General features: G+C 41.9%; 6 protein-coding genes and 1 pseudogene across 21 annotated transcripts; 5 read left to right on the top strand and 2 right to left on the bottom strand.

Moving 5' to 3' along the window:
• Positions 1-14,722: 14,722 nt before the first annotated feature.
• Positions 14,723-42,433, top strand: LOC129041698 (cytochrome P450 3A8). Of its 2 annotated transcripts, none has more exons than XM_054497199.1 (13): positions 14,723-15,744; positions 19,674-19,767; positions 21,683-21,735; positions 27,097-27,196; positions 29,550-29,663; positions 29,929-30,017; positions 31,284-31,432; positions 32,528-32,655; positions 33,343-33,409; positions 35,757-35,917; positions 37,440-37,666; positions 38,723-38,885; positions 41,164-42,433. In XM_054497199.1, the coding sequence occupies exons 1-13, from the start codon at positions 15,674-15,676 to the stop codon at positions 41,257-41,259; spliced, it is 1,512 nt and encodes a 503-aa protein (XP_054353174.1). In that variant the 5' UTR covers positions 14,723-15,673; the 3' UTR covers positions 41,260-42,433. The 2 variants fall into 2 exon arrangements, with proteins under 2 accessions (XP_054353174.1, XP_063524217.1); XM_063668147.1 differs by having other exon boundaries at positions 14,845-15,744; positions 32,531-32,655.
• Positions 42,434-60,401: 17,968 nt separating this feature from the next.
• On the top strand, positions 60,402-91,090 carry LOC129041702 (cytochrome P450 3A7). Its single transcript, XM_054497204.1, has 13 exons — positions 60,402-61,045; positions 64,910-65,003; positions 73,674-73,726; positions 75,601-75,700; positions 78,423-78,536; positions 78,797-78,885; positions 80,162-80,310; positions 81,395-81,522; positions 82,538-82,604; positions 85,167-85,327; positions 86,796-87,022; positions 88,079-88,241; positions 90,462-91,090. The coding sequence occupies exons 1-13, from the start codon at positions 60,975-60,977 to the stop codon at positions 90,555-90,557; spliced, it is 1,512 nt and encodes a 503-aa protein (XP_054353179.1). The 5' UTR covers positions 60,402-60,974; the 3' UTR covers positions 90,558-91,090.
• Positions 91,091-138,756: 47,666 nt separating this feature from the next.
• On the top strand, positions 138,757-189,243 carry LOC129041699 (cytochrome P450 3A7). 3 transcript variants are annotated; one of them, XM_063668148.1, is made up of 13 exons: positions 138,757-138,977; positions 143,404-143,497; positions 146,927-146,979; positions 148,899-148,998; positions 151,534-151,647; positions 151,913-152,001; positions 153,285-153,433; positions 154,521-154,648; positions 155,630-155,696; positions 158,119-158,279; positions 159,948-160,174; positions 161,623-161,785; positions 189,133-189,243. In XM_063668148.1, the coding sequence occupies exons 1-13, from the start codon at positions 138,907-138,909 to the stop codon at positions 189,226-189,228; spliced, it is 1,512 nt and encodes a 503-aa protein (XP_063524218.1). In that variant the 5' UTR covers positions 138,757-138,906; the 3' UTR covers positions 189,229-189,243. The 3 variants fall into 3 exon arrangements, with proteins under 3 accessions (XP_063524218.1, XP_054353175.1, XP_054353176.1); XM_054497200.2 differs by lacking the exon at positions 189,133-189,243 and adding an exon at positions 164,024-164,215 and having other exon boundaries at positions 138,760-138,977; XM_054497201.2 differs by lacking the exons at positions 161,623-161,785; positions 189,133-189,243 and adding an exon at positions 164,024-164,085 and having other exon boundaries at positions 138,760-138,977.
• Positions 189,244-194,317: 5,074 nt separating this feature from the next.
• Positions 194,318-232,217, top strand: LOC129041703 (cytochrome P450 3A5). 2 transcript variants are annotated; one of them, XM_054497206.2, is made up of 13 exons: positions 194,318-194,507; positions 198,117-198,210; positions 199,826-199,878; positions 207,331-207,430; positions 212,937-213,050; positions 213,313-213,401; positions 214,689-214,837; positions 215,908-216,035; positions 217,130-217,196; positions 219,355-219,515; positions 227,636-227,862; positions 230,164-230,323; positions 232,007-232,217. In XM_054497206.2, the coding sequence occupies exons 1-13, from the start codon at positions 194,437-194,439 to the stop codon at positions 232,100-232,102; spliced, it is 1,509 nt and encodes a 502-aa protein (XP_054353181.1). In that variant the 5' UTR covers positions 194,318-194,436; the 3' UTR covers positions 232,103-232,217. The 2 variants fall into 2 exon arrangements, with proteins under 2 accessions (XP_054353181.1, XP_054353182.1); XM_054497207.2 differs by lacking the exons at positions 212,937-213,050; positions 213,313-213,401; positions 214,689-214,837; ... (4 more) ...; positions 230,164-230,323; positions 232,007-232,217 and adding an exon at positions 208,130-208,964 and having other exon boundaries at positions 194,329-194,507.
• ZSCAN25 (zinc finger and SCAN domain containing 25) lies at positions 209,048-263,868 on the bottom strand. Of its 6 annotated transcripts, none has more exons than XM_054497197.2 (8): positions 263,399-263,821; positions 262,206-262,280; positions 261,762-261,888; positions 260,422-260,854; positions 258,835-259,036; positions 257,764-257,855; positions 256,224-256,347; positions 209,048-209,264 (listed from the first exon to the last, which is right to left on the bottom strand). In XM_054497197.2, the coding sequence occupies exons 4-8, from the start codon at positions 260,806-260,808 to the stop codon at positions 209,230-209,232; spliced, it is 840 nt and encodes a 279-aa protein (XP_054353172.1). In that variant the 5' UTR covers positions 260,809-260,854; positions 261,762-261,888; positions 262,206-262,280; positions 263,399-263,821; the 3' UTR covers positions 209,048-209,229. The 6 variants fall into 6 exon arrangements, with proteins under 6 accessions (XP_054353172.1, XP_054353171.1, XP_054353169.1 ...); XM_054497194.2 differs by lacking the exon at positions 209,048-209,264 and adding an exon at positions 248,020-251,253; XM_054497196.2 differs by lacking the exon at positions 262,206-262,280.
• LOC129041704 (ADP-ribosylation factor 6-like) lies at positions 241,468-242,252 on the top strand (annotated as a pseudogene).
• Positions 263,869-269,832: 5,964 nt separating the features above from the next.
• On the bottom strand, positions 269,833-282,432 carry TMEM225B (transmembrane protein 225B). 7 transcript variants are annotated; one of them, XM_054497174.2, is made up of 7 exons: positions 282,110-282,422; positions 280,454-280,559; positions 280,211-280,291; positions 275,964-276,174; positions 273,672-273,818; positions 272,748-272,885; positions 269,833-270,205 (listed from the first exon to the last, which is right to left on the bottom strand). In XM_054497174.2, the coding sequence occupies exons 3-7, from the start codon at positions 280,220-280,222 to the stop codon at positions 270,033-270,035; spliced, it is 681 nt and encodes a 226-aa protein (XP_054353149.1). In that variant the 5' UTR covers positions 280,223-280,291; positions 280,454-280,559; positions 282,110-282,422; the 3' UTR covers positions 269,833-270,032. The 7 variants fall into 7 exon arrangements, with proteins under 7 accessions (XP_054353149.1, XP_054353151.1, XP_054353148.1 ...); XM_054497176.2 differs by having other exon boundaries at positions 282,343-282,422; XM_054497173.2 differs by having other exon boundaries at positions 280,211-280,288; positions 282,110-282,264.
• Between the last annotated feature and the right edge of the window lie 5,926 nt (positions 282,433-288,358).

Below are 288,358 nucleotides of genomic sequence, written 5' to 3'. Positions count from 1 at the left end.
GTTGATTCCATGTCTTTGTTATTGTAAGTAAAGCCACTGTGGAAAGCAGTTTGGCAATTTCTGAAATAACTTAAAACAGAATTGCTATTTGACTCAGCAATCCCATTATTGAGTATTTACCCAAAGGAATGTAAATATTCTACCATAAAGACACATGCACACATATGTTCATTGGGGCACTTCTTTTTTTAATGGAAATGTTTATAACTACAAGTTTCCCGTTTAGCATTGTTTTGCTGCATCTCATCAGTTGGTATTTTTTTGTTTTCATAATAATTTGTCTCGAGATATTTTCTAATTTCTCTTGTGATTTATTCTTTGACCCATTGGTTGTTTAAGAGTATGTTTTTTAATTTTCATGTATTTGTGAATTTTCCAGTTTTCCTCTTGCTATTGATGTCTAGTTTTATTTAATTGTGATTGGAAAAGATAAATTACATGATTTCAATCTTTTTAAATTTATTAAGACTTGTTTTGTGGCCTAATACGTGGTATATCCTGAACAATGTTCTATATGCACTTGAGAAAAATGTCTTCTACTACTGTTGGGTGGAATGTTCTGTATATGTCTGTTGGGTCTAATTGGCCTATAGTGTTTTTCTTGTCCCTTATTTCCTTATTATCCTCTGTTTAGTTGTTCTATTTAATATTGAAAGTTGACTATTGAAGGCTCTTACTATTATTGTAGAGCTATTTATTTTCTCATTCAATTCTATCAATGTTTGTGTCATATACTTAGGAGCTCTGATGTTTAGTACATATATGTTTATAATTATTATATCTTTTTGGTTAATTCACCCTTTCATCATTATGTAATGTGCTTTGTTTTTTGTAACAGTTTTTGAACTAAAGTCAATCTTGTATGATATTAGTGCTAGTATAGCCACTCCTTCTATCTTCTGATTATTATTTGCAGGGAATATCTTTTCTTTTCTTTCACTTTCAATGTATGCATGTTTTTAGATCTAAAGTGAGTCACTTGTAGACAGAATATAGTTGGATCCTATTTGTTTTATTCACTCTGGCAATCTATGTCTTTATATTGAGGGGTCTAATGTATTTACATTTAAAACATACTGATGGGGAAGGACTTACTATTGTGATTTTGTTATTTGTCTTCTGCATATCTTACAGCTTTTTCGTCCCTCATTTTCTTGTTGCCTTTCTTTGTATTTGGTTGATATTTTATAGTGACATGTTTTGATTACCTTCTCATTTTCTACTGTGTATTCTGTATATATTTTCTTTGTGGTTACCATGGTGATTACATAAAACTTCCTAAGGTTATAACAATGTATTTTAAATTGATTACAATTTAACTTCAATTTCATTAAAAACCACTACTCCTTTACAGCTCTGCACTACCTCCTTTATGTTATTTGTGTCACAAATTACATCTTTTTATATCATGTACCCATTTACATAGACATAGTTATTTGTCATGCTTTGGTCTTTCATATCCTATAAAATAATTAAAAGAGGAGCTACAAACCTAAGTTGCAATAACACAGGTTTTAGATTTGTACATATATTTACTTTTACCAAATAACTTTATATTTTCATATGGTTTCAAGTCACTTTCTAGCAATAAATAAATAAATAAATAAATAAATCAAGGAGAATCCATCTTTACCAGCCTGTACAGCACTAAAAGAATACCACGCAGTCCCTGCCTCTTTCCTAAAAATATTTTTTAAATTTTGGCTTTTGTTGTTATAACTTTACCAAAATTATTTAAAGTAACTTTACCAGTATTGAGTATTATTGACTAAAGTCCCCTGGATTATTTCATGGGTATAAACCCATTTTGTTTCAGCCAGTTTGCATGGGGCCTTTTCTTTGGAAAAAATAATTTCTGGATTGCTGGCAACATGGCTGAATAGAAATAGCTCCGTTCTGCAGCTCCCAGTGAGATCGACAGAGAAGGCAGGTGATTTCTGCATTTTCAGCTGAGGTATCTGGTTCATCTCATTGGGACTGGTTGGACAAGAGGATACAGCCCACAGAGGGTGAGCCAAAGCAGGGTGGGGCGTCGCCTCACCTGGGAAGCACAAGGGGTTGTGGAATTTTCTCCCCTACACAAGGAAAGCCACAAGGGACTGAGCCTGAGGAACTGTGCACTCTGGCCCAGATACTGCACTTTTCCCACGGTCTTTGCAACCCGCAGACCAGGAGATTCCCTCCGGTGCCTAGGCCACCAGGGCCCTGGGTTTCAAGCACAAAACTGGGCAGCCATTTGGGCAGACACTGAACTAGCTGCAGGAGTTTTTTTCTTTTTTTTTTTTTTCCATACCCCATTGGCACCTGGAACACCAGTGGGACAGAACCGTTCACTCCCCTGGAAAGGGGGCCGAAACCAGGGATCCAAGTGGTCTGGCTCGGTGGGCTCCACCCCCATGGAGCCCAGCAAACAAAGATTCACTGGCTTGAAATTCTTGCTGCCAACACAGCAGCAGTCTGAGATTGACCTGGGACCCTCGAGCTTGGTTGGGTGTTGGGGGGTGGTCTTCTTCCATTGCTGAGGCTTGAGTAGGCGGTTTTACCCTCACGGTGTAAACAAAGCCGCTGGGAAGTTTGAACTGGGCAGAGCTCACCACAGCTCATGTAAGGCCACCGTGGCCAGACTGCCTCTCTAGATTTCTCCTCTCTGGGAAGGACATCTCTGAAAAAAAGGCAGCAGCCCCAGTCAGGGACTTGTAGATGAAACCCCCATCTCCCTGGGACAGAGCCCCTTGGGGAAGAGGTGGTTTCCACCATTGTGGAAGACAGTGTGGCAATTCCTCACGGATTTAGAACTAGAGATACCATTTGACCCAGCAATCCCATTACTGATTGTATACCCATAGGATTATAAATCATTCTACTATAAAGACACATGCACACGTATGTTTATTGTAACATTACAATAGCAATGACCTGGAACCAACCCAAAAGCCCATCAATGATAGACTGAATAAAGAAAATCTGGCACATATATACCATGGAATACTATGCAGCCATAAAAAAGGATGAGTTCAGGTCCTTTGCAGGGACATGGATGAAGCTGGAAACCATCATTCTCAGCAAACTATCACAAGAACAGAAAACCAAACACCGCATGTTGTCAATCATAAGTGGGAGTTGAACAATGAGAACACATGGACACAGGGAGGGGAACGTCACACACCAGGGCGTGTTGGCGAGTGGGGGCCTAGGGGAGGGATAGCATTAGTAGAAATACCTAATGTATGTGATGGGTTGATGGGTGCAGCAAACCACCATGGCACATGCGTACCTATGTAATAAAACTGCACGTTCTGCACGTGTACCCCAGAACTTAAAGTATAATTAATAATAATAATAATTTCTGGGCATGTAAGTAGCTGTCTTTCAGGTTCTACTTTGATGTACATGTTCTGAGAGAATTATACCTGTCAAAGAAACCTTGACTTTCAATGGCAGGCACTGGAATTGACCCTAATAATGTGTTTTGGGGTAAGCCTACTTCATATTCTCAACCTGTCTGCAGTAGTCATTAGAATCTGAACTTCCTAAGGTTCATGTGCAAAGTTGAGTTCATTGTTTAATATTCAACAAGGATTATGCCAGTAAGATGGTAGGAAAATATTAGATATGTGTCATCACTGGTGGTATTATTTAAATTGCAACATATTTTAGCTGGCTGCTGATCTCAGCCCCCATGCCTGCATTTTATCTCTGTCTCGTGGTCTGCAACCTTGGAAGCTTTGAACTTAGCTCATAGAATCCTGGGCATCAAGAAAATGTGGTTCTAATGGCTAGATAGGGAATGAGAGTAAAAGGATTTTGCCCATGGTCAGATGAGTAAACAACAGATTTGGAGGGGTCTGGACTCCTGTGATGACTTCATTGTGACAATATGTTCCAGTTGTCCTTTCATTTCCTCCTAATCATGTGTCTGGTCTGATCTGGCTGTTTCCCACCTTCCAATTCCTACCTTCTCCAATGCTCCCTTCCATAGGTCACTCTGTGGCTCAGAGACCCTGCTTAGCAAGTGCCCAACCTTTTAATTATTTGTTCAGTAAAACTTGAACTCATGTTTCCCCTTCTTGATAAAAAGAAAATACGTTATGTAATGTCGGGTTACTCTATAACTCTTGTCCTCTCTCTCGGCAACTACTGAACTAACTGTTTTCATATTGAGCAAATGTTTATGGAAGGACTGCCAAGAGTCAGGTACTAGGCTTGGTAATATCCGCCGTTCTCTCTAGTCAAAGCCAGCACCAGCCAGACTTGCAGATCTAGGTCCCAAGCCCACTGCAGATCACAGGCCAGGGTCTGGTCTCCTCTGGGCTCCTTTGGGAGGGAAAGACAGAATCATTAACACCCATTTTGTAGATTAGGCAACTGAGGCTGAGGAAGTTTAAATAACTCAGACAGGGCCTGCACGTCAGTCATATTCCAAGGATCCCTACTCGCTGCCTTCTCTCTACAGAACAAGAAGTCTCTGGAGTCCATAGAAAGCCCAGGAGCCTGGCTGGGCGTGGTGGCTCATGCCTGTAATCCCAGCACTTTGGGAGGCCGAGGCAGGCAGATCACCTGAGCTCAGGAGTTCAAGACCAGCCTGGGCAACATGGCAAAATCCCATCTCTACTAAAAGTACAAAAAATTAGCTGGGCATGGTGGTGCATGCCTCTAATCCTAGCTGCTTGGGAGGCTAAGGCACAAGAATTGCTTGAGCCCAGGAGGCAGAGTTTGTAGTGAGCCGAGATTGGGCCAGTGTACTCCAGCCTGGGCAACAGAGCAAGACTCCATCTCAAAAACAAACACAAACAAACAAACAAAAATAGAAAGCCCAGGGGCCACCTGCGTCAGGTTCCCAGCCACACCTTTTTCTTGTCCTCCTCTGTCTCTGGCATCTTCTCACAGGTTCTTAATTGTTTGTGGTTGCACAAAGTCAAAATCCCAGAAAAGTTTCCACTTCACACCCACTCAGATGGCTATTTTTTTTTGAAGGAAGGTAACAAGTGTTGACAAGAACGTGGAGAAATTGGAATTCTCACCCATTGCTGGTGAGAATGTAATACGGTGCTGCCACTATGGAAAACAGCTTGGAGTTTCCTCAAAAAGTTAAACAGAATTTCAATGTGACCCAGCAATTCCCCTCTAAGTTATAGATCTAAGAGGATTAAAAACAGTTACTAAAATACATGGACTCACATATTCCTAACAGTCCAATTCACAATGGCCAAAAGGTGCTAATAGCCCACATGTCCATCGGTGGATGGATAAATAAATTGTGGTCTATCCATACAATGGAATATTATTCGGCCATAAATGGAATGAAGTACTGACACATGCTACAGAATGGATGAACCTCAAAAAAAAAAAATGGATGAACACATGCTACAAAATGGATAGCCTCACTTTACTATGAAGTGAAGGCCAGAAGCAAAAGTCCATATATTGCATCATATAAAATATCCAGAAGAGGGAATCCCACGGAGACAGAATGTGCAGTGGTGGATGCCAGGGTCTGGGGAGAGGGGAGAGTGGGGAGAAACTGCTCAACTGGTAAAGGCTTTATCTTGGAATGATGGGAACATTTTGCAACTAGATAGAGGTAGTGATTGCAGAACACAGAATGTACTGAATTCCACTGATTTTTTTCACCTTAAAATGGTTAATTTTCAGTCCTGAGATTGGATAATCATAAAAAATGGTTAATTTTATGTTATGTGAATTTCATCTCTATACATATTTTAAATCTCAGAAATATACACTAACAGGCATGGAACAGGTCACTGTGGTGCCTGCCAAGCCCAGTGATGTTATCTGGGGCCCCCAGCCAGCCTCAAGCCTCTTGCTAACCGGTGGAGGGCAGAAACTTTGCCCTAAAAGTATAATATCCACATGCTGGCATGATTCCTGGCCAGATGGCTTCTTTATTATCAGTAATTAAAACTGCCTCAGCACAGACACTGACCTTGCAACCGAAAAATGACTCAACAATGATAATAAGGGTTAAGCTGGGCCATTCTCTCTTTGCCAGTTAAGTTATATTTATTATAGCTTGACATGAAAACAAAGCAACTCCAACAGGTATCACAAGGGCGAAGGACATGAACATTTTATCAAAGTAGAAATGCAGCTATCAAAAATACAGAAATATTCAACCTTGTTAATAACAAAGTGGCTGGGCTCAGTGGTTCATGCCTGTAATCCCAGTGCTTTGCAAGGCTGAGACAGGAGGATCATTTGAGGCCAAAAGTTCAAGACCATCCTAGGTAAGTCAGTTCAAGACCAGACTTCATATCTACAAAACATTAAAAAATTAGCCAGGCATGATGATGCATGCCTGTCATCCCAGCTACTCAGGAGGCTGAGGCAGGAGAATTGCTTGAGCCTGGGAGGCTGCGGTGGCAGTGAGCCATGATTGTGCCATTGCACTCCAGCCTGGGCAATGCAGCAAGACTGTCTAAATAACAAAAATAATAGTTAAGAAAAGGATTGGGATGCCATTTCTTGCGTATTCAATACACAAAATTAAAAGCAATTTCTACGTTTTCTATTTTTTTATTACTAAAAAAAGCTGGACCATTCTCATAGCCTGAAATGCTTCTCACCTTCCGTTCTTCTGTCCAAACACTTCTCTATGACAATGCAAACAGTCACTCCTTTAGGAATACTTCACCCCAGGTAGTTCCAGATCCTCTTATCTCTGCCTTCCCAGAACTCCTGGTGTCTCTCCAGTTCCCGCCATGTGGTGAAGTACCCCACTTAGGGTTTCAGTATGGCTCTGTCTGCAAAGGTCTTGTTCACACCTTCCCTTACAGTTCTGTTCCGCCGTGTTGTGTCATAGCACTGGGCACAGTGGAGAACCCATTCACACTGATAGAGAGGGCCCCATGGTTCTGGAGATAATCATGTAACCAATCAGAATAGGGCATTGAGGGCTGGGTGTCAGGCACGGGCTGCACTTGGGTGGGCAGACCCCCTGGAAAGTCACTGGGTTTGTCAAGCTTCCTAGTAACATGTCTCTCTGGGGTCCCCTCGGAATTGCATGCAAAAATGCTGGATGCTGGTTTATTCTGAGGAGATGGTTCATTCCTTTCATTTGATTATCAAAGAAACTCATGTCCCAATTAAAGGTCATAAAGTCCAGTTTGTAAACTGAGATGATCTCAGCTGAATGAATTTGCTGACCCTCTGCTTTCCCGCAGCCTCTCGGTGCCCTTGAAATCATGTCAGTTCAAGCAGCCTCATGAGGCATTACAGTGTTTAATTATTTCAGTGATTATTAAACCTTGCCCTATGTTGACCCCAGGTGAATCACAAGCTGAACTTCTGACAAGGACAAGCTATCATGTTCTTTTCAATTACAGAAAAAAGTAAGTTAATTGATAGGATTTTTTTTGTTTAAAAAAATGTTACTAGTTTTGAAAAGGTAATATGTGCACATGGTAAACATTAAGAAGGTATAAGAGCATAATGCTTTTATACTACAATGAATAATGTTTTCTCTAAGTTTTTTTGGTAGATGCTTTCATCAGATTAAGAAAATTCCCTGCTATTAGTTGTTGAAGGTTTTTTATATCATAAATGAGAGTTGAATATTATTGTTATATATTATTAATATATTATTATTGAACTATCAAAGGCTTTTCCTAAAACCATTGAGATGATCTTATAACCATTCTCCTTTAACCTGTTGACGAGATCATTGGTATTTATACTATTTCTCTGTTAACCATTCTTGAGTCTCAGGTTTAAATTCAACTTGGTCATGGTGTGTCATCTTTGATTATTGCTGTCTGTGACTTGCTACTATTTTGTTTAGGATTTTTGCACTGATGCTCATGAATGAGACTGGCATGCCATCTTCCTTTGCAGTCCTGATTTTTGTCTGATTTGGATCATGTGGTTATGGCCCTCATGGAATGAGTTGGGAGTGATGCCTTCTTTTTCATGTATCTGGATTGATGGGACACTTTGGATTCTCTCCAGACGGCCCTCAATGGTCCCTGCCTCCTCATTGTTAGGCCCCTGGGTGAGCCCTTCTCATTTCTGGTAGGCCCAGGAACCTGTGGGGTTTTTTTTTCTTTGTTTGTTTTTGAGTCGGAGTCTCGCTCTGTCACCCAGGCTGGAGTTGGAGTTCAATGGCCCGATCTTGGCTCACTGCAACCTCCACCTCCCAGATTCAAGCAATTCTCCTGCCTCAGCCTCCTGAGTAGCTGGGATTACAGGCACCCACCCACACACCCCGCTAATTTTTGTATTTTTAGTACAGATGGGGTTTCACAATATTGGCCAGGCTGGTCTCTTGCCCAGGCTGGTCTCGAACTCCTGATCTCATGATCTGCCCTCCTTGGCCTTCCAAAGTGCTGAGATTACAAGCATGAGCCACCACACCCAGTGAACCTGTGGTTTTTAGAAGCTCCCCATGCATGTGAATGCTGTGAGCATCCCAGGATGACAGCCACTGTGTGTTCAGCTGTTGGAACTGTGAGAAAGCACCAGTGGGACCCTCTCCAGCACCTGCCTGCTGAGGTCATGGAAGAGGCTTGTTGGGGAGATGATGCCCTGGCTGACTCCTGAAGGATGGTTAGGAATACACCAGATGGAAGCTGGGTTGGACCCACTCTATGCTGAAGAACAGCTTGTGTGGACACAAGGAGACACGGACATGTAATTTTTGTAGAGCCTGAGGAGTGGCCAATCACACCATTTGCTTAAAACATCATGTACATTTGGAGAAGTGGACTGACACTGAATGAAGAAGCTAACAGTGGCCAGATCAGAAAAGGTCTTGTGTTACTTCCTAGAGATACTTAGATTTTATCCTGTGGGTGATAGGAGCAGTTGGAGGGACTGAAGACAAGGAAAGAAACATGTTTCAAGATCTATGTTTTCAAGATGCTTTCTGGTGGCTGAGTAGGGAATTCCCTGGATAAGTCCTGCCCAGGGTTAGGCAAAACAAGTTAGGAGGTTACTGAAATAAGAAGTATGAGAAACGGTGTAGGTTTTGCTGATGTTTTGTAACACATCTCATGATGATCTTCCTTTCCTTCACCAATTTCCTGTTTCATTAATTCCCTTCCATGTGCTCTTCTGAAATTTGCCTCACATTCTCTGATTTCTCTTTTACCTGTTGGTTTCATCACCTTTTACTTTTTGTTTTCCTGGAAACACAAATGATTCTGATTGTGACATGTCAGAATTATTTGCAACATTCCCCTTTCTGCTGAAACCATGAGTTCACTGAATACGCAATTTAGTAAAGTGTAAGATGCACATGTTGTTTTTGTGGTCACAACCAGCTCTGTAGGTTTTTATAACTACACTGGCAGTGTGCTGGGAGGTGTAGAGAGAAATATTTATCTCATATGTGGCTGACACAACCTGCCAAGTTATTTTAGGAGCCTCCTTGGAATCCCAGCAAGAATGCCACTGGCACAATTTGTAATCACAGCATCCTGCTCCATGCCCTGGCTTCATGGCTTAGTCACTTCTGCAAGTCTATTTCCAACTGTCTGTTTCCATGTCTATAAAGTATGAGTTAAATCATCCTAACACTACTCATCTTACAAAGTTTTCTTGGTGATATTAAGAGAGTTGGGAAAGAACTGTATAAACTGTGAGTGCCATGGAGATGTTAGTGGTTACTTTATCAAGAAATAGACAGTCTGGAATGGAGTAGAAAGCCAACAGTTATGATTGAGTCCTCCTCCTCTTCTTTTTATTAATTTATAAAGAAAAGAGGTTTAATTGACTCACAGTTCCATATGGTTGGGGAGGCCTCAGGAAACTCTCAGACATGGCAGGAGGCAAAGGGGAAGAAGGCACCTTCTTCACAAGGCGGCAGGAGAAAGAGAGCTCCTCTTCTTTTTTGTCATAAAGTCTATAGAAGTGCTTATACTTTTTGTCATAAAGTCTACAGAAGTGCTTATATTTCAGGGCAAGGGCAGGCAGAGAGAAGGAAGGACATTTCTTCACCCCAGCCCTGACAAGTTTGCTAGGGGACCTCACTTTGTCCCAGTGTAGGGGCAGAGCTCTGGCCACAACCCATTCAGAAGGCCTGGGCTGCACTGCTAGTTCCTCACTAACTCTGTGTGGCCTTGGGCAAGGCTGGGCATGTGTCAAAAGATTATGACCCTGGGCTCTCAAGCTAGAGAATCTACATAAGAATCCTGGCTCTGCTAGAGCAATTAGTGATGTAACCTTGGATGGGTCAGTTAACCTTCCTGCGGCTTACTTTGCTCATCAGTAAAATAGGGATCATAACAATATCAGTACCACAGGACTGTTGGACAGATTGAATCAGTTAATGCAGGGTAAGTACTTAGCATGACACGTATTCACTATCATTTCCTGGAGTAAGAGCTGTGTGTGAGTGGGTGTGAGCATGTGTAAAACCCTTTCTCTGCAATCTCAGTTAAGAAACCAATCCAGAATTTAAAGTTCAGGGCCTAAATGGGTGGTTATCTTCTCCCAGTTCCATCCTATCCCACCTTTGCTCTTCCTCCTGCCCACAGGAGCTGTTGGTCCTTGATTGGGCTGGAAGACCTGGTGGACCCTAAGTGATCTATGAGAATGAGAATAGAGGACAGGGAATGTCTTTGAAAATCCTAGAGGGACCCAGAGTCTGAGAGGCAGGCAGTCCTGCAGGGGTCTTCTGATTGGGACAAGGAGAACCATGGTCTTCATAGGCCAATTCTTGTCAGTTTCCCCCATGGACAGATGAGGAAACAGGCCCAGGAATATCCAAGGTCTCACACTTCCCATCCATCAAGTCTTGTTGATTCTGTTGTATTCATGTCTCTCAAAGAGAGATAGAGTTTAGGGAAAGAAAGAAGAATCAACTGTGTCTGATACCACTGGGAGCTTAAGTAAAGGGTTCTTTTACTTCATAGCATTTATCCTAATTTGTAATTCAGTATTATTTGTGTGGTGGTTTGGTGTCTCTTTCTCCTATATGAGTGCCAGCTTCATCAGGGCAAGGATTCTGATTCTTTAATATTTAGTGCTTGCCACATGCCCTGAACATAGCAGGCATACAGGCTAACCAACATACAGTGGCATGAAAGTGAGACACCTACCTCCTCCAGTGCCAAGAGAGCATAACCATGCACTTGTCACTCTCCTCAACACCACCCCCAAGCATGAGGCCCAAAAGCATTAGCTAATCCCCTCCTCCAGCCACCAAAACTTAAAGGCCAGGTGTGGTAGTTCCCATCTGAAATCCCAGAACTTTAGGAGACAGCAGCAGGAGGATCACTGGAGGCCAGGGGTTTGAGACCAGCCTGGGCAACATAGCCAAATCCCATCTGTACTAAAAATTAGCTGGGCATTGTCGCATGCCTGTAGTCCCAGCTACTAAGGAGGCTGAGGCGGGGGGATCACTTGAGCCCAGGAGGTAGAAACTACAGTGAGCTATAATCACAGCACCGACCTCCAGCCTGGGCAACAGAGTGAGACTCTGCCTCAAAACAATTTTAAAAATAAATAAATAAGAACAAAACTTAGATACCACCTGGTCACCCCAACATGCAAACTCAAGTTTTCCCCTACTGAGAAGAATGGGGACTTGAGAGCTGAGTTACAGAGAGATAATATTCTTCTTCTTCTTTTTTTTTTTTTTGGTTTACATCCTCAAGATCATGACTTGTGAAATTTGAATCTAATATACATATAATTCCAGAGCAATGTTGCCTCTGCATACCATCAGCAATTCACTTGGCCACTGGAAGTCAGGATAAGCTTCCTAGAAGAGAGGTACCACTTGGGCTACCAATATAAAAGGATGAAAATATCAGCGCGATGGTTTTATTTGCAACATTGAGTCCCTGGACAGCCTGTCCACTGATGCTGATATCTGAGCCTAATTCTTCTCTGAATGTTGAGATTTAACTTTGATCCAATGAAACTAGAACAAGAAAGAAGTTAAGTCTTTCATTGTTGATAAGGACATTATATTTCTCATACTTGTATGATTATTTTTCCTTAGCTGTACTATAATTATCTGCTTATTTGTCTCTGCTCTATGTGCTTAGGGTACAAAGTTGACCAAGACCAACTTTGGTTGGAAGCACAGTACTGACAGCACAGTACTGAGAGCACAGTATTGAGAGCACAGCTTTAAAAAACATGATGAATGCTTTATATGGTGGAGAAGGAGGCAGGGCTGGAGTTGCAGCCAGTAGCAGGGCCACCTGTGCTCCGCCTGCAGTTGGTAGAGGCTTCTCCCCCTTGGAAGTTGGCAAAGAATCACACATACACCACTCATTGACCTCCTTTGAGTTCATATTCTATGAGGAATCATAAACAACTCAATCAATGTTACTGCGGAGTCCAAGGGTTCTGGGTTCTTATCAGAAACTCAAGTGGAGCCATTGGCATAAAAAATCTATTAAATCTCCTCTCTCCTGCCCTTGTCTCTATGGCTGTCCTCATTCCAGAATACTTGAAATTCATCCCAACAAGCCATGCCTACAGATCTTTACCTATGCCTGGAGTGTGCCTGTACCCCCTAGAAGACTCCTACACATCCTTCCAAACCCAGCCAGACAGAGCCTTCTCTTAGAGACTTTCCTCAACAACCTCCTCACACACATTTAACTGTTTCCTCCCCTGGGCACTTTCCATCCCCTTCATGCAGTCCTATTGTCCTCTTTCCTCTTTACCACCACTGTGTGTTCCCTGAGCAGAGGTGAGCTCCTCCACGGCATAGTTTGGTCTTATTCCCTGTCATAGCTCTCGTTCCTATCAGGGTGCTGTACACACAGTGGGCAACTAGAAAGGCTGGTGGAGTTGATAGGAAATGAGCAGGGGAGAGGCATGTGGTGGTTGGGTGTATCTTCCTTGACACAGTCAGTGCAGCTCTCAGTAGACAAGTCCCTACATGTTGGAAGATGTTACCTTCTGTGGAATTAAGTGGCAGAACATGCCTTCAATTATTTTCCTTTGCAGAACAACACCAATTCCATTAGTTAGGACACAGTGCTGGCTGCATTTGAGTCCCAAGCAATGATTAGTCTGTCACTGTTGGCATAGATTCAAACCAATCAGACCACCTCCTAAAGTTCGTAGGGCAGGTAAATCATCATCTTAGAATAAGAATCATCTTAGCTAAGTACGTGTTTTAGAGGAAAGAAGAAAACATATTCGTTTCTATAAGAGTTTTGTTTCAAAAAAATATGAGAAAGGCTCTGGGTTTAGGTGAGGTAATGAAGTTGTTGATAGTTATCAGATGACACTGGAATCTTTACTTGTCTGAATGTGTTCTGTGCACCTCTCAGTGTGGGAACATAGAGAGGGAGATCCTCCAGCAATGCCACTGATATGGTCAGAAACTGCAACTTTCCTTCTCCTTGCTGAGATGAGATGGAGTCCTTTGTTCTAGAAGACCCATGGTGGTGCCACTGGGAGTAACCCTTGAAACAGGAACACAAATCTCAACCAATTTGTGGTTGCAGCCTTGAGTCTCACTATTTCCCATAGTGATGCTTAGCAGGGAATGGACGGTGCACCAGAGCAGCGGAGGACCTTCAATCTCCCTTCCTGTTAGCTTTTTATAAAGTTTTATTGTGATCAGTAGCAGTTGGGAAGCTACTTGCAGTCATTGAGCCTCAGTTTCTACATCTGTACACTGGGGATTGTAGCATGGCCCCTATTTAATGTGCTCAGCGAAGCCACTGAAAGGAGACAGAAATGTATCAAAATTCCCTGGACTTTTATCCTACCTCTCTTGGGGATTGTCACCACCTTCCCATGTTTGTCCTTTGTTGGTTTGATGCTTGCTGTCACTTCTTTCCTTAGGTACCTCTCTGTACAGCTCTGTTATCCCAGGGATTCCAGAGTTACAGCACATGCATACCTCCATCCAAGCATGTTTATGTGTCTCCTGCTTCACTAGGCTTTCCCCAAGGAAGATGTGGCTCCCAGCACACATCTGGCACAACACTGCATATGACATTCACCCACTTCGCCTTGAATCTGACAAGGAATCTGGCACGATGTTCACCCACTCAGGCCAGGTGCCGAGCAGCCCTGGAGGCTTAGGGGCCAGAGGGATGGGAAAAGGTGTCTTTCTGGGGTAACTATCAGTTTCTGCAGGAGGGCTGAATGTGAAGGAAGTGAACAAGCACAGCTTAAACATTGCCTATTTCTATTGAGTTTTAAGAACACTGATTTTGTTTGTCATGCAATCCATTCCTCAGGCCAAGCAGACACAGAACTTGGGTGTGAGTGATGATAATGAGCTGATATAATTTTCACACCCTCGTCACTGAGATCTCTCCCATCAGAAATGGGTCAGGGGGCTCACAGGTGGCAGCAACTGCTATTACAGGCCTCATCTCTACCAGCTCCTGGGGCCAGCTCTCCTCCCATTAGAAAATCCTCCACTTGTCAAAAAGGAAGCCGTTTGCTTTGAATTCCAATTCCATCCCCAAGAGGCTGGGACCATCTTATTGTAGTCCTTGATGCTGTGTGAGCCTGCAGTGACTGCTGCCCCATCGTTGCTGGCTGAGGTGGTTGGGGTCTACCTGGCTGTCTGGGCAGCTCTTCTCTTCTTTCCTTTCTCTCCTGTTTCCAGACATGCAGTGTTTCCAGGGAGAAGGGGCTACTCTTTGGCAAAGAACCTGTCTAACTTGCTATCTATGGCAGGACCTTTGAAGCGTTCACAGGAAGCAGCACAAATTGATACTGTTCCACTAAGCCATCAGCTCCATCTCATCCATGCCCTTTCTCTCCTTTAGGGGTCCCCTTGCCAACAGAACCACAGATGACCAGCCTGAAAGGGCAGAGACAGCAGCTGAGGCACAGCCAAGAGCTCTGGCTGTATTACTGACCTAAGAAGATGGAGTAGTCACTGGAAAGTCAGAAGGGATGACATGCAGGGGCCCAGCAATCTCAGCTAAGTCAACTCCACCAGCCTTTCTAGTTGCCCACTGTGTGTACAGCACCCTGATAGGGACCAGAGCCATGACAGGGAATCAGACCAGATTATGCCCTTGAGGAGCTCACCTCTGCTCAGGGAAACAGGCGTGGAAACACACAATGGTGGTAAAGAGGAAAGAGGACAATAGGACTGCATGAAGGGGATGGAAAGTGCCCAGGGGAGGAAACGGTTAAATGTGTATGAGGAGGTTGGTGAGGAAAGACTCTAAGAGAAGGCTCTGTCTGGCTGGGTTTGGAAGGATGTGTAGGAGTCTTCTAGGGGGCACAGGCACACTCCAGGCATTGGTAAAGACCTGTAGGTGTGGCTTGTTGGGATGAGTTTCAAGTATTCTGGAATGAGGACAGCCATAGAGACAAGGGCAGGAGAGAGGAGATTTAATAGATTTTATGCCAATGGCTCCACTTGAGTTTCTGATAAGAACCCAGAACCCTTGGACTCCGCAGTAACATTGATTGAGTTGTTTATGATTCCTCATAGAATATGAACTCAAAGGAGGTCAATGAGTGGCGTGCGTGTGATTCTTTGCCAACTTCCAAGGTGGAGAAGCCTCTACCAACTGCAGGCGGAGCACAGGTGGCCCTGCTACTGGCTGCAACTCCAGCCCTGCCTCCTTCTCCAGCATATAAACAATCCAGCAGCCTCACTGAATCACTGCTCTGCAGGGCAGGAAAGCTCCACGAACACAGCCCAGCAAACAGCAGCACACAGCTGAAAGGAAGACTCAGAGGAGAGAGATAAGGAAGGAAAGTAGTGATGGATCTCATCCCAGACTTGGCCATGGAAACCTGGATTCTTCTGGCTGTCAGCCTGGTGCTCCTCTATCTGTGAGTAACTGTCCAGGCTCCTCTTCTCTGTTTCCTTGGACTTGGGGTGCTAATCAGGCCTTTCTTTCCCTTATCTGTTTTGAAGATCAAAAAAGATGTTCAGGCTGGGCATGGTGGCTCACACCTGTAATCCCAGCACTTTGGGAGGCCAAGGCAAGTGGACTGCCTGAGGTCAGGAGTTCAAGACCAGCCTAGCTAACATGGTAAAACTCCGTCTCTACTAAAAATACAAAAATTAGCTGGGCATGGTGGTGCATGCCTGTATTTCCAGCTACTTGGGAGGCTGAGGCAAGAGAATCGCTTGAACCCAGCAGGCGGAGTTTGCAGTGAGCTGAGATCATGCTGCTGTACTTCAGCCTGGGTGACAGAGTGAGACTGTCTCAAAAAAAAAAAGAAAAAAAAAAAGATGTTCAAGGAGAAGTAGCTTAAGTGTTGGACGCTACAAACATATGGAAGTTATTATAGATCTTATGCAGCTCTATAAAGGAATAAATAAGCATCTCTCCCATCCATCTTTAGTGGCAAGAAGGGTTTTGGGACAGCATTGATTGAGAATGATCTACTTGACAACAGTTTGGACCCAAGGAAGGATAAGGAAGGAAAGTAGTGATGGATCTCATCCCAAACTTGGCTGTGGAAACCTGGCTTCTCCTTACTAAACTAGAATTTGGATTTTACATTTTCCCCTTTATGTTGCAGTAGAAGAGGATGAATCCTCTCACTAGTGGGATCCTGCCATCCTAGAGCAGGTAGAGAGAAGAGTCACTCCCCACTGTGGGTAGTGGAGGCTTCTTGCATGTCACATTTCACTTCTACCTCAATTTCACTCTTACTAAGATTTGGGAATCATAATGACAGGAAAACAGAAAATATAAACCTCATTTTAATTATTTCACAGAAAGGTTAGAAATTCAGTGAGTTGTGGCAACATATTTTCCATCTTCTGACATTTTAACACGAATTGATATGGCTTAAATTCATTGTATTTTAAACCAGATTTTTTTGGAGATAGTCTATTTCCAACATGTTCCTCCTAGGTGACAAATGAGGGCTCTTAGTTCAGTATTTGTTACAATAAATGTGTGTAAAATAACCTCACCTTTCCAGAATAATGTCAGGAATATGAATCTAATGCACAAATGTATAACTCTATGACAAGATTGCATATATCTTTTAAAATATACCTTCCCAACAGTTCATTTTAATAACCCTATTTCAAACAAACCTGCTTAGCAGGTTATCTTAAATGCTCAGGGTAGGGGAGTAAGCAAGACTGTGAGCCAGTGATGACAGCAAAAGCATCCAGGTAGGATCAAGATGAAGTAAGAAAATATTCCTCACCCCTCAGGGTAGAACTCCAAAGAGATATTCATGGGTCCTGGCCCCCTAGTGGAGGTCACTCAAAGGACAAACATGTTTGCGTCTCATCTGCTTGAAGCCTGGACACAGGGGCACCATCTGTGTCACTCTGTGTGTGTGGTCTGCCATGTTGTGGGGCAGTCACTACAGACTCAGGCAGCCGGGCAGACAATACCTTAGCCTTAGATGATGCTGGTGCAGCCCAGGAGTCAGAAACTGTAGTGTAGACCATGCCCTCCTTAGGCCAACACAATTAAGTGCAATAGATGACTGGCTTTTCTGTTAGCCTCTTCATTGGAACCAAAAGCAGCATTACTCTACCAAACAGAGGGGAGCTGGAAAGAAACTAAACAGTTTGCCCAGCACAGCCTCTGCCTTGACATGGAACCATGTGAGTCTAGACACTCACCTAGATCTTTCCTTGGGGACCAATGCTGCTGACACGTTAACTCAATAGTTTGTCCTGGCCTGAGAGATCATGTAACTTGTAGGAAGTTTAGAAGCAGCGATTAGTGTCATTTATTTTCCATGGCTGTGACAACAAAGGAAGGAACAGGAGTGGGAAAACCCAAGGCCACCCTGGTTTTGGTAGATGGTGCACACACTTCCACTAACTTTTCTGGGGCAAGGATCCAAATGCACTATTGGGCCTGGCTATGCTGTCTCTGCTGGGTCCTCCAAACACGAGCCTCCATGCTATTTCTCAGTTGTATTTTACCACATATTATCACAGTCACTGGATTTATACAGAATATTTGGAACCTATACTGTCTTAAGGGCAACCCTTTAAAGAAGAGAAAACAAGGTTTTAATTCAACTGTCTGGAACATTTTATGTTTACTTATGTGGAATACTCCATCTTTTGTTATAAACAGGAGGGAACGTGGACATTAGAAGGCCCCTGCCTTTCAGCTGAAAGCCCGTATGAGGCATATGGATCCATTTATACACACCATGCTTTTCAGCTACATTTTCCTAATTTGCCTCTCTGGGGCCAAGCTTGTTGGACTAGAAGATTCATTGTTGAATTGAAGGATGGTGACCTCTTCCATCAGCTTTTCTTCTTCATCCAGTCTTCCAACCCTCAGTAACATCAGACTGGGAAGGTCTTCAGACATCCAGAACCCCCATTTGGGGGAGTTCATACATGACCCATCAAAGATGAGTTGCAAGCAGGCCTGCCTTAGGGAGCAACAGCCTTAATGGTTTTTCCTACAGAGATAGTTGATGGGCAGAGGCAATAAACTGACTGCTTTGTCATTGATCACCTTGAGAAAAATGAGCATGTCTGGCTGTGTTAGTCTTTTCTTGCATTGCTATAAAGAAATACCTGAGCCTGGGTATTTATAAAGAAAAGGAATTTAATTGTCTCATGGTTCTGCAGGCTGTACAGAAAGCATAGTGACTTCTGCCTCTAGGGAGGTCTCAGGAAATTTACAATCATGGCAAAAGATGAAGGAAAAGCAGGCAGATCTTACATGGCTGGAGCAGAAGCAAGAGAGAGTGGGGAGGAGGTGCCACACATTTAAACCACCAGATCTCATAAAAACTCATTGTCATGAGGACAACACCCAAGGCGGGATGGTGTGAAACCATAAGAAACTGCCCCTAGGATCCAATCATCTCCTACCAGGCCCCACCTCCAGTATTGGGGATTGCATTTCAACATGAGATTTTGTTAGGGGCACGGATTCAGACCATATCACTGGCACTGTGCTAATCAGGTGAATATCACCAGTCGGAAGACTAGATTTCACAAGGGGAGGAATGACCTGGAAATTGGTTCTTTAGTTGTGATTCTTCTGCAAACTGTCATTCAGGGAAATATGAGTCAATCATCCTTCCCAATAGGTCAAATCAACCAGATCATCTGATCACAGAGACTGACGTGTAGCTGAAAGCTGCTCACTTTTCTATGAGGTCAATGGAAGCCTTGAGCACAATTGTCAATCTGCAGAAATAAGGACTCTGTGACTCCTCCAAGACCTCTCTGTGAATGGTGGTTTAAGAAGGACCAGATCCTAAAACAGGGTCAGAGCTTAGAGGGAAGGGAAAGCATAAAAGCCTCTGAGCAAATTCTAAAGACAGGGTCACCATAGGCTCTCAGTGACCCTCTGTGACTGAGTGGATGCAGTGATGCAAAATCTCATCATCACTGCAGAAGACAAAAAAAGTCACACTTTCTACCTAGGATGAGAATCCCCAAATTTGGGGAGAGGCCACTTACTAAATAGACGTAAAGGAATAAAGTGACCTGGAAGAATTCCTGCCTGAACCTCTCAGGATCATTCACATTTGAGAACATTTGTCAAATATTCATTCCAGGACTGGGACCATGAAGACTTCAGCTGCTTTTAGCTAATCTTTGTAACTTTTTGGTGTCTCATGGTGGAGGTGGGAAAGGACCTGATGAACAAATATAATCATTTCCCTTGGAGTTACTGTTATTATTTCTTGCCTTAATGTTACCTCCTTCTCTTGAGCATTCCAGTTCCTCAGTCAGTGACTCACCAGCCCCTATATCTATAAAGTCACAATCCCTGTGACTTGATTTCTGTTTCACTTTGTAGATATGGAACCCATTCACATGGACTTTTTAAGAAGCTTGGAATTCCAGGGCCCACACCTCTGCCTCTTTTGGGAAATGTTTTTTCCTACCGTAAGGTGAGTGTTTTTGAGCTCACTCTTTTGCTTCTTATGATTGGAGAGAGCAGTTTAGTTCCATCAGTAAAAATGCTTCTCCTCAGGGGGAAGGTCTGAAGTCTTACCCTTTCAGAAACAGTGTGTAGGCATCACCCAGAGCATGGCAATGTTTACCCTGGGGCTCTCTTGCTAACTCTCAGGAACCTCAGGTTTGCCTCAGTTGAACAGCCCAAATCTCAGGTAGATCAGCAATCTGATGCTCAGAACTTGATGTGCAAACTTTGTCAACACCATAAAGAAGATTTTCTTTTTGCTCTATGCAGGTTTCCAGGAAGGTACAGTCATACTTAGTTAGTATTAAAAGTAGGAAAAGGACTCCCTCACTGTGACTTGTTATCTGTGTACATGAGAGTCAATCTTTCTTCTCTGTAGCAAGAGCTCTTGAGTAGCCTTTTTTCCCTTCCTTCTGGACAGCCTTGAAACTCAATTTATTAGGGAGCCCAGGTATTTACCACTGGGTCATTTGCACCTGCTTCAATCCTCTCTGAAAAATGCTAAATTCCCTGAAGGTATCTTCATGGCTCTACCCTAGCTCTTACTCCCCATGACATCTTTTGCAGCTTTGAGAGACAGAACAAAGGGGTTCTGCTTTACTTCTTTTCCTTCAAAGGCTGCACCCTATGGGTGAGTCTGATCAGGGAGTGGATATAACTGAGATGAGATAGTGGTTGTCTATCGAACTCAGATATTTAAGCACAAAATGAATTTGTGGGGTTTTTTTTTTACACAAAGTCAGAATCACATGCAAAATCACTAGAAAGGGGATGATTTGACAAAATTATTAAATATTCAATTTTGCTGAATAGAATATAATATGTGCCACATGGACTGTGAACTTTGGCTGAGCCTTTGTGCCTAACCTAGTCTGATGCTCTGCCCAGGGTCTGGGCCCTGGATGGAAAATTAGGAGCCCATGTCCACATGGCCAGCAGCAGCAGTCAGCTCTCTGGCTTACATCATCTTTCCCACATACCTGAGGCTTGTTTCTCAGATTCTAATTCTCTCAGGTGAGGGCTTTGTTGTCTAAATACTACCCAGGAATTTCATATTTTTTCCCTGTGCAAAAGCAATAATTTCCCCACCACCTTTTCCAGGTCAACTCTTTAGTAGATGTACCCCCAAGATGCACATTCCTGGGACCTTTGTTTGCACAGTTAAAATGTCACCCCTGAAATGTAGATACAGGAAGGTTTGTTTTTAAGTTTCAGTGAAAACTCCTAGCAAGTGTTGTAATTTGCTGTGTCCGATGTGTAGAGGGGACATTTTCTCAGAACTTCCATGTTAAGCTGGAAAACTGGAAAATGAGTTCACTTTGTCATTCTGTCACTCACTCATTTTCTCACTCAACAACATGCCTCAGACTTACCTAAATCTGCTAGACTAAAAGAGTTCCCTGGTGTCTGTAACTTTCCAATTCTGCTAGAACTCTAGAGCGAGCTCATGAAATAAATGAAAATGATGACAAACAGATAAAAGACTGTGCATTCTCTTCTGAAGCTAATTCACTTTCCCTCAGCCTCAGTTTCCCCATGTGCCCCTGGAGGTGATCATTCAGGGATTCATGAGATTTTAGAGACAACACATGAAAAAGCAAAAAGACATCAGAAAGACAAGGAGGTACTATACAAGGAGGTATTTATACACAAGGATAAGTCATTCAGTATCCACAGCACTTGGAGAGAATTCAAGAGTGATTTTAAATTTCCCATTTCAAATACCTCCTCTGTTTTCTCTTATTTCCTTTATGACATCTCTAAATAAGCTTCCTCTGTCAGCAAGTCTGATTTCATTGGCTTCGACTGTTTTCATCCCAATTAGAGTCAGAGTTAAGTACACTTAAAATAATAATCAAATATTATTTTGTTTCTCCTCCCAGGGCTTTTGGAGGTTTGACATGGAATGTCATAAAAAGTATGGAAAAGTGTGGGGGTGAGTATTCTGGAAACTTCCATTGGATAGACTTGTTTCTATGATGAGTTTACCCCACTGCACAGAGGACAGTCTCAGCCCAAAGCCTCTTGGGATGAAGCTCTTGCCAACCTAACTACAAACAGAGAGAGGCTCTCTGAAAGAAGAGGATATTTATTTGGGAGCAGAGTATTGCAATGGGAATCTGCATGCCATTATAAACTACATGCAAATTCAGGGAAGTAAAGCAAGACAAAGAGGCTCCAAGGAAAATATGAGGAGTACTTCATATCAGTTTTGAAATAATTCTCCTTCGCTACAAAAATCAGTAACAAGGGTGACGGCACACCAAGGTGGACAGGCAGTCGCTGGGCAGGTGTCCTTGCAGAAATATTTTTGTTTAATGTTGGGATGGCCTTTGTGCAACCTTGTAGTTTTGCAAAGTCTTTTGTGATCATGTTGTTATCAGGCACACAAGCATGAGAATCCTCTCTTCGTAGCCTTCTTTGATTTATTTGTCAGGGTTTTTAAACACACACACACACACACATGCACACACACAACTAGTGACATCATTTTGGTTCTAACAACATTCACACTGGTTATTGTAAAACTTTTCGAAGCTTGCCTGCCAAGGATCCCTTGTGTCACCAGGTGTCGAGTTCTACAGTCTGAACTAGGCTGGGAGCATAGTGGTTACCACTTTTCTCCAGACTTTGGTGGCCCAGGGACTTGCAGCATCACACTCTGTCCAGTGTCTGCCTATTCCTCTCTTCTTTTTTTCTTCCTTAGGTGCCCTTTTATCACATGCATTGTCTCAGACCCTTCGAATATGTGCTCATAAATGCATGGCATCATCTCCTTCCCACATCGATTCACTTTCAATTAAAAGCCAAAACTCTTTCATTTAAACTTTAGATTTAAAGTGCTTTTGAACGAAGGGTTGAGAGATGATAGAGAAACAGATTGGCAAACCATTTATACTCTGCTGGTTTTTTTTTAAATTTTCTCTGCAAGTGTGGAACTTTTCATTTTGTTTGAATGAAGAGGAATGATAACAGCTCCTCTTTGTACCTCTGGCAGAATTCAGCTGTAAGTCCATCTGGTCCTGGACTTTTTTAGGTTGGTAGCCTATTAATTATTGCCTCAATCCAAAACCTGTTATTGGTCTATTCAGAGATTCAACTTCTTCCTGGTTTAGTCTTGGGAGGGGGTATGTGTCCAGGAATTTATCCATTTCTTCTAGATTTTCTAGTTTATTTGCATAGAGGTGTTTATAGTATTCTCTGATGGTAATTTGCATTTCTGCAGGATCAGTGGTGATATCGTTTTTATCATTATTTATTGCATCTATTTGATTCTTCTCTCTTTTTTCTTTGTTAGTCTTGCTAGCAGTCTATCTATTTTGTTGATATTTTTAAAAAAACAGATCCTGGATTCATTGATTTTTTGAAGGGTTTGTTGTGTCTATCTCCTTCTGTTCTGCTCTGATCCTAGTTATTTCTTGTCTCCTGCTAGCTTTTGAATTTCTTTACTCTTGCTTCTCTAGTTCTATTAATTGTGATGTTACTGTGTCGAGTTTAGATCTTTCCTGCTTTCTCTAGTGGGCGTTTAATGCTATAAATTTCCCTCTACACACTGCTTTAAATACGTCCCAGAGATTCTGGTACATTGTGTCTTTGTTCTCACTGGTTTCAAAGAACATCTTTATTTCTGCCTTCACTTCCTTATTTACCCAGTAGTCATTCAGGAGCAAGTTGTTCAGTTTCCAAGTAGTTGTGCGATTTTGAGTCACTTTCTTAATTGTGAGTTGTAATTTGATTTCACTGTGGTCTGAGAGACAGTTTGTTGTGATTTCTCTTGTTTTACATTTGCTGAGGAGTGTATTACTTCCAATTATGTGGTCAATTTTAGAATAAGTGCGATGTGGTGCTGAGAAGAATGTATATTCTGTTGATTTGGGGTGGAGAGTTCTGTAGATGTCTATTAGGTCCTCTTGGTCCAGAGCTGAGTTCAAGTCCTGAATATCCTTGTTAATTTTCTGTCTTGTTGATCCTTCTAATATTGACAGTGGGGTGTTAAAATGTCCCATTATTATTGTGTGGGAGTCTTAGTCTCTTTGTAGGTCTCTAAGAACTTGCTTTATGAATCTGGGTGCTCCTGTATTTGGGTGCATATATATTTAGGATATTTAGCTCTTCCTGTTGAATTGATCCCGTCACCATTATGTAATGCCCTTCTTTGTCTCTTTTGATCTTTGTCGGTTTAAAGTCTGTTTTATCAGAGACCTGGATTACGACCCCTGCTTTTTTTGGGTTTCTATTTGCTTGGTAGATCTTCCTCCATCCCTTTATTTTGAGCTTATGTATGTCTTTGCATGTGAGGTGGGTCATCTGAATACAGCACACCAATGGGTCTTGACTCTTTATCCAATTTGCCAGTCTGTTTCTTTTAATTGGGGCATTTAGCTCATTTACATTTAAGGTTAATATTGTTATATGTGAATTTGATCCTGTCATTATGATGCTAGCTGGTTATTTCACCCATTAATTGATGCAGTTTCTTCATAGCATTGATGGTCTTTACCATTTGGCATGTTTTTGCAGTGGCTGGTACTGGTTGTTCCTTTCCATGTTTAGTGCTTCCTTCAGGAGCTCTTATAAGGCAGGCCTGGTGGTGACAAAAATCTCTCAGCATTTGCTTGTCTGCAAAGTATTTTATTTCTCCTTCATTTATGAAGCTTAGTTTGGCTGGATATGAAATTCTAGGTTGAAAATTTTTTCTTTAAGAATGTTGAATATTGGCCTCCACTGTCTTCTGGTGTGTAGGGTTTCTGCCAAGAGATCTGCTGTTAGTCTGATGGGCTTCCCTTTGTGGGGAAGCTGACCTGTCTCTCTGGCTGCCCTTAATATTTTTTCCTTCATTTCAACCTTGGTGAATCTGATGATTATGTGTCTTGGGGTTGCTCTTCTCAAGGAGTATTTTTGTGGTGTTCTCTGTATTTCCTGAATTTGAATGTTGGCCTGCCTTGCTAGGTTGGGGAAGTTCTCCTGGGTAATATCTTGAAGAATATTTTCTAACTTGGTTCCATTCTCCCCGTCACTTTCAGGTACACCAATCAAACGTAGATTTGGTCTTTTCACATAGAGCCATATTTCTTGAAGGCTTTGTTCATTTCTTTTCACTCTTTTTTCTCTAATCTTGTCTTCTCACTTTATTTCATTAATTTGATATTCAATCACTGATATCCTTTCTTCTGCTTGATCAAATTGGCTATTCTATTGAAGCTCATGTATGCTTCACGAAGTTCTCGTACTGTGGTTTTCAGCTCCATCAGGTCATTTAAGCTCTTCTCTACACTGGTTATTCTAGTTAGCCATTCCTTTAACCTTTCTCCAAGGCTTTTAGCTTCCTTGTGATGGGTTAGAACATGCTCCTTTAGCTCAGAGAAGACTGTTATTACCAACCTTCTGAAGCCTATTTCTGTCACTTGTCAAACTCATTCTCCATCCAGTTTTGTTCCATTGCTGCCAAGGAGTTGTATTCCTTTGGAGGAGAAGAGGTGTTCTGGTTTTTGGAATTTTCAGTCTTTCTTCTCTGGTTTCGCCCCATCTTTGTGGTTTTATCTACCTTTGGTATTAGATGATGGTGACCTAAATATGGGGTTTTGGTGTGGATGCCCTTTTTGTTGCTATTGATGCTATTCCTTTCTGTTTGTTAGTTTTCCTTCTAACAGACAGGCCCCTCAGCTGCAGGTCTGTTGGAGTTTGCTGGAGGTCCACTCCAGACCCTGTTTGCCTGGGTATCACCAGCAAAGGCTGCAGAACAGCAAATATTGCTGCCTGATCCTTCCCCTGGAAGCATTGTCCCAGAGGGGCACCCACCTGTATGAGGTGTCTGTTGGCCCTTACTGGGAGGTGTCTCCCAGTCAGGCTACCCGGGGGTCAGACACCAACTTGAGGAGGCAGTCTGTCCATTATCGGAGCTTGAATGCCATGCTGGGAGAACCACTGCTCTCTTCAGAGCTATCAGGCAGGGATGTTTAAGTCTGGGGAAGTTGTCTGCTGCCTTTTGTTCAGATATGCCCTGCCCCCAGAGGTGGAACCTAGAGAGGCGGTAGGCCTGGGTGAGCTGCAGTGGGCTCTGTCCAGTTCGAGCTCCCTGCCACTTTGTTTACACTGTGAGCATGGAACTGGCTACTCAAGCCTCAGCAATGTTGGGCGCCCCTCCTCCTGCCAAACTCTAGCATCCCCAGGTCAAACTCAGATTGCTACACTAGCAGCTAGCAAGGCTCCATGGGCTTCAGACCCACCAAGCCAGGCACATGAGGGAATCTCCTGGTCTGCTGGTTGTGAAGACCATGGGAAAAGTGCAGTATTTGGGCAGGAGTGTACCGCTCCTCCAGGTGTAGTCATTCACGGCTTCCCTTGGCTAGGAAAGGGCTATCCCATGACCCCTTGCACTTCCTGGGTAAGGCAATGCCCCGCCCTGCTTTGGCTCACCCTCCATGGGCTGCCACCACTATCCAACCAGTCCCAATGAGATAAACAAGGTACCTCAGTTGGAAATGCAGAAATCACCCATCTTCTGCATAGATTTCGCTGGGAGCTGTAGACTGGAGCTGTTCCTATTTGGCCATCTTGGAAGTGACCTGGACTGTAATTTTATAAGGTGACCTCAGCCAATTGCAGCAGCTGTTCCGTGTCAGAGGGGCTAGAGGTTTGGTGAGAGGAGTGGAAGAGGTGCAGTGGTGTGTTTGTTCACTAGAAGCAAGTGGGAGAAGTTTTTGCCTCTTTGTACTTCATCTTCTCTCATCGATTACTCAGAAACTGCAGTGCTGGCTGCAGGGTGCTGTGGAGCTGGCATGGCCCACACAGGCAACAGGACTAAGTAGAAAGAACACACAGCCTTACACTGTGTGTAAGGTCCGTAGGCCTTACACCAACTGCCCTTGAAACATTTAGTCCTTGTGAGCATTTGATGATTTACGTGCCTTCAATTTTTCATGGATCTAATATTCTTTTTTAAAATAAAATATTTTAAACATTATGGAGAATGTCGTGGGAAATACCCACGTATGCACCACTCAGCTTAACAAATGCTCTCCTGTCATTTCTAAACATGGTCTCTTTGAAGAGCTGTTTTGTCTTTCAATGTCTCTTCGTTGTTTGGCCCACATTATCCTTCATCATATGAAGACTTGTGTGGCTCCTGTGTCAGACTTGCTGTGTGTCATACCTAATGAACTAGAACCTAAGATTACTGTGTATTGTACAACTAAGGGATTATGTAATGTCAGGATCAAAGTCTGGCTTCCTGGACTGGGCTCCAGCTGTAGAATAAGGCTGTTGATGTTTAATCAACTCTGTTTTTTTCACACAGCTTTTATGATGGTCGACAGCCTGTGCTGGCTATCACAGATCCCGACATGATCAAAACAGTGCTAGTGAAAGAATGTTATTCTGTCTTCACAAACCGGAGGGTAAGCATTCATGTGTTGAAATTAAAATACTGATTGATTGATTAAATTTATATTTTGAAATTCTTATATATTCATAGACACTTGCCTAAAAAATGTCCAGGAAGGTTCCACGTCCACTTCATCCTGTCCCCCACAATGGTAACATTTTGCAATCTTGCATAACTATAAATACAGTATATTCATGTTACTATAGTACAGGAAATTGACATTGATACAGTTCACAGAGCTTATTCAGATTTCACCAGCTTTATGTGCCCTCATTTCTGTTCTATGCAAATTTATCGCAATCATAGATTTGTGCAATGACCAGCATGATCAAGATGCAGAACCCATTTGTGTTCTATACAAATTTATCACATTAGTAGATTTGTGCAACGACCAGCATGATCAAGATGCAGATCCCCTCTGTCTCCATGTGGCTCCCTCCTGCTATCCTACAGTCACAAGTCTTTTTCTCTGACAGAGTCCATATCAGAGCAAACTATTTTTTATTTTGAGGTGACCAATGTATTAATATTTCCTTTTCTGGATTGTACTTTTTTTGCCAAGTTTGAAAGTTCTTTGCCTAGTCTTCCTTCCTATATTGCTGTTTTTTTCTAAAAGTCATAAAGTTTAATGCTTTACTAAATGTAGCTCTATTATCAATTTTGTGTTATTTTTCGCATAAGGTATGAGATTTAGATCAAGGTTCATTTTTTTGTGGCTTATGGCTGTCCAATTCCTCCAACGCCATTTTTGGAAAGGTGGGCATATTGTTAAAAATCAACTGGGCATACTTCTTTGCATCTCTCGCTTACTATTGACTCCCTTTGATCACTGTGTTTATTATTCCACCAATACCACACTGTGTTGACTCTAGTAGCTGTACACTAACTCTTAACATCACGTAGAGTGATTCTTCCCACTTTTATTTTCACTTATTTTTTTCAGATTTGTTTTAACTCTTCCTGGTCTTCTGCTTTTCCATAAAAATTCAGAAGGAGTTTCTCAGTGTCTACAAATAAATGTGCTGTTATTTTGACAAGAATTGAATTAAATGTATAGACCAGTTTATGGAAAATGTGTATCTTTACTGTATGATCTTTCAATTCATGAACATAGTATGCCTCTCCATTTCCTTAGATTTTCTTTGATTGCTTTTAACATTTTGTAGTTTTCAGCATAGAGATCCTGTACATGTTTTGTTAGATTTACAGCTAAATTATTTCATTTTTGTTGGAATGACTGTACATGATATTATGTTTTTCTTGTATTTTCAGATATTGATTGTTGGTACATAGAAATGTGCTTTGATTTTGTGTGTTGATCGGGTATCCTAGAATCTTGCAGAACTGACATAGTAGGTCTAGAAGTCTCTTTGTATATTCCTTGAGATTTTACAATTGTCAATTATGTCACTTGAAAATAGAGAGAATTCTTTTATTTCCTTTCCAATCTGTATGCCTTTTATTTCTTTTCTCTTGTCTATTGCACTAGGACTTCCCAGTATAATGTTGAGTAAATGTGGTGAATTTTTGAATTGTTCCTAATCTTAGGAGGGAAGCCTTCAGTCTTTCATCATTAAGCATCATTTAGATGAAGTGGGCTGTTTTTTTGTAGATTCTCTTTATCAAACTGAGGAATTTTCTCTCCCTAGTTTGCAGAGTTTTTATCATAAATGAATGCTGGAAGCACTCATTATAAAAAAATATGGTTATGGAAGATGAAAGAAAGTTTCAAGCATGTTGGCTTGCTAGGCTAGTTCCAAGTCGGCAAAAATAATTATCTCTTTTTTCTTTCTATCCATGAAATAAAAAATTAAGAGACAAGAATGTTTATGGAATTGCATTATTTCTTCAAAATATGTTCCTAGTTTTAAAGGTATTACCCACTATTTTTTTTAAAACCACCACATTGAGGCACCTCTTTTTCACGTTGCCCATGCTGTAGGAGAACATAAAGACAGCTCGTCTGAGGCAATATACAGTCCACCAAAGTCACCTGCTTGTCTGTCTCCACTCCCTCTCTACACTGCAGAAGTGCTAGGTCTTGATTCTGTCTATTCTACTGGAAGAACATGTTCTCTACCATGTGGATAATTTGCATGTAAAAGGAGACTGGGATATAGAGGCTGGAGACCACATCAGGTGGCTGGGTCTCCTGAGCACTGCCCCTGCCACCACCCCACACAAATACATCCCAGGACACTGGGCATCTGGGATAAATCTCATTGAGCATCTAGCATAGGGCCCGTCACCCAGTAGACAGTCACTAAATAGTTGTTGAATATGTGATGCCTGTTTAACACATTTTCTACAACCATGGAGACCTCCACAATGAATGTAGGACAAAATGTTTCTGCTTTGAACTCTAGCCTTTTGGTCCAGTGGGATTTATGAAAAGTGCCATCTCTATAGCTGAGGATGAAGAATGGAAGAGAATACGATCATTGCTGTCTCCAACCTTCACCAGTGGAAAACTCAAGGAGGTATGAAAATAACATGAGTTTTAATAAGAAACTTAAAGAATGAATCTGGTGGAGGCAGTTATAAAATAAGATCACAGTCCCTTTCCAAGGGGTAGTCCACTGAATTTGAGCTGCCTAAAAGTGGTCTTTTATCTTTATGTACAGAAAAGACATTACAAAATTCATTATAAAATGTCACTTACTGCTCCATGCTGGGGAAAGCCATGTCCTTCTGGGACTAGAGTCTGCACATTTAACTATGAGTGGTGTTGTGTTTTGTGCTTAGATGGTCCCTATCATTGCCCGGTATGGAGATGTGTTGGTGAGAAATCTGAGGCGGGAAGCAGAGACAGGCAAGCCTGTCACCTTGAAAGAGTAAGTAGAAGCGCAGCCATGGGGTTCTGAGCTGTCGTGAGCCCCTCTGGCTGCCTGCCATGGAGCTGATATTCCTGCTGTTGGGTTATTCCAGTGACCAGACAAAAGGAGGGCTGTGGTAATGCAACTTCAATGGGTCTCCCAAGATGGGGCAGCTCCGATGAGGAGGTGGGGCAGCTGGAGGAAAAGGATCTTCTCCCCTGTGCACAGGGGCCAGGGCTTATATATCCATTAAATTGTCACCTTGGATATTCTAGAAGACTAAATACATCCTTTAGGGGGAAAAAGTGTGATTGTACCAAAGTTTTAAGCATGGAGTGTATGGGATGGTGGAAGGGGAAGGCACTTGGTATCTGTTGGTTGGCAGTGAGTAGGGTGGGAAAGTTATAATGGAGAACTTAGAATAACTTTGATCATTTCATGTTTTTTTCCTGAGGATATCAGTAGAATACTAAATATTAAAATTCCCACCATTTCTTTTTCCTCCAGTCTCAAAGAGAGAGGGTGGTAAAAACGCTATAGGTAGGGCAAGCCTATTATTTGCTGTCTACACTAATGCAGGAAAAACAGGTGTAATCTGAGTCTGTCCTGGGCAGACCGGGGATATGTGGCCACTCACTATAGAAATTTCCAAATCAAATTTTGAGAGATTTTTTTTTAACCAGGACCTTATCAGTCATTATATTTTACAAAAATAATTCTGCCATCAGGGCAACCTCAGCTTAACACAGCTGGGGATAGTGGAATTTTCCAAAGCTTGAGCAGGGAGTATAGAGAATAAGGATGATATTTCTAGGAGCTCAGAACAGGGTACTGTTGCTTTGTAAAGTGCTGAAGAGGAATCAGCTCTGGGCATAGAGTCTGTAGTCAGTAAATGTCACCTGTCTTGAGCCCCTTAGGAAGAGTTAATTATTCTCCTCTTGTTCTGCTGAAGCACAGTGCTTACCCATCTTGTATCATCCACAATCAACACATGCTACTGCAGTTGTCTGATAGTGGATCTCTGTCTTCCTATGATGGGCTCCTTGATCTCAGAGGTAGGTCTAATTCAGTTCAGTGTCTCCATCACACCCAGCGTAGGGCCAGCTGCATCACTGGCACCTGATAATACCTTCTGATGGAGTGTGATGGGAGGTGATCCAGTAGATCTGAAAGTCTGTGGCTCTTTATCTGTCTTGACTGGACATGTGGGTTTCCTGTTGCACACATAGAGGAAGGATGGTAAAGAGGTGCTGATTTTAATTTTCCATATCTTTCTCCACTCAGCGTCTTTGGGGCCTACAGCATGGATGTGATCACTAGCACATCATTTGGAGTGAACATCGACTCTCTCAACAATCCACAAGACCCCTTCGTGGAAAACACCAAGAAGCTTTTAAGATTTGATTTCTTGGATCCATTCTTTCTCTCAATAAGTATGTGGAGTACTATTTCCTTTTTTTTTCTCTCTCTCTCTGAAAAATAACTGCTTTATTGAGATATAAATCACCATGTAATTCATCCACTTAAAATGTACAGTTCAGTGATTTGTAGTACATTTGAAGATATGTGTGACCATCATCATTTTAAACTTTAAAACTTTTTTTGTCAATCTAGAGACCTCATACATTTTTAGCTATCAGCCCCCTGTCACAAACCCTGTCATCATATGCAACCACTAATCAACTTTCTGCCTCTATGGATTTGCCTATTCTGGACACTTCATAGAAATGATATTAATTCGTCAGGGTTTTTTATTCTCTAGTTCATGAATTTGTGCTTTAGTCTGTATCATTTTCTTTCTTCTGCTGGCTTCAGGTTTAGTATGTCCTTCTTCATTTACTATGTTGTGGCATGAATATAGATTATCGATTTGTGATTTTTTGTTCTTCTAAATTTAGACATTACAGCTATAGATTTCCCTCTGAGCACTTCCTTTGCTAAATCCCATAAGATTGTGGCCTATCACATCTTAATTTTTGTTCACCTCAAAACAGTTTCTATTTGCCCTTTTGGTTTCTACTTTGACTCGTCAGTTACTTAAATGTTTATTATTTAACTTCCACATATGTGTGAGTTTCCCAATTTTCTTTCCCTTATTGATTTTAGCTTTGTTCCGTGATAGGTGACAGAGATATGCTGTGTTATTTCTATCTTGGCTACCTACTATTTCTTGAACAGCAAGATTAATTTTGAGCTTCAGATTATGATTTGGGTTATTCTAGGAGACTGTAGTCCAATAGATAAAGGCAAAGAGATTAGGGCATTGAATTTATTTCCTTTTATCATTCAAAAGATGCACAAGGGGCTGCTGATCTCACTGCTGTAGTGGTGCTCCCTATGCATAGACCTGCCCTTGCTCAGCCACTGGCCTGAAAGAGGGGCAAAAGTCATAGAAGGAATGGCTTCCAGTTGAGAACCTTGATGTCTTTTACTCTTCTGGTTGGTAGAGAAAACTAGAATTGCTCCAGGTAGATTTTGCACGTTCACAATGGATTTCTTTTTCTGTTTTTGTTTTGTTTTTCCTACAGTAGTCTTTCCATTCCTCACCCCAATTCTTGAAATATTAAATATCTCTGTATTTCCAAGAGAAGTTACAAGTTTTTTAAGAAAATCTGTAAAAAGGATGAAAGAAAGTCGCCTCAAAGATACACAAAAGGTAAAGTCTGGTGGTAGTTATAGGAGTATGTTTAGTTTTTCATAATTTTTTAGATAATATACATATGATTGGTGCAGTTACCTGTATGTTTTTAAAGAATGCTTTTAACATGAAGACTGCTCATGTTTAGAGCAAGAGAATTCATTTGGTAGAAATGCAGAAAGTGGAGTGTGGGGAAGGAGATATGAGAATGAGTCAGAGACAGCACATAAAATTTGATATCAGACACAACAATTAGTATGCCATGGCATAAATTTTATTGAGATAAAACTTTACCACTTTACTTCTCTTCAATAAATTGTCAGAGGATAAACATTACTGTTTGGAAATATATTTTACTGGTAGTATGCTTTCCCCAGATCATAGATTGGTGAAGATTCATTTCAAGTACAAACCTGTTATTTTACACATTCTCCAATGAAAGTCCCTATCAGGCCACCTGCTGAAGTGTAGCATGTGTTAAATTTGAGCCATCTCACATGATAGCCAGATTTGTTTCAGGAAAACATCCTGCTTTCCAAGGATTTAGAAGGGTATTTTTTTCACTGGTGACTCAGGCAACATGCATCAGATTTCTGGTCTTCAAGGAGCCATATTCTCAGAAGGGAGATCGAGGACCATGCTTGTGATTTACTTCTGACTTCAGGAGCCACTTTCTGTCAATGAAATTTCTCTTTTTGCTTCTAGCACCGAGTGGATTTCCTTCAGCTGATGATTGACTCTCAGAATTCGAAAGAAACTGAGTCCCACAAAGGTAACCAGAGTGCTTCTGAGGGCTACTTGTGGGGCACTCAGAGGGAGGGCCTTGTTCTGAAAATGTGCAGGAAGTATTCCAGGATGATGAGAATTTCTGCCACATGGCAGAATGACACATGTTTGAATGTTATAAGTGGTAGCTGGAGGCACTTTCTAGAGGCATGCAGGCATAGATAGCCATGTTCTAAGATTAAAGGGCAACCCTAAGCAAACCTGACATGCTAGAAAGTCAGTCCATGGTTTGTGGATCACCTGCATCAGATCAAATGCCAGTTCTCAGCCTCCTTCAGATCCACTGAATCAAAACTTCTACCTGGAAATTTATTAGGTTGCTGCAAAAGTAATTGCGGGTTTTTCCATTACTTTTAATTGCAAAAAAACGCAAGTTAAAGTAATGGCAAAAACCACAATAACTTTTGCAGCTACCTAATACATCTAACATCCAATCAGGAGCCACGCTGTTCCAATAAGGGTGATTTTAGCTGGCAGTACTTGTTGAAAGTGTGTTCACCAGGTTAATCTACTGCAAAGTTATTTTCCCCTTTGGAATGGATTAGTAACTTGTGGGGAAAACCTCTGAGACCATGTAGATATCCTCTTTGTCTTCAATGTTTCACCTACGAGTTTTACAACCCATGTATGTTTTTTACTGAAGTCACTATTACTATGACAGTGGCAAAATGATGACCATGGTCAATTCCAAGCCACCAAGACTTGGCAACCATCTCACAAAATTCCTGAATATTTAACTATTGGTTCTAGAGAGAAGGACTGGGCTGACTCCAGCATATTGCTTTAAATATATCCATGTCTACATCTACTTTTGTCTGTATGTCTATGTATGTATGTATGTATGTATGTATGTATGTATGTATGTATCATCTATCAATCATCTATCTATCATTTATCCATCTATCATCTATCTACTTATCTATTATCTATCTATCATCTATCTATTCATCTATCTATCCCAATATAACTTGCTATGATAAAGGAAATAGTCTACTGTTTTACTGTTTCATATAGAAATCACTAGACACATATGGCTACTGAGCACTGGATATGTGGCTAGTGCCATTGAAGATCAATTTTAAATGGTATTTCAGTTTAATTTAATAAAATTTGATTTTAAATAGCCACTAGTGGATAGTGGCTACCATATTGGACAGCAGAGCTCTAAACTTTGAGATTATAGTTCAATTTCACATCAGTAACATCAGGTTCAAGATAACTGAATACTATTAACTGAATAAATTAGGTAGTTGAATTTAGCTATAACTGCATCACAGAAGTCTTCACTGGTAAATCACAGCTCTGTCGACCTTTCTCACACTCCTTTCATATTGGTTTTGGTTGTGAATTACATGGTTGGAGCAGGCATCATATTTATTTCTATGTTCCAGGTCTCTAAAGGTCCTAATCCAGTCCTGATCAAACAAACCAGTGATGGACCATCCTGAGCTTCTCTCAGGAGAAAAATCAAGAGGGGCCCAACTTGTAATCATAGGAGCTTATGCTATTTTAATGCCATCCATCAGACTACAATCAATCACCACTCATCTAGCTTTTTGTCCATCTCTCGTTCTTGTATATCCTGAGATAGTCAATTCTGAGAACTGTAGCCTAGATCTATCACCTGATGCCTCTCAAAGATATAATCCATGCTTCTCAAGCTAGGCTATGCACACAAATCACCACATCTGTGAAAATTCAGATTTTGAATCAGTAGTTCAAGGGTGGGGTTTGAGATTTTGCATTTCTAATGAGCTCTCAGATGCTTCTGACCCATGGACCACAGTTTGAGTACCAAGAAATGGTCTGTAGACCAATATTGGTCCCTGAAGTTCCCTCAAACATATCTACAGGAAACGTCCTTTAATTTTCTGTACATTTAACCATTAGTGTTGCAAATTCTCTCAAAGTTTGTCAAGGTATATTATAGCTAAAATAAATTACATTTTTCTTGGGGGAGAGGACTACCTCATATTAACTTACAGTAAAGTACTTTTAGGATCATTCAAGGAACACACCCATAACACTGAGTAGGTTATGCGGAAATGCTCTCTCTGGAAATTACACAGCCGTGCAGGTGGCGGGGATGGCATGAGGAGGAGTGGATGGCCCACATTCTCAAAGATCTTGGGGAAAACTGGATTAAAATTATTTGCCTTATTCTGGTTCTGTAAGATACACATCAGAGTGAAACCACCCCCAGTGTGCCTCTGAATTGCTTTTCTATTTTTTTCCCTTAGGGATTTGAGGGCTTCACTTAGATTTCTCTTCATGTAAACTGTGATGCCCTACATTGATCTGATTTACCTAAAATGTCTTTCTTCTCCTTTCAGCTCTGTCTGATCTGGAGCTCGTGGCCCAATCAATTATCTTTATTTTTGCTGGCTATGAAACCACGAGCAGTGTTCTCTCCTTCATTATGTATGAACTGGCCACTCACCCTGATGTCCAGCGGAAACTGCAGGAGGAAATTGATGCAGTTTTACCCAATAAGGTGAGTGGATGATACATGGAGAAGGAGGGAGGAGGTGAAACCTTAGCAAAAATGCCTCCTCACCACTTCCCAGGAGAATTTTTATAAAAAGCATAATCACTGATTCTTTCACTGACTCTATGTAGGAAGGCTCTGAAAAGAAAAAGAAAGGAACATAGTGAATGGTTGCTACTGGCAGAAGTATAGCATCTTTGTAAAACAGTGCTGGCCCTGGTTCATCTGCTTTCTGTTACTGCAATAATGCTAAGTAAAAAACCTCCAAAAACCTCGGTGGCATCTAACAATAAGCTTTTATTGGTCACACTCATTTCACATTGGTTTTGGTTGTGAATTACATGTTTGCAGCAGGCATCATAGTGGTGTGTGATGTTCCCTTAGCTGTATCCACATATGGACACAGGAATTTGCTCTTTTTATCTGTTTTTACTTTTCTTGGTTACAGACATGTGACCTTTTTTTTGAAAGGTAACAATCATTTTCTCATATGTTATTTGATGCTAGTGGTCATAGCCTATTAGTCACATTTGTTTCCATGAGAAAGAAAAACCACTAGACAGTTATGCTAAGGATTTCAGTCCCTGGGGTGAGAGCCGTCTCGAATGTCTCCCCACTTCATAACTCCTCCACACATCATAGTTGGATAGTGAACTCTGGTGATATTGGCAGGACTTGCTCTGGTCTGGCTGTGATCTGACGGAGCCTGGCCCTGGGTGTGCTGTGCAGGCTGACTCAGCTCTCCCCACACCTATCTCATGTTCCAGTCAGGCAGTAACCGGTGAAGAAGCCAAGCTAGAAACCAGGGTATCTGGCTCCTGAGCTAAAGTCTTAGAACAGTATCATATTGCTTTCCAAATATAACACCAAATACTAGGTGCATATCAACCACACTGTTTTCAGACCTCTGCCAAAACTGGGATTCTTTGTGGTATGAAGAGACACGGCTTTGGGGCTGGCCTGGGTGTGGCAATGAGGTGAACACAAAGGGATGTTCTTCAGAGATTACAGTCCAGCCCTGAAGCAACAACTAGGAGACTGTTTCAGCAAGTGAGGACAGGGCTGTGTGGGGTTCTATCCTCTTTATAACTTCCACTAGCACTGAAATCGTGTTCTCTGGTTACATCCAACCAGAACCTTCTTTGTCATTTTTGGGATAGAAAGGGACTAGTTTATCCTCAAATTATTTATAGAGATTTTATATAATATAGTGTTTCTCTCCACATTTTATGTATATAACAAAAGTCCTCCTTTTTGTGTGTGTATACATGGTTATGCTAAGGATTTCAGTCCTTGGGGTGAGAGCCATCCTGAATGCTTCTCATCTTCGTAACTCCTCCACACATCTCAGTGGGCCATTGAGCACATCAATGGGCATGACAGTTATTAAAACACTTTATAAATGCTTTGATCCTTTACCAGGATGAGTTAGTCTCTGGAGCTCCTAATACTTCAGTAGTACTGCATGGACGGAGTTAAAAGTTAATTCAAAATCTCAATTTATCCAAATCTGTTTCTTTCTTTCCAGGCACCACCCACCTATGATACTGTGCTACAGATGGAGTATCTTGACATGGTGGTGAATGAAACGCTCAGATTATTCCCAATTGCTATGAGACTTGAGAGGGTCTGCAAAAAAGATGTTGAAATCAATGGGATGTTCATTCCCAAAGGGGTGGTGGTGATGATTCCAAGCTATGCTCTTCACCATGACCCAAAGTACTGGACAGAGCCTGGGAAGTTCCTCCCTGAAAGGTACAAGGCCCCTGGGAAGGGAGCTCTCCCTGAACCAGCCTGGTTCAAGCATATTCTGCCTCTCTTAATCTACAGGACAGTCATGTGGTTGTATAATTATTTGCTTGTCTTTTTATATTTAGAGATTTTTTTAATCGTCAAATTGATTATTGTCACACTTTACAAACCATAGACTAGAAAAAAGAAAACTACAACCATCCACAGTTCCAACAACTTACGATGAAGGTCATCAATTATGTCCTTATGGGTCATAAGTGTCCAAAATGTAAGGACTCTTCTGAAAACACATGATCACAGTGCTATTATTATGTCCCCCAAATGAATATTTTTTCATGAATATAGTCAAATATTTAGGAATAACACTTTAATAAAAAACATGCATCTAGTCTTCAAAGAATTTTATAGCTTAGTGGAACAGATAGACAAAGAAAGCAGTGATGATACTGCATTACATCAGTACAGTAGCATCATATGCCTGTGTAAATTATCTGACTTCAACTATTCTATGGAGGTGTGGGGGAGAAAGAGGGAGAGATGGAGAGAACAAGAAGGAGGAGAAGGAGGGATAAGACAAGGTGAGGAGGAGAAGGAGGAGAATTAGAAAAACAAGAGAGGAGACGAGAAGGAAAGTGCAAAATAACAATTTTGAAATAGTGCAAGACAATTTCCCCTTCTCCTTCCTCATGACCAATGTAAGTGCAACTTGGGCAGGAACCTACTTTTCCATCAGTCAGTCTCATCACTTATGTGCCTTTTATAGGGTGAACACATCACCACCCTGAATATAATTTCAGTGTTTAGAAAGAAGTATTCTTTGCAACACTATTTATCTCATCTCAACAAGACTGAAAGCTCCTGTAGTGTCAGGAGAGTACAAAGGATCTGTAGCTTACAATTCTCATAGCAAAATAAGCATCACAGGATTTCAATGACCAGCTCACAAAAGTATCCTGTGTACTACTAGTTGAGGGGTGGCCCCTAAGTAAGAAACCTTACATGTAACTCTTAGGGGTATTATGTCATTAACTTTTTAAAAATCTGCCAATGTGGAACCAGATTCAGCAAGAAGAACAAGGACAACATAGAACCTTACGTATACACACCCTTTGGAACTGGACCCAGAAACTGCATTGGCATGAGGTTTGCTCTCATGAACATGAAACTTGCTGTAATCAGAGTCCTTCAGAACTTCTCCTTCAAACCTTGTAAAGAAACACAGGTTAGTCAATTTTCTATAAAAATAATGTTTTATTAAGGATTCTTTTAACTGAGGGGTCTGTATTTTTTAAAAAGAATATGCTTGTTTAATCTTTTACTAATTTGTTCTATGGGCCAAAGAATCAATAAGGCCCATCTGTGATCTTTAAGAGTTCTTCAGTTCTGGAGTTCAAAAGCTGTAGCATCAAAAACATCACGTAAAGCCCATGTAGATTAGCATGGCATAATTATCTGCAGTCTCCTTGAACTTGAGCAAAGTTTACATTCAGTTTCAAGTTGATTGGAAAGATGGGAAGTATTTTGCACAGTCATGAAGTGTAATGATTACCTTGTTGTGACTTTTGAATGCTGCTCTCCCCAACCAGAAATTGCAGGAGCTTTCTCATGAGAGTGGCTCCCAACCACTAGCTGTAAATTGGAATCACCAGGGAGCTTTAAAAATTCATGATGCCTGGAATATCACAGAAATTCTAAACTAATTGCCCAGAGTGTGGCTTTAAAAGCTCCCCCATTGCTTCTCATGTGAAGCCAAGGTTGAGAATGACTAATTTAAGGCATTTCTGGTGTATATGAAGGACTACCACAGTCCAAGGCCATCCTGACTGACCTCACCTTCCAGGTGCCTAGCTCCATCCAGCTGGGCTCCTTTTCAATCCAATTAGAACTCTATGAATGTTGTTCCCTTTCTCCTCATTTTGTTCCTATCTTTCAAGTCCTAGTTCAATTCTCAAGCCCCTCCAAAGTGTCTTCTCCTCCTAGTCCAGGGCCCATTTACTTCTCTGCTCTGTTATTGGATACTGGAGGCTATTATCATATAATTTCACAATTTGCCATTGAATCATTGAGTTTTATTCTCTATATTTTCTCTGTATCTAAGAATGTCTGCCCCCCTCCATTAACAATATTCTCTCATTTTATTCCTTTTTGAAATATTCCAGTGGTGCCTTGCAAGGGACTGTATCTAATGCAAGCATTTGGTAAATGTTTAAGGAGTGATGTGCAGTTGATGGCTTGCGTACATACATTAAGCTATTTAATGTGAACCTTTAAACACATGCCATTCGTGCATATGCATGTGTGTGTGTGCATGCACATGTAGGCATGCATGTCTGTCTGCAGTGAAAATATATTCAGGGTTTTTGAAAATTTTTAAATAATAAGGTGTTATATTTATAGAAAGATTTGGAATATTTTTTCTGAAGAAAAGAACAGACGTCATTGATTCATATTAAACAATACCCTATAAATCTTATTTCTAGGTCTCATGTATTTATTATTCAATTCCACCCCTTAAGTAGGCTTTCTATATAGGAGAGGAAGAAGATAGAAATAGTTTCCATATTATTTCCATATTCCATATTATTTGTGGCTTTAGGCCAGCAGTGTAGCTGTCTTATATGTGCTCAGACAGGGGACTCAGCCCTGAATAAGTGGTCCTCTGGCACACCTGGGATGGGGAAGGTACTCCTTGGTAAGCTCCCAACCTGGCACTTCTTGATCTCCTTGGCAATTTTCTTGCCCATTACTCCATGGAGATCAGAATATCACTCTGTTGTGTCCCCTCAACACGGAAGGAGTGTCTCAATAAGAATGGGGCTAAAAGTTGAGTCCAAACACTGTAGGAATTGAGAGGTTCCCCACTTGCACTACCCTTGGAAGCCAAGAGAAGATGTTACAAAATAAAATGATAATGCTTCCTGAAGGTGTCTTTCCATCTTTACACTGGATGGGTTCAATTGGGAGGAATTACAGGACTCTAGAAGTTGAAGGCTGTCCATATAATTAAAATGTAAAATAACTACTCAGGATTACCTTGCAAGTTTCAACATACATAAAATTAACTTTATATGACTCTTCAAAAATAGTTTGCCATCATACCTAATAATCTGGTTTAAATTTTAAAAACTCATCCATTTTACTTAAAATTTAAATCAAAAAAGAACACAGGTTCCCATGAATTTTTCTCAGGCCTGGCACAGAATAGTACTCCATGAATATTTTGTTAAATGATAGATGATGAATGCTGTCACTGTCCAATCTTCACACATCTTATAGACTAAGTATAAAGAATCCAAGATTTATAGTGCTGGAAGTAGTTTTTATGTGTTTACAAAGCATTATTGTCATTACTGCATTTTTTTGCCCATTACTCCATGGAGATCAGAATATCACTTTGTTGTGTCCCCTCAACGCTAAAGGAGTGTCTCACTCACTTTGATGCTATACTTTCTATTTTTGTTTATTTCATGCTTCTCAATATGCTTGTTTAACTGTTGCAGATCCCCCTGAAATTACGCTTAGGAGGACTTCTTCAAACAGAAAAACCCATTGTTCTAAAGGTTGAGTCAAGGGATGGCACCTTAAGTGGAGCCTGAATTTTCCTAAGGACTTCTGCTTTGCTCTTCAAGAAATCTGTGCCCGAGAACACCAGAGACCTCAAATTACTTTGTGAATAGAACTCTGAAATGAAGATGGGCTTCATCCAATAGACTGCATAAATAACCAGGGATTCTGTACATGCATTGAGCTCTCTCACTGTCTGTGTAGAGTGTTATACCTGGGAATATAAAGGAGGTGACCAAATCAGTGCGAGGAGGTAGATTTGGCTCCTCTGCTTCTCACGGGACTATTTCCACCACCCCCAGTTAGCACCATTAACTCCTCCTGAGCTCTGATAAAAGAATCAACATTTTTCAATAATTTCATCCACAATTATTAATGAAAATAAGAATTATTTTGATGGCTCTAACAATGACATTTATATCACATTTTCTCTGGAGTATTCTATAATAAGTTTTATATTAAATCAATAAAGACCACTTTACAAAAGTATTATCAGATGCTTTCCTGCACATTAAGGAGAAATCTATAGAACTGAATGAGAACCAACAAGTAAATATTTTTGGTCATTGTAATCACTGTTGGTGTGGGGCCTTTGTCAGAACTAGAATTTGATTATTAACATAGGTGAAAGTTAATCCACTGTGACTTTGCCCATTGTTTAGAAAGAATATTCACGGTTTAATTATGCCTTTTTTGATCAGGCACAGTAGCTCACGCCTGTAATCCCAGCAATTTGGGAGGCTGAGCCAGGTGGATCTCCTGAGGTCAAGAGTTCAAGACCAGCCTGGCCAACATGGTGAAACCCCATCTCTACTAAAAATACAAAAATTAGCTAGGCGTGGTGGCACACGCTTGTAATCTCACTACACAGGAGGCTGAGGCAGGAGAATCACTGGAACCTGGGAGGCGGATGTTGAAGTGAGCTGAGATTGCACCACTGCACTCCAGTCTGGGTGACAGAGTGCGACTCAGTCTCAAAAAAAAAAAAAAAAGCCTTTTTGAAGCACATATATTTTGTAACAAAGAACTGAAGCCCTTATTATATTATTAATTTTGATTTAATGTTTTCAGCCCATCTCCTTTGATATTTCTGGGAGACAGAAAACATGTTTCCCTACACCTCTTGCATTCCATTCTCAACACCCAACTGTCTTGATGCAATGAACACTTAATAAAAAACAGTCGAGTGGTCAATTGATTGAGCAACAAGGCTAAAAGCATTCATTCCTTTTCTTTCCCAAATTCTTCCTTTATTTTCCCTTCTTGAATAATTTAGTCTTAAAATCATTAGGTGGGTGGCAGCCAGATGGTGGCCACACATTAAGGAAGAGAAGAGAGAGTCATGGTGGCTCCAAATCAGAGACCAAGTAGGGTGAGGACCAAGTAGGTGTTTGTGTAGAGAGACATCCTGGCCTGGGTGTGGGAGTCCAAGCAAGCAGAGAAGGGGTCGACACAGAGGGGTGGCTTGCAAGAGCAGCCAGAGCCTAAATAGTGTATGGAGAACCCACGTGAGGTGAGGAGGGCAACCATGAGTGGGAGGGGATGGGTGAGGTTTGGCTACATAAAGAGGATTGATCAAATAAGTAAATATATTAAGGATGTTGGAAGCCAGGCTTCTCTCCTTTGCAGAAGGGAGTCATGGATTCAGAAAGGGAGAAAACTAGCATGAATCCTATGAAATTAGATTGGAATGGATGTATCCGTGTATATTCATACCCTTCTAGATAGATAGATGGATAGATAGATGATAGATAGGTAACAGATAGATGACAGATAATGAGATAGATAGATGTAACTGTATATCTATATTTGTGTGTGTGTACAAAAAACATATATTCCCTACTTCTCTGCACTGATAGGGCTAGGTAACAATGACATTTCAATAGCAATGAACACACTTAGTGCCCCGATCTTGGCTTATGAATACCATTTTCCACTGAAGGGAACCAGAGGTCTTTAGAGAAATGGCTGATTCCAGGGCAAGGATTAAGAATGTTCAAGATAAGTTTAGGACACATTTTGTGCCAGAAAGCAAGAAAATTTTCAAATGATTTCCAAGTAATCTTTGGAAATGATATTTGAAAATTACTTCCAAATGACATTTCCAAATGACTTGCAAATGATTTCCAAATGATATTTGGAAAAACCTAAAGACTCCATCAAAGAACTATTGGAACTGATAAACAAATTCAGTAAAGTTGCAGGATACAAAATCAGCATACAAAAATCAGTAGCATTTCTATATGCCAATAGTGAACAATCTGGCAAAAATAAAAAAGTAATCCCATTTACAATAGCCACAAATAAAACTAAATACCTAGAAATTAACTTAATCAAAGAAGAGAAAGATCTCTACAATGAATACCGTAAAATATTGATGAAAGGAATTGAAGACACAAAAAAGGATATTTCATGTTTATATATTGTGAGAATCAGTATTGTTAAAAATGTCCACACTACCCACAGCCATGTACAGATTCAATTCAATCCCTCAAAATACCAATGACATTCTTCAAATAAATAGAAAAAAAATCCTATAATTTGTATGGAACCACAAAAGACCCATAACAGCCAAAGCTATCTTCAGCAAAAAGAACAAAACTGGAGGAATCATATTACCTGACTTCAAATTATACTACAGAGGTATAGTAACCAAAACAGCATGGTTCTTGTATAAAAACAGACACATAGACCACCGAAATAGAATGGAGAACCCAGAAACAAATGCAAACACCTACAGTGAACTCATTTTTGACACTGCTACCAAGAACATACCCTGGGGAACAGAACATCTCTCCAGTAAATGGTGTTGGGAAAGCTGTATATCAATATGCAGAAGAATGAAACTAGACCCCTGTATCTCACCAGACACAAAAATCAAATCAAGGTGGATTAAAGACTAAAATCTGGCTGAGCAGGGTGACTCATGCCTGTAATCTCAGTACTTTGCAGAAATTTGAGAGGCCAAGGCGGGCGGGTCACTTAAGGTCAGGAGTTCGACAAGCCTGGCCAACACGGTGAAACCCCATCTCTACCAAAAAATACAAAAGTTAGCTGGGTGTGGTGGTGCCTGCCTGTAGTCCCGGCTAGTCAGGAAGCTAAGGTGGGAGAATCATTTGGACCCGGGAGGTGGAGGCTGCCGTGAGCCAAGATCATGCCAACGCACCCCATCCTGGGCAACAGAGTGAGACAGACTGAAGTCTAAGACCTCAAGCTATGAAAGTGCTACAAGAAAACATGGTGGAAACACTTCAGGACATTGGTCTGGGCAAAAATTTCTGAAGTAATACCCCACAAGCACAGGCAACCAAAGTAAAAATGGACAAATGGAATCACATCAAGTTAAAAAGCTTCTGTGCTGCAAAAAAAGTAATCAACAAAGTGAAGACACAAACCACAGAATGGGAGAAAATAGTTTCAAACTAACACTCTGACAACATATTAATAGCCAGAATATATAAAGAGCTCAAACAACTCTGTAGGAAACAATCTAATAATCCAATCAAAAAATGGGCAAAATATTTGAATAGACATTTCTCGCTCTCTTTTTTTTTATTTTGAGATGGAGTCTCTCTCTCTTGCCCAGGCTGGAGTGCAGTGGTGCTATCTTGGCTCACTGCAAGCTCCTCTTCCCGGGTTCATGTCATCCTCCTGCCTCAGCCTCCCGAGTAGCTGGAACTACAGGTGCCTGCCACCACGCCTGGCTAATTTTTTTGTATTTTTAGTAGAGACGGGGTTTCACCATGTTAGCCAGGATGGTCTCGATCTCCTGAGCTCGTGATCCGCCCGCCTTGGCCTCCCAAAGTGCTGGGATTACAGGCGTGAGCCACTTCGCCCGGCCTGAATAGATATTTCTCAAAAGAAGACATACAAATGCCACATAGGCATATGAAAAAGTGCTCAACATCATTGATCATTAGAGAAATGAAATCGAAAACTACAGTGAGATAGCATCTCACCCCAGCTAAAATGGCTTTTATCCAAAAGACAGGCAATAATAAATGCCAGCGAGAATGTGGAGAAAAGGAAACCCTTGTACACTGTTGGTGTAAATTAGTACAACCACTATAGAGAACAGTCTGGAGGTTCCTCAAAAAATTAAAAGAAAGCTACCATAAGACCCAGAAATCACAGTGCTTTGGTATATACCTGAAAGAAAGGATATCTGTAAACTGAAGAGACATCTTCACGCTCATGTTCACAATAGCCACTACTCACAAATGCCAAGATTTAGAAGCAACCTAAGTGTCCATCAACAGATGAATGGATAAAGAAAGTGCTCCACTTATACACAATGGAGTACAATTCAGCCATGAAAAAAGCATGAGATCCTGTTATCTGTAATAACATGGATGGAACTGGAGGTCATTATGTTAAGTGAAATAAGCCAGGCACAGAAAGACAGACATTGCATGTTCTCACTTATTTGCAGGATCTACAAATCAAAACAATTGAGCTAATGTCTGGGTCTCAGTCCATTTTGTACCCTAAGTACTGGGAGCATAGCTTTTAAAATACATGATGAATGCCTTAATACAGGAATGAATAGATGAGAGGCACAGAGTGCCTCTGGGCGTTCTTCTGATACATAGTATCTTCCCTGACACATTCAGTACAGCTCTCAGCATGTAAGTCTCTTCATGTTATGTTACCTTCTGAGGAATTAGGTGGCAGAACATGCCTTCTATTATTTTCCTTTACAGAACAAGACCAGTTGCATTAGTTGGGACACAGTGCTGGCTACATTTGAGTCCCAAGCAATGATTAGTCTATTGCTGAGAGTAATTAGTCTATTTCTACAGAGTCAGAGGGGATGACATGCAGGGGCCCAGCAATCTCACCCAAGTCAACTCCACCAACCTTTCTGGTCACCCACCATGTGTACAGTACCCTGCTAGGGTCCAGGATCATGAAAGTAAAGAATACCAGACTGTGCCCTTGAGGAGCTCACCTCTGCTAAGGGAAATGGGCACAGAAACCCACAATGGTGGTAGAGAGGAAAGAGGACAGTAGGACTTTGTGAGGGGGATAGGAGGCACCCAGAGGAGGCAATGGTTACATCTGTGTGAGGAGGTTGGTAAGAAAGACTTTAACAGAAGGGGTCTGTCTGTTTGGGCTTGGAAGGATGTGTAGGAGTCATCTAGGGGGCACAGGTACACTCCAGGCAGAGGGAATTGCATGGGTAAAGATCTGTAGGTGTGGCTTGTGGGGATGGATTTCAAGTATTCTGGAATAAGGACAGCCATGGAAACAAGGGCAGGTGAGAGGAGATGTAATAGACTTCATGCCAACATGGCACATCTATACATATGTAACAAACCTGCACGTTGTGCACATGTACCCTAAAACTTAAAGTATAATAATAATAAAATTAAAAAAAAAAAGAAAAAATAGATTTCATGCCAATGGCTCCACTTCAGTTTCCGATAAGAACTCAGATTCCTTGGGCTCCCTGATAACACTCATTAAGTTGTTTATGATTCTTCATAGAATATGAACTCAAAGGAGGTAAGCAAAGGGGTGTGTGCGATTCTTTGCTACTGGCTGCAGCTGCAGCCTCCTTCTCCAGCACATAAACATTTCAGCAGCTTGGCCTAAGACTGCTGTGCAGGGCAGGGAAGCTCTAGGCAGACAGCCCAGCAAACAGCAGCACGCAGCTGAAAGTAAGACTCAGACGAGACAGTTGAGGAAGGAAAGTGGTGATGGACCTCATCCCAAATTTGGCGGTGGAAACCTGGCTTCTCCTGGCTGTCAGCCTGGTGCTCCTCTATCTGTCTGTAACTGTCCAGATTCCTCCCCTCTGTTACTTGGACTTGGGGTGCTCTCAGGCCCCTGCTCCTGTATCTGTTTTGAAGATCAAAAGAGATATTCAAGGATGAGTAGCTTAATTGTTGGATGCTACAAACACATAAAGGTTATTATTGATCTTATGCAGATTTATGAAGACATAAATAAGAATTTGTCCCAGCCACCTTCTCATTTTGGTAACTATGAGGGTTTAGGGACAGCATTTGGTAGTGGGAATGATCTGATTAGGTTAGATTTGACCTATACTAATCAATGAAAACCCAGCAAAGGCAGATTACAAACTGCTGAACACGATGGGGAGTGTGATCCTCATCCCCTTCCGTTCTGGGGATTCTGCGGGCAGGAGGCAGCAGCTTGGGTCTTTGTCTCATTACCTTCATTTTCTGGGTTCTCCGTCTGCTGGAAGAGATGTGTAGAAGTTTGTCCCCTGTGGACCGGGTGGTTCCTGCTCCCCTGCCTTCCACCCCAGGATATCATTTACATAACGCACTGGGGAACACCAAGACTTCACGGGAAGCTGTCCCCTGGCTCTTCCCTCTTTCCTGTGCCATGCCCCTAAACATCCCCTCCCTCCTATGACTCACTCCTCCACCCTGTCATACACAGAACTATTTACCTTGCAATGATTAATGTCCAGAGCAAAGGAGACTTGCAGGAAGTTTCGAGGACTTATTCTTTACTTTAATCTTTTTCCTTCAGTCTTTGGGAGGCTAGGATTAATATAGAGCTTTGTTTCTCACCTAATGGGAATCTACTAGCAGCTTGTAAAGGCAGGAGCTGTGAAAGCCAATTTGGATTTTACACATTTTTTCCCCTTTATGTTATAGTACAGGAGGACAAACCCTCTCACTGGTGGGATTCCTGGCATCCTAGAGCAGGTGGAGAGAAGAGTTACTTTCCACTGTGGGTAGTGGAGGCTCCACCTGTCACATTAACTTCTACCTCAATTTGACTTTTATTAAGAGAAGGGAACCACAATGACATGAAAATAGACCATATAAACCTCATTTTAATTCTTTCACAGAAAGCTTACGAATTCAGTGAGTTGTGGCAACATGGTTTCCATTGTCTAACATTTCAAAATGAATTGATATGGTTTACATTCATTCATTTTTAAACCAGAATTTTTTGGAGATAGATTATTTCCAGCATGTTCCTTCTGGATGATAAAAGAGGGCTGTTAGTTCAGTATTTGTGACAATAAATGTGTGTAAAATAACGCCACCTTTCTAGAATAATATCAGGAATATGAGTCTAATGCATGAATGTATATCTCTAAGACAAGACTGCATATGTCTTTTTAAATATGCATGCCTGACAGTTTATTTTAATACCTCCTTTTTGAATATGCCTGCTTAGCAGGTTATCTTAAACTGTCAGGCAGGGGAGTAAGCAATACTGTGAGCTAGTGATGATAGCAAAGTCATTCAGGTAGGATCCGTATGAAGTGAGAAAATATTCCTCATCCCTCAGGGTAGAACTCCAAAGAGACATTCATGGGTCCTGGCCCCACAGTGGAGGTCACTCAAAGGGCAAACATGTTGGCATCTCATCTGCTTCAAGCCTGGACACAGGGACATCAAATGTGTCACTCTGTGTGTGGTCTGCCATGTTGTGGGGCAGTCACTACAGACTCGAGCAGCCGGGCAGACAATGCCTTAGCCTTAGACGATGCTGGTGCAGCCCAGGAGTCAGAAGCTATAGTGTAGACCATGCCCTCCTTAGACCAACACTATTAGATGCAATAGATGACTGGCTTTTCTGTTAGCCTCTTCATTGGAACCAAAAGCAGCATTACTCTACCAAACAGAGGAGAGCTGGAAAGAAACTAAACAGCTTGCCCAGCACAGCCTCTGCCTTGACATGGAACCATGTGAGTCTAGACACGGTATTTTATTGAGGATTTTTGCATCAATGTTCATCAGGGGTATTGGTCTAAAATTCTCTTTTTTTGTTGTGTCTTTGCCAGGCTTTGGTATCAGGATGATGCTGGCCTCATAAAATGAGTTAGGGAGGATTCCCTCTTTTTCTATTGATTGAAATAGTTTCAGAAAGAATGGTACCAGCTACTCTTTATACCTCTGGTAGAATTCGGCTGTGAATCCATTTAGTCCTGGACTTTTTGGTTGGTAGGCTATTAATTATTGTATCAATTTCAGGGTCTGTTATTGGTCTATTCAGACATTCAACTTCTTCCCAGTTTAGTCTTGGGAGGGTTTATGTGTCCAGGAATTTATCCATTTCTTCTAGATTTTCTAGTTTATTTGCATAGAGGTGTTTACAGTATTGTCTGATGGTAGGTTGTATTTCTGTGAGATCGGTGGTGATATCCCCTTTATCATTTTTTATTGCATCTATTTGATTCTTCTCTGTTTTCTTCTTTATTATTCTGGCTAGCGGTCTATCAATTTTGTTGATCTTTTCAAAAAACCAGCTCCTCGGTTTCACTGATTTATTTGTAGCGTTTTTTGTGTCTCTATCTCTTTCAGTTCTCCTCTGATCTTAGTTATTTCTTTTTTTTTTATTTGGCTCTTTAAAATTTTATTTTTGGTAAGTTTTATAATAAACCTGTAATACTAGTATACTAGTAATACTTTTATAAATAAACCAGCACATATGCATTAGAGATATAATTTTTTTTAAACATATGTGGTGTGTGACCAAAAACATCCAGAAACCACAGGTGTAGACAAGTTATTTTTAAGCATTATTAGAAACAGAATCTTTTTTTAATACAAAATCTTATGTAAAATCTCAATAACAAGAGAAAATCAGTATTTATTTAAAATATTTTAAAATAGAAAGCATGTTTTTCAACTTCTAAATTATAATGTTTGATTTTAACAAAATCATCCAGAAATTGATGAAGATGATTCGATTTTAAGTGAATGATTATGGACAGTTGTAGTATTTATCAGCCTCAGCTTCTAGGTTTATTTCTATGAATTCTGCAATATTTATAGAATGATCACAGTCTATTAACAGGTCATCTCATCCTGTTAATGTCTCATCCTGTCTCAGTGCTATATAGATTTCCAACACTACTAGTACTGCTAAATGGATGGGTGAACAAATGAATGAATACTATTATGTGTTATACTTTTTAATTCAATAAGGTAGCAGAAGACACTTTAAGGTCACTTTAAACTATTTTAAAAAAGTAATACGTACGTTAAAGTTTGATACATGGCAGCCCACAAACACTTTAATGTGTTTTAAAAGTTTTAAGTTACTTAAAGAGCTTAAAATATATGAAAAATTAAGTAAAAATCAAATATTTGCAGACTTTTTCCTTTTTGTTACTGCAAAAGATAGAATAGAGAAAGATGCCAATGGATAAGGTCTGTATATTAAGTAATAGTATTGTATCAATGTTATTTTCCTTATTTTAATAATTGTTTTATGGATATAAAAGAGAATGGTCTTGTTCTTAGGAGCCATACACTGAACTATTTAGAGGTAAAGAGCCATAATATCTGTAACATATTCTCAAGTAGTTAATTTTCATCTATTTTTGAGTCAAAATTCACAACTTAAACCATGTTGAATGATCTGCTCAAGAGCTAACTATTAGGCACTACTCTACTACTTTTATACACAGTCATGCTCAACAGGCTGAGAAAAGATTGAAAGTGATTCCAAAGGAAATGCTGGTTCAAAATGATTGTTTTGAAGAACACCAGGCTGTTGTTCAGACAATGCCATATCCTCTAAAAAAGGAGATGTGAATATTTCAAGAGATATATTTGTCAATAAGAGATACATTTGATACAGACCCACAGGCACATGCACATATAACTTAAGGTGTCACTCAGTTTATTTGATCTAAACCATTTATAGCTTTAATAGCTTTCTGAAATTATCCTTTTAAAATTAGTTTATAACTTTATTGCCTTTCTACCATATACTAGAAAGTAAATTTGGTTGGCCAGGTGCAGCGGCTCACGCCCGTAATCCCAGCAGTTTGGGAGGCCAAGGAGGTCAGATCATGAGGTCAGGAGCTCGAAACCAGCCTGACCAACATGGTGAAACCCCATCTCCACTAAAAATACAAAAATTCGCTGGGTGTGGTGGTGCCTGCCTGTAATCCCAGCCACTCAGGAGGCTGAGGCAGGAGAATCTCCTGAACCAGGGATTGAGGCAGTTCAGTCTCTTGAAATGTGGAGGTTGCAGTGAGCCAAGATCACGCCACTGCACTCCAGCCTGGGCGACAGAGTGAAACTCCGTTTCAAAAAAATAAAAATAAAAATAAATAAATAAATAAATAAATAAATAAATAAATTTGTGAGACAGGACATACACACAGATATGTGCTTCTCTATCTGTCATCTATCAACTATTTATTGAGAAAGAGAAAGAAGAAGAGAGAGAAGGATAGGTAGCTGATAACACCAATGTAAAATATTAACAATGAGGAATCTAGATGAATATAAGCGTACTATGGGAATATGACAGCATTATTCTCACACTTTTCAGAGAGCTTGAAATTATTTAGAATCTAATATTATTTGAAAATTATTTGATGATCTTAGTTATTTCTTACCTTCTACTAGCTCTTCAATGTGTTTGCTCTTGCTTCTCTAGTTCTTTGAATTGTGATGTTAGAGTGTTGATTTTAGATCTTTCCTGCTTTCTTTTGTGGTCATTTAGTGGTATAAATTTCTCTCTACACATTGCTTTACATGTATCCCAGAGATTCTGGTACGTTGTGTCTTTGTTCTCATTCATTTCAAGAACATCTTTATTTCTGCCTTCATTTTGTTATTTGCCCATTAGTCATTCAGGAGCAGGTTGTTCAGTCTTCATGTAGTTGTGTGGTTTTGAGTGAGTTTCTTAATCCTGAGTTCTAATTTGATTGCACTGTTGTCTGAGAGACAGTTTGTTGTGATTTCTATTCTTTTACATTTACCGAGCAGTGCTTTACGTCCCATTATGTGGCCAATTTTAGAATAAGTGTGATGTGGTGCTGAGAAGAATGTATATTCTGTTGATTTGGGGTGTGGAGTTCTGTAGATGTCTATTCAGTCCACTGGGTGCAGAGCTGCATGGACATGAACATTTTATCAAAGGAGAAACACAGCTATCAAAAATACAGAAATATTCAACCTTGTTAATAATAAAGTGGCTGGGCTCTGGTTCATTCCTGTAATCCCAGTCCTTTGCAAGCCTGAGAAAGGAGGATCACTTGAGGCCACAAGTTCAAGACCATCCTAGGCAAGTCAGTTCAAGACCAGACTTCATGTCTACAAAACATCAAAAAATTAGCCAGGCATGGTGATGCATGCCTGTTATCCCAGCTACTCAGGAGGCTGAGGCGGGAGGATTGCTTGAGCCTGGGAGGTTGAAGTGGCAGTGAGCCATGATTGTGCCATTGCACTCCATCCTGGGCAATGCAGCAAGACCCTGTCTAAGCAATAATAATAATAATAATAATAATAATAATAATAATAAAGAAAATGGTTGGGAAGCCATTCCTTACTTATTCAATACACAAAGTTAAAAGCAATTTCTACTTTTTCTATTTTTTACTACTAAAAAAAGCTGAACCATTCTCACAGCCTGAAATGCTTCTCACCTTCCCCTCTTCTATACAAACACTTCTCTGTTGATGATAATGCAAACAGTTGCTCCTTTAGGAAGACTTCACCCCAGGTAGTTCCAGATCCCCTTATCTCTGCCTTCCCAGAGCTCCTGGTGTCTCTCCAGTTCCCTCTGGGTGGTGAAGTACCCCCACCTTGGGTCTCAGCATGACTCGTTCTGTGAAGGTCTTGTTCATATTTTCCCTTATGGTTCTGTTCCCCTGTGTTGTGTCATAGCATGGGCGGCATGGACAACCCATTCACACCGATAGAGAGGGCCCCATGGTTCTGGAGATAACCATGTAACCGATCAGAATAGGGCATTGAGGGCTGGGTGTTAGGCATGGGCTGTACTTGGGTGAGCAGGCCCCCTGGAAAGTCACTGGGCTTGGCAAGCTTCCTAGTAACATCTCTCCCTGGGGTCCTCTTGGAACTTCATGCAAAAATGCTGGATGCTGGTTTATTCTTGAGAGATGGTTCATTCCGATAATCAGTGAAACTCATGTCCCAACTAAAGTTCATAAACTTCAGTTTGTAAACTGAGATAATCTCAGCTGAATGAACTTGCTGACCCTCTGCTTTCCCCTAGCCTCTCGGTGCCCTTGAAATCATGTCAGTTCAAGCAGCCCCATGAGGCATTACAATGTTTAGTTATTTCAGTGTTTATTAAACCTTGCCCTATGTTGACCCCAGGTGAATCACAAGCTGGACTTCTGACAAGGACAAGCTATGATATTCTTTTCAATTACAGAAAAAGTAAGTTAACTGATAGGATTTTTAAAAAATGTTACTAGTTTTGGAAAGGTATTTTGTGCACATGGTAAACAAGAAGGTATAAGAGGATAATGCTTTTATACTACTGAGAATAATGTTTTCTCTAATTTTTTTTGGTAGATGCTTTCATCAGATTAATAAAATTCCCTGCTATTAGTTGTTGAAGGTTTTTTATATCATGAATGGGAGTTGAATATTATCATTTATTATTAATATATTATTATTGAACTATCAAAGGCTCTTCCTAAAACAATTGAGATGATCTTATAATCGTTCTCCTTTAATCTGTTGATGAGATCATTGGTATTTACACTTTTTCTCTGTTAACTATTCTTGAGTCTCAGGTTTAAATTCAACTTGGTCATGGTGTATCGTCTTTGAACACTGCTGTCTCTGGCTTGCTACTATTATGTTCAGGATTTTTGCACTGATGCTGATGAATGAGACTGGCATGTCATCTTCCTTTGTGGTCCTGATTTTTTTCTGATTTGGATCTTGCAGCCCTCATGGAATGAGTTGGGCATGATGCCTTCTTTTTCATGTATCTGGATTGATGGGACACTTTGGATTCTCTCCAGACGGCCCTCAATGGTCCCTGCCTCCTCATTGTTAGGCTTCTAGGCAACCCCTTCTCATTTCTGGTAGGCCCAGGAACCTGTGGGTTTTATGTTTGTTTGTTTGTTTGTTTGTTGAGTTGGAGTCTTGCTCTGTCTCCCAGGCTGGAGTTGGAGTGCAGTGTCCTGATCTCGGCTCACTGCAACCTCCACCTCCTGGGTTCAAGTGATTCTCCTGCCTCAGCCTCCTGAGTAGCTGGAATTACAGGCATCCACCACCACACCTGGCTAATTTTTGTATTTTTAGTAGAGATGGGGTTTCACAATATAGGCCATTCTGATCTCTTGGCCAGGCTAGTCTTAAATTCCTGACCTCATGATCTGCCTACCTCAGCCTCCCAAAGTGCTGAGATTATAGTCTTGTGCCTCCACACCCAGTGAATCTGTGGTTTTTAAAAGCTTCTCATGCATGTGAATTCTGTGAGCATCCCAGGATGACAGCCACTGTGTGTCCAGCTCTTAAAACTGTGAGAAAGCACCAGTGGGACCCTCTCCAGCACTTGCCTGCTGAGGCCATGGAAGAGGCTTGTTGGAGAGATGATGCCCTGGTTGACTCCTGAAGGATGGTTGGGAATGCACCAGATGGAAGCTGGGTTGGACCCACTCTATGCTAAAGAACAACTTGTGTGGACACGAGGAGACATGAACATATCATTTTTGTAGAGCCTGGGGAGTGGCCAATCACACCATTTGCTTAAAACATCGTGTACATTTGGAGAAGTGGACTGAGACAGGCTGAAGAAGCTGACAGTGGCCAAATGAGAAAGGGTCTTGTGTTACTTCCTAGAGATACTTAGATTTTATCCTGTGAGTGATAGGAGCAGTTGGAGGGACTGACACCAAGGAAACATACTTCAAGATTCCATGTTTTTTGAGATGCTGTCTGGTGGCTGAGTAGGGAATTCCCTGGATAAGTCCTGCCCAGGGTCAGGCAAAACAAGTTAGGAGGTTACTGAAATAAGGAGTATGAGAAACGATGTAGGTTTTGCTGATGTTTTGTAACACATCTCATGACAATCTTCATTTCCTTCACCAATTTCTTGTTTCATTAATTCTCTTCCATGTGCTCTTCTGAAATTTGCCTCACATTCTCTGATTTCTCTTTTACATGTTGGTTTCATCACCTTTTACTTTTTTGCTTTCCTGGGAACACAAATGATTCTGATTGTGACATGTCAGAATTATTTGCAACATTCCCCTTTCCGCTGAAACCATGAGTTCACTGAATACACAATTTAGTAAAGTGTAGGAGGCACATGTTGTTTTCATGGTCATAACCAGCTCTGTAGCATTTTATAACTACACTGGCAGTGTGCTGGGAGGTGTAGAGAGAAATATTTATCTCATATGTGGCTGACACAACCTGCCAAGTTATTTTAGGAGCTTCCTTGGAATCCCAGCAAGAATGCCACTGACAATTTGAAATCACAATGTCCTGCTCCATGCCCTGGCTTCATGGCTTAGTCACTTCTCCAAGTCTCTTTCCAACTGTCTGTTTCCATGTCTATAAAGTATGAGTTAAATCATCCTAACACTACTCATCTTACAAAGTTTTCTTGCTGATATTAAGAGAGTTGGGAAAGAACTGTAAAAATTGTGAAGTGCCATGGAGATGTTAGTGGTTACTTTATCAAGAAATAGACACTCTGGAATGGAGTAGAAAGCCAACAGTTATGATTAAGTCCTCCTCCTCTTCTTCTTTTTTTTTAATTTACAAAGAAAGGTTTAATTGACTCCCAGTTCCATATGGTTGGGGAGGCCTCAGGAAACTTGCAATCATGGCAGTTGGCAAAGTGGAAGAAGGCACCTTCTTCACAAGGTGACAAGAGAGAGAGAGCTCCTTTTCTTTTTTGTTGTAAAGTCTACAGAAGTGCATATACTTCAGGGCAAGGGCAGGCAGGGAGAAGAAAGGACACTGCTTCACCGCAGCCCTCACTGACAAGTTTACTAGGGGACTTCACTTTGTCCCAGCATATGGGGCAGAGTTCTGGCCACTACCCATTCAGAAGGCCTGGGCTGCATTGCTAGTTCCCCACTAACTCTGTGTGACCTTGGGCAAGGCTGGGCATGTGTCAAAAGGTTATGACCCTGGGCTCTCAAGCTAGAGAATCTACATATGAATCCTGGCTCTGCTAGAGCAATTAGTGATGTAACCTTGGATGGGTCACTTAACCTTCCTGTGGCTTAGTTTGCTCATCAGTAAAATAGGGATCATAATAATATCAATACCTTGGGGTTGTTGGACAGACTGAATGCCTTAATGCAGGGCAAATCCTTAGCATGACACGTATTCACTATCATTTCCTTGAGTAAGAGCTGAATGTGAGTGGGTGTGAGAATGTCTGAAACCCTTTCTCTGCAATCTCAATTAAGAAACCAATCCAGAATTTAAAGTTCAGGGCCTAAATGGGTGGTTATCTTCTCCCAGTTGCATCCTATCCCACCTTTGCTCTTTTCCTGCCCATAGGAGCTGCTGGCCGTTGATTGGGCTGGAAGACCTGGTGGACCCTAAGTGACCTATAAGAGAAGGAGAATAGAGGACAGGGAATATCTTCAAAACTCCTAGAGGGACACAGAGGCTGAGAGGCAGGCAGTCCTGCAGGGGTCTTCTGATTGGGACAAGGAGAACCTTGGTCTTCATAAGCCAATTCTGGTCAATTTCCCCCATGGACAGATGAGGAAACAGGCCCAGGAATATCCAAGGTCTCACACTTCCCATCCGTCAAGTCTTGTTGATTCAGTTGCATTCATGTCTTTCAAAGAGAGATAGAGTTTAGGGAAAGAAAGAAGGATCAACTGTGTCTGATACCACTGGGAGCTTAAGTAAAGGGTTCTTTTACTTCATAGCATTTTTCCCAATTTGTAATTCAGTATTATTTGTGTCACTGTTTAGTATCTCTTTGTCCTATTAGAGAGCTAGCTTCATCAGGGCAAGGATTTTGATTCTTTAATATTTAGTGCTTGCCACATGCCCTGAACACAGCAGGCATACAGGCTAACCAACATACAGTGGCATTGAAGTGAGACACCTACATCCTCCAGTGCCTAGAGTACATGTCCATGGACCTGTCACTCTCCTCAACACCACCCCCAAGCATGAGGCCCAAAAGCATTAGCTAATTCCCTCCTCCAGTCACCAAAACTTAAAGGCCAGGTGTGGTGGCTCCCATCTGAAATCCCAGAACTTTAGGAGACAGTAGCAGAAGGATCACTTGAGGCCCGGAATTTGAGACCAGCCTGGGCAACATAGCTAGACCCCATCTGTACTAAAAATTAGCTGGGCATGGTTGTACGCCTGAACTACCAGCTACTAAGGAGGCTGAGGTAGGAGGATCACTTGAACCCAGGAGGTGGAAGGTACAGTGAGCTATAACCACAGCACTGAACTCCAGCCTGAGCAAAAGAGTGAAACCCTGCCTCAAAACAACTTCAAAAATAAATAAATAAAAACAAAACTTAGATACCACCTGGTCACCCCAAACTGCAAATTCAAGTTTTCCCCTACTGAGAAGAATGGGGACTTGAGAGCTGAGTTACAGAGAGATAATCTTCTATTTTTTTTGGTTTACATCCTCAAGGTCATGACCTGTGAAATTTGAATCTAATACACAAATCATTCCAGAGCAATGTTGCTTCTCCCTACCACCAGCAATTCACTTGGCCACTGGAAGTCAGGACAAGCTTCCCAGAAGAGAGGTACCACTTGGGCTACCAATATAAAAGGATGAAAATATTGGAGTGAAGGTGTTCCTTGCATCACAGTCCCTGGACAGCCTGTCCACTGATGCTGATATCTGAGCCTAATGCTTCTCTGAATGTTGAGATTTAACTTTGATCCAATGAAACTAGACCAAGAAAGAAGAAACGTCTTTCATTGTTGATAAGGACATTATTTTTCTCATAGTTTTATGATTATTTTTCCTTAGCTGTCCTATAATTATCTGCTTATTTGTCTCTTCTCCATGTGCTTAGGGTACAAAGTTGACCAAGACCAAGCATAATGTCTGGGAGCACAGTACTGACAGCACAGCTTTAAAAACATGATGAATGCTTTAATACAGGAAATGAGTAGGGGAGAGGCATGTGGTGCTTGGGTGATCTTCCAATACATAGTATCTTCCTTGACAGTCAGTGCAGCTCTCAGTAGACAAGTCCCTACATGTTAGAAGATGTTACCTTCTGTGGAATTAAGTGGCAGAACATGCCTTCAATTATTTTCCTTTGCAGAACAACACCAATTGCATTAGTTAGGACACCATGCTGGCTGCATTTGAGTTCCAAGCAACGATTAATCTATCACTGTTGGTATAGATTCCAACCAGTCACACCACCTCCTGAAGTTTGTAGGGCAGGTAAATCTTCATCTTAGAATAAAAATCATGTTAGCCAAGTATGTGTTTTAGAGGAAAGAAGAAAACATATTTGTTTCCGTAAGAGTTTTGTTTCTAAAAAAAAAAAAATAAGAGAGGCTCTGGGTTTATGTGAGCTAAAGAAGTTGTTGATAGTTATCAGATGACACTGGAATCTTTACTTGTCTGAATGTGTTCTGTGCACCTCTCGGTGTGGGAACATAGAGAGGGAGATCCTCCAGCAATACCACTGAAATTGCATCTTTCTTTCTCCCTGCTGAGATGAGATGGAGTTTTTTGTTCTAGAAAACCCAGGGGGTGCTGCTGGGGGTAACCCTTGAGACAGGAACATGAACCTCAACCAATTTCTGGTTGCAGCCTTGAGTGTCACTATTTGTCATAGCGAGACTTAGCAGGGAATGGCAGGTGCACCAGAGCAGCAGAGGACCTTCTATCTCCCTTCCTGTTAGCTTTTTATAATGTTTTATTGTGATCAGTAGCAGTTGGGAAGCTACTTGCAGTCACTGAGCCTCAGTTTCTATATCTGTAAACTGGGAATAGTAGCATGGCCCTATTTAACGTGCTCAGCAAAGCCACTAAAAGGAGACAGAAATGTACCAGAATTCCCTGGACTTTTATCCTACTTCTGCTGGGGATTGTCACCCACCTTCCCATGTCTGTCCTTTGTTGGTTTGACACTTGCTGTCACTTCTTTTCTTAGGTACCTCTCTGTAGGGCTCCATTATTCCAGGGATTCCAGAGTTACAGCACATGCATACCTCCATCCAAGCATGTTTATGTGTCTCCTGCTTCACTAGGCTTTCCCCAAGGAAGATGTGGCTCCTGGCACACACCTGGCACAACTCTGCACATGACATTCACCCACTTGACCTTGAATCTGACATGGAATCTGGCATGATGTTCACCCACTCAGGCCAGGTGCCAAGTAGCCCTGGAGGCTTAGGGGCCAGAGGGATGGGAAAAAGTGCGTTTCTGGGGTGAGTATCAGTTTCTGCAGGAGGGCTGAACCTGAGAAAGAATAAAGACAGAAGGAAGTGAACAAGCACAGCTTAAACATTATCTATTTCTACTGAGTTTTAAGAACTCTGAGATTTTGTTTGTCATGTAATCCATTCCTCAGGCCAAGCAGACACAGAACTTGGGTGTGAGTGATAATGAGCCAATATAATTTTCACACCCTCATCACTGAGATCTCTCCCATCAGGAATGGGTCAGGGGGCTCACAGGTGGCAGCAACTGTTATTACAGGCCTCATCTCTACCAGCTCCTGGCACCTGCTCTCCTCCCATTAGAAAATCCTCCACTTGTCAAAAAGGAAGCCATTTGCTTTGAATTCCAATTCCACCCTAAAGAGGCTGGGACCATCTTATTGGAGTCCTTGATGCTGTGTGACCTGCAGTGACCGCTGCCCCATCGTTGCTGGCTGAGGTGGTTTGGGTCAACCTGGCAAACTGGGAAGCTGTTCTCTTCTCTTCTTCCTCCCCTACTGTTTCCAGACATGCAGTATTTCCAGGGAGAAGGGGCCACTCTTTGGCAAAGAACCTGTCTATGGCAGGACTTTTGAAAGCTACAAAGGAAGCAGCACAAATTGATACTGTTCCACTAAGCCATCAGCTCCATTTCATCCATGCCCTGTCTCTTTTTTAGGGGTCCTCTTGCCAACAGAATCACAGAGGACCAACCTGAAAGTGCAGAGACAGCAGCTGAGGCACAGCCAAGAGCTCTGGCTGTATTAATGACCTAAGAAGATGGAGTGGTCACCAGAAAGTCAGAGGAAGTGACACACAGGGGCCCAGCAATCTCAGGCAAGTTAACTCCACCAGCCTTTCTGGTCACCACTGTGTGTACAGCACCCTGATAGGGACCAGAGCCATGACAGGGAGTAAGACCAGACTATGCCCTTGAGGAGCTCACCTCTGCTCAGGGAAACAGGCGTGGAAACACACAGTGGTGGTAAAGAGGAAAGAAGACAATAGGACTGCATAAAGGGGATGGAAAGTGCCCAGGGGATGAAATGGTTAAATGTGTGTGAGGAGGTTGGTGAGGAAAGACTCTAAGAGAAGGCTCTGTCTGGCTGGGTTTGGAAGGATGTGTAGGAGTCTTCTAGGGGGCACAGGCACACTCCAGGCATAGGTAAAGATCTGTAGGCGTGGCTTGTTGCTATGAGTTTCAAGTGTTCTGGAATGAGGACAGCCATAGAGACAAGGGCAGGAGAGAGGAGATTTAATAGATTTTACGCCAATGGCTCCACTTGAGTTTCTGATAAGAACCCAGAACCCTTGGACTCCCCAGTAACATCGATTGAGTTGTGTATGATTCCACATAGAATATTAACTCAAAGGAGGTCAGTGAGTGGTGTGTGTGTGATTATTTGCCAACTGCCAAGGTGGAGAAGCCTCTTCCGACTGCAGGTGGAGCACGGGGGGCCCTGCTACTGGCTGCAGCTCCAGCCCTGCCTCCTTCTCCACCATATAAACAATCCAGCAGCCTCACTGAATCACTGCTGTGCAGGGCAGGAAAGCTCCACGCACACAGCCCAGCAAACAGCAGCACGCTGCTGAAAAAAAGACTCAGAGGAGAGAGATAAGGAAGGAAAGTAGTGATGGATCTCATCCCAAACTTGGCCGTGGAAACCTGGCTTCTCCTGGCTGTCAGCCTGATACTGCTCTATCTGTGAGTAACTGTTCAGGCTCCTCTTCTCTGTTTCCTTGGACTTGGGGTGCTAGTCAGGCCTCTCTTTCCCTTATCTGTTTTGAAGGTCAAAAAGGATGTTCAGGCCAGGTGTGGTGGCTCACACCTGTCATCCCAGAACTTTGGGACGCTGAGGCAGGTGGACTGCCTGAGGTCAGGAGTTCAAGACCAGCCTGGCTAACATGGTGAAACCCCATCTCTACTAAAATTACAAAAATTAGCTGGGCATGGTGGTGCATACCTGTAGTCCCAGCTACTTGGGAGGCCAAGGCAGGAGAATTGCTTGAACCTGGGACGTGGAGGTTGCAGTGAACTGAGATCATGACACTGCACTCCAGCCTGGGTAACAGAGTAAGATTCCATCTCAAAAAAAAAAAAAAGAGAAAAAAAGATTTTCAAGGAGAAGTAGCTTAAGTGTTGGATGCTACAAACATATAGAGGTTATGACGGATCTTTTGCAGATCTATAAAGGAATCAATAAGCATCTCCCCCATCCATCTTTAGTGGAAAGAAGGATTTAGGGACAGCATTGATTAAGGATAATCTAATAGACAATGGTTTGGACCCAGCTTACCAAACCAGAATTTGGATTTTACATTTTTCCCTTTAAGTTGCAGGAGAAGAGGATGAATCTTCTCGCCGGTGAGATCCTGGCATCCTAGAGAAGGTGGAGAGAAGAGTCCCTCCCTACTGTGTGTAGTGGAGGCTTCCCACCCGTCACATTTTACTTCTAACTCAATTTCACAGTTATTAAGAGTAAGCAATCATGGTGACATGGAAACAGAAAATACAAACCTCATTTTAATTCTTTCACAGAAAAGTTAGCAATTCAGTGAGTTGTGGTAACATAGTTTCCATCTACTGGCAATTTAACATGAATTGATATGGCTTAAATTCATCCTTTTTAAAGCCAGATTTTTTTGGAGCTATTTCCAGCATGTTCCTTCTGAGTGATAAAAGAGGGCTATTAGTTCAGTATTTGTGACAATAAATGTGTATAAAATAACCTCATCTTTCCAGAATAATGTCAGGAATATGAGTCTAATGCACAAATGTATATCTCTAGGACAAGACTGCATATGTCTTTTTAAGAATACTTTCCCAAGAGTTTATTTTAATACCCCCATTTCAAATACACCTGCTTAGAAGGTTATCCTAAACTCTCAGGGCCAGGAAGTAAGCAAGACTGTGAGCCAGTGATGATAGCAAAAGCATCCAGGTAGGATCAAGATAAAGTGAGAAAATATTCCTCATCCCTCAGGGTAGAACTCCAAATAGATATTCATGGGTCCTGGCCCCCTAGTGGAGGTCACTTGAAGGACAAACATGTTGGCATCTCATCTGCTTGAAGCCTGGACACAGGGGCACCATCAGTGTCACTCTGTGTGTGGTTGGCCATGTTGTGGGGTTGTCACTACAGATTCTGGCAGTCAGGCAGACAATACCTTAGCCTTAGACGATGCCGATACAGCCCAGGATTCAGAAGCTATAGTGTAGACCATGCCCTTCTTAGGCCTATACAATTACATGCAATAGATGACTGATTCTTCTGTTAGCCTCTTCATTGTAACCAAAAGCAGCATTACTCTACCAAACAGAGGGGAGCTGGAAAGAAACTAAACAGTTTGCCCAGCCTAGCCTCTGCCTTGACATGGAATCATGTGAGTCTAGACACTCACCTAGATCTTTCCTCGGGGGCCAATGCTGTTGACACATTAACTCATTAGTTTGTCCTGGCCTGAGAGATCATGTAACTTGTAGAAAGTTTAGAAGCAGAGATTAGTGTCATTGATTTTCCATGGCTGTGACAACAAAGGAAGGAACAGGAGTGGAAAAACCCAAGGCCACCTTGGTTGTGGTAGATGGTGCACACACTTCCACTAACTGTTCTGGGGCAAGGATCCAAATGCACTATTGGGCCTGGCTATGCTGTCTCTGCTGGGTCCTCCAAACACGAGCCTCCATGCCATTTCTCAGTTGTATTTTACCACATATTATCAGAGTCACTGGATTTGTACAGAATGTTTAGAACCTATACTGTCTTAAGGGCAACCCTTTAAAGAAGAGAAAACAAGGTCTTAATTGAACTGTCTGGAACATTTTATGGTTACTTATGTGGAATACTCCATCTTTTGCTATCAACAGGAAGGTGCCTGGCCGTTAGAAGGTGCCTGTCTTTCAGCTGAAAGCCTATATGAGGCATATGGATCCATTTATACACACCATACTTTTGAACCACATTTTCCTAATTTGCCTCTCTGGGGCCAATCTTGTGGGACTAGCAGATTCATGGTTGAATTGATGGCTGGCGACCTCTTCCATCAGCTTTTCTTCTTCATCCAGTCCTCCACCCCTCAGTAACCTCAGACTGGGAAGGTCTTCAGATTTCCAGAACCCCCAGTTGGGGAAGTCCATACATGGCCCATCAAAGATGGGTTGCAAGCAGGCCTGCTATAGGGAGCAGCAGCCTTGATGGGTTTTCCTACAGACAGTTGATGTGCAGAGGCAATAAACTGACTTCTTTGTAATTGATCACCTTGAAAAAAAAATGAGCATGTCCGGCTGTATTAGTCTTTTCTTCCATTGCTATAAAGAAATATCTCAGGGTGGGTAACTTAGAAAGGAAAGAGATTTAATTGGCTCATGGTTCTGCAGGCTCTACAGGAAGCCTAGCAACTTCTGCCTCTAGGGAGGCCTCAGGAAATTTACAATCATGGCAGAAGGTGAAAGAGAAGCAGGCAGATCTTACATTACTGGAGCAGAAGCAAGAGACGGTGGGGAGGAGGTGCCACACACTTTTAAACCACCAGATCTCACAAAAACTCATTGTCAAGAGGACAGCACCTAAGGGTGATGGTGTGAAACCATGAGAAACTGCCCCTAAGATACAATCACCTTCTATCAGGCCCCACTTCCAGAATTGGGGGTTATACTTCAATATGAGATTTGGGTAGGGGCACAGATTCAGACCATATCACTGGCACTGTGCTTATCAGGTGGATATCACCAGTTGGAAGGCTAGATTCCACAAAAGGAGGAATGTCCTTGTTCTTAGTTGTGATTATTCTGCACAGTGTCATTCAGGAAAATATGAGTCAATCATCCTCCCCAATAGCTCAAATCAATCAGATCTGACCACAGAGACTGAGGTGTAGCTGAAAGGTGCTGGCATTTCTACGAGGCCAATGGAAGCCTGGAGCACAGTTGTCAATCTGTACAAATAAGGACTCTGTGACTCCTCCAAGACCTCTCTGTGAATGACGGTTTAAGAAGGGCCAGATCCTAAAACAGGGTCAGAGCTTAGAGGGAAGAGAAAGCATAAAAGCCTCTGAGCAAATTCTAAAGACAGGGTCACCATAGGCTCTCAGTGACCCCCTGTGATTGAGTGGATGCAGTGATGCAAAATCTCATCATCACTGCAGAAGACAAAAAAAAAAAAAAAAAAAATTGTCACCCTTTCTACCTAGGATGAGAATCCCAAAATCAGGGAAGAGTCCACTTACTAAAAAGACATGAGGGAAAGAAGTCCCCTGGAAGAATTCCTTCCTGAACCTCTCAGGATCATTCACATTTGAGAACATTTACGAAATATTCATTCCAGGACTGGGACCATGAAGACTTCAGCTGCTTTTAGCTAATCATTGTAACTTTTTGGTGTCTCATGGCGGAGGCATGAAAGGATCTGATGAACAAATATAATCATTGCTGTCGGAGTTACTGTTATTTTTTATTGCCTTAATGTTACCTCCTTCTCTTGGGCATTCCAGTTCCTCAGTCAGTGACTCACCAGCCCCTATATCTATAAAGTCACAATCCCTGAGACCTGATTTCTGTTTCACTTTGTAGATATGGAACCCGTACACATGGACTTTTTAAGAAGCTTGGAATTCCAGGACCCACACCTCTGCCTTTTGTGGGAAATGCTTTGTCCTTCCGTAAGGTGAGTGTTTTTGAGCTTCCTCTTTTGCTTCTTATGATTGCAAAGAGCAACTTAGTTCCATCAGTAAAATGCTTCTCCTCAGGAGGAAGGTCTGAGGTTTTATACTTTCAGAAATAGCATGTAGGCATCACCCAGAGCGTGGCAAAGTTTACCCTGGGGCTCTCTTGCTAACTCTCAGGAACCTCAAGTTTGCCTCAGTTGTACAGCCCAAATGTCAAGTAGATCTAGCAATATGATGTTCACAACTTGATGTGCAGACTTTGTGAGCACCATAAAGAGCATTTACTTTTTGCTCCATGCAGGTTCCCAAGAAGGTACAGCCATATTTAGTTAGTATTAAAAGTAGGAACAGGAGCCCCTGATTGTGGCTTGTTATCTGTGGACATGAGAGTAAAACTTTCCTCTCTGTAGCAAGAGCTCATGAATAGGCTTTTTTCACTTCCTCCTGCATAGCTCTGAAACTCAGTTTATTAGGGAGATCAAGTATTTACCATTGGGTCATTTGCACCCGCTTGAAGCCTCTTCAAAAAATGCCAAATTTTGTGAGGGAATTTCCATGGCTCTACCCCAGCTCTTACTCGCCATGACATCTTTGGCCACTTTGAGACACAGAACAAAGGTGTTCTGCTTTACTTCTTTTCCTTTGAAGGCTGCATCTTGTGGGTGAGTCTGAGCAGGGTGTTGATGTAACTGAGATGAGATAGTGGTTGTCTATTAACCTCAGATATTTAAGCACAATATGAATTCATGGGTTTATTTTTTACACAAGGCAGAATCACATGCAAAATCACTAGAAAGGGGATGATTTGACAAAATTATTAAATATTTAATTTCACTAAATAAAATGTCATACGTGCCACATGGACTGGGGACTTTGGCCGAGCCTTTGTGCCTAACCTTATTTGATGCTGTATTCAGGGCCTGGTCCCTGGATGGAAAATTATGAGCTCATCTCCACAGGGCCAGCAGCAGCAGTAGTCAGCTCTCTGGCTTAGACAATCTTTCGTGCATACCTGAGGCTTGTTTCTCAGATTCTAGTTCTCCTAAATGAGGGCTTTGTTGTCTAATTACTGCCCAGGAATTTCATATTTTTTCCCTCCGCAAGAGCAATAATTTCCCTACTTTCACATGCGTCCATGTGAGGAGACCACCAAACAGGCTTTGTGTGAGCAATAAAGGTTTTTAATCACTTGGGTGCAGGCCAACTGAGTCTGAAAAAGGAGTCAGCAAGGGGAGACAGGGGTGGGGCAGTTTTATAGGACTGGGGTAAGCAGTGGAAAGTTACAGTTAAAGGTGGTTATCCATCATCAGCAGTGGAGGCGGCCACAAGGTGCATAGTGGGGAGATCGTAAGACTCATTGTGCAGAGAAGAATGTCACCAGGTTGATTGATCAATCAGTTGCGGCAGGGCAGGAACAAGTCATAATGGAATGTCGTAAGATTGGTCAATCAGTTAAGACAGAAGCTGGCTGTTTCATTTCTTTTGTAGTTTTCAGTTGCCTCAGGCCATCTGGATGTACACGTAAAGGCTTGCACTCAGAGGCCTGACATTCCTGTCTTCTTATATTAAGAAAAATAAAACAAATGGTGGTGAAGTGTTGGGGCAGCAAAAATTTTTTGGGGGTGGTATGGAGAGATAATGGATGATGTTTCTCAGGGCTGCTTCAAGCGGGATTATGGGCCATGTGGACACCTTAAAGAAAATTTTATAATGAGTTACAAGGAATAGGAATTTAGGCTGTGGGGAGATCTTGGGGCAGAGGATGGTACCATGGACTTGTTAAAAGTAATATTTGTTGTATAGAATAATTGGTGATAGTCTGAATGTGTTTTTATATTAATTGAGAAACCAATTGAAGACACAAGTCTCGAATAAGAGAAGGAGTAAAACAGGTACCAGAAGACTAAGAATAGGGAGGAGTCAAGACACCCAGTTAGAAAGTGTCCAGGTGGGTCGAGAGTAATTATTTGCCTGGCTGGTGGGTTTTTGGTCTTTATCTTTAAGCTTTTTTATATTGTCATATACCAGGCCAGATTGGTTTAGATAAAAATATCATTCTTCATTTGAAAATATAGAGTCCTCCTTTTTCAGCAGTGAGTAGGCCAAGGCCTCAGCAATTTTGGAGGATGACTAGGGCTAAGGAGTCAACCTGGGTCTGAAGGACTGATAAAGTTTGTGATGTATCTGTAATGCTAGCAGAAAAGTCATTAGAAAGGCTACAGAAAGTTGTGACAGAAGTTGAAACGCCTGCTCTTCCAGCTCCAAGGGCAATAGTGGAAGCAGAAAGTCCTAACCCTACAAGGGATTAGAGGGATTAGAGGGATAACTCTTTTTTGTCTGGTTGGTGTCATGAGGGGGACAGGAAGTTGTTCAGTCCCATTTGCAAATTGAATTTTTTCAATTTGGGAATAAGAAAAACTAGTGTACATGTACCTGTCAAATTGGCAAACAGACACATGTACGTGGTGCAGCCACAGAGGAAGAAGAGGCCTTGTGCAAGACAAAACTGGAAATGCAAAGTGAAAAGATGAGAGGGAGTGCCAAAAGAGGTGTCTTGCACCCAGACTCTTAGGGATTTAGTGAAGGCATTAGCCCTTAGTGGTTGTAATGGGGATTGATGGGGCAACTGGGTAGAGGGGGAGGTTTGATTTTTTATGGTGTATGAAAAAGAGCATAGTGTCTACAACCAAACTTTCATTGCTATTCATGGGGTTGGGTATAAGTAAACAAGAAGGCGGAATGGGAAGAGAGTCCAAAGAACAAGCGGACGGTAGCCAAGAATGGAGTGAAATGCAGGGCAAATGTCTTAAAGGAAATGAGAGGTTCTAAGAGGGGGCTAGTGGCTTGTAACCTACATGGAAGAGGTCATGAAATGACAACAGAATAGAATGGGCCTGTGATACTGGAAGGGGATATTTTTCTTGGTCTAAGAACCATCTTCCTTGAGTGGGGAGGGATTGATAGGTGGAAACTTCAGTGGGAGAGTAAATAGGAGTGACTGATGAGGAGGAGAAAAACTGGCCATGAGGGACAGAAGTAGGAATACTGGCTGCTTCTTTAGCTGTCTTATCAGCATAATTGTTGCCTTGAGCAATGGGGTCTGAGGCCCTTTGATGGCCTTTGCAGTGAATGACTCCAGCTTTTTCTGGAAGTAAAGCAGCCTTGAGAAGAACTTTTATTAAAGAGGCATTAATGATGGAGGACCCTTGCATAGTGAGGAAACCTCTTTCAGCCCATATTACAGCATGGTGGTGCAGGATATGGAAGGCATTTAGAGTCAGTATAAAATTGATGTGTAGTCCCTTTGCAAGACTGAGGGCCCAAGTTAAGGCAATGAGTTTGGCTTGCTGAGAGATAGTGGAGGGGGGCAGAGCAGTAGCCTCAATGATAGATGTGGAAGATAATATAGCACAGCCTGCCTTTGCTGGTGAGTGGCGATTAGGCCTGGTGGAACTGCCATCAATAAACTAACTGTGATTCAGGTGAAAAACAGGACAGAAGGAAATATGGGGAAATAGAGTGAATGTCAGATGGATCAGAGAGATACAGTCATGGGGATCAGGTGTGGTATCAGGAATAATGTGGGAGGCCAGATTGAAGTCCAAGCCAGGAACAATGGTAATTGTGGGAGACTCAACAGAGAGTGGGTATTGCTGAAGGAGCCGGGGAACAGAAAGTATATGCATCAGGTGTGAGGCAGGAAATATACTTTGGAAGTTATGAGAACTGTAGAGAGTGAGTTGAGCATAGTTTGTGATTTTGAGGGCCTCTAAAAGTATTAGGGTGGTGGCAGCCACTGCACAGAGACATCATGACCAGCCTAAAACAGTAAGGTCAAGTTGTTTGGACAAAAAGGCTACAGGGCACAGTCCCAGTCCTTGTGTAAGAATTCCAACTGCACAGCCCTGCACTTGGGCTGTGTGTAATGAAAAGAGTTGGGATGAGTCAGGAAGAGCTAGTATGGGAGCAGCCTCTAGAGCTGTCTTCAAGGAATGGAAAGAGGAGTGAGGAAAGGATTTAGGATCCATGGGGTCAGCTAGGTTTCCCTTTGTGAGTTTATATAATGGTTTTGTTAGGATGACAAAACCAGGTATCCAAAGGCAAAAGTATCCAACCATGCCCAGGAAGGAAAGGAGTTGTTTTGTAGAAGGGGTTGGGGTTTGAGAGATCAGCCAGACATGATCAGCAGGGAGAGCACATGTGTTTTCATGAAGAATTGTGCTGAGGTAGGTAACGGATGGAGAAGAAATTTGAGCTTTGGAGGGGGATACCCGATATCCTTTGGAGAATAAATGCTGAAGGAGCAGGAGGGTATCTTGTTGAAAAGACTCAAAGGAGGGACTACAGAGTAGAAGGTCATCAATATATTGAATAAGGTGGGAAGCAGAGGGATGGAAAGAAAGTAAATCTTGAGAAAGAGCTTGGCTGAAGTAATGAGGGCTGTCCCAGAAGCCTGGCGGCAGTACAGCCCAGGTAAGCTGCTGGGACTGATGGGTGTCAGGGTCAGTTTAGGTAAGAGCAAAGAGAGGCTGGGATGTGGGGTGCAGGGGAATAGTTGAAAAAGCATCTTTAAGATCAAGAATGGAATAGTGAGTTGTGGAGGGAGATACTGAGAACAAAATAGTGTATGGGTTGGGCACCACAGGGTGGATAGGAAAGCAATCTGGTTGATAAGGCGCAGATCCTGAACAAACCTGTAAGACTTGTCCGGTTTTTAGACAGGTAAGATGGGGGAATTATAAGGAGAGTTTGTAGGCTTTAGAAGCCCATGCTGTAGCAGGTGAGTGATAACAGGCTTCAATCCCCTTAAAGCCTCTTGTGGGATGGGATACTGGCGTTAAGCTGGGTAAGGGTGATTGGGTTTTAATGGGATAGTAATGCGCATGTGATCAGTTGCCAGGGAGAGAGTAGAGGTGTCCCATACCTGTGGGTTAAGGTGGGGGGATACAAGAGGAAGACAAGAAGGAGGCTTTGGGTTGGGAAGAAGGGTGGCAATGAGATGTGGCTGTAGTCCAGGGATAGTCAGAGAAGCAGATAATTTGGTTAAAATATCTCAGCCTAATAAGGGAACTGGCAGCTGGGGATAACTAAAAAGGAGTGCATAAAAGAATGTTGCCCAATTTGGCACCAAAGTTGGGGAGTTTTAAGAGGTTTAGAAGCCTGGCCGTCAATACCCACAACAGTTATGGGGGCAAGGGAAACAGGCCCTTGAAAAGAAGGTAATGTGGAGTGGGTATCCCCCGTATCGATTAAACAGGGGATGGACTTACCCTCCGCTGTAAGAGTTACCTGAAGTTTGGCATCTGTGATGGGTGATTGGGCAGCATCAGTCTTCAGCCACTAAGCCAAGGAGATCTGGGAAGGAGTCAGCCAAGAAACGTTGGGTTTGAGCTCCAGGAACTTTAGGAGCAGTGGTGATGTGAGTCGGACAGTCCAACCTCCAGTTGGAGCCCACATAGACAGGGCATGGCTTAGGAAGAATCCCAGGCTGTGGGCATTCTGAGGCCCAGTGGCCAGGCTTTTGGCATTTGAAGCAAGGTCCATGAGGAGGTTTTGAAGGAGCCCCTGGGAGCTGTGGCTTGGATGTTCTGAAGGTTTTGTATGCTGGAGATGTTGTTGTGGGTTGTCTTACACTGGAAGCAAGTAGCTATAACTCAGAGATGCATTGTCACTTGGCTGCCTCTTCTCTATTATGAAACACCTTGAAGGTGAGGCTATTTAGTCTTGTTGTGGGGTTTGAGGCCTGGAATCCAATTTTTGGAGTTTTTTTCTAATGTCAGGAGAGGATTGGGTCATAAAATGCATATTAAGGATAAGGCAGGCTTCTGGCCCCTCTGAGTCCAGGGCTGTGAAGTGTCTAATGGTACCTGCTGAGTGGGCCATGAACTGGGCTGGGTTTTCATCTTTACCTTGGGTAGTTTCCTTTAGCTTGTCATAATTAACAGCTTTGTATGCTGCTTTTTTGAGCCCCTCGACTAGGCAGGAGACCATGTAATCTCACTTAGCTATACCTGGGGAGTCCGTCTTATACTGCCAATGTGGATGCTCTTGGGGAACTGCCCTGATGCCTTCTTGAAGGTCTGGCTCATGACACTGGTGGGTGTCAGTGTGAGATTGGGCTAGGGTATACACTCTTTCCCACTCATCTGGGGAGAGGGTAGAAGTCAGGATGACATTTAAATCACTCCAGGTTAAATTGTAGGACTGAGTTAAATATTGGAATTCCTGTATATATTTAGTGGGGCCTGATGAGAAAGAGCCTAAATGCTGACTGATCTGGGAGAGGTCGATAGAGAAAAAGGCACATGTACCTTGACTATGCCTTCAGCTCCAGCCACCTCACTAAGAGGAAATTGTTGGGCAGGTGGAGGAGGGCTAGTCTCGGAATGAAACTGTAAGGTGGAGTGGGTGTGAGGAGGGGAGGTGATACTTCTATTATAGGGTGGGGGAGCAGAGGCTGAGGAAGAATTGGGACCTGGCTTGGCCTGGTAAGGAGCAGCCTGGCGGGGAGGGGAGAGGTCAGATGGGTTCATAGAAAAGGAGGATTCAAAGGACTCAGAGCTTAGGGTGGAGACTGAAGAAAGAGACAGGACAGAAAGAAGAAAGATTTGGGATGAGTTACACTGGGAGCAGAGACTAGGGAGAGACTGATGTGTAAAAGAATGCCTGGATGTCAGGCACCTCAGACCATTTGCCCATTTTTCAACAAAAATCATCCAGGTCTTATAAGATTGAGAAATCAAAAGTGTCATTTTCTAGCTATTTGGAACCATTGTCGAGTTTGTATTGGGGCCAAGTGGTATTGCAGAAGAAAATAAGGCATTTAGGTTTTAGGTCAGGTGTTAGTTAAAGGGGGTTTTAGGTTTTGAAGAACACAAGCTAAGGGAGAAGAAGGAGGAATGGAGGGTGGAAGGTTGCCCATAGTGAAGGGGGCAAGCCCAGAGAAAAGAGAAGGTAGAGACACGGAGAGAGGGGGGATGGTACTTACCACCCAGGGAAGGTGGTACTTGCACCAAGGTGAATGATCAAGGCAGGCATCCCCACAGTGATCAGATACCTCTGAAATGTGGGTGAATAACCAGGCAGGTGCTCTGACAGTGATTTAGACACCAAGGGAAGACTGTTCCCGAGTCTGTGACTGGCGCCAGAGTTTTGAGTTCATGGATAAAATGCATCTCCTCTGTCTCTACCAGAAAGGGAAAGAAACTGAAATTAAGGAAGGGAGAGATTGAAGGGTGGAGGGATAGCAAGAGAGGTTGGAGAAGAGAATAAAAAGAGGCCGCTTACCCGATTTAAAATTGGTGAGATGACCTTGGGCTGGCTGGTCTGAGGACCCAAGATCATAGGTGGATCTCCTCATGGAGTGAGGGCGAGGACAGGGGATGGGATTCCCGAAGAAGTCCCCCTGTCCCGGGTCTTTGGCACCAAATGTCATTTGCGTCCATGTGAAGAGACCACCAAACAGTCTTTGTGTGAGCAATAAAGCTTTTTAATCACCTGGGTGCAGGCTGACTGAGTCCGAAAAAGGAGTCAGCAAAGGGAGATGGGGTGGGGCAGTTTTATAGGACTGGGGTAAGCAGTGGAAAGTTGCAGTTAAAGGAGGTTATCTACTGTCAGCAGAGGAGGGGTCACAAGGTGCATGGTGGGGAGATCATAAGACTCATTGTCCAGAAGAAGAATGTCATGAGGTCGATCGATCGATCAGTTGGGGCAGGGCAGGAACAAGTCATAATGGAATGTTGTAAGGTTGGTCAATCAGTTAAGACAGGAGCTGGCTGTTTCACTTATTTGTAGTTTTTGGTTGCCTCAGGCCATCTGGATGTATACATGCAGGCTTGGGCTAAGAGGCCTGAAACCCACCACTTTCCCATGTCAAGTCTTTAGTAGATGTACCCCCAAGATACACATTCCGCGGACCTTCTTTTCCATAGTTAAAACTTCACCCCTGAAATGTAGAAACAGGAAGGTTTTTTTTTTTTTTTTTTTTTTTAAGTTTCAGTGCAAACTTGGAGCAAGTGTCATAATTTTCTGTCTCTGATGTGTAGAAGTGACATTTTCTCAGAACTTCCATGTTAAGCTGGAAAACTGGAAAGCGAGTCCACTTTGTCATTCACTCACTCACTCATTTTCTCACTCAACAAACATGCCTCACACTCATCTAAATCTGCTAGACTAAAAGAGGTCCCTGGTGTCTGTAACTTTCTAATTCTGCTAGAATTCTAGAGTGAGCTCATGAAATCAATGAAAAGGATGAAGAACAAAGAGACAAAAGACTGCACATTCTCTTCTGATGCTCACTCACATTCCCTCAGCCTCAGTTTCTCCACATGCCCCTGGAGGTGATCATTCAAGGATTTATGAGATTTTAGAGACAACACATGAAAAAGCAAAGAGACATCAGAAAGACAAGGAGTTACTTAGTATTTATACACAAGGATAAGACATTCAGTATTGACAACACTTAAAGAAAATTCAAGAGTGATTTTAAATTTCCCATTTCAAATACCTCCTGTATTTTGTTTCCTTTCTCTTATGACATCTCTAAATAAGCTTCCTCTAACTGCCAGCAAGTCTAATTTCATTGGATTTGACTGTTTTCAACCCCAATTAGAGGCAGGGTTAAGCACATTTAAAATAATAATGAAATATTATTTTGTTTCTCCTCCCAGGGCTATTGGACGTTTGACATGGAATGTTATAAAAAGTATAGAAAAGTCTGGGGGTGAGTATTCTGGAAGATTCCACTGGATAGACTTGTTTCTATGATGAGTTTACCCCACTGCACAGAGGATAGTCTCAGCCCAGAGCCTCTTGGGATGAAGCTCTTGCCAGCCTAACTACAAACAGAGAGGTTTTCTGAAAGAAGAAGATATGTATTTGGGAGAAGAGTATTAGAATGGGAATCTGTGTGCCATTATAAGCTATGTGCAAATTCAGGGAGGTAAAGGAAGACAAAGATGTTCCAAGGAAAATATGAGGAGGACTTCATATGGATTTTGAAATAGTTCTCCTTCACTACAAAGATCAGTAACAAGGGTGATGCCACACCAAGTTTGGACAGGCAGTTGCTGGGCAGGTATCCTTGCAGAAATATTTTTGTGTAAGGTTGGGTTGGGCTTTCTGCAAGCTGGTGGTTTCACCAAGTATTTTGTGATAGTTTTGTTATCAGGCACACAAGCATGAGAATCCACTCATCATAGCCTTCTTTGATTTATTTGTCAAGGTTTTTAATCACACACATAGGCACACAGACACACTGACACACACACACACACGTGCCATAATTTTGGTTCTCACAATGTTCACACTCGCTATTGTAAAATTTTTGAGGCTTGTCCTACCAAGGTTCCCATATGTCACCAGGTGTTGAGGTCTTCGGTCTAAACTAGGCTGGGAGCATTGTGGTTACCACTTTTCTCCAGGCTTCAGTGGCCCAAGGACTCCCAGCATCACGTTCTGTCCAGTGTCTGCCTATTCCCTCTTTTTTTTCTTCCCTTGATGCCCTTTTATCACATGCATTGTCTCAGACCCTTCGAATATGTGCTCATAAATGCATGGCATCATCTCCTTCCCACATCAATTCACTTTCAATTAAAAGCCAAAACTCTTTCATTTAAACTTTGGATTTAACATGCTTTTGAAAGAAGGGTTGAGAGATATAGAGAAACAGATTGGGAAACCATGCTCTGCTGTTTCTTTTTTTTAACTTTCTGTGTAAGTGTGGAATTTTTCATTCTGTTTTATTATTAACTTTAAGCCAAGACTTTTTAATGAAGGATATATAAATATATCTTTGTCTATACATTTCTGCTGAATTTGAAGAAATGCTGAATATTCTTAAATCATTGTGTTCCCTGGTGGGCTGATGGACTGTGATTTTATAAGGTGGCCTCAGCCAACTGCAGCAGCTGTTCCCTGTCAGAGAGTCTAGAGGTTTGGCAAGAGTGGTGGAAGAGGTGCAGTGGTGTGTTCGTTCACTAGAAGCAACCGGGAGAAGGTTTTGCCTGTTTGTACTTCATCTTGTCTCATCAAGTCCTCAGAAACCACAGTGCTGCCTGCAGGGTGCTGTGGACCTGGCATGGCCCATACAGGCAACATGACTGAGTAGAAAGGACACACTGCTCTGGACGTCCATGGGCCCCACAGCAACTGCCTTTGAAACATTTAGTCCTTGTGAGCATCTGATGATTTACTTGCCTTCAATTTTCCACGGACCTAATAGTCTTTTTAAAGCGAAATATTTTAAACCTATGAAACATTGTGGAGAATGGGATGGGAAATACCCACATATGCACCACCCAGCTTAAAAAATGCTCTCCTGTCATTTCTAATCACGATCTCTTTGAAGAGCTCTTTTGTCTTTCAATGTCTCTTCCCTGTTTGGCCCACATTACCCTTCATCGTATGAACACTTGGGTGGCTCCTGTGTCAGACTCTTGCTGTGAGTTATACCTAATGAACTAGAACTTAAGATTACTGTGTATTGTACATCTAGGGGATTATGTAATGTCAGGATCAAAGTCTGGCTTCCTGGGTTTGGCTCCAGCTATAGTATAAGGCTGTTGATGTTTAATCAACTCTGTTTTCTCCACACAGTATTTATGACTGTCAACAGCCTATGCTGGCTATCACAGATCCCGACATGATCAAAACAGTGCTAGTGAAAGAATGTTATTCTGTCTTCACAAACCGGAGGGTAAGCATCCATTTTTTGAAATTAAAATACTCATTGATTGATTAAATTTTTATTTTAAAATTCTTATATATTCATAGACAGTTGCTTAAAAAATGTGCAGGAAGGTTCCATGTACACTTCATCCTGCCCAACCCCCAATGGTAACATCTTGCAATCTTGCATAACTATAAATACAGTATATTCACATTACTACAGTACAGGAAATTAACATTGATACAGTTCACAGAGCTTATTCAGATTTCACCAGTTTTATGTGCCCTCATTTGTGTGTGTAGTTTTTTGTTTTCGTTTTTGTTTGTTGTTTGTTTTTTGGGACGGAGTCGCACTCTGTCACCAAACAGGAGTGCAGTGGCATGGTCTTGGCTCACTGCAACCTCCGCCTCCCAGGTTCAAGCGATTCCTCTGCCTCCACCTCCCAAGTAGCTGGGACTACAGGTTGCACCACCACGCCCTACTCATTTTTGTATTTTTAGTAGAGACGAGGTTTCACCTTATTGGCCAGGCTGGTCTTGAGTGTGTGGGTAGTTCTATGCAAATTTATCATATTTGTAGATTTGTGCAATGACCAGCATGATCAAGATGCAGACCCATTCCATCTCCATATGGCTCCCTGCTACTATCCTACAGTCACAAGAGTTTTTCTCTGAGAGGGTCTTTATCAGAGAAAACTTTTTTTATTTTGAGGAGGCCAATGTATTAATATTTTTTTTTATGGATTGTGCTTTTGGTGTCAAGTCTGAAAGTTCTTTGCCTAGCCCTCCTTCCTATATTGCCAATTTTTCTAAAAGTCATAAAGTTTAATGCTTTACTAAATGTAACTCTACTATCTATTTTGTGTTATTTTTTGCATAAGGTATGAGATTCAGATCAAGGTTCATTTTTTGTGGCTTATGGCTGTCCAGTTGTTCCAAAGCCAATTTTTGGAAATGTGGGCATATTGTTAAAAATTAATTGGGCATGTTTCTTTGCATCTTTCATTTGCTATTCTGTCCCATTGATCACTGTGTTTATTCCTCCACCAACAACAAACTGGTGACTCTAAGAGCTGTACAGTAACTCTTAACATCATGTAGAGTGATTCTTCCCACTTTTATGGATGTATTTTTTCAGATTTGTTTTAGCTCTTCCTGGTCCTCTGCTTTTCCATAAAAATTCAGAATGAGTTTCTCAGTGTCTATAAATAAACATGTTATTTTGACAAGAATTGAATTAAATGTATAGATCAATTTAGGGAAAGTCTTTATCTTCACTATGTTTGGTCTTTCAATTCATGAACATAGTATGCCTCTCCATTTCCTTAGATTTTCTCTGATTGCTTTTAGTAATTTGTAGCTTTCAGCATAGAGATCCTGTACATGTTTTGTTGGATTTACAGCTAAAGTATTTCATTTTTGTTGGAGTGACTGTAAATGATATTATGTTTTTCTTGTATTTTCAGATATTGATTGTTGGTACATAGAAACGTGCTTGGTTTTTGTTTGTTGATCTTGTATCATAGAACCTTGCAGAGCTGACTTAGTATTTCTAGAAGTCTTTTTGTATATTCCTTGAGATTTTACACATTGACAATTATGTCACTTGAAAATAGAGACAATTCTTTTATTTCCTTTCCAATCTGTATGCCTTTTAATTCTTTTTCCCAGTATAATGTCGAATAAATGTGTTGAATTTTTGAATTCTTCCTAATATTAGGAAGGAAGCATTTGGTCTTTCATCATTAAGCATGATTTAGATGAAGTGGGGTTTTTTTGTAGATTCTCTTTATCAAATGGAGGAATTTTCTCTCCCTAGTTTGCTGAATTTTTAACATAAAAGAGTGCTATAAATACTCATTATAAAACAAAATATGACTATGGAAGATGAAAGAAAGTTTCAAGCATGCTGGCTTGATAGGCCAGATCCAAGTTGGCAAAAATAATTATCTCTTTCTTCTTTTTTTCTATCCATGGAATAAAAAATTAAGAGAAAAGAATGTTAATAGAATCACATTATTTCTTCAAAATATGTTGTGAGTTTTAAAAGTATTACCTACTTTTTAAAATTATACTTTAAGTTTTAGGGTACATGTGCACAACGTGCAGGTTTGTTACATATGTATACATGTGCCATGTTGGTGTGCTGCACCCATTAACTCGTCATTTAACATTAAGGTATAACTCCTAATGCTATCCTTCCCCCCTCTCCCCACCCCACAACAGGCCCCGGTGTGTGATGTTCCCCTTCCTGTGTCCATGTGTTCTCATTGTATATTTTTTTAAATCCACCACATCAAGGCACCTCTTTTTCATGTTGCCCATGGTTTAGGTGAACATAAAGACAAAGCTCATCTGAGGCAACATACAGTCCAACAAAGCCACCTGCCTCTCTGTCACCACTCTCTCTCTACACTGCATGAGTGCTAGGTGTTGATCCTTTCTATTCCACTGGAAGAACAGGTTCCCTACCATGTGGAGAATTTGCATGTAAAAGGAGACTGGGATATACAGGCTGGAGACCACATCAGGTGGCTGGGTCTCCCAAACACTGTCCCCACATACAAATACATCCCAGGACACTGGGGATCTGTGATAAATCCCTATTGAGCATCTATCATAGGGCCTGTCACTTAGTAGACAGTCACTAAATATTTGTTAAATACATGATGCCTGTTTAACACATTTTCAACAACCATGGAGATCTCCACAACTGATGTAGGACAAAATCTTTCTGCTTTGAACTCTAGCCTTTCGGGCCAGTGGGATTTATGAAAAAGGCCATCTCTATAGCTGAGGATGAAGAATGGAAGAGAATACGATCATTGCTGTCTCCAACCTTCACCAGTGGAAAACTCAAGGAGGTATGAAAATAACATGAGTTTTAATTAGAAACTTAAATAATGAATCAGGTGGGGACAGGTAGAAAGTAAGATCACAGTTCCTTTCCAAGGGGTAGTCTGCTGAATTTGAACTTCCTAAAAATAGTCTTTTTATGTACAGAAAACACATCATAAAATTCATTATACAATGTCACTTATTGTTCCATGCCAGGGAAAGTCATGTCCTTCTGGGACTTGTGTCTGCACATTTAACTATGAGTGGTGTTGTGTTTTGTGCTTAGATGGTCCCTATCATTGCCCAGTATGGAGATGTGTTGGTGAGAAATCTGAGGCGGGAAGCAGAGACAGGCAAGCCTGTCACCTTGAAACAGTAAGTAGGAGCACAGCCATGGGGTTCTGAGCTGTCATGAGCTCCTCCAGCTGCCTGCTATGGAGCTGATACTCCCGCTGTTGGGTTACTCCAGTGACCAGACAAAAGGAGGGCTGTGGTAATGCAACTTCAATGGGTCACCCAAGATGGGGCAGCTCCAATGAGGAGGTGGGGCAGCTAAAGGAAAAGGATCTTCTCCCCTGTGCACAGGGGTCAGGGTTTACATATCCATTAAATTTTCACCTTGGATATTCTGGAAGACTAAATACATCCTTTAGGGGGAAAAAGTGTGATTGTACCAAAGTTTTAAGCATGGAGTGTATGGGATGGTGGAAGGGGAAGGCACTTGGTATCTGTTGGTTGGCAGTGAGTAGGGTGGGAAAGTTATAATGGAGAACTTAGAATAACTTTGATCATTTCATGTTTTTTTTTCTGAGGATATCAGTAGAATACTAAATATTAAAATTCCCACCATTTCTTTTTCCTCCAGTCTCAAAGAGAGAGGGTGGTAAAAACGCTATAGGTAGGGCAAGCCTATTATTTGCTGTCTACACTTATGCAGGAAAAACAGGTGTAATCTGAGCCTGTCCTGGGCAGACCGGGGATATGTGGTCACTCACTATAGAAATTTCCAAATCAAATTTTGAGAGATTTTTTTTTTTTAACCAGGACATCATTTGTCATTATATTTTACAAAAATAATTCTGCCGTCAGGGCAACCCCAGCTCACCACAGCTGGGGATAGTGGAATTTTCCAAAGCTTCAGCAGGGAGTATAGAGAATAAAGATGATATTTCTAGGAGCTCAGAACAGGGTACTGTTGCTTTGTAAAGTGCTGAAGAGGAATCAGCTCTGGGCATAGAGTCTGTAGTCAGTAAATGTCACCTGTCTTGAGCCCCTTAGGAAGAGTGAATTTTTCTCCTCTTGTTCTGCTGAAGCACAGAGCTTACCCATCTTGTATCATCCACAATTAACACATGCTACTGCAGTTGTCTGATAGTGGATCTCTGTCTTTCTATGACTGGGCTCCTTGACCTCAGAGGTAAGTCTAACTCAGTTGAGTGTCTCCATCACCCCCAGCGGAGAGCCAGCTGTGTCACTGACACCTGATAACCACCTTCTGAGGGAGTGTGATGGGAGATGATCCAGTAGATAGTTCTGAAAGTCTGTGGCTCTTTGTCTGTCTTGACTGGACATGCGGGTTTCCTGTTGCACGCATAGGGGAAGGATGGTAAAGAGGTGCTGATGGTAATTTTCCACATTTTTCTCCACTCAGCGTCTTTGGGGCCTACAGCATGGATGTGATCACTAGCACATCATTTGGAGTGAACATCGACTCTCTCAACAATCCACAAGACCCCTTTGTGGAAAACACCAAGAAGCTTTTAAGATTTAATCCATTAGATCCATTCGTTCTCTTAATAAGTATGTGGACTACTATTTCCTTTTCTCTCTCTCTCTCTTAAAAATAACTGCTTTATTGAGATGTAAATCACCATGTAATTCATCCACTTAAAATGTACAGTTTAATGGTTTGTAGTACATTTGAAGATATGTATGACCATCACCATTGTGAACTTTAAAACATTTCTGTCATTCTAGAGACCTCATACATGTTTAGCTATCAACCCCTGCCACAAACCCTGTCGTTATATGCAACCACTAGTCAACTTTCTGCATCTATAGATTTGCCTATTCTGGACACTTCATAGAAATGATATTAATTTGTCAGGGTTTTTTTTTATTCTCTAGTTCATGAATTTATACTTTAGTCTGTATTATTTTCTTTCTTCTGCTGGCTTCAGGCTTAGTTTGCCCTTCTCCATTTACTGTGTTGTGGCATGAATGTAGATTATTGCTTTGTGGTTTTTTGTTCCTCTAAATTTAGACATTACAACTATAAATTTCCCTCTAGGTACTTCTTTGCTAAATCCCATGAGATTGTGGCCTATCACATCTTAATTTTTGTTCAGCTCAAAACAGGTTCTATTTGCCCTTTTAATTTCTACTTCAACTCACTGGTTACTTAAAAGTTTATTATTTAACTTCCACATATGTGTGAGTTTCCCAATTTTTGTTACCTTATTGGTTTTAGCTTTATCCCATGATAGGTGACAGAGATACACTGTGTTATTTCTATTTTGACTACCTGCTATTTCTTGAACAGCATGATTAATTTAAGCAGCAAATTATGATTTGGGTTATCCTAAGAGACCCTAGTCCAATACATAAAGGCAAAAAGATTAGGGCATTGAATTTTGTTCCTTTCATCATTCGAAAGATGCAGAGGCTGCTGATCTCACTGCTGTAGTGGTGGTCCCTATGCACAGACCTGCCCTTGCTCAGCCACTGGCCTGGAAGAGGGGCAAAAGTCATAGAAGGAATGGCTTCCAGCTGAGAACACTGATGTATTTTACTCTTCTGATTGGTAGAGAAAATTAGAATTGCTCCAGGTAAATTTTGCACGTTCACAGTGGTTTCATTTTCTGTTGGTTTTTTTTTCCTACAGAAATCTTTCCATTCCTTACCCCAATTCTTGAAGCATTAAATATCACTGTGTTTCCAAGAAAAGTTACAAGTTTTCTAACAAAATCTGTAAAACGGATAAAAGAAGGTCGCCTCAAAGAGACACAAAAGGTAAAATGTGGTGGTAGTTATAGGAGGATGTTTAGTTTTCATAATTTTTTAGATAATATACATATGATCAGTGCACTTCCCTGTATGTTTTTAGAGATAGATTTTAACATAAAGAGTACTTATGTTTAGAGCAAGATAATTCATTTGGTAGGAATGCAGAAAGTGGAGTTTGGGGAAGGAGATATGAGAATGAGTCAGAGAGAGCACTTAAAATTTGATATCAGGCACAATTAGTATGCCATGGCATAAATATTATTCAGATAAAACTTTATCACAGCACTTCCCTTCAATAAATTGTCAAAGGATAAACATTACTATTTGGAAATACATTTTATTGGTATTATGCTTTCTCTACATAATAGATTGGTAAAGAGTCATTTCAAGTACCAGGCTATTATTTTACACATTCTCCAATGAAAGGCCCTATCAGGCCACCTGCTGAAGTGTAGTGTGTGTTACATTTGAGCCCTCTGACAGCCTCGAGTGAACAGAGGTCTTCTCTGGGAATTGAGGCTGCAAGGCTGGCTAACTCAGCTTTGCCTTCATGAGCCCTGGAGTCCAGCCAAAAGATATCTGCAGGTCAGGGAGGCAAGAAGGGGTAACCCAGGTGTCACTGAAGATTGTATAGATTTGGGGAATGTTGCAGTATTTGAAGGTGCTCCCACCAAAGCTGCTGGTAAGTTCTGGAAATGTCAGGAGAATAATCTTTGTGGACATTGGTGAAGAAGAAGACAGAAGAATAAAAGGCCCAGGACTTCTTCATGGGTATGCAGTTAGGACCAGGGAAAAGACCAAACAGCAATTGAACATTTTAGCCAGATTTGTTTCAGGAAAACATCCTGCTTTCCAAGGATTTAGATGGATATTCTTTTTCACTGGTGACTCAGGCAACACCTGTCAGATTTCTGGTCTCCAAGGGGCTATATTCTCAGAAGGGAGGTTGAAGACTGCACTTCTGATTAACTTCTGACTTCATGAGTCACTTTCTGTCAATAAAATTTCTTTTTGCTTCTAGCACCGAGTGGATTTCCTTCAGCTGATGATTGACTCTCAGAATTCGAAAGACACCGAGACCCACAAAGGTAACCAAAGAGTGCTTCTGAGGGCTACTGGTGGGGCACTCAGAGGGAAGGTTTTGTTCTGAAAATGTGCAGGAAGTATTCCAGGTCGATGAGAATTTCTGCTACATAGCAGAACGACAGAGGTTTAGATGTTATAAATGGTAGCTGGAGGCACCTTCTAGAGGCATGCAGGCATAGATAGCCATGTTCTAAGCTTAAAGGGCAACCCTAAGGAAAACTGGCATGCCAGGAAGAGTCAGTGGCCTGTGGATCACCTACATAAAACCAAATTCCAGTTCTCAGCCTCCTCCAGATCCACAGAATTAAAGTTTCTTCCTGGAAATTTATTAGGTTTCTGCAAAAATAATTGTGATTTTTGTGATTACTTTCAATGGCAAAAACCACAATTACTTTTGCAGCAACTTAATGCATCTAACGTCTAATCAGGAGGCATGCTGTCCAAATAAGGGTGACTTTAATTGGCAATTTTTGGTGAAAGTGTGTTCACCAGGTTAATCGACTATGCAGTTATTTTTTCCTTTGCAATGGATAAGTAACTTTTGGGAAAACCTCTGAGACCATGTAAATATCCTCTTTGTCTTCAATCTTTCACCTACCAGTTTTACAACCCATGTACGATTTTTACCGAAGTCATTGTTACTATGACAGTGGCAAAATGATGGCCATGTTCAGTTTCAAGCCACCAAGATTTGGCAATCATGTCACAAAATTCCTGAATATTTAATCATTGGTTCTAGAGAGCAGGAGTAGGCTGACTTTAGCATACTGCTTTAAATATGTTCATGTCTACATCTACTTCTGTCTGTCTCTCTATCATCTGTTCATCTATCATCTATTTATCTACTTACTGATTATCTAGCTATCATCTCTCTATCTATCCCAATACAACTTGCTGTGATAAAGGAAATAGCCTACTGTTTTAGTGTTTCATCTAGAAATCACTAGACACATATAGCTATTGAGCACTGCACATGTGGCTAGTGCCGCTGATGAAAAATTTTAAATTGTATTTAAGTTTAATTGAATAAAATTTGATTTAAATAGCCCCATGTCGATAGTGGCTACCACATTGGACAGCAGAGCTCTAAACTTTGAGATTATAGTTCAGTTTCACATCAGTATCATCAGGTTCATGGTAACTGAATACAATTATTAGATAGTTGAATTTACCCACAACTGCATCACAGAAATCTTCACTGGTAAATCACAGCTCTGTCGACATTTCTCACATTCCTTTCATATTGGTTTTGGTGGTGAATTACATGGTTGGAACAGGCACTATATTTATTACTGTGTTCCAGGTCTCTAAATGTCCTAATCCAGTCCTGATCAAGCAGACCAGTGATGGGCCATCCTGAGTTTCTCTCAGGAAAAAAATCAAGAGAGGGGCCAACTTGCAATCACAAGAGCTTATACTATTTTAATGCCATTCATCAGACTGCAATCAATCACCACTCATCTAGCTTTTTGTCCATCTTCAGTTGCTGTACATCTGAGATAGTCAATTCTGAGACCTATAGCCTAGGTCTATTACCTGGTGCATCTCAAAGATATAATCCATACTTCTCAACCTGGGCTATGCACACAAATTACAGCATCTTGTGAAATTCAGATTTTGAATCAGTAGTTCAATGGTGGGGTTTGAGATTTTGCATTTCTGTTTTTGTTGTCGTTTTGTTTTGTTTTGAGATGGAGTTTTTGCTCTTGTTGCCCAGGCTGGAGTGCAATGGCATGATCTCGGCTCGCCACAACCTCAGCCTCCCAGATTCAAGCGATTATTCTGCCTCAGCCTCCTGAGTAGCTGGGATTACAGGCATGCGCCACCATGCCTGGGTAATTTTGTATTTTTAGTAGAGAAGGGGTTTCTCCATGTTGGTTAGGCTAGTCTTGAACTCCTGACCTCAGGTGATCCACCCGCCTTGGCCTCCCAAAGTGCTGGGATTACAGGTGTGTACCACCATGCCTAGCCTTTGCATTTCTAATAAGGTCACAGATGCTTATGACCCACGGACCACACTTTGAGTAGCAAGAGGTGGTCTGTATTCCAATATTGGTCTCTTGAGTTCCCTCAAACATATCTAAAGGAAAGGTCCTTTAATTTCCTGTACATCTAGCCATTAATGTTGCAAATTCGCTCAAAGTTTGTCAAGGTATATTGTAGCTAAAATGAATTACATTTTTCTTGGGAGAGAAGACTACCCCATATTAATTTACAATAAAGTACTTTTAGGATCATTCAAAGAGCACACCATGACACTGAGTATGTTATGCAGAAACTTTCTCTCTGGAAATTAGCCAGCTGTGAAGGTGGCAGGGATGGCACGAGGAGGAGTGGATGGCCTACGTTCTTGAAGACCTTGGGGAAAACTGGATTAAAATGATTTGCCTTGTTCTGACTCTGTAAGACACACATCAGAGTGAAACCACCCCCAGTGAGACTCTGAATTGCTTTTCTATTTTTTCCCCTGGGGATTTGAAAGTTCCACTTAGATTTCTCTTCATCTAAACTGTGATGCCCTACATTGACCTGATTTACCTAAAATGTCTTTTCTCTCCTTTCAGCTCTGTCTGATCTGGAGCTCATGGCCCAATCGATTATCTTTATTTTTGCTGGCTATGAAACCACAAGCAGTGTTCTGTCCTTCATTATATATGAACTGGCCACTCACCCCGATGTCCAGCAGAAACTGCAGAAGGAAATTGATACAGTTTTACCCAATAAGGTGAGTGGACAGTGCATGGAGAAGGAGGGAGGAGGTGAAGCCTTAGCAAAGATGCCTCCTCACCACTTCCCAGGAGAATTTTTATAAAAAGCATAATCATGATTGTTTCACTCACAATATGTAGGAAGGCTCTCAAAATAAAAAGAAGGAAGTATAGGGAATGGTTGCTATTGGCAGAAGTATAAGATCTTTGTAAAACAGTCCTCTCCCTGGTTCATCTGCTTTCTGTTACCACAATAATGCTAAGTAAAAAAACATCCAAAAACCTCCGTGGCATTTAACAATATGCATATTGCTCAGACGTCTTGATAGTGAGCTCTGGTGATATTGGCAGGACTTGCTCTGGTCTGGCTGTGGTCTGACGGAGCCTGGCCCTGGGTGGGCTGTGCAGGTTGACTCATCTCTGCCCCACACATGTCTCATGTTTCAGTCAGGTAACCACTGGTGAAGAAGCCAAGCTAGGAACCAGGGTATGTGACTTCTGAGCTAAACTCTTAAACTCTATAATATTGCCTTCCAAATATAACACCAAGGACTAGGTGCATATCAACCACACTGTTTTCAGACCTCTGCCAAAACTCGGATTCTTTGTGGTATGAAGAGACATGGCTTTTGGGCTGGTCTTCGTGTGGCAGTGAGGTGAACACAAAGGGATGTTCTTCAGAGATTACAGTCCAGCCCTGAAGCAACAACTAGGAGACTGTTTCAGCAAGTGAGGACAGGGCTGTGTGGGGTTCTATCCTCTTCATAACTTTGCCTGGCACTGAAATCATGTGCTCTGGTAACATCCACCAGAACCTTCTTTTGTCATATTTGGGATAGAAAGGGACTAGCTTTTCCTCAAATTATTGATAGAGATTTTATATAATATAGTGTTTCTCTCCACATTTTATGTATATAACAAAAGCCCTGCTTTTGTGTATATATGCGTACACACACACACACACACACACACACACACACATATAATACAAATCCTGCTTTGTAACTGTTTTTGTTTGTATATATAATAAAAAGAGTTATGAACCAGAACTTTGGCCAATAATCCTTGTCGCACAGAGAATTTGCTTTTTCTATCTGTTTTCACTTTCTTGGTTACAGACGTGTAACCTCTTTTTTGAATGGTGACAATCACTTTGCCATATTTTATTTGACGCTAGTGGTCATAGCCTATTAGTCATGTTTGCTTCCATGATAAAGAAAAACCACTACACGGTTAGCTAAGGATTTCAGTCCTTGGGGTTAGAGCCATCCTGAATATCTCCCGCTTTCATAACTCCTTCACACAACTTAGTGGGCCATTGAGCACATCAATGGGCATGACAGTTATTAAAATACTTTATGAATGCTACAATCCTTTGCCAGTATGAGTTGTTCTCTGGAACTTCTAACAGTTCAACAGTACTACATGGACTGAGTTAAAAGTTAATTCAAAAATCTCAATTTATCCAAATCTGTTTCTTTCCAGGCACCACCCACCTATGATATTGTGCTACAGATGGAGTATCTTGACATGGTGGTGAATGAAACACTCAGATTATTCCCAGTTGCTATGAGACTTGAGAGGATCTGCAAAAAAGATATTGAGATCAATGGGATGTTCATTCCCAAAGGGGTGGTGGTGATGATTCCAAGCTATGTTCTTCATCATGACCCAAAGTACTGGACAGAGCCTGAGAAGTTCCTCCCTGAAAGGTACGAGGGCCCTGGGAAAGGAGCCTTCCCTGAACCAGCCTGGTTCAAGCATATTTTGCCTCTCTACAGGACAGTCATGGGCTTGCACAATCATTTGCTTGTCTTTTTACATTTAAAAGTTTTTTTATCATGAAATTGATCATTGTCACACTTTACAAACCACAGACTAAAGAAAACTGTAGCCAGTCACAGTCCCAGCAACTTAAGATGAAGGTCCTCAATTATGTCCTTATGGGTCATAAGTGTCCAAAATATAAGGACTCTTTTAAAAACACATGATCACAATGCTATTATTATGTCCCACAAATGAGTATTTTTTCCTTAATATAATCAAATCTTCAGGAATCAAATTTGAATAAAAAACATGGGTCTAATCTTCAAAGAATTTATAGGTTAGTGGAACAGATAGACAAAGAAAGCAGTGATGATACTGCTTTCCATCAATACAGTAGCATCATATGCCTGTGTAAATTATCTGACTTAAACTATTCTATGGAGGTGTGGGGGAGAAAGAGGGAGAGATGGAGATTAGAAGAAGGAGGAGAAGGAGGAGAGAAGGAGGGGTAAGACAAGGTAGGGAGGAGAGGGAGGAGAATTAGAAAAACAAGAGAGGAGAGGAGAAGGAAAGTGCAAAATAACACTTTTGTAGTAGTGCAAGATAATTTCTTCTTCTCCTTCCTCATGACCAACATAAGTGTGACATGAGGCAGGAATCTACTTTTCTGTCAGTCAGTCTCATCATTTACATGCCTTTTGTAGTGTGAACACATCACCACCCTGAATATAATTTGAGTGTTTAGAAATAAATATTCTTTGCAACACTATTTATCTCCTCTCAACAAGACTGAAAGCTCCTATAGTGTAAGGAGAGTAGAAAGGATCTGTACCTTACAATTCTCATAGCAAAATAGGCATAGCAGGATTTCAATGACTAGCCCACAAAAGTATCCTGTGTACTACTAGTAGAGGGGTGGGCCCTAAGTAAGAAACCCTAACATGTAACTCTTAGAGGTATTATGTCTTTAACTTTTAAAATATCTACCAATATGGAACCAGGTTCAGTAAGAAGAACAAGGACAACATAGATCCTTACATATACACACCCTTTGGAACTGGACCCAGAAACTGCATTGGCATGAGGTTTGCTCTCATGAACATGAAACTTGCTCTAGTCAGAGTCCTTCAGAACTTCTCCTTCAAACCTTGTAAAGAAACACAGGTCAGTCAATTTTCTGCACAAATAATGTTTTATTAAGAATTATTTTAACGGAAGGGTCTATATATTTAAAAAAGAATATACTCACTTAATCTTTTAATAATTTGTTCTATGGGCCAAGGAATCTATTTGGACCCATCTATGATCTTTAAGGGTGCTTCAGTTCTGGAGTTCAAAAGCTGTAGCATTAAAAACATCATGCAATGTCAATGTAGATTAGCATGACATGATTATCTACAGTCTCCTTGAACTTGAGCAAAGTTAAATTCAGTTTCAAGTCGATTGGAAAGATGGGGAAGTATTTCGCACAATCATGAGGTGCAATTATTACCTTGTTTTGACTTTTGAATGATGCTCTCCCTTCCCAGAACTTGTAGAAGCTTTCTCATGACAGTGGCTCCCAACCACTAGCTGTACATTGGAATCACCAGGGAACTTTAAAAATTCATGATGCCTGGAACATCTCAGAAATTCTAAACTAATTTGCCCAGAGTGTGGCTTTAAAAGCTCCCCCATTGCTTCTCATGTGAAGCCAAGGTGGAAAATGACTAATTTAAGGTAGTTCTATTGGATATGAAGGACTACCACAGTCCAAGGCCATCCTTACTGACCTCACCTTCCAGATGCCTAGCTCCATCCAACTGGGCTCCTTTTCGACTCAATTATAACTCTACTAATCTTCTTTCCTTTCTTCTCATTCTGTTCTTATCTTTCAAGTCCTAGTTCAATTCCCAAGCCCCTCCAAGGTGTCTTCTTGACCTAGTCCAGGGCTCATTTACTCCTCTGCTCTGTTATTAGTTACTGGAGGCTATTATCATATAATTTCATAATTTGCCATTAAATCATTGAGTTTTGTTTTCTATATTTTCTCTTTATCTAAGAATGTCTTCCCCTCTCCATTAACAATATCCTCTCATTTTATTCCATTTAAAATATCCCAGTGGTGCCTTGCAAGCGACTTCATCTAACTCAAGCATTTGGTCATTTGGTAAATGTTTAAGGAGTGATATGCAGTCAATTGGCTTGCATACAAATATTGTTTTTTAACGTGAACATTTAGCAAATGACATTCATGTATTTGCATGTGTGTGTGCTTGCACATGTGCACATGCATGTCTGTCTGTCTGCAGGGAAAATATATTCATGCCTTTTGAAAATTTTTAAATAATAAGGTGTTATATTTATAGAAAGATTTGGAACCTTTTCTCTGAAGAAGTTAAAGAACAGATGTCATTGATTCATATTAAGCAAGACCCTATACATCTTATTTCTAGGTCTCATGTATTTATTAAGCAACTCCACACCTTAAGCAGGCTTCCTACATAGAAGAGGAAGAAGATAGAGATGGTTTCCATATTATTTTCATATTCCACATTATTTGTGGCTTTAGGCCAGCTAGGTAGCTATCCTGTATGTGTGCTCAGACAGGAGGCTCAGCCCTGAGAGAAGGCAGTCCTCTGGCACACCTAGGATGGGGAAGGTACTCCCTTGGAAGTCCCAAGCTGGCACTTCTTGATCTCCATGGCAATTTTCTTGCTCATCACTCCATGGAGATCAGAATATCACTCTATTGTGTCCCCTCAACACTGAAGGAGTGTCTCAATAAGAAAAGTTGAGTCAAAAAACTATAGGAATTGAGAGGTTCCCCACTTGCACTACCCTTGGAAACCAAGAGAAGATGTTAAAAAATAAAACGATAATGCTTCCTGAAGGTGTCTTCCCATCTTTACACTGGATGGGTTCAATTGGGAGGAATTACTGGACTCTGGAAGTTGAAGACTGTCCATATAATTAAAATGTACAATAGCTACTCAGGATTACCTTGCAAGTTTCAATACACACAAAATTAACTTCATAAGATGCTTTAAAAATAGTTTACCATTATACCCAATAGTCTGGTTTAAATTTTTAAAACTCATCCATTTTACTTAAAATGTAAATCAAAAAAGAACACGGGTTCCCATGAATTTGTCTCAGGTCAAACCTCGCACAGAATAGGTGCTCCATGAATATTTTGTTAAATGATAGATGATGAATGCTCTCACTATCCAATCTTCACACATCTTATAGAGTAAGTATAAAGAATCCAAGATTTATAGTGCTAAAAGTAGTTTTTATATGTTTATAAAGCATTATTGTCAGTAAATTTTTTCTACTTTGATGCTATACTTTCTACTTTTGCTTTATTTAATGCTTCTCAATATGCTTGTTTAACTGTTGCAGATCCCCCTGAAATTACGCTTTGGAGGACTTCTTCTAACAGAAAAACCCATTATTCTAATGGCTGAGTCAAGGGATGAGACCGTAAGTGGAGCCTGATTTCCCTAAGGACTTCTGCTTTGCTCTTCAAGAAAGCTGTGCCCCAGAACACCAGAGACCTCAAATTACTTTGTGAATAGAACCCTGAAATGAAGACGGGCTTCATCCAATGTACTGCATAAATAACCGGGGATTCTGTACATGCATTGTGCTCTCTCATAGTCTGTATAGAGTGTTATACTTGGTAATATAGAGGAGATTACCAAGTCAGTGCTGGGGAAGTAGATTTGGCTTCTCTGCTTCTCATAGGACTATCTCCACCATCCCAGTTAGCACCATTAACTCCTCCTGAGCTCTGATAACATAATAAACATTTCTCAATAATTTCAACCACAATCATTAATGAAAATAGGAATTATTTTGATGGCTCTAACAGTGACATTTATATCATATGTTATATCTGGAGTATTCTATAGTAAGTTTTATATTAAGCAAATCAATAAAAACCTCTTTGCAAAAGTATTATTGGATGCTTTCCTGCACATTAAGGAGAAATCTATAGAACTGAATGACTGAGAACCAACAACTAAATATTTTGGTCATTGTAATCACTGTTGGTATGGGAACTGGAGTGCAGTGGTACGATCTTGGCTCACTGCAGGCTCTGCCTCCCAGGTTCACGCCATTCTCCTGCCTCAGCCTCCTGAGTAGCTGGGATTACAGGCACCTGCCACCATGCCCAGATAATTTTTCTATTTTTAGTAGAGACGGGGTTTCACCGTGTTAGCCAGGATGCTCTCGATCTCCTGACCTTATGATCCACCCGCCTGGGCCTCCCAAAGTGTTGGGATTACGGGCATGAGCCACCACGCCCAGCCCAATTTGATTACTAACATAGGTGAGAGTTAACCCACTATGACATTGCCCATTGTTTAGAAAGAATATTCATAGTTTAATGATGACATTTTTGATGAGACACAGTGGCTCACACCTGTAATCCCAGCACTTTGGGAGGCCAAGGCAGGCACATCATCTGAGGCCAGGAGTTCAAGACCAGCCTGACCAACATGGTGAAGCCCCATTTCTACTAAAAATACAAAAATTAGCTAGGTGTGGTGGCATGTGCCTGTAATCTCAGCTACCCAGGAGGCTGAGGCAGGGGAATTGCTTGAACCTGGGAGGTGGAGGCTGCAGTGAGCCAAGATCATGCCACTGAACTCCAGCCTGAGTGACAGACTGAGACTGCATCTAAAAAAAAAAAAAATTATGCCTTTTTGTAGCACATATATTTTGTAACATACAACTGAAGCCATTATTATATTATTAGTTTTCATTTAATGTTTTCAGCCCATCTCCCCTGATATTTCTGGGAGACAGGAAATGTTTTCTTACACCTCTTGCATTGCATCCTCAACTCCCAACTGTCTGAATGCAATGAACACTTAATAAAAAACAGTTGATTGGTCAATTGATTGGGCAACAAGGCCGAAAGTACTCATTTCTTTTCTTTTCCTATTTCTTCCTTTATTTTCCCTTTCTGAATAATTTAGTCCTAGAGCCATTAGGTGGGTGGCAGCCAGATAGTGTCCACACATTAAGGTAGAGAAGAGAGTCATGGTGGTTCCAAGTCAGAGACCAAGTAGGATGAGGACAAAGTGGGTGTTCATGTGGAAACAGCCTGCCTGGGTGTGGGAGTCCAAGCAAGCAGAGAAGGGGTCCATAGAGAGGTGTGGCCTACAAGAGCAGACAGAGCCTAAATATGGCATGGAGAACTCACGTGAGTTTCAGGATGGCATCCATGAGTGGGAAGTTATGGGTGAGGTTGGGTTACATAAAGGGGATTTATCAAAGAACTAAATATATTAAGGATGATGGAAGCCAGGCTTCTCGTCTTTGGAGAACTGAGTCATGGATTCAGAAAGGGAGAAAACTAGTATGAATCCTATGAAATTAGATTGGAATGGATGTATTCATGTATATTGATACCCTTCTAGATAGATAGATGGTAGATAGGTGATAGATAACAGATATATGACAGATAGTTATATAGATAGATGAACTACATATATGTATTTGTATGTGTGTACAAAAAAACATATATTTCCTACTTTACTGAAAGGTCTAGGTAACAATGATATTTCAATAGCAATGAGCACACTTAGTGCCCAGATCTTGGCTTATGAATACCATATTCCACGGAAAGGAACCAGAGCTCTTTAGAGAAATGCCTGATTCCAGGGCCAGGGTTAAGAATGTTCAGACAAGCCTAGGACACATTTTGTGCCAGGAAGCAAGAAAATGTTCAAATGATTTCCAAGTAATGTTTGGAAATGATATTTGAAAAAGACTTCCAAATGGTAACCACAAATTATTTTCAAATGATATTTGCACAAACCTAAAGACTCCACCAAAGAACTATTAGAACTGATGAACATATTCAGTAAAGTTGCAGTTGCAGGATATAAAATCAACATACAAAAATTAGTAGCATTTCTATATGCCAATAGTGAACAATCTGGCAAAAATAAAAAAGTAATCCCATTTACAAGAGCCACAAATAAAACTAAATACCTAGGAATTAACTTAATCAAAGAAGAGAGAGATCTCTACAATGAATACTGTAAAACACTGATGAAGGAAATTGAAGAATACACAAAAACAGAAGGATATTCCATGCTTACATATTGTAAGAATCAATATTGTTAAAACTGTCCACACTACCCAAAGCAATGTACAGATTCAATGCAATCCCTCAGAATACCAATGACATTCTTCAAAGAAATAGAGGAAAAAATTCTAACATTTCTATATAACCACAAATACCCAGAATAGCCAAAGCTATCTTCAGCAAAAAGAACAAAACTGGAGAAATCTTATTACCTGACTTCTAATTATACTACAGCGGTATAATAACCAAAACAGTATGGTACTTGTATAAAAACAGACAGATTGACCAATGAAATAGAATAGAGCACCTGGAAACAAATCCACACACCTGAAGTGAACTCATTTTTGACAATGTTGTCAAGAACATACAATGGGGAAAAGACAGTCTCCTCTGGTGCTGGGAAAGCTGGATATCAATATGCAGAAGAATGAAACTAGACCCCTGTATCTCACCAGACACAAAAATCAAATCAAGGTGGATGAAAGACTGAAATTTGGCCAAACATGGTGGCTCATGCCTGTGATCCCAGCACTTTGAGAGGCAGAGGCAGACAGATCACTTGAGGTCAGGAGTTCAAGACCAGCCTGGCCAATAAGGTGAATGAAATCCCATCTCTACCAAAAAATACAAAAGTTAGCTGGGCATGGTGGTGCATGCCTGTAGTCCCAGCTACTCAGGAGGCTGAGGTTGGAGAGTCACTTGGACCCATGAGGCGGAGGTGGCAGTGAGCCAAGATCATACCAATGCACCCCAGCCTGGGCAACAGAGTGAGACTTTGTCTCAAAAAAAAAAAAAAAAAAAAAAGACTGAAATCTAAGACCTCAAACAATGAAACTGCTACAGGAAACATTGTGGAAACTCTTCAGGACATTGGTCTGAACAAAAAATGCTGAAGTAATACCCCACAAGCACAGGCAACCAATGCAAAAATGGACAAATGGAATCACATCAAGTTAAAAAGCTTCTGTGCTGCAAAGAAAGCAATCAACAAAGTGAAGACCCAAACCAAAGAATGGGAGAAAATATTTTCAAACACTCCGACAACAGATTAACATCCAGAATATACACAGAGCACAAACTACTCTTTGGAAAAAATTTAATAGTCCTAATAATCAAAAAATGGGCAAAAGACTTATACAGACATTTCTCAAAAGAAGAAACACAAATGCCACATAGGCATATGATAATGTGCTCAACATCACTGATCATTAGAGAAATGCAAATCAAAACTACAATGTCATCTCTCCCCAGCTAAAATGGTTTTAATCCAAAAGACAGCCAATAACAAATGCCAGCGAGAATGTGGAGAAAAGGGAATTCTTGTACACTGTTGGTGGAAATTATTACAACCACTATACAGAACAGTTTGGAGGTTCCTCAAAACATTAAAATGGAGCTATCATAAGATCCAGAAATCCCCGTGCTGGGTATAAACCTGGAAGAAAGGAAATCCATATATTGAAGAGATACCTTCATTCCCATGTTCACAATAGCCGCCATTCACAAATGCCAAGATTTGGAAGCAACCTACGTGTCCATCAACAGATGAATGGATAAAGAGAGTACTTCACTTATATACAATGGAGTACAATTCAGCCATGAAAAAAGCATGAGATCCTGTTCTTTGTAATAACATGGCTGGAACTGGAGGTCATTATGTTAGGTGAAATAAGCCAGGCACAGAAAGACAGACATTGCATGTTCTCACTTATTTATGGGATCTACAAATCAAAACAATTGAGCTAATGTCTGGGTCTTAGTCAATTTTGTACCCTAAGTACTGGGAGCACAGCTGTTAAAATACATGATGAATGCTTTAATACAGGAATGAATAGGTGAGAGGCACAGGGTGGTTGGGTGTTTTTCTGATACATAGTATCTTCCTTGACACATTCAGTACAACTCTCAACAGGTAAGTCTCTTCATGTATGTTACCTTCTGAGGAATTAAGTGGCAGAACATGACTTCTATTATTTTCCTTTGCAGAACAAGACCAATTGCATTAGTTGGGAAACAGTGCTGGCTGCATTTGAGTCCCAAGCAACCATTAGTCTATTGCTATCACCACAGACTCAGAGGGGATGACACACAGGGGCCCAGCAATCTCACCCAAGTCAACTCCACCAACATTTCTGGTCACCCACCATGTGTACAGTACCCTGCTAGGGTCCAGGGTCATGAAAGTAAAGAGTCTGGAAAGACTGTGCCCTTGAGGGACTCACCTCTGCTAAGGGAAACAGGCACAGAAACCCACAATGGTGGTAGAGAGGAAAGAAGACAATAGGACTGTGTGAGGGGGATAGGAGGCACCCAGAGGAGGAAATGGTTACATCTGTGTGAGGAGGTTGGTAAGGAAAGACTTTAATAGAAGGGGTCTGTCTGGCTGGGCTTGGAAGGATGTGTAGGAGTCATCTAGGGGGCACAGGTACACTCCAGGCAGAGGGAATTGCATGGATAAAGATCTGTAGGTGTGGCTTGTGGGGATGAATTTCAAGTATTCTGGAATGAGGACAGCCATGGAAAAAAGGGCAGGTGAGAGGAGATATAATCGGTTTCATGCCAATGGCTCCACTTCAATTTCTGATAAGAACTCAGATTCCATGGACTCCCTGATAACACTGATTAAGTTGTTTATGATTCCTCATAGAATATGAACTCAAAGGAGGTAAGCAAAGGGGTGCGTGCGATTCTTTGCTACTGGCTGCAGCTGCAGCCCCACCTCCTTCTCCATCACATAAATATTTTAGCAGCTTGGCCTAAGACTGCTGTGCAGGGCAGGGAAGCTCCAGGAAGACAGCCCAGCAAACCAGCAGCACAGAGCTGAATGTAAAACTCAGAGGAGACAGTTGAAGAAGGAAAGTGGCGATGGACCTCATCCCAAATTTGGTGGTGGAAACCTGGCTTCTCCTGGCTGTCAGCCTGGTGCTCCTCTATCTGTCAGTAACTGTCCAGATTCCTCTCCTCTGTTAACTTGGACTTGGGGTGCTACTCAGGCCCCTGTTCCCTTATCTGTTTTGAAGATCAAAAGAGATGTTCAAGGAGGAGTAGATTAATTGTTGGATGCTACAAACACATAGATGTTATTATTGATCTTATGCAGATTTATGAAGAAATAAATAAACATTTGTCCCAGCCACCTTCTCATTTTGGTAACTATGAGGGTTTAGGGACAGCATTTGGTAGTGGGAATGATCTGATTAGGTTAGATTTGACCTATACTAATCAATGAAAACCCAGCAAAGGCAGATTACAAACTGCTGAACATGATGGGGAGTGTGATCCTCATCCCCTTTCCAGGTTCTGGGGATTCTGGGGACAGGAGGCAGCAGCTTGGGTTTTTGTCTCATTACCTTCGTTTTCTCGGTTCTCTGTCTGCTAGAAGAGATGTGTAGAAGTTTGTCCCCTGTGGGGGGGAGGAGCCAAGATGGCCGAATAGGAACAGCTCCGGTCTATAGCTCCCAGCATGAGCGACGCAGAAGATGGGTGATTTCTGCATTTCCATCTGAGGTACCGGGTTCATCTCACTAGGGAGTGCCAGACAGTGGGCGCAGGTCAGTGGGTGTGCGCACCATGTGCGAGCCAAAGAATGGCAGGGCATTGCCTCACTCGGGAAGTGCAAGGGGTCAGGGAGTTCCCTTTCCTAGTCAAAGAAAGGGGGGACAGAGGGCACCTGGAAAATCGGGTCACTCCCACCCAAATACTGCACTTTTCCGAAGGGCTTAAAAAACGGCGCACCAGGAGATTATATCCCACACCTGGCTCAGAGGATCTATGCCCACGGAGTCACGCTGATTGCTAGCACAGCAGTCTGAGATCAAACTGCAAGGTGGCAGTGAGGCAGGGGGAGGGGTGCCCACCATTGCCCAGGCTTGCTTAGGTAAACAAAGCAGCTGGGAAGCTCGAACTGGGTGGAGCCCACCACAGCTCAAGGAGGCTTGCCTGCCTCTGTAGGCTCCACCTCTGGGGGCAGGGCACAGACAAACAAAAAGACAGCAGTAACCTCTGCAGACTTAAATGTCCCTGTCTGACAGCTTTGAAGAGAACAGTGGTTCTCCCAGCACGCAGCTGGAGATCTGAGAACGGGCAGACTGCCTCCTCAAGTGGGTCCCTGACCCCTGACCCCTGAGCAGCCTAACTGGGAGGCACCCCCCAGCAAGGGCAGACTGACACCTCACTTGGCCGGCCAGGTACTCCAACAGACCTGCAGCTGAAGGTCCTGTCTGTTAGAAGGAAAACTAACAAACAGAAAGGACATCCACACCAAAAGCCCATCTGTACATCACCATCATCAAAGACCAAAAGTAGATAAAACCACAAAGATGGGGAAAAACAGAGCAGAAAAACTGGAAACTCTAAAAAGCAGAGCACCTCTCCTCCTCCAAAGGAACGCAGTTCCTCACCAGCAACGGAACAAAGCTGGACAGAGAATGACTTTGACGAGTGGAGAGAAAAAGGCTTCAGATGATCAAATTACTCTGAGCTATGGGAGGATATTCAAACCAAAGGCAAAGAAGTTGAAAACTTTGAAAAAAATTTAGACGAATGTATAACCAGAATAACCAATACAGAGAAGTGCTTAAAGGAGGTGATGGAGCTGAAAACCAAGGCTCGAGAACTACCTGAAGAATGCAGAAGCCTCAGGAGCTGATGCAATCAAATGGAAGAAAGGGTATCAGCGATGGAAGATGAAATGAATGAAATGAAGCGAGAAGGGAAGTTTAGAGAAAAAAGAATAAAAAGAAATGAGCAAAGCCTCCAAGAAATATGGGACTATGTGAAAAGACCAAATCTACGTCTGATTGGTGTACCTGAAAGTGACGGGGAGAATGGAACCAAGTTGGAAAACACTCTGCAGGATATTATCCAGGAGAACTTCCCCAATCTAGCAAGGCAGGCCAACATTCAGATTCAGGAAATACAGAGAATGCCACAAAGATACTCGTTGAGAAGAGCAACTCCAAGACACATAATTGTCAGATTCACCAAAGTTGAAATGAAGGAAAAAATGTTAAGGGCAGCCAGAGAGAAAGGTCAGGTTACCCTCAAAGGGAAGCCCATCAGACTAACAGCAGATCTCTCGGCAGAAACTCTACAAGCCAGAAGAGAGTGGGGGCCAATATTCAACATTCTTAAAGAAAAGAATTTTCAACCCAGAATTTCATATCCAGCCAAACTAAGCTTCATAAGTGAAGGAGAAATAAAATACTTTACAGACAAGCAAATGATGAGAGGTTTTGTCACCACCAGGCCTGCCCTAAAAGAGCTCCTGAAGGAAGCACTAAACATGGAAAGGAACAACTGGTACCAGGTGCTGCAAAATCATGCCAAAATGTAAAGACCATCGAGATTAGGAAGAGACTGCATCAACTAATGAGGAAAATAACCAGCTAACATCATAATGACAGGATCAAATTCACACATAACAATATTAACTTTAAATGTAAATGGACTAAATGCTCCAATTAAAAGACACAGATTGGCAAGTTGGATAAAGAGTCAAGACCCATCAGTGTGCTGTATTTAGGAAACCCATCTCATGAGCAGAGACACACATAGGCTCAAAATAAAAGGATGGAGGAAGATCTACCAAGCAAATGGAAAGCAAAAAAAGGCAGGGGTTGCAATCCTAGTCTCTGATAAAACAGACTTTAAACCAACAAAGATCAAAAGAGACAAAGAAGGCCATTACATAATGGTAAAGGGATCAATTCAACAAGAAGAGCTAACTATCCTAAATATATATGCACCCAATACACGAGCACCCAGATTCAAAAAGCAAGTCCTGAGTGACATACAAAGAGACTTAGACTCCCACACATTAATAATGGGAGACTTTAACACCCCACTGTCAACATTAGACAGGTCAATGAGACAGAAAGTCAACAAGGATACCCAGGAATTGAACTCAGCTCTGCACCAAGCGGACCTAATAGACATCTACAGAACTCTCCACCCCAAATCAACAGAATATACGTTTTTTTCAGCACCACACCACACCACATCTATTCCAAAATTGACCACATAGTTGGAAGTAAAGCTCTCCTCAGCAAATGTAAAAGAACAGAAATTATAACAAACTATCTCTCAGATCACAGTACAATCAAGCTAGAACTCAGGATTAAGAATCTCACTCAAAACTGCTCAACTACATGGAAACTGAACAACCTGCTCCTAAATGACTACTGGGTACATAACAAAATGAAGGCAGAAATAAAGATGTTCTTTGAAACCAACAAGAACCAAGACACAACATACCAGAATCTCTGGAATGCATTCAAAGCAGTGTGTAGAGGGAAATTTATAGCACTAAATGCCCACAAGAGAAAGCAGGAAAGATCCAAATTTGACACCCTAACATCACAATTAAAAGAACTAGAAAAGCAAGAGCAAACACATTCAAAAGCTAACAGAAGGCAAGAAATAACTAAGATCAGAGCAGAACTGAAGGAGATAGAGACACAAAAAACCCGTAAAAAATTTAATGAATCCAGGAGCTGGTTTTTTGAAAGGATCAACAAAATTGACAGACCACTAGCAAGATTAATAAAGAAAAAAAGAGAGAAGAATCAAATAGATGCAATAAAAAATGATAAAGGGGATACCACCACCAATCCCACAGAAATACAAACTACCATCAGAGAATACTACAAACACCTCTATGCAAATAAACTAGAAAATCTAGAAGAAATGGATAAATTCCTCGACACATGCACTCTCCCAAGACTAAATCAGGAAGAAGTTGAATCTCTGAATAGACCAATAACAGGAGCTGAAATTGTGGCAATAATCAATAGCTTACCAACCAGAAAGAGTCCAGGACCAGACAGATTCACAGCCGAATTCTACCAGAGGTACAAGGAGGAACTGGTACCATTCCTTCTGAAACTATTCCAATCAATAGAAAAAGAGAGAATCCTCCCTAACTCATTTTATGAGGCCAGCATCATCCTGATACCAAAGCCGGGCAGAGACACAACAAAAAAAGAGAATTTTAGACCAGTATCCCTGATGAACATTGATGCAAAAATCCTCAATAAAATACTGGCAACTGAATCCAGCAGCACATCAAAAAGCTTATCCACCATGATCAAGTGGGCTTCATCCCTGGGATGCAAGGCTGGTTCAATATACACAAATCAATAAATGTAATCCAGCATATAAACAGAACCAAAGACAAAAACCACATGATTATCTCAATAGATGCAGAAAAGGCCTTTGACAAAATTCAACAACTCTTCATGCTAAAAACTCTCAATAAATTAGGTATTGATGGGATGTATCTCAAAATAATAAGAGCTATCTATGACAAAACCAGGGCCAATATCATAGTGAATGGGCAAAAACTGGAAGCATTCCCTTTGAAAACTGGCACAAGACAGGGATGCCCTCTCTCACCACTCCTATTCAACATAGAGTTGGAAGTTCTATCCAGGGAAATTAGGCAGGAGAAGGAAATAATGGGTATTCAATTAGGAAAAGAGGAAGTCAAATTGTCCCTGTTTGCAGATGACATGACTGTATATCTAGAAACCCCACTGTCTCAGCCCAAAATCTTGTTAAGCTGATAAGCAACTTCAGCAAAGTCTCAGGATACAAAATCAATATACAAAAATCACAAGCATTCTTATACACCAACAACAGACAAACAGAGAGCCAAATCATGAGTGAACTCCCATTCACAATTGCTTCAAAGAGAATAAAATACCTAGGAATCCAACTTACAAGGGACGTGAAGGACCTCTTCAAGGAGTACTACAAACCACTGCTCAAGGAAATAAAAGAGGATACAAACAAATGGAAGAACATTCCATGCTCATGGGTAGGAAGAATCAATATCGTGAAAATGGCCATACTGCCCAAGGTAATTTATAGATTCAATGCCATCCCCATCAAGCTACCAATGACTTTCTTCACAGAATTGGAAAAAACTACTTTAAAGTTCATATGGAACCAAAAAAGAGCCCGCATCGCCAAGTCAATCCTAAGCCAAAAGAACAAAGCTGGAGGCATCACGCTACCTGACTTCAAACTATACTACAAGGCTACAGTAACCAAAACAGCATGGTACTGGTACCAAAACAGAGATATTGATCAATGGAACAGAACAAAGCCCTCAGAAATAACGACACATATCTACAACTATCTGATCTTTGACAAACCTGAGAAAAACAAGCAATGGGGAAAGGATTCCCTATTTAATAAATGGTGCTGGGAAAACTGGCTAGCCATATGGAGAAAGCTGAAACTGGATCCCTTCCTTACACCTTATACAAAAATTAATTCAAGATGGATTAAAGACTTAAATGTCAGACCTAAAACCATAAAAACCCTAGAAGAAAACCTAGGCATTACCATTCAGGACATAGGCATGGGTAAGGACTTCATGTCTAAAACACCAAATGCAATGGCAACAAAAGCCAAAATTGACAAATGGGATCTAATGAAACTAAAGAGCTTCTGCACAGCAAAAGAAACTAACATCAGAGTGAACAGGCAACCTACAAAATGGGAGAAAATTTTTGCAACCTACTCATCTGACAAAGGGCTAATATCCAGAATCTACAATGAACTCAAACAAATTTACAAGAAAAAAACAAACAACCCCATCACAAAGTGGGTGAAGGACATAAACAGACACTTCTCAAAAGAAGACATTTATGCAGCCAACAGACACATGAAAAAATGCTCATCATCACTGGCCATCAGAGAAATGCAAATCAAAACCACAATGAGATACCATCTCACACCAGTTAGAATGGTGATCATTAAAAAGTCAGGAAACAACAGGTGCTGGAGAAGATGTGGAGAAATAGGAACACTTTTACACTGTTGGTGGGACTGTAAACTAGTTCAACCATTGTGGAAGTCAGTGTGGTGATTCCTCAGGGATCTAGAACTAGAAATACCATTTGACCCAGCCATCCCATTACTGGGTATATACCCAAAGGACTATAAATCATGCTGCTATAAAGACACATGCACATGTATGTTTACTGAGGCATTACTCACAATAGCAAAGACTTGGAAGCAACCCAAATGTCCAACAGTGATAGACTGGATTAAGAAAATGTGCCACATATACACCACGGAATACTATGCAGCCATAAAAAATGATGAGTTCATGTCCTTTGTAGGGACATGGATGAAATTGGAAATCATCATTTTCAGTAAACTATCGCAAAAACAAAACACCAAACACCGCATATTCTCACTCATAGGTGGGAATTGAACAATGAGAACACATGGACACAGGAAGGGGAACATCAGACTCTGGGGACTGTTGTGGGGTGGGGGGAGGGGGGAGGGATAGCATTGGGAGATATACGTAATGCTAGATGACGAGTTACTGGGTGCAGCACACCAGCATGGCACATGTATACATATGTAGCTAACCTGCACATTGCACACATGTACCCTAAAACCTAAAGTATAATAATAAAAAAAAATAAAAATAAATAAATAAATAAAGAAGTTTGTCCCCTGTGGACCTGGTGGTTCCTGCTCCCCTGCCTTCCACCCCAGGATATCATTTACATAACACAGCGGGGAACACCAAGACTTCACGGGAAGCTGTCACCTGGCTCTTCCCTCTTTTCTGTGCCATGCCCCTAAACATCCCCTCCCTCCTATGACTCACTCCTCCACCCTGTCATACACAGAACTATTTACTTTGCAATGATTAATCTCTGGAGCAAAGGAGACTTGGAGGAAGTTTTGAGGATTTATTCTTTGCTTTAATCTTTTTCCTCCAGTCTTCAGGAAGCTAGGATTAATATAGAGCTTTGTTTCTCACCTAATGGGAATCTACTAGCAGCCTGTAAAGGCAGGAGCTGTGAAAGCCAATTTGGATTTTACACATTTTTTTTCCCCTTTATGTTATAGTACAGGAGGACAAACCCTCTCACTGGTGGGATTCCTGGCATCCTAGAGCAGGTGGAGAGAAGAGTTACTTTCCACTGTGGGTAGTGGAGGCTCCACCTGTCACATTAACTTCTACCTCAGTTTGACTTTTATTAAGAGCAGGGAACCACAATGACATGAAAATAGACAATATAAACCTCATTTTAATTTTTTCACAGAAAGCTTAGGAATTCAGTGAGTTGTGGCAACATGGTTTCCATTGTCTAACATTTTAAAATGAATTGTTATGGTTTACATTCATTCATTTTTAAACCAGAATTTTTTGGAGATAGATTATTTCCAGCATGTTCCTTCTGGATGATAAAAGAGGGCTGTTAGTTCAGTATTTGTGACAGTAAATGTGTGTAAAAAAACATCACCTTTCCAGAATAATGTCAGGAATATGAGTCTAATGCATGAATGTATATCTCTAAGACAAGACTGCATATGTCTTTTTAAATATGCATGCCTGATAGTTTATTTTAATACCTCCTTTTTGAACATACCTGCTTAGCAGGTTATCTTAAACTGTCAGGCAGGGGAGGGAGCAATACTGTGAGCCAGTGATGATAGCAAAAGCATCCAGGTAGGATCCGTATGAAGTGAGAAAATATTCCTCATCCCTCAGGGTAGAACTCCAAAGAGAACTTCATGGGTCCTGGCCCCACAGTGGAGGTCACTCAAAGGGCAAACAGGTTGGCATCTCATCTGCTTCAAGCCTGGACACAGGGACATCAAATGTGTAACTCTGTGTGTGGTCTGCCATGTTGTGGGGCTGTCACTACAGACTCGGGCAGCCAGGCAGACAATGCCTTAGCCTTAGATGATGCTGGTGCAGCCCAGGAGTCAGAAACTGTAGTGTAGACTATGCCCTTATTAGGCAAACACAATTACATGCAATAGATGACTGGCTTTTCTGTAAGCCTCTTCATTGGAACCGAAAGTGGCATTACTCTACCAAACAGAGGAGAGCTGGAAAGAAACTAAACAGTTTGCCCAGCACAGCCTCTGCCTTGACATGGAACCATGTTGAGTCTAGACACTCACCCAGATCTTTCCTTGGGGCCAGTGCTGCTGACACATTAACTCATTAGTTTGTCCTGGCCTGAGAGATCATGTAACATGTAGAAGGTTTAGAAGCAGAGATTAGTGTCATTGATTTGCTATGGCTGTAACAACAATGGAAGAAACTGGAGTGGGAAAACCCAAGGCCACCCTGGTTTTGGTAGATGGTGCACACACTTCCACTAACTGTTCTGGGGCAAGGATCCAAATGCTGCCTCTGCTGGGTCCTCCAAACACGACCCTCCATGCCATTTCTCAGTTGTATTTTACCACATATTATCACAGTCACCGGATTTGTACAGAACATTTGGAACCTATACTGCCTTAAGTGCTACCCGTTATAGAAGAGAAAACAAGGTCTTAATTCAACTATCTGGAACATTTTATGTTTACTCATGTAAAATACTGCATCTTTTGCTATCAACAGGAAGGTACGTGGACATTAGAAGGCCCCTGCCTTTCAGCTGAAAGCACATATGAGGCATATGGATCCATTTATACACACCATGCTTTTCAGCTGCATTTTCCTAATTTGCCTCTCTGGGACCAACCTTGTGGGACTAGCAGATTCACGGTTGAGTTGATGGCTGGTGACCTCTGCCATCAGCTTTTCTTCTTCATCCAGTGCTCCACCCCTCAGTAACATCAGACTGGGAAGGTCTTCAGAGATCCAGAACCCCCAGTTGGGGGAGTCCATACATGACCCATCAAAGATGAGTTGCAAGCAGGCCTGCCATAAGGAGCAGCAGCCTTAATGGGTTTTCCTACAGAGATAGTCGACGTACAGAGGCAACAAACTGACTGCTTGGTGATTGATCACCTTGAAAAAAATGAGCATGTCTGGATATATTAGTCCTTTGTTGCATTGCTATAAAGAAATACCTGAGGCTGGGTAATTTATAAAGAAAAGAGATTTAATTGTCTCATGGTTCTGCAGGCTGTACAGGAAGCATGGCGACTTCTGCCTCTAGGGAGGCCTCAGGAAATTTACAATCATGGCAGAAGGTGAAGGAGAAGCAGGCAGATCTTACATGGCTGGAGTAGAAGCAAGAGAGGGTGGGGAGGAGGTGCCACACACTTTTAAGCCACCAGATCTCATAAAAACTCATTGTCATGAGGACAACACCCAATGCAGCATGGTGTGAAACCATGAGAAACTGCTCATAGGATCCAATCACCTCCTATCAGGCCCCACCTCCAGCATTCGGGGTTACATTTCAACATGAGATTTGGGTAGGGGCACAGATTCATACCATATCACTGGCACTGTGCTTATCAGGTGAATATCACCAGTTGGAAGGCTAGATTCTGCAAGTGGAGGAATGTCCTGGAAATTGGTTCCTTAAGTTGTGTTTCTTCTGCACACTGTCATTCTATGAGTCAATCATCCTCCCCAATAGCTGAAATCAACCAGATCATCTGACCACAGTGACTGAGGTGTAGCTGAAAGAGCTCGCATTTCTACGAGGCCAGTAGAAGCCTGGAGCACAGTTGTCAATCTGTAGAAATAAGGACTCTGACTCCTCCAAGACCTCTCTGTGAATGACAGTTTAAGAAGGGCCAGATCCTAAAACAGGGTCAGAGCTTACAGGGAAGGGAAAGCATAAAAGCCTTTGAGCAAATTTTAAAGACATGGCCACAATAGGCTCTCAGTGACCCTCTGTGACTGAGTGGATGCAGTGATGCAAAATCTCATCATCACTGCTGAAGACAAAAAAAAAAAAAAGTCACCCTTTCTACCTAGGATGAGAATCCCCAAATCAGTGGGGTCCACTTACTAAATGGACATAAAGGAATGAAGTGCCCTGGAAGAATTCCTGCCTGAACCTCTCAGGAGCACTCATGTTTGAGGACATTTATCAAGTATTCACTCCAGGATTGGGACCATGAAGACTTCAGTTGCTTTTAGCTAATCATTGTGACTTTTGGGGTCTCACGGTGCAGGCAGGAAAGGACCCGGTGAACAAACATAATCATTGCTGTTGGAGTTACTGTTATTATTTATTGTCTTAATGTTACCTCCTTCTCTTGACTATTCCAGTTCCTCAGTCAGTGAGTCATCAGCCCCTATATCTATAAAGTCACAATCCCTGTGATCTGATTTCTGTTTCACTTCGTAGATATGAAACCCATTCACCACTGGGTCATTTGCACCTGCTTGAATCATCTCCAAGAAATGCCAAATTCCCTGAGGGTTTTTCCACGGCTCTACCTTAGCTCTTACTCCCTGTGACATCTTTTGCAGCTTTGAGACACACAACAAAGGGGTTCTGCTTTACTTCTTTTTATTCAAAGGCTGCACTTTATTAGTGATTCTGAGGAGGGAGTGGATGTAACTGAGATGAAATAGTGTTGTCTATCAAACTCAGATCTTTTTTTTTTATATAATACTTTCAGTTCTAGGGTACATGTGCACAACATGCAGGTTTGTTACATATGTATACATGTGCCATATTGGTGTGCTGCACCCATTAACTCATCATTTACATTAGGTATGTCTCCTAATGCTATCCCTCCCCCTCCCGCCACACCACGACAGGCCCCAGTGTGCGATGTTCCCCTTCCTGTGTCCGTGTATTCTCATTGTTCAATTCACACCTATGAGTGAGAACATGTGGTGTTTGGTTTTTTGTTCTTGTGACAGTTTGCTGAGAATGATGGTTTCCAGTTTCATCCATGTCCCTACAAAGGACATGAACTCATCCTTTTTTACAGCTGCATAGTATTCCATGGTGTATATGTGCCACATTTTCTTAATCCAGTCTATCATTGATGGACATTTCGGTTGGTTCCAAGTCTTTGCTATTTTGAAGAATGCTGCAATAAACATACATGTGCATGTGTCTTTACAGCAGCATAATTTATAATCCTTTGGGTATATACCCAGTAATGGGATAGCTGGGTCAAGTGGTATTTCTAGTTCTAGATCCTTGAGGAATCACCACACTGTCTTCCACAATGGTTGAACTAGTTTACAGTCCCACCAACAGTGTAAAAGTGTTCCTATTTCTCCACATCCTCTCCAGCACCTGTTGTTTCCTGACTTTTTAATGATCGCCATTCTAACTGGTGTGAGATGGTATCTCATTGTGGTTTTGATTTGCATTTCTCTGATGGCCAGTGATAACGAGCATTTTTTCATGTGTCTTTTGGCTGCATAAATGTCTTCTTTTGAGAAGTGTCTGTTCAAATTCTTCGTCCACTTTTTGATGGGGTTGTTTGATTTTTTCTTGTAAATTTGTTTGATTATTTGTAGATTCTGGATATTAGCTGTTTGTCAGATAAGTAGATTGCAAAAATTTTTTCCCATTCTGTAGGTTGCCTGTTCACTCTGATGGTAGTTTCTTTTGCTGTGCAGAAGCTCTTTAGTTTCATTAGATCCCATTTGTCAATTTTGGCTTTTGTTGCCATTGCATTTGGTGTTTTAGACATGAAGTCCTTACCCATGCCTATGTCCTGAATGGTATTGCCTAGGTTTTCCTCTAGGGTTTTTATGGTTTTAGGTCTGACATTTAAGTCTTTAATCCATCTTGAATTGATTTTTGTATAAGGTATAAGGAAGGGATCCAGTTTCAGCTTTCTACATATGGCTAGCCAGTTTTCCCAGCACCATTTATTAAACAGAGAATCTTTTCCCCATTTCTTGTTTTTGTCAGGTTTGTCAAAGATCAGATGGTTGTAGATGTGTGGTATTATTTCTGAGGGCTCTGTTCTGTTTCATTGGTCTATATGTCTGTTTTGGTACCAGTACAATGCTGTTTCAGTTACTGTAGCCTTGTAGTATAGTTTGAAGTCAGGTAGCGTGATGCCTCCAGCTTTGTTCTTTTGGCTTAGGATTGACTTGACGATGCGGGCTCTTTTTTTGGTTCCATATGAACTTTAAAGTAGTTTTTTTTGAATTCTGTGAAGAAAGTCATTGGTAGCTTGATGGGGATGGCATTGAATCTATAAATAACTTTAGGCAGTATGACCATTTTCACGATATTGATTCTTCCTATCCATGAGCATGGAAAGTTCTTCCATTTCTTTGTGTCCTCTTTTATTTCATTGAGCAGTGGTTTGTAGTTCTTGAAGAGGTCCTTCACATCCCTTGTAAGTTGGATTCCTAGGTATTTTATTCTTTTTGAAGCAATTGTGAATGGCAGTTCACTCATGATCTGGCTCTTTGTCTGTTATTGGTGTATAAGAATGCTTCTGATTTTTGCACACTGATTTTATATCCTGAGACTTTGCTGAAGTTGCTTAGCAGCTTAAGGAGATTTGGGGCTGAGACGATGGGGTTTCTAGATATCCAGTCATGTCATTTACAAACAGGGACAATTTGACTTCCTCTTTTCCTAATTGAATATCCTTTATTTCTTTCTCCTGCCTGATTGTCCTGGCCAGAACTTCCAACACCATGTTGAATAGGAGTGGTGAGAGAGGGCATCCCTGTCTCATGCCAGTTTTCAAAGGGAATGCTTCCAGTTTTTGCCCATTCACTATGATATTGGCTGTGGGTTTGTCATAAATAGCTCTTATTATTTTGAGATACGTCCCATCAATACCTAATTTATTGAGAGTTTTTAGCATGAAGAGTTGTTGAATTTTGTCAAAGGCCTTTTCTGCATCTATTGAGATAATCATGTGTTTTTTGGCTTTGGTTCTGTTTATATGCTGGATTACATTTATTGATTTGTGTATATTGAACCAGCCTTGCATCCCAGGGATGAAGCCCACTTGATCATGGTGGATAAGCTTTTTGATGTGCTGCTGGATTCAGTTTGCCAGTATTTTACTGAGGATTTTTGCATCGATGTTCATCTGGGATATTGGTCTAAAATTCTCTTTTTTTGTTGTGTCTCTGCCAGGCTTTGGTATCAGGATGATGCTGGCCTCATAAAATGAGTTAGGGAGGATTCCCTCTTTTTCTATTGATTGGAATAGTTTCAGAAGGAATGAATGGTACCAGCTCCTCCTTGTACCTCTGGTAGAATTTGGCTGTGAATCCATCTGGTCCTGGATTTTTTTGGTTAGTAAGCTATTAATTATTGCCTCAATTTCAGAACCTGTCATTGTTCCATTCAGAGATTCAACTTCTTCCTGGTTTAGTCTTGGGAGGGTGTATGTGTCAAGGAATTTATCCATTTCTTCTAGATTTTCTAGTTTATTTGCGTAGAGGTGTTAATAGTATTCTCTGATGGTAGTTTGTATTTCTGTGGGATCGGTGGTGATATCCTCTTTATCATTTTTTATTATGTCTATTTGATTCTTCTCTCTTTTCTTCTTTATTAGTCTTGCTAGCGGCCTATCAATTTTTTTGATCTTTTCAAAAAACCAGCTCCTGGATTCATTGATTTTTTGAAGAGTTTTTTGTGTCTCTATCTCCTTCAGTTCTGCTCTGATCTTAGCTATTTTTTGCCTTCTGCTAGCTTTTGAATGTGTTTGCTCTTGCTTTTCTAGTTCTTTTAATTGTGATGTTAGGGGGTCAATTTTAGATCTTTCCTGCTTTCTCTTGTGGACATTTAGTGCTATAAATTTCCCTCTACACACTGTTTTAAATGTGTCCCAGAGATTCTGGTATGTTGTGTCTTTGTTCTCATTGGTTTCAAAGCACATCTTTATTTCTGCCTTCATTTCGTTATGTACCCAGTAGTCATCCAGGAGCAGGTTGTTCAGTTTCCATGTAATTAAGCAGTTTTGAGTGAGTGTCTTAATCCTGAGTTCTAGTTTGATTGCACTGTGGTCTGAGAGACAGTTTGTTATCATTTCTGTTCTTTTACATTTGCCGAGGAGTGCTTTACTTCAAACCATGTGGTCAATTTTCGAATACGTGTGGTGTGGTGCTGAGAAGAATGTATATGCTGTTGATTTGGGGTGGAGAGTTCTACAAATGTCAATTAGGTCTGTTTGGTGCAGAGCTGAGTTCAATTCATGGATATTCTTGTTAACTTTCTGTCTTGTTGATCCGTCTAATGTTGAGAGTGGGGTGTTAAAGTCTCCCATTATTATTGTGTGGGAGTCTAAGTCTCTTTGTAGGTCTCTAAGGACTTGCTTTATGAATCTGGGTGCTCCTGTATTGGGTACATATATATTTAGGATAGTTAGCTCTTCTTGTTGAATTGATCCCTTTACAATTATGTAATGGCCTTCTTTGTCTCTTTTGATCTTTGTTGGTTTAAAGTCTGTTTTTTCAGAGACTACAATTCCAACCCCTGCCTTTTTTTTGTTTTCCATTTGCTTGGCAGATCTTCCTCCATCCATTTATCTTGATCCTATGTGTGTCTCTGCATGTGGGATGGGTCTCCTGAATGCAGCACAGAGATAAATTGAGACTGCTATTAGTAAACAAATGCCCATGACTTACCAGAAAATAAACTGCTACAATTAAAAACCAAATTAAACACCCTCTCCTATGAGGAAGAAAGTAAATGACTTCCAGAGTGATTCAAGGACCAAAAGGGTTTAGATGAAAATGAAACCAAACGAAGTAAATAGAAAAGAGGAGGGTATTTGTGAGAAAACATTTTACATGGTCCATTTTCAAGGCATGATAAATCTAAGTACTGGCAGCCAGCGTGTGGATGTAACAAACCACACAGCTCAGGCACGTAGAATGTCATAATAAGTGAACAGAATGTAGAGGAGGGTCAGCCCATAAAAGGAAAGAAAGTTTCATTATTGGGAAATATAAAATTAAGCAGGGAAGGGAGCCAGGATATAATCTTATAAGTTGGATAATGTAACTTAGGCGATATACAGGAAGATTGTAACCCTGTAGTACTCGACCAATTAGGAACTGGGGAAGGGACTTGCATGCTAGGAGATAAATTACCTACTGTAACAGTCCTGGGTGTGCCTGCCTACCAGATACCCGATCTTGGAAGACCACCATTAAAAGTCTCTCTTCCACTGTTCCTCATGTGTCCAAGTCCATTCTTTGGGTTTGGATGGGTGAATGTCTTTACCACAGGGGCTACATAGTAGGTGTATATATTTATAGAGTATATGGGATTTTCTGATACAAGCATACAGTGTGTAATAATCACAGCAGGGTAAATGAGCTATTCATTCCCTCAAGCATTTATCATTTGTGTTACAAAGCATCCAATTATACTCTTTTAGTTATTTAAAAATATATAATTGTTATTATTGACTATAGTCACACTGTTGTGCTATCAAACAGTAGGTCTTTTCAGCCTTTCTAACTATGTTTCTGTAACCATTAACCATCCCCCCTCTACCTATCACAGTCCACTCCAGACCCTGTTTGCTTGGGTATCACCAGTGGAGACTGCAGAACAGCAAAGATTGTTGCCTGTTCCTTCCTCTGGAAGCTTCGTCCCAGAGGGGCACCCACCAGATGTCAGCCAGAGCTCTCCTGCATGAGGTGTCTGTCGGGCCCTACTGGGAGGTGTCTCCCAGTCAGGATACATGGGGGTCAGGTACCCACTTGAGGAGGCAGTCTGTCCCTTAGCAGAGCTAAAGCACTGTGCTGGGAGATCTGCTGCTCTCTTTAGAGCCAGCAGGCAGGAAGGTTTAAGTCTGCTGAAGCTGCGCCCACAGCCGCCCCTTACCCCAGGTGCTCTGTTTCAGGGATATGGGAGCTTTATCTATAAGCCCTAGACTGGGGCTGCTGCCTTTCTTTCAGAGATGCCCTGTCCACGGAGGAGGAATCTAGAGAGGCAGTCTGGCTACAGTGGCTTTGCCGAGATGTGTTGGGCTCCGCTCAGTTCAAAATTCCTAGTGGTTTTGTTTACACTGAGAGGGACAAGCAGCCTACTCAAGCCTCAGCAATGGCAGATGCCCCTCCCTGCACCAAGCTCCAGCGTCCCAGGTCAACTTCAGACTACTGTGCTGGCAGCAAGAATTTCAAGCCAGTGGATCTTAGATTGCTGGGCTCTGTGGGGATGGGATCTGCTGAGCTAGACCACTTGGCTCCCTGGCTTCAGCCCCCTTTCTAGGGGAGTGAATGGTTCTGTCTTGCTGGCATTCCAGGCACTACTGGGGCATGAAAAAAAAACTCCTGCAGCTAGCTCCATGTCTGCCCAAACAGCTGCCCAGTTTTGTACTTGAAACCCAGGGCCCTGGTGGTGTAGGCACCTGAGGGAATCTCCTGGTCTGCGGGTTGTGAAGACTGTGGTAAAAGCATAGTATCTGGGCCAGAATGCACCATTCCTCATGGCACAGTCCCTCACGGCTTACCCTGGCTAGGCGAGGGAGTTCCCTGACCCCTTGTGCTTCCCGGGTGAGATGAGGCCCCCTCCTTGCTTTGGATCACCCTCCATGGGCTGCACCCCATCTAACCAGTCCCAATGAGATGAGCTGAGTACCTCAGTTGGAAATGCACAAATCACTCACCTTCTGAGTTGATCTCACTGGGAGCTGCAGACTGGAGCTGTCCCTGTTTGGCCATCTTGCCCGCAACTCCTTGTTTCTCTTTCTTAAAATATCTATCTCTTTAGTAAATTTTTCATTCATATATTCATTCATCTTTTTTGGCTTTCTGCTTTTTCTTGGATCTCACTGAGTTTCTTTAAAATCAAAATTTTGTATTGTTTTTCCGATATTTCATGTATTTCATTTTAGTTAGACTCCACTGCTGGAGAGTTAGCATGAACTTCTAGGGGTGTTATAATACTCTTTTTTCAGACCTCTGGAGCTGTTTCTCTGGATTCTTCTCATCTGCATAAACTATCTCTTCATAATATTTTTGAATTTACTTAGTTTCTTTCTTTTATTTAATTTTTGTTTTTTTGTTTTTTGTTTTTTGTTTTTTTTTTTTTTTTGAGATGGAATCTTGCTCTGTTGCCAGGCTGGAGTGCAGTGGTGTGATCTTGGCTCACTGTAACCTCTGCCTCACAGGTTCAAGCAATTCCTCTACCTCAGCCTCCTGAGTAGCTGGGACTACAGGCGCATGCCACCATACCTGGGCTAATTTTTTGTATTTTACTAGAGATGGGGTTTCACCATGCTAGCCAGGATAGTCTCGATCTCCTGACCTCATGATCCACTCCCCCCAGCCTCCCAAAGTGCTGGGATTGCAGGCGTGAGCCACCATTCCCAGCCTGAATTTACTTTCATGTGGATGGGATTTTCCCCTGCTGATGATGTAACTATAATGTATATTGTGTGGGTTCATTTGGTTTTGAGTCTGGGTTCTTTCAGTGGCAAAGACTTTGTATGAGTTCCTTGGGTATAGCTACCCTTTTTGAAGAGGCTTTCTTAAATATTGTTTATAGCAATGATGTGCTGTGTGTGTGAGCAGTCTCACTGCCTCCTGTGGGGCTAGCATGGTGAAGGGCTCAGGAAGATTATCTTGTTTCCCGGGGCAGTGCACTTGTGTCAACAGGTTTTGTATTGGGTTGTGCAGTTCAACCTGCAAGACAGAAGGTGGCACTTATGGGAAAGAGCCTGCTGTGGCAAAAGCAGATGGATAGACACTGGTTTACTGGGAGTAGCTTCCTATTGCTTCAGACTTGAGCTGGGCTGTAAAATACACTGTGACAGCTCCTTGCTCAGCCCCTGAGGTGAGGGCAATGTAGGGTACAGCTAAACGGTAAAGTCTGCCCTTTGATATCCCAATGGCAGATACAAGTACCAGCCCTGATGGGGTTGTGGGAGGAGCTCCTAGTGAAATGCCCTGAAGTCTTCAAAGAAGGGGAGGGAGCTTCCCCAGCCCCATGGCCTGGGCAGGCAGGAATATGATTCACCTTCCTGTCATTTGTCTATCCTGGTGCTTGCAACACTCAGATCAGGTGGACAAAATTGTCTATTTCAAGGCTGCAATGTGGTCAAGGCACTGTGACAGGTGCCTGTCCTGCAGGTCAGCATCAAGACGTCTTCTGTGCAAGACACTCTCCCTCAGCACAAACGACACAGCTTTTTGTTCTCCTGCTCTGTGCTGCAAGAATGCTGCTGCCCCATGTGGAGGAAGAGGGGTCATGCCTTTCATGTAGGCCTGGACCCTGAGGGCACACTGCCAGTGGGGATGCAGCTGCCAGTGGGGATGCACTGCCAGTGGGGTATGCAGCTGCCCTTAGTAACCCTAAAATTGCTATCCTGTGGTGTGACTGTGCATCTTTGCAAGCCACCATGGCTGTGCCTGATACAGTAGCTGAGAGGAAAGAGAAGTCCTAATCTCCACGTCCATGCCCAAGCACCAAGGCCACCTGGCAACTGGGGTGGGGCCATTTGGCTCTCTTGCAGAACAAAGCACAGTGACCCCTTCTGTACTGGAAGTCACTCTCAGCCCACAAGTGGGGAGTTCTTGAACACAGAAAAGCACACGCTCTGGTCTCCTTTATCTGAATGGGATACCCCATGGGGTGCTGCACTCTCCTTTCCCTTACAAGTAGCACTTACTGTAGGCTAGACTACTGGGAACACTGCAAAATCCCCTGGGTTTAGCAGATAAATTTCAGGGGATTTTGTGTGTGGCTGCTGCAGACTAAGCAGGTGTCAAGGAATGTCTGCAGGGTCTATGGTGATGTGGAGACACAAGAGGTGAGGTTTCCTGGGCAGGACTCTGAATCTTAACATGTGTACCACTAGTATGATGCCTGCTGCCATAGCTCAGGTCTGAAGGGAGAGCAAGTGACTCAGCCCAAGCTGGCAGTCTGGTGTAATGACCTCAAAAAAATTCCATAATCACTGCTCACATCAGTGTTTGCATTTGCAAGAGCAGAGAAGATTTCCCATTATTTGGATACTGGCAGTGGCTTCAGGGTTAGGGGAGCCAGAAACAACTCCCACTTACCTTTAAAAGCTCTTTAGTTTAATTTGGCCTCACTTGTCAATTTTTGTTTTTCCTAGTCATAAGTTTTTTCCCAAGTCTGATGTCCAGAATGGTGTTTCCTTAGTTTTCCTCTAAGATTCTTATTGTTTGAGATCTTCTCTTTAAATATTTCATCTGTCTTGGTTAATTTTTGTATGTGGTAAAAGGTAGGGGTCCAGTTGCATTCTTCTGCGTATGGGTAGCCAGTGTCCCAGCACCATTTATTGAACAGGGTGTCCTTTCCCCATTGCTTATTTTTGTAGACTTTGTGAAAGATCAGATGACTGTAGGCATGTAACTTTATTTCTGGGTTCTCTATTCTGTTCCATTAGTCCATGTGTCTGCTTTTGTAAAAATACCATGCTGTTTTGGTTACTGTAGCTTCATATTATGGTTTGAAGTCAGGTAATGTGATGTCTCTGGCTTTGTTATTTTCCTAAAATTGCTTTTACTATTTCAGCTCTTTTTTGATTCTATATGAATTTTAGTGTAGTTTTTTTTCTAATTATGTGAAAAATGACATTGGTATTTTGAGAGAAATAGCACTGAATCTATTGATTGCTTTGGCCTGTATGGCCATTTTAACAATATTGATTCTTTCAATCCATGAGCAAGGGATGTTTTTCCATTTGTTTATGTTATCTATTATTTATTTTCATAGTGTTTTGTAGCCCTCCTGGTAGAGATCCTTCACCTCTTTGGTTAAATGCATTCCTGGGTATTTTTGTTTTCTGTTTGGCTATTTTAAATGGGATTGCATTCTTGATTTGGCTCTCAGTTTAAACATTACTGATGTATAGAAATGCTACTGATTTTTGCACATTGATTTTATATCCTGAAAATTTACCGAAGTCATTTATCAGCTCTAGGAGCTTTTTTGGCAGAGTCTTTAGGGCTTTTCAGATATAGAACCATATTTTTAGCAAGAGAGATAGTTGGATTCCTTCTTCTTCTATCTGGATATCTTCTATGTTTTTCTCCTGTCTGATTGCTCTGGCTAGGACTTCCAGTACTATGTTGAATAGGAGTGGTGAGAGTGGGCCTCCTTTTCTTGTTCCAATTCTCAAGGGGAATGGTTCCAGCTTTTGCCTGTTGAGTATGATCTTGGCTGTGGATTTTTCATAGGTGGTTCTTCTTATTTTGAGGTATGTTTCTTCTATGCCTAGCCTCTTGAGGGTTTTTATTATGAAGAGATGTTGGATTTTATCAAAAGCTTTTCAGAAGTCTGTTGAGATAATCGTGTATATATTTTTTGCTTTTAATTCTGTTTATGTGGTGAATCATATTTATTGATTTGTGGATGTTTACCAGTCTTGCATCCCAGAAATAATACCTACTTGATTGTGGTTGCTTGTCTGGTAAATATTTTATTTCTCTTTCTCTTAAAAAGCCTAGTTTGGCAAGATATAAAATTCTTAGCTGGAGTTTATTTTCTTTAGCAATGCTGGAAATAGATCCTCAATCTCTCCTGGCTTATAAAGTTCTGCTGAAAAGTCTCCTGTGAGCCTAATGAGGTTCTCTTTGTACATAGTTCAACCTTTTCCTCTACCTACTTTTAAGATGTTTCCTTTAGTGTTGACCTTGAATAATGTGATGAACCTATGTCTTCAAGATCCACATTTTTAACAGTATTTCACAGGTGTTCTCTGGATTTCTTGTATCTGGATGTCTATCTTTTTAGTAGGATTAAGGAAATTTTCTTGAATTATTTTCTCAAATATATTTTCCAGGTTGTTTACTTTTTCTTATTCTCTCTCAGGAAGGCCATTTGTAGATTTGATCACTTTATATAATCCCATATTTCTCAAAGACTGTTCATTTTAAAAAAATCTATTTTCTTTATCTTTATCTGACTGGGTTAGTTTGAAACATCAGTCTTCAAGCTCTGACATTCTTTTTTTCTGCTTGGTCTAGTCTTTGATAAATCTTTCAATTGTATTTTGAGATTTCTTAAGTGAATTTATCAATTCCAGAAGCTCTGATTTTGTGGTAAGATGTTTATCTTCCTTCATTTCCTGGGTTGCTTTAGAAGTTTCTTTTTGTTGATATTCAACCTTGTCTTTGACCTTGTTGAGGTTCCTCACAATCCATGCTTTGATTTATTTACCTGTAATTTCTAGGTTTCCATTTTGTTTAGGGACCATTGCTGGAGAGCTAATGTAATTCTTTGGTGGTGTCATACATTCACATTTTTCATGGTGCCAGAATTTTTGCACTAGTTTCTTCTCATCTGGAGATATGGCACTTCTTTTGTAATTATCTTGCAGATAGAGTTTGTTTTATTTCCTTATAATATTTTTGGTTTCTCTTTCTCTACCTCTCATCAGGAATGTGAGTGCAGAGAATGTTGGATAGGGTTTTTTATTTCATTTTTATTTTATTTTATTTTGAGACGGAGACTTGCACTTATGCCCAGGCTGCAGTGCAGTGGCGCTCACTGCAATCTCTGCCTCCAGGGTTCAAGTGATTCTCCTGCCTCAGCCTCCCGAGTAGCTGGGATTACAGGTGCCTGCCACCACGTCCAGGCTAATTTTTTGTATTTTTTAGTAGAGACGGGGTTTCACTATGTTGGCCAGGCTGGTCTTGAACTCCTGACCTCATGATCCACCCTCTTCAGCCTCCCAAAGTGCTGGGATTACAGGCATAAGCCACCATGCCCAGCCTAGATAGGGTCTTTTATCGTTGTTTCTATAGCCTTATGCACTTCTATTGCAGGTTTTATATTGGTACATATGCTCTTAAATGTTGTGTAGTTTGACCTTCAGGCCAGTAGACAGTGGTATTCGGTAAGAGCCAACTGTGGCCAAACCAATTGGGTCTATACTTTATCCTTTTTCATTGGGAGAAGCTCTTTGTTGCCTCCAGCAATGGGCTGATATGTGGAATGCACAGTGGTCTGAGTGCCTTGCTAAGCCCCAGGGACACTGAGGGCCAGATGAGTGCATCTGGACTGGACGGGCCTGCCTACAGGTCCCCCAATAGCAGGCACACACTCCAGCACCAAGGAAAATCCAGTGGTGGCCTGGAGAATCAGAGATGTGCTTGAGCATGAAACTGAGAAATTTCAGTTTTCCTACGCAATCCAAAACTGAAATAAGACTACACAGGAAAGTATCTTGATAAAATGTGAGATGTTTGTCTTTTAGGCCAATTCTCAAGAAGGTAAAGAAAAACCTTCTTCAGCAATCCTATTACTGGGTACATACCCAAAGGATTATAAATTATTCTACTGTAAAGACACATGCATGTTTATGTTTATTGCAGCACTATTCACAATAGCAGACTTGGAACCAATCCAAATGTCCATCAGTGATAGACTGGATAAAGAAATTGTGGCACATATATACCATGGAATACTATGCAGCCATAAAAAGGATGAGTTCATTTCCTTTGAAGGGCATGGATGAAGCTGGAAACCATCATTCTTAGCAAACTAACACAGGAACAGAAAACCAAACGCTGCAAATTCTCACTCATAAATGGCAGTTGAACAATGAGAACACATGGAGAGAAGGAGGGGAACATCACACACCGAGGCCTGTCAGTGGGTGGGGGGCTAGTGGAGGGATAGCATTAGGAGAAATACCTAATGTAGATGACAGGTTGATGGGTGCAGCAAACCAGCATGGCATGTGTATACCTATGTAACAAAACTGCATGTTCTGCACATTTATCCCAGAACTTAAAGTATAATTAAAATAATTAATAATAATAATAATAATTTTGGGGCATGCAAGTAGCGTCTTTCAGATTCTACTTTGATGTACATATTCTGAGGGAATTAAACCTGTCAAAGAAACCTTGACTTTCAATGGCAGGCACTGGAATTGACCCTAATAATGTGTTTTGGGGTAAGCCTAGTTCATATTCTCAACCTGTCTGCAGTAGTCATTAGAATCTGAACTTCCTAAGGTTCATGTGCAAAGTTGAGTTCATTGTTTAATATTCAACAAGGATTATGCCAGTAAGATGGTAGGAAAATATTAGATATGTGTCATCACTGGTGGTATTATTTAAATTGCGACATATTTTAGCTGGCTGCTGATCTCAGCCCCCATGCCTGCATTTTATCTCTGTCTCATGGTCTGCAACCTTGGAAGCTTTGAACTCAGCTCATAGAATCCTGGGCATCAAGAACATGTGGTTCTAATGGCTAGATAGGGAATGAGAGTAAAAGGATCTTGGTCAAGTGAGTAAACGGCAGATTTGGAGGGGTCTGGAATACTGCGATGACTTCATTCTGAAAATACTATTCCAGCTGTCCCCTTGTTTCCTCTTAATCCCATGTCTGGTCTGATCTGGCTGTTTCCCACCTTCCAATTCCTGCCTTCTTCAATGCTCCCTTCCATAGATCACTCTGTGGCTCAGAGACCCTGCTTAACAAATGCCCAACCTTTCACTTATTTGTTCAGTGACATTTGAACTCATGTCTCCCCTTTTTGATAAGAAGAAAATACGTTATTTAATGTAGGGCTACTCCGTAACTCTTGTCCTCTCTCAGCGACTACTGAACTAATTGTTTTCATTTTGAGCAAACATTTATGGAAGGACTGCCAAGAGTCAGGTACTAGGCTTGGTAATATCCCCCATTCTCTCTAGTCAAAGCCAGCACCAGCCAGACTTGCAGATCTAGGTCCCAAGCCCACTGCAGATCACAGGCCAGGGTCTGGCCTCCTCTGAGCTCCTTTGAGAGGGAAAGACAGAATCATTAACACTCACTTTATAAGTGGGGCAACTGAGGCTGAGGGGGTTTAAATAACTCATACAGAGCCTGTGCATCAGTCATATTCTGAGGATCCCTACTTGCTCTCTTCTCTCTACAGAATGAGAAGAGATGTCTCTGTAGTCCATAGAAAGCCCAGGGGCCTGGCCGGGCATGGTGGCCCATGCCTGTAATCCTAGCACTTTGGGAGGCTGAGGCAGGCATATCACCTGAGCTCAGGAGTTCAAAGTCAGTCTGGGAAACATGGCGAAACCCCATCGCTTCTAAAAATACAAAAAATTAGCTGGGCGTGGTGGTGCATGCCTCTAATCCCAGCTACTTGGGAGGCTGAGGCACAAGAATTGCTTGAGCCCAGCAGGCAGAGGTTGCAGTGAGCTGAAATTGTGCCAGTGCACTCCAGCCTGGGCAACAGAGCAAGACACCCTCTCAAAAACAAAAACAAACACAAACAAACAAAAACAGAAAGCCCAGGGGCCACCTGTGTCAGGTTCCTAGCCACACATTTTCTTGTCCTCCTCTGTCTCTGGCATCTTCTCACAGATTCTTAATTCTTTGTGGTTGCACAAAGTCAAAATCCCAGAAAAGTTACCCCTTCATACCCACTTAGATGGCTATTTTTTTTTTAAAGGAAGGTAAGAAGTCTTGGCAAGAATGTGGAGAAATTGGAATTCTCACCGATTGCTGGTGAGAATGTGCTACGGTGCTGCCACTAAGGAAAACAGCTTGGAGTTTCCTTAAAGAGTTAAACAGAATTTCTATGTGACCCAGCAATTCCCCTCCAAGTTATAGATCTAAGAGGATTAAAAACAGTTACTCAGGGGTCAGCCAAGGTGGCCAAATAAGAACAGCTCTGGTCTACAGCTCCCAGCCTGAGTGACACAGAAGACGGGTGATTTCTGCATTTCCATCTGAGGTGCTGGGTGCATCTCACTAGGGAGTGCCAGACAGTGGGCGCAGGACAGTGGGTGCAGCGCACTGTGTGTAAGCCAAAACAGGCTTAAGAAATGGTGCATCAGGAGATTATATCCCGCACCTGGCTCAGAGGATCTATGCCCACGGAGTCTCACTGATTGCTAGCACAGCAGTCTGAGATCAAACTGCAAGGTGGCAGCAAGGCTGGGGGAGGGGCGCCTGCCATTGCCCAGGCTTGCTTAGGTAAACAAAGCAGCTGGGAAGCTCGAACTGGGTGGAGCCCACCACAGCTCAAGGAGGCTTGCCTGCCTCTGTAGGCTCCACCTCTGGGGGCAGGGCACAGACAAACAAAAAGACAGCAGTAACCTCTGCAGACTTAAATGTCCCTGTCTGACAGCTTTGAAGAGCACAGTGGTTCTCCCAGCATGCAGCTGGAGATCTGAGAATGGGCAGACTGCCTCCTCAAGTGGGTCCCTGACCCCTGACCCCTGAGCAGCCTAACTGGGAGGCACCACCCAGTAGGGGCAGACTGACACCTCACACAGCCGGGTACTCCTCTGAGACAAAACTTCCAGAGGAACGATCAAACAGCAGCATTTGCAGTTCACGAACATCTGCTGTTCTGCAGCCATCGCTGCTGTTACCCAGGCAAACAGGGTCTGGAGTGGACCTCTAGCAAACTCCAACAGACCTGCAGCTGAGGGTCCTGTCTGTTAGAAGGACAACTAACAAACAGAAAGGACATCCACACCAAAAGCCCATCTGTACATCACCATCATCAAAGACCAAAAGTAGATAAAACCACAAAGATGGGGAAAAAACAGAGCAGAAAAACTGGAAACTCTAAAAAGCAGAGCGCCTCTCCTCCTCCAAAGGAACGCAGTTCCTCACCAGCAATGGAACAAAGCTGGAGACGGAGAATGACTTTGACGAGCGGAGAGAAGAAGTCTTCAGATGATCAAACTACTCTGAGCTACAGGAGGAAATTCAAATCAAAGGCAAAGAAGTTAAAAACTTTGAAAAAAATTTAGACGAATGTATAACCAGAATAACCAATACAGAGAAGTGCTTAAAGGAGCTGATGGAGCTGAAAGCCAAGGCTCGAGAACTACGTGAAGAATGAAGAAGCCTCAGGAGCCAATGGGATCAACTGGAAGAAAGGGTATCAGTGATGGAAGATGAAATGAATGAAATGAAGCAAGAAAGGAAGTTTAGAGAAAAAAGAATAAAAAGAAACGAACAAACCCTCCAAGAAATATGGGATTATGTGAAAAGACCAAATCTACATCTGATTGGTGTACCTGAAAGTGATGGGGAGAATGGAACCAAGTTGGAAAACACTGCAGGATATTATCCAGGAGAACTTCCCCAATCTAGCAAGGCAGGCCAACATTCAGATTCAGGATATACAGAGAATGCCACAAAGATACTCCTCAAGAAGAGCAACCCCAAGACACATAATTGTCAGATTCACCAAAGTTGAAATGAAGGAAAAAATGTTAAGGGCAGCCAGAGAGAAAGGTCGAGTTACCCACAAACGGAAGCCCATCAGACTAACAGCAGATCTCTCGGCAGAAACTCTACAAGCCAGAAGAGAGTGGGGGCCAATATTCAACATTCTTAAAGAAAAGAATTTTCAACCCAGAATTTCATATCCAGCCAAACTAAGCTTCATAAGTGAAGGAGAAATAAAATACTTTACAGACAAACAAATGCTGAGAGATTTTGTCACCACCAAGCCTGTCCTAAAAGAGCTCCTGACGGAAGCACTAAACACGGAAAGGAACAACCGGTACCAGCCACTGCAAAATCATGCCAAATTGTAAAGACCATCAAGGCTAGGAAGAAACTGCATCAACTAATGAGCAAAATAATCAGCTAACATCATAATGACAGGATCAAATTCACATATAACAATATTAACTTTAAATGTAAATGGACTAAATGCTCCAATTAAAAGACACAGACTGGCAAATTGGATAAACAGTCAAGACCCATTGGTGTGCTGTATTCAGGAAACCCATCTCATGTGCAGAGACACACATAGGCTCAAAATAAAAGGATGGAGGAAGATCTACCAAGCAAATGGAAAACAAAAAAAGGCAGGGGTTGCAATCCTAGTCTCTGATAAAACAGACTTTAAACCAACAAAGATCAAAGAGGACAAAGAAGGCCACTACATAACGGTAAAGGGATCAATTCAACAAGAAGAGCTAACTATCCTAAATATATATGCACCCAATACAAGAGCACCCAGATGCATAAAGCAAGTCCTGAGTGACCTACAAAGAGACTTAGACTCCCACACAATAATAATGGGAGACTTTAACACCCCACTGTCAACACTAGACAGATCAATGAGACAGAAAGTTAACAAGGATACCCAGAAATTGAACTCAGCTCTGCACCAAGCGGACTTAGTAGACATCTACAGAACTCTCCACCCCAAATCAACAGAATATACATTCTTTTCAGCACCACACCACACCTATTCCAAAATTGACCACATAGTTGGAAGTAAAGCTCTCCTCAGCAAATGTAAAAGAACAGAAATAATAACAAACTGTCTCTCAGACCACAGTGCAATCATACTAGAACTCAGGATTAAGAAACTCAATCAAAACCGCTCAACGAAATGGAAACTGAACAACCTGCTCCTGGATGACTACTGGGTACATAACGAAATGAAGGTAGAAATAAAGATGTTCATTGAAACCAATGAGAACAAAGACACAACATACCAGAATCTCTGGGACACATTCAAAGCAGTGTGTAGAAGGAAATTTATAGCACTAAATACCCACAAGAGAAAGCAGGAAAGATCCAAATTTGACACCCTAACATCACAATTAAAAGAACTAGAAAAGCAAGAGCAAACACATTCAAAAGCTAGCAGAAGACAAGAAATAACTAAGATCAGAGCAGAACTGAAGGAAATAGAGACACAAAAAACCCTTCAAAAAATTAATGAATCCAGGAGCTGTTTTTTTTAAAGGATCAACAAAATTGATAGGCCGCTAGCAAGACTAATAAAGAAGAAAAGAGAGAAGAATCAAACAGATGCAATAAAAAATGATAAAGGGGATATCACCACTGATCCCACAGAAATACAAACTACCATCAGAGAATACTACAAACACCTCTATGCAAATAAACTAGAAAATCTAGAAGAAATGGATAAATTCTTTGACACATACACCCTCCTAAGACTAAACCAGGAAGAAGTTGAATCTCTGAATAGGCCAATAACAGGCTCTGAAATTGTGGCAATAATCAATAGCTTACCAACAAAAAGAGTCCAGGACCAGATGGATTCACAGCCAAATTCTACCAGAGGTACAAGGAGGAATTGGTACCATTCCTTCTGAAATTATTCCAATCAATAGAAAAAGAGAGAATCCTCCCTAACTCATTTTATGAGGCCAGCATCATCCTGATGCCAAAGCCAGGCAGAGACACAACCAAAAAAGAGAATTTTAGATCAATATCCCTGATGAACATTGATGCAAAAATCCTCAATAAAATACTGGCAAAGCGAATCCAGCAGCACATCAAAAAGCTTATCCACCATGATCAAGTGGGCTTCATCCCTGGGATGCAAGGCTAGCTCAATATATGCAAATCAATAAATGTAATCTAGCATATAAACAGAACCAAAGACAAAAACCACATGATTATCTCGATAGATGCAGAAAAGGCCTTTGACAAAATTCAACAACTCTTCATGCTAAAAACTCTCAATAAATTAGGTATTGATGGGACGTATCTCAAAACAATAAGAGCTATCTATGACAAACCCAGAGCCAATATCATAGTGAATGGGCAAAAACTGGAAGCATTCCCTTTGAAAACTGGCACAAGACAGGGATGCCCTCTCTCACCACTCCTATTCAACATAGTGTTGGAAGTTCTGGCCAGGGCAATTAGGCAGGAGAAGGAAATAATGGGTATTCAATTAGGAAAAGAGGAAGTCAAATTGTCCCTGTTTGCAGATGACATGATTGTATATCTAGAAAACCCTATTGTCTCAGCCCAGAATCTCGTTAATCTGATAAGCAACTTCAGCAACGTGTCAGGATACAAAATCAATGTACAAAAATCACAAGCATTTTTATACACCAATAACAGACAAACAGAGAGCCAAATCATGAGTGAACTCCCATTCACAATTGCTTCAAAGAGAATAAAATACTTAGGAATCCAACTTACAAGGGATGTGAAGGACCTCTTCAAGGAGAACTACAAACCACTGCTCAATGAAATAAAAGAGGATACAAGCAAATGGAAGAACATTCCATGCTCATGGGTAGGAAGAATCAATATAGTGAAAATGGCCATACTGCCCAAGATAATTTATAGATTCAATGCCATCCCCATCAAGCTACCAAGACTTTCTTCACAGAATTGGAAAAAACTACTTTAAAGCTCATATGGAACCAAAAAAGAGCCCACATCGCCAAGTCAATCCTAAGCCAAAAGAACAAAGCTGGAGGCATCACGCTACCTGACTTCAAACTATACTACAAGGCTACAGTAACCAAAACAGCATGGTACTGGTACCAAAACAGAGATATAGATCAATGGAACAGAACAGAGTCCTCAGAAATAACGCCACAGATCTACAACTATGTGATCTTTGACAAACCTGAGAAAAACAAGCAATGGGGAAAGGATTCCCTATTTAATAAATGGTGCTGGGAAAACTGGCTAGCCATATGTAGAAAGCTGAAACTGGATCCCTTCCTTACACCTTATACAAAAATTAATTCAAGATGGATTAAAGACTTAAATGTTAGACCTAAAACCATAAAAACCCTAGAAGAAAACCTAGGCATTACCATTTAGGAAAAAGGCATGGGCAAGGACTTCATGTCTAAAACACCAAAAGCAATGGCAACAAAAGCCAAAATTGACAAATGGGATCTAATGAAACTAAAGAGTTCTGCACAGCAAAAGAAACTACCATCAGAGTAAACAGGCAACCTACAAAACTAGAGAAAATTTTTGCAACCTACTCGTCTGACAAAGGGCTAATATCCAGAATCTACAATGAACTCAAACAAATTTACAAGAAAAAAACAAACAACCCCATCAACAAGTGGGCGAAGGATATGAACAGACACTTCTCAAAAGAAGACATTTATGCAGCCAAAAAACACATGAAAAAATGCTCATCATCACTGGCCATCAGAGAAATGCAAATCAAAACCACAATGAGATACCATCTCACAACAGTTAGAATGGTGATCATTAAAAAGTCAGAAAACAACAGGTGCTGGAGAGGATGTGGAGAAATAGGAATATTTTTACACTGTTGGTGGGACTGTAAACTAGTTCAACCATTGTGGAAGTCAGTGTGGCGATTCCTCAGGGATCTAGAACTAGAAATACCATTTGACCCAGCCATCCCATTACTTGGTATATACCCAAAGGATTATAAATCATGCTGCTACAAAGACACATGCACACATATGTTTATTGTGGCACTATTCACAATAGCAAAGACTTGGAACCAACCCAAATGTCCAACAACGATAGACTGGATTAAGAAAATGTGGCACATATACACCATGGAATACTATGCAGCCATGAAAAATGATGAGTTCATGTCCTTTGTAGGGACATGGATGAAATTGGAAATCATAATTCTCAGTAAACTATCGCAAGAACAAAAAACCAAACACTGCATATTCTCACTCATAGGTGGGAATTGAACAATGAGAACACACGGACACAGGAAGGGGAACATCACACTCTGGGGACTGTTGTGGGGTGGGGGGAGGGGGGAGGGATAGCATTAGGAGATACACCTAATGCTAAAAGCCGAGTTAATGGGCGCAGCACACCAGCATGGCACATGTACACATATGTAACTAACCTGCACATTGTGCACATGTACCCTAAAACTTAAAGTATAATAATAATAAAATAAAATTTAAAAAAAGAAAAGATAGAAAAAAATAAATAAAATAAAATAAAAACTGTTACTCAAATACATGGACTCACATATTCCTAACAGTCAAATTCACAATAGCCAAAAGTGCAAATAGCCCACATGTCCATCGATGGATGGATAAACTGTGGTCTATCCATACAATGGAATATTATTCAGCCGTAAACACAATTAAGTACTGACACATGCTACAGAATGGATGAACCTCAAAAATATTCTATGAAGTGAAGGCCAGAACATCCAGTGTTTGGTTTGATGTCCTTGTGACAGTTTACTGAAAATGAAGGGTTCCAGCTTCATCCATATCCCTGCAAAGGACATGAACTCATCCTTTTTTATGGCTGCATAGTATTTCAAGGTGTATATGTGTCACATTTTCTTAATCCAGTCTATCATTCATTGATGGGCATTTGTGTTGGTTCCAAGTTTTTGCTATTGTGAATATTGCCACAATATACGTATGTGTGCATGTGTCCTTATAGTAGCATGATTTATAATCCAGTGAGTATATACCCAGTAATGGGATTGCTGGGTCAAATGGTATTTCTTGTTCTAGATCCTTGAGGAATTGCCACACTGTCTTCCACAACAGCTGAAATAATTTACACTCCCACCAACAATGTAAAAGCATTCCTATTTCTCCACATCCTCTCCAGCATCTGTTGTTTCCTTTTTAATGATCGCCATTCTAACTGGCATGAGATGGTATCTCATTTTGGTTTGTATTGCATTTCTCTGATGACCAGTGATGACGAGCATTTTTTCATGTGTCTGTTGGCTGCATAAATGTCTCCTTTTGAGAAGCTTCTGTTCATATGCTTTGCCCACTTGTTGATGGGGTTGTTTGGTTTTTTCTTGTAAATTTGTTTGAGTTCTTTGTAGATTCTGGATATTAGCCCTTTGTCAGATGAGTAGATTGCAAAAATTTTCTCCCATTCTGTAAGGTTGCCTGTTCACTCTGATGATAGTTTCTTTTGCCATGCAGAAGCTCTTTAGTTTAATTAGATCCCACTTGTCTATTTTGGCTTTTGTTGCCATTGCTTTTTGTGTTTTAGTCATGATGTCCTTGCCCATGCCTATGTCCTGAAAGGTATTGCCTAGGTTTTCTTCTAGGGTTTTTATGGTTTTAGGTCTAACATTAAAGTCTTTAATCCGTCTTGAGTTAATTTTTGTATAAGGTGTAAGGAAGGGATCCAGTTTCAGCTCTCTACATATAGATAGCCAGTTTTCTCAGCTCCATTTATTAAATAGGGAATCCTTTCCCCATTGCTTGTTTTTGTCACGTTTTTCAAAGATCAGATGATTGTAGATGTGTGGTGTTCATTCTGAGGCCTCTGTTCTGTTCCATTGGTCCATATCTCTGTTTTGGTACCAGTACCATGCTGTTTTGGTTACTGTAGCCTTGTAGTATAGTTTGAAGTCAGGTAGCGTGATGCCTCCAGCTTTGTTCTTTTTGCTTAGTATTGACTTTGCAATGCAGGCTCTTTTTTGGTTCCATATGAAGTTTAAAGTAGTTTTTTTCCAATTCTATGAAGAAAGTCATTGGTAGCTTGATGGGGATGGCATTGAATCTTTAAATTACCTTGGGAAGTATGGCCATTTTCACTATATTGATTCTTCCTATCCATGAGCATGGAATGTTGTTACATTTGTTTGTGTCCTCTTTTATTTCATTGAGCAGTGGTATGTAGTTCTCCTTGAAGAGGTCCTTCACATCCCTTGTAAGTTGGATTCCTAAGTATTTTATTCTCTTTGAAGCAAATGTGAATGGGAGTTCACTCACGATTTGGCTCTCTTTCTGTTATTGGTGTATAGGAATCCTTGTGATTTTTGCACATTAATTTTGTATCCTGAGACTTTGCTGAAGTTGCTTATCAGCTTAAAAGGATTTTGGGCTGAGATGATGGGGTTTTCTAAATATACAATCATGTCATCTGCAAACAGGAACAATTTGACTTCCTCATTTCCACCTTTTATTTCTTTTTCCTGCGTGGTTGCCCTGGCCAGAACTTCCAATACTATGTTGAATAAGAGTCGTGAGTGAGGGCATCCTTGTCTTGTGCTGGTTTCAAAGTTTTTGCCCATTCAGTATGATTTTGGCTGTGGGTTTGTCATAAATAGCTCTTATTATTTTGAGATACGTTCCATCAATACCCAGTTTGTTGAGAGTTTTTAGCAGGAAGCATTGTTGAATTTTGTTGAAGGCCTTTTCTGCATCTATTGAGATCATTATGTTTTTTTGTCGTTGGTTCTGTTTATGTGCTGGATTACATTTATTAATTTGCATGGGTTGAACCAGCCTTGCATCCCAGGGGTGAAGCCAACTTGATCATAGTGGATAAGCTTTTTAATGTGCTGCTGGATTCGTTTTGCCAATATTTTACTGAGGATTTGAGCATCAATGTTCATTGTGGTATTGGTCTAAAATTCTCTTTTTTTGTTGTGTCTTTGCCAGGCTTTGGTATCAGGATGATGCTGGCCCCATAAAATGAGTTAGGGAGGATTCCCTCTTTTTCTATTGATTGGAATAGTTTCAGAAAGAATGGTACCAGCTACTCTTTATACCTCTGGTAGAATTTGGCTGTGAATCCATTTAATCCTGGACTTTTTTTGGTTGGTAGGCTATTAATTATTGCCTCAATTTCAGGGCCTGTTATTGGCCTATTCAGACATTCAACTTCTTCCCGGTTTAGTCTTGGGAGGGTTTATGTGTCCAGGAATTTATCCATTTCTTCTAGATTTTCTAGTTTTTTTGCATAGAGGTATTTATAGTATTCTCTGATGGTAGTTTGTATTTCTGTGAGATCGGTGGTGATATCCCCTTTATCATTTTTTATTGCATCTATTTGATTCTTCTCTCTTTTCTTCTTTATTAGTCTTGCTAGCGGTCTATCAATTTTGTTGATCTTTTCAAAAAACCAGCTCCTCGGTTTCATTGATTTGTTTGAAGGGTTTTTTGTGTCTCTATTTCCTTCAGTTCTGCTCTGATCTTCGTTATTTCTTGCCTTCTGCTAGCTTTTGAATGTGTTTCCTCTAGCTTCTCTAGTTCTCTGAATTGTGATCTTAGGGTGTTGATTTTAGACCTTTCCTGCTTTCTCTTGTGGTCATTTAGTGCTATAAATTTCTCTCTACACATTGCTTTACATGTGTCCCAGAGATTCTGGTACACTGTGTCTTTGTTCTCATTCATTTCAAGAACATCTTTATTTCTGCCTTCATTTTGTTATTTGCCCATTAGTCATTCAGGAGCAGGTTGTTCAGTCTTCATGTAGTTGTGTGGTTTTGAGTGAGTTTCTTAATCCTGAGTTCTAATTTGATTGCACTGTTGTCTGAGAGACAGTTTGTTGTGATTTCCATTCTTTTACATTTGCTGAGCAGTGCTTTACATCCCATTATGTGGTCAATTTTAGAATAAGTGTGATGTGGTGCTGAGAAGAATGTATATTCTGTTGATTTGGGGTGTGGAGTTCTGTAGATGTCTATTCAGTCCACTGGGTGAAGAGCTGCATGGACATGAACATTTTATCAAAGAAGAAACACAGCTATCAAAACTACAGAAATATTCAACCTTGTTAATAATAAAGTGGCTGGGCTCTGGTTCATTCCTGTAATCCCAGTCCTTTGCAAGGCTGAGAAAGGAGGATCACTTGAGGCCACAAGTTCAAGACCATCCTAGGCAAGTCAGTTCAAGACCAGACTTCATGTCTACAAAACATCAAAAAATTAGCCAGGCATGGTGATGCATGCCTGTCGTCCCACCTACTCATGAGGCTGAGGCAGGAGGATTGCTTGAGCCTGGGAGGTTGCGGTGGCAGTGAGCCATGATTGTGCCATTGCACTGAAGCCTGCACAGTGCATCAAGACTCTGTCTACATAATAGTAATAATAATAATAAAGAAACGGTTGGGATGCCATTCCTTGCTTATTTAATACACAAAGTTAAAAGCAATTTCTACTGTTTCTATTTTTTATTACTAAAAAATGCTGAACAATTCTCACAGCCTGAAATGCTTCTCACCTTCCCTTCTTCTATACAAACACTTATCTATCGACGATAACGCAAACAGTCACTCCTTTAGGAAGACTTCACCCCAGGTAGTTCCAGATCCCCTTCTCTCTGCCTTCCCAGAGCTCCTGGTGTCTCTCCAGTTCCCTCTGGGTGGTGAAGTACCCCCACCTTGGGTCTCAGCATGACTTGTTCTGTGAAGATCTTGTTCACATTTTCCCTTATGGTTCTGTTCCCCTGTGTTGTGTCATAGCACTGGGCAGAGTGGACAACCCATTCACACCCATAGAGAGGGCCCCATGGCTCTGGAGATAACCATGTAACCGATCAGAATAGGGCATTGAGGGCTGGGTGTCAGGCATGGGCTGCACTTGGGTGGGCAGGCCCCCTGGAAAGTCACTAGGTTTGGCAAGCTTCCTAGTAACATCTCTCCCTGGGGTCCTCTTGGAACTTCATGCAAAAATGCTGGATGCTGGTTTATTCTCGAGAGATGGTTCATTCCTTTCGTTTGATAATCAAAGAACCTCATGTCCCAAATAAAGTTCATGAACACCAGTTTATAAACTGAGATAATCTCAGCTGAATGAACTTGCTGACCCTCTGCTTTCCCCCAGCCTCTCGGTGCCCTTGAAATCATGTCAGTTCAAGCAGCCTCATGAGACATTACAATGTTTACTTATTTCAGTGATTATTAAACTTTGCCCTATGTTGACCCCAGGTGATTCACAAGCTGGACTTCTGACAAGGACAAGTTATGATATTCTTTTCAATTACAGAAAAAGTAAGTTAATTGATAGGACTTTTTAAAAATGTTACAAGTTTTGAAAAGGTAATTTGTGCACATGGTAAAGAAGAAGGTATAAGAGGATAATGCTTTTATGCTACTGAGAATAATGTTTTCTCTAATTTTTTTGGTAGATGCTTTCATCAGATTAATAAAATTCCCTGCTATTAGTTGTTGAAGTTTTTTCATATCATGAATGGGAGTGGAATATTATCATTTATTATTAATATGTTATTATTGAACTATCAAAGGCTCTTCCTAAAACAATTGAGATGATCTTATAATCGTTCTCCTTTAATCTGTTGATGAGATCATTGGTATTTATACTTTTTCTCTGTTAACTATTCTTGAGTCTCAGGTTTAAATTCAACTTGGTTATGGTGTATCGTCTTTGAACACTGCTGTCTCTGGCTTGCTACTATTGTGTTCAGGATCTTTGCACTGATGCTGATGAATGAGAATGGCATGTCATCCTCTTTTGCGGTCCTGATTTTTTTCTGATTTGGATCATGTGGCCCTTATGGAATGAGTTGGGCATGATGCCTTCTTTTTCATGTATCTGGATTGATGGGACACTTTGGAGTCTCTCCAGATGGCCCTCAATGGTCCCTGCCTCCTCATTGTTAGGCTCCTAGGCAACCCCTTCTCATTTCTGGTAGGCCCAGGAACCTGTGGGTTTTATGTTTGTTTGCTTGTTTTTTGAGTTGGAGTCTTGCTCTGTTTCCCAGGCTGGAGTTGGAGTGCAATGGTCTGATCTCAGCTCACTGCAACCCTCACCTCCTGGGTTCAAGCAATTCTCCTGCCTTAGCCTCCTGAGTAGCTGGGATTACAGGATCCACCACCACACCTGGCTAATTTTTGTATTTTTAGTAGAGATGGGGTTTCACAATATAGGCCATTCTGATCTCTTGGCCAGGCTGGTCTCAAATTCCTGACCTCATGATCTGCCTGCCTCAGCCTCCTAAAGTGCTGAGATTACAGTCCTGAGCCTCCACATCCAGTGAACCTGTGGTTTTTAAAAGCTCCCCATGCATGTGAATTCTGTGAGCATCCCGGGATGAGAGCCACTGTGTGTCCGGCTCTTAAAACTGTGAGAAAGCACCAGTGGGACCCTCTCCAGCACTTGCCTGCTGAGGTCATGGAAGAGGCTTGTTGGGGAAGATGATGCCCTGGTTGACTCCTGAAGGATGGTTAGGAATGCACCAGATGGAAGCTGGGTTGGACCCACTCTATGCTAAAGAACAACCTGTGTGAACACAAGGAGACACGAACATATCATTTTTGCAGAGCCTGGAGAGTGGCCAATCGCACCATTTGCTTAAAACATCGTGTACATTTGGAGAAGTGGACTGAGACAGGCTGAAGAAGCTGACAGTGGCCACATGAGAAAAGGTCTTGTGTTACTTCCTAGAGATACTTAGATTTTATCCTGTGAGTGATAGGAGCAGTTGGAGGGACTGAAGCCAAGGAAACATACTTCAAGATTCCATGTTTTTTGAGATGCTGTCTGGTGGCTGAGTAGGGAATTCCCTGGATAAGCCCTGCCCGGGATCAGGCAAAAGAAGTTAGGAGGTTACTGAAATAAAGAATATGAGAAACGGTGTAGGTTTTGCTGATGTTTGTAACACATCTCAAGACAGTCTTCATTTCCTTCACCAATTTCCTGTTTCATTAATTCCTTTCCACGTGTGCTTCTGAAATTTGCCTCACATTCTCTGATTTCTCTTTTACATGTTGGTTTCATCACCTTTTACTTTTTGCTTTCCTGGGAACACAAATGATTCTGATTGTGACATGTCAGAATTATTTGCAACATTCTCCTTTCTGCTGAAACCATGAGTTCACTGAATACGCAATTTAGTAAAGTGTAAGATGCACATGTTGTTTTCATGGTCATAACCAGCTCTGTAGCTTTTTATAACTACACTGGCAGTGTGCTGGGAGGTGTAGAGAGAAATATTTATCTCATGTGTGGCTGACACAACCTGCCAAGTTGTTTTAGGAGCCTACTTGGAATCCCAGCAAGAATGCCACTGACACAATTTGAAATCACAATGTCCTGCTCCATGCCCTGGCTTCACGGCTTAGTCACTTCTGAAGTCTATTTCTAACTGTCTGTTTCCATGTCTATAAAGTATGAGTTAAATCATCCTAACACTACTCATCTTACAAGGTTTTCTTGCTGATCTTAAGAGAGTTGGGAAAGAACTGTAAAAATTGTGAAGTGCCATGGAGATGTTAGTGGTTACTTTATCAAGAAATAGACACTCTAGAATGGAGTAGAAAGCCAACAGTTATGATTAAGTCCTCCTGCTCTTCTTCTTTTTTTTTTTTTTAATTTAGAAAGAAAGGTTTAATTGACTCACAGTTCCATATGGTTGGAGAAGCCTCAGAAAACTTGCAATCATGGCAGTTGGCAAAGTGGAAGAAGGCACCTTCTTCACAAGGCGACAGGAGAGAGAGAGCTCCTCTTCTTTTTTGTCATAAAGTCTACAGAAGTGCATATACTTCAGGGCAAGGGCAGGCAGGGAGAAGAAAGGACATTGCTTCACCCCAGCCCTCACTGACAAGTTTTCTAGGGTACTTCACTTTCTCCCAGCATATGGGGCAGAGCTCTGGCCACTACCCATTCAGAAGGCCTGGGCTGCATTGCTAGTTCCCCACTAACTCTGTGTGACCTTGGGCAAGGCTGGGCATGTGTCAAAAGATTATGACCCTGGGCTCTCAAGCTAGAGAATCTACATATGAATCCTGGCTCTGCTAGAGCAATTAGTGATGTAACCTTGAACGGGTCACTTAACCTTCCTGTGGCTTAGTTTGCTCATCTGTAAAATAGGGATCATAACAATATCAATACCATGGGGCTGTTAGATTGAATCAGTTAATGCAGGGTAAATCCTTAGCATGACACGTATTCACTATCATTTCCTTGAGTAAGAGCTGAATGTGAGTGGGTGTGAGAATGTCTGAAACCCTTTCTCTGCAATCTCAATTAAGAAACCAATCCAGAATTTAAAGTTCAGGGCCTAAATGGGTGGTTATCTTCTCCCAGTTACATCCTATCCCACCTTTGCTCTTCTCCTGCCCATAGGAGCTGCTGGCCTTTGATTGGGCTGGAAGACCTGGTGGACCCTAAGTGATCTATAAGAGAAGGAGAATAGAGGACAGGGAATATCTTCAAAACTCTTAGAGGGACATAGAGGCTGAGAGGCAGGCAGTCCTGCAGGGTTCTTCTGATTGGGACAAGGAAGACCTTGGTCTTCATAGGCCAATTCTGGTCAATTTCCCCCATGGACAGATGAGGAAACAGGCCCAGGAATATCCAAGGTCTCACACTTCCCATCCGTCAAGTCTTATTAATTCAGTTGTATTCATGTCTTTCAAAGAGAGAGAGAGTTTAGGGAAAGAAAGAAGGATCAACTGTGTCTGATACCACTGGGAGCTTAAGTAAAGGGTTCTTTTACTTCATAGCATTTTTCCTAATTTGTAATTCAGTATTATTTGTGTCACTATTTAGTATCTATTTCTCCTATTAGAGAGCTAGCTTCATCAGGACAAGGATTCTGATTCTTTAATATTTAGTGCTTGCCACATGCCCTGAACACAGCAGGCATACAGGCTAACCAACATACAGTGGCATCGAAGTGAGGCACCTACCTCCTCCAGTGCCTAGAGTACATGTCCATGGACCTGTCAGTCTCCTGAACATCACCTCCAGGCATGAGGCCCAAAAGCATTAGCTAATCCCCTCCTCCAGCCACCAAAACTTAAAGGCCAGGTGTGGTCCCTCCCATCTGAAATCCCAGAACATTAGGAGACAGCAGCAGGAGGATCACTTGAGGCCAGGAATTTGAGACCAGCCTGGGCAACATAGCTAGACCCCATCTCTACTAAAAATTAGCTGGGCATGGTTGTATGCCTGAACTACCAGCTACTAAGGAGGCTGAGGTAGGAGGATCACTTGAACCCAGGAGGTGGAAGGTACAGTGAGCTATAACCACAGCACTGAACTCCAGCCTGGGCAACAGAGTGAGGTCCTGCCTCTAAACAATTTTAAAAATAAATAAATAAAAACAAAATTTAGATACCACCTGGTCACCCCAAACTGCAAATTCAAGTTTTCCCTTACTGAGAAGAATGGGGACTTGAGAGCTGAGTTACAGAGAGATAATCTTCCTTTTTTGTTTTTGTTTCTGTTTTTGTTTTTGTTTACATCCTCAAGATCACGACTTGTGAAATTTGAATCGAATACACAAATCATTCCAGAGCAATGTTGCTTCCCCCTACCACCAGCAACTCACTTGGCCACTGGAAGTCAGGACAAGCTTCCCGGAAGAGAGGTACCACTTGGGCTACCAATATAAAAGGATGAAAATATTGGAGTGAAGGTGTTCCTTGCATCACTGAGTCCGTGGACAGCCTGTCCACTCATGCTGTTATCTGAGCCTAATGCTTCTCTGAATGTTGAGATTTAACTTTGATCCAATGAAACTAGACCAAGAAAGAAGAAACGTCTTTCATTGTTGATAAGGATATTATATTTCTCAAAGTTTTATGATTATTTTTCCTTAGCTGTCATATAATTATTGCTTATTTGTCTCTTCTCCATGTGCTTAGGGTACAAAGTTGACCAAGACCAAGCATAATGTCTGGGAGCACAGTACTGACAGCACAGCTTTAAAAACATGATGAATGCTTTAATACAGGAAATGAGTAGGGGATAGGCAGGTGGTGCTTGGGTGTTCTTCCAGTACATACTATCTTCCTTGACACAGTCAGTGCAGCTCTCAGTAGACAAGTCCCTACATGTTAGAAGATGTTACCTTCTGTGGAATTAAGTGGCAGAACATGCCTTCAATTATTTTCCTTTGCAGAACACCACCAATTGCATTAGTTAGGACAGAGCGCTGGCTGCATTTGAATTCCAAGCAACGATTAGTCTATCACTGTTGTATAGATTCCAACAAGTCAGACCACCTCCTGAAGTTTGTAGGGCAGGTAAATCTTCATCTTAGAATAAAAATCATGTTAGCCAAGTATGTGTTTTAGAGGAAGGAGAAAACATATTTGTTTCCATAAGAGTTTTGTTTCTAAAAAAATAAATAAATAAATAAGAAAGGCTCTTGGTTTAGGTGAGCTAATGAAGCTGATAGCTATCAGATGACACTGGAGTCTTTACTTGTCTGAATGTGTTCTGTGCACCTCTCAGTGTGGGAACATGGAGAGGGAGATCCTCCAGCAATGCCACTGATATGGTCAGAAACTGCATCTTTCTTTCTGCCTGCTGAGATGAGATGGAGTCGTTTGTTCTAGAAAACCCAGGGGGTGCTGCTGGGGGTAACCCTTGAGACAGGAACATGAATCTCAACCAATTTCTGGTTGCAGCCTTGAGTGTCACTATTTGCCATAGTGACACTTAGCAGGGAATGGCAGGTGCACCAGAGCAGCAGATGACCTTCTATCTCCCTTCCTGTTAACTTTTTATAATGTTTTATTGTGATCAGTAGCAGTTGGGAAGCTACTTGCAGTCACTGAGCCTCAGTTTCTACATCTGTAAACTGGGGATAGTAGCATGGTGCTATTTAATGTGCTCAGCAAAGCCACTAAAAGGAGACAGAAATGTACCAGAATTCCCTGGACTTTTATCCTACTTCTCCTGGGGATTGTCACCCACCTTCCCATGTCTGTCCTTTGTTGGTTTGACACTTGCTGTCACTTCTTTTCTTAGGTACCTCTCTGTAGGGCTCCATTATTCAGGGATTCCAGAGTTACAGCACATGCATACCTCCATCCAAACACATTCATGTGTCTCCTTCTTCACTAGGCTTTCCCGAAGGAACATGTGGCTCCCGGCACACAATTGGCACAATACTGCACATGACATTCACCCACTTGGCCTTGAATCTGACATGGAATCTGGCATGATATTCACCCACTCAGGCAGGTGCCAAGCAGCCCTGGAGGCTTAGGGGCCAGAGGGATGGGAAAAGATGTGTTTCTGGGGTGAGTAACAGTTTCTGCAGGAGGGCTGAATCTGAGAAAGAATAAAGAGAGAAGGAAGTGAACAAGCACAGCTTAAACATCATCTATTTCTACTGAGTTTTAAGAACTCTGAGATTTTGTTTGTCATGTAATCCATTCCTCAGGCCAAGCAGAGACAGAACTTGGGTGTGAGTGATGATAATGAGCTGATGTAATTTTCACACCCTCATCACTGAGACCTCTCCCATCAGGAATGGATCGGGGGCTCACAGGTGGCAGCAACTGCTATTACAGGCCTCATCTCTACCAGCTCCTGGCACCTGCTCTCCTCCCATTAGAAAATCCTCCACTTGTCAAAAAGGAAGCCATTTGCTTTGAATTCCAATTCCACCCTAAAGAGGCTGGGACCATCTTATTGGAGTCCTTGATGCTGTGTGACCTGCAGTGACCACTGCCCCATCGTTGCTGGCTGAGGTGGTTTGGGTCATCCTGGCCATCTGGGCAACTGTTCTCTTCTCTCCTTTCTCTCCTACTATTTCCAGACATGCAATATTTCCAGAGAGAAGGGGCCACTCTTTGGCAAAGAACCTGTCTAACTTGCTATCTATGGCAGGACTTTTGAAAGGTTCAAAGGAAGCAGCACAAATTGATACTATTCCACTAAGCCATCAGCTCCATCTCATCCATGCCCTGTCTCTTTTTTAGGGGTCCTCTTGCCAACAGAATCACAGAGGACCAGCCTGAAACAGCAGAGACAGCAGCTGAGGCACAGCCAAGAGCTCTGGCTGTATTAATGACTTAAGAAGATGAAGTGGTCATCAGAAAGTCAGAGGAAGTGACACACAGGGGCCCAGCAATCTCAGCCAAGTCAACTCCACCAGCCTTTCTCATCACCCACTGTGTGTGCAGCACCCTGATAGGGACCAGAGCCATGACAGGGAATAAGACCAGACTATGCCCTTGAGGAGCTCACCTCTGCTCAGGGAAACAGGCGTGGAAACACACAATGGTGGTAAAGAGGAAAGAGGACAATAGGACTGCATGAAGGGGATGGAAAATGCCCAGGGGAGGGAATGGTTAAATGTGTGTGAGGAGGTTGGTGAGGAAAGACTCTAAGAGAAGGCTCTGTCTGGCTGGGTTTGGAAGGATGTGTAGGAGTCTTCTAGGGGGCACAGGCACACTCCAGGCATAGGTAAAGATCTGTAGGCATGGCTTGTTGCTATGAGTTTCAAGTGTTCTGGAATGAGGACAGCCATAGAGACAAGGGCAGGAGAGAGGAGATTTAATAGATTTTATGCCAATGGCTCCACTTGAGTTTCTGATAAGAACCCAGAACCCTTGGACTCCCCAGTAACATTGATTGAGTTGTTTATGATTCCACATGGAGTATGAACTCAAAGGTCAATGAGTGGCGTGTGTATGATTCTTTGCCAACTTCCAAGGTGGAGAAGCCTCTACCAACTGCAGGCAGAGCACAGGGGACCCTGCTACTGGCTGCAGCTCCAGCCCTGCCTCCTTCTCCACCATATAAACAATCCAACAGCCTCACTGAATCACTGCTGTGCAGGGCAGGAAAGCTCCACGAACGCAGCCCAGCAAACAGCAGCACGCTGCTGAAAAAAAAAGACTCAGAGGAGAGACATAAGGAAGGAAAGTAGTGATGGATCTCATCCCAAACTTGGCCGTGGAAACCTGGCTTCTCCTGGCTGTCAGCCTGATACTCCTCTATCTGTGAGTAACTGATAGGCTCCTCTTCTCTGTTTCCTTGGACTTGGTGTGCTAATCAGGCCTCTCTTTCCCTTATCTGTTTTGAAGATCAAAAAGGATATTCAGGCTGGGCGCGGTGGCTCACACCTGTCACCCCAGCACTTTGGGAGGCCAAGGCAGGTGGACTGCCTGAGGTCAGGAGTTCAAGACCAGACTGGCTAACATGGTGAAACCCCATCTCTACTAAAATTACAAAAATTAGCTGGGCATGGTGGTGCATACCTGTAGTACCAGCTACTTGGGAGGCTGAGGCAGGAGAATTGCTTGAACCTGGGACGTGGAGGTTGCAGTGAACTGAGATCATGACACTGCACTCCAGCCTGGGTAACAGAGTGAGATTCCATCTCAAAAAAAAAGAAAAAAAAAGAGAGAGAGAGAAAAGAAAAAAAAAAGATTTTCAAGAAGTAGCTTAAGTGTTGGATGCTACAAACATATAGAGGTTATGATGGATCTTTTGCAGATCTATAAAGGAATAAATAAGCATCTCCCCCATCCATCTTTAGTAGAAAGAAGGGTTTAGGGATAGCATTGATTGAGGATAATCTAATAGACAATGGTTTGGACCCAGCTTCCCAAACCAGAATTTGGATTTTACATTTTTCCCTTTAAGTTGCAGGAGAAGAGGATGAATCTTCTCGCCGATGAGATCCTGGCATCCTAGAGCAGGTGGAGAGAAGAGTCACTCCCTACTGTGTGTAGTGGAGGCTTCCCGTCTGTCACATTTTACTTCTAACTCAGTTTCACAGTTATTAAGAGTAAGGAATTATGGTCACATGGAAACAGAAAATACAAACCTCGTTTTAATTCTTTCACAGAAAAGTTAGCAATTCAGTGAGTTGTGGTAACACAGTTTCCACCTACTGGCAATTTAACATGAAATGATATGGCTTAAATTCATCCTTTTTAAAGCCAGATTTTTTTGGAGATAGACTATTTCCAGCACGTTCCTTCTGGGTTATAAAAGAGGACTATTAGTTCAGTATGTGTGACAATAAATGTGTATAAAACAACCTCACCTTTCCAGAATAATGTCAGGAATATGAGTCTAATGCACAAATGTATATCTCTAGGACAAGATTGTATATGTCTTTTTAAAATTACTTTCCCAAGAGTTTATTTTAATACCCCCATTTCAAATACACCTGCTTAGCAGGTTATCCTAAACTCTCAGGGCTAGGAAGTAAGCAAGACTGTGAGCCAGTGATGACAGCAAAAGCATCCAGGTAGGATCCGTATGAAGTGAGAAAATATTCCTCATCCCTCAGGGTAGAACTCCAAATAGATATTCAGGGGTCCTGGCCCCCTAGTGGAGGTCACTTGAAGGACAAACATGTTGGCATCTCATCTGCTTGAAGCCTGGACACAAGAGCACCATCAGTGTCACTCTGTGTGTGGTCTGCCATGTTGTGGGGCTGTCACTACAGATTCTGGCAGTCAGGCAGACAATACCTTAGCCTTAGACGATGCCAGTACAGGCCAGGATTCAGAAGCTATAGTGTAGACCATGCCCTTCTTAGGCCTATACAATTACATGCAATAGATGACTGGCTTTTCTGTTAGCCTCTTCATTGGAACCAAAAGTGGCATTACTCTACCAAACAGAGGGGAGCTGGAAAGAAACTAAACAGTTTGCCCAGCACAGCCTCTGCCTTGACATGGAACCATGTGAGTCTAGACACTCACCTAGATCTTTCCTCGGGGGCCAATGCTGCTGACACATTAACTCAATAGTTTGTCCTGGTCTCAGACATCACATAACATGTAAAAAGTTTAGAAGCAGAGATTAGTGTCATTGATTTTCCATGGCTGTGACAACAAAGGAAGAAACAGGAGTGGGAAAACCCAAGGCCACCCTGGTTGTGGTAGATGGTGCACACACTTCCACTAACTGTTCTGGGGCAAGGATCCAAATGCACTATTGGGCCTGGCTATGCTGTCTCTGCTGGGTCCTCCAAACACGAGCCTCCATGCCATTTCTCAGTTGTATTTTACCACATATTATCACAGTCACTGGATTTGTACAGAATGTTTGGAACCTGTACTGCCTTAAGGGCAACGCTTTAAAGAAGAGAAAACAAAGTCTTAATTGAACTGTCTGGAACATTTTATGGTTACTTACATGGAATACTGCATCTTTTGCTATCAACAGGAAGGTACCTGGACATTAGAAGGTGTCTGTCTTTCAGCTGAAAGCACATATGAGGTATATGGATCCATTTATATACACCATACTTTTCAGCCACATTTTCCTAATTTGTCTCTCTGGGGACAACCTTGTGTGACTAGCAGATTCATGATTGATTGATGGCTGGTGACCTCTTCCATCAGCTTTTCTTCTTCCTCCAGTCTTCCACCCCTCAGTAACATCAGACTGAGAAGGTCTGTAGACATCCAGAACCCACATTTGGGGGAGTCCATACATGACCCATCCAATATGAGTTGCAAGCAGGCCTGCTATAGGGAGCAGCAGCCTTAATCGGTTTTCCTACAGAGATATTTGACGTGCAGAGGCAATAAACTGCTTTGTGATTGATGACCTTGAAAAAAATGAGCATGTCTGGCTGTATTAGTCTTTTCTCCCATTGCTATAAAGAAATATCTGAGGCTGGATAGTTTATAAAGAAAAAATATTTAATTGTCTCATGGTTCTGCAGGCTGTACAGGAAGCATGGCGACTTCTGCCTCTAGGGAGGCCTCAGGAAATTTACAATCATGGCAGAAGGTGAAGGAGAAGCAGGCAGATCTTAAATGGCTGGAGCAGAAGCAAGAGAGGGTGGGGAGGAGGTGCCACACACTTATAAACCACCAGATCTCATAAAAACTCATTGTCACGAGGACAGCACCCAGGTGGGAATGGTGTTAAATCATGCTAAACTGCCCCTATATCCAATCACCTCCTACAAGGCCCAACCTCCAGCATTGGGGATTACATTTCAACATGAGATTTGGGTAGAGGCAGATTCAGACCATACCACTGGCACTGTGCTTATCAGGTGAATATCACTAGTTGTAAGGCTAGATTGCACAAGAGGAGGAACGTCCTGGTTCTTTAGTTGTGATTCTTCTGCACACTGTCATTCAGGGAAATATGAGTCATTCATCCTCCCCAATAGCTCAATCCAACCAGATCATCTGACCACAGAGACTGAAGTGTAGCTGAAAGATGCCCACATTTCCATAAAGCCAATAGAAGCCATGAACACAGTTGTCAATCTGTAGAAATAAGGACTCTGTGACTCCTCCAAGACCTCTCTGTGAATGGTGGTTTAAGAAGGGCCAGATCCTAAAACAGGGTCAGAACTTAGAGGGAAAGAAAAGCATAAAAGCCTCTGAGCGAATTCTAAAGACAGGGTCACCATAGGCTCTCAGTGACCCTCTGTGATTGAGTGGTTGCAGTGATGCAAAATCTCATCATCCGTAATGCCCAACCTTGTTTTTACTAACCCTGTTTTTAGACTCTCCCTTTTCCTTTAATCACCCAGCCTTGTTTCCACCTGAATTGACTCTCCCTTAGCTAAGAGAGTCAGACAGACTCCATCTTGGCTCTTTCACTGGCAGCCCCTTCCTCAAGGACTTAACTTGTGCAAGCTGACTCCCAGCACATCCAAGAATGCAATTAACTGATAAGATACTGTGACAAGCTATATCCACAATTCACAGGAATTCATCTGATTGATAACGCCCAAAACCCTGAGTCTATCACCTTGTAATAGTCTTAAAGCCCCTGCACCTGGAACTGTTTACTTTCCTGTAAACATTTATCCTTTTAACTTTTTGCCTACTTTATTTCTGTAAAATTGTTTTAACTAGACCCCCCTCCCCTTTCTAAACCATAAAAGAAAATCTAGTCCCTTCTTCAGGGCCGAGAGAATTTTGAGCGTTAGCCGTCTCTCGGTCACCGGCTAATAAAGGACTCTTAATTCATCTCAAAGTGTGGCATTTTTCTAACTCGCTCAGGTACAACAATCACTGCAGAAGACAAAAAAAAAAATTCTCACCCTTTCTACTAGGATGAGAATCCCAAAATCAAGGAAGAGTTCACTTACTAAAAAGACATAAGGGAATGAAGTGCCCTGGAGGAATTCCTGCCTGAACCTCTCAGAAGCACTCACATTTGAGAATATTTATCAAGTATTAATTCCAGGATTAGGACCATGAAGACTTCAGCTGCTTTGAGCTAATCATTGTGACTTTTTCATACCTCGTGGTGGAGGCGGGAAAGGACCTGATGAACAAATACAATCATTGCCGTCAGAGTTACTGTTATTATTTCTTGCCTTGATATTACCTCCTTCTCTTGGGCATTCCAGTTCCTCAGTCAGTGACTCACCAGCCCCTATAATGTATAAAGTCACAATCCCTGTGACCTGATTTCTGTTTTACTTTGTAGATATGGAACCCATTCACATGGACTTTTTAAGAAACTTGGAATTCCAGGGCCCACACCTCTGCCTTTTGTGGGAAATGCTTTGTCCTTCCATAAGGTGAGTGTTTTTGAGCTTCCTCTTTTGCTTCTTATGATGGCAAACAGCAGCTTAGTTCTATCAGTAAAAATGCTTCTCATCAGGAGGAAGGTCTGAGGTTTTATACTTTCAGAAACAGTGTGTAGGCATCACCCAGAGCATGGCAAAGTTTACCCTGGGGCTCTCTTGCTAACTGTCAGGAACCTCTGGTTTGCTGCAGTTGAACAGCCCAAATATCAGGTAGATCAGCAATCTGATGTTCACAACTTGGTGTGAAGACTTTGTGAGCACCATAAAGATCATTTCCTTTTTGCTCCAGCAGGTTCCCAGGAAGGTACAGTCATACTTAGTTAGTATTAAAAGTAGGAACAGGAGTCCTTGATTTTGGTTTGTTATCTGTGGACATGAGAGTAAAACTCCTCTCTGTAGCAAGAGCTCATGAGTAGCCTTTTTTCTCTTCCTTCTGCACAGCTTTGAAACTCAGTTTTATTAAGGAGCACAAGTATTTACCATTGGGTCATTTGCACCTGCTTGAATCCTCTCCAAAAAATGTCAAATTCCCTGAGGGTATTTCCGTGGTTCTACCTGAGCTCTTACTCCCCATGACATCTTTTGCTGCTTTGAGATACAGAACAAACGGGTTCTGCTTTACTTCTTTTCCTTTAAAGGCTGCATCTTGTGGGTGAGTCTGAGCAGGGAGTGGATGTAACTGAGATGAGATAGTGGTTGTCTATCAACCTCAGATATTTAAGCACGATATGAATTGGTGGGTTTATTTTTCACACAAAGGCAGAATCACATGCAAAATCACTAGAAAAGGGATGATTTGACAAAATTATTAAATATTTAATTTCACTAAATAGAATGTCATATGTGCTACATGGACTGTGAGCTTTGGCTAAACTTTTGTACCTAACCTGGTCTGATGCTCTGTTCAGGGCCTGGTCCCTGGATGGGAAATTATGAGCTCATCTCCACAGGGCCAGCAGCAGCATTCAGCTCTCTGGCTTAGATCATCTTTCCTGCATACCTGAGGCTTGTTTCTCAGATTCTAGTTCTCCCAAGTGAGGGCTTTGTTGTCTAATTACTGCCTAGGAATTTCAAATTTTTTCCCTCTACAAAAGCAATAATTTCCCCACTTTCATGCGTGTCCATGTGAAGAGGCCACCAAACACTCTTTGTGTGAGCAATAAAGCATTTTAATCACCTAGGTGCAGGCCAACTGAGTCTGAAAAAGGAGTCAGCAAAGGGAGATGGGGTGGGGCAGTTTTATAAGACTGGGGTAAGCAGTGGAAAGTTGCAGTTAAAGGAGGTTATCTATTGTCAGCAGAGGAGGGGTCACAAGGTGCATTTGGGGAGATCATAAGACTCATTGTCCAGAAGAAGAATGTCAGCAGGTCAATTGATCAATCAGTTGGGGCAGGGCAGGAAAAAGTCATAATGGAATGTTGTAAGGTTGGTCAATCAGTTAAGACAGGAGCTGGCTATTTCACGTCTTTTGTAGTTTTTTGGTTGCCTCAGGCCATCTGGATGTATACTTGCAGGCTTGGGCTCAGAGGTCTGACACCCACCACCTTTCCCATGTCAACCCTTTAGTAGATGTACCCCCAAGACACATATTCCTCAGACCTTCTTTTCCATAGTTAAAATTTCAAAGAGCTTCTGCACAGCAAAAGAAACTACCATCAGAGTGAACAGGCAACCTACAGAATGGCAGGAAATTTTTGCAATCTACTCATCTGACAAAGGGCTAATATCCAGAATCTACAATGAACTCAAACAAATTTACAAGAAAAAAACAAACAACCCCATCAACAAGTGGGTGAAGGATATGAACACACTTCTCAAAAGAAGACATTTATGCAGCCAAAAACACATGAAAAAATGCTCATCATCACTGGCCATCAGAGAAATGCAAATCAAAACCACAATGAGATACCATCTCACACCAGTTAGAATGGCGATCATTAAAAAGTCAGGAAACAACAGGTGCTGGAGAGGATGTAGAGAAATAGGAACACTTTTACACTGTTGGTGGGACTGTAAACTAGTTCAACCATTGTGGAAGTCAGTGTGGCGATTCCTCAGGGATCTAGAACAAGAAATGCCATTTGACCCAGCCATCCCATTACTGGGTATATACTCAAAGGATTATAAATCATGCTGCTATAAAGACACATGCACATGTATGTTTATAGCAGCACTATTCACAATAGCAAAGACTTGGAACCAACCTAAATGTCCAACAATGATAGACTGGATTAAGAAAATGTGGCACATATACACCACGGAATACTATGCAGCCATAAAAGATGATGAGTTCATGTCCTCTGTAGGGACATGGATGAAACTGGAAACCATCATTCTCAGCAAACTATCGCAAGCACAAAAAACCAAATACCGCATGTTCTCACTCATAGATGGGAATTGAACAATGAGAACACATGGACACAGGAAGGGGAACATCACACACTGGGGACTGTTGTGGGGTGGGGGGAGGGGGGAGGGATAGCATTAGGAGATATACCTAATGTTAAATGATGAGTTAATGGGTGCAGCACACCAACATGGCACATGTATACATATGTAACAAACCTGCACGTTGTGCACATGTACCCTAAAACTTAAAGTATAATAATAATAATAATAAAAGAGATAAACTTCATGATACATAAAGCATATCTCAATAAAGCTGTTAAAGAAAAAAAAATAAAAAAAAATAAAAATAAAATTTCACCCCTGAAATGTAGAAACAGGAAGGTTTGTTTTTAGTTTCAGTGCAAACTCTGAGGAAGTGTCATAATTTGCTGTGTTTGATGTGTAGTGGTGACATTTTCTCAGAACTTCCATCTTAAGCTGGAAAACTGGAAAGTGAGTCCACTTTGTCATTCTGTCACTCTTTCATTTTCTCACTCAACAAACATGCCTCATACTTATCTAAATCTGCTAGACTAAAAGAGGTCCCTGGTGTCTGTAACTTTCCAATTCTGCTAGAATTCTAGAGCCAGCTCATGAAATAAATGAAAAGGATGAAGAACAAAGAGATAAAAGAGTGCATGTTCCTTTCTGATGCTCACTCACTTTCCCTCATCCTCGGTTTCTTCACAAGCCCCTGGAGGTGATCATTCAGGGATTTGAGATTTTAGAGACAACACATGGAAAAGTAAAAAGACATCAGAAAGACAAGGAGTTACTTAGTATTTATACACAAGGATAAGTCATGCAGTATCCACAACACTTGGAGAAAATTCAAGAGTAATTTTAAATTTCCCATTTCAAATACCTCCTCTGTTTTCTCTCCTTTCCCTTATGATGTATCTAAATAAGCTTCCTCTAACTGCCAGCAAGTCTAATTTCATTGGACTTGTTTGACTGTTTTCAGCCCCAATTAGAGGCAGGGTTAAGTACATTTAAAATAATAATGTAATATTATTTTGTTTCTCCTCCCAGGGCTTTTGGACATTTGACATGGAATGTTATAAAAAGTACAGAAAAGTCTGGGGGTGAGTATTCTGGAAACTTCCATTGGATAGACTTGTTTCTATGATGACTTTACCCCACTGCACAGAGGACAGTCTCAGCCCAGAGTGTCTTGGGATGAAGGTCTGGCCAACCTAACTGCAGAGAGATTTTCTGAAGGAAGAGGATATGTATTTGGGAGAAGAGTATTAGAATGGGAATCTATGTGACATTATAAGCTATGTGCAAATTCAGGGAGGTAAAGGAAGACAAAGATGTTCCAAAGAAAATATGAGGAGGACTTCATATGGGTTTTGAAATAGTTCTCCTTCACTACAAAGATCAGTAACAAGGGTGACGCCACACCAAGTTTGGACAGGCAGTTGCTGGGCAGGTGTCCTTGCAGCAATATTTTTGTGTAAGGGTGGGATGGGCTTTCTGCAAGCTTGTGGTTTCATCAAGTCATCTGTGATCGTTTTGTTATCAGGCACACAAGCAGGAGAATCCACTCTTCATAGCCTTCTTTGATTTATTTGTCAGGGTTTTTAATCACACACATACGCACACAGACACACTGACACACACACACAGATGTGCTATAATTTTGGTTCTCACAACATTCACACTCGCTATTGTAAAACTTTTTGAGACTTGTCCTGCCAAGTATCCCACATGTCACCAAGTGTTGAGGTCTTTGGTCTGAACTAGACTGGGAGCATTGTGGTTACCACTTTTCTCCAGGCTTCGGTGGCCCAAGGACTCCCAGCATCACGTTCTGTCCAGTGTCTGCCTATTCCCCTCTTCTTTTTTTCTTCCTTTGGTGCCCTTTTATCACATGCATTGTCTCAGACTCTTCTAATATGTGCTCATAAATGCATGGCATCATCTCCTTCCCACATCAATTCACTTTCAATTAAAAGCCAAAACTCTTTCATTTAAACTTTGGATTTAACATGCTTTTGAAAGAAGGGTTGAGTGATACAGACAAACAGATTGGGAAACCATGCTCTGCTGTTTCTTTTTTTTAACTTTCTATGTAAGTGTGGAATTTTTCATTCTGTTTCATTATTAACTTTAAGCCAAGACTTTTTAATTGTTCAATTCCCACCTATAGAAGTATAATAAAAATATATATATAAAGACTTTTTAATAGAAGGATATATGAGTATATCTTTGTCTATACATTTCTGCTGAATTTGAAGAAATGCTGAATATTCTTAAATCATTGTGTTTCCTGGTGGGCTGATGGACTGTGATTTTATAAGGTGGCCTCAGCCAACGGCAGCAGCTGTTCCCTGTCAGTGGGGCTAGAGGTTTGGTAAGACTGGTGGAAGAGGTGCAGTGGTGTGCTCATTCACTAGAAGCATCAGGGAGAAGGTTTTGCCTCTTTGTAGTTCATCTTGTCTCATCAAGTCCTCCGAAACCACAGTGCTGCCTGAGGGTGCTGTGGAGCTGGCATGACCCATACAGGCAACACGACTGAGTAGAAAGAACACACAGCTCTGGATGTCCATGGGCCCCACAACAACTGCCCTTGACACATTTAGTCCTTGTGAGCATTTGATGACTTACTTGCCTTCAATTTTTCATGGACCTAATATTCTTTTTAAAAGTGAAATATTTTAAACATATGAAACATTGTGGAGAATGGCATGGGAAATACCCATGTATGCACCACCCAGCTTAACAAATGCTCGTCATTTCTAACCATGATCTCTTTGAAGAGCTCTTTTGTCTTTCAATGTCTCTTCCCTGTTTGGCCCACATTACCCTTCATCATATGAAGACTTGGGTGTCAGACTCTTGCTGTGTCTTATACCTAATGTGCTAGAACCTAAGATTACTGTGTATTGTACATCTACGGGATTATGTAACATCAGGATCAAAGTCTGGCTTCCTGGGTTTGGCTCCAGCTGTAGTATAAGGCTGTTGATGTTTAATCAAATCTGTTTTTTCCACACAGTTTTTATGATGGTCTACAGCCTGTGCTGGCTATCACAGATCCCGACATGATCAAAACAGTGCTAGTGAAAGAATGTTATTCTGTCTTCACAAACCGGAGGGTAAGCGTCCATTTTTTGAAATTAAAATACTCATTGTCTGATTAAATTTTTATTTTACAATTCTTATATGTTCATAGACAGTTGCCTAAAAAATGTGCAGGAAGGTTCCATGTACACTTCATCCTGTACCCCCCAGATGGTAACATCTTGCAATCTTGCATAACTATAAATACAGTAAACTCATGTTACTATAGTACAAGAAATTGACATTGATACAGTTCACAGAGCTTATTCAGATTTCACCAGCTTTATGTGCCCTCATTTGTGTGTGTAGTTTTGTTTTTTGTTTTTGTTTTTTGTTTGTTTATTTTTTGAGATGGAGTCTCGCTCTGTCACCCAGACTGGAGTGCAGTGGCACAGTCTTGGCTCACTGCAAAATCCGCCTCCAGGTTCAAGTGATTCTTCTGCCTCTGCCTCCCAAGTAGCTGGGACTATAGGTGTGCACCAGCATGCCCTGCTAATTTTTGAATTTTTAGTAGAGATGAGGTTTCATCATATTGGCCAGGCTGGTCTTGAGTGTGTGGGTAGTTCTATGCAAATTTATCACATTTGTAGATTTGTGCAATGACCAGCATGATCAAGATGCAGACCCATTCCATCTCCATATGGCTCCCTGCTGCTCTCCTACAGTCACAAGTCTTTTTCTCTGAGAGGGTCTTTATCAGAGCTTTTTTTAGTCAAACATTTTTTATTTTGAGGAGGCTAATGGATTAATTTTTATTTATGGATTGGACTTTTGGTGTCAAGTCTGAAAGTTCTTTGCCTATCCCTCCTTCCTATGTTGCCAATTTTTCTAAAAGTCATAAAGTTTAATGCTCTACTAAATGTAACTCTATTATCTATTTTGTGTTTTTTTTGTATAAGGTATGAGATTTAGATCAACATTCATTTTTTGTGGCTTATGGCTGTCCAATTTTTCCAACGCCATTTTTGGAAAGGTGGGCATATTGTTAAAAATCAATTGGGCATATTTCTTTGCATCTCTCATTTGCTATTCTGTCCCATTGATCACTGTGTTTATTCCTCCACCAACAACAAACTGGTGACTCTAATAGCTGTACAGTAACTCTTAACATCATGTAGAGTGATTCTTCCCACTTTTATGGATGTATTTTTTCAGATTTGTTTTAGCTCTTCCAGGTCCTCTGCTTTTCCATAAAAATTCTGAATGAATTTCTCAGTGTCTACAAATAAACATGCTGTTATTTTGACAAGAATTGAAATAAATGTATAGATCAATTTAGGGAAAGTTTTTATCTTTACTATGTTTGGTCTTTCAATTCATGAACATAGTATGCCTCTCCATTTTCTTAGATTTTCTCTGATTGCTTTAAACAATTTGTAGTTTTCAGCATACAGATCCTGTACATGTTTTGTTGGATTTACAGCTAAAGTATTTCATTTTTGTTGGAGTGACTGTAAATGATATTATGTTTTTCTTGTATTTTCAGATATTGATTGTTGGTACATAGAAACGTGCTTGGTTTTTGTTTGTTGATCTTGTATCATAGAACCTTGCAGAAATGACTTAGTATTTCTAGAAGTCTTTTTGTATATTCCTTGAGATTTTATACATTGACAATTATGTCACTTGAAAATAGAGACAATTCTTTTATTTCCTTTCCAATCTGTATGCCTTTTTAATTCTTTTTCCTTGTCTATTGCACTAGGACTTCCAGTATAATGTCAAGTAAATGTGGTGAATTTTTGAATTGTTCCTAATATTAGGAGGGAGGCATTCAGTCTTTCATCAATAAGCATGATTTAGATGAAGTGGGTTTTTTTTGTAGATTCTCTTTATCAAATTGAGGAACTTTCTCTCCCTAGTTTGCTGAATTATTAACATAAAAGAGTGCTGTAAGTACCCATTATAAAACAAAATATGGTTATGGAAGATGAAAGAAAGGTGCAAGCATGCTGGCTTAATAGCCAAGTTGGCAAAAATAATTATCTCTTTCTTTTTCTTTCTATCCATGGAATTAAAAATTAAGAGAAAAGAATGTTCATAGAATCATATTATTTCTTCAAAATATGTTCCTAGTTTTAAAAGTATTACCTACCATTTTTTTAAAACCACCACAATGAGGCACCTCTTTTTCATGTTGCCCATGCTGTAGGAGAACATAAAGACAGCTCATCTGAGGCAACATACAGTCCACCAAAGTCACCTGCTTGTCTGTCTCCACTCCCTCTCTACTCTGCAGAAGTGCTAGGTCTTGATTCTGTCTACTCTACTGGAAGAACACGTTGCCTACCATGTGGATAATTTGCATGTAAAAGGAGACTGGGATATAGAGGCTGGAGACCACATCAGGTGTCTGGGTCTCCCGAACACTGCCCCTCCCCACACAAACACATCCCAGGACACTGGGCACCTGGGATAAATCTCTATTGAGCATCTAGCTTAGGGCCCGTCACCTAGTAGACAGTCACTAAATAACTGTTGAATACGTGATGCCTGTTTAACACATTTTCTACAACCATGGAGATCTCCACAACTGACATAGGACAAAATGTTTCTGCTTTGAACTCTAGCCTTTAGGTCCAGTGGGATTTATGAAAAGTGCCATCTCTAGAGCTGAGGATGAAGAATGGAAGAGAATACGATCACTGCTGTCTCCAACCTTCACCAGTGGAAAACTCAAGGAGGTATGAAAATAACATGAGTTTTAATTAGAAACTTAAAGAATAAATCTGGTGGGGACAGGTAGAAAGTAAGATCACAGTCCCTTTCCAAGGGGTAGTCTGCTGAATTTGAGCTTCCTAAAAATGGTCTTTTATCTTTATGTACATAAAAGACATCACAAAATTCATTATAAAATCTCACTTATTGTTCCATGCCAGGGAAAGTCATGTCCTTCTGGGACTTGTGTCTGCACATTTAACAATGGGTGGTGTTGTGTTTTGTGCTTAGATGGTCCCTATCATTGCCCAGTATGCAGATGTGTTGGTGAGAAATCTGAGGCGGGAAGCAGAGACAGGCAAGCCTGTCACCTTGAAAGAGTAAGTAGAAGCGCAGCCATGGGGTTCTGAGCTGTCATGAGCCCCTCCAGCTGCCTGCTATGGAGCTGATATTCCCACTGTTGGGTTATTCCAGTGACCAGACAAAAGGATGTCTGTGGTATTGCCACTTCAATGCCCCACAATGGAGCAGCTCCCAAGAGGAGGTGGGGCAGCTGGAGGAAAAAGGTCTTCTCCCGTATGCACATGGGCAAGGATTTACTTATCCATTAAATTGTCAGCCTGAATGTTCTGGAAGACTAAATGCATACTTTAGGGGGGAAAATGTGTGATTGTACCGAAGTTTTAAGCATGGCGTGTATGGGATGGTAGAAGGGGAAGGCACTTGGTATCTGTTGGTTGGCAGTGAGTAGAGTGGGAAAGTTATAATGGAGAACTTTGAATAACTTTGACCCTTTCATGGTTTTTCTGAGGATATCAGTAGAATACTAAATATCAAACATTCCCACCACTGCTTTTTCCTCCAGTCTTAAAGAAACAGGGTGCTATAAATGCTAAAGGTAGGGTAAACCTATTATTTGCTGTCTACACTGGTATGTGCTTCAATTATGCAGGAACAACAGGTGTAATCTGAGCCTGTCCTGGGAAGACCAGGGATACATGGTCACTCATCTATAGGAATTTCCAAATCAATTTTTAGTGACTTTTTTTTAAACCAGGACATTGTTGGTCATTATATTTTACTAAAATGATTCTGCCATCAGGGCAATCTCAGCTCACAAGAGCTGGGGATAGTGAAACTTTCCAAAGCTTGAGCAGGGATTGTAGAGAATAAGGACGATATTTCTAGGAGCTCAGAACAGGGTGTTGCTGTTCTGTGAAGTCCTGAAGAGGAATCAGCTCTGGGCATAGAGTCTGCAGTCAGGCAATGTCACCTGTCTTGAGCCCCTTAGGAAGAGTGACTTTTTCTACTCTTGTTCTGCTGAAGCAGAGTACTTACACATCTTGTATCATCCACACTCAACACATGCTACTGTAGTTGTATGATAGTGGGTGTCTGTCTCCCTATGACAGGCTCCTTGATCCCAGAGGTAAGTCTAACTCAGTTGAGGGTCTCCATTACCCCCAGCATAGGGCCAGCTGCGTCACTGGCACCTGATAACCACTTTCTGAGGGAGTGTGATGGGAGATGATCCAGTAGATAGTTCTGAAAGTCTGTGGCTCTTTGTCTGTCTTGACTGGACACGTGGCTTTCCTGTTGCACATATAGTGGAAGGATGGTAAAGAGGTGCTGATTGTAATTTTCCACGTCTTTCTCCACTTAGCTTCTTTGGGGCCTACAGCATGGATGTGATCACTAGCACATCATTTGGAGTGAACATCGACTCTCTCAACAATCCACAAGACCCCTTTGTGGAAAACACCAAGAAGCTTTTAAGATTTAATTCATTAGATCCATTGACTCTGTCAATAAGTATGTGGACTACTATTTCCTTTTCTCTCTCTCTCTCTTAAAAATAACTGCTTTATTGAAATGTAAATCACCATGTAATTTATCCACTTAAAATGTACAGTTTAATGGTTTGTAGTACATTTGAAGATATGTGTGACCATCACCATTTTAAACTTTGAAACTATTTTTGTCAATCTAGAGACCTCATACATTTTTAGCTATCAACCCACTGCCATAAACCCTGTCATCATATGCAACCACTAATCAACTTTCTGCCTCTATGGATTTGCCTATTCTGGACGCTTCATAGAAATGATATTAATTTGTCAGGGTTTTTTTTTATTCTCTAGTTCATGAATTTATACTTTAGTCTGTATTATTTTCTTTCTTCTGCTGGCTTCAGGCTTAGTTTGCCCTTCTCCGTTTACTGTGTTGTGGCATGAATGTAGATTACTGATTTGTGATTTTTTGTTCTTCTAAATTTACTCATTAAACTATAAATTTCCCTCTGAGCACTTCTTTGCTAAATACCATGAGATTCTGGCCTATCACATCTTAATTTTTGTTCAGCTCAAAGCACTTTCTATTTGCCCTTTTAATTTCTATTTTGACTCATTGGTTACTTAAAAGTTTATTATTCAACTTCCACATATGTGTGAGTTTCCCAGTTTTCTTTATCTTATTGATTTTAGCTTTATTCCATGATAGGTGACAAAGATATGCTGTGTTATTTCTATCTTGACTACCTGCTATTTCTTGAACAGCAAGATTAATTTAAGCAGCAGATTATGATTTGGGTTATCGTAAGAGACTCTCGTCCAATAGATAAAGGCAAAGAGATTAGGGCATTGAGTTCTGGTTTTTTCATTATTCGAAAGATGCAGAAGGGGCTGCTGATCTCACTGCTGTAGTGGTGGTCCCTATGCATAGACCTGCCCTTGCTCAGCCACTGGCTGAAAGAGGGGCAAAAGTCATAGAAGGAATGGCTTCCAGTTGAGAACCTTGATATATTTTATTCTTCTGATTGGTAGAGAAAATTAGTATTACTCCAGGTAAATTTTGCACATTCACGATGGTTTCATTTTCTGTTGTTTTTTTTTTCCTACAGAAATCTTTCCATTCCTTATCCCAATTCTTGAAGCATTAAATGTCACTGTGTTTCCAAGAGAAGTTACAAGTTTTCTAACAAAATCTGTAAAACGGATAAAAGAAGGTCGCCTCAAAGAGACACAAAAGGTAAAACGTGGAGGTAGTTATAGGAGGATGTTTAGTTTTTCATAATTTTTAGGTAACATACATATGATTGGTGCACTTCCCTGTATGTTTTTAGAGAAATATTTTAACACAAAGAGTACTTATGTTTAGAGCAAGATAATTCGTTTGGTAGGAATGCAGAAAGTGGAGTTTGAGGAAGAAGATATGAGAATAAGTCAGAGATAGCACTTAAAATTTGATATCAGGCACAAGAATTAGTATGCCATGGCATAAACATTATTCAGATAAAGCTTTATCACATCACTTCCCTTCAATAAATTGTCAAAGGATAAACATTACTCTTTGGAAATATATTTTACTGGTATTATGCTTTCTCTAGATCATAGATCAGTGAAGAGTCATTTCAAGTACAAGCCTGTTATTTTACACATTTTCCAATGAAAGGCCCTATCAGGCCACCTGCTGAAGTGTAGTGTGTGTTACATTTGAGCCCTCTCACAGCCTCAAGTGAACAGGGGTCTTTTATGGGAATTGAGGCTGCAAGGCTGGCTAACTCAGCTTTGCTTTTATGAGCCCTAGATTGCAGCCAAAGGATGTCTGCAGGTCAGGGAGGTGTCACTGAAGATTGTATAGATTTGGGGAATGTTGGAGTATTTGAAGATGCTCCCACCAAAGCTGCTGATAACTTCTGGAAATGTCAGGAGAATAATCTTTGTGCACACTGGTGAAGAAGAAGACAGAAGAATAAAAGGTCCAGGATTTCTTCATGGGTATGCAGTTAGGACCAGGGATAAGACCAGAAAGATTTGTTTCAGGAAAACATCCTGCTTTCCAAGGATTTAGATGGATTTTTTTTTTCACTGGTGACTCAGGCAACACCCGTCAGATTTCTGGTCTCCAAGGGGCCATATTCTTAGAAGGGAGGTTGAGGACTGCACTTCTGATTTACTTCTGACTTCATGAGTCACTTTCTGTCAATAAAATTTCTCTTTTTGCTTCTAGCACCGAGTGGATTTCCTTCAGCTGATGATTGACTCTCAGAATTTGAAAGACACTGAGTCCCACAAAGGTAACCAAAGTGTGCTTCTGGGGGCTACTTGTGGGGCACTCAGAGGGAGGGCCTTGTTCTGAAAATGTGCAGGAAGTATTCCAGGAAGATGAGAATTTCTGCCACATAGCAGAACGACACAGGTTTGGATGTTATAAATGGTAGCTGGAGGCACTTTCTAGAGGCATGCAGGCATAGATGGCCATGTTCTAAGCTTAAAGGGCAACCCTGGCATGCCAGGAAGAGTCAGCAGTCTGTGGATCACCTACATAAAACAAAATGCCAGTTCTCAGCCTCCTCCAGATCCACAGAATTAAAGTTTCTGCCTGGAAATTTATTAGGTTTCTGCAAAAGTAATTGCTATTTTTGTGATTACTTTTAATGGCAAAAACCACAATTACTTTTGCAGCAACTTAATGCATCTAACATCTAATCAGGAGGCATGCTGATTAGGGTGATTTTAACTGGCAATTTTTGGTGAAAGTGTGTTCACCAGGTTAATCTACTACAAAGTTATTTTTTCCTTTGGAATGGATGAGTAACTTGTGGGGAAAACCTCTGAGACCGTGTAAATATCCTCTTTGTCTTCAATCTTTCACCTACTAGTTTTACAACCCATGTATGATTTTCACTGAAGTCATTATTAATATGACAGTGGCAAAATGATGGCCATGTTCAATTTCAAGCCACCAAGATTTGGCAATCATGTCACAAAATTCCTGAATATTTAATCATTGGTTCTAGAGAGCAGGAGTAGGCTGACTTCAGCATACTGCTTTAAATATGTCCATGTCCATGTCTACATCTACTTCTGTCTGTCTGTCTGTCTGTCTACCTATCTATCTATCTATCTATCATCTATCCATCTATCATCTATTTATCTACTTATTGATTATCTATCATCCATCTATCTATTCATCTACTATCCCAATACAACTTGCTGTGATAAAGGAAATATCCTATTGTTTTAGTGTTTCATCTAGAAATCACTAGACACATATAGCTATTGAGCACTGCACATGTGGCTAGTGCCACTAATGAAAAATTTTAAATTGTATTTAAGTTTAATTGAATAAAATTTGATTTTAAATAGCCACATGTCGATAGTGGCTACCATATTGGACAGCAGAGCTCTAAACTTTGAGATTATAGTTCAATTTCACATCAGTATCATCAGGTTCATGGTAACTGAATACAATGATTAGATAGTTGAATTTACCCACAACTGCATCACAGAAATCTTCACTGGCAAATCACAGCTCGGTCGACATTTCTCACTCTCCTTTCATATTGGTTTCGGTTGTGAATTACATGGTTGTGAATTACTGAAGTCAATCACCACTCATCTGGCTTTTTGTCCATCTCCAGTTGCTGTACATCCTGAGATAATAAATTCTGAGACCTATACCCTACATCTATCACCTGATGCATTTCAAAGATATAATCCATACTTCTCAAGCTGGGCTATGCACACAAATCACCGCATCTTGTGAAATTCTGATTTTGAATCAGTAGTTCAACGGTGGGGTTTGAGATTTTGCATTTCTGTTTTTGTTGTTGTTGTTTTGTTTTGAGATGGAGTTTTCACTCTTGTTGTCCAGGCTGGAGTGCAATGGCATGATCTCGGCTCACCATAACCTCAGCCTCCCTGATTCAAGCAATTCTTCCACCTCAGCCTCCCGAGTAGCTGGGATTACAGGCATGAGTCACCATGCCTGGGTAATTTTGCATTTTTAGTAGGGATGGGGTTTCTCCATGTTGGTTAGGCTGGTCTTGAACTCCTGACCTCAGGTGATCCACCCGCCTTGGCCTCCCAAAGTGCTGGGATTACAGGTGTGTACCAGCGTGCACAGACTTTGCATTTCTAATTCCAGATGCTTCTGATCCATGGACCACACTTTGAGTAGTAAAATGTGGTCTGTATTCCAATAGTGCTCTCTTAAGTTCCCTCAAACATATCTAAAGGAAAGGTCCTTTAGTTTCCATACATTTAACCATTAATGTTGCAAATTCTCTCAAAGTTTGTCAAGGTATATTTTAGCTATAATAAATTACATTTTTCTTGGGAGAGAAGACTACCCCATATTAATTTACAATAAAGTACTTTTAGGATCATTAAACGAGCACACCCATAACACTGAGTATGTTATGCAGAAATGCTTTCTCTGGAAATTACCTAGCTGTGCAGATGGCAGGGATGGCACAAGGAGGAGTGGATGGCCCACATTCTTGAAGACCTTGGGGGAAACTGGATTAAAATGATATGCCTTGTTCTGGCTCTATAAGATACACATCAGAGTAAAACCACCCCCAGTGAGACTCTGAACTGCTTTTCTATTTTTTCCCCTAGGGATTTGAGGGCTTCACTTAGATTTCTCTTCATATAAACTGTGATGCCCTACATTGACCTGATTTACCTAAAATGTCTTTCTTCTCCTTTCAGCTCTGTCTGATCTGGAGCTCGTGGCCCAATCAATTGTCTTTATTTTTGCTGGGTATGAAACCACGAGCAGTGTTCTCTCCTTCATTATATATGAACTGGCCACTCACCCTGATGTCCAGCAGAAACTGCAGGAGGAAATTGATGCAGTTTTACCCAATAAGGTGAGTGGATGATACGTGGAGAAGGAGGGAGGAGGTGAAACCTTAGCAAAGTTGCCTCCTCACCATTTCCCAGGAGAATTTTTATAAAAAGCATAGTCATGATTCTTTCACTGACGCTGTGTAGGAAGGCTCTAAAAATAAAAAGAAAGAAACATAGGGAATGGTTGCTATTGGCAGAAGTATAAGATCTCTGTTAAACAGTCCTGGCCCTGGTTCATCTGCTTTCTGTTATCACAATAATGCTAAATAAAAAACATCCAAAAACCTCAGTGGCATCTAACCATAAGCATTTATTGCTCACAAGTCTTGATAGTGAGCTCTGGTGATATTGGCAGGACTTGCTCTGGTCTGGCTGTGGTCTGATGGAGCCTGGCCCTGGGTGCGCTGTGCAGGCTGACTCAGCTCTGCCCCACACGTGTCTCATGTTTCAGTCAGGTAACCACTGGTGAAGAAGCCAAGCTAGGAACCAGGGTATCTGACTCCTGAGCTAAACTCTTAAACTCTATAATATTGCCTTTCAAATATAACACCAAGTACTAGGTGCATATCAACCGTACTGTTTTCAGACCTCTGCCAAAACTTGGATCCTTTGTGGTATGAAGAGACACGGCTTTGGGGCTGGCCTGGGTATGGCAGTGAGATGAACACAAAGGGATGTTCTTCAGAGATTACAGTCCAGCCCTGAAGCAACAACTAGGAGACTGTTTCAGCAAGTGAGGACAGGGCTGTGTGGGGTTCTATCCTCTTTATAACTTCCACTAGCACTGAAATCATGTGCTCTGGTAACATCCAACCAGAACCTTCTTTTGTCATATTTGGGATAGAAAGGGACTAGTTTTTCCTCAAATTATTGATAGATATTTTATATAATATAGTGTTTCTCTCCACATTTTATGTGTATAACAAAAGTCCTCTGTGTGTGTGTATATATATATATACACATATACACACACACACATATATATATAATACAAATCCTGCTTAGTAATTGTTTTTGTTTGTATATATAACAAAAAGAGTCATGAAGCAGGACTTTGACCAATAGTCCTTGTGTGGCACAGAGAATTTGCTTTTTCTATCTGTTTTCACTTTCTTGGTTACAGACTTGTGATCTCTTTTTTGAAAGGTGACAATCACTTTGTCATATTTTATTTGATGCTAGTGGTCATAGCCTATTAGTCATGTTTGTTTCCATGAGAAAGAAAAACCACTAGACGGTTATGCTAAGGATTTCAGTTCCTGGGGAGAGAGCAGTCCTGAATGTCTCCCGCTTTCATAACTCCTCCAGACATCTCAGTGGGCCATTGAGCACATCAATGAGGATGACAGTTACTAAAACACTTTATGAGGGTGAGGGGAGGGGGGAGGGATAGCATTAGGAGATATACCTAATGCTAAATGATGAGTTAATGGGTGCAGCACACCAACATGGCACATGTATACATATGTAATAAACCTGCATGTTGTGCACATGTACCCTAAAACTTAAAGTATAATAATAATAAAATTAAAAAATAAAAATTAAAAAAAAACACTTTATGCATGCTATGATCCTTTACCAGTATGAGTTATTCTCTGGAGCTTCTAACATGTCAATAGTACTGCATGGACTGAGTTAAAAGTTAATTCAAAATCTCAATTTATCCAAATCTGTTTCTTTCTTTCCAGGCACCACCCACCTATGATACTGTGCTACAGATGGAGTATCTTGACATGGTGGTGAATGAAACACTCAGATTATTCCCAGTTGCTATGAGACTTGAGAGGGTCTGCAAAAAAGATGTTGAGATCAATGGGATGTTCATTCCCAAAGGGGTGGTGGTGATGATTCCAAGCTATGTTCTTCATCATGACCCAAAGTACTGGATAGAGCCTGAGAAGTTCCTTCCTGAAAGGTACAAGGCCCCTGGGAAGGGATCCCTCCCTGAACCAGCCTGGTTCAAGCATATTCTGCCTCTCTTAATCTACAGGACAGTCATGGGCTTGTACAATCATTTGCTTGTCTTTTTATTTTTAAGAGATTTTTTTATCATGAAATTGATCATTGTCACACTTTACAAACCATAGACTAGATAAAAGAAAACTACAGCCACCCCTATGCAGCCATAAAAAATGATGAGTTCATGTCCTTTGTAGGGACATGGATGAAATTGGAAATCATCATTCTCAGTAAACTATCGCAAGGACAAAAAACCAAACACTGCATGCTCTCACTCATAGATGGGAATTGAACAATGAGAACACATGGACACAGGAAGGGGAACATCACACTCTGGGGACTGTTGTGGGGTTGGGTGAGGGGGAAGGGATAGCATTAGGAGATATACCTAATGCTAAATGACGAGTTAATGGGTGCAGCACACCAGCCTGGCACATGTATACATATGTAACTAACCTGCACATTGTGCACATGTACCCTAAAACTTAAAGTATAATAATAATAATAATAATAATAATAATAAAGGAAACTACAGCCACCCACAGTCCCAACAACTTAAAATGAAGGTCATCAGTTATGTCCTTATGGGTTATAAGTGTCCAAAATATAAGGACTCTTTTAAAAACACATGATCACAATGCTATTATTATGTCCCACAAATGAATATTTTTTCCTCAATATAATCAAATATTTAGGAGTCAAGTTTGAATAAAAAACATGGGTCTAATCTTCAAAGAATTTATAGGTTAGTGGAACAGATAGACAAAGAAAGCAGTGATGATCCTGCTTTGCATTGGTACAGTAGCATCATATGCCTGTGTAAATTATCTGACTTAAACTCTTCTATGGAGGTGTGGGGGAGAAAGAGGGAGAGATGGAGAGAAGAAGGAGGAGGAGAAGGGGAAGAGAAGGAAGGATAAGACAAGATAGGGAGGAGAAGGAGAAGACTTAGAAAAACAAGAGAGGAGAGGAGAAGCAAAAAATAACAATTTTGTAATAGTGCAAGACAATTTCTTCTTCTCCTTCCTCATGACCAACATAAATGTGAGGCAAGGGAGGAATTTACTTTTCCATCAGTCAGTCTCATCATTTATGTGCCTTTTAAAGTGTGAACACATCACCACCCTGAATATAATCTGAGTGTTTTGAAATAAATATTCTTTGCAACACTGTTTATCTCCTCTCAACAAGACTGAAAGCTCCTATAGTGTAAGGAGAGTAGAAAGGATCTGTAGCTTACAATTCTCATAGCAAAATAAGCACAGCAGGATTTCAATGACTAGTCCACAAAAGTATCCTGTGTACTACTAGTTGAGGGGTGGGCCCTAAGTAAGAAATCCTAACATGTAACTCTTAGGGGTATTATGTCTTTAACTTTTAAAATATCTACCAATATGGAACCAGGTTCAGTAAGAAGAACAAGGACAACATAGATCCTTACATATACACACCCTTTGGAAATGGACCCAGAAATTGCATTGGCATGAGATTTGCTCTCATGAACATGAAATTTGCTCTAGTCAGAGTCCTTCAGAACTTCTCCTTCAAACCTTGTAAAGAAACACAGGTCAGTCAATTTTCTGCATAAATAATGTTTTATTAAGAATTATTTTAACTGAAGGGTCTATATATTTAAAAAAGAATACACTCATTTAAACTTTTAATAATCTGTTCTATGGGCCAAGGAATCTATTTGGACCCATCTATGATCTTTAAGGGTGCTTCAGTTCTGGCATTCAAAACCTGTAGCATTAATAACATCATGTAACGTCAGTGTAGATTAGCATGGCATGACTAACTGCAGTCTCCCTGAATTTGAGCAAAGTTTAAATTCAGTTTCAAGTCGATTGGAAAGATGGGGAAGTATTTTGCACAATTGTGAAGTGCAATTATTATCTTGTTTTGACTTTTGAATGGTGCTTTTCCTTCCCACAACTTGTAGAAACTTTCTCATGACAGTGGCTCCCAACCACTAGCTGTACATTGGAATCACCAGGGAGCTTTAAAAATTCATGATGCCTGGAACATCTCAGAAATTCTAAACTAATTTGCCCAGAGTGTGGCTTTAAAAGCTCACCAATTGCTTCTCATGTGAAGCCAAGGTGGAAAATGACTAATTTAAAGTATTTCTATTGGATATGAAGGACTACCACAGTCCAAGGCCATCCTTACTGACCTCACCTTCCAGTTGCCTAGCTCCATCCAACTGGGATCCTTTTCAACCCAATTATAACTCTATTAATCTTCTTCCCTTTCTTCTCCTCATTCTGTTCTTATCTTTCAAGACCTAGTTCAATTCTCAAGCTCCTCCAAGGTGTCTTCTCGACCTAGTCCACAGCTCTTTTACTCCTCTGCTCTGTTATTGGTTACTGGAGACTATTATCATATAATTTCATAACTTGCCATTAAATCATTGAATTTTGTTCTCTATATTTTCTCTGTATCTAAAAATGTCTTCCCCCTATCCATTAACAGTATCCTCTCATTTTATTCCTTTTAAAATATCCCAGTGGTGCCTTGCAAGCGACCTCATCTAACTCAAGCATTTGGGCACTTGGTAAATGTTTAAGGAGTGATATGCAGTCAATTGGCTTGCATACAAATATTAAGTTTTTTAATGTGAACTTTTAACAAAGTGACATTCATGTATTTGCATGTGTGTGCATGTGTGCACATGTGCATGTGCATGTCTGTCTGTAGGGAAAATATATTCATCCCTTTTGAAAATTTTTAAATGATAAGGTGTTACATTTAAAAAAGATTTGGAATCTTTTCTCTGAAGAAGTTAAAGAACAGATGTCATTGATTCATATTAAGCAAGACCGTATAAATCTTATTTCTAGGTCTTATGTATTTATTAAGCAAATCCACACCTTAAGCAGGCTTTCTACATAGAAGAGGAAGAAGATAGAGATGGTTTCCATATTATTTCCATATTCCACATTATTTGTGGCTTTAGGCCAGCTATGTAGCTATCCCATATGTGTGCTCAGACATAGGACTCAGCCCTGAGAGAAAGTGGTCCTCTGGCACACCTGGGATGGGGAAGGTACTCCCTTGGAAGTCCCAAGCTGGCACTTCTTGATCTCCATGGCAATTTTCTTGCCCATCACTCCATGGAGATCAGAATATCACTCTGTTGTGTTCCCTCAACACTGAAGCAGTGTCTCAATAAGAATGGGGCTAAATGTTGAGTCAAAACACTGTAGGAATTGAGAGGTTCCCCACCTGCCCTACCCTTGGAAACCAAGAGAATATGTTAAAAAAATAAAACGATAATGCTTCCGGAAGGTGTCTTCCCATCTTTACACTGGATGGGTTCAATTGGGGGAAATTACTGGTCTCTGGAAGTTGAAGACAGTCCATATAATTAAAATGTATAATAGGTACTCAGGATTACCTTTCAAGTTTCAACATACACAAAATTAACTTTATGCAACTCTTCAAAAATAGTTTACCATTATACCTAATAATCTGGTTTAAATTTTTAAAACTCATCCATTTTACTTAAAATGTAAATCAAAAAGAACACAGGTTCCCATGAATTTGTCTCAGGTCAGGCCTGGCACAGAATAGTTGCTCCATAAATATTTTGTTAAATGATAGATGATGAATGCTCTCACTATCCAATCTTCACACATCTTATAGAGTAAGCATAAAGAATCCAAGATTTATAATGCTCAAAGTAGTTTTCATATGTTTACAAAGCATTATTGTCATTAATGCATTTTTTTTTACTTTGATGCTATACTCCCTACTTTGGCTTTATTTAATGCTTCTCAATATGCTTGTTTAACTGTTGCAGATCCCCCTGAAATTACGCTTTGGAGGACTTCTTCGAACAGAAAAACCCATTGTTCTAATGGCTGAGTCAAGGGATGAGACTGTAAGTGGAGCCTGATTTCCCTAAGGACTTCTGCTTTGCTCTTCAAGAAAGCTGTGCCCCAGAACACCAGAGATCTCAAATTGCTTTGTGAATAGAACCCTGAAATGAAGATGGGCTTCATCCAATGTACTGCATAAATAAGCCAGGATTCCATACATGCATTGTGCTCTCTCATGGTCTGTATAGAGCGTTATACTGGTAATATAAAGGAGATGAACAAATCAGTGCTGGGGAAGTAGATTTGGCTTTTCTGCTTCTCCTAGGACTATCTGCACTACCCCCAGTTAGCACCATTAACTCCTCCTGAGCTCTGATAACAGAAAAAACATTTCTCAATAACTTCATCCACAATCATTAATGAAAATAAGAATTATTTTGATGGCTTGAACAGTGACATTTATATCACATGTTATATCTGGAGTATTCTATAGTAAGTTTTATATTAAGCAAATCAATAAAAACCTCTTTATAAAAGTATTATTGGATACTTCCCACACATTAATTAGAAGACTATAGAACCGAGGACTGAGAACCAACAAGTAAATATTTAGATCATTGTAATCACTGTTGATGTGGGGCCTTTGTCAGAACTCCAATTTGATTATTAACATAGGTGAGAGTTAATCTACTATGACTTTGCCCATTGCTTAGAAAGAATATTCATAGTTTAATTATTACATTTTTGACCAGGCATAGTGGCTTACGCGTGTAATCCCTGCACTTTGGGAGGCCAATGCGGGCAGATCACCTGAGGCCAGGAGCTCAAGACCAGCCTGACCAACATAGTGAATCCCCATTTCCACTAAAAATACAAAAATTATCTAGGTGTGGTGGCACACACCTGTAATCTAAGCTACCCAGGAGGCTTAGGCAGGGGAATTGTTTGAACCTGCAGTGAGCAGAGATCATGCCACTGCACTCCAGCCAGGGGTACAGAATGAGACTGCATCTCAAACAAAAATATACGCCTTTTTGTTGCACATATATTTAGTAACATACAACTGAAGCCATTATTATATTATTAGTTTTGATTTAATGTTTTCAGCCCATCTCCCCTGATATTTCTGGGAGACAGGAAATGTTTTCTTACATCTCTTGCATTCCATCCTCAACTCCCAACTGTCTGAATGCAATGAACACTTAATAAAAACAGTTGATTGGTCAATTGATTGGGCAACAAGGCTAAAAGTACTCATTCCTTTTCTTTTCCTATTTCTTCATTTATTTTCCCTTTCTGAATAATTTAGTCCTAGAGACATTAGGTGGGTGGCAGCCAGATGGTGGCCACACATTAAGGTAGAGAAGAGATTCATGGTGGTTCCAAGTCAGAGACCAAGTAGGATGGGGACCAAGTGAGTGTTCATATGGAAACAGCCTGCCTGGGTGTGGGAGTCCAAGCAAGCAGAGAAAGGGTCCACATAGACGGGTGGCCTGCAAGAGCAGCCATAGCCTAAATATGGCATGGAGAACCCACACAAGGTCAGGAGGGCATCCAGGAGTGGAAAGGGATGGACGAGGTTTGGCTACATAAAGGGGATTGATCAAAGAAGTAAATATATTAAGGATGATGGAAGCCAGGCTTCTCACCTTTGCAGAAGGGAGTCACGGATTCAGAAAAGGAGAAAACTAGCATGAATCCTATGAAATTAGATTGGAGTGGATGTATTCGTGTATACTCATACCCTTCTAGATAGACAGATGGGTAGATAGGTAATAGATAGATAACAGATCAATGACAGATAGGTAGATAGACGTAAATGTATACATGTGTTTGTGTATGTGTACAAAAAAAAACCCCATATATTTCCTAGTTCTCTCCACTGATAGGGCTAGGTAACAATGACATTTCAATAGCAATGAGCACACTTAGTGCCAAGATCTTGGCTTATGAATACCATTTTCCACTGAAGGGAACCAGAGCTCTTTAGAGAAATGCCTGATTCCAGGGCCAGGTTAACATGTATACATATGTAACTAACCTGCACATTGTGCACATGTACCCTAAAACTTAAAGTATAATAATAATAAAAAATAATAAACAAATAAATAAACAAATAAGTAAAGAATGTTCAAGACAAGCCTAGGACACATTTTGTGCCAGGAAGCAAGAAAATGTTCAAATGATTTCCACGTAATGTTTGGAAATGATATTTGAAAAAGACTTCCAAATGATAATTCCAAATTATTTCCAAATGATATCTGCAAAAACCTAAAGACTCCACCAAAGAACTATTAGAACTGATAAACATATTCAGTAAAGTTGCAGGATATGAAATCAACATACCAAAATCAGCAGCATTTCTATATGCCAACAGTGAACAATCTGGCAAAAATAAAAAAGTAACCTCATTTACAATAGCCACTAATAAAACTAAATACCTAGGAATTAACTTAATCAAAGAAGAGAGAGATCTCTACAATGAATACTGTAAAACACTGATGAAGGAAATTGAAGAAGACACAAAAACAGAAGGATATTCCATGTTTACATATTGTAAGAATCAATATTGTTAAAACTGTCCACACTACCCAAAGCAATGTACAGATTCAATGCAATCCCTCAGAATACCAATGACATTCTTCAAACAAATAGAAGAAAAAATTCTAACATTTCTATAGAACCACAGAAGATCCAGAATAGCCAAAGCTATCTTCAGCAAAAAGAACAACTGGAGGAATGATATTACCTGACTTCAAATTATACTACAGCGGTATAATAACCAAAACAGTATGGTACTTATATAAAAACAGACACATAGACCAATGAAATAGAATACAGCACCCAGAAACAAATCCACACACCTACAGTGAACTCATTTTCAACAATGTTGTCAAGAACATACACTGGGGAAAAGACGGTCTCCTCTGGTGATGGGAAAGCTGGATATCAATATGCACAATAATGAAACTAGACCCCTATATCTCACCAGACACAAAAATCAAATCAAGGTGGATTAAAGACTGAAATCTGCCAAGCGCAGTGGCTCATGCCTGTAATCCCAGCACTTTCAGAGGCAGAGGCAGACAGATCACTTGAGGTCAGGAGTTCAAGACCAGCCTGGCCAATAAGGCGAAACCCCGTCTCTACCAAAAAATACAAAAGTTAGCTGGGCATGGTGGTGCATGCCTGTAGTCCCAGTTACTCAAGAGGCTGAGGTGGGAGAATCACTTGGACCCATGAGGCGGAGGTTGCAGTGAGCCAAGATCACACCAATGCACCCCAGCCTGGGCAACAGAGTGAGACTCTGTCTCAAAAAAAATGACTGAAATCTAAGATCTCAAATGATGAAATTGCTACAGGAAACATTGTGGAAACTCTTCAGGACATTGGTCTGAACAAAAAATGCTGAAGTAATACCCCACAAGCACAGGCAACCAATGCAAAAATGGACAAATGGAATCACATCAAGTTAAAAAGCTTCTGTGCTGCAAAGAAAGCAATCAACAAAGTGAAGACCCAAACCACAGAATGGGAGAAAATATTTTCAAACACTCTGACAACAGATTAACATCCAGAATATACACAGAGCACAAACAACTCTTGGAAAAAATTTAATAATCCTAATAATCAAAAAATGGGCAAAAGATTTATACAGACATTTCTCAAAAGAAGAAATACAAATGCCACATAGGCATATGAAAATGTGCTCAACATCATTGATCATTAGAGAAATGCAAATCAAAACTACAATATCATCTCTCCCCAGCTAAAATGGTTTTAATTCAAAAGAAAGCCAATAACAAATGCCAGCGAGAATGTGGAGAAAAGGGAATTCTTGTACACTGTTGGTGTAAATTATTACAACCACTATACATAACAGTTTGGAGGTTCCTCAAAACATTGAAATGGAGCTATCACAAGATCCAGAAATCCCCCTGCTGGGTATAAACCTGGAAGAAAGGAAATCCATATATTGAAGAGATATCTTCATTCCCATGTTCACAATAGCCGCTATTCACAAATGCCAAGATTTGGAAGCAACCTACGTGTCCATCAACAGATGAATGGATAAAGAGAGTACTTCACTTATATACAATGGAGTACAATTCAGCCATGAAAAAAGCATGAGATCCTGTTCTTTGTAATAACATGGCTGGAACTGGAGGTCATTATGTTAGGTGAAATAAGCCAGGCACAGAAAGACAGACATTGCATGTTCTCACTTATTTGTGGGATCTACAAATCAAAACAATTGAGCTAATGTCTGGGTCTTAGTCAATTTTGTACCCTAAGTACTGGGAGCACAGCCGTTAAAATACATGATGAATGCTTTAATACAGGAATGAATAGGTGAGAGGCACAGGGTGGTTGGGTGTTTTTCTGATACATAGTATCTTCCTTGACACATTCAGTACAACTCTCAACAGGTAAGTCTCTTCATGTATGTAACCTTCTGAGGAATTAAGTGGCAGAACATGACTTCTATTATTTTCCTTTGCAGAACAAGACCAATTGCATTAGTTGGGAAACAGTGCTGGCTGCATTTGAGTCCCAAGCAACCATTAGTCTATTGCTATCACCACAGACTCAGAGGGGATGACACACAAGGGCCCAGCAATCCCACCCAAGTCAACTCCACCAACATTTCTGGTCGTCCACCATGTGTACAGTACCCTGCTAGGGCCCAGGGTCATGAAAGTAAATAATACCAGACTGTGCCCTTGAGGAACTCACCTCTGCTAAGGGAAACAGGCACAGAAACCCACAATGGTGGTAGAGAGGAAATAGGACAATAGGACTGTGTGAGGGGGACAGGAGGCACCAGAGGAGGAAATGGTTACATCTGTGTGAGGAGGTTGGTAAGGAAAGACTTTAACAGAAGGGGTCTGTCTGGCTGGGCTTCGAAGGATGTGTAGGAGTCATCTAGGGGGCACAGGTACACTCCAGGGACAGAGAATTGCATGAGTAAAGATCTGAAGTTGTGGCTTGTGGGGATGGATTTCAAGTATTCTGGAATGAGGACAGCCATGGAAAAAAGGGCAGGTGAGAGGAGATTTAAGAGATTTCATGCCAATGGCTCCACTTCAGTTTCTGATAAGAACTCAGATTCCTTGGACTCCCTGATAGCACTGATTACGTTGTTTATAATTCCTCATAGAATATGAACTCAAAGGAGGTCAGCAAAGGGGTGTGTGAGATTCTTTACTACTGGCTGCAGCTGCAGCCCTGCCTCCTTCTCTAGCACATAAAAGTTTCAGCAGCTTGACCTAAGACTGCTGTGCAGGGCAGGGATGCTCCAGGCCGACAGCCCAGCAAACAGCAGCACGCAGCTGAATGTAAGACTCAGAGGAGACAGTTGAAGAAGGAAAGTGGCAATGGATCTCATCCCAAGTTTGGCAGTGGAAACCTGGCTTCTTCTGGCTGTCGGCCTGGTGCTCCTCTATCTGTCAATAACTGTCTAGATTCCTCTCCTCTGTTAACTTGGACTTGGGGTGCTACTCAGGCCCCTGTTCCCTTATCTGTTTTGAAGACCAAAAGAGATGTTCAAGGAGGAGTAGCTTAATTGTTGGATGCTACAAACACATAGAGGGTATTATTGATCTTATGCAGATTTATGAAGACATAAATAAGGATTTGTCCCAGCTACCTTCTCATTTTGGTGACTAGGAGGGTTTGGGGATAGCATTTGGTAGTGGGAATGATTTGATTAGCTTAGATTGGACCTATACTAATCAATGAAAACCCAGCAAAGGCAGATTACAAACTGCTGAACATGATGGGGAGTGTGATCCTCATCTCCTTCCCAGGTTCTGGGGTTTCTTGGGGGCAGGAGGGAGCAGCTTTGGTTTTTGTCTCATTACCTTTGTTTTCTGGGTTCTCTGTCTGCTGGAAGGGATGTGTAGAGGTTTTTCCTCTGTGGACCTGGTGGTTCCTGCTCCCCTAACTTCCACCCCAGGATATCATTTACATAACGCACCGGGGAACACCAAGACTTCATGGGAAGCTGTCCCCTGGCTCTTCCCTCTTTCCTGTGCCATGTCCCAAAACATCCCCTCCCTCCTATGACTCACTCCTCCACCCTGTCATACACAGAACTATTTACTTTGCAATGATTAATCTCTAGAGCAACGTACACTTGGAGGAAGTTTCAAAGATGTATTCTTTGCTTTAATCTTTTTCCTCCAGTCTGTGGGAGGCTAGGATTAATATAGAGCTTTGTTTCTCACCTAATGGGAGGCTAGGATTAATATAGAGCTTTGTTTCTCACCTAATGGGAGGCTAGGATTAATATAGAGCTTTGTTTCTCACCTAATGGGAATCTGCTAGCAGCCTGAAAAGGCAGGAGCTGTGAAAGCCGATTTGGATTTTACAGTTTTTCCCCTTTATGTTACAGTACAGGAGGATGAACCCTCTCACTGGTGGAATTTCTGGCAACCTAGAGCAGGTGGAGAGAAGAGTTACTTTCCACTGTGGGTAGTGGAGGCTCCATCTGTCACATTAACTTCTACCTCAATTTGACTTTTATTAAGAGCAGAGAACCACAATGACATGAAAATAGAAAATATGAACTTCATTTTAATTATTTTCACAGAAAGCTTAGGGATTCAGTGAGTTGTGGTAACATAGTTTCCATTTTCTAACATTTTAAAATGAATTGATACAGTTTAAATTCATTCATTTTTAAACCAGAATTTTTTGTAGATAGACTGTTTCCAGCATGTTCCTTCTGGATGATAAAAGAGGGCTGTTAGTTCAGTATTTGTGACAATAAATGTGTGTAAAATAACGTCACCTTTCCAGAATAATGTCAGGAATATGAGTCTAATGAATGAATGTATATCATTAAGACAAGACTGCATATGTCTTTTTAAATATACATGCCTGACCGTTTGATACCTCCTTTGTGAATATACCTGCTTAGCAGGTTATCTTAAACTGTCAGGCAGGGGAGTAAGCAATACTGTGAGCCAGTGATGATAGCAAAGTCATCCAGGTAGGATCCGTATGAAGTGAGAAAATATTCCTCATCCCTCAGGGTAGAACTCCAAAGAGATATTCATGGGTCCTGGCCCCCTAGTGGAGGTCACTCAAAGGGCAAACAGGTTGGCATCTCATCTGCTTCAAGCCTGGACACAGGGACATCAAATGTGTCACTCTGTGTGTGGTCTGCCATGTTGTGGGGCGGTCACTACAGACTCAGGCAGCCAAGTGGACAATACCTTAACCTTAGACGATGCTGGTGCAGCCCAGGAGTCAGAAGCTATAGTGTAGACCATGCCCTCCTTAGACCAACACTATTACATGCAATAGATGACTGGCTTTTCTGTTAGCCTCTTCACTGGAACCGAAGGCAGCATTACTCTACTAAACAGAGGAGAGCTGGAAAGAAACTAAACAGTTTGCCCAGCACAGCCTCTGCCTTGACATGGAACCATGTGAGTCTAGACACTCACCTAGATCTTTCCTTGGGGGCCAATGCTGCTGACACATTAACTCAATAGTTGGTCCTGGCCTGAGAGATCATGTAACTTGTAGAAAGTTTAGAAGCAGAGATTAGTGTCATTGATTTTCCACGGCTGTGACAACAAAAGAAACAGGAGTGGGAAAACCCAAGGCCACTCTGGTTTCAGTAGATGGTGCACACGCTTCCACTAACTGTTCTGGGGCAAGGATCCAAATTCACTACATGCTGCCTCTGCTGGGTCCTCCAAACACGACCCTCCATGCCATTTCTCAGTTGTATTTTACCACATATATTCAGAGTCACTGGATTTGTACAGAATGTTTGGAACCTATACTGCCTTAAGTGCTACCCGTTATAGAAGAGAAAACAAGGTCTTAATTCAACTGTCTGGAACATTTTATGGTTACTTATGTGGAATACTGTACCTTTTGCTATCAACAGGAAGGTACTTCAACATTAGAAGGTGCCTGCCTTTCAGCTGAAAGCACACATGAGGCACATGGATCCATTTATATACACCATACTTTTCAGCTGCATTTTCCTAATTTGCCTCTCTGGGACCAACCTTGTGGTCCCAGAGATTCACAGTTGAATTGATGGCTGGCGACCTCTTCCATCAGCCTTTCTTCTTCCTCCAGTCTTCCACCCCTCAGTAACATCAGACTGGGAAGGTCTTCAGAGATCCAGAACCCTCAGTTGGGGGAGTCCATATATGACCCATCAAAGATGAGTTGCAAGCAGGCCTGCCATAAGGAGCAGCAGCCTTAATGGGTTTTCCTACAGAGATATTTGATGTGCAGAGGCAATAAACTGACTGCTTTGTGATTGATCGCCTTGAAAAAAGTGAGCATGTCTGGATATATTAGTCACTTCTTACATTGCTGTAAAGAAATACCTGAGGCTGGGTAATTTATAAAGAAAAGAGATTTAATTGGCTCATGGTTCTGCAGGCTGTACAGGAAGCATAGCGACTTCTGCCTCTAGGGAGCCCTCAGGAAATTTATAATCATGGCAGAGGGTGAAGGAGAAGCAGGCAGATATTACATGGCTGGAGCAGAAGCAAGAGAGGGTGGGAAGGAGGTGCCACACACTTTTAAGCCACCAGATCTCAAAAAAACTCATTGTCAGGAGGACAATACCCAAAGGGTATGAAACCATGAGAAACTGCCCCTAAGATACAATCACCTTCTATCAGGTCCCACCGCCAGCATTGGGGATTACATTTCAACATGAGATTTGGGTAGGGGCAGATTCAGACCATATCACTGGCACTGTGCTTATCAGGTGAATATCACCAGTTGGAAGGCTAGATTCCACAAGAGGAGGAATGTCCTGGAAATTGGTTCTTTAAGTTGTGGTTCTTCTGCACACTGTCATTCAGGGAAATATGAGTCAATCATCCTCCCCAATAGCGCAAATCAACCAGATCATCTGGCCACAGAGACTGAGGTGTAGCTGAAAGGTGCTCGTATTTCTACGAGGCCAATGGAAGCCTTCAGCACAGTTGTCAGTCTGTAGAAATAAGGACTCTGTGACTCCTTTGACACCTCTCTATGAATGACAGTTTAAGAAGGGCTAGATCCTAAAACAGGGTCAGAGCTTAGAGGGAAAGGAAAGCATAAAAGACTCTTCACAATTCTAAAGACAGGGTCACCATAGGCTCTCAGTGACCCTCTGTGACTGAGTGGATGCAGTGATGCAAAATCTCAGCATCACTGCAGAAGACCAAAAAAAAAAAAAAAAAAAAAAGTCACCCTTTCTACCTAGGATGAGAATCCTCAAATCACGGAAGAGTCCACTTACTAAATAGATGTAAGGGAATGAAGTGCCCTGGAAGAATTCCTGCCTGAACCTCTGAGGAGCACTCACGTTTGAGGACATTTATTAAGTATTCATTCCAGGATTGTGACCATAAAGACTTCTGCTGCTTTCAGCTAATCATTGTGACTTTTTGGGGTCTCATGGTGGAGGCGGGAAAGGACTTGATGAACAAATATAATCATTGCCATCGGAGTTACTGTTATCATTTATTGCCTTAATGTTACCTCCTTCTCTTGAGCATTCCAGTTCCTCAGTCAGTGACTCACCAGCCCCCATATCTATAAAGTCACAATCCCTGAGATCTGATTTCTGTTTCACTTTGTAGATATGGAGCCCATTCACATGGACTTTTTAAGAAGCTTGGAATTCCAGGGCCCACACCTCTGCCTTTTTTGGGAAATATTTTTTCTTACCGTAAGATGAGTGTTTTTGAGCTCACTCTTTTGCTTCTTAATGATTGGAGAGAGCAGTTTAGTTCCATCAGTAAAAATGCTTCTCCTCAGGGGGAAGGTCTGAAGTCTTACACTTTCAGAAACAGTGTGTAGGCATCACCCAGAGCATGGCAAGGTTTACCCCGGGACTCTCTTGCTAACTCTCAGTAACCTCAGGTTTGCCTCAGTTGAACAGCCCAAATCTCAGGTATATCGGCAACCTGATGTTTAGAACTTGATGTGCGACTTTGTGAGCACCATAAAGAATATATTTCTTTTGCCCCATGTAGGTTCCCAGGAAGGTACAGTCATATTTAGTTAGTATTAAGAGTAGGAAAAGGAGCCCCCAGTTGTGGCTTGCTATCTGTGTACATGAGAGTCAAACTTTCCTCTCTATAGCAAGAGCTCAGGAGTAGCCTTTTTTCACTACCTCCTGGACAGCTTTGAAACTCACTTTATTAGGGAGATCAAGTATTTACCGTTGGGTCATTTGCACTTGCTTGAATACTCTCTAAAAAATGCTAAATCCCCTGAAGGTATTTCCATGGCTGTACCCCAGCTCTTACTCCCCATGACATCTTTTGCAGCTTTGGGAGTCAGAACAAAGGGGTTCTGCTTTACTTCTTTTATTTCAAAGGCTGCACCTTATGGGTGAGTCTGAGCAGGGAGTGGATATAACTGAGATGAGATAGTGGTGTCTATCAAACTCAGATATTTAAGCACAAAATGAATTTGTGGGTTTTTTTTTTTATACAAAGGCAGAATCACTTGCAAAATCACTAGAAAGGTGATAATTTGATGAAATTATTCAATATTTAATTTTGCTGAAAAAAATGTCATATGTGCCACATGGACTGTGAACTTTGGCCGAGCCTTTGTGCCTAACCTGGTCTGATGCTGTGTCTAGGGCCTGGCCCCTGGATGGAAAATTATGAGCTCATCTCCACAGGGCCAGCAGCAGCAGTAGTCAGCTCTCTGGCTTAGATCATCTTTCCTGCATACCTGAGGCTTGTTTCCCTGATTCTAATTCTTCCAAGTGAGGGCTTTGTTGTCTAATTACTGCCCAGGAATTTCATATTTTTTCCCTTTGCAAAAGCAATAATTTCTCCACCACCTTTTCTAGGTCAGTTCTTTAGTAGATGTACCCCCAAGATAAACATTCCTGGGACCTTTGTTTGCATAGCTAAAACATCAACCCTGAAATGTAGAAACAGGAAAGTTTGTTTTTCAGTTTCAGTGAAAACGCTGAGCGAGTGTTGTAATTTGCTGTGTCCAATGTGTAGAGGGGACATTTTCTTAGAACTTCCATGTGAAGCTGGAAAACTGGAAAGTGAGTCCACTTTGTCATTCTGTCACTCACTCCTTTTCTCACTCAACAACATGCCTCAGACTTATCTAAATGTGCTAGACTAAAAGAGGTCCCTGATGTCTCTAACTTTCTAATTCTGCTAGAATTCTAGAGCGAGCTCATGAAATAAATGAAAAGGATGATGAACAGAGATAAAAGACTGTGCATTCCCTTCTGACACTCACTCTCTTTCCCTCAGCCTCAGTTTCCCCACGTGCCCCTGGAGGTGATCATTCAAGGATTTATGAGATTTTAGAGACAATACACGAAAAAGTAAAAAGGCATCAGAAAGACAAGGAGTTACTTAGTTTATACACAACGATAAGTCATTCAGTATCGACAACACTTTGAGAAAATTCAAGAGTGATTTTAAATTTCCCATTTCAAATACCTCCTCTGTTTTCTCTCCTTTCCCTTATGATGTCTCCAAATAAGCTTCCTCTAACTGCCAGCAAGTCTGATTTCATTGGATTCAACTGTTTTCAGCCCCAGTTAGAGGCAGGGTTAAGTACATTTGAAATATTAATCAAGGGAAGCACTTCCAAGATGGCCGAATAGGAACAGCTCCAGTTTGCAGCTCCCAGCAAGACTGAGGCAGAAGATAGGTGATTTCTGCATTTCCAACTGAGTCTTAGCAACAGGCAGACCAGGAGATACCCTCCCATGCCTGGCTCGGCAGGTGCCACACCCACGGAGCCTTGCTCACTGCTAGTGCAGCAGTCTGAGATCCACCTGCTATGCTGCAGCTTGATAGAGGAGGGATGTCAGCCATTGCTGAGGCTTGAGTAGCTTACTGTGTAAACAAAGAGGCCTGGAAGCACGAACTGGGTGGAGCCCACCACAGCTCAGCAAGGCCTACTGCCTCTGTAGATTCCACCTCTGGGGGCAGGGCATAGTAGAACAAAACACAGGATACAGCCTCTGCAGACTTAAATGTCCCTGTCTGACAGCTCTGAAGAGAGCAGTGGTTCTCTCAGCACAGTATTCGAGCTCTGAGAACGGACAGACTGCCTCCTCAAATGTGTTCCTGACTCCCCTGTAGCCTGACTGGGAAACACTTTCCAGTACAGGCTGACAGACACTTCAAACATGCGGGTGCCCCTCTGGGATGAAGCTTCCAGAGGAAGGATGAGGCAGAAATATTTGCTGTTCTGCAGCCTCTGCAGGTAATACCCAGGCAAACAGGGTCTGGAGAGGACCTCCAGCAAGCTCCTAAAGACCTGCAGCTGAGGGGTCTGACTGTTAGAAGAAAAACTAACAGACAGAAATAGCATCAACATCAACAAAAAGGACATCCACACCAAAACCCCATTTGTAGGTCACCAACGTCAGAGACCAAAGATAGATAAAACCATAAAGATGGGAAGAAACCAGAGCAAAAAAGCTGAAAGTTCCAAAAAACAGAGCATCTCTTCTCCTCCAAAAGATCACAGCTCCTCGCCAGCAAGGGAACAAAACTGGACAGAGAATGAGTTTGATGAGTTGACAGAAGTAGGCTTCAGAAGATCGGTATTAGCAAACTTCTCCAAGCTAAAGGAGCATGTTCTAACCCATCACAAGATAGCTAAAAACCTTGGAAAAAGGTTACATGAATGGCTAACTAAAATAAACAGTGTCAAGAAGACCTTAAATGACCTCACGGAGCTCAAAACCATGGTATGAGAACTTCGTGATGCATGCACAAGCTTCAATAGCTGATTCGATCAAGTGTAAGAAAGGATATCAGTGCTTGAAGATCAAACTAATGAAATAAAGTGAGAAGACAAGATTAGAGAAAAAAAAGTGAAAAGAAATGAACAAAGCCTCCAAGAAATATGGGACTATATGAAAAGACCAAATCTACATTTGACTGGTGTATCAGAAAGTCACAGAGAGAATGGAACCAAGTCAGAAAACATTCTTCAGGATATTATCCAAGAGAACTTCCCCAAACTAGCAAAGCAGGCCAAAATTCAAATTCAGGAAATACAGAGAACACCAGAAAGATACTCCTCAAAAAGAGCAACACCAAGACACATAATTGTCAGATTCACCAAGGTTGAAATGAAGGAAAAAATGTTAAGGGGAGCCAGAGAGGAAGGTCGGCTTCCCCACAAAGGGAAGTCCACCAGACTAACAGCAGATCTCTCAGCAGAAACCCCACGAGACAGAAGAGATTGGGGGTCAATATTCAACATACTTAGAGAAAAGAATTTTCAACCCAAAATTTCATATCCAGCCAAACTAAGCTTCATAAGTAAAGGAGAAAAAATTCTTTACAGACAAGCAAATGCTGAGAGATTTCGTCACCACCAGGCCTACCTTACAAGAGCTCCTGAAGGAAGCACTAAACACGGAAAGAAACAACTGCTAGCAGCCACTGCAAAAACATGCCAAATGGTAAAGACCATCGATGCTATGAAGAAACTGCATCAATTAATGGGCAAAATAACCAGCTAACATCATAACTGCAGGATCAAATTCACAAATAACAATATTAACCTTAAATGTAAATGGGCTAAATGCCCCAATTAAAAGACGCAGACTGACGAACTGGATAAAGAGTGAAGACCCATCAGTGTGCTGTATTCAGGAGACCCACCTCACATGCAAAGATACACCTAGGCTCAAAATAAGAGGATGGAGGAAGATCTACTAAGCAAACAGAAAGCAAAAAAAAAAGGAGGGGTTGCGATCCTATTCTCTGATAAAATAGACTTTAAACCAACAAAGATCAAAAAAGACAAAGAAGGCCACTACATAACAATAAAGGGATCAATTCAACAAGAAGAGCTAACTATCCTAAATATATATGCACCCAATACAGGAGCACCCAGATTCATAAAGCAAGTCCTTAGAGACCTATAAAGAGACTTAGACTCCCACACAATAATAATGGGAGGCTTTAACATCTCACTGTCAATATTAGACAGATCAATGAGACAGAAGTTTATTTTATTTTATTATTATTATACTTTAAGATTTAGGGTACATGTGCACAATATGCAGGTTTGTTACATATGTATACATGTGCCATGTTGGTGTGCCGCAGCCATTAACTCATCATTTAGCATTAGGTATATCTCCTAATGCTATCCCTCCCCCAACCCCCCTCCAACAGTCCCCAGAGTGTGATGTTCCCCTTCCTGTGTCCATGTGTTCTCTTTGTTCAATTCCCACCTATGAGTGAGAACATGCGGTGTTTGGTTTTTTGTCCTTGTGATAGTTTGCTGAGAATGATGGTTTCCAGTTTCATCCATGTCCCTACTAAGTACATGAACTCTTCTTTTTTTATGGCTGCATAGTATTCCATGGTGTATATGTGCCACATTTTCTTAATCCAGTCTATCGTTGTTGGATATTTGGGTTAGTTCCAAGTCCTTGCTATTGTGAATAGTGCCACAATAAACATATGTGTGCATGTGTCTTTATAGCAGCATGATTTATAATCCTTTGGGTATATACCCAGTAATGGGATGGCTGGGTCAAATGGTATTTCTAGTTCTAGATCCCTGAGGAATCGCCACACTGACTTCCACAATGGTTGAACTAGTTTACAGTCCCACCAACAGTGTAAAAGTGTTCCTATTTCTCCACATCCTCTCCAGCACCTGTTGTTTCCTGACTTTTTAATGATCGCCATTCTAACTGGTGTGAGATGGTATCTCCTTGTGGTTTGGATTTGCATTTCTCTGATGGCCAGTGAGGATGAGCATTTTTTCATGTGTTTTCTGGCTGCATAAATGTCTTTTTTTGAGAAGTGTCTGTTCATATCCTTTGCCCACTTTGTGATGGGGCTGTTTGTTTTTTTCTTGTAAATTTATTTGAGTTCATTGTAGATTCTGGATATTAGCCCTCTGTCACATAAGTAGGTTGCAAAAATTTTCTCCCATTCTGTAGGTTGTGTTTTCACTCTGATGGTAGTTCCTTTTGCTGGGCAGAAGCTCTTTAGTTTAATTAGATCCCATTTGTCAATTTTGGCTTTTGTTGCCATTGCTTTTGGTGTTTTAGACATGAAGTCCTTGCCCATGCCTATGTCTTGAATGGTATTGCCTAGGTTTTCTTCAAAGGTTTTTACAGTTTTAGGTCTAACATGTAAGTCTTTAATCCATCTTGAATTAATTTTTGTATAAGGTGTAAGGAAGGGATCCAGTTTCAGCTTTCTACATATGGCTAGCCAGTTTTCCCAGCACAATTTATTAAATAGGGAATCCTTTCCCCATTGCTTGTTTTTCTCAGGTATGTCAAAGATCAGATAGTTGTAGATATGTGCCATTCTTTCTGAGAGCTCTGTTCTGTTCCATTGATCAATATCTCTGTTTTGGTACCAGTACCATGCTGTTTTGGTTACTGTAGCCTTGTAGTATAGTTTGAAGTCAGGCAGCATGATGCCTCTGGCTTTGTTCTTTTGGCTTAGGATTGACTTGGCGATGTGGGCTCTTTTTTGGTTCCACATGAACTTTAAAGTAGTTTTTTCCAATTCTGTGAAGAAAGTCATTGGTAGCTTGATGGGGATGGCATTGAATCTATAAATTACCTTGGGCGGTATGGCCATTTTCACGATATTGATCCTTCCTACCCATGAGCATGGAATGTTCTTCCATTTGTTTGTATCCTCTTTTATTTCATTCAGCAGTGGTTTGTAGTTCTCCTTGAAGAGGTCCTTCACATCCCTTGTAAGTTGGATTCCTAGGTATTTTATTCTCTTTGAAGCAATTGTGAATGGGAGTTCACTCATGATTTGGCTCTCTGCTTGTTTGTTATGGGTGTATAAGAATGCTTGCGATTTTTGTACATTGATTTTGTATCCTGAGACTTTGCTGAAGTTGCTTGTCAGCTTAAGGAGATTTTGGGCTGAGACGATGGGGATTTCTAGATATACAATCATGTCATCTGCAAACAGGGACAATTTGACTTCCTCTTTTCCTAATTGAATACCCTTTATTTCCTTCTCCTGCCTAATTGCTCTGGATAGAACTTCCAACACTATGTTGAACAGGAGTGGTGAGAGAGGGCATCCCTGTCTTGTGCCAGTTTTCAAAGGGAATGATTCCAGTTTTTGCCCATTCAGTATGATATTGGCTGTGGGTTTGTCATAGATAGCTCTTATTATTTGGCAATACGTCCCATCAGTACCTAATTTATTCAGCGTTTTTAGCATGAAGGGTTGTTGAATTTTGTCAAAGGCCTTTTCTGCATCTATTGAGATAATCATGTGGTTTTTGGCTTTGGTTCTGTTTATATGCTGGATTACATTTATTGATTTGCATATGTTGAACCAGCCTTGCATCCCACGGATGAAGCCCACTTGATCATGGTGGATAAGCTTTTTGATATGCTGCTGGATTCAGTTTGCCAGTATTTTACTGAGGATTTTTGCATCAATGTTCATCAAGGATATTGGTCTAAAATTCTCTTTTTTGGTTGTGTCTCTGCCAGGCTTTGGTATCAGGATGATGCTGGCCTCATAAAATGAGTTAGGGAGGATTCCCTCTTTTTCTATTGATTGGAATAGTTTCAGAAGGAATGGTACCAGCTCCTCCTTGTACCTCGGCTGTGAATCCATCTGGTCCTGGACTCTTTTTGGTTGGTAAGCTATTGATTATTGTCACAATTTCAGCTCCTGTTATTGGCCTATTCAGAGATTCAACTTCTTCCTGGTTTAGTCTTGGGAGGGTGTATGTGTTGAGGAATTTATCCATTTCTTCTAGATTTTCTAGTTTATTTGCATAGAGGTGTTTGCAGTATTCTCTTATGGTAGTTTGTATTTCTGTGGGATGGGTGGTGATATCCCCTTTATCATTTTTTATTGTGTCTATTTGATTCTTCTCTCTTTTTTTCTTTATTAGTCTTGCTAGCGGTCTATCAATTTTGTTGATCGTTTCAAAAAATCACCTCCTGAATTCATTAATTTTTTGAAGGGTATTTTTTTTTTTGTCTCTATTTCCTTCAGTTCTGCTCTGGTTTTAGTTATTTCTTGCCTTCTACTAGCTTTTGAATGTGTTTGCTCTTGCTTTTCTAGTTCTTTTAATTGTGATGTCAGAGTGTCAATTTTGGATATTTCCTGCTTTCTCTTGTGGGCATTTAGTGCTATAAATTTCCCTCTACACACTGCTTTGAATGTGTCCCAGAGATTCGGTAGGTTGTGTCTTTGTTCTTGTTGGTTTCAAAGAACATCTTTATTTCTGCCTTCATTTCCTTATGTACCCAGTAGTCATTCAGGAGCAGATTTTTCAGCTTCCATGTAGTTGAGCGGTTTTGAGTGAGTTTCTTAATCCTGAGTTCTAGTTTGATTGCACTGTGGTCTGAGAGACAGTTTGCTATAATTTCTGTTCTTTTACATTTGCTGAGGAGTGCTTTACTTCCAACTATGTGGTCAATTTTGGAATAGGTGTGGTGTGGTGGTGAAAAAAATGTATAATCTGTTGATTTGGGGTGGAGAGTTCTGTAGATGTCTATTAGGTCTGCTTGGTGCAGAACTGAGTTCAATTCCTGGGTATCCTTGTTAACTTTCTGTCCCATTGATCTGTCTAATGTTGACAGTGGGGTGTTAAAACCTCCCATTATTATTGTGTGGGAGTCTAAGTCTCTTTGTAGGTCACTAAGGACTTGCTTTATGAATCTGGGTGCTCCTGTATTGGGTGCATATATATTTAGGATAGTTAGCTCTTCTTGTTGAATTGATCCCTTTATCATTATGTAATGGCCTTCTTTGTCTCTTTTGATCTTTGTTGGTTTAAAGTCTGTTTTATCAGAGACTAGGATTGCAACCCCTGCCTTTTTTTGTTGTCCATTTGCTTGGTAGATCTTCCTCCATCCCTTTATTTTGAGACTATGTGTGTCTTTGCACGTGAGATGGGTTTCCTGAATACAGCACACCGATGGGTATTGACTGTTTATCCAATTTGCCAGTCTGTGTCTTTTAATTGGAGCATTTAGCCCATTTACATTTAAGGTTAATATTGTTATGTGTGAATTTGATCCTGTCATTATGATGTTAGCTGGTTATTTTCCTCATTAGTTGATGCAGTTTCTTCCTAGCCTTGATGGTCTTTACATTTTGGCATGTTTTTGCAGTGGCTAGTACCAGTTGTTCCTTTCCATGTTTAGTGCTTCCTTCAGGAGCTCTTTTAGGGCAGGGCTGGTGGTGACGAAATCTCTCAGCATTTGCTTGTCTGTAAAGTATTTTATTTCTCCTTCACTTATGAGGCTTAGTTTGGCTGGATATGAGATTCTGGGTTGAAAATTCTTTTCTTTAAGAATGTTGAATATTGGCCCCCACTCTCTTCTGGCTTGTAGAGTTTCTGCCGAGAGATCCGCTGTTAGTCTGATAGGCTTCCCTTTGTGGGTAACCCGACTTTTCTCTCTGGCTGCCCTTAACATTTTTTCCTTCATTTCAACTTTGGTGAATCTGACAATTATGTGTCTTGGAGTTGCTTTTCTCGAGGAGGATCTTTGTGGTGTTCTCTGTATTTCCTGAATCTGAATGTTGGCCTGCCTTGCTAGATTCAGGAAGTTCTCCTGGATAATATCCTGCAGAGTGTTTTCCAACTTGGTTCAATTCTCCCCATCACTTTCAGGTACACCAATCAGACGTAGATTTGGTGTTTTCACATAGTACCATATTTCTTGGAGGCTTTGTTCATTTCTTTTTATTCTTTTTTCTCTAAACTTCCTTTCTCGCTTCATTTCATTCATTTCATCTTCCATCACTGATATCCTTTCTTCCAGTTGATCGCATCGGCTCCTGAGGCTTCTGCATTCTTCATGTAGTTCTCAAGCCTTGGCTTTCAGCTCCATCAGCTCCTTTAAGGACTTCTCTGCATTGGTTATACTAGTTATACTTTCGTCTAATTTTTTTTCAAAGTTTTTAACTTCTTTGCCATTGATTTGAATTTCCTCCTGTAGCTTGCAGTACTTTGATCATCTGAAGCCTTCTTCTCTCAACTCATCAAAGTCATTCTCCATCCAGCTTTGTTCCATTGCTGGTGAGGAGCTGCATTCCTTGGGAGGAGGAGAGGCACTCTGCTTTTTAGAGTTTCCAGTTTTTCTGCTCTGTTTTTTCCCCATCTTTGTGGTTTTATCTACTTTTGGTCTTTGATGATGGTGACGTACAGATGGGTTTTTGTTGTGGATGTCCTTTCTGTTTGTTAGATTTCCTTCTAACAGATGGGACCCTCAGCTGCAGGTTTCTTGGAGTTTGCTAGAGGTCCACTCCAGACCCTGTTTGCCTGGGTATCAGCAGCAGTGGCTGCAGAACAGCAGTGGCTGTATAACAGCGGATATTGGTGACTCTCAAATGCTGCTGCCTGATCATTCCTCTGGAAGTTTTGTCTCAGAGGAATACGCAGCCGTGTGAGGTGTCAATCTGCCCCTACTGGGGGGTGCCTCCCAGTTAGGCTGCTCGGGGGTTAGGGACCCACTTGAGGAGGCAGTCTGCCCTTTCTCAGATCTCCAGCTGCATGCTGGGAGAACCATTACTCTCTTCAAAGCTGTCAGACAGGGACATTTAAGTCTGCAGAGGTTACTGCTTTTTGTTTGTCTGTGCCCTGCCCCCAGAGGTAGAGTCTACCGAGGCAGGCAGGCCTCCTTGAGCTGTGGTGGGCTCCACCCAGTTCGAGCTTCCCGGCTGCTTTGTTTACCTAATCAAGTCTGGGCAACAGCAGGCGCCCCTCCCCCAGCCTCGCTGCCACCTTGCAGTTTGATCTCAGACTGCTGTGCTAGCAATTACCGAGACTCCGTGGGCATAGGACCCTCTGAGCCAGGTGTGGGATATAATCTCCTGGTGTGCCTTTTTTTTTTTTATACTTTAAGTTTTAGGGTACATGTGCACAATGTGCGGGTCACATATGTATACATGTCTCATGCTGGTGTGCTGCACCCATTAACTAGCCATTTAGCATTAGGTATATCTCCTAATGCTATCCCTCCACCCTCACCCCACCCCACAACAGTCCCCAGAGTGTGATGTTCCCCTTCCTGTGTCCATGTGTTCTCATTGTTCAATTCCCATCTGAGTGAGAACATGCGGTGTTTGGTTTTTTGTCCTTGCAATAGTTTACTGAGAATGATGATTTCCAATTTCATCCATGTCCCTACAAAGAACATGAACTCATCATTATTTATGGCTGCATAGTATTCCCTGGTGTATATGTGCCACATTTTCTTAATCCAATCTATCATTGTTGGACATTTGGGTTGGTTCCAAGTCTTTGCTATTGTGAATAGTGCCGCTACAAACATACGTGTGCATGTGTCTTTATAGCAGCATAATTTATAATCCTTTGGGTATATACCCAGTAATGGGATGGCTGGGTCAAATGGTATTTCTAGTTCTAGATCCCTGAGGAATTGCCACACTGACTTCCACAATGGTTGAACTAGTTTACAGTCCCACCAACAGTGTAAAAGTGGTCCTGTTTCTCCATATCCTCTCCAGCACCTGTTGTTTCCTGACTTTTTAATGATCGCCATTCTAACTGGTGTGAGATGGTATCTCATTGTGGTTTTGATTTGCATTTCTCTGATGGCCAGTGATGATGAGCATTTTTTCATGTGTTTTTTGGCTGCATAAATGTCTTCTTTTGAGAAGTGTCTGTTCTCTCCTTCACCCAGTTTTTGATGGGGTTGTTTCTTTTTTTCTTGTAAATTTGTTTGTGTTCATTGTAGATTCTGGATATTAGCCCTTTGTCACATAAGTAGGTTGTGAAAATTTTCTCCCATTTTGTAGGTTGCCTATTCACTCTGATGGTAGTTTCTTTTGCTGTGCAGAAGCTCTTTAGTTTAATTAGATCCCACTTGTCAATTTTGGCTTTTGTTGCCATTGCTTTTGGTGTTTTAGACTTGAAGTCCTTGCCCATGCCTATGTACTGAATGGTCATGCCTAGGTTTTCTTCTAGGGTTTTTATGGTTTTAGGTCTAATGTTTAAGTCTTTAATCCATCTTGAATTAATTTTTGTATAAGGTGTAAGGAAGGGATCCAGTTTCAGCTTTCTACATATGGCTAGCCAGTTTTCCCAGCACTATTTAATAAATAGGGAATCCTTTCCCCATTGTTGTTTTTCTCAGGTTTGTCAAAGATCAGATAGTTGTAGATATGTGGTGTTATTTCTGAGGGCTCTGTTCTGTTCCATTGATCAATATCTCTGTTTTGGTACCAGTACCATGCTATTTTGGTTACTGTAGTCGTGTAGTATAGTTTGAAGTCAGGCAGCATGATGCCTCTGGCTTTGTTCTTTTGGCTTAGGATTGACTTGGCGATGTGGGCTCTTTTTTGGTTCCACATGAACTTTAAAGTAGTTTTTTCCAATTCTGTGAAGAAAGTCATTGGTAGCTTGATGGGGATGGCATTGAATCTATAAATTACCTTGGGCAGTATGGCCATTTTCACAATATTGATTCTTCCTACCCATGAGCATGGAATGTTCTTCCCTTTGTTTGCATCCTCTTTTATTTCGTTGAGCAGTGGTTTGTAGTTCTCCTTGAAGAGGTCCTTCACATCCCTTGTAAGTTGGATTCCTAAGTATTTTATTCTCTTTGAAGCAATTGTGAATGGGAGTTCACTCATGATCTGGCTCTCTGTTTGTCTGTTATTGCTGTATAAGAATGCTTGTGATTTTTGTACATTGATTTTGTATCCTGAGACTTTGCTGAAGTTGCTTATCAGCTTAAGGAGATTTTGGGCTGAGACAATGGGGTTTTCTAGATACACAATCATGTCGTCTGCAAACAGGGACAATTTGATTTCCTCTTTTCCTAATTGAATACCCTTTATTTCCTTCTCCTGCCTAATTGCCCTGGCCAGAACTTCCAACACTATGTTGAATAGGAGTGGTGAGAGAGGGCATCCCTGTCTTGTACCAGTTTTCAAAGGCAATGCTTCCAGTTTTTGCCCATTCAGTATGATATTGGCTGTGGGTTTGTCATAGATAGCTCTTATTATTTTGAGATATGTCCCATCAATACCTAATTCAGTCAGAGTTTTTAGCATGAAGGGTTGTTGAATTTTGTCAAAGGCCTTTTCTGCATCTATTGAGATGATCATGTGGTTTTTGGCTTTGGCTCTGTTTATATGCTGGATTACATTTATTGATTTGCATATATTGAACCAGCCTTGCATCCCACGGATGAAGCCCACTTGATCATGGTGGATAAGCTTTTTGATGTGCTGCTGGATTCGGTTTGCCAGTATTTTATTGAGGATTTTTGCATCGATGTTCATCAGGGATATTGGTCTAAAATTCTCTTTTTTGGTTGTGTCTCTGCCCGGCTTTGGTATCAGGATGATGCTGGCCTCATAAAATGAGTTAGGGAAGATTCCCTCTTTTTCTATTGATTGGAATAGTTTCAGAAGGAATGGTACCAGTTCCTCCTTGTACCTCTGGTAGAATTCGGCTGTGAATCCATCTGGTCCTGGACTCTTTTTGGTTGGTAAGCTATTGATTATTGCCACAATTTCAGCTCCTGTTATTGGTCTATTCAGAGATTCAACTTCTTCCTGGTTTAGTCTTGGGAGGGTGTATGTGTCGAGGAATTTATCCATTTCTTCTAGATTTTCTAGTTTATTTGCATAGAGGTGTTTGTAGTATTCTGTGATGGTAGTTTGTATTTCTGTGGGATCAGTGGTGATATCCCCTTTATCATTTTTTATTGCATCTATTTGATTCTTCTCTCTTTTTTTCTTTATTAGTCTTGCTAGCGGTCTATCAATTTTGTTGATCCTTTCAAAAAACCAGCTCCTGGATTCATTAATTTTTTGAAGGGTTTTTTTTTTGTCTCTATTTCCTTCAGTTCTACTCTGATTTTAGTTATTTTTTGCCTTCTGTTAGCTTTTGAATGTGTTTGCTCTTGCTTTTCTAGTTCTTTTAATTGTGATGTTAGGGTGTCAATTTTGGATCTTTCCTGCTTTCTCTTGTGGGCATTTAGTGCTATAAATTTCCCTCTACACACTGCTTTGAATGTGTCCTGAGATTCTGGTACGTTGTGTCTTTTTTCTCATTGGTTTGAAAGAACATCTTTATTTCTGCCTTCATTTCGTTATGTACCCTGCAGTCATTCAGGAGCAGGTTGTTCAGTTTCCATCTAGTTGAGCGGTTTTGAGTGAGTTTCTTAATCCTGAGTTCCAGTTTGATTGCACTGTGGTCTGAGAGACAGTTTGTTATAATTTCTGTTCTTTTATATTTGCTGAGGATAGCTTTACTTCCAACTATGTGGTCAGTTTTGGAATAGGTGTGGTGTGGTGCTGAAGAAAATGTATATTCTGTTGATTTGGGGTGGAGAGTTCTGTAGATGTCTATTAGGTCCGCTTGGTGCAGAGCTGAGTTCAATTCCTGGGTATCCTTTTTAACTTTCTGTCTCATTGATTTGTCTAATGTTGACAGTGGGGTGTTAAAGTCTCCCATTATTATTCTGTGGGAGTCTAAGTCTCTTTGTAGGTCACTCAGGACTTGCTTTATGAATCTGGGTGCTCCTGTATTAGGTGCATATATATTTAGGATAGTTAGCTCTTCTTGTTGAATTGATCCCTTTACCATTATGTAATGGCCTTCTTTGTCTCTTTTGATCTTTGTTGGTTTAAAGTCTGTTTTATCAGAGACTAGGATTGCAACCCCTGCCTTTTTTTTTGTTGTCCATTTGCTTGGTAGATCTTCCTCCATCCTTTTATTTTGAGCCTATGTGTGTGTCTGCACATGAGATGGGTTTCCTGAATACAGCACACTGATGGGTCTTGACTCTTTATCCAATTTGCCAGTCTGTGTCTTTTAACTGGAGCATTTAGCCCATTTACATTTAAAGTTAATATTGTTATGTGTGAATTTGATCCTGTCATTATGATGTTAGCTGTTTATTTTGCTCGTTAGTTTATGCAGTTTCTTCCTAGTCTTGACGGTCTTTACATTTTGCTCGTGTGCCATTTTTTAAGCCCGTTGGAAAAGTACAGTATTAGGGTGAGAGTGACCCTATTTTCCAGTTGCCATCTGTCACCCCTTTCTTTGACTAGGAAAGGGAACTCCCTGACCTCTTGTGCTTCCCAAGTGAGGCTATGCCTCGCCCTGCTTCAGCTTGCACATGGTACGCTGCACCCACTGTCCTGCACCCACTGTGTGGCACTCCCTAGTGAGATGAATCCGGTACCTCAGATGGAAATGCAGAAATCACCCGTCTTCTGTGTTGCTCATGCTGGGAGCTGTAGACTGGAGCTGTTCCTATTCGGCCATCTTGGCTCCACCCCCCAAGTTTTGGCTCTTAATTGAAAGTGTATTGATGTGGGAAGGAGACAATGCCATGCATTTATGAGCACATATTAGAGGGTCTGAGACAATGCATGTGATAAAAGGTCACCTAAGGAAGAAAAGAAAAGCAAGCGAAGACACTGGAAAGAACGTGATGCTGGGAGTCCCTGGGCCACCAAAGCCTGGAGAAAAGTGGTAACCACAATGCTTCCAGCCTAGTTTGGACTGAAGAACTGAAGACCTCGACACCAGGTGACATATGGGATCCTTGGTAGGACAAGCCTTGAAAAGTTTTACAATAGCGAATGTGGACGTTGTCAGAACCAAATGATGTCACATGTGTGTTTGTGTGTGTGTGTGCGTGTGTGTGTGTGTCAGTGTGTGTGTTTAAAAATCCTGACAAATCAAAGCAAGCTACGAAGAGGGGATTCCCATGCTTGTGTGCCTGTTAACACAACTATCACAAACGCTTTGCGAAACCACAAGCTTGCACAAAGGCAATCCCAACCTTACACAAAAATATTTCTGCAAGGGCACCTGCCCAGCGACTGCCTGTCCAATCTTGGTGTGGCGTCACCCTTGTTATTGATCTTTCTAGCAAAGGAGAATTATTTCAAAACTGATATGAAATCCTCCTCATATTTTCCTTGGAACATCTTGGTCTTGCTTTACCTCCCTGAATTTCCACATAGTTTGTAATGGTCACAAACTATGTGCATAGTCAGCAATACATTTTTTGTTTACTTTGATGCTATAGTTTCTACTTTTGCTTTATTTAATGCTTCTCAATATGCTTGTTTAACTGTTGCAGATCCCACTGAAATTACGCTTAGGAGGACTTCTTCAAACAGAAAAACCCATTGTTCTAAAGGTTGAGTCAAGGGATGGGACCGTAAGTGGAGCCTGAATTTTCCTAAGGACTTCTGCTTTGCTCTTCAAAAAAGCTGTGACCCAGAACACCAGAGACCTCAAATTACTTTGTGAATAGTACCCTGAAATGAAGATGGGCTTCATCCAATGTACTGCATAAATAACCAGGGATTCTGTACATGCATTGAGCTCTCTCCCTGTCTGTGTAGAGTGTTATACTTGGGAATATAAAGGAGGTGACCAAGTCAGTGCTTGGGAAGTAGATTTGGCTTCTTTGTTTCTCACAGGACAATCTCAGCCACCCCTAGTTAGCACCATTAACTCCTCCTGAGCTCTGATAAGAGAATCAACATTTCTCAATAATTTCATCCACAATTATTAATGAAAATAAGAATTATTTTGATGGCTCTAACAGTGACATTTATATCAGCTGTTTTATCTGGAGTATTCTGTAATAAGCTTTATATTAAGCAAATCAATAAAAACCTCTTACAAAAGTATCATCAGATACTTTCCTGAACATTAAGGAGAAATCTATAGAACTGAATGAATGAGAACCAACAAATAAATATTTGTGATCATTGTAACCACTGTTAGTGTGGGGCATTTGTTAGAACTCCAATGTGATTATTAACATAGGTGAGAATTAATCCACTGTGACTTTGCCCATTGCTTAGAAAGAATATTCATAGTTTAATTATGCCTTTTTTGACCAAGCACAGTGGCTCATGCCTGTAATCCCAGCACTTTGGGAGGCCAAGGCGGGCGGATCACCTGAGGTCAGGAGTTCGAGACCAGCCTGACCAACATGGTGAAACCCCATCTCTACTAAAAATACAAAAATTAGCTAGGTGTGGTGGTATGCACCTATAATCTCAGCTACCCAGGAGGCTGAGACAGGAGAATCACTTGAACCTGGAGGCAGAGGTTGCAGTGAGCCGAGATCGCACCATTACACTCCAGCCTGGGTGACAGTGAGATTCCATCTCAAAAAAAAAATTATGCCTTTTTGACCACATATATTTTGTAACATACAACTGAATCCCTTATTATATTATTAGTTTTGATTTAATGTTTTCAAACCATCTCCCCTGATATTTCTGGGAGACAGGAAACATGTTTTCTTACACCTCTTGCATTCCATTCTCAACTCCCAACTGTCTTAATGCAATGAACACTTAATAAAAAACAGTCGATTGGTCAATAGATTGGGCAACAGGCTAAACACACTCATTCATTATCTGTTCCTACTTCTTTCTTTACTTTCCCTTCCTGAGTAACTTAATCCTAAAGTCATTAGGTGGGTGGCAGCCAGATGGTGGCCACACATTAAGGTAGAAAAGAGAGTGTCATGATGGTTCCAAGTCAGAGACCTAGTAGGGTGAGGACCAAGTAGGTGTTCACATGGAGAAACAGCCTGGCCTGTGTGTGGGAGTCCAAGCAAGCAGAGAAAATGTCGACACAGAGGGGTGGCCTGCAAAAGCAGCCAGAGCCTAAATAGGGCATGGAGAACCTATTTAGGGCATGAGGTGAGGAGGGCATCCATGAGTGAGAAGGGATGGGTGAGGTTTCACTACATAAAGGGGATTGATCAAATAAGTAAATAAAGTATACTGGAAGCCAGGTGTGTCACTTTTGCAGAAAAGAGTCATGGATTCAGAAAGGGAGAAAACTAGCAGGAATCCTATGAAATTAGATTAAAATGCAGTATCCGTGTATATTCATACCCTTCTAGATAGATAAATGGTTAGATAGGTGATAAAAAGATAACAGAGGACAAGATAATTAGATAGACATAAATGTACATATGTGTTTGTGTGTGTGTACAAAAAAACATATACTCCCTACTTCTCTCCACTGATAGGGCTAGGTAACAATGGCATTTCAATAGCAATGAGCACACTTAGTGCCCAGATCTTGGCTTATTAATACCATTTTCCACTGAAAGGAACCAGAGCTCTTTAGAGAAATGGCTGATTCCAGGGCCAGGATTAAGAATGTTCAAGATAAGCCTAGGACACATTTTGTGCCAGGAAGCAAGAAAATGTTCAAATGATTTCCAAGTAATGTTTGGAAGTGATATTTGAAAATGATTTCCAGATGATATTTCCAAATGATTTCCAAATGATATATGGAAACACTTAAAGACTCCACTAAAGAACTATTAGATCTGATAAACAAATTCAGTAATGTTGCTGGATACAAAATCAACATACAAAAACCAGTAGCATTTCTGCATGCCAACAGTGAACAATCTGGCAAAAATAAAAAATGTAATCCCATTTACAATAACCCCAAATAAAACTAAATACCTAGGAATTAACTTAAAGAAGAGAAAGATGTCTACAATGAATACTGTAAAACACTGATGAAAGAAATTGAAGACACAAAAAAGAAGGATATTCCATGTTTATATATTGTAAGCATTAATATTGTTAAAAATGTCCACACTACCCAAAGCGATGCACAGATTCAATGCAGTCTCTCAAAATACCAATGGCATTCTTCAAAGAAATAGAAAAAAAAAAACCCTAAAATTTATATGGAACCACAAAAGACCCAGAATAGTAAAAGCTACCTTCAGCAAAAAGAACAAAACTGGAGGAATCATATTACCTGACTTCAAGTTATATTACAGAGCTATAATAACCAAAACAGTATGGTACTTGTATAAAAACAGACACAGACCAATGAAATAGAATAGAGAACCAGAAACAATTCCACACACCTATAGTGAACTCATTTTCAACAATGTTGTCAACGACATACACTGGGGGAAAAGACAGTCTCTTCTGGTGCTGGGAAAGCTGGATATTAATATGCAGAATAATGGAACTAGAACCCTGTATCTCACCAGACACAAAAATCAAATCAAAGTGGATGAAAGACTGAAACCTGGCTGAGTGCTGTGGCTCATGCCTGTAATCCCAGTATTTTGAGACGCTGAGGCGGGTGTATTACTTGAGGTCAGGAGTTCAAGACCAGCGTGGCCAACATGGTGAAACCACATGTCTACCAAAAAATACAAGAGTTAGCTGGGCATGCTGGTGCATGTCTGTAGTCCCAGCTACACAGAAGGTTGAGGTGGGAGAATCACTTGGACCCAGGAGGCGGAGGTGGCAGTGAGCCGAGATTGTGACAATGCACCCCAGCCTGGGCAAGAGAGTGAAACTCTGTCAAAAAACAAAAAACAAACAAACAAAAAAACTGAAATCTGATACCTCAAACGATGAAAGTGCTACAAGAAAACATTGTGGAAACTCTTCAGGATATTGGTCTGGGCAAAACTTTCAAAGAACTACCCCACAAGCACAGGCAACCAAAGCAAAAATGGACAAATGGAATCAGATCAAGTTAAAAAGCTTCTGTGCCACAAAGAAAGCAATCAACAAAGTGAAGACACAAACCACAGAATGGGAGAAAATATTTTCAAAATCACACTCTGACAACAGATTAATAGCCAGAATACATGAAGCACTCAAACAACTCTGTAGGGAAAAATCTAATAATCCAATCAAAAAACGGGCAAATATTTGAATAGATATTTTTCAAAAGAAGACATACAAATGCCACATAGGCATATGATAAGGTGCTCAACATCATTGGTCATTAGAGAAATGCAAATCAAAACCACAATGAGATAACATCTCACCCCAGCTAAAATGGTTTTTATCCAAAAGACAGGCAACAACAAATGCCAGTGAGAATGTGGAGAAATGGGAACCCTTGTACACTGTTGGTGTAAATTAGTACAACCACTATATAGAACAATTTGGAGGTTCCTCAAAACATTAAAATTAACATTAAATAGAGCTACCATAATATCCAGAAATCCCCATGCTGGGTATATACCTGGAAGAAAGGAAATCATATATTGAAGAGATATCATCACTCCCATATTCACAATAGCCACTATTCACAAATGCCAAGATTTGGAAGCAATCTAAGTGTCCATCAACAGATGAATGGATAAAGAAAGTGCTCCAATTACACACAATGGAGCACAATTCAGCCATGAAAAAAGCATGAGATCCTGTTATCTGTAATAACATGGCTGGAACTGGAGGTCATCATGTTAAGTGAAATAAGCCAGGCACAGAAACACAGACATTGCATGTTCTCACTTACTTGTGGGATCTACGAATCAAAACAATTGAGCTAATGTCTGGGTCTTAGTCAGTGTTGTACCCTAAGTACTGGGAGCATAGCTTTTAAAATACATGATGAATGCTTTAATACAGGAATGAATAGATGAGAGGCACAAAGTGGTTGGGTGTTCTTCTGATGCATAGTATCTTCCTTGACACATTCAGTACAACTCTCAACAGGTAAGTCTCTTCATGTTATGTTACCTTATGAGGAATTAAGTGGCAGAAAATGACTTCTATTATTTTCCTTTGCAGAACAAGACCAATTTTATTAGTTGGGACACAGTGAGGCTGCATTTGAGTCCCAAGCAACCATTAGTCTATTGCTATCACCACAGAGTCAGAGGGGATGAAACGCCCAGGAATCTCACCCAAGACAACTCCACCAACACTCCTGGTTACCCACCGTGTGTACAGTACCCTGCTAGGAACCAGGGTCATGAAAGTAAATAATACCAGACTGTGCCCTTGAGGAGCTCACCTCTACTAAGGGAAACAGGCACAGAAACCCACAATGGTGGTAGAGAGAAAAGAGGACAATAGAACTGTGTGAGGGGGATAGGAGGCACCCAGAGGAGGAAATGGTTACATTTGTGTGAGGAGGTTGGTAAGGAAAAATTTTAGCAGAAGGGGTCTGTCTGGCTGGGGTTGGAAGGATGTGTAGGAGTCATCTAGGGGGCACAGGTACACTGCACGGAGAGGGAATTGCGTGGGTAAAGATGTGTAGGTGTGGCTTGTGAGGATGGATTTCAATTTTTCTAGAATGAAGGCAGCTATGGAGACAGGGGCAGGTGAGAGGAGGGTTAATAGATTTCATGCCAATGGCTCCGCTTGAGTTTCTGATAAGAACCCTGATTAAGTTGTTTGTGATTCCTCATAGAACATGAACTCAAAAGAGGTCAGCAAAGGAGTGTGTGCGATTCTTTGCTATTGGCTGCAGCTACAGCCCTGCCTCCTTCTCCAGCACATAAACATTTCAGCAGCTTGGCTGAAGACTGCTGTGCAGGGCAGGGAAGCTCCAGGCAAACAGCCCAGCAAACAGCAGCACGCAGCTAAAAGGAAGACTCACAGAAGACAGTTGAAGAAGGAAAGTGGCGATGGACCTCATCCCAAATTTGGCGGTGGAAACCTGGCTTCTCCTGGCTGTCAGCCTGGTGCTCCTCTATCTGTGAGTAACTGTCCAAGCTCCTCTCTTTGTTTCCTTGGACTTAGGGTGCTAATCGGGCCCCTTTTCCCTTATCTGTTTTGAAGATCAAAAGAGATGTTCAAGGAGAAGTAGCTGAAGTGTTGGATGCTACAAACGCATACAGGTTATTATTGATCTTATGCAGATCCATTAATGAATAAATAAGCATTTCTCCCATCCACCTTCTAATTTTGGTGACTAGGAGGGTTTAGGGACAGCATTTGGTAGTGGGAATGATCGGATTAGCTTAGATTTGATGAAGACTAATCAATGAAAACATGGCAGAGGCAGATTACAATCTACTGACCACGACGGACAGCGTGATCCTCATCCCCTTCCCAGGCTCTGGGGATTCTGAGGACAGGAAGGAGTGGCTTCATTAATTCACTTTCTGGGTTCTGTGTCTGCTGGGAGGGATGTGTAGATGTATTGCCCCTGTAGACCTGGTTCCTGCTCTCCTGCCTTCCACCCCAGGATATCATTTACTTAACGCACCAGGGAACACCAAGACTTCATGGGAAGCTGTCCCCTGGCTCTTCCCTCTTTCCTGTGCCATGTCCCTGAAAATCCCCTCCCTCCTATGAGTCACTCCTCCACCCTGTCATACACAGGACTGTTTATCTTGCAATGATTAATCTCTAGAGCAAAGGAGAGCTGGAGGAAGTTCTGAAGATTTATTCTTTGCTTTAATCTTTTTCCTCCTGTCTCTGGGAGGCTAGGATTAATATAGAGCTTTGTTTCTCACCTAATGGGAATCTACTAGCAGCCTGAAAAGGCAGGAGCCATGAAAGCCAATTTGGATTTTACACGTTTTCCCCTTTACCTTATAGTACAGGAGGACGAACCCTCTCACTGGTGGGATTCCTGGCATCCTAGAGCAGGTGGAGAGAAGTTACTTTCCACTGTGGGTAGTGGAGGCTCCACCTGTCACATTAACTTCTACCTCAATTTGACTTTTATTAAGAGCAGGGAACCATAATGACATGAAAGTAGAAAATATAAACCTCATTTTCCTTCATAGAAAGCTTAGGAATTCAGTGAGTTGTGGCAACATGGTTTCCATTGTCTAACATTTTAAAATGAATTGATATGGTTTAAATTCATTCGTTTTTAAACCAGAATTTTTTGGAGATAGACTATTTCCAGCATGTTCCTTCTGGATGATAAAACAGGGCTGTTAGTTCAGTATTTGTGACAATAAATGTGTGTAAAATAATGTCACCTTTCCTGAATGTCAGGAATATGAGTCTAATGTACAAATGTATACCTCTAAGACAAGACTGCATGTCTTTTTAAATATACCTGCCCAGCCATTTATTTTAATAACTCCTTTCAAATATACCTGCTTAGCAGATTGTCTTAAACTCTCAGGGCAAGGGAGTAAGCAAGACTGTGAGCCAGTGACAATAGCAAAGGCATCCAGGTAGGATCTGTATGAAGTGAGAAAATATTCCCCAGCTCTCAGGGTAGAACTCCAAAGAGATATTCATGGGTCCTGGCCCCACAGTGGAGGTCACTCAAAGGGCAAACAGGTTGGCATCTCATCTGCTTCAAGCCTGGACACAGGGGCACCACCTGTGTCACTCTGTGTGTGGTCTGCCATGTTGTGGGGCTGTCACTACAGACTCGGGCAGCCGGGCAGACAGTGCCTTAGCCTTAGACGATGCTGGTGCAGCCCAGGAGTCAGAAAATGCAGTGTAGACCGGGCCCTCCTTAGGCCAACACAATTACATGCAATAGATGACTGGCTTTTCTGTTAGCCTCTTCATTGGAACCAAAGGCAGCATTACTCTACCAAGCAGAGGGGAGCTGGAAAGAAACAAAAGAGTTCGCCCAGCACAGCCTCTGCCTTGACAAGGAACCATGTGGGTCTAGACACTCACCAAGATCTTTCCTTGGGGGCCAATGCTGCTGACACATTAACTCAATAGCTTATCCTCACCTGAGAGGTCAGGTAATGTGTTTAAAGTTCAGGAACAGAGATTAGTGTCATTGACTTGACATGGCTGTGACAACAAAGGAGGGAACTGAAGTGGGAATACCCAAGGCCACCCTGGCTTTGACAGGTGGTGCACGCACTTCCACTGACTGTTCTGGGGCAGGGAACCAAATGTGTGACTGGGCCTGCTCATGCTGCCCCTGCTGAGTCCTCCAAACCCTGCCCTTCATGTAATTTCTCAGTTTTATTTTATCACATTTTATAAGTCACTGGATGTTTACAAAATGTTTGGAACCTATACTGCCTTGAAGGCTAACCTCTAAAGAGGAGTAAACAAGGTCTTAATACAACTCTCTGGGACGTTTTATCATTACTTATCTTATATGCCATACTGCATCTTTTGCTATCAACAGGAAAGTACCTAGACTTTGGAAGGTCCCTCCCTGTCTTTTAGCTGAAAGTACATATGAGGCATGTGGATTCTTTTATGCACATCATCTTTTTCAGCCACATTTTTGTAGTTTGCCTCTCTGGAGCCAACTGTGTGGGGCTAGCAGCTTCACAGCTGAATCAGTGTCTGGCAACCTCTTCCTTCAGCCTCTCTTCTTCCTCCAGTTTTCCATCCCTCAGTCACACCAGAGGGGGAAGGTCTGCAAGGATCCAGAACCATCAGTTGGAGGAGTTTGCACATGACTCATGAAAGACGAGTTCCAGGCAGGCCTGCCATAGTGAACACCAGGCTTAATGGGTTTTTCCTCAGAGATACTTCATATACAGAGGCAGTGAATTGACTGCTTTCTGGTTGACCACCTTGAAAAAGATGAGTGTGCCTGGCACTGTGCTTCTCAGCTGAGTATTACCTGAGAAGTATTAGTTGCTGGTTCTTCTGCACACCATTATTCAAGGACATATGGGTCAACCATCCTCCTCAATAGCTCAAATCAATGAGATCATCTGACCACAGCGATTGAGGTGTACCTGAAAGCTGCCCACATTTCTATAAGGCCAACAGAAGCCATGAACACAGTTGTCAATCTGTAGAAATAAGGACTCCATGACTCTTCCAAGGCCTCTCTGTGAATGAACGTTTAAGAAGGGCTAGATCCTAAAATAGGATCAGAGCTTAGAGGGAAGAAAAAGCATAAACGTTTCTGAGCAAATATTAAGGGCAGTGTCACCATAGGCTCTCAGTGACCCTCTGTGATTGAGTGCATACAGTGATGCAAAATCTCATCATCAGTGCAGAAGACAAAAAAAAATCTTACCCTTTCTACCTAGGATGAGAATCCCCAAATCAGGGAAGAGTCCACTTACTAAACAGACATAAGGAAATGAAGTGTCCTGGAAGAATTCCTGCCTGAACTTCCCAGGAGCATTTGAGGACATTTATCAAGTATTCACTCCAGGATTGGGACTATGAAGACTTCAGCTGCTTTCAGCTAATCATTGTGACTTTTCAGGGGTCTCAGAGAAGAGTCAGGAAAGGTCCTGATGAATGAATGCAATTACTGACGTTGGAGTTGCTGTTATTACTTATCGTGTACATATTACCTCCCTCTCTTGACCATTCCAGTTCCTGAGTCAGTAACTCATCAGCCCTCTGATCTATAAAGTCACAATCCCTGTGACCTGATTTCTGTTTCACTTCGTAGATATGGGACCCGTACACATGGACTTTTTAAGAGACTGGGAATTCCAGGGCCCACACCTCTGCCTTTGTTGGGAAATGTTTTGTCCTATCGTCAGGTGAGTTGCTTGAGCTTCCTCTTTTGCTTCTTATGGTTGCAAACATCAGCTTAGTTCCATCAGTAAAAATGCCCCTCCCCGGGAGGGAGTTCTGAGGTTTCACATTTTCAGAAACGGTGGGACTGGGCGCAGTGGATCATGCCTGTAATCTCAGCCTCTGTGAGGCCAAGACTGGCAAATTGCTTGAGCCCAGGAGTTTGAGACCAGCCTGGGCAACATAGTGAGACACCCATCTCTAGAAAGAAAAAATTACCTGTGCATGATATGGTAGCCTATGCCTGTAGTCCCAGCTACTCTGAATGCTAAGGTGGGAGGATTGCATGAACCCAGGAAGTCAAGGCTGTATTGAGCTGTGATCGCACCACTGCACTCCAGCTTGGTCACCAGAACAATACAGAAAGGAAGAAAGAGAGAAAGAGAGAGAAAGAAAGAGAGGGAGGAGAGGAGGGGGGAGGGGGAAGGGAGGGGGAAGGGGGAGGGGAGGGGGAGGGGGAGGGGGAGGGGAGGGGAAGAGAGGAGAGGAGAGGAGAGGAGTGGAGAGGAGAGGAGAGGGGAGAGGAGAGGAGAGGAGAGAGGAGAGGAGAGAGGAGAGGAGAGAGGAGAGGAAAAGGTGTGTAGGCTCCACCCAGCGCATGGCCAGGTTTACCCCTGGAGGGAAAGTCACAAGCTCATGTCCAGAAGGCCAGCAGCAGCAAGCTGCTCTCCAGCCCAGATTTCCTATCCTGTGTACCTGAAGCTTGTTTCTGATTCTAACTCTCACAACTGAAGCCTCCGTTGTCTGATTACTATCTGAGAATTCTACACAATTTTACCCTTGATAAAAGCAGTAATTTCTTCTTCATCTTTCCCAGATCAACTCTTGTAGTAGATCGACATTTCTGGGACCTTCTTTTGCATGGTTAAAACATCACAGCCGAATCTTAGCAACAGGAAGTTTTGTTTTTACGTTTCAGAAGTGAAAGCTCAGAGCATGCATTGTAATTTGCTCGGTGTGATGTGTAGAGGTGGCATTTCTCCATCTTTTCTGTGTTAAGCTAGAAAACTGGAACGAAGTCTACTTTCTCATTCAGTCACTCACTTTCTCACTCAACAACATGCCTTAGACTTATCTAGATCTGCAAGACTAAAAGAGGTCCCTGGTTTCTTTAACTTTCTAGTTCTGCTAGAATTCTAGAGAGAGCACATGAGATAAATGAAAAGGATACTGATGGAGGAGATTAAAAAATTATGCATTCCCTGCAGACCCTCACTTTTCCTCACCTCAGTTTCACCCCTGCCCTTGCAGGTGATCATTCAGGGGGTTAAGAGACTTTAGAGAGAATAAAAGAAAAAGCAAAAATACATAAGAAAGACAAGGAATTACTTACTGGTCATAGACAAGGGTGAGTCCTTCAGTACTTAGAGAAAGTTCAAGAGTGACTTTAAATTCCCCACTTCAAATATATTCTTTGTTTTCTTGCCTTTCCCTTAGGACATCTCTGAATAGCTTCCTTCAACTGCCAGTGAAAGATAGCAGGCCTGATTTCATTGGATGCAACTGTTTTCTGCCCCAATTAGAGGTAGGGTTCATTCTATTTAAAATAATAATCAAATTGTATTTTGTTTCTTCTCCCAGGGTCTCTGGAAATTTGACACAGAATGTTATAAAAAGTATGGAAAAATGTGGGGGTGAGTATTCTGGAAACATCCATTGGATAGACCTGCTGCTGTGATGAGGTTACCCCACTGCAGGATAGTCTCTGCCCAGGGCTTCATGGGATGAAGCTCTTGTCAACCTAAATACAAACAGAGAGAGGTTCTCTGAAAGAAGAGGGTAATTACTTGGGAGTAGAATATTGCAATGGGAATCTGCTTGCCATTATAAACTATGTGCAAATTCAGGGAGGTAAACAAGACAAAGATGCTCCAAGGAAAATATGAGAAGAATCTCATAACTGTTTTGAGATAATTATTGTTAGCTACAAAGATCAATAACAAGGGTGACGGCACACCAAGGTTGGACAGGCAGTTGCAGGGCAGGTGTCCTTGCAGAAATATTTTTGTGTAAAGTTGAAATGGCCTTCATGCAAAGTTGTGGTTGTTGTAGAAACTTTTGTAATAGTTTTGTTTCCAGGAACACAAGCATGAGAATCCTCTCTTCATAGCCTTCTTGGGATTTATTTGTCAGGGTTAAAAAACAATTAGTGACGTCACTTTGGTTCTGATAAAGTTCACACTCGCTATTGTAAAACTTTTCGAGGCTTGTCCTATCAAAGATCTCATATGTCACCAGGTGTTGAGGTCTTCAGTCTGAACTAGGCTGGGAGCATTGTGGTTACCACTTTTCTGCAGGCTTTGGTGGCCCAGGGACTCCCAGCATCACCTTCTGTCCAGTGTCTGCCTATTCCCCTTTTCTTTTTTTCTTCCTTAGGTGCTCTTTAATCATATGCATTGTCTCAGACCCTTCTAATATGTGCTCATAAATGCATGGCATCATCTCCTTCCCACATTGATTCACTTTCAATTAAAAGCCAAAACCCCTTCATTTACACTGAACTTAACATGTGCTTTTGAAAGAAGGGTTGAGAGATAAAATAGAGAAACAGATTGGGAAACCACTTATGCTCCACTTTTTTAAACTTTCTCTGCAAGTATGGAATTTTTTGTTCTGCTTTTTTGTTTAAGCCAAAACTTTTTAATAGAAGGATATACAAGTATTTATTGGTTTATACCATTTTGCTTACTTTGAAGAAGAGATGCTGAATATTCTTAAACCATTGTATTCCCTGGTGGGATGATGGACTGTGATTTTGAAAGGTGGTCTCAGCCAATTGCAGAAGCTGTTCCCTGTCAGAGGGGCTAGAGGTTTGGTGAGAGCAGTGGAAGAGGTGCAGTGGTGTGTTTGTTCACTAGAAGCAAGTGGGAGAGAGCTTTGCCTCTTTGTACTTCTTCATCTTCTCTCCTCAAGTCCTCAGAATCCACAGTGCTGGCTGTGGAGTGCTGTGGAGCTGGCATGGCCCATACAGGCAACATGACTTAGTAGACAGATGACACAGCTCTGGATGTCCATGGGCCTGACACCAACTGCCCTTGCAACATTTAGTCCTTGTGAGCATTTGATGATTTACCTGCCTTCAATTTTTCACTGACCTAATATTCTTTTTCATAATGAAGTATTTTAAACATATAAAACATTAAGGAGAATGGCATAGGAGATACCCACGTATGCACCACCCAGTTTAACAAATGCTCTACTGTCATTTCTAGCCATAATCTCTTTTTTTCTTACAATTACTTTTTTAAAAATTATTATTATCATACTTTAAGTTTTAGGGTACATGTGCACAATGTGCAGGTTAGTTACATATGTATACATGTGCCATGTTGGTGTGCTGCACCCATTAACTCGTCATTTAGCATGAGGTATATCTCCTAATGCTATCCCTCCCCCCTCGCCCCACCCCACAACAGTCCACAAAGTGTGATGTTCCCCTTCCTGTGTCCATGTGTTCTCATTGTTCAATTCCCATCTATGAGTGAGAACATGCGGTGTTTGGTTTTTTGTCCTTGCGATAGTTTACTGAGAATGATGGTTTCCAGTTTCATCCATGTCCCTACAGAGGACATGAACTCATCATCTTTTATGGCTGCATAGTATTCCCTGGTGTATATGTGCCACATTTTCTTAATCCAGTTTATCATTGTTGGACATTTGGGTTGCTTCCAAGTCTTTGCTATTGTGAATAGTATCGCAATAAACATACACAGGCATGTGTCTTTATAGTGGCATGATTTATAGTCCTTTGGGTATATACCCAGTAATGGGATGGCTGGGTCAAATGGTATTTCTAGTTCTAGATCCCTGAGGAATCGCCACACTGACTTCCACAAGGGTTGAACTAGTTTACAGTCCCACCAACAGTGTAAAAGTGGTCCTGTTTCTCCATATCCTCTCCAGCACCTGTTGTTTCCTGACTTTTTAATGATCGCCATTCTAACTGGTGTGAGATGGTATCTCATTGTGGTTTTGATTCGCATTTCTCTGATGGCCAGTGATGATGAGCATTTTTTCATGTGTTTTTTGGCTGCATAAATGTCTTCTTTTGAGAAGTGTCTATTCATATCCTTCGCCCACTTTGTGATGGGGTTGTTTGTTTTTTTCTTGTAAATTTGTTTGAGTTCATTGTAGATTCTGGATATTAGCCCTTTGTCAGATGAGTAGGTTGCAAAAATTTTCTCCCATTTTGTAGGTTGCCTGTTCACTCTGATGGTAGTTTCTTTTGCTGTGCAGAAGCTCTTTAGTTTCATTAGATCCCATTTGTCAATTTTGGCTTTTGTTGCCATTGCTTTTGGTGTTTTAGACTTGAAGTCCATGCCCATGCCTATGTCCTGAATGGTAATGCCTAGGTTTTCTTCTAGGGTTTTTATGGTTTTAGGTCTAACGTTTAAGTCTTTAATCCATCTTGAATTAATTTTTGTATAAGGTGTAAGGAAGGGATCCAGTTTCAGCTTTCTACATATGGCTAGCCAGTTTTCCCAGCACCATTTATTAAATAGGGAATCCTTCCCCATTGTTGTTTTTCTCAGGTTTGTCAAAGATCAGATAGTTGTAGATATGCGGCGTTATTTCTGAGGGCTTTGTTCTGTTCCATTGATCAATATCTCTGTTTTGGTACCAGTACCATGCTGTTTTGGTTACTGTAGCCTTGTAGTATAGTTTGAAGTCAGGTAGCGTGACGTCTCCAGCTTTGTTCTTTTGGCTTAGGATTGACTTGGTGATGCGGGCTCTTCTTTGGTTCCACATGAACTTTAAAGTAGTTTTTTCCAATTCTGTGAAGAAAGTCATTGGTAGCTTGATGGGGATGGCATTGAATCTATAAATTACCTTGGTGAGTATGGCCATTTTCATGATATTGATTCTTCCTACCCATGAGCATGGAATGTTCTTCCATTTGTTTGTATCCTCTTTTATTTCATTCAGCAGTGGTTTGTAGTTCTCCTTGAAGAGGTCCTTCACGTCCCTTGTAAGTTGGATTCCTAAGTATTTTATTCTCCTTGAAGCAATTGTGAATGGGAGTTCACTCATGATTTGGCTCTCTGTTTGTCTGTTGTTAGTATATAAGAATGCTTGTGATTTCTGTACATTGATTTTGTATCCTGAGACTTTGCTGAAGTTGCTTATGAGCTTAAGGAGATTTTGGGCTGAGACAATGGGGTTTTCTAGATATACAATCATGTCATCTGCAAACAGGGACAATTTGATTTCCTCTTTTCCTAACTGAATACCTTTTATTTTCTTCTCCTGCCTAATTGCCCTGGCCAGAACTTCCAACACTATGTTGAATAGGAGTGGTGAGAGAGGGCATCCCTGTCTTGTGCCAGTTTTCAAAGGGAATGCTTCCAGTTTTTGTCCATTCAGTATGATATTGGCTGTGGGTTTGTCATAGATAGCTCTTATTATTTTGAGATATGTCCCATCAATACCTAATTTATTGAGAGTTTTTAGCATGAAGGGTTGTTGAATTTTGTCAAAGGCCTTTTCTGCATCTATCGAGATAATCATGTGGTTTTTGGCTTTGGTTCTGTTTATATGCTGGATTACATTTATTGGTTTGCATATATTGAACCAGCCTTGCATCCCAGGGATGAAGCCCACTTGATCATGGTGGATAAGCTTTTTGATGTGCTGCTGGATTCAGTTTGCCAGTATTTTATTGAGGATTTTTGCATCAATGTTCATCAGGGATATTGGTCTAAAATTCTCTTTTTTGGTTGTGTCTCTGCCCGGCTTTGGTATCAGGATGATGCTGGCCTCATAAAATGAGTTAGGGAGGATTCCCTCTTTTTCTATTGATTGGAATAGTTTCAGAAGGAATGGTACCAGTTCCTCCTTGTACCTCTGGTAGAATTCGGCTGTGAATCCATCTGGTCCTGGACTCTTTTTGGTTGGTAAGCTATTGATTATTGCCACAATTTCAGCTCCTGTTATTGGTCTATTCAGAGATTCAACTTCTTCCTGATTTAGTCTTGGGAGAGTGTATGTGTCGAGGAATTTATCCATTTCTTCTAGATTTTCTAGTTTATTTGTGTAGAGGTGTTTGTAGTATTCTCTGATGGTAGTTTGTATTTCTGTGGGATTGGTGGTGATATCCCCTTTACCATTTTTTATTGTGTCTATTTGATTCTTCTCTCTTTTTTTCTTTATTAGTCTTGCTAGCGGTCTATCAATTTTGTTGATCCTTTCAAAAAACCAGCTCCTGGATTCATTAATTTTTTGAAGGGTTTTTTTTTTTTTTTGTCTCTATTTCCTTCAGTTCTGCTCTGATTTTAGTTATTTCTTGCCTTCTGCTGGCTTTTGAATGTGTTTGCTCTTGCTTTTCTAGTTCTTTTAACTGTGATGTTAGGGTGTCAATTTTGGATCTTTCCTACTTTCTCTTGTGGGCATTTAGTGCTATAAATTTCCCTCTACACACTGCTTTGAATGTGTCCCAGAGATTCTGGTACGTTGTGTCTTGGTTCTTGTTGGTTTCAAAGAACATCTTTATTTCTGCTTTCATTTCGTTATGTACCCAGTAGTCATTCAGGAGCAGGTTGTTCAGTTTCCATGTAGTTGAGTGGTTTTGAGTGAGTTTCTTAATCCTGAGTTCTAGTTTGATTGCACTGTGGTCTGAGAGACAGTTTGTTATAATTTCTGTTCTTTTACATTTGCTGAGGAGAGCTTTACTTGCAACTATGTGGTGAATTTTGGAATAGGTGTGGTGTGGTGCTGAAAAAAATGTATATTCTGTTGATTTGGGGTGGAGAGTTCTGTAGATATCTATTAGGTCCGCTTGGTGCAGAGCTGAGTTCAGTTCCTGGGTATCCTTGTTAACTTTCTGTCCCGTTGATCTGTCTAATGTTGACAGTGGGGTGTTAAAGTCTCCCATTATTATTGTGTGGGAGTCTATGTCTTTGTAGGTCACTCAGGACTTGCTTTATGAATCTGGGTGCTCCTGTATTAGGTGCATATATATTTAGGATAGTTAGCTCTTCTTGTTGAATTGATCCCTTTACCATTATGTAATGGCCTTCTTTGTCTCTTTTGATCTTTGTTGGTTTAAAGTCTGTTTTATCAGAGACTAGGATTGCAACCCCTGCCTTTTTTTGTTGTCCATTTGCTTGGTAGATCTTCCTCCATCCTTTTATTTTGAGCCTATGCGTGTCTCTGCACGTGAGATGGGTTTCCTGAATATAGCACACTGATGGATCTTGACTCTTTATCCAATTTGCCAGTCTGTGTCTTTTATTTGGAGCATTTAGTCCATTTATGTTTAAAGTTAATATTGTTATGTGTGAATTTGATCCTGTCATTATGATGTTAGCTGGTTATTTTGCTCATTAGTTGATGCAGTTTCTTCCTCGTCTCGATGGTCTTTACATTTTGGCATGATTTTGCAGTGGCTGGTACCGGTTGTGCCTTTCCATGTTTAGTGCTTCCTTCAGCTCTTTTAGGGCAGGCCTGGTGGTGACAAAATCTCTCAGCATTTCCTTGTCCATAAAGTATTTTATTTCTCTTTCACTTATGAAGCTTAGTTTGGCTGGATATGAAATTCTGGGTTGAAAATTCTTTTCTTTAAGAATGTTGAATATTGGCCCCCACTCTCTTCTGGCTTGTAGAGTTTCTGCCAAGAGATCCGCTGTTAGTCTGATGGGTTTGTGTTTGTGGGTAACCAGACCTTTCTCTCTGGCTGCCCTTAACATTTTTTCCTTCATTTCAACTTTGGTGAATCTGACAATTATGTGTCTTGGAGTTGCTCTTCTCGACGAGTATCTTTGTGGCGTTCTCTGTATTTCCTGAATCTGAATGTTGGCCTGCCTTGCTAGATTGGGGAAGTTCTCCTGGATAATATCCTGCAGAGTGTTTTCCAACTTGGTTCCATTCTCTCTGTCAATTTCAGGTACACCAATCAGATGCAGATTTGGTCTTTTCACATAGTCCCATATTTCTTGGAGGCTTTGTTTGTTTCTTTTTATTCTTTTTTCTGTAAACTTCCCTTCTCACTTCATTTCATTCATTTCATCTTCCATCACTGATACCCTTTCTTCCAGTTGGTTGCATTGGCTCCTGAGGCTTCTGCATTCTTCACATAGTTCTCAAGCCTTGGCTTTCAGCTCCATCAGCTCCTTTAAGCACTTCTCTATAGTGGTTATTCTAGTTATACATTCGTCTAAAGTTTTCTCAAAGTTTTCAACTTCTCTGCCTTTGGTTTGAATTTCCTCCTGTAGCTCGGAGTAGTTTGATCGTCTGAAGCCTTCTTCTCTCAACTCGTCAAAGTCATTTTCCGTCCAGCTTTGTTCCGTTGCTTGTGAGGAACTGCGTTCCTTTGGAGGAGGAGAGGAGCTCTGATTTTTAGAGTTTCCAGTTTTTCTGCTCTGTTTTTTCCCCATCTTTGTGGTTTTGACTACTTTTGGTCTTTGATGATGATGTTGTACAGATGGGTTTTTGGTGTGGATGTCCTTTCTGTTTGTTAGTTTTCCTTCTAACAGACAGGACCCTCAGCTGCAGGTCTGTTGGAGTTTGCTAGAGGTCAACTCCAGACCCTGTTTGCCTGGGTATCAGCAGCGGTGTCTGCAGAACCGCGGATTTTCGTGAGCTGCGAATGCTGCTGTCTGATCATTCCTCTGGAAGTTTTGTCTCAGAGGAGTACCCGGCCGTGTGAGGTGTCAGTCTGCCCCTACTGGGGGGTGCCTCCCAGTTAGGCTGCTCGGGGGTCAGGGGTCAGGGACCCACTTGAGGAGGCAGTCTGCCCATTCTCAGATCTCCAGCTGTGTGCTGGGAGAACCACTGCTTTCCTCAAAGCTGTCAGACAGGGACATTTCCTAACAATAATCTCTTTAAAGAGCTCTTTTGTCTTTCAATGTCTCTTCCCTGTTTGGACCACATTACCCTTCAGCATATGAAGACTTGGGTGGCTCCTGTGTCAGACTCTTGCTGTGTGTCACACCCTAATGAACTAGAACCTAAGGTTGCTGTGTGTTGTACAACTAGGGGTATGGATTACATAACATCAGGATCAAAGTCTGGCTTCCTGGGTGTGGCTCCTGGCTCCAGCTGCAGAACTGGGCTACTGAAGTTTAATCAGCTCCTTTGTCCCCACACAGAACGTATGATGGTCAACTCCCTGTGCTGGCCATCACAGATCCCGACATGATCAAAACAGTGCTAGTGAAAGAATGTTATTCTGTCTTCACAAATCGAAGGGTAAGCATCCATTTTTCGAAATTTAAATAACGATTGATCCATTGATTAAATTTTTATTTTGAAAAAAACATATATTCAGAGAAAGTTACCTAAAAAATGTACAGGAAGGTTCCATGTATTCTTCATCCTGTGTCCCACAATGGTAACATCTTGCAATCTTGTATATTGCAATATGTATCTAGTATATTCATATTATTAGGTTGGCGCAAAAGTTAAAATGGCAAACTGCAGGCCAGGGACAGTGGCTCATGCCTGTAATCCCAGCACTTTGGAAGGCTGAGGTGGGTGCATCACGAGGTCAGGAGTTTGAGACCAGCCTGACCAATATGGTGAAACCCCATCTCTACTAAAAATACAAAAATTAGCTGGGTGTGGTGGCATGTGCCTGTAGTCCCAGCTACTCAGTAGTCTGAGACAGGAGAATTGCTTGAACCTGGGAGGTGGAGGTTGCAGTGAGCCGAGATCACGCCATTATACTCCAGTCTGGGCAACAGAATGAGACTCCATCTCAAAAAAAAAAAAAAAAAAAAAAAAAAAAAGGCAAACTGCAATAACTTTTGCACCAAACCTAATACTATAGTACAGGAAATTGACTTTGATATAGTTTACAGAGCTTTTCAGATTTCACCAGTTTTACATGCCCTTGTTTGTGTGTGTTTATGTGTGTGTGTAGTTCTAAGAAATTTTTCACATTCATAGATTTGTGCAACGACCAGCACCATCAAGATGCAGACCCATTCCGTCACCATGTGGCTCCCTCCTGCTATCCTGCAGTCACAACATGGAGTTTGTCTTTTTCTCTGACAGGTTCTACATCAGAGCAAACTTTTATTTATTTGAGGAGGCCAATGTATTAATATTTCCTTTTATGGGTTGTTCTCTTGGTGTCAAGTCTGAAAATCCTTTGCTTAGCCCTCCTTCCTACATTGCTTTTTCTAAGAGTTATACAGTTTTAACACTTTACAAAATGTAACTCTATTACCCATTTTGTGTTAATATTTGCATAAGTTATGAGATTTACATCAAGGTTCATTTTCTGTGGACTATGACGGTCCAAATGTTCCAACACCATTTTGGAAAGGTGGGCATATTGTCATAACTCAGCTGAGTATATTTTGTGAATCTATTTCTTATTGTTTACTCCTCCACCAATACCACACTGTGGTGACTCTAGTAGCTGTACAGTAACTCTTAACATCATATAGGGCAATTCTTTCCACTTTATTGATTTATATTTTCAGAATAGTTTTAGCTTTTCTTGTCCCTTGCCTTTCCATAAAAATTCAGAATAAGCTTGTAAAGTGTCTACAAACAAACCTGCCATAATTTTGATAAGAATTAAATTAAAGCAGAGGTGTTCAATCTTTTGGCTTCCCTGGGCCACAGTGGAAGAAGAAGTGTCTTGGGCCACACATAAAATACACTAACACACACACACACACAAATGGTCTGTGTATAGTTTTCATTATATATCTACCACCACAGATAAGCAAAAATGTCCTTGCATAATAATCCTAATTATGCACTGCCCCATTCAGAGAGTCTTTCAAATCGTTGAACAGGTCCCAAGTTTGCAATCACTGATACAGAAAATGTACATATCTAGCTAAACTTCACTACTTTTTTGATATTTTTTATTATAAAAGAAAAGAGAACAACATAAAACTAGTGGGGTACTTGACATTGTTTTTGAGAAACTAATGCATCATTATCTGGCTTGATGGAAGTAGTTGCAATTCTCAGTGAGTTCTCAAGGTGCTCATCAGATATTTTGGTTCTAATTTTACTCTTCGTGTTCTTCATCCTTGAAAATAGTAGCTCACAAATGTAAGTGCTGCCAAAAAGCAATGACATGAACAAGGTGTGATTGTGAAGCAAGGGATATTTGTCATTGGGAAGACAGGTCTTACAAAAGTCCAGTAAAGAAGCATAATCAAATTTTTCTTTAAGTTGAACATCAGATTGCAGCTGTAGGCATTCCATTTGAAAATTGCCAGGTAACATATGTATGTCGACTGAAAATGGAGTTGCAAATTTACCAAAATATTGATGATTTTTTCAGAAATCTTGAAATACCTGTTTTCAAATTCCTGTATCAAATTGAAAAGCAAGGCTGTGTATTTTTGGCTGTTCACAGGACCATGTTTAGCCAACATATCGAAATGCATAAAATTGTTTGCCTTAATTTGAGCTTGCCATAATTTCAGTTTCATATGGAATGCTGTTATGGTTTGAAACATTGTATTGTTAAGTTGGTTTTCACCTTGAAGACACAGGTTTAACTCACTTAAATAGGCCGTCAAACCCACTAAAAATGCTAAATCTGTCAGCCAGTTTTCATTGTCAAGTTCTGGCACAAATTTTGTTTGATACCATAAACGGCTTGATTTCACATCACAAAGCATAAAATCTTTACATTTTGCCTTGACTTAACCATCTCACTTCTAAAAAGTGAATGACTTGCTAGAGTCAGCATCCATACTTTTAAGGAATTCCTGAAACTAGCGATGATTCAATCCCTGGGCCCTTGTGAAATTTACAGGCTTGATGACAATTTGCATGACATTATGTACTTTTAAAGCTTGTGCACATGGATTTTCTTGATGTATTATGCAATAATACTTCATCAAACGTGAGTTTTGTGCGGCAGTTGCATCATCTATTAATTGTACGATTTCCTCTCTTTTACCTACCATTGCCAGGGCACCATCTGTAGCTATATCACATATGTTTACAATGGACAAAGAAAATTGCTTTAACATATTTTTTACTGCTTCATATAAACTTCTTGACTTAGTTGTGTCTTTTAATGGCATGGTGACATTTCTATTTCTTTAGTGACATTATATTCATCATCAATACCTCTAATAAAAATAGCAAGTTGTGCCATATCTGTAGTGTCACTGTCTTCATCCATCACCAAAGCATAAAATTTTAAATTAGCAGTTTTACTCTCCAAACATCTTTCAATAGATTTCCCAATTTCTCCAATTCTCCTGGCTATAGTCTGCTGAGATAAACTGATTTTAGAAATATCAGTTTCGCAAGGCAAATAATATCTACCACATCTTCCAGACATTGCTTAATAAACTCACCATCAGTAAATTGTTTTGATTTTTTTGCTATTAAATTTGCTACCACATAACTAGCTTTTACCTTACGATAGAGTTCGTTTGAGTTGTAACTTTTTAAAAAATCTTTTTTGTTGAAAAGACAGACTTTCTTTCAGTTCTGCTATTTTGTCCTTACAACACATACACACCAAATTTGTCAGCATGTTTTTGCATATAATGCCTCTTCAAATTGTAGTCTTTGAAAACTGGCACAAATTCCATAGAAATTAAGCAGAGTGCTTTGCTATTTGCCTCAACAAGAAAAAGATATTTGTCCCCTTTTCATTGAACAATCTTCCTTCATCCATAATTTTTCTTTTTTAGGGTTTTCTTTTTAAGACATTGCGGAAGCCATTCCGGAATTAAAAGCATTATAATAGATAGGCAACTATATTTACTTTTATTATGGAAATTAACAGATAGGAAGATAGAACCGAAAGCAAGGTTTAATAATCAAATAAGAATACTTACATGTCTTCCAAATAATATTAAACACCTATCATTTACAAAGGTAGATTGAAATATTATTGATAATCGCTGTGTTTTACTTGCCAAGTCACCACAAACACACCTAATATCCAATAGTGTCAATTCAACTGTCCGTGATTAGAAGATAACACACTGGAAGTCGCACACCACCATAAAACTGAAGCCACACATGCGTACAAATGGCAAGACTGTCCGGTGTACAGCAGCACTCTGCCTTGTCCAGAATACACACTTGAATTCTTTGTCACAAATCACTTCATGTGGCATTGCAATAGCGTCCTCTCGCTCTTTATTTTGTTAGTTAATTTTAATGGCTTTTCATTTCTTCTGGCTGAACTGTTTGCAATTATAATGCAAATTATGGATACTAGTCCATTATTTGTGGATGTGACATACTCTGATTATCCCTTTCCAGTCCATTGTCATCTACAAAGTTCACACTTAAGAATCACATAGTCAAATTACAAAATTACAGAAGAAAAAAATTGCAAAAAAACTCAAAATGTTTTAAGAAAGTTTCCAAATTTGTATTGGGCTACATTCAAAGCCATCCTGGACTGCATGAGGCCTGCAGGCCACAAGTTGGACAAGCTTGAATTAAACCAATAGAACAATTTGGGTATAATCTGTATCTTTATTATGTTCGGCCTTTCATTCCGTGAATATAGTATGCCTCTCCATTTCTTTAGCTTTTATTTCTTTCCTCAACATTTTATAGTTTTCAGCATAGAGGTCCTGTACATCTTTTGTTAGATTTACACCAGAAATATTTCATTTTTGTTGGAGTAACTGTAAATGATATCGTTTTTCTTATATTTTCAGATATTGATTGTTGTTACATAGAATGTGAATAATTTTGTGTGTTGATCTTGTATCCTATAGCCTTGCAGAACTTACCTATTCGTTCTAGAAATTTTTTTGTATATTCCTTGACATTTTATACATTGACAATTATGCCACCTGAAAATAGAGACAATTCTATTATTTCCTTTCCAATCTGTATGCCTTTTATTTCTTTTTCTTGTCTAGTGTATTAAGACATCAGGTATACTCTTTAGTAAGAATGTTGAGAGTGGGCATTTTTTAATTCCTCTTGATCTTGGAAAAACCATTCAGTCCTTCATCACTACATGTGATTTAACTGAATGATTTTTTTATAGATTGTCTTTATCAAGTGAAGGAACTGTCTCTCTCTTCCTAGTTTATTGAGATTTTATCATGACAGCTAGAAGTACATATTTTAAAACAAAACATAGTTGTGGAAGATAAGAGAAAGTTCCAAGCATGCTGGCTTGATAGTCCAGCCCCAAGTTGGGAAAAATAATTATCCCTTTCTTTTTCCTTGTATTTATGGAATAAAAAATTAAGAGAAAAGTATTTTCAAGGAAACTGCATTATTCCTTCAAAACAGGTTTCTAGTCTTTAAGTATTACCTACTTCTCTAAAAAAATCACCACATCATGGCATACCTTTTTCAAGTTGCCCATGCTGTAGGTGTATTAAAGACAGAGCTGGTCTGAGGCAACATACAGTCTGCCCATCTGTCACCAATCCTTTTCTACTCTGCACACTCCTGGGGAAGGGCTAGGTCTTGTTCCTGTCTATTCCACTGGAAGAACAGTTCCCTACCACGTGGAGCATTTGCAATTAAAAGGAGACTGAGATATGGAGGCAGGAGACCACACCAGATGGCTGAGTCTCCCCACTCCCACCCCTGCCCCACATATACTCAGAAGAGGCTAGGCATCTAGGATCTCTATTGAGCATCTTGAATATGGCTTGCCATAATATCATATACAGTCAATAAATATTTGTTAAATAAGGATGGCTCTTCAATATATTTTGTGCAACCATGAAGATCACCACAACTAATGTGAGACAAAATGTTTCTGCTTGAACTCTAGTCTTTAGGCCCAGTGGGATTTATGAAAAGTGCCATCTCTTTAGCTGAGGATGAAGAATGGAAGAGAATACGGTCATTGCTGTCTCCAACCTTCACCAGTGGAAAACTCAAGGAGGTATGAAAATAAGATGAGTTCTAATTAGAAATGTAAAGAATGAATCTGGGGACAGGTAGAAAGTAAGATCACAGTCCGTTTCCAAGGGGTGGTCCACTGAGTTCAAGCTTTCTAAAAATGGTCTTTTATCTTTATGTACAGAAAAGACATCACAAAATTCATTACAAAAATGTCACTTACTGCTCCATGCTGGAGAAAGCCATGTCCTTTGGGACTTGAGTCTGCACATTTAACTACAGGTAGTGATCTGTTTTGTGCTTAGATGTTCCCCATCATTGCCCAGTATGGAGATGTATTGGTGAGAAACTTGAGGCGGGAAGCAGAGAAAGGCAAGCCTGTCACCTTGAAAGAGTAAGTAGGAGCACAGCCATGGGGTTCTGAGCTGTCATGAGCCCTTCCAGTTGCCTGCCATGGAGTCGATAGTCGCACTGTTGGGTTACTCCAGTGACCAGATAAAAGCAGGGCGCTGCTGCAACTCCAAAGAGCCACCTAAGAGGGAGTGGCTCCCATGAGGAGGCAAGTCAGCAAGGGAAAAGGGCCTTCTCTCATGTACACAGGAGCCAGGATTTACTTATCTGTTAACTTGTCACCATAAATATTCTGGGAGATTAAATACATACTTTAGAAATTAAAAAAACATGATCGTATCAAGGTTTTGAGTGTAGTGGATATGGAACTGTGGGTACGCAAGCATTTGGTACTTGTTGCCTTGCATTGGGTAGGATGGGAAAGTTACAATGGGGAACTTGGAACAATTTCAATCCCTTCATGGTTTTTCTGAGAATATCAGCAAACTATGAACTATTAAACCTTCCCACTACTTCCTTTTCCTCCAATCTCAAAAAAGAAAGGGTGCTAGAAATGCTATGTTTACAGCAAGCCTATTATTTGCTGTCTACACTGGTATGTGCTTCAATTATGCAGGAACGACAGGTGTAATCTGAGCCTGTCCTGTTCAGACTTGGGACATGTGGTCACTCAGCTATAGGATTCTCCAAATCAATGTTGGAGAGATCTATTTGTTTTAACCAGAACATTCTTGATTGTCACATCTTACAAAAATGACTGCGCTCTCAGGGCAACTTCAGGTCAGAGGAGCTGGGGATAGTGGGGTTTTCCAGAGCACTAGCAGGCAGTGAAGAGAATAAAGGATGATATTTCTAGGAACTCAGAACAGGGTGTTACTGTTTTGTAAAGTGCTGAAGAGGAATTGGCTCTGGGCATAGAGTCTGTAGTCAGACAACGCCACCTTTCTTGAATCCACTAGGAAGAGTTAATTATTCTACTCTTGTTCTGCTGAAGCACAGAGCTTACACATCTTATATCATCCACACTCAACACATGCTACTGTAGTTGTCTGATAATGGGTCTGTGTCTTCCTATGACTGGGCTCCTTGACCTCAGAGGTGAGTCTAACTCAGCTTGGTGTCTCCATCACCCCCAGCGTAGGGCCAGCTGTATCACTGGTACTGGATAACCACCTTCTGAGGGAGTAGATGGGAGATGATTCAGCAGATAGTTCTGAAAATCTGTGGCTCTTTATCTGTCTTGACTGGACATGTGGGTTAACTGCTGCATGTATAGTAGAAGGATGGTAAGAGGTGCTCATTTTAATTTTCCATATCTTTCTCCACTCAGCATCTTTGGGGCCTACAGCATGGATGTGATCACTGGCACATCATTTGGAGTGAACATCGACTCTCTCAACAATCCACAAGACCCCTTTGTGGAAAGCACTAAGAAGTTCCTAAAATTTAGTTTCTTAGATCCATTATTTCTCTCAATAAGTATGTGGACTATTATTTCTTTCTCTCTTTTTAAAAATAACTGCTTTCTTGACATATAATTCACATATCATATAATTCATCCACTTAAAATGTACAATTCCATTGTTTATAAGATAATCAAAAATATGTATGACCATTACTATTGTAAACCAAAATGTTTTTGTCGATCAAGAGCCCTCATACACTTTAGCTATCAACTCCCCAACACAAACCCCATTGCCCTAAGCACCTAATAATCAACTTTCTGCCTCTATAGATTTGCCTATTCTGGACACTTCATAGAAATAATATCATTGATTTTTCTCTGTTGTTTTTTATTCTCTGTTTCATGAGTTTATTTTAGTCTTTGTTATTTTCTTTCTTTTGCTGGCTTTAGGTTTCATTTGCTCTTCTTTTAGCGTTTTGTGGTGTAAATGGTTATTATCAATTTGAGATATTTTCTTCTTTTAAATTTAGACATTACAGCTATAAATTTCCCTCTGAGCACTGGTTTGGCTAAATCCTATGTTTTGGTATATCATGTCTTCTTTTTGTTCATCTCAAAACAATTTCTTGTTGCCCTTTTGATTTCTGCTTTGACTCACTGGTCACTTAAAACTGTATTGTTTAACTTCCACAAATGTATGAGTTTCCCAAATTTCTTTCCCTTATTGATTTCTAGTTTTATTCCATGGAAGTTGATGTATATATGCTGTGTTATTTCTATCTTGACTATCATTTCCTGAACAGCATGATTAAGTTAAGCAGCAGATTATGGTCTACATTAATCCAAAAACTCTAGTCCAATAGATAAAGGCTAAGAGGTCAGGGAATTTAATTCTATTCCTTTGGTCACTCCAAAGACGCAGCAGCTGCCATTGATCTCACTGCTTAGTGGTGTTTCCTATGTATAGACCTGCCTTTGCTCAGTTGCCGGCCTGAAAGAAGGGCAAACATGATAAAAGGAATGGGTTCCAGTTGAGAATCATGATGTTCTTATTCTTATTACTGGTAGAAAAAATTATAATTGCTCCAGGTAAAGTTTGCATTTTCACTATGATTTCCTTTTGTTTGTTTTGTTTTTCCCACAGTACTCTTTCCATTCCTTACCCCAGTTTTTGAAGCATTAAACGTCTCCCTGTTTCCAAAAGATACCATAAATTTTTTAAATAAATCTGTAAACAGAATGAAGAAAAGTCGCCTCAACGACAAACAAAAGGTAAAATCTGATGGTGGTTAAATGACAATGTTTAGTTTTTGATAAATTTAGATTTTATACACATGATAGAGCATGTATCTGTATTTTTAAAAATAAAGACGGAGAACTTATGTTTAGAACAAGAGAAGTCATTTGGTAGAAATAAAGGAGATTGGGGAAGGAGATGAGAATGAGTCACAGAGATAGCATTTAAAACTTGATATCAGGCACAACAATTAGTATGTCATGATATAAACAGTACTGAGATAAAATTTTACCACTTCTCTTCCCTTCAATAAATTGTCAAAGGATAAAGTTTCCTGTTTGAAAATATATTTTACTGGTATTGTGCCTTCCTCATATCACAGATTGGTAAAGAATCATTTTAAGTCCAAGACCCTTATTTTACATATTCTGCAATGAAAGGTCCTGAGGCTACCTGCCGACTGCTGACATGTAGTGTGTGGTAAATGTGAGTGCTTCACAGCCTGGAGTGAACAGAGGTCTTCTCTGAGAATTGAGGTTGCAAGGCTGGCTAACTCAGCTTTGCCTTCATGAGCCCTAGAGGCCAGCCGAAGGATGTCTGCAGGTCAGGGAGACAGGACCAGGTAACCCAGCTGTCACTGAAGATTATATAGAGTTTGAGAATGTTGGAGTATTTGAAAATGCTCCCCCAAAAAAGCTGCTGATGAGTTCTGGAAATGTCAGGAGATTAATCTATATGGACACTGCTGAAGAAAAAGGTAGAAGAATAAAAGATCCAGTACTTCTTCCTGGGTAAGCAGTTATGACCAGAGATAGAACTGGCAACTCTTTGGCCAGAAAGCTGTATCCAAAGGACAGAGATGATGAGGAACAGGGAGGGCAAAGGCCAAAAAGCAATTGGACATGATAGCTAGATTTGTTTCAGGAAAACATCCTGCTTTCCAAGGATTTAGATGAATGTTTTTGTTCACTGGTGACTCAGGCAACACCCGTCAGACTTCTGGTCTTCAAGAAGCCATAGGGAGGTTGAGGGAGGGAAGTCAAGAACAGAGGTTGAGGACGGCACTTTTGATTTACTTCTGACTTCATGAGTCACTTTCTGCCAAAGAAATCTCTCCTTTTGCTTCTAGCACCGACTGGATTTCCTTCAGCTGATGATTGACTCCCAGAATTCGAAAGAAACTGAGTCCCACAAAGGTAACCAAGGAGTGCTTCTGAGGGCTACTGGCAGGGACACTAAGAGGGAGGGCCTTGTTCTGAAAATGAGCAGGAAGTATTCCAGGAAGATGAGAATTTTTGCTACATAGCAGAACACCACACATTTAGATGTTATAAATGGTAGCTGGAGGCACTTTCCAGAAGCCCACAGGTATAGCCATGTTCCAGGCTGAAAGGGCAACCCTAAGCAAACCTAGAATGCTTGGAGGACAGTCAGTGGTTTGTGGATCACCCACATGAGATCAAATGCCAGTTCTCAGCCTCCTCCAGATCCACCAAGTGAGAACCTCTACTTGGAAATTTACATCAAACATACCGATCAGGAGGCGCACTATCCCAGTAAGGGTGATTTTAACTGGCAGTACTTGATGAAAGTGTGTTCACAAGGTTAATCTACTACAAAGTTTTATTTTTCCCTTTGAAATGGATAAGTAACTAACGGGGGATACCTCTGATACCATGTAAATCTACTTCAATCTTCAATCTTTTATCTATTAGTTTTATGACCCATGGATGGTTTTGACCAAAACCATTATTACTAAGACAGTGGCAAAATGATAACCATGGTCAATTTCAAGCTACCAAGATTTGGCAGCCATCTCACAAAATTTTTGAATATTTAACAATTGGTTCTAGAGAGCAGGACTCAGCAGACTCCAGTATACCACTTTAAACATGTCCATGTCTACATCTACTTCCGTTTGTCTATCTATCTGTCAATCATCTATCTGTCTATAATTTATCAACTAATCATCTATCTATCTCAATAAAACTTGCTGTGATAAAGAAAATAGTCTATCATTTCACTGTTTCATATAGAAATCACTAGACACATATGGTTATTGAGTACTGGACATGTGGCCAATGCCACTGAAGAACAATTTTTAAGAGCATTTAATTTTAATTGAATAAAATTTCAATTTAAATAGCCACATGTGGATAGTGGCTACCAGATTGGACAGCAGAGCTCCTAACTTTAAAATTACAGTTCAATTTCAACTCAGTATAATGGGGTTCAATGTAACTGAATAAAATAATTGGATGGTTGAATCTACCCACAGCAGCGTACAGAAATATTCACTGATAAATCAGAACTCTATAGACCTTTCTCACACCATTTTATATTGTGTTTGGTTGTGAGTTACATGATTGCTGCAGGCACCATATTTATTTCTGTGCTCCAGGTCTCTAAAGGTCCTAATCCAGTCCTGACCAAACAGACTAGTGATGGACCATCGTGAGCTTCTCTCAGGAGAAAAATCAAGAGGGAGGCCAACCTGTAATCATAAGAACTTCTGCTATTTTAATGCCATTCATCAGACTACAGTCAATCACCACGCTTCTGGCTTTTTGTCTATCTCTGCTGTCTTGTACATCCTGAGATAGTCCATTCTGAGAACTGTACCCTAGATCCTGTATTGCCTGATGCCTGTCAAAGATGTAATCCATGCTGCTTAAGTGAGGTTGTGCACACAAATCACCATATCTCCTGCAAGTTTGGATCTTGATTCAGTAGTTCGATGGTGGGGTTTGAGATTCTGCATTTCTAATAAGCTCCCAGATGCAGCTGGTGCTGCTGGTCCATGAAACACACTTTGAGTAGCAAGAGGTGATCTGTAGCTCAGTATTGGTCCTTTAAGTTCCCTCATACATATATAGAGAAAAGGTCCTAAATATTGCAAATTCTCTCAAAGTTTGTCAAGCTATATTGGAATTCTCTCAAAGTTTGTCAAGCTCCATTGTAGAAAATCAAATTTTTCTTGGGGAAAAGCCTACCCCATATTTACTTACAGATAAAGTACTTTTAGGATCATTCAAGGCACACACCCATAACACTGAGTATGTAAGACAGAAATGCTCTCTTTGGAAATTACAGCAGTGCTGGTGCTGGGATGCCATGATGAGGAGTGTACGGCCCACAATCATGTAGACCTTGGGAAAACCTGGATTAAAATGATTTTGCGTCATCCTGGCCCCGTGTAAGATACATATCAGAATGAAAACCACTCCCAGTGTGACTCTGAATTGCTTTTCCATTTTTTCTTCTTGGGATTGGAGAGCTTCACTTAGATTTCATTTAAGCTGTGATGTTGTACGTTGACCTGATTTACCTAAAATGTCTTTCCTCTCCTTTCAGCTCTGTCTGATCTGGAGCTCGCGGCCCAGTCAATAATCTTCATTTTTGCTGGCTATGAAACCACCAGCAGTGTTCTTTCCTTCACTTTATATGAACTGGCCACTCACCCTGATGTCCAGCAGAAACTGCAAAAGGAGATTGATGCAGTTTTGCCCAATAAGGTGAGGGGATGACCCCTGGAGATGAAGGGAACAGGTGAAGCCTTAGCAAAAATGCCTCCTCACCACTCCCCAGGAGAATTTTTATAAAAAGCATAATCACTGATTCTTTCACTGACAAAATGTAGGAAGCCTCTGAGGAGAAAAACAAAGGGAGAAACATAGAGAATGGTTGTTACTGGCAGAAGCATAAGATCTTTGTACAATATTGCTGGCCCTGGTTCATCTGCTTTCTGTTACCACAATAATGCTAAGTTGAAAAAAAAAAAAAAAAAAAAAGAGTGTGGCGCCAAGATGGCCGAATAGGAACAGCTCCAGTCTACAGCTCCCAGCGTGAGCAACACAGAAGACGAATGATTTCTGCATTTCCGACTGAGGTACTGGGTGCATCTCAATGGGGACTGTTGGAGAGTGGATGCAGGACAGTGGGTGCAGTGCACCGAGCCTGAGCTGAAGCAGGGCAAGGCATCACCTCACCTGGGAAGCGCAAGGGGTCAGGGAATTCCCTTTCCTAGGGGTGACAGACAGCATTTGGAAAATCGGGTCACTCCCACCCTAATACTGCGCTTTTCTGATAGTCTTAGCAAACGGCACACCAGGAGATTATATCCCGCGCCTGGCTCGGAGGGTCCTACGCCCATGGAGCCTCGCTCATTGCTAGCACAGTAGTCTGAGATCAAACTGCAAGGTGGCAGTGAGGCTGGGGGAGGGGCGCCCGCCATTGCTAAGGCTTGAGTAGGTAAACAAAGTGGCCAGGAAGCTCAAACTGGGTGGAGCCCACCGCAGCTTAAGGAGGTCTGCCTGCCTCTGTAGACTCCACCTCTGGGGGCAGAGCATAGCTAAACAAAAGGCAGCAGAAACCTCTGCAGACTTAAATGTCCCTGTCTGACAGCTTTGAAGAGAGCAGTGGTTCTCCCAGCACACAGCTTGAGATCTGAGAACGGACAGACTGCCTCCTCAAGTGGGTCCCTGACCCCCAAGTAGCCTAACTGGGAGGCATCCCCCAGTAGGGGCAGACTGACACCTCACATGGCCGGCTACTCCTCTGAGACAAAACTTCCAGAGGAACGATCAGGCAGCAACATTTGCTGTTCACCAATATCCGCTGTTCTGCAGCCTCCGCTCCTGATACCCAGGCAAACAGGGTCTGGAGTGGACCTCCGACAAACTGCAACAGACCTGCAGCTGAGGGTCCTGACTGTTAGAAGGAAAACTAACAAAACAGAAAGGACATCCACACCAAAACGCCATCTGTACATCACCATCATCAAAGACCAAAGGTAGATAAAACCACAAAGATGGGGAAAAAACAGAGCAGAAAAACTGAAAAATCTAAAAATCAGAGCGCCTCTCCTCCTCCAAAGCAACGCAGCTCCTCACCAGCAACAGAACAAAGCTGGATGGAGAATGACTTTGACAAGTTGAGAGAAGAAGGCTTCAGACGATCAAACTACTCCGAGCTAAAGGAGGAAGTTCGAACCCATGGCAAAGAAGTTAAAAACCTTGAAAAAAGATTAGATGAATGGCTAACTAGAATAACCAATGCAGAGAAGTCCTTAAAGGACCTGATGGAGCTGAAGACCATGGCACGAGAACTACGTGATGAATGCACAAGCCTCAGTAGCCAATTCAATCAACTGGAAGAAACGGTATCAGTGATGGAAGATCAAATGAATGAAATGAAGTGAGAAGACAAGTTTACAGGAAAAAGAATAAAAAGAAAGGAACAAAGCCTCCAACAAATATGGGACTATGTGAAAAGACCAAATCTACATCTGATTGGTGTACCTGACAGTGACGGGGAGAATGGAACCAAGTTGGAAAACACTCTGCAGGATATTATCCAGGAGAACTTCCCCAATCTAGCAAGGAAGGCCAACATTCAAATTCAGGAAATACAGAGAACACCACAAAGATACTCGTCGAGAAGAGCAACTCCAAGACACATAATTGTCAGATTCACCAAAGTTGAAATGAAGGAAAAAATGTTAAGGGCAGCCAGAGAGAAAGGTCGGGTTACCCACAAACACAAACCCATCAGACTAACAGCGGATCTCTCGGCAGAAACTCTACAAGCCAGAAGAGAGTGGGGGCCAATATTCAACATTCTTAAAGAAAAGAATTTTCAATCCAGAATTTCATATCCAGCCAAACTAAGCTTCATAAGTGAAGGAGAAATAAAATACTTTACAGACAAGCAAATGCTGAGAGATTTTGTCACCACCAGGCCTGCCCTAAAAGAGCTCCTGAAGGAAGCACTAAACATGGAAAGGAACAACTGGTACCAGCCATGGCAAAAACATGCCAAATTGTAAAGACCATCAAGGCTAGGGAGAAACTGCATCAACTAACGAGCAAAATAACCAGCTAACATCATAATGACAGGATCAAATCCACACACAACAATATTAACCTTAAATGTAAATGGGCTAAATGCTCCAATTAAAAGACACAGACTGGCAAATTGGATAAACAGTCAACACCCATCGGTGTGCTGTATTCAGGAAACCCATCTCATGTGCAAAGACACACATAGGCTCAAAATAAAGGGATGGAGGAAGATCTACCAAGCAAACGGAAAACAAAAAAAGGCAGGGGTTGCAATCCTAGTCTCTGATAAAACAAACTTTAAACCAACAAAGATCAAAAGAGACAAAGAAGGCCATTACATAATGGTAAAGGGATCAATTCAACAAGAAGAGCTAACTATCCTAAATATATATGCACCCAATACAGGAGCACCCAGATTCATAAAGCAAGTCTTTAGAGACTTACAAAGAGAGTTAGACTCCCACACAATAATAATGGGAGACTTTAATACCCCATTGTCAACATTAGACAGATCAACGGGACAGAAAGTTAACAAGGACACCCAGGAATTGAACTCAGCTCTGCACCAAGCGGACCTAATAGACATCTACAGAACTCTCCACCCCAAATCAACAGAATATACATTCTTTTCAGCACCACACCACACCTATTCCAAAATTGACCACATAGTTGGAAGTAAAGCACTCCTCAGCAAATGTAAAAGAACGGAAATTATAACGAACTGTCTCTCAGACCACAGTGCAATCAAACTAGAACTCAGGGTTAAGAAATTCACTCAAAACCGCTCAACGACACAGAAACTGAACAACCTGCTCCTGAATGACTACTGGGTACATAACGAAATGAAGGCAGAAATAAAGATGTTCTTTGAAACCAATGAGAACAAAGACACAACATACCAGAATCTCTGGGACACATTCAAAGCAGTGTGTAGAGGGAAATTTATAGCACTAAATGCCCACAAGAGAAAGCAGGAAAGATCCAAAATTGACACCCTAACATCACAATTAAAAGAACTAGAGAAGCAGGAGCAAACACATTCAAAAACTAGTGAAGGCAAGAAATAACTAAGATCAGAGCAGAACTGAAGGAAATAGAGACACAAAAAAACCCTTCAAAAAAACCAATGAATCCAGGAGCTGGTTTTTTGAAAAGATCAACAAAATTGATAGACCGCTAGCAAGACTAATAAAGAAGAAAAGAGAGAAGAATCAAACAGATGCAATAAAAAATGATAAAGGGGATATTACCACCCATCCCACAGAAATACAAACTTCCATCAGAGAATACTATAAACACCTCTACGCAAATAAACTAGAAAATCTAGAAGAAATGGATAAATTCCTCGACACATACACTCTCCCAAGACTAAACCAGGAAGAAGTTGAATCTCTGAATAGACCAATAACAGACTCTGAAATTGAGGCAACAATTAATAGCTTACCAACCAAAAAAAGTCCAGGACCAGATGGATTCACAGCCGCATTCTACCAGAGGTACAAGGAGGAACTGGTACCATTCTTTCTGAAACTATTCCAATCAACAGAAAAAGAGGGAATCCTCCCTAACTCATTTTATGAGGCCAGCATCATCCTGATACCAAAGCCGGGCAGAGACACAACAAAAAAAAGAGAATTTTAGACCCATATCAACGATGAACATCGATGCAAAAATCCTCAATAAAATACTGGCAAACCGAATCCAGCAGCACATCAAAAAGCTTATCCACCATAATCAAGTGGGCTTCATCCCTGGGATGCAAGGCTGGTTCAACATACACAAATCAATAAACGTAATCCAGCATATAAACAGAACCAACAACAAAAACCACATGATCATCTCAATAGGTGCAGAAAAGGCCTTTAACAAAATTCAACAACCCTTCATGCTAAAAACTCTCAATAAATTAGGTATTGATGGGACATATCTCAAAATCATAAGAGCTATTTATGACAAACCCACAGCCAATATCATACTGAATGGACAAAAACTGGAAGCATTCCCTTTGAAAACTGGCATAAGACAGGGATGCCCTCTCTCACCACTCCTATTCAACACAGTGTTGGAAGTTCTGGCCAGGGCAATTAGGCAGGAGAAGGAAATAAAGGGTATTCAATTAGGAAAAGAGGAAGTCAAATTGTCCCTGTTTGCAGATGACATGATCGTATATCTAGAAATCCCCATCGTCTCAGCCCAAAATCTCCTTAAGCTGATAAGCAACTTCAGTGAAGTCTCAGGATACAAAATCAATGTGTAAAAATCACAAGCATTCTTATACACCAATAACAGACAAACAGAGAGCCAAATCATGAGTGAATTCCCATTCACAATTGCTTCAAAGAGAATAAAATACCTAGGAATCCAACTTACAAGGGACGTGAATGACCTCTTCAAGGAGAATTACAAACCACTGCTCAATGAAATAAAACAGAATACAAACAAATGGAAGAACATTCCATGCTCATGGGTAGGAAGAATTCAGTATCGTGAAAATGGCCATACTGCCCAAGGTAATTTATAGATTCAGTGCCATCGCCATCAAGCTACCAATGACTTTCTTCACAGAATTGGAAAAAGCTACTTTAAAGTTCATATGGAACCAAAAAAGAGCTCACATTGCCAAGTCAATCCTAAGCCAAAAGAACAAAGCTGGAGGCATCACGCTACCTGACTTCAAACTATGCTAAAAGGCTACAGTAACCAAAACAGCATGGTACTGGTACCAAAACAGAGATATTGATCAATGGAACAGAACAGAGCCCTCAGAAAGAATGGCACGTATCTACAACCATCTGATCTTTGACAAACCTGACAAAAACAAGCATTGGGGAAAGGATTCCCTATTTAATAAATGGTGCTGGGAAAACTAGCTAGCCATATGTAGAAAGCTGAAACTGGATCCCTTCCTTACACCTTATACAAAAATTAATTCAAGATGGATTAAAGACTTAAACATTAGACCTAAAACCATAAAAACCCTAGAAGAAAACCTAGGCATTACCATTCAGGACATAGGCATGGGCAAGGACTTCATGTCTAAAACACCAAAAGCAATGGCAACAAAAGCCAAAATTGACAAATGGGATCTAATGAAACTAAAGAGCTTCTGCACAGCAAAAGAAACCACCATCAGAGTGAGCAGGCAACCTACAGAATGGGAGGAAATTTTTGCAACCTACTCATCTGACAAAGGGCTAATATCCAGAATCTACAATGAACTCAAATTTACAAGAAAAAAACAAACAATCCCATCACAAAGTGGGTGAAGGATATGAACAGACACTTCTCAAAAGAAGACATTTATGCAGGCAAAAGACACATGAAAAAATGCTCACCATCACTGGCCATCAGAGAAATGCAAATCAAAACCACAATGAGATACCATCTCACACCAGTTAGAATGGCGATCATTAAAAAGTCAGGAAACAACAGGTGCTAGAGAGGATGTGGAGAAACAGGAACACTTTTACACTGTTGGTGGGACTGTAAACTAGTTCAACCATTTTGGAAGTCAGTGTGGCGATTCCTCAGAGATCTAGAACTAGAAATACCATTTGACCCAGCCATCCCATTACTGGGTATATACCCAAAGGATTATAAATTATGCTGCTATAAAGACACATGCACACGTATGTTTATTGCAGCACTATTCACAATAGCAAAGACTTGGAAGCAACCCAAATGTCCAACAATGATAGACTGGATTAAGAAAATGTGGCACATATACACCATGGAATACTATGCAGCCATGAAAAATGATGAGTTCATGTCCTCTGTAGGGACATGGATGAAATTGGAAATCATCATTCTCAGCAAACTATGGCAAGGACAAAAAACCAAACACTGCATGTTCTCACTCATAGATGGGAATTGAACAAAGAGAACACATGGACACAGGAAGGGGAACATCACACTTTGGGGACTGTTGTGGGGTGGGGGGAAGGGGGAGGGATAGCATTAGGAGATATACCTAATGCTAAATGGCAAGTTAATTGGGTGCAGCACACCAGCATGGCACATGTATACATATGTAACTAACCTGCACATTGTGCACATGTACCCTAAAACTTAAAGTATAATAATAATAATAATAATCATAAAAAAAGAAAATGTGGCACATATACACCATGGAATACCATGCAGTCATAAAAAATGATGAGTTCATGTCCTTTGTAGGGACATGGATGAAGCTGGAAACCATCATTCTCAGCAAACTATCACAAGGACAAAAAACCAAACACTGTATGTTCTCACTCGTAGGTGGGAATTGAACAATGAGAACACATGGACACAGGAAGCGGAACATCACACACTGGGGCCTGTTGTGGGGTGGGAGGAGCGGGGAGGGATAGCATTAGGAGATATACCTAATGTTAAATGACGAGTTAATGGGTGCAGCACACCAACACGGCACATGTATATATATGTAAGAAACCTGCACGTTGTGCACATGTACCCTAAAACTTAAAGTATAAAAAAGAAAATCCAAAAACCTCAGTGGCATCTAATGAGAAGTATTTATTGCTCACAAGACTGGATAGTGAGCTCTGCTGATACTGACTGGACTCACTCTGGTCTGGCTATGGTCTGAGGGAGCCTGGCCCTGGGGGCGCGATGCAGGCTGACTCAGCTCTCCCCACACCTGTCTCATGTTCCAGTCAGGTAGCCACTGGCAAAGAAGCCAAGCTAGGAATCAGGGTATCTGACTCCTGAGCTAAACTCTAACCCTCTACAATATTGCCTCCCAAATACAACACCAAGTGCTAGGTACGTATCATCCACAGTTTTCAGACCTCTGCCCAAACTGGGATTCTTTTTGGTGTGAAGAGACCTGGCCTGTGGGGCTGACCCTGGTGTAGCTGTGAGGCAGACACAAAGGGACGTTTACATCCAGCCCTGAAGATTACAGTCCAGTCCTGAAGCAACAACTAGGAGACTGTTCCAAAAGGAGGGGATGGGGCTGAGTGTGGGGTTCTATTCTCTTCATAACTTTAACTAGAACTCAAATTGTGTACCTTGGTAGCATCCAATCATAAATTTATTTTGTCGTATTTGTGATAGGAAGGAACAAGTTTATCCTCAAATTTATTTATTTATTTATTTATTTATTTATTTATTTATTTATCTGAGACAGGGTCTGACTCTACGACCCAAGCTGGAGGGCAGTGGTGCAATCTCAGCTCACTGCAAACTCTGCCTCCCAGGCTCAAGCCATCCTCCCGCCTCTGCCTCCTGAGTAGCTGGAACTAAGGCACATGCCACCACACCCAGCTAGTTTTTGTATTTTTTGTAGAGACGGGTTTTCACCATGTTGCCCAAGCTGGCCTCAAACTCCTCAAAAGAGTTACCAAGCAAGACTCTGCAACCAATAATCCTTGTGTGAAGAGGATATTTGCTCTTTTCCCTGTTTTTCTTTCTTGGTACAGATTTGTGACCTCTTTTTGAAAGGTGATAGTGACTTTGGTGTATTTTATTTGGTGGTAATGGTCATAGCCCATTAATCACATTTCTTCCCATGAGAAAGAAAAATCACTACATGGTCATGCTAAGGATTTCAGTCCCTGGGGTGAGGATGATCCTGAATATCTCCTACATTCATAGCTCCTCCACACATCTCAGTAGGTCACTGAGCACATCAATGGACATGACAGTTATTAAAATACTTCACAAATACTATGATCATTTACCAGTATGAGTTATTCTCTGGAGCTTCTAATACTTCAATAGTACTGCATGGACTCAGTTGAGAGTTAATTCAAAATCTCAAATTATCCAAATCTGTTTCTTTCCAGGCACCACCTACCTATGATGCCGTGGTACAGATGGAGTACCTTGACATGGTGGTGAATGAAACACTCAGATTATTCCCAGTTGCTATTAGACTTGAGAGGACCTGCAAGAAAGATGTTGAAATCAATGGGGTATTCATTCCCAAAGGGGCAATGGTGGTGATTCCAACCTATGCACTTCACCATGACCCAAAGTACTGGACAGAGCCTGAGGAGTTCCGCCCTGAAAGGTACAAGGCTCCAGGGAAATGGAGCTCACCCTGAACGAGGCTGGTTCAAGCATATTCTGCCTCTCTTAATCTACATGACAATCGTGTGGTTGTACAATCATTTGCTTGTAAGTCTTTTTATCACAAAAAAAAGTGATAATTATCAAACTTTACAAACCACAGACTAGAAAAAACAAAACTACAGCCATCCACAGTCCCAGCACAAGATGAAGATCATCAATTATGTCCCTGTGGGCATTTTTCTATGCCTATATAGATTTTTTAAAACTAGAATGGTATCACTTTTTATTTGGTTTGAATTGCTGCTTACTTGATTTAACAGGAAACTATCCACTGACCTATATTACTATAAATATACATATATATATATAAATATATATATGTATATATTGCATATGCCATAAACCATTTAACCATGATGTTATTTCAGGTGTATAGGCTTTTTATTCCTTTCTGTTTTTTCTATGCTGTGCCCTTTAGCTCTCTAAATTTAACAGCAACTTTAAAACATGCTTCCACATTCCATTTGTTTTCAACGTTACTTGCTATTTCCTCTATAGTAATTATAAGAGTGCAGGCTGAGGTCCTGAGAAGTCCTCATCCCTAACGGTTTAAGCCACTTCACTGAAGACACAAGACAGCACAGGTCCTCCTGGTCCTGTCTGTGGCTGCAGTCCTGTGCCAGCTCCCTTATACTCTCAGTAGACATCTCACACACTCTTCCTTGGAGGTGTCTTGAGCATGCTCTTCGGGGAATTCAGGGACAAGGTCAGGCCTTAGGCACAGTTTGCACTCTGGATATAGTTGGTGTTTTCCCATTATTGTATTATTAAGCAAAATTTAGAATGAAATTTTTAGGGTACTGGCTGGTGATTTAGGATGCTTGGGATCTAGACTTTCATTAGCCCCTACCTGCAAGTTTGCTGATGGGAGGAACCTTGTCTTGTTGGTCATGGTGTCCCTAGTGCTAGCATGGAGTCTGCACATAATACTTGTTCACAGAGTAAGTCAGAGCTGACCAAGTTCTCTGTTTTCTGGAGTAGAGGACTTCTATGTTTCCTGCAAGCTCAGCACTTCCACCTCCTGTGGCTGCACTAATACGAAATCAGAGACCACTCGCTGTACTTCACTTTGAATCACTCAGTCACCAAAAAGATAGTGCTTGCTATGTGTCAGGAACTTGGCCAGGCAGGGAGAAATCCATATGATTTATATAAATCCATAAATCCACATGATTTACATAAATCCATAAATTCATATGATATATATGTGTGTGTATATATATATTAGAGAATGTCTGACATATACACAAGTATATTGTACAGACACCAGCCTATAGAATAGTTTTCATGCATCTCCATATATCTATCACTGGTTCCAACAGCCATCAATCCATGTTAGCTGCCCCATCCAAATGCCACCACCACCCTCCTCCTGACTATCATGTTATTTTGAAGCAATAGCCTGTAAATATTTCAGAATGCTCTCCAAAATATAAAGACTTCTGTAAAAACATATGACAACAATGCCATTATTACTTTCTTCGAATCAACATTTTTTCCTTACTATAATCAAATATTTAGAAATCAAATTTGAATAAAACATGGGTAAATCTTCAAAGAATTTATAGCCTAATGGAACAGATCAAGGAAAGCAGTGATGACACTACAGTAGGGTAGCATCATATGCCCATGTAATTTATGCGACTTAAACTATCCTGTAAGGGTGTAGGGGAGAAAGAGAGGAAGAGATGGAGAGAAGAACAAGGAGGAGAAGGAGGCAGAAGAGAAGGTGGATGGGGAAGGTGGAGAGGAGGAGGAGGGGAATTAGAAAAAAAGAGATGACAGGAGAAGGAAAGGGAAAAATAACAACTTGAAATAGCAAAAGACATTTTCTCCTTCTCCTTTCTCAATGAGCATGTGACCAATGAGCATGTAAGTGTGAGTTGAGGCAGGAATCCACTTTTCCATCCATCAGTCTTATCACTTATGTGCCTTTTATAGTGTGAACACATCACCACCCTGAATATAATTTTAGTGGTTAGAGATAAATATTATTTGCAGCAATATTCATCTCATCTCAAGAACGCTCCTGTAGGGTATGGAGAATGGAAAGGACCTGTAGGTTACGATTATTATAATGAAATAACCAAAGCAGGATTTCAATGATCAGCCCACAAAAGTATCCTGTGTACTACTGGTTGGGAGGTGGAGGGCGGTGGTTCTTAAGTAAGAACCCCTAACATGTAACTCTGTGGTTTTTATGTTTCATTAACTTTTTAATCTACCAATATGGAACTAGGTTCAGTAAGAAGAAGGACAGCATAGATCCTTACATATACACACCCTTTGGAACTGGACCCAGAAACTGCATTGGCATGAGGTTTGCTCTCATGAACATGAAACTTGCTCTAATCAGAGTCCTTCAGAACTTCTCCTTCAAACCTTGTAAAGAAACACAGGTCAGTACACTTTCTGTATGTTTTATTAAGAATTTTTTTTAACTGAAGGGTATATATTTTTTAAAAGAATATGCATGTTTATCTTTTAATAATTCATTCTATGGGCCAAAGAACCTATTTGGATCCATCTTTGATCATTAAGGATGCTTTAGTTCTGGACTTCAAAACCTGTAGCATTAAGAACATCATGTAAAGTCAACGCAGATTAGCATGACATGATTATGTGTAGTCTCTTTGAACCTGAGTAAGTTAAAATTCAGTTTCAAGTCAACTGGAAAGAAGAAGAAGTGTTTTGCACAATCATGAAGTGCAATGATAACCTGGCTGTGACTTAAATGGTGTTCTCCATCACCAGAACCTGCAGAAGCTCTCTCATGACAGTGGTTCTCAACCACTAGCTGTATATTGGAATCACCAGGGAGCTTTAAAAATTCATGATGCCTGTGACATCTCAGAAATTCTTAACTAATTAACCCAGAGCATGACTGGGTTCTGTCATGCTGTCAGGTGAACCCCTGATCAGTTCTCACATGAAGCCAAGGTGGAGAATGACTAATTTCAGGCATTTCTGGTGGATATGAAGGACTGCCGTAGAGCAGGGCTATCCTTACTCCTTGACCTTATGTTCCAGGTGATACATTTAAAGAAAGATTTAGAATCTTTTCTCTGAAGAAGTTAAAGAACAGATGTCATTGATTCATATTAAGCAATAGCCTATAAGTCTTATTTCCAGGACTGGTGCATTTAATATGCACCTCTACCCCTTAAGTACACTTTGTGCTTGGGAGAGGAGGAGGATGGAGATGGTTGCCATCTTATCTATGGCTTCAGGGCAGCTGTGTAGCTTTCCTATGTGTGCATTCAGGCAGGGGGCTCAGCCCTGAGAGAAAGTGGGCCTCTGGCACACCTGGGACAGGGAAGATATTCCCTGGCAAGCTCTCAGGCATCTCAGGCTGGCACTTCTTTGTATCCATGGCAACTTGCTTCCCCCTCACTGAACTGAGATCAGAATGTTACTCTGTTGGTGGCTCCCCCAACAGTGAAGGGGCGACTCAGTGACAATAGTGCTAGAAGTATGAGTCAAAACACTGTACGACTTGAGAACTTCCCCGTTTGCACTACACTTGGAAGCCAAGAGGAGATGTTAAAAAGAAAAGAACAATTCTTTCTGAAGACCTTTCCCATCATTGCACTTGATGGGTTCAACTGGGAGGGGTTACTAGACTCTGGAAGTTGAAAACTGCCCACATAATTAAACTGTACAACAGCTACTCAGGATTACCTTGCAAGTTTTAACCTATAAAAATTTAACTTTATATGGCACTTCCAAAATAGTTTGCCATAATACCTACTAATCTGGATTTAATTTTTAAAACTCATCCTTTTTACTTAAGATTTAAATGAAAAAAAAAACACGAGTCCACAAGAATTTGTCCCAGGCCTGGCACAGAGTCGGTGCTCCATAAATATTTTGTTAAATGATGGATGGTGAGTGCTTTTACTATCCAGTATTTACCCAGCTTATAGATTAAGTATGAAGAATTCAAGATACATGGTGTTGAGAGTCATTTTTATATGCTTGCAAAGCATTTTTGTCATTCATGTATTTTTTCTACTTTGCTTCCATCTTTTCTTCTCTCACTTCATTTATTAGTTCTCCATATGCTTGTTTAACTATTGTAGATCCCCTTGAAATTAGACACGCAAGGACTTCTTCAACCAGAAAAACCCATTGTTCTAAAGGTGGATTCAAGAGATGGAACCCTAAGTGGAGAATGAGTTATTCTAAGGACTTCTACTTTGTTCTTCAAGAAAGCTGTGCCCCAGAACACCAGAGATTTCAACTTACTTTGTCAATAAAACCTTGAAATAAAGATGGGCTTAATCTAATGTACTGCATGAGCAGTTGGTGATTTTGTACATTCATTGAGCTCTCCCAGTGTCTGTGTAGAGTGTTGTGCATTATGTAATATAAAGGAGGTGACCAGATAAGTGACAGATAGTTAGACTCAGCTTCTCTGCTTCTCATAGGACTACCTCTACCCACCTCTAGTTAGCATTATCAACTCCTCCTGAGCTCTCATCAGAGAATAAATATTTCTCAACAATTTGATCCATAACTTTTAAGAAAAATAAGAATTATCATGATGACTCTAATAGTGACATTTATATCACATGTTGTATTTGTAATATTCTATAATAAGTTTTATATTAAGCGAAGTGATAAAATCCCCTTTACAAAAATATTATCTGATGCCATCCTGCACACTAAAGAGAAATCTATAGAACTGAATGACTGAAAACCAGCAAATAAACATTTTTTATCACTGTAATCACTGTTGGTGTGGGGCCTTTGTCAGAATTCCAATTTGATTATTAACATAGGTGAGAGTTAATCTGCTGTGACTTTGCCCATTGTTTGGAGAGAATATTCATAGTTTCATTCTGCCTTCTTTAAAGAACATATTTTTTGTAACACTCAACGAAGCACTTATCATATTATTAGTTATGATTTATTATTTTTTCCTCATCTCTCCTGACATTTCTGGAACACAGGAAACATGTTTTCCTATACGTCTTGCATTCTATCTTTACCTCCCAATTGTCTTAATGCAATGAACACTGAATAAAAAATGGTCAATTGGTCAGTTGATTGGGCAGCATGTCTAAAAGCACTATTCATTTTCCTTTTTTATTCTTTCCTTTTCCCTCCTTTTCTGAATACTAAAGCCATTAGGTGGGTTGCAGCCATGTGGTAGCCACACATTAAGGTGGACGAGAGAGTCATGGTAGCTCCAAGTCAGATTCCAAGTGTGCTGGGGAAGGCGTCCACATGGAGGGGCAGCCTGACCTGGAAGCGGGGGCCCAAGCAATCAGAGAAGAGGTCCACATAGAGGTGTGGCCTTCAAGAGCAGCCAGAGCCTAAATAGGGCCTGGAGAACCCATGTTAGGTGAGGAAGGCATCCATGAGTGGGAAGTGATGGGTGAGAGTTGGCTATATAAAAGGGATTGATCACATAAGTAAATAAAGTATACTGGAAGCTAGGTGTGTCACTTTTGCAGAAAAGAGTCATAGATCCAGAAAGGGAGAAAGCTAGCATGAATCCTATGGTGTTAGATTGGAATGGATGTATCAGTGTACATTCATACTTTTCTAGATAGATAGATGAATAGATACACAGATGATAGATAGATAATAGTTGATAGATAATTAGATAGATGTAAATATATGTGTTTGTATGTGTGAGCATGCACGTGTGTGTGTGTGTGTGTGTATAAAACATATATTTCCTACTTCTCTCCACTGATAGGGCTAGATAACAATGACATTTCAATAGCAATGAGTATACTTAGTGCCTAGATCTTGGCTTATGAATATCATTTTCCACTGAAGGGAACCAGAGCTCGTTAGAGAAATGGCTGATGCCAGGGCTAGGACTAAAAATGTTCAAGATGAGCCCAGGATACTTTTTGTGCCAGGAAGTAAGAAAACGCTCAAATGGTTTCTAAATGGTATTTGGAAATGATTTCTAAATGATATTTCCATATGACTTCCAAATGATATTTTAAAAACCTAAAGACTCCACCAAAGAACTATTAGAACTGATAAACAAGTTCAGTAAAGTTGCAGGATACAAAATCAATGTACAAAATTGGTAGCACTTCTATATGCCAGCAGGGAACAATCTGAAATAAAACCAATAGCCACAAATAAATACCTAGGAATTAACTTAAAGAAGTGAAAGATCGCTACAAGGAAAACTATATAACACTGATGAAAGAAATTGAAGAGGACACAAAAACATAGAAAGATATTCCATGTTTATATATTTCAAGAATCAATATTGTTAAAATGTCCACACTACCCAAAGCAATATATGGAGTCAATGCAATCCCTATCAAAATACCAATGACATTCTTCACAGAAATATTTTTTTAATCCTAAAATTTGTATGGATCCACAAAAGACCAAGAATAGCCAAAGCTATCATCAGCAAAAAGAACAAAACTGGAGGAATCACATTTACCTGACTTCAAAGTATACTACAGAGCTATAGTAACCAAAACAGCCTGGTATAAAAACAGACACATAGACCAGTGGAACAGAATAGAGACCCCAGAAACAAATCTACACATCTACAGTGAACTCATTTTTGACAAAGGTGCCAAGAACACAGACTGGGGAAAAGAAATGCAAACTATACATCCAACAAAGGTCTAATAGCCAACATCTATAAAGAACTTAAATTTACAAGAAAAAAACATTAAAAAATGGGCAATGGACATGAACAGACATTTTTCAAAAGAAGATATACATGTGGCCGACAATCATATAAAAAAAAAAAAGCTTAACATCACTGATTACTAGAGAAGTGCAAATCAAAACCACAATAAGACACCATCTAACACCAGTCAGAATGGCTATTAATAAAGAGTCAAAAAAATAACAGGTGTTGGCAAGGTTGTGGAGGAAAATAAACACTTATACACATCAGTGGGAGTGTGAATTAGTTCAACCATTATGGAAAATAGTGTGGCAATTCCTCAAAGATCTAAAGACAGAAATACCATTTGGCCCAGCAATCCCATTACTGGGTATATATCCAGAGGAATATAAATCATAAAGACACATGCACACATATGTTCACTGCAGTACTACTCACAATAGCAAAGATATGAAATTAACCTAAATATCCATCAATGACGGACTGAATAAAGAAAATGTGGTACATATACACCATGGAATACTATGCAGCCATAAAAAGGAATGAGATCAGCCGAGCGTAGTGGCTCACGCCTGTAATCCCAGCACTTTCAGAAGCCAAGGTGGGCAGATAACGAGGTCAGGAGATCGAGACTATCCTGGCCAACATGGTAAAACCCCATCTCTACTAAAAATACAAAAATTAGCTGCATGTGGTGGCACGCGCCTGTAATCTCAGCTACTCGGGAGGCTGAAGCACGAGAATCGCTGAGCCAAGATCGCGCCATTGCACTCCAGTCTGGCAACAGAGTGAGACCATCCCCACATTCTGAAGTGAACTTAGCTCTGGGGCCAGGCTTGATCGTCCTCCTCAAAGCCATCCCGCTCCTGCTGGGTGGGCTTCCGTGGCTCCAGGCACTTGCATCAGGAGTGTCTGCAGTGAAGGTCTCATGTCTGACCCTCCTGACCTCCTGAGCTGACCTGAACTTGTCCCACTATGTGTTCTCTTTTTTCAAAAAAAGAAAGGTCTGTTACGCACATGGAAAGGAAAGAAAGGAGACCAGATCTGGCATTGCTTCTCTGTGAGTGAAGAACATGCAGGAAATCGGCTATCATAATCCCTAGGAATGTGCTTCTCCACTCATTGACTTGGGAAAGGAAACAAATGAAGAAAGGCCTCATAGAAATGAGTTCATGGTGGGAGGAGTTATATGCAGTTTCCTATCAATTACAGTAATAGGCTGCAAAGGGCATGGAGGAGGAAAAATGACTCAGAGGGTCACAACAACTGCCTTCTAGTCCAAGTCCCTCTCATTTACCAAACACACCATGCTTTTAGTTCCCCTCATGCTGTTCAGGCAGCCCAACTTGCCCATTTCTATCTATAAAATTCCACTTGTCCTTCAAGGCTCAGATCAAATATCATGTTCTTCATGAAGCCTCCAGTGCCCCAAGCCAGGAGAGGGTCTTCTTTCCCCTCCAGAGCTCTCCAGAATGCAAATTTTGTGACAGCCCTTTTCATGCTCTGCTTGGCATCAGTCAAGTGCACCCCAAATGCTACCCCAAACAGGACTGTTTGTTCTTAAGTTGTATAAAAGATCCTGTTTATCCAAATAACCCCATCCACAGAAGAATCTATCACAGCACCTGGTGTAAAACAATGACTCAGTACAAGTGTGCTGCTATAGCTAATGATGGTGACAGTAACAATGATGACAAGGACAATGACAGCAAACACCAGAGAAGGAACACTGATGACCTTCTCCGAGAGATTTTGCCTTAACCCATTCCCTTTGTCTCCTTGATCCTGATCCTATCCAAAGAAAAAGAATTAAGTGTGTGCTTGGTCAGAGCCCCAGGATCTTACTGGCCCCTATTTTATGAAGGGTGGTGTGCCTCACAGGGTCAGCATCTGAGATGAAGCTTCCTTCCTTTTTGCCTGGCCCTGAACAGCCTTCTGCTCGTGCATCCTCTTGGAATTCCCATTTGGTCTCCAATCTCCCTCCTGCACAGTGTGCCTGAACCCACAGGTCTTCAACTTAGATGTGGGGCTGAGAGGGGGGAGCAAGGCAAGCCTACACGATCTCGCAACTCCCTTCCCCAGTGACCTCTATGATGCAGGTTACTGGGTGCAGCTCAGAGACTACTACAGTGGGACTGAGAGCCCCATCTGCTGTTGCTCCTTGGGCCATCGGGGTTGGGATGATTGGCAGGGCAAGAATCAGCCTTTCCTGGGTCTCTGGCCATAAAACCACAAAAAACTCAACAGAATCTCACGTCAAGCCTGTGAAAATGACATGAAGAGTTGACATCAATATGAAGAAATGTTCCATATGCATTTGCTGTAATGGTGAAGAATATAATGATTTGGCCCCATGGAAAAAAAATGAACAAGAAAAAAAAAAAAAAAACAGAGGGGCAGCAATGGGTAAACATGAAAGACCTTCACCTAACCTTGCTCTATGCTGGTTTGTAAGGAGACTTTCTGGCTCACAGTCTTCTAAAGTCCAATGGAGTACATAGGGTAAGATGATCCTTCTCTTATGGCAAACACCTTTCTAGATGGGCACCTGTCTTGGCCTGCAGGCTGCTTGCTTAGGGGTATGGGGAGAGGAACATTCCCTTTCTCATCCTGCATATAATGCAACTATAAAAGGTTCAGAAGCTTAGTCACTCTTACAGACTTGGAAGCGTAAACTTGATCCTATAAACAGCAGAATTTTTATTTCTACTTCAAAAATAAATTGCTTTTTTGAAAAAAAGAAAAAATAACTTCATTACCTACATTAAAAAATCATTATTAAGGACCACTAATGGGGAAGTGGAAGTATCCTCAAGAATGAGAATAATAATAATATCTCCTATGTGGTCCTTTCCAAGTTCCACAATACTTTCACGCCCATACTGTCTCTGTTCAACTTGGATGCCTTCTTCACACCACAGACCACAGGTACACCCATTTAACAAAACAATCTGAACTTGAGTGACTAGTATGTACCAAGCACCGTTCTAGGTAGTGGGGGAAATATCAGCAAAAAAAGCAAAGTTTCTACTTTCACACAGCTGAAGTTCCAGGGCATGTGGTAGAACAGGAAACAAAAACAAATTTATAATACGTCAGATAATGGTAAGGGCTACAAAGAAAAATAAATATGGGTAAAAAAACAGAGACTGATGGGGAGTGCTACTGCAGAAGGGTTGTGTTCCAATTATCTATTGCTATGTAATTAAACTACTCGTAACTAGTGGCTAAAAACAATAGCATGCATTTATTTTCGTTCACATTTCTGGGGGTGACTAGGCTGAGCTTGGCAGTTTCCCTGTAGGATCTCTCACATGGTTCCAGTCAAACAGGGACTGGAGCTGGAGTCATCTGGAGGGTTCCTTCTCACCTGACTGATGGTTGGTGCTAGGTGTCCACTATGACCACAGTGAGGACTATTGCTGCAATACCTCTGTGCAGCCTGTCAATGTGGTGGGGGCTTCCTCCCAGCATTGCAGCTCTGTTCCAAGGGCAAGCATCCCACCTATCACCTCTTATGACCAAGCATCACTGCCTTCACATTCAATTTGTTAGAAGTGAGTCACTTTGGTCAGTTTCAAGAGGAGAGGAACTGGACTCTAACTCTTGGTGAAAAGAGTGTCAAAGAATTTGCAGATGTTTTAAAAACATGACAGATAGTTAGAGAAGGTCTCTCAAAATAGGAACTCACATGAAGAGAAGGAGAAAGTTGTGTAATGGGCTTGAGAAAGTGGCTTCTAGGCAAGGAGAACAACAGGAGCTGAAAACAAAAGTGGGAGCGTGCCTGGCATGATCAGGAAGAACTGTCAGGTATGAAAGGACTTTCTTATTCTGAGAGGAGAAACCTTTGGAAAGTTCCAAACAACATGTAAAATCATCTTAGTTATATTTTTAAAATATTATCTGGTTCTTGGATAGAGAAGAGAGTATGCAGAGGAAAGAGTAGAATCAGGGAAGACAGCTGACAAGGTCTAGGGAGAAGACGGTGGATTGGACCTGAAGCCTTGGAGGGAGTGGGAGTTATCCGTCTGTGTCTATATTTTGAAAGAAGGGCCAACAGGATTTGCTGATGGCTTAGATGTAGGGTATAAGAGAGTGACATCTAGGCTTTTTGGACTGAGCAACTGGGGCATTAGAGAGTCCATTCATTAAGATGAGGAAGAATTAGGTTTGGATGGTGGGAGGAGAATAAAGAGTTTGGTTTTGTGGTGGTAAGTTTGAGATGCCTACTTGATCTTTAAGTAAGTAGTTGTGAATATGAGTTAGAACTCAAGGGAGAAATCTATAACCGCCTAGAATCAAATAGCTCCTGGACGTGGGAGTCAAGGATGGGAGGTGATATAGTTTCGCTGTGTCCCCACCCAAATCTCACCTTGAATTGTAGTTTCCATAATCCCCACATGTTGTAGGAGGGACCCGAAGGAAGGTAATTGAATCATGGGGGTGGTTACCTGCATGCTGTTCTCATGATAGTGAGTTCTCACAAGATCTGATTGTTTTGTAAGGGGCTTATCCCCCTTTGCTCAGCACTTCTTCCTGCCGCCATATGAAGAAGGACATGTTTGCGTCCCCTTCAACCATGATTGTAAGTTTCCTGAGGCCTCCCTATCCCTGAGGAACTGTGAGTCAATTAAACCTCTCTCCTTTATAAATTACCCAGTCTTAGGCAGCTCTTTATAGCAGCACGAGAACAGACTAATACAGGAGGTAAACGAAGACTTCTATCACCTCTCTCCTCCCAATCTCTATCTAAAAGCTCTCCTACCACCTTCTGAAGAGACTGTACTTTGTGACTAGGAAGGGAAAATATGAAGCTCTTGGGTTTGCTACCATTTCCTGGTCTCTGGCCACTCAGATGACAGAACAGAGCTACGGCTAGTGCATGTGGCAGCAAAACTATTTGCTCTTCCTGAAAGCCAAATTGCTCCTCCCAAGTCGCTCTGCTTCTCAGGGCACAACACATATACTACCCAAGCATTTCCATCCTCCCTCTCCCATTAGTTTAAATTCTCAGTGACAAAGAATATTGCCTGTTTTCCCGGCTTCATAGCCAATTTTTATGGAGTTTTTTTATCAAAACATATTGATCCTGGGAATGCGCTGGACAAGATGGCTCTCTGGAAGTATATCCTTCCCTGAGATCTTACAGAAAACAGGCAGGACAGTAATTCAAAATTGTGAGAGGCCCAAGTGAATTTATTTGGCTTGGAGAATTTCTGGCAAGTGAATTCAGTATAATTGCAATTGGTGGCTCAAAAAACAGCTAGAGATCATTGCCTATGATGGGATAAGCAAGATTTGCTGATGGTTTGGATGTGGGGTATGAGAGCAGGAATCATATCATTCACTAAAATAAGGGAGAGGCCAAGTGCGGTGGCTCACGCCTGTAATCCCAACACTTTGGGAGGGCAAGGCAGATGGACCACCTGAGCTCAGGAGTTCAAGACCAGCCTGACCAACATGGTGAAACCCCGTCTCTACTAAAAATACCAAAAATTAGCTAGGCTACGGTGGGTGCCTGTAATCCCAGCTGCTCTGGGGGCTGAGACAGGAGAATTGCTTGAACCCGGGAGGCGGAGGTTGCAGTAAGCCAAGATCGCACCATTGCACTCCAGCCTGGGCAACAAGAGCAAAACTCTATCTCAATCAATCAATAAAGGAGAAATAGATTTTGAGGGTGGGAAGAAAACGAAGAGTTTGGTTTAGTGTGTGATGTATGAGATGCCTATTTGACCTTTAAGTAGTTTTTGTTTGAGACAGTGTCTTGCTCTGTTGCCCTGGCTGGAGTGTAGTGACACAATCTTGGCTCACTGCAGCCTTGACTTCCTGGGCTCAAGCAATCCTCCCACCTCAACCTCTTGAGTAGCTGGGACTACAGATGCATGCCACTATGCTCAGCTAATTTTTTAACTTTGTAGAGATGGGGGTCTCATTATGTTGCCCAGGCTGGTCTTGAGCTCCTAGGCTCAAATGATCCTCCCACCTCAGCCTCCCAAAGTGCTGGTATTACAGACGGGAGCTACTGCACCCAGCCTAAGTAAGTTATGAGTTAGAATTCACAGGAGAAATCTACAACCCCCTGGAATCTGGCTTTCCCCCACTATGCCACTGAAACTGCTCTCACCATAGTGCCTTCTAATTGCTGAAACAGGTAGAAATCCAGGTCTTTCATTCAAATATTTACTGTCTCCTATTATGGAGTAAAGAGCCTGTAATTGGCTGCACTGCCCTTAAGTGGCCCTTGCTAAGGGAAGGTTAGTCTACACCCAAGCAGAGGCTCTTTGTGATGCAGAGGCATTGGGGCAGGGACCTGCCTAACAGGAACTCAAAGCAGCAGTGCTGGAGCCAGGCTGCCTTCACAGGGACCACCTGGCTTCCTTGATACAGAATTGCAGGCCGCTGCCCTGAGATTAGACTTCAACAGCTCTTGACTCTGCTTGACAATACTACCTTTACCCCCAAGTGATCTCTAGTAAAACTCCTTTGTTTTCTAGGAACTAGGTGGAGACTTTAAACTCTGCAGGAAACAGGTCCAGTCCATGCAGTTCCAGTCCTTCTCGCAATAGCTAAAATATCTAATTGACATATTATCCTGAATGCTAAGAACAGCGATTCTCAGCTAAAGTCGATTCTGCCTCCCCCAGGGGACGTCCAACTATTTGCTCTTCCTGAAAGCCAAATTGTTCCTCCAGAAACATCTTTGATTGTTACAGCCGGCAGGTGCTACTGGCATCTGGTAGGTTGAGGCCAGGATTGCTGCTAAACATCCTACAATGCATAAAACAACTAGGACAGCCGGGCCGCGCCTCAGCAGGGCGGCAGCTCCCAGCTCAGACTCCGGCCCCAGGTGGCAGCGGCGACTGGAGGAATCAAGTTGTGCGGTCGGTGATGCCCGAGTGAGCGATGGGCCTGGGCCTTTGCCCTTAGGCGGCAACTCCCAGGCAGGCCGCAAAGGCTGGGAGCCTTCGTTTCGGTTTCGTGGCAGCGGCGGCCTTGTTGGCTGAGGAGACCCAGGACACCTGAACGCCCCCGGCCCGGCCCCAGCTCCTCCGACGCGATGGGGAAAGTCCTATCCAAAATCTTCAGGAACAAGGAAATGCGGATCCTCATGTTGCGCCTGGATGCGGCCGGCAAGACAACAATCCTGTAAAAGTTGAAGCTGGGCCAGTCGGTGACCACAATTCCCACTGTGGGTTTCAACGTGGAGACAGTGACTTACAAAAATGTCAAGTTCAACATATGGGATGTGGGCGGCCAGGACAAGATCCGCCGCTCTGGCGGCATAACTACACTGGGACCCAAGGTCTGATCTTCGTAGTGGACTGCGCCGACTGCCACTGCATCGATGAGGCTCGCCAGGAGCTGCACCGCATTATCAATGACCGGGAGATGAGGGACGCCATAATCCTCATCTACGCCAACAAGCAGGACCTGCCCGATGCCATGAAACCCCACGAGATCCAGGAGAAACTGGGCCTGACCCGGATTCAGGACAGGAACTGGTATGGGCAGCCCTCCTGTGCCACCTCAGGGGACGGACTCTATGAGGGGCTCACATGGTTAACCTCTAACTACAAATCTTAATGAGCATTCTCCACCCATCCCCTGGAAGGAGAGAAATCAAAAACCCATTCACAGGATTATCACCACCATCACCTCTTTCAATTGCCACTTTTCTTTTGAATTTGAACTCTGGAGTTACTGTTCTACAGTTTGAGGGGAGAGGGCTTGGGGGTTTTCTCTTTTGTTTGTTTCCCTTTCTTTTTCCTTTGCTTTTTTTTTTTGGCTTTGCTTTAGGATGCTCTGATCTGACATTTGACATGAACACAAAGTTGCTAGATGCTCTTGTTGACTTCCAGCAGATAGGATGGGGGAAATACAGCAGTTCTTGGTAAAGTCCTTTGTAATAATAGTTTGATTTTTTTTTATTTCGAGAGAATCTTTTATTTTCCTATGTATGCTTTTTTCCTTTTTTGCCCAGTTTCCTTATCACTTGCTGTAGATGGCTTATTTTGCATTCATGCAGACTGTTGCAAGTCTGTTTCATCTAGTAAACTGAAAATTATTGCTTAATCAAACTGTCATTTGTCTTTTATATTTAAGGCCTTTACCCCCTTCCTTATGAGTTCTAACTTAGTAATTTCAAATGTGACCTTTTATATCTAAGAGCAGTATAGTAAACTTAGCCCACACTGGCAAATGATGAGTAATATCATTGTAATATGTTCCAGTTGCACCTCAGTATGTTAAACAGGTAATGTAAGAAGTTCTCTGAAATGTCAGCAAATAAGTTCTGAAACATACATCATACATGAGTAGGAATAAAACCCAAGTTCCCCATAACATAGCTAACTTAATGCTGCATAAAAATATGAAAGTGTAACCCATGAAGGACACACTTTTTTTTTTCCACTGCAAAGTTAGTCACTTTGCTGTTTTTCCTCTTTTTTAAACTTTAAAAATAGACTCTTCCCAGAAATTGGAGCAATACTGGTGTATACCACACATAGATTAAATATTTGTAGATATTTTAAGTGACTTTTGGGCAAAACTGGAATGTATACTTTTACCTTGTTTCAAACACCTAAGACCAGTAATTTAAAAATTACTAACAGGTTTGCTTTGTTCATTAATAAAGCATGTAACCATTCAAATTATATGCACCTTTTACCTAGTTGAAAAAAATATACATTCCTGTTTTCACATTATACAAACTGATTAAGCTGAAGCTGTAAGTCATTTTTTATAGATGAGTGATCCACATCTCCATCAATTAGAACACTGGAATATATGTTTTATAAAAAAGGTATTTAATTTTATTTGTAGGATTAACTCATGCAAATAATAAGAAAGATATCCTGTTGGTTCAATAGTACACTGTCTCCTTTAAGGAAGGAAGCATGATGAATGAATGATGTGTAGACTTGAGGGATGACTATTAAAGTGGATGGAGGATGAGGACAAAGAACCTACAGATCACAATGAATGTAAACTTACATTTTTCTTCATGTGTAAGCAGTGTGCTCGCTGGTGATATCTAGATCCTAACAAGATTACTTGGTTAGCTGGCTGGACCAGTAACTGGATTGCGACCACTATGATAATATTTTGAACCAAATGTTAATGCTTGACGCAGAATTGTAAAGCAGCATCTGGTTCCTATATAGCCTTAAGGAATAATTTTAGTGATCCTCAAGGAATTAAATAGGGAATTTCAGAAATGTAGACTGCAAAGGCAGTATACAGGAAAAGGTGGAGTGGGTTTTGTTTATGAGCGTGTCTGAAAACTAAAATTGAGCAGGACATCATGGTATATAGTTGGATAGTATTGGCCCTTCACGTTTTGGCCATATTGTATAATGGAGCTTTTACCAAAGATGTATGAGAAGTGTAAGACTATTAAAAAACTGAACTATTCAAAGTAAAACTCTTGACATTTTACTTAAAGCAGATGCAAAAGGTTATTCTCATGTAGGCTCCTGTTGGTGCAGAGGGATTTTTGATTTCAAGATGCAACTAAAGTATGAAGTTCTGTTTCACTTTAGTAGAAATAGCTCTAGAAATGAGGCTAATAAACACATCTAAGAACACTGGTTGCTTTCTAAAATTCCCAAAGCTCCACCATAAATGTAATTCTTAGTGTTTTAAATGATTGCATTTTAAGGTATATAAATATGGGTTATCCAATATCAATGCTATAGTAACATCCTGAAACGAAACAAGCACAAAGGTATAAATGCCTAAACTGGAGGAAACTTGAAACCCTCACGTTAAATCTTTTTTTTTTTTTTTTTTTTTGAGATGGAGTCTCGCTCTGTCACCCAGGCTGGAGTGCAGTGGCACAATCTCCTCTCACTGCAAGCTCTGCCTCCCGGGTTCACGCCATTCTCCTGCCTCAGCCTCCCGAGTAGCTGGGACTACAGGCACCTGCCACCATGCCCGGCTAATTTTTTGTATTTTTAGTAGACACGGGATTTCACCATGTTAGCCAGGATGGTCTCGATCTCCTGACCTCGTGATCCGCCCGCCTCAGCCTCCCAAAGTGCTGGGATTACAGGCATGAGCCACCACGCCCGGCCCATGTTAAATCTTAAATGTAGTATTTCTAACTTGTGAAGACAGATTGGTAGGCAGCCATTTTTTGTGTCTTAAAATAACGGGGGGCATGGTTAAAATGTTATACATCAAGTGATTGCTATTATTGAATGTTGCAGGTGAGATGTGGTTATTTTTAGTTTATTTGAAATGTCTGACTGGAAAGAGGGGAGGGGGAAGCAAATATTTGAAATTTGGAAAACCCCAAACCTTTTGGTAAGAAATTGTAATTTTCACTTAAAATTTTCTTTAAGGATATAAGAAGTTTATAATTGATGTAGTTAAATTGAACAATAATCATTGGTGACTGGAGCAGATAATTATAGCCTGCAGAAAAAATTATAATCTAAGAATTGAAAAAATAAGATCCTGAAGTTAATTGCATCAGTTTCTGTATTTATGTGAATTTATAAACTGCAGTACATTTTGAATGAGGTTAATCTTGTTTAATATAAGTAAATGAGTCTGTAGACTGTGATCTCCCCAAACTAAAAAGTACAGTACTTGAAATTGTGTTCTTTATGGTTGTAGTGTTAGTAAAGCACTAATATGCAGAAAATAAAGGAATTACACAGTGGGAAAAAAAAACAAAAAAACCAGGACAGCTGCCAACAGAGAATTATCTGGCACAAAATGTTAACAGTGCAGGGGTTGAGAAACCCTGGCGAAGTTTAAGAGCAAGTACATGCTAAAGAAACATGTTGCTTCCTGTCATTTTCCCTGTCTCAGAAGTGGATTAAGTCAATCTGTGCTGTAAAGTAGAGAGGGAGGGGACTTGAAACCAGCTTATTATTATTATTATTATTATTATTATTATTAGAGACAGAGTCTCACTCTGTCACCCAGGCTGGAGTGCAGTGGCATGATCTCGGCTCACTGCAACCTCCACCCCCCAGGTTCAAGTGCTTCTCCTGCCTCAGGCACCTGCCACCACGCTTGGCTAATTTTTTTTTTGTTTTTGTTTTTGAGATGGAGTCTCACTCTGTTGCCCAGGCTGCAGTGCAGTGGTGCAATCTCGGCTCACTTGCAAGCTCCACCTCCCAGGTTCACACCATTCTCCTGCCTCAGCCTCCCAAGTAGCTAGGACTACAGGTGCCCACCACCATGCCTGGCTTTGTTTTTTTAAAATATTTTTAGTAAAGACAGGGTTTCACTGTGTTAACCAGGATGGTCTCAATCTCCTGACCTTATGATCCACCTGCCTCGGACTCCCAAAGTGCTGGGATTACAGGTATGAGCCACTGTGCCTGGCCAAATTTTTGCATTTTTAATAAAGACAAGGTTTCACCATGTTGTCCAGGCTGGTCTCGAACTCCTGGCTTCAGGTGATCTGCCTGCCTCGGCCTCCCAAAGAGCTGGGATTATAGGTGTGAGCCACCGCACCTGGCTGAAACCAGCTTATTTTTTAAGAAACAAAGGTTCTCCTTGCCTCTCAGCTGGGATAAAACAGGTACTGAAAGTATTTTAAGCATAATCAGCCTGCAGACAACACCCATAGCACACATTATGACATAGACCAAACCTTCTTGATGAAATATTTCCCCAGGACAGACCTTAGGCAGTTACCTGGTTCTACCATCACCCAGAGGAGAAAACAGAGTTTCTCTTGCAAAGGACAACAGCCTCCCTCATTACCCAGCAGCATGGCACATGCAGCCAGACACTGAAGGTGTACAGCATCATCACTATGTGAGGCAACCGCAGCTGCCTTGTCATACAAAAGGAAGCCCATCTATGAGTTGACCAAATACCCGTTTGATCTGGAGGGTCCCGGTTTACACCACTGTCCCAGCATAATAAATAGCACCCACTTTCACTATCAAAAGAGGCAGGAAATATGGAACACTCGCCTGGAACATCTTGTCATGCCAGAAAGCAAAGAAGCTGTCAATGAGAATTACGGTTGTGTCAAAAGGATTCAGGAGCCAAGGTCCAGGGGCCTCCACTGGTCAAAGGTGAAATAATTTGAGCATCAAATTGTAACTCCAGCAGACTGATCAATATCAAGTATGTTTAAATCCATGAGTGCAGGCCAGGTGCAGTGGCCCACACCTGTAATCTCAATACTTTGGAAGGCCAAGGAAGGGGGAGCGCCTTAGCCTGGGAGTTTGAGGCTGCCGTGAACTACAATTGCACCACTGCATTCCAGCCTGGGTGACAGAGCAAGACCCTCTCTCAAAAAAAAACAATAAAAGCAAAAAGCTATGAATGTATTGATTTCTACAGACTTGACTGCCTTTACAGGAAGCAAAAAGTAACTAGCTCATTATTCTGAAAACAGGCAAATAAAGAGGGGGATCAAGCATTTTCTTGCCTTCCCTGTATGAACTATATCTAAGGGTAACCTAAGTTAATGAAGGGAAATGTCTTACAGAAGTATTCCAACTACTAAATGATGAAGCATTTACAAACTAATGAAACAAGCAGATCTAGACTTCTAAAATCATATGAAGAGAAACAGGGCATGTCACAATCTATAATGTGTTCTTGCCAAAATGTGAAATATGAATCTGATTACACCTCTAAACACTTCTAAATTTTTAGATAATACAGAGGGCAGGGAAATATGTTAAATCATGCCATGGGTATGCAAACAGAAAATGCAGAATGATTAGCTGGGCATGGTGGCACATGCCTGTAATCCCAGCTACTCAGGAGGCTGAGGCAGGAGAATCGCTTGAACCCGGGACAGGGAGGTTGCAGTGAGCTGAGACTGTGCCACTGCACTCCAGCCTGGGCAACAGAGTGAGACTCCCGCTCAAAAAAAAAAAAAACAAAAAACAAACAAACAAACAAAAAAAAACAGAAAATGTAGAATGTAAAAAACTCTCCAGGATAAATGATCCAGTTTTTTAAAATGAATAAATCTCAAGAAGAAAAGGATAAGTACAATAGATTATAAGCCTTAAGAGACAAAGCAACAAATTATATTGTATTGAAAAATTAGGTGGGTTCTTAAAATTCACTGGATATTTTGACATTAAGGAACTGTTTTGTTTTGAGACAGGGTTTTGCTCTGTCTCCCCGGCTGGAGTGCAAAGGCACAATCATGGCTCACTGCAACCTCAACCTCTTGGGGTCAAGTGATGCCCCACCTCAGCCTCCTGAATAGCTGGGACCACAGGCGTGCACCACTATGCCCAGTTAATATTTATTTGTAGATGAGGTCTCACTATGTTGCTCAGGCTGGTCTCGAACTCCTCTCAAGCAATCCCACCTTGGCCTCCCAAAGTGCTGGGATCACAGGTGTGAGCCACCACACCCAGCCGCCCTTACCTTTTACAGGTACACACTGAAATGGTTATAAACAACACCTGGGATATACTTCAAAACTTCAGTGGGGGAGGAAGACGGGGAGGAAGAAGTGGACAGAGATGAAACAAGATTGATTATGAGTTTATAATAAAGTCAAATGATAAATACATAAGGATTCATTTATATAGGTTTGAAATTATCTATTATAAAAAAATTTCTAAAGAATAGAAAAATACAGAAAACAAAATATTTCTTAACATCTGAATAGACATGAAAAATCAGACTACCACAATCCCATGGGAAAAACCCCCTACTAAGAGGCTTTTCTGAGACACTGTCCTAAGCTCTTGGCCCCACAGGAGACAGGGAAGAGGCCAGATAGGAAAGTCAGCAAGGCCCAGCTCCTACTGAAGCTTAAGATATCCCAACTTGCTGAAACCCAGAGGAGTGCTGGCTGTGTATGATAAAAGAGCATCTGTGATTCAGGTAAACAGAATGATGAGTGACAAGCAGCCCCCCCGAGGCCTCCCCAGTCCCCACCTGCCTTTGGAAAACCACCCTCTGGGGAAGGCCACGCTCAGGCCAGAAGCCTCCCACTGAGTCTGCCTGGCTGTCAGCCCTGCCTAGCTGCTCTGATAATTGAGGGGGGAAAAAAGCAGATTTTGCACGTGGACCTCAGTATCACAGAGGAGCAGCAGCAGCCCTGTGTGGACATCTCAGATACATTTACGACCCGGTCAGTGCAGCCTCGTGGGCACAGCTAATGAGCCAGGAAGACCAAGGAGGGTCACTTGCTGAGTCAAAATTAAAACACCATGCTGCCTGCCAAGAACAGGTGATAAAACCACGTTTCAAAGTGGACTGAGTAATACAACTTTGTGTTAGTCATTACCATTTACCTTATTTACAATGGAAAATGAAAAAAAAAATCTCAGCAAAAGAATCTGGTATTAAGAGGCATCAGACGACAAACCACATTTTGCAATTATAGTACACTATCAACAAAAGACAGACTCACTCACTCACTCAGCCAGGGTTCAAAGGCACAGCACAATGACACAGCAGTCAGTCCACGCTAGCTATGCAGCTTCCAGAACTTTAAACAGAAATGAAACCCTTCAGTGATGGCACAATAAGGAAGCTTCAACAGTTTACAAATATTGCATCTTCTCATTTTTAAAGAAATGTGTATTTTTTAATGCCTACAAATATCTTTATTTTTCCTGACTTGGCACTCATGCAAAACAGGTCGCTACCAGCTCATCATCCCCAGTGGGTGTCCAGGACCCCTAGTGCCTTGGATGACAAGGGTCTAGAGGGCAGAGACCATTTAGTAACAAGAGGTAGGTGGCAAATGCATTTCAGGGCAAGATGCTGACAAAGCCATGAATACAGGCCCAGAGGATTGGCAGGAATATCCACGGGTTCTGAAGATCAGGTACATCCATGAGACGTAAGCTCTACGAGGTCAACAGCTTCTCCCCCTATTTTATTCATGGATGTGTCTCAAGCACCCGAAGAGTTCCTGACATGTTACAGAGCCTCAATAAATACTTGGGAAATGGGTCGAATGAGAATAGGGTGAAATTAATTTTATGAACTATAAAGTGCCATCAAATGTAGGGCATTAATACTAGTTCATCTTTCAGACTCATTTTAATTATAACAGTTCTTTCTAGAGAACTGTTTTTTAAAATACTCTGATGTTTATTCAGTGATCAATAGCAAAATAGTAACTTCCTAATAGTTGGTGTGTTGACAGTTGTTATAGTGCAAGGAATAATGGACGGGGCAGTTTTACAGATGAGAATAGAATGTTATAGCCTGACACAGATGAGGCTCCAAATAATGTAAAATTCACACAGTTGCCTGGGAGCAGATCCCAGCTGGGGCAGGAAGATCCAGCACAGGGCAGGAGGGCAGGAGTGGTCACGGGAAGATGTTCTCACGGGCACACAGCACAGATACCCTGAGAATGCCTTGGGTCATGGGCTGTTGCATGCATCCCCAACGCACGACCCCCAAGGGAATCAGGTCTAGTCTCTCATTCACCACTGCATTCCCACGGCCAGGTGCTCAGAGGATGTTCAATAAATGTCTGTTCAATGGAAAAGAGAGGGGGTGGGGGAAGAGTCTGAGCTAATGAACCTGCAGGCAAGACAGAGCTCAGGAAGGTGAGGTCCCAGCTACAACACATGTCAAGGTTTTGCCTTTACTCCCAGCCTCGTTCGGCAGGGGGACACAGACAGTCCACTGAAGGAGAAAATCTCAGCCTGAACTGAATCGCAGGAGACTGCTTCCCTCAAACATGGGAAGAAAAATTGTTTAGCACCACTTGGGTAAGAGATGGAAGCAGCTATGCTCTCTGGAAGCTGTAAGTAAGCCAGGCCTTGCCTTTCCCACGTTTGCGAATGGGTGGGAAGGCAATGGGACCAGTGCTTTCCTGCAGCCATCACCTTGCGCCCCGCAAGGCCCTGCAGTGAGAAAGATGAATGATGGTGCTGCCTGCCACCTGCTATGCTCACTGCACCAGCGGCTCCTGGCGGTGCTGGGTCTTCTGGTGCCGGTTGAGGATGGACCTCTGGTTGAAGCTTCGCCCGCAGGCAGGACAGTGGTAGGGCTTCTCCCCTGTGTGGATCCTCTGGTGTCGGACCAGCCGCTCCCCTTTGCTGAACCGCTTCCCACATACCTGGCACCCATATGGCTTCTCGCCAGTGTGGGCACGCCGGTGCACCGCCAGGTTGGCATTCCTGCTGAAGCTCTTGCCACACTCGCAGGTGTAGGGCTTCTCCCCGGTGTGTGTCCTCCGGTGCACCTGCAGGTGCTGCCTGCGGCTGAAGCTCTTCCAGCAGTCCCCACACTTGTAGGGCTTCTCCCCAGTGTGGCTGCGCTGGTGCACCTCCAGGTGGTGTCTCTGGCTGAAGGTTTTCCAGCACTCGCTGCACACGTAGGGCCTCTTTCCCAGGTGGGTTCTCTGGTGCTTCATCAGGTACTCTCTCAGGGTAAAGCCCTTCCCACACTCCACACAGCCATAAGACTTCTCCTCTTCGTGGGTTCGCTGGTGCCTGACGAGATTGGAGCTCCGACTGAATCCTTTCCCACACTCGGGGCACTGGAAAGGCTTCCAGAAGGAGCTGTGGGTTTTGACTTCGTCAGGCAGGGGGATGGCACCGTGCTGGGGAGGAGGAAGCCCGGGCGCACCGCCTGCAGAGCCACCAGGCTCCTGCTCACAGGCCCTTCCGAGCCCAGGGCCCTGGAGAGAGGCTTCCCCAAACCTCTCTGACGTCAGTGCCACCAGCGCCCCTTTCAGGTCTTCCTGTGGGGGTTTTGCCTCCTTTTCCTTGCTCCCACCGCCTACAGGACAGGAGGAGATAAAGATTGATTCTGTGGTAGCCGCAGGACATTTACATGTTAGAACTCTGCTTCACAGGGGTCCCATTCATGGTTCCTTCTCTTTTTTCCTTTGACCAACAACCTCAACTCAGGCTTTCCTTACTTCTTTTTCCTTATTTCCACCTCCATGTCTTTTTACAGAATAGTCTGCCAAATTCCAGTGCCTGCCCACTTGCTGCTAATCTAGACTTTTATTTCTTTCAAAATGTAGCTCAATAATTTCCTCTAAGACACTCACCATAATTATTCTCTTACTCTGGGCCTCTTGAGCACTGTGCACCTAATTAGCACTTTATTATTCTGTACCTATTTACATGTGACTTTGTTGGAAATGCTGTTTCCATTCATCCAGATGTCCTGCGCCTTCCCCAAATGATTCTACACCTGCTGTAGCACTGGGCAGCACACAGCTCTCCAGACCTTCCAGGTGCCTGCTCAGTCCCCTGTCCTGCCCACATGCTCCCTCTGCCTAACCAGGTTCATTCATCTGGGTGTCCTAGGAGCCTGGCATGGGACTGACTCAGGGAAGATGCTTGCTAACCGCTGGCTGAATGAATGAAGCAGGCTTCACTGAGGATCCTGCAGGGGAATGCCCCTAGGTAGCATATTTATCAGGACTGAGACCATGATGCTGCTGAAATGCTCAGCCTCACCCTTCCTTCATCCTACTCCGATCCTTCTTATACTCTCTCTAAATTAACAGAACAGGTGTTTATGGAAGAGTAACAGGAAGGGGAGGAGAAAAAAAGAAAAGGTATGGGGGAACAAAGAAGCAAAGAGAAAAAAAGAAAAGGAGAAATAAGTGGTGCTTAAAGCGGAAGAGTCCTTTTAGGCAAGATGACTAGAAGACAAGAAAAACCTGACAGTATATGCCTCCTGGTTTGAGAAAATATGAAATACATACTTATCAGCTTGGATTTTGTTTTGTAAACTTTTCATGAAAGTAAAAGTGTACAAGCCATTTATGTTTTGTACACACAAAGATTTTATTTTTATTTTTTTGGATCCAGCGCTGGCTAAAAAATGTCACGTTACCTTTTTTTTTCCTTTTTGTGGAGATGGGGGCCTCACTATGTTGCCCAGGCTGGTCTCGAATTCCTGGGCTCAAGTGACACTCCTGCCTCTGCCTCACTGAGTGCTGGGATTACAGGTGTGCGTCACCACACGCTATGCAAAGAATTTTCTTAACGAACTCAACCACGTAAACAGCATTCAGTTCAACAAACAGAACATAACCAGTCCCTAGAAGCCCCTTTTACATCTCCTCCATTACTATACCCTGCCATATACATACTGCACATATACAGTATATACATATACAGCATATACGAGACATACGTATACAGCATATACGAGATATACGTATACAGCAGAGATACACGTATACAGCATATACGAGATATACATATACAGCATATACGAGATATACATATATAGTATATATATGATATACGTATGTAGTATACATATATACTACACCAAGGGGAACACACTGTCCAGACTTTTTTGCCTGTTCTTGAACTTCAGGTAATTGTCTCACACATTGTTTCTGGCTTCTTCTGCTCAATATCATGTTTGTGATGTTCACCTATATCATAGTGTGAAGCTATAGTTTATTCTTTTTCATTGGTGTATAGTATTCCACTGTAAGTATATGTGTGTGTGTGCGTGTATATATACACAGATAGATATATAGATATAGATAGACTGCAACCTACTTATTAATTTGACTGATGTTCATTTGGGTAGTTTTCAGTTTTGAGGTGTTATGAATAGTAAGATTAAAACTAAATGCAACACACAAATCACAACTACATCTTGGGGAAATCTGACTATGCACTAGATGTTACATATATCGAATTTATGTTTATTTTCTTAGATGAAATTATGCTACTGGGCTATGTTGGGAATGTCATTGTTAGACAAATGCTGAGGTATTTACAAATGAAAGATTGAGATGCCTCCAACTTCCATATCATTCCAAAAAAAAACACACATTATACAGCTAAATATGGCAAATGTTAACAATTGGTGAATCTAAATAAAGACCTAAGTGTGTTCCCTGTACTAGTCTTAGCTTTTCTGTATGTTTGAAAATTTGTATAAGACTTCAAAATATAAAACTGGGGAAAAATAAATACAATGAGATACCTAAGCATAAATAGAGACACTGGGAGAAAGACACAGTAGTGGAAGAGAAGGGACCTAGCAGTGAGAAACCCGTTTTGAGTGCTGCACTGGCTGCTCAATTGCTGTGTGATCATGTAAGCCTCTCTGAGCCTTACATTCTTCACCTTCAAAATGGATTGTACACTCATGAAGTTTACTGCACACATGGAGCAGGAATGCAATGGTTCATGATATTATTTTAACCCCCAGACCATGTACCTGACTTGCAGCTACTTCCAGGGACCATCCACTTAGATCTCAAAGTCAACAAATGGAACTTTCCATTCTTCCTCCCTCTTAGGAAAACGCTTCCCTCCCTTTCTGACAATAGTAACATAATTTTTCCAGTCCCTTAGCCAGGATCCTAAGACGTAGACTCCTCTCTGACTCTTCTCTTTCCTCCCCTCTGGCCAATCTGTGGCCCATCCTTGGAAGCATATTTCAGTAAACCCCCTTCTACACGACCACTGGCCTGTTTCCTGCTCTTACCCCAGTGCTTACACTATTTCAACCCTCCAGACTGGCTGTACCCTGCCATCAATCCAATTTTCCTCAAGTAAAACCTCCCTCACATTACTCTGTGCAGAAAAAATTTTAAAACAAGGAGCCGGAGTCCTCATGCCCTCCTCAGTGGCCTCACTCTACTCACTCCTACCTCCTCCTTACTCCTCTGAGCACTCATCGTTCACTCCAGGACCCTCATCATCCTGGGAACCGGCCTGCAGAGTCCTGCATTTAGGTTTCTGCACCTGCTACTTTTTGCCTCTGTGATTCCAAATCATGTTGTGAGTTCTTGCTCCAGTCCTTGTGGCCATTACTGCAATTACAACCCAGACGACAAGGTCTGCACCTCACCGTCTGCTAATGAGAACAGACAAACAACTGGAAGTGATCTGGGCAGCCACCTAGCTCAACCCTGCCCTGTGCATCCAGTCTCTTTACAGGTGAAGCAGCTCAGGCCCAGCCCCAAGCAGCTGTCAGTACAAGCACCAGGACAACCCGAGTGTGAATCCCAGGAAGACCTGAAAGCTGGGACAGCAAGTGAATGGTACACTTGGGAAACAGGCCTTCGTGTCACCTGGCCTCAGCAGAAACGTTCAGGTGTGGGCTTGAGTTGCTCTGAGTTCTGAGACACTGAGCTGGTGAGGGGACAAGGACAGAACTAGTCTCCAGAACAGTCAGAAATGGCCAGGAGGGCATGAAAACCTTCTGAGAATGGGGGCGAGGGGCTCCTCACCCCACACAGCAGCATCACTGGGAGGGGAACACCCCTGAGGGGGACCCTGGCAGCAGGACACTGGCACCTTTGTCTGGGGCTCGTCACTCGAGCCCCTGCTTTGTTCTGTCATCCTCTGCCGTTACAGCAATCACACATCTCCACATAAAGTATGCTGACATCTTTCTGCTACTCGCATCACTGCCACGCTGTGTCAACCGTGCCCTGGCCCCAGGTCTCCCAGGAGCCCAGTGCCCCTTACCTTATCCCACTATTACATGCACATGGCCTCTTCCCCTGAACTCTAAGACTCCACAGGCAAGTGCCTTTATTTTTAACTCTTCATAGTGACCAGAACAGCACTGGCCACAGAGCCAAGTCCACCTCTGTGATGAATAAATGAGTGAAGGCTGATGGTTCCTACAAGAATCCCTTAGTAATATTTACAGCACTAACTAAACAATCTAACACTACCATGGTCACCACACATTTAGATGTGTCACCTCCCTTCATCCTCATGGCACCATGAGGACAGGTTCCATCAACAGCCCCATTCCACAACAGAGGAAACTGAGACGTGGAAAGCTCAAGGGAGATGCTCAAGGTCAGGGTCAGCAAGTGGAGGGGCAAGACAGATTCTCTTACGTCCTGAAGGAAGCACAGGGATAATCTTGCTCATCCTTCAAGGCATTTCAGGATAAGGAAAGGCTAGGTGGGGTCGGTACAGATGGGTGGTCAGTGCACAACTCACAAAGAAGTTATGAAACAAAAAAGAAGAAAAAGAACAAGGAGAGGCCGCTCCAACCAGTGTTTCCTCTCCCTGCAGGTGTCCTGATTCCACCCATGCAGATTCTCCATACTGCCCCTCGCCCTGGCATCCCCAAAGCCCCGCAGTGCGCTCTGCTGGCAGCCCCTGTGGGCTCTCTCTCGCTGCTCCTCCTCCCATGAGCTGCTGTCACACACAATGGCCACATCCCCCCAGGCTCTGAGCCCAGGTCAAACCCAGCCACCACCTGAGGCCCAGCACACCTCTGCTTCCTCTGTGACTCAGGCCACTCCGACCTCTCCCATCGCGAAGCCCCCTCGTGCCCTCCTACGTGCACACCGTGAGCTCCGATGCTTTCGTGCACGTTAGTCCTGCCCACTTCCTGCCGCAAGAGAAAACCACTAACACAGGGCCCACATGCAGGGATCACTCAATAAATATCTGAACAAGCTCAGATGCCCCATCTTTTGCTGTTCGTATCTTGCTCTCAAGCCCTCAGTGTCTTCAATCATGGACACAGTGTAGGTGTTTGGGGGTCCTCATGACCGACCTGTCTCCATACAGCCAAAATAATGGCCTCATGTTTTCCTGCTCCATCATTCGGCTCCTCTCTTGACACAGGAAAGCAGCTCCTCATGCCCCATGGTCCATGCTGGACCCATTTACCCGCCTGCCATGAAGTCCCCTTCCTTTGCCAGGAGCGCCAGAGCTATGGCAGGACCCCTGACCTGAGTTTTCAGAACTCTCCAGTTCCTCATCTGTGGGTGGAGACAGTCTTACCTGGAGAGACCCTGCAGTCCTGCGGTTCCACATACTCCCCAAAGCAGTCTATCTGGGCTGGGGTCACGTGCCTCCACTCCTCCTCAGGGAAGGCCAGGGCCATATCTTTAAATGGCCCCAACCCCTGCAACAATAGGAGATTGCTATGAATAAAGAAAGAATCCTAGGCCAGAGACAGTGGTTCATGTCTGTAATCCAACCCCCTCCCAACCAGCTTCCTCCCAACAGTTGAACGGGAGTAATCCACTTGTTTGAGCCACTGCAGTTTTGAGCCTCTATGGCTGGGGCTCAGCTTGCCCCTAACAACCAAGTCACCTCATTTCCACTCTGCAGCAGCCTCCCACTCACACCTCATGCTTGACAGAGCCTGGCAGCCGCTATTTACCTTCTCATCAAGAACAAAGTTCACATTCGGCCAAGCCCTGTCTTAAGAATAAGGCTGTGATAAAATAAATGCATCCTCAATTTCTCACTCACTGCGCACCATGAAGAACTATTATGGTACAAGGGAGGGTCCAGCCAAATTAAAAAGCACTGATGTCATTCCTCATCCCCTCCAAAGTACATCCTTAGAGAAAAGGAAAGGGAAATGATGCTGGCATCCATCCTTGCCCAAATACGGCTTGAGCAGGGCCAGACTTGATCCCCTTCTTTTTTCTGCCAAACAACACCTTTTCTTCTTCAAAGAACTGTTTTAGACTCACCTCCTTGAGGAAGGTGCCCCACTGGAAAGCCCCCACCTCCCTGGTAGTGCTCAGCACCCTGTGGAAGAGAGAGCACCCCATCTATGCTTCAGTTACCCCATTTGTGGCAGATGAGTAATGTTAACGAGGTCCAACTAGTGTGGCCTGTATGGCCAAAGAGACCACCCTGCTCAAATGCTCCTGGAAGCCCCAACCCTGAGTCAGCCACAATCCTGCTGAAGTTAGGGGACAGGCAAGTTTCCAAAACAGAAAAAGCAGCAGCAGAAGTACCCATAAAGGGCACCCACAAAGGGTTATCTCGGGGCCAACCAGCACGGCCTAGATAGCCCTAGGGGGTTTCTATCTGTAACAGTTACAAGAGTCCACCTGTGGCTGGGCGCGGTGGCTCACGCCTGTAATCCCAGCACTTTGGGAGGCCGAAGTGGGTGGATCACGAGATCAGGAGATCGAGGCCATCCTGGCTAACACGGTGAAACCCCGTCTCTACTAAAAATACAAAAAATTAGCCAGGTGTGGTGGCAGGCGCCTGTAGTCCCAGCTGCTTGGGAGGCTGAGGCAGGAGAATGACGTGAACCCAGGAGGCGGAGCCTGCAGTGAGCCAAGACCGCGCCACTGCACTCCAGCCTGGGCGACAGACCTAAGGTTCGATGCAAATTAACAACTGCGGCTGATGGTTCAGCGGAGGAAACCACACCATCAGGTCCACTGGGACTAGAAAGAGAGAATGACTCAACTTGGGGGCGGGGAGGACACATTGTTGTGCAAAGAAACCTTGGGGAAGGTGAACCTCAATCAAAGCAAAGGTCATGATTTCTGGAAAGGGAGTCAGAGCTCACCTGCGATCCAGCAGTAAAGAACCCGGCTGCCATCTCTTGGTCTCTGGGATTCATTGCGGGGAGGCCAGGACCCGCCTGCAGAACTGGTAGTGCTGAGCAGGGACAAAAAGCATGAGAAAGATCAGAAGGATCAGTGATGTCATGCTGTTAGCTCGTTCAAATGTGTCCCCTACCAGATGCACACAACCTCAGGAACCAGAAGACTCCAGACAGAATCACTTTTCACTCTGGTACCACACTTTCCCACGCACAGGGGCCTGGGTGTCCCCTGCCCTATTCTCAGCTGGGGCCTGAGTGTCTCCTGCCCTGTTCTCAGCTGGCAAGACTGTCCCAGCCCTGTCCCTTCAGGGCTACCCATGCTCCCCACTCACATTCTGGGAATAACCTCCTTTGAGATTCAGTAACAAAATAAAGCTACGTGGGCTGGGCACGGTGGCTCACGCCTATAACCCCAGCACTTTGGGAGGCTGAGGTGGACAGATCACGAGGTCAGGAGATCGAGACCATCCTGGCTAACATGGTGAAACCCCGTCTCTACTAAAAATACAAAAAAATTAACAGGGCATGGTGGCACATGCCTGTAGTCCCAGCTACTTGGGAGGCTGAGGCAGGAGAACTGCTTCGACCCAGGAGGCAAAGGTTGCAGTGAGCCGAGATCGCGCCACTGCACTCCAACTTGGGTGACAGAGTGAGACCCCATCTCAAAAAATAAATAAATAAATAAATAAAGCTACATATTACTTTGGGAGATATGGTTTATCTGCCCACTGAAAAAGTATTTCTGCAAGTCAGCTGAATATTTCCTGGTAGTTTCTAGAAGGGATCTGAGGGAAAGAAAAGAGAAATAATAAGAAAGCATGATCCCAGATATCCCCTCCAGACACCAGAGGATAAAAGGAAAAGAAACAATTTCACTTCATCTATTTCCTAAGGGGGAGGAAGTAGCCAAGAAAATTCACAATTACACCTCGTGGGTAACTTAGTTGCTCTATTGCTGGGTTTATGAAGAGAGTTGGCTGCACAGCACAGTTTCCTATGCCCTGACATCCCCACTATCTGCGTCTTACTCACCTTGCTCCTGGAAGGCCCGTGTCTCATCTCCAGGGTCCTGACTGAGCTGCTCCTCGGTACCTGGGTCTGGACCTTGAACTCCTTCCCCAGGGGGCATCCCCCACTCAGGCTTGACCTCCACTGGCCCCAGCTGGATGCCTGGCTCCCAAGTGCCTCTGCAAAGTGCTGTTTCCTCCTGCTCTCCCTGCCCGTGGCATGGAACCTAAGAACAGTTCCCAACACCGATTAGAATGAGGCCTGGGCAAGGCTGTTATGAAGGGAGTTGAATTAAAATCTAAAAAGAGAACCAAGAAAAGAACCATTCCAGCTTCAGGGGAGAGGAAGGAAAAATCAGCTGAGCTCTTCCCCAGGACATTAGTGAGGAAGTGAAAAGGAAGCTAAACTCCCGCATCAGGCCCTGAGCAACTTTTATCTGTCCACGCCATTTGACAAGGGTCCCTTCTACCTGCCATCACCAAGCCCAAATATTATCTTGCCGAGGATTTTAACACAATATACTCACTACTAGAAAAAAAAAATTCCTAATTGGAAAAGCTGAAAATAAAAAACGCAAAGCCTAGACCCTGCAGTGAACAGGCTAATGAGAAATAGTTGCTTTAAAGAGAGCCAGGAAGCCTGGGCAACATGGCAAGACTCCACCTCTACAAAAAATCAAAAAATTAGCCAGGCATGGTGGTACATGCCTGTGCTCTCAGCTACTCAGGAGGCTGAGGTGGGAGGATCAACTGAGCCAGGAGCTCAAGGCTGCAGTAAGCTAGGATTGTGCCACTGCACTCCAGCCTAGGCTGTTGGCTGACCCTGTCTCAAAAATAATAAATTAAAAAGAACAAGGAAAATCAGGAGGACTCTCACACTGAGAAGTACTCACAAAAACAAGGCATTTCTGGTCCACTTTTAAGCTCCTGAGTTGAGTAGGAAAAAATTCTCTTAGGATTCTGAAGACAGGAAGTCAGGGTGACGAGAATGCGCACGGGAGGCTGAACTACAGAAGGACGGGGGCTTATGAGCAAGACAGTGTCATCAGTCCTACTCTCCTTTCCCAGTCATCCGTCAGGGGGCTGTGCCACAGAGTGACGGAAATATGGCTGGAACCTCAAGGAAGCACGTGCGGTGCCAACTCACTTGGTGTCATTAGAGCAGCACCAGAGAATTGTTACAGGAGCCCTACGAGCCACAGAGAAACAGTACTGCTACGGACAACCCTTTTCCGGAAAAATATTCCCCAGGCGGGATTCTCTGCCTTCCCAGAGGCATCTCTGTCCAAAGCAGGGTCAGGTCTATGAGGGACCCCAAAAACAATCACAACTGCCTTCTTTTTGCCTGATGCCCACAAGGGAAATATGGTCAAGCCTCTGCCCTCATGACCAAAGAGAGGCTTCAGGCCCTTCTGCATGGGAGCATCTCCCCTGGGAATGGCCTTTCTTGCTGAAAACTCCACTGCTCTCCAAAAAGGACCTCAGGGAGTCTGAGGGCAGAGGAGGGAGGCTCCACACCTCGTCCACTCCTACTGCTTCCTCAAATCTTTGGATTCTTTAACACTCCCTGCCCACGCCAAGGGCGCCAGACCTGGATCCCCTCCTCACCCACCGCCTTGGCCTCCAGCGCTCTTTCTGTCAGGTCCTCCACCATGGCAGCCAGGGCCTTGCCACTCTCTGGGCCATGCTCCCGGATCCAGGCGTAGAACTCGCGGGGCAGGATAGTGAGGAACTGCTCCAGCACCAGCAGCTCCAGGATCTGCTCCTTGGTGTGCAACTCGGGCCTCAGCCACCGACGACAGAGCTCCTGGAGCTCCCTAAGAGCTTCCTGGGGTCCAGCTGCCTCCTGGTAGCGGAACTGCCGAAACCTCAGCCGAAAAGTCTCTGGACTAGGGTCCTCCCTTCCTCTGCCCCATGGCAACTCTTTCTCCAGTTTCACCACAGGAATACCCAACTGCTGCTGAGGAGCTTCTGCCATCTCTGGATGCTCTTTAAGCATCTTCACACTCCCTTCGAGGAGACTGAGAATGACTGCATCAATGACCCTTTTGAGAACAAGAGACACGTGAAAGGTCAGCCCATCCCAGTTCTGTCTCTACATCAAGGAATATTCCACTGGAGAACACAGTAATTACCTTTCACAAGGCATTTTCAAAAGACTGAACACAGATCCCAAAAGTCAGGTCAATTCAACATAGTAATCATTTGCTAAGCAACTATTAGGCACAGAGACTAAACAGAAAATGTCTAAGATTTTGCTTTTATACCCACAAATAACTTAGGATCTCACTGGAGAATAACACTACAATCAGAGAATAATATATAATGGGTTATAACTGGGTTAGTCACCAGGGCCTACTCTTCCAATACTAAAGGAAACATACATGCAACACACAAACACACACATATACACACACAACAAGCAGGCAGAAACAACAAAATAGAGAACAAGACACACTGGGAGCTTGCCCTCTTGAAACTCATATGCTGGTACAGCAGACAGAAAAAGTCAAATGGAAGCAACTCTTTTAAAAACTGCAAGTGGAGACAAGTTCTAGAAAGAAAATAAGTAGGGTGCTCTTGTTAACAGGCGGCAACTGACTTGAAGAGGCTTTTCTAAAGACATGATACCGGGCTGACTCAAGGATGAGAATGAGTCAGTCACTCTAAGAGCATTCCAGGCAAAAGCCCTAAGGCTAAGAAATTACTCTGGGTGTCCAAGAACAAGCCATATTCCAATGTGGCTTCAGCAGAGTGAGGAGCAGAGCTGCACCAGAAGAGGTGGCAGAGGCAGACAGAAACCAGATCACCCAGAGCCTGCGCCACAGAAAGAATTATGAACTTTATTCTTATTTCTTACTTTAGCGAGGAACTACATGTTTTATAAAAGTCATTCTGCCTGCGTGTTGACAGGGAATAGGCTAGACGTGGCAAGAGGGAAATGGCACTTACAGTGATTCAAGCAGATGATAGGGGCTTAGATCAGGGTGGTGGCAAAGAGTCAGACAAAATCAAGACGTATTTTGGAGATTAAAACCAACAAACTTGCTGATGGCTTAGATGTGATGGTGCGCTCAACCTGAAAAAGACAATGGAGCAACATACATACCATTATGATAAATGACCAAAAGATTTCTAATTTGTACAGGCTTTACTCTTTAGAAAGCATGTGAACACATATTTCATTTAATACTTAAACACTTCGGTAGGATGAGTGCTACTCCTACTTCTCAGAAGGAAAAAAAAAAGAGACTAGATGATTAACTGCCTCCCAAAATACATGGTACAGATTGAAAAAAAAAAATGTGAAGTCAAAAAGAGAGAAAACTAATCTAAGTCCAAGTATTCAAGGAAAAGAAGAGGCTTGAAGTAGACTGGAGGATGAGTCCTATTTACCTCCAAGTGGATTATGCGGAAGACCTAGACTGGGAAGACAGACTTGGAAGTCCAAAGCATCAGGGGAAGGAGATCCTGCTTGTCAAAAACGGAAAGATCACCTGACTGGAGCAGAGAATGGGCAGCTGGCAGGAGGCACACCCCAAAGCTTCTGCTAAATATTCTATTGTGAGTTTGTGTATTTATCTACCCCCACTTAAACCAAGTTTATATTTTCAGTCTATTCATTGACTCTGCAACATTGAGATTTCTCTTTCATTCCTTTCTAGCTATTGCATTGGTTCACTCCACTAGTGCATTTAATGCACTACAGTGCAAATGTTTACCCATGTGTCTCCCTCTAACAGATTCCCTGGAAGCAAGAAAGATCCTCATTCATCTTTTATCTCTGCCATTTGACAAACAGAAAGTGCCCCATTGCTATTCTTTATCTCCCCCCACCCATTGTCACTCTTCTGTTTTGTTTCTGAGACAGGGTCTCAGGGTTTTGTCACCCCAACTGGAAACCAGTGGTGCGATCATTGCAGCCTTTGCCTCCTAGGATCAAGCGATCCTCCCACCTCAGCCTCCCGAGTAGCTGGGACTACTGGCGAGTGCCACCATGACCAGCTAATTATTTATTTTTGTAGAGACAGGGTCTCCCCATGTTGCCCAGGCTGGAGTGCAGTGGCATTGAATGTAAGTCACTGCAGCCTTGAACTCCTGGGCTCAGGCGATCCTCCTGCCTCAGCCTCCCGAGTAGCTGGGACCACAGGCGCGTGCCACCACGCCCGGCTACTTTTCAATTTTTGTAGAGACAGGGTCTCGCTATGTTGACCAGGCTGGCTCATCGCTATTCTTTAAATGAGTGTCCTACGTGATTACTTTCACTTTGCACAGAGTTCTGCTTCGGTTCAAGGTCTCTTCCGGTTCGTGGCCAGCCCTGCACTAAGCCAAGCCTGGCAGAGCGGGATCAGCCTCGCTCCTACCTGAGCCTACAGCGCGGCGGCCCCTCAGGGTCCAGACCCGCAGGGCCTCGCGGCCGCGGAAGGCAGCTCCGGAGAGACTTGCCGCCCTCAGCCGGGGCAGAGCGGAGGGAGACGGGCTCTAGTGCAACCCCGCTGCCGCCGAGCCCCGTAGCGGCACCAAAACCCGTCCCCGCGCCCGTTTACCACCTTGCCCGCCACCCGCTGCCGCCCTGAAGAGGCTCTCACCCGCCGCGGCCCCGAGGGGGCTCTCACCCGCCGCGGCCCTGAAAGGGCTATCACGGTCTAAGATCGCCAATGCCCTCCGCGGACCGGAAGTGAGCTGCGGACGCTGTCAGACAGGTGCGTAAGGAAAGACCCGCTTCCGTGTCCTCTCTAGGATGCTCGGAGGGCTCGGCTCGGCGGATGCGTCTCGATGGTCGCTGATCCCATCCTGCTGTTCCGAACCCGGCGAGGAGAGACCACCAGGGCTTCCCCAGGACTGACTGCCCAGCTCGAGGCGCTCTGTCGCTAGGCCCCTTTCCACCTCCGTGCCATTGCACCTGCTTGCCCTCCGTGGAAAGGACTCGGTGCATCGCCAGATACACTGCTGGACACAGCACCTGCCCCAAGGGGCTTTAGAGTCCAGTCAGTCAATGCGCGACTATTCCGGCCGCGAGGGCCTTGCGCGAGGCGTAGGGGCAGAGGAGATAGAGGGCGCACTGGGTCTTACCGGCTCACTTAAGAGGCGCCTGACCCCGGGTGGTGTGCGTGCGTGTGTGCATGTGTAGTCAGGGAAGGCTTTCTGGAGAAGCCAGCATCGGAGCTGTTTTTTGTGGGGTTTTTTTGTTTGTTTGTTTGTTTGTTTTTGTGTTTTTTGAGAAAGAGAGAAGTCTCGTTCTGTCTCCCAGGATGGAGCGCAGTGGTGAGATCATAGCTCACTGCAACCTCGAAGCCCTGAGTTCAAGCAATCCTCCCACCTCAGTCTCCTGGGTAGCTGGGACTTTTTCAGTTTTTTGCAAGAGAGGGGGATCTTTCTATGTTGCCCAGTCTGGTCTCCAACTTCTAGACTCAAGCGATCTTCCCCCCTTGGCCTCCCAAACTGCTGGGATTGCAGGCGTAAGCCACCGCGCCCAGCCTGAAGGCAGTCTGTCTCAACTGGGTGGCCCAGTGTTACTCCAGAATCCACTCAGGAAACAGGAAACCCTCTTGTCTTACTCTTCTCCAGCACTTTGCAAAGTGTCTGGTACAGTATTTGCTAAACATAAATACTTATAGAATAAATGAACTCCTAGCATATAACATAGGTGTTAGACCATCTCACTTTATCTTCCATGTCTCTGTCCCACTTTCATATTTTTCTTGCCTGCCCATATTTGACTTGGGTTTATTTCTTCATCTTTTTATTAATAATCCACTTTTCAGCTGTTTCTAATGTGCTACAAAATCCACAGTTGTTGTTGTTTTTTTGTTTTGTTTTGTTTTTTAAGAGACAAGGTCTTGCTCTGTCACCTAGGCTGGAGTACAGCGGTGCTGTCATAGCTCACTACAGCTTCCAACTCCTGGATTCAAGCAATCCTCCCCCCTCAGCTTCCCAAACAGCTGGGACTACAGGCATGAGCCACCACACCCAGCTAATCTTTAAAAAATGTTTTTTAAGGACGGGGTCTCACTATGTTGCCCAGGCTAGTCTTAAACTCCTGGGCTCAAGCAATCCTCCCCACTTGGCCGCCCATATTTTTGTTTTAATTGATATATTTTTTCATTTCTAGAATTTCTATTTGATTTTTTCCAAATATTCTAGATTGATCTTTTAAAAGAATTTACCGATATCATTAAGCTTTTCTTTATACATAGTGAATATAGTTGAGCCTGATAACTCTGAGATCTGAAGTCCCCTCAGATATCTTTCTGTTATCTGCTATTTCCACTGTTTTTGATGGTGCCACTTCCACCAGCAGTACCCAACAGCATCTATTTCTCATATCTCATCATCTCTGCCATTATCCAGCTTTAATTTTTGCCAATTGACAGGTGAAGTAAATGTTACCTCATTTTTTAATTTGTATATTCTTCATTATAAGTGAGGTCAGTCATTATTCCTACTTTCATTACCTTCTTGCCTTCCCTTTTCTGTGAACTGACTTTTCTTTGTGTTTCTATGAAGCTGTTTATCTCTTTCTTATTGATTTATGAGTTCTGGGGACATTATATAATGTCCCTAGAGCATTAAATAATGCCCGCAGGACATTAACTGTGCCCCCAGAACATTAAATAATGTCCCCAGAACATTCATTGAGGGCATTCCTCAAACATATCTTCCTCGAACATACCACGGTACCTTGTTTCCTTGTGTGACAGGCTGCTCATTTTCCTTGGAAACATTTTTGTGAAATTTCTTTGAGTTCCAGCATAAAGTGAATTTATCTAGAGAGGGTTGATGTTTTTTTTCTTCCATGTAAATTTTTTTCTTGTCAGCATCACCAGTCCAAGGTCATTATAAACCAAATTTATAATTTGAGGATTTTTGAACCGTGCTATAATAGTAATATGAATTTGGCTGCAAATGTTGAGGGGTGATTTGTGGTTGCAACTTCTCAACCACAAATCTTTGTGGTTTTGTGGTTGTTCAGTGTGGCGCTAAGACAAATTGCCTTGCTGGCGCCTGGTGGTAGGGGTACGGGATAGGTGACTTATCTCTCACCCTTACATTGATAACCCAGCCCTTGCCTATGGCCATACCACCCTGAATGTACCCGATCTCTTCTGATAATCCACACTTTTGCAGTCTTTGGTTTATGCGGGGAAAGCTCTCTTATCAGATGCCCTTCCTTGAGTAAACTTTAGGCATAGTTTTAAAAAATCAAATCTCTAGCATTAGGAGATATACCTAATGCTAAATGACAAGTTAATGGGTGCAGCACACCAACATGGCACATGTATACATATGTAACAAACCTGCACGTTGTGCACATGTACCCTAAAACTTAAAGTATAATAAGAATAAAATAAAATAAAATATTTAAAAAAATCGAATCTCTGCAAGATGATTTCTCTAGGTATTATTCTTTACTTTGATGTTATCTTATAATTCATTACTATTTTGTTACCTCCCTGATATCTTTAGATTTTATTATTTATTTTATCATTTCTGTTGTTTTTGGCAGACAAATCAGCCCAACTATTTAGTCTGCCATGTTATCAGATGCAGGATGTCTCCAGGCTTCTTTATTTATATGTTTTTATTTCTTCCAAATAGGACACTTAAAGTTACATTTTTACTGCCTGTATAATATACCGTCCTCTGAATACACTATACTTTTAAAAATTATTTCAACGTGGGGGAAATAATCTAGAACATACTCTTTTATTTTTGCTGTTATAAATAACCTGGAACAAGCATTCTTGTATATAAATACTTGACCTCACCCCTGGTTATTTCCTTAGAATAAATTCCTAAAATTCAACTCCTGGGCCACCAGGTATGAATATTTTTAAACCTATTAATGCATATGCTATTATAAAATGCTTTCCAGAAAGTTCATGCCAATTTACATTCTCATCAAATGTATATGAGAGTGCTTAACTCACCAGAATTGGCTAAGACTGGTTTCTAATCTTTGTGGATTTGATTTTCATTTAATTTTTTTCATTTGACCAGTTTTACAGGGCTTTAGTAAAAATTCTTCCCAAGTTCTGGCAATAAATCCATCACCAATCCTAGCTTTCACTGGTGGCATGAATTTCCATTCTTTGTTTGTTTGTTTGTTTGAGACAGAGTCTCGCTCTGTCACCAGGCTAGAGTGCAGTGGCGCGATCTCAGCTCACTGCAACCTCTGCCTCCTGGGTTCAAGCGATTCTCCTGCCTCAGCCTCCCAAGTAGCTGGGACTACAGGTGTGCACCACCATGCCCAGCTAATTTTTGTATTTTTAGTAGAGATGGCATTTCACCATGTTGGCCAGGATGGTCTCGATCTCTTGACCTCGTGATCTGCCTGCCTCAGCCTCCCAAAGTGCTGAGATTACAGGCGTGAGCCAGCAGGCCTGGCCGAATTTCCATTCTTTTCTGGTTATTTATAGGAATTTGGGTGAGAAGATGGGGGAGGTGAGTCATGGACTACTGGCCTATTCTAATTCTAAGCTGAAATAACTAAAATAGTCAGGCTGATTCTTAAATCTTTCCCTCTACAGGCCCCAATGCACTTTCCATGTCTTCCACCCCTCCCCAACACACATCCCACCATGTTTGTTCTCTACTGCATTCATAGCCATTCCCTCTCAGGGTGGGTCCTTCTCAGGCATCTGAGGGTTGATATTTGCTAATGATTTGAAATTTGCTACCCCTGGAACCCCTATATGTTCTCTAATCTGCCTTACTGTGCCCACCAAGCCAGTCCCCCATCTGTGGCTTCCCAAACTGGTTCTGCTGGATTGGGGTGGTTTGGGCCACAGATACATAAGTTGGAGTTTGTAGATGTTCTCTATTCCTAGTTTCACTGACAATTATAGTTCCTATGGTTTCTTTTTTAAGATGAAAAAGTGAGACAACTTGGAAATAGGCTGTAGTCATATCCCTATAAGAAATTCCCAAGATACCTTTTGGGGAGAAATATAATAAGAAATTCCAGGCCAGGCGCGGTGGCTCACGCCTGTAATCCCAGCACTTTGGGAGGCCAAGGTGGGCAGATCACGAGGTCAAGAGATCAAGATCATCCTGGCCAACAGAGTGAAACCCTGTCTCTACTAAAAATACAAAAATTAGCTGGGCATGGTGGCACACGCCTGTAGTCCCAGCTACTCGGGAAGCTGAAGCAGGAGAGTCGCTTGAACCAGGGAGCCAGAGGCTGCAGTGAGCCTAGATCGTGCCACTGCGCTCCAGCCTGGTGACAGAGTGAGACTCTGTCTCCAAAAAAAAAAATAAAATAAATTCCAAAAAAATTGGTTGTTCAAGTGTGTATGTCTTAGTTCCTCTGCTTGGGTGTTTGCCTCTAGGAACAGGGACAAATTCTGAAATGTCTTTGTACCCCAAGGTGTACCACATGAGTTCACCTTCAATGAATGCTATTTAATCGCCATGGAGTCCACATGACTCTAGCCATGTCCATTGTATCTCCTCTCCCAAAAGACATCCACAGCTCCCTGCACTTGCTTTAGAACTTGCACTGCTTAAGTGCTAAGAGCTTTTTCTGCACATTTGTTCTTTGGAGAGAGAAGTGGGAAGCCATTGGTAGGTGGTATCTTTGAGATGAAGGATGGAGATTCATATGGTTTGGCTTTGTCCCCACCCAGATCTCATCTTGAATTTGTAGCTCTCATAGTTCCCACGTGTTGTGGGAGGGGCCCAGTGGAAGATAATTGGATCATGGGGGCGGTTTCCCCCATATTGTTCCGGTGGTAGTGAATAAGTCTCATGAGATCTGATGGTTTTATAAGAGGTTTCCCTTTTTGCTTGGTTCTCATTATCTCTTGCCTGCCACCATTTAAGACATGCCTTTTGCCTTCCACCATGATTGTGGGCACCCCCACCCTGAGCCACATGGTACTGTGAATCCATTAAACCTCTTTTTCTTTATAAACTACCCAGTCTCAGATAGGTCTTCATCAGCAGCGTGAAAACAGACTAATATAGAGATGAAGCCAGTGGAGGGCTTGGATCACTGTTCTAGCTGCCCCACTGCCCCACGCATGTGTTCTTCCCAGCTACACCCATTCTTGCTGGGAGGCTGAGTGTTCCCCGTGATGTAAGCACCATAGGGCTGTGAATGGAGCACGCTGGAGGAGCACTGGGGAGGCCTCTGGCTATAGGGAAATGATAGGAGAAAGCAAAAAGAAGAAGCAGATAAGCTACAAGTCGGCCTTTCTTCATGGTCCAGGACACGTAGACCTCCTGTGCAAATAACTCACAATCTTCCTGCGCCCAAGCTATCACCAGACACCTGCAAGTTAGCTCACTGCAACGTTGGCATTATCAGTACTGCACAAAGCCCTCTTCATCATACAGCATAAACACTATGCCATCAAATCTCCAACAAGTCTTTGTTTCCTTTCAGTCAGCTCCTCTTCTGCTGGTTCTGCCTGTTGCTCCCTGGCAATGTTTTTTTTTTTTTTTTTTTGAGATGGAGTTTCACTCTTGTTTCCCAGGCTGGAGCGCAATGGCGCGATCTCGGCTCACCACAACCTCCACCTCCTGGATTCAAGCGATTCTCCTGCCTCAGCCTCCCAAGTAGCTGCGATTGCAGGCATGCACCACCACACCCGGCTAATTTTGTATTTTTAGTAGAGATGGGGTTTCTCCATGTTGATCAAGCTGGTCTTGAACTCCTGACCTCAGGTGATCTACCCGCCTCGGCCTCCCAAAGTGCTGAGATTATAGGCATGAGCCACCATGCCCAGCCCGGCAATGTACTTTTATACTTCCTTTAATAAATCTGCCTTTCTTTATCTACAACCATCTTGGTAAATTCTTTTACCCCTGTGCCACCAGCCCAAATAGTTGTCATTCCCCCAAGTATATTCTGTATTCTGCACGGTTTCTGTTTTGCAAAATCCCATTTCACTTGGTTATCTTGTAATATTCCTCCCTCCCCTCCTGCCCTGTGGACTTGGTTTTTGAAGTATGGATGAACAAAATAGCCCTTCTTTTTATTGAAAATACCTGCAAAAACGTCACTCAGGAAGCTCAGAAGAGTTGAAAGGACTTTTAGCAAATTTCACATACAAGCAAGATAGAATCACTGTGAGTATGGGGAGGTGGAGAGTTGATCTGACACGCAAGAAGCTCCTCAAAGGCACAGATACTGGCAGAGAAGGTGGGGAGGACTACAAACAGCTACATGTGTACACTCACATGGCTTGAAGAAGGGTAGAGAAGCCATGTCCTGGGCTAGATGACTGTTTCTCCTGTCACCTGTGTCTCCTTTTGTACTGAGCTCAGTTCTCCTCCCAAACTCTCCAGATTGTCCAGGTACAGGCTCCCGTGGTCCTCCTCCATCCTCTGGGAAGTGGACAACAAGTGCCAGCAAGGGCAGGCCATTTCTTGAGCGAGGCAGATGGTACCTAGGGAACAGCCAAGGTTTGGGTCAGATCAAAGAAAGTCCAGAGATCCACGCCCTAGAAGTCAGGTCCCTCTAGCTCCAGAGCCGCCCTCCCTCATTCTGCCCCCCAGTCTAGGGTATTACAGAGAGAGATTACAGACAGGATGCGTCAAAGGACAAGAAGTACAAATACATGTATAAAATCACAGACCCATGGTCAGCACCTAGAAGACATCTCAGCAATCATGTAGCCCATTAATGGGTGAAAAAAAAAAAACCTAGGGTTTAGGGAAAGGAAGTTCCAACACAAAACCCAGGCCCAACCCAAGACCTTCAGTGAAGTAAAAGATAGACAACTGACATGAATAAGAACAAATGAGGGATGGACATGGTGGTTCACGCCTGTAATTCCAGTGCTTTGGGAAGCTGAGACAGGAGGGTCTTTTGAGCCCAAGAGTTCGAGACTCATCATGGGTGACATAGCAAGACCTCGTTTTTATAAAAAAAAATTAAAATTAGCCAGGCATGATGGCATGAGCCTGAAGCCCCACCTACTTGGGAGGCTGAGGCAGGAGGATCACTTGAGCCCAGGAGGTCAAGGGTGCAGTGAGCTATGATCACACCACTGCCCACCAGCCTGGGCGACAGAGCAAGACCTTGTCCCTTTAAAAAAAAGAACAAATGGCCGGGCGCGGTGGCTCACGCCTATAACCCCAGCACTTTGGGAGGCCGAGGTGGGTGGATCACAAGGTCGGAAGTTGGAGACCAGCCTGGCCAACATGGTGAAACCCCGTCTCTACTAAAAATATAAAAATTAGCCGGGCGTGGTGGCGGGTGCCTGTAGTCCCAGCTACTTGGGAGGCTGAGGCAGAATTGCTTGAACCCGGGTGACGGAGGTTGCAGTGAGCCAAGATCATGCCACTGCACTCCAGCCTGGGTGATAGAGCAAGACTCCATCTCGGGAAAAAAAAGAGACAACAAATGGAGATATCTTGAGTGAATGATCAATGCTGTGTTAAGATGAAGACTAAGGTAAAAGACATCTTCTATTTTCAGCATTATAGCAGACTACTCTCCCACTAAAAGCCACAAAAATTTTAAATAAAATGTGAGAGAACTTCAAAGAATTCATGGAAATCATGGAAAAATGGAATTAAAAGGTTAAAATATAAAATATTGTAACTCTATTTGGTGAAGGGGAAATTAAGAAATAAAAATAAATATGTGGTTTTTTGTTTCTTTGTTTGTTTTTTTGAGATGGAGTCCCACTGTTGCCCAGGCTGGAGTGCAGTGGTGAGATCTCGGCTCACCGCAACCTCCACCTCCTGGGTTCAAGCGATTCTCCTGCTTCAGCCTACTGAGTAGCTGGGATTACAGGCACGTGCCACCACACCCAGCTAATTTTTGTGTTTTTAGTAGAGATGGGTTTTTGCCATGTTGGCCAGGCTGGTCTTGAACTCCTAACCTAACCTCAGGTGGTCCACCCACCTCAGCCTCCCAAAGTGCTGGGATGACAGGCGTGAGCCAGTGCACCTGGCCATATATACATCTATATGTGTATATATACATATATATACACACACACATATTATATGTATATAGACACACACACATATATGTGTGTATATAAATATATGTAAGTGTGTGTGTGTGTATATATATATATTTTTAACTAGCTGGCCATGGTGGCGCATGCCTGTAGTTCCAGTGATTCAAGAGGCTGAGGCAGGAGGATCGCTTGAGCCCCAGAGTTGGAGGCTACAGTTGTACCACTGCACTCCAACCTGAGCAACAAAGCAAGACTCTGTCTCTTAAAAAAAAAAAAAAGGTAGAGACAGGAATAGACAGCCTAAGGAACCAGGATGGTGGAAGGGAGACTATAAAAATTTGAAAGAGTTTAGTTCTAAGTCAAGAAGGATAAGAACAGGAAGGCCAAGGATGGGGTTGAAGCTCCAGAGCAGTGCTGTCCAGTAGAACGTTCTGTGGAGAAGGAAATTTCTCTGTCTGCACTGTCCAATATGACAGTGTCCAATAGCCACTGGACATATGTGGTTACTGAACACCGGTGATGTGGCTAGTATGGCTGAGGAACTGAATTCGTAACTTTTTATTTTATTTTAGAGATGGAGTCTTGCTCTGTCACCCAGGCTGGAGTGCAGTGATGTGACCTCGGCTCACTGCAAACTCTGCCTCCTGGGTTCAAGCGATTCTCCTGCCTCAGCCTCCCGAGTAGCTGGGATTGCAGACATGTGCCACCATGTCCAGCTAATTTTTGTATTTTTAGTAGAGATGGGGTTTCACCATGTTGGCGAGGCTGGTCTCAAACTCCTAGCCTCAAGTGATCCACCCATCTCGGCCTCCCGAAGTGCTGGGATTACAGGTGTGAACCACCACGTCTGGCCAATAGCTATTTTAATTAACGAAAGTTAAATAGCCACGTCTAGCTGGCAGCTGCAGTTTGGAACAGTGCAATTCTAGAGAATCTAAAGGGAGGGCTTCCACAAGACAGGTTCCTAAATCCAGACCGAGGACAAGAAGCAGGGCACGGTTCCCTGGACACTCACCAGCCACTATGAACAGAAAGATGCCGAAGCTCAGAATGTAGTAAGGCCACAGCAAGGAGAACTGCAGGGGGCCGAGCTTCATCCTCAGAGCCTGGATCTCCAGGGCATGCAGCACCAAAGCCAGGAAGGCACAGGCCCCTGCAGGGTCACAGGGAGGCACCCTCGCTCTCCTCCCATGCTGCCTGCCTTCCCTCCTAACTTCACCCCTTGTGGCTCCTCCCTGGAGCCTCCTTCATCCTTGCCTCCTCTTTGAAACAAAACTCCCACCCAGATGCCTGTCCCCCCCTCCTTTCTGACTCATCTTCAAAGCCCATGTGCTTCACCTCCCAGGGAACCATCATCAGAACTCCCTTTCCTATCACCCTCTGCATCTGCCCTTAGCTCACTTCAGGTTGCACCCTCTGGGTGCAACACTTTGGATTAAATGCAATCCCATTTTCCTACTGCATGTGCTCTACCTCCACCATTTGCCTGGGAGCCTCTCAGGGTGGAGCCTGGGTCACCCTTTATAAATGTCAAAAGGGGCCAGGTGCAGTGGCTCATGCCTGTAATCTCAGCAATTGGGAGGCTGAGGCAGGAGGACCGCTTGACACCAGGAGTTCAAGGCCAGCCTGGGCAACACAGCGAGATCCGCATCTCTACCAAAAAAAAAAAAATGTTTAAATTAGCCAGGCATGGTGGCACATGCCTGGAGTCCTATCTACTTGGGAGGCTGAGGTGGGAGGATCACTTTAGCCCAGGAGGTTGAGGCTGCAGTGAGCTATGATCGCACCACTGCACTCCAGCCTGGGTGACAGAGTGAGACCCTGTCCCTAAAAAGAAAAATTATGCCTCTTTTGACATCACAGAGACTGCACACCCCTCTTTCTCTGGACTCTTCCCCAGGCCCTAGTGAAGGTCAGGGATCACCTAGCTGTTCCACACCTGTGAAGAAGCTGATGAAGGCTAACACAAAGTTTTGCTTCCAGGTCCTCGGGAAGAACTTGGATGCAAAGGGCACCATGATGAAGGTGGTGAGGAAAGCCAAGAAAACTGCAGAGAGCAGGAAAACCCGGCCGAGGATGATGTAAACTGCAGGGGAGGGAGAAGTGGGGCTGAAGCTGGGAACCCTGACCCAAAAAGGTCAGAGTCCCACAGAGCCTGGGCAGGGCTGGCCCCGGGAGCCTCCACCACCCTTGGATCCCAAAGCATGGCCTTGGGACCAAGGTTGTGACCATGCCACTTTGGCCCCAAGAATGCTTTGGCCCCACAATTTGATTCCCAATGGCATAGAAATATGGAGAAAAAAATTAAATTGACAATGTCAGACATTGAAATCACCAGTTCTTAATAAATATATTTTTTCTTTTTTTGAAACAGGGTCTCACTCTATCACCCCGGCTGGAGTGTGGTGGTGCAATCTCAGCTCACTGTAACTTCGACTTCACAGGCTCAAGCAATCCTCCTGCCTCAGCCTCCAGAGTAGCTGGGACCATAGGCATGCACCACCAAACCTGGCTAATTTTTTTATTTTTATGTTTTGTAGAAACAGGGTCTTGCTCTGTCGCCCAAGTTAGAGTGCAGTGGCACCATAATAGCTCACTGCAGCCTCAACCTCCTGGGCGCCAGCGATCCTCCCATCTTGGCCTCTCAATGCGCTGGGATGACAGGCGTGAGCCACCGTGCCTGGCCTTAACAAATGTTATTATGTGAATTTGGTTGTACCAAACCATGTATCATCCACTAGGGGAAAATGGTGGCTTTAAAAAGCAACACAAAATCAAACTCTTGTGATAAAATTTGTTGCACGTGCAAATGTGAAGAATCACACCTGTATTGGTTACCCTGAAGTAATTCGCCTGTGGAAAATCAGAACTTTGTGAGGTCAAAATGTTCTGAACAATGAGGGAATCCCCACATCTTTATTTAATTTTCCTAGTTAATAGGAGTGAGACTGGGTGCAATGGTTCACGCCTGTAATCTCAACACTTTGGGAGGCTGACGTGGGAGGACTGCCTGAGGCCAGGAGTTGGAGACCAGCCTGGGCCACATAGTAAGACCCCATCTCTACAAGAAATTTTAAAAAGTTGGGCATGGTAGGGCACACCTGTAGTCCCAGCTACTTGGGAGGCTGAGGCAGGAGGATCATTTGAGCTGAGGAGGTGGAGGCTGCAGTGAGCTATGATCACACCAGCCTGGGCAACAGAGCGAGATCCTGTTTTTACAAAACCTAAAATTAAAAAATTAGCTGGGAGCTGTGGTGCACACCTGTAGTCCCAACTACTCAGGAGGCTAAGGTGGGAGGATCACTTGAACTCAAGAGTTGGAGGCTGCAGTGAGCTATGATCACACCAGCCTGGGTGACAAAGCGAGATCCTGTTTTTTACAAAACATAAAATTAAAAAATTAGCTGGGAGCTATGGTGAGCACAGGTAGTCCCAACTACTCAGGAGGCTGAGGCGGGAGGATCACTTGAACTCAGGAGTTGGAGGCTGCAGTGAGCCATGATCATGCCACTGCACTTCAGCCTGGGCAACAGAGTGAGACCCCATCTCTAAAAGCAACGACAACAACAGAAGTAGTGAAATAGACCAAAATTAGCAGAGCCAGAGTCTGATAACAGGGTGATTTGTTCTCTGACTGCTGGCATGATGCAGACCCATGTGAAAATGAGTTTGCATACCCTCCTGAGCTGGCAGAGGTGGGCAGCTGGCAGTGGGATAAGGAGTCAAAGTTGCTGTTGAAGCCCCAGATATCCCAGAGTCTACCCTTGGGTTAACCAAGCCTGGTTAATTTTTTGTGTTTTGTTGTTGTTGTTGTTGTTGTTGTTGTTGTTTTGAGACAGGGCCTCACTCTCACTCCCAGGCTGGAATGCAGTGGCACGATCACAGCTCACTGCAGCCTCGAACTCCTGGGCTCGAGCAGGAGCCCTCCAACCTCAGCCTTTTGAGTAGCTGGGACTACAGGCACATGCCACCATGCTCAGCTAATTTTCTTATTTTTGTAGCAACAGGGTTTGGCTATGTTGCCCAGGCTGGTCTCGAACTCCTGGCCTCAAGCAATCCTCTGGCTTTGGCCTCCCAAAGTGCTGGGATTACAAGTGCAAGCCACCGCGTCCAGCCCTGAGCTAATTAGATTTTGTCCTCTCTGCTCCCACCCTGTTCTTTCACCCCCCACCTCTGTCCCGACACTGGCCCCATCTCCCTCTCTCTCCTCCCCGCCTCCATCCCTCCTTACTGGACAAGGGTCGAGGCTTCCAGCATTTGACATAGAAGCAGTTCTCAAATAGGCCACTGAAAAAGACTTCATGGGACTCCTCGTTCGTCAGTCGCACCCAGAAGGGAAAGATGGAGACCACCAGTATAAGCAGGTAGCCTAGGGAGGTTAAGGCTGGGACTATGGCCCAGGAGAATCCCTTCATGTCCTTGTCCTCTAACGTCAGCATCACCTGTGTAAGAGAAAAGTGATCGTGGAGGTGGGACACCGACCCAAATTCTCCTGCAGCACAGAGGGAAGGAGACAATGGCTGGGGAAATGTCAGTGCTGTGTATGACGCACATGTGAAGCTCAGTAAATGATGATTTCTTTGCTTAACTTTACAGCCTACACACCTCTGCAGCAGACCAAAAAAAAAAAAAAAAAATGCATAAAACATTTTCTGTCGCTAAATCACTGGGTGATCTTGGGCATGTCAGGTTTCCTCTCTGAGCCCCAGTTTCTTCCTCTGGTAAAGTGAGGAGATTGAACTGGGCCATTCACAAGGCCTCTTCAGCTTTAAAGTTCTCAACTTTCAGCTGGGTGCGGTGGCTCACACCTGCAATCCCACCACTTTGGGAGGCTGAGACAGGCGGATCGCTTGAGTCCAGGAGTTCAAGACCAGCCTGGGCAACATGGCGAAACCCCGTCTCTACCAAAAATTAGCCAGGCATGGCGTTGCACACCTGTAGTCCCAGCTACTCAGGAGCCTGAGGTGAGAGGATCGCCGAAGCCCAGGAAGGTCAAGGCTGCAGCGAACCATGATCACACCACTGCCCTCCACCCTGGGTGACAGAGCAAGACCTTGTCTCAAAAAAAAAAAAAAAAAAAAAAAATTTTAAAATAAAAAAACGAAAGTACTAAGCTTTCAATTCTTTTTTTTTTTTTTTTTTTAAGATGGAGTCTTGCTGTTGTCGGCCCAGGCTGGAGTGCAATGGCACCATCTCTGCTCACTGCAACCTCCGCCTCCCATGTTCCAGCAATTCTCCTGCCTCAGCCTCCCGAGTAGCTGAGATTACAGGCGCCCGCCACCACACCCAGCTAATTTTTGTATTTTTAGTAGAGACGGGGTTTCACCATGTTGGCCAGGCTGGTCTCGAACTCCTGACCTCAGGTGATCCACCCGCCTCAGCCTCCCAAAGTGCTGGGATTGCAGGTGTGAGCCACCGCACCCAGCCCTAAGCTTTCAATTCTATCAACAGCCACCTCTACCGGCCATCAGAAGGACAACTCCAGCCTATTTTGCAGTCAACTGTCTTCTTTTCGGGATTTCAGACTGAGAACCAAGGGGAGATATTCAGACCGGGGCCTTAGGTGCCCTTATTCAGTGACTGGCCTTCTGACCACAGGAACTGTGGGTTTAGGTGGGGAGGGGTCCACGTGGGCAGGAGGAGCCCCTGCTGAGAAATGAGCAGGTCATGTACAAACAGGAAGTTTTACAAAGAGTTCTGGTGTTTCATAGAGCCTCCTGCAGCCCGGGCCCTCAGTGAAGGATCCCTATCACATGGAGTTCCTCCCCCAAACCCATCTTCTCTTTCATCACCATCTGTCACTAAGATGTCTCCTTCTGTGGCCAGTCACTGGTGACTCATGCCTATAATCCCAGCATTTTGGAAGGCTGTGGTGGGAGGATCACATGAACTCTGGAGTTTTGAGACCAGCCTAGGCAACACAGTCAGACCAGTCTCCACAAGAAATTGTTAAAAATTAGCCAGGCATGGGGACATGTGCCTGTCTGTAGTTCCCAGCTACTTGGGAGGACGAGGCAGGAGGATCTCTTGAGCCCAGGAGTTAGATACTGCAGTGAGCTATGATCATGCCGCCGTACTCCAGCCTGGGCAACAAAGCAAGACCTTGTCTCTAAAAGAATAAAAATTTTCAAAAGATGTCATCTTTTGAATGAGTAGTTACACCGTAGTGGGTAAGTGCTGGCTGGTCTTGTCTCAGCTTCATCACTTCCTAGCTGTGTGATCTTGGGGAACTTGCTCAGAGTCTCAGGACCTTGCTTTCCCCATCTGGAAAAGGAAGGATATAACACCTGCCTAATGATAAGGAAGGATATATTATAACACCTGCCCACTGAGAGGACCAAATGAAATAACACATACCAAAGTGTCCAACACAGTGCTGAGCACTCAGGTGCTTGGTTAAAGTTGGGAGGGCAGGGATGGAGGGCAGATTTCTAAAATTCAGATATCCCTGTGGGAGAAGGGGCTGGAGGCCACACCCAACTTCAGGACAAATTGTTTCAACGAATCTGCTTTCCCCTCTGTCTGTGCTGAGCCTGGCAGCTCTGAGGAATGAGAGTTATCCAGCAATGGGAAGAAAGGAAGCAGGGACGGTGATGGGAGCTGCAGGGAGGGTGGGCCTGGCCAGAGGCCTCCAGGTGGCACTGTGATGACCCCGGCTACCTGGCAGTGCAGAAAGGGGGCATCAGGAGGTGAAAGGAAGATGTGACAAGGGAGGTGCACTCCAAGATGACAGCCTTTCTTTCCAAGTCCTGCCCAAAGCCAGGCCTGGGGACTCTTGCCTGTGCAAGGCTGGGCTTGGCAGCATCACGGTTTTCAAGCTATGCCTGGGGAGTAGAGAGCACAAAGCCCCCAAAGTGAGCGTGCTTTCCTTCCCTGCTCCCACACCCTGTGCAAACCTTGCACAGTGCAGGCACTGGGGCCTCTACCCAATCCCCATGCAGACCCTCACTGCAGCCAGGGAAGGGAGCGTCTTTGCCCATGTAGACACTTGCTGCAGCCAGGGAAGGGGGCATCTCTGAGAGCTACCAATGGCTATGGCTGAACAAGCCTAATGGCAGAGGCCAGAGGTGTGGGTCCCTTCCCGAACCCCCCACACCCAAATACCCTGGTTATAAACAGGTAAACACATGTTCATCTTCGATGCTGTCAGAGTGACTTGAAAATGTTTGTACTTTCTCTTCCTTTCTGACATTCTCTAGTTTCTCTTCTTCCCACTTGAAAAATTGAATTATTCCCTTCTTTCCTTATTATTTTTTGTTTTCAGCTACAGGATCTCACTCTGTCGCCCAGGCTAAACCTCCTGGGCACAAATGATCCTCCCACCTCAGCCTCCTGAGTAGCTAGGACTACAGGTGCATGCCACCACGCCCAGCTAATTTTTTAATTTTTTGTAGAGACAGGGGTCTAACTATGTTGCCCGGGGTGTCTTAAACTCCTGAGCTTAAGTGATCTTCCTGCCTTGGCCTCCCAAAGAGTTGGGATTACAGACATGAACCACCACACCCGGCCCTTCCCTCTCTTTAAATCTCCCCTTTCCATCTCCCATCCACTCTCTGGGTCATACAAGTCACCCCAACCTCAGGGCTTCCACTTCCTTCTCTCTAAAATGATGAAGTCTGTTGGACCAGAGGGCATTGAGGCGTCCTTCTAGTATTAGAACTCAATGGAAAGGAGTCATGGCTGCATCTTGACCCTGTCCTCTGTATAGATGGGAGTACACTGGGCATTGTCATTTGATAGGGGGCACCTCTTCCTGTCTACCCCATCTCCACCAGAATGTGACTAGAAGTGATCTCTGTCTCCTTTATTTCTACCTTTTTTTCTCTCCTTCACCCAAACCCTAGCCTTTCTCATCTTCTCAGTTTTCCCTTCATAAAGTTCCCCAACCTTCCAACCTTCCTGTCCCCATGCCTGCCACATCTCCCTCCACACCTGGAACATCACCGTCATCCCCAGGCTCCTCTGGCCTCTGTACCTGGTGATTTGGTTTGGCTATGTCCCCACCCAAATCTCACCTTGCATTGTAATAATCCCCATGTGTCAAGAGCAGGGCCAGGTGGAGATAATTGAATCACTGGGGCAGTTTCCCCCATACTGTTCTCGTGGTAGTGAATAAGTCTCACAAGATCTGATGGTTTTATAAGTGGAAGTTCCCCTGCTCAAGCTCTCTCTTGCCAGCCACCATAAAAGACGTGACTTTGCTCTTCATTCACCTTTAGCCATGATTGTGAGGCCTCCGCAGCCATGTGGTGGGAGTCAATTAAATCTCTTTCCTTTATAAGTTACCCAGTCTTGGGTATGTCTTTATTAGCAGCATGAGAACAGACTAAAACACCTGGGTTCCTTCCTGGTGGGGGGTGCCCATTCTGCTCCCCTAAATTTTCCAAACCCCAATCCCCTGAAAAATGCAGCTTGGTCCTGTCCACTCCATGCAGCCCTCCCAGCCACTCCCTCAGCAAAAATTCACTGTGCACTTACAGGTCGCCCCATTCCCAATGTAGGCCAATGGTGGGGATTCAGAGATGAAAAAAGACAGGAACTCAGAGGCTCTTGGAACTACTAGGGAGAGAGACACAGAAACACATTATATGATGCAGTGCTTTCATCTTCACAACCTGGGGTTACTTTGGGGCCAGGCATACCCCAGGGCACTACCTCTTATCTGTCCCGTTCCCACTGCCCCCTCCACTCTCCAGTGATGAGGACCTTGTCCTCCTTTACCTGGGCACCAGGCCAGGGCCCTCCCTGAAGCAGCCCTTAGTGCCAGCACTGGACAAGGTTACATCTTCGGATACACAACTTAAGACCAGCACGGATATAGGCCAAGCTGAAAGATCATAGATATTTGAATACAAGAGGGGATTTGTACAAGATCCTTTTGTACAGAAGCAGAGCTGGAGAGCTGGAGAGAGGGAATGACTGGTGGAGGATTCCACAGCCCATCAGTGCTGGCACAGGGACCAGAATACTGCATCACTGCCAGGACAGTCTCACCAGCCACCAATGGCCGGCAGTTCAATTCAGTGATTCCCAAATCTGGAATTCTGTGGATCCAGAGAATGCTTTCTTATAGGGATGTGCATGTGTGAGAAAGGGAGAGAGAATGGGGGAATATACGACTGCCAACTTTTTATTTTGCCAAGAGCATTAAAAACAAAGCAACTTATCTACTGTCACTGGTTTGGTTTTTATTCAATTTTTTGTTGTTGTTTTTTGAGACAGAGTCTTGTGTCACCCAGGCTGGAGTGCAGTGGTGCATTCATGCCTCCTGGGCACAAGCGATCCTCCTGCCTCAGCCTCCCGAGTAGCTGGGACTACAGGTGTATGCCGTTACACCTGGCTAATTTTTTTTTTTTTTTTGAGATAGGGTCTTGCTATGTTGCCCAGGCGACCCCTGGGCTCAAGTGATCCTCCCACCTTTACCTCCCAAAGTGCTGAAATTACAGGCGTGAGGCCCCACGTCTGGCCAAATTATTATTTTTTAAAGGACCCATGGGCGGGGAGCGGTGGCTCACGCCTGTAATCCCAGCACTTTGGGAGGCCGAGGCGGGTGGATCACGAGATCAGGAGATCGAGACCATCCTGGCTAACACGGTGAAACCCCGTCTCTACTAAAAATACGAAAAAACATTAGCCAGGCGTGGTGGGGGCGCCTGTAGTCCCAGCTACTCAGGAGGCTGAGGCAGGAGAATGGCGTGAACCCGGGAGGCGGAGCTTGCAGTGAGGCGAGATCGCGCCACTGCACTCCAGCCTGGGCTCCAGCCTGGGCGACACAGCGAGACTCCGTCTCAAAAAAAAAAAAAAAAAAAAAAGGACCCATAACACCAGGAGGTAAGAAAAGCTGTGTAACCCGTGGTGGTGCCTGGACCAGCATCTGAGGACCACTGGCTTGGCAGGAGGTTCCTGGACCCTAGGCCCCCTTCAGTGCCTGAGCTGCAGCCCCGCACCTCCCAGGCCCTGGCGCTTCCCGGGAAAGCCGGCAGCTGCTCTGGGGATGAAGGAAGTGGGCGACCTGAAGGGTATCCTGGTTTGGAATGGGAAAGAGACCTTCCCTTCCCACTGTTTCCTCCGGTCATCTGTGGCAACTTGGACTGCACATTGACCCAGGGTAGGGTCAGAGGTTCCTTCCCGTTGACAACCCTCCTCGGCCCTTTCCCCCGAATGCCAGGACTCCGCCATTCCGTGGCCCCAAAGCCACAGGGATATTTTCAAGACCCCAAGCTAGGCCCTAACCAGGCCATCCGCCCCCAGCCCCTGCCAGTTAGGCGATGTTCCGCCTTGGGTGGGTAGGGGGACTTCCCCACATCCTCTCCCAACCTGTGGGGCCACCTTGCTCTCCCCTCCCTCTACCGGTCTCCCCTCTACCCTTCCCTGCACCTGCGGCACCGTCGTAGGGGGTTTCGCGTCCCAGAGCTGGGCTGCCCTCCAGGCGGGTCACGGTGGGACCCTGGCCCGCCCCTCCAGGCTCCACCGCGCTCCTGAAGCTTCCGTTGGCCCCAGAGGCCCCGGCGGGGGGTTGCCCCGACCCGGGGAGGAGCCCACTGAGCCTGGGCCTCTGAGCGGAGCTCCAGCTCCAGCTCTGCGGAGGAGACGCGGGCTCACCTCCCTACCTGCCGCCCCGGTCACCGCACACCTGGCGGGTGGAGGGTGGGGAAACCTGGCCCTGGTGTCTGCCCACAGTACCGGCCTCGCTCACGGGTGGGTGGGGGCGGAGGAATAGAGAGCGTCAGGGATCTGAATTCAAATCCTAGCTCTGCCATTACCAGCATGGGGACTTTGAATAAATTTCCTGTGTCTCCTTCCTGGGTCCTGGGCGTCTATTCTGTAAAATGGGAATAATAATAGTATTAATAATAAAGTGTTAATAGTATTAACACTATTATATTAATGATAATAGTGTTAACACTATTAATAATGTAATAGTATCTACACTATAATAATAATATAGTGTTTCATAATATAGTGTTAACACTATTTTATATTCATAATATAGTGTTAGGCCGGGCGCGGTGGCTCACGCCTGTAATCCCAGTCCTTTGGGAGGCCAAGGCAGGCGGATCACGAGGTGAGAAGATCAAGACCATCCTGATCACGAGGTCAGAAGATCAAGACCATCCTGATCACGAGGTCAGAAGATCAAGAGACGGTGAAACCCCGTCTCTACTAAAAAATACAAAAAATTAGCCAGGCGTGGTGGCGGGCGCCTGTAGTCCCAGCTACTCGGGAGACTGAGGCAGGAGAATGGCGTGAACCTGGGAGGCGGAGCTTGCAGTGAGCAGAGCTGGCGCCACTGCACTCCAGCCTGGGCGACAGAGCAAGACTCTGTCTCAAATAATAATAATAATATACGGTTAACACTATTATATTAATAATATAGTGTTAATAGTATTAACATTATTATATTAATAATATAGTGTTAACACATATTAGTAATGTAGTGTTAACACTATCATATTAAAAATATAGTGTTAGTAGTATTAACACTCATATTAATAACATAGTGTTAACACTATTATATTAATAATATGGTGTCAATAGTATTAACACTATTATTTTAATAGTAGCACACTGTGATATTACTAATATCTGTAATGTTAATGATATTCAGTGTTAGCACACTGTGTTAACACACTGTGGTATTACTAACATCTATGATATTCATAGTATTCAGTGTTAGCACACTGTGATATTACTAATATTTGTGACATTAATAATATCCAGTGTTAGCACACTGTTAACACACTGTGATATTACTAATATCTATATTATCTATCATATTAGTGATATCCAGTGTTAGCACACTGTGTTAACACACTGTGATATTATAATATCTGTGATATTAATAATATCCAGTGTTAGCACACTGTGCTATTACCAATATTTGTGACATTAATAATTTCCAATGCTGGCACATTGCAATATTAATAATATCTATGATACTAAAAATATCCAGTGTTAGCACCCTGTGCTGTGTTAATAATGTCTATGATATTAATAATATCAAGTGTTAGCACCCTGTGATGTGTTAATAATATCATCTATGATATTAATAAAATCTAGTATTAGCACCCTGTGACTTGCTAATAATAATATCCAGTGTTTGCACCCTGTATTAATATCTATGATATTAATAATATCCAGTGTTAGCACAGTGTTAGCACATTGTGATACTAATAATTTATATGATATTCATAATATCCAGTGTTAGCACACTGTTAGCAAAATGTGATATTAATATCTATGATATTCATAGTGTTCAGTGTTAGCACACAGTGATATTAATATTACCTATGATATTCATAATATCCAATGTTTGTTAGCACACTGTGTTATCATACCATGATATTATTCATAATATCCATGATATTAATGCTGATATCTAGTGTTAACACACTATGTTAACACACTGTGACACTATTAATAATATCTGTGATATTACTACTAACACATATTAGATATTAATACTAATATCCAGTGTTAACACACTATGTTATATTATTCAGAATATTCATGATATTACTACTAATATCCAGTGTTGACATACTGTGTTAACACACTGTGATATTATTCCTAATATCCACAATATTACTACTGATATCCACTGTTGTAACACACGGTGATATTATTCATAATATCCAGTGTATTACTATTGATATCCAGGGTGTTAATACAATTAATATCCATGATATTATGAATAATATCACCCTGTGATATCCAAGATGATATCCTGATACTGATCCACTACTGAAACCCAAGATGTTAACACATTGTGTTAACACCCTGTGATATTATTCATAATGTCTCTGATGTTACTACAGATATCCAGGGTGTGAACACACTCTGTTAGCACCCTGTGATATTATTCATAATATCCATGATATTACTACTGACATCCAGGGTGATAACGCAGTGTTAACACACTGTGTTATGTTTTTAACATCATCGATATCACTACTGATATCCAGTGTTTCACACTGTGATATTAATGTAATACCGCTGTTACATTTATAATATACAGTGTTTCCACACTGTGCTATGTATGAAATATACTATCCAGTGTTTCCACATTATGCTATGAATGAAATATTATACTATCCAGTGTTTTCACACCGTGCTATGAATGAAATATTATAATATCCGGTGTTTCCAAACTGTGCAATGAATGAAATATTATACCATGCAGTGTTTCCAAACTTTGCTATGAATGAAATAATATTCAGTGTTTCCACACTGTGCTATGAATCAAATATTATAATATCCAGTGTTTCCACACTATGCTATGAATGAAATATTATAATATTCAGTGTTTCCACACAGGGATATGAATGAAATGTTATACTATGCAGTGTTTCCACACTGTGCTATGAATGAAATATTAAAATATCCAGTGTTTCCAAACAGGGATATGAATGAAGTATTAAAATATCCAGTGTTTCCACATAGGGATATGAATGAAATACTAAAATATCCAGTGTTTCCACAAAGGGATATAAATGAAATATCGCTGTGATATTTATAATATCCACTGTTCCCACACAGGAATAAAGTTGAAATCTTGCTGTGATATTTATAATATCCAGTGTTTCCACACAGAGATATAAATGAGATTTAGCTGTGACATATATAATATCCAGTGTTTCCACATAGGGCTATAAATGAAATATCGATGATATTTATAATATCCACTGTTTATACATAGAGATACAAATGAAATATCCCTGTGATATTTATAATATCCAGTGTTTCCGCAGTGTGATATGAATAAAATATCACTGTAAGATGTATAATATCCAGTGTTTACACACTGTGATATTAATGAAATATTGGTTCTGATATTTCTCAGTTTACACACTGTGATATTAATGAAATATCGCTTCTGATATTTTTCATATCACGGTGTTTACACAGAGTATTTACACACTGTGATATTAATGAAATATCGCTTCTGACATTTTTCATATCACGGTGTTTACACAGAGTATTTACACTGTGATATTAATGAAATATCGCTTCTAATATTTTTCATATCACGGTGTTTACACAGTGTTTACACACTGTTATTAATGAAATATCGCTATTTATCGTATCATAGTGTTTACACACTTTGATATTAATGCTATATCGCTTCTGATACCATATCACAGTGTTTACACAGAGCATTTACACACAGTGATATTCATGAAATATCTCTGTTGATATATCACAGTGTTTACACAGTGTGATATAAATGAAATATCACTTCTGATATTTTTTATATCACGGCGTTTACACAGAGTGTTTACACACTGTGATATTAATGGTATATCGCTTCTGATATTTATCATGTTACAGAGTTTACACACCATGATATTAATGAAATACCGCTTCTGAAATTTATCATATCGCATTGTTTACACACTGTGATATTAATGAAATAATGCTTCTGATATTTATCGTATCAAAGTGTTTACACAGTGTGATACTAATGAAATATTGCTTCTGATATTTATCAAATCACAGTGTTTACACAGAGCATTTACACACTGTGATATTAATGAAATAACACTTCTTTTTTTTTTTGATTTATTAATTTTATTCTTTTTTGTTTTATGTGTCATTTCTTAAATCTATAAAAGTATATTCCCCTCCAAATATGTTTCTATTGGGCCTAGGATTTGTAGCAGAAGCTGTTAGTTGCTTACCCAATACTCAGGCTCAACTTTTAAACTAAATAACACAATCCTGATATTAATTTGGACAGTAATATGTCTTTATCGAAAACTGCATTTCCCAGTCTCCTTTCAAGGTAAGTGTGACCATGTCACAATGTCCTGGCCAATGAATTGTAAATAGAAAGTGGAGGGTGAGACTTCCAGATAGGCTTTTTTTTTTTTTTTTTTTGAATGTACTATGGTTTATTTACCCATTAATCTATTTTTTTCTTTTATTATTATTATTATTATACTTTAGGTTTTATGGTATATGTGCGCAATGTGCAGGTAAGTTACATAAGTATACATGTGCCATGCTGGTGCGCTGCACCCACCAACTCGTCATCTAGCATTAGGTATATCTCCCAATGCTATCCCTCTCCCCTCCCCCCACCCCACAACAGTCCCCGAAGTGTGATGTTCCCCTTCCTGTGTCCATGTGTTCTCATTGTTCAATTCCCACCTATGAGTGAGAATATGCGGTGTTTGGTTTTTTGTTCTTGCGATAGTTTACTGAGAATGATGATTTCCAATTTCATCCATGTCCCTACAAAGGACGTGAACTCATCATTTTTTATGGCTGCATAGTATTCCATGGTGTATATGTGCCACATTTTCTTAATCCAGTCTATCATTGTTGGACATTTGGGTTGGTTCCAAGTGTTTGCTATTGTGAATAATGCGGCAATAAACATACGTGTGCATGTGTCTTTATAGCAGCATGATTTATAGTCCTTTGGGTATATACCCAGTAATGGGATGGCTGGGTCGAATGGAATTTCTAGTTCTAGATCCCTGAGGAATCGCCACACTGACTTCCACAAGGGTTGAACTAGTTTACAGTCCCACCAACAGTGTAAAAGTGTTCCTATTTCTCCACATCCTCTCCAGCACCTGTTGTTTCCTGACTTTTTAATGATTGCCATTCTAACTGGTGTGAGATGGTATCTCATTGTGGTTTTGATTTGCATTTCTCTGATGGCCAGTGATGGTGAGCATTTTTTCATGTGTTTTTTGGCTGCATAAATGTCTTCTTTTGAGAAGTGTCTGTTCATGTCCTTCGCCCACTTTTTGATGGGGTTGTTTGTTTTTTTCTTGTAAATTTGTTGGAGTTCATTGTAGATTCTGGATATTAGCCCTTTGTCAGATGAGTAGGTTGTGAAAATTTTCTCCCATTTTGTAGGTTGCCTGTTCACTCTGATGGTAGTTTCTTTTGCTGTGCAGAAGCTCTTGAGTTTAATTAGATCCCATTTGTCAATTTTGGCTTTTGTTGCCATTGCTTTTGGTGTTTTAGACATGAAGTCCTTGCCCATGCCTATGTCCTGAATGGTAATGCCTAGGTTTTCTTCTAGGGTTTTTATGGTTTTAGGTCTAACATTTAAGTCTTTAATCCATCTTGAATTGATTTTTGTATACGGTGTAAGGAAGGGATCCAGTTTCAGCTTTCTACATATGGCTAGCCAGTTTTCCCAGCACCATTTATTAAATAGGGAATCCTTTCCCCATTTCTTGTTTTTGTCAGGTTTGTCAAAGATCAGATACTTGTAGATATGTGGCATTATTTCTGACGGCTCTGTTCTGTTCCATTGATCTATATCTCTGTTTTGGTACCAGTACCATGCTGTTTAAAAACTCTCAATAAATTAGGAATTGATGGGATGTATCTCAAAATAATAAGAGCTATTTATGACAAACCCACAGCCAATATCATATTGAATGGGCAAAAACTGGAAGCATTCCCTTTGAAAACTGGCACAAGACAGGGATGCCCCCTCTCACCACTTCTATTCAACATAGTTTTGGAAGTTCTGGCCAGGGCAATTAGGCAGGAGAAGGAAATCAAGGGTATTCAATTAGGAAAAGAGGAAGTCAAATTGTCCCTGTTTGCAGATGACATGATAGTATATCTAGAAAACCCCATTGTCTCAGCCCAAAA

This window comes from Pongo pygmaeus, chromosome 6, assembly GCF_028885625.2.
Source record: "Pongo pygmaeus isolate AG05252 chromosome 6, NHGRI_mPonPyg2-v2.0_pri, whole genome shotgun sequence".
NCBI classification, from domain to species: domain Eukaryota; kingdom Metazoa; phylum Chordata; class Mammalia; order Primates; family Hominidae; genus Pongo; species Pongo pygmaeus.
Note: the sequence above shows the minus strand (reverse complement) of the source record. Positions and strands in the feature narration are given on the sequence as shown.

Excerpts from the sequence above, each read along its gene's own strand:
- LOC129041702 (XM_054497204.1), top strand. The coding sequence starts at position 60,975 with ATGGATCTCATCCCAAACTTGGCCGTGGAAACCTGGCTTCTCCTGGCT. Across the intron at positions 61,046-64,909 it reads AGCCTGATACTGCTCTATCT|ATATGGAACCCGTACACATG; the intron begins GTGAGTAACTGT and ends TTCACTTTGTAG. Across the intron at positions 73,727-75,600 it reads AAGTATAGAAAAGTCTGGGG|TATTTATGACTGTCAACAGC; the intron begins GTGAGTATTCTG and ends TTCTCCACACAG.
- LOC129041698 (XM_054497199.1), top strand. The coding sequence starts at position 15,674 with ATGGATCTCATCCCAGACTTGGCCATGGAAACCTGGATTCTTCTGGCT. Across the intron at positions 21,736-27,096 it reads AAGTATGGAAAAGTGTGGGG|CTTTTATGATGGTCGACAGC; the intron begins GTGAGTATTCTG and ends TTTTTCACACAG. Across the intron at positions 35,918-37,439 it reads ATGCAGTTTTACCCAATAAG|GCACCACCCACCTATGATAC; the intron begins GTGAGTGGATGA and ends CTTTCTTTCCAG.
- LOC129041703 (XM_054497206.2), top strand. The coding sequence starts at position 194,437 with ATGGACCTCATCCCAAATTTGGCGGTGGAAACCTGGCTTCTCCTGGCT. Across the intron at positions 216,036-217,129 it reads GCCTCAACGACAAACAAAAG|CACCGACTGGATTTCCTTCA; the intron begins GTAAAATCTGAT and ends TTTTGCTTCTAG. Across the intron at positions 227,863-230,163 it reads GAGGAGTTCCGCCCTGAAAG|GTTCAGTAAGAAGAAGGACA; the intron begins GTACAAGGCTCC and ends ATATGGAACTAG.
- LOC129041699 (XM_063668148.1), top strand. The coding sequence starts at position 138,907 with ATGGATCTCATCCCAAACTTGGCCGTGGAAACCTGGCTTCTCCTGGCT. Across the intron at positions 151,648-151,912 it reads CCAGTGGAAAACTCAAGGAG|ATGGTCCCTATCATTGCCCA; the intron begins GTATGAAAATAA and ends TTTTGTGCTTAG. Across the intron at positions 153,434-154,520 it reads TCCATTGACTCTGTCAATAA|AAATCTTTCCATTCCTTATC; the intron begins GTATGTGGACTA and ends TTTTTCCTACAG.
- TMEM225B (XM_054497178.2), bottom strand. Across the intron at positions 273,819-275,963 it reads GAAGCCTCGACCCTTGTCCA|TTTACATCATCCTCGGCCGG; the intron begins GTAAGGAGGGAT and ends CCTCCCCTGCAG. Across the intron at positions 270,206-272,747 it reads CTTTCTGTTCATAGTGGCTG|GTACCATCTGCCTCGCTCAA; the intron begins GTGAGTGTCCAG and ends GCTGTTCCCTAG.
- ZSCAN25 (XM_054497190.2), bottom strand. The coding sequence starts at position 260,808 with ATGCTTAAAGAGCATCCAGAGATGGCAGAAGCTCCTCAGCAGCAGTTG. Across the intron at positions 257,856-258,834 it reads ACGGGCCTTCCAGGAGCAAG|CACTACCAGTTCTGCAGGCG; the intron begins GTGAGTAAGACG and ends GTCCCTGCTCAG. Across the intron at positions 251,254-256,223 it reads GGACTGCAGGGTCTCTCCAG|GCGGTGGGAGCAAGGAAAAG; the intron begins GTAAGACTGTCT and ends CCTGTCCTGTAG.